Source organism: Phoca vitulina, unplaced genomic scaffold, assembly GCF_004348235.1.
Source record: "Phoca vitulina isolate PV1807 unplaced genomic scaffold, GSC_HSeal_1.0 scaffold10, whole genome shotgun sequence".
NCBI lineage: Eukaryota > Metazoa > Chordata > Mammalia > Carnivora > Phocidae > Phoca > Phoca vitulina.
Window position 1 is genome coordinate 50702244 of NW_022589713.1, and position 288358 is coordinate 50990601.

The 288358-nt window shown below is 39.0% G+C and overlaps 3 protein-coding genes across 36 annotated transcripts in view; 1 reads left to right on the plus strand and 2 right to left on the minus strand.

Moving 5' to 3' along the window:
• Positions 1-329, minus strand: part of LOC116634883 (homeobox protein NANOG-like) — a 933-nt gene extending 604 nt beyond the window's left edge. Inside the window, exon 1 of the mRNA XM_032408347.1 lies at positions 1-329. This exon is cut by the window's left edge and continues 604 nt beyond it. Within this exon, the coding sequence (XP_032264238.1) occupies positions 1-329 (329 nt within the window).
• An 11132-nt stretch (positions 330-11461) lies between these two features.
• Positions 11462-193835, minus strand: CLASP2 (cytoplasmic linker associated protein 2). Of its 34 annotated transcripts, XM_032409079.1 has the most exons (44): positions 193560-193834; positions 175122-175200; positions 165273-165376; positions 162590-162681; positions 161346-161421; positions 159674-159771; positions 152616-152680; positions 131210-131356; positions 115895-115974; positions 113623-113715; positions 110349-110494; positions 107096-107231; positions 100436-100506; positions 96897-96956; positions 95408-95485; positions 94287-94454; positions 91851-91906; positions 90860-91033; positions 84256-84279; positions 82575-82592; positions 80401-80502; positions 80222-80248; positions 77248-77274; positions 74443-74613; positions 73902-74009; positions 70079-70141; positions 69005-69111; positions 67209-67232; positions 65595-65839; positions 63863-63926; positions 57439-57441; positions 52724-52887; positions 51633-51711; positions 51450-51500; positions 47419-47562; positions 35649-35792; positions 34343-34449; positions 32815-32968; positions 29468-29696; positions 21852-22045; positions 21204-21332; positions 18525-18731; positions 16833-16949; positions 11462-13193 (listed from the first exon to the last, which is right to left on the minus strand). In XM_032409079.1, the coding sequence occupies exons 1-44, from the start codon at positions 193752-193754 to the stop codon at positions 13107-13109; spliced, it is 4707 nt and encodes a 1568-aa protein (XP_032264970.1). In that variant the 5' UTR covers positions 193755-193834; the 3' UTR covers positions 11462-13106. The 34 variants fall into 34 exon arrangements, with proteins under 34 accessions (XP_032264970.1, XP_032264973.1, XP_032264972.1 ...); XM_032409082.1 differs by lacking the exon at positions 84256-84279 and having other exon boundaries at positions 193560-193835; XM_032409081.1 differs by lacking the exon at positions 67209-67232 and having other exon boundaries at positions 193560-193835.
• Positions 188364-189738, plus strand: LOC116635182 (hsc70-interacting protein-like). The gene has a single exon (XM_032409116.1). It carries the CDS (start codon positions 188368-188370, stop codon positions 189475-189477), a length of 1110 nt encoding a protein of 369 aa, XP_032265007.1. The 5' UTR covers positions 188364-188367; the 3' UTR covers positions 189478-189738.
• Positions 193836-288358: the final 94523 nt, after the last annotated feature.

Genomic DNA, 288358 nt, shown 5'->3' on the forward strand with positions numbered 1-288358 from the left:
ACATAAAGTTGGGTCTGAGAGAACACGGTCCTGATCTTCTGTTTCTTGCCCTGGGCCGTATCTTCCTTCCTCACTGTTCTCTCCTCTCCAGAAGTGGGTGGTGGTTTTACCCTGGGACTGGTGGAGGAGTCGGGGCTGTCCTGAACAAGCAGATCCATGGACGAAGGAAGAGGAGAGACGGTCTCTGCGTGGGGTGTCTCAGCAGATGACATTTGCAGGGATGCATAATTTTCTTCAGGCCCGTAAATCTCAGGCATTGGAGAAGAGTCCCTAGAACTGGGTGCTTCGGGGCCAGGCGGGCATAGGGGCAGAGCTGGATCTGCACTCATCTTGGTGAGTTAAGGGTAGACGGAAAAAAAAAAGAGCAAGATTGTAAGAAAGGCCCAGGCTTATGGATCTAGGTGGAAGAGCTGAGAAGAGTAGAAAGACCTCCAGATGTTAAGAGTCTGAGAAAGACAGGATGAAATGCGTCACCACTGCAACAGTAAGAGCCAACCAGCCCAATGGAGCCCATGCTGCTGAGTTTATAACAAAGCTCAGACCCCTGCCCCAGTCTCCCTCATCAGGAGACTGCTACTTTCCAAAGCAGCTACTTTCAACCTTCAGCAATTTCCTTCCATACTTTTTTCTAGATATTATCTATTTACTTTTTTACAATGGCAGGTGAGGATTCAATGATCTATATACTCCTGCCTCGTCAAAGTTGTCACAGCTCTTTGATTAAGTCAGCTTTCATTATTATTATGTTTAAATATTATTCACAGATGAGGATATAGTATATTACGCTACGTACTTTGCTTTCCATGTGCTTGTCAATTTACCCACATTAATTCCCTCCCCAAATCTGAGAAAATCCCCCCAATACATGCACTCATCAGGTGAGTCCCCTCCTTTTGTCCCCCTCTTTCTTTTTCTCCTCTCCTTGGACACATTCCTCCCAGAGCCTGCTCTCCCAGCATTTCAGTCTGGGCTGGCTACCCTCCTTACGGCTGTTGAATGGTGTCCTCATGACACTTCTCTTCACCATCCGGGTTTGAAGACAGGCAAGTGAATGGAGGCAGGACAACTGGAAAAGGTGATGTAATCCGCTGTATTCGCAGCGTCAGTGAGGCGGGAGAGCTGGACCTCCTGCTGTCATGCCTTGCATCTCCAAGACAAATGTGGTTCGGGTCGAGTTATCATTTTATAAATGCTTCCAGTATGATAGAGGATATGGAAATTGCATCCTTTTCTTTAACTACTATGACTATTATTTTTACTTATTTTGATTACTTCCCTAGGTTAGATACATGTATTTTTAGAAACTCAGTGTTTTTTATGCTCCAGTTATTTAAAATTATATATAAAGAACAGTTTTTAAATGCCATAGCTTCTTTTTTCCTTTAGACCTTAAAGGGTGCCAATATTCACAAAGTTGGAGCAGAACCTTACAAATGTTCCTGTAACAATAATTAGAGCATTTCTAACACAGAGATTAAGTTTTCTATCTCTGGCCTCAGATAATCTGGTTTTAAAACTTAGTTACAAGCTTATGGGCTACAAGATCTTGGGCAAATCAATTAACTTCTCCATGTCTCAGTCTCTTCTGTGAATTGGGGTTGATGATAACACCTGACTCATGGGATTGGAATGAAGACTTAATGCATCTAACGTGCTGAGCACAAATCCTGACACATGAGAAAGAACAATCAGTATACAGTGTTTATTACATACTTTCAAGCTAAAATGTAAAACACCAGCAAAAATCTGAAGTGTGAAAATGTGCACAACAATTTATTGTTTTTAAGAGATTTGGATAAAGAGTCACTGAACTAATTCATTCGTGTATACATTTGTAAAACAAATATTAAGACTTGCTATAGTATTGCTATGTTCCAAGTATTGTGGACAGTGCTAGAAACACATACATGCTTACAAAAAAAAAAAAAGACTGTGTAGCATTATCATAGCCAAGAGGTGGAAGCAACCCAAATGTTTGTTGGCGGATGAAAGGACGAAGAAATGCGTATATTCATACAATAGAATATTATTCAGCCTTCAAAAAGAAGACCTTGTTGCATGCACAGAACAGATGAACCTGAAGGACATTATATGAAGTGAAAAAGCCCGGCACAAAAGGACAAACACTATATGATTCCTCTCTTATGAAGTATCTAAAATGATCAGAATCACAGAAACAGAAAGTAGGGAGGTGGTTGCCAAGGGCTGGGGGAGGGGAATTAGTCTTTAATGGGTACAGAATTTCAGTTTTGCAAGATGAAAAAATTCTAGAGATCTGTCGTACAACAATGTGAATATACTGAACGCTACTGAAAGTACACTTAAAAGAGGCTAAGATGGTAAATTTAATGTTGTATGCTTTTTACCACAATAAAAAAAAATAATACTAATTGTTAAATCCCCTTGCAATTAGCAAGTGAAATGCTGGGTTTATGATCCTTGGCTGGAGCAGCCCAGGTCCAAGGAGGGTGGAGTGACTGAGCATGAGGGGCGGCAGCATCCCAGTGGGTCAGGTGGATGACCACTGTCCCCGTCGGAGACTAAAGGCCATCCCGTGCGGAGTGTCAGGCTATGCCTGATAAACAGGCATTATTTCATCGAGTCCCCACAACGATCTCATGTGATAAGTGCTGTTGTTCTCGCTGTTCTGTAAGATGAGGAATTGAAGCTTTGAGAGATTAAGTAACTCACTCAGGTGGTGGAAAGAGTGATTTTTCCATGATCAGTTTCACGGCGTAACGCCTTCTCTTAACCAGTCTGCTGCTATACCTCTCTTGGGAAGGTGAGGAAATCTGTGGGCCAGGTGCCAGTAGGCGGTGCGACAGCAGAGGCAAGGGTGACAAGGGGCGGAGGGTGGTAGGTCTGCCTACGGTATAAACCTGAAAGGAGGCTTAATTCTGCGTGCTCAATCTAGAAACATGGAGGGAGAGGAGCGGCAAAGCCGGCGTCATGGACAAATGAGCAGCGTGTGCGAGAGAGGAAGCAAAGACAGGAGTCTCACAATTCCGTGGGTAAGCACTATCAACACATCTCCACACAGCTGTTTTTTAAAGAGTTGCTTCAATTTGCCTGCTCTGTTCTTATATATACACTGTATGTATACGGATATAGATAGCGTTCTATAGATTATCTACCTGATCATCTTTACGTATCGGCATTCTCAGCAATCAGGCGGTGAACAGAGTTCTTGAATCACTTTTATATTGTGACCTCATTTTAATGATCATTAAGTTATTTTTTATTATTCCTAATTGTGGTAAAATACACAACATAATATTTACCATTTGGTCACTTTAAAATGTGTAGGTCAGTGGTGTTAAGTACATTCACACTGCTGGGCAGCTATCACCACCGTCTACCTCTTTTCATCATCCCAGACAGTGACCGTGCCCACTAGACAATCACGCCCTATTCCTCCTTCCTCCAGCCCCTGGCACCCACCATGCCATTTTCTGTCTCTATGAATTTGACTACTCTAGGCACCTCATAGGTGGAATCATGCCATATTTGAATAACTATCAAGTTTTTAACACTGGCCAACCAACCCCAAGGCCATTCTTGAGGGTCTCCTAGGTGAACCGCACTGCTGCTGGCCTGGAGTGAACCTAACTTCACTGTATGGAAATTCTCTGCCCTCAGGAGCTCGATAATCAGTTCCTTGAAATAAAAATCACCGTTTCTTTAATGAGAGCAAAATTGGAGGGACTAACTGCATTAGACTGAGAGTTCAGAATGGAGTAAGTTGCAGAAGAAAATGAGCCAGGATGGTTTGGATTATGTTGGGGGTCAATGATTTATGTTGAATGGTTGGCATGTGAGCCCATATGTATTAAAAATGGGAAAATTCATCTTCAAATTAGTCATCTAGAAGTGAGTTCTGGATTGTTTACCTTTCTATTCAATCTTTGTGTAAAAAACCTGAGTCAGTGGTTTTTTGTTTTTTTGTTTTTTTTCCCGACTCAATGCTTTCAAACTGGGCTATATTACCAGGGCAGCTGTCCATGGCAACTCCTTTAATGCAAGGTTTCCCAGTTTGGGCATTATTGACATCTGGGGCTGGACACCTGTTTGTTGTGGGGGCAATCCTGTGCATTACAGGATGTTTGGCAGCAAGCATCATTGGCCTCACCCACTAGACGTCAGTGGCCCTCCCTGCCAAGTTATGACAACCAAAAACGTCTCCAGATATTGCCAAATATCCTCCAGTGGACAAAATCACCAAGTTGAGAACCACTGTTCTATGAGGATGGAGAAGAAAAAGCACGTTTCTTGCTTTGTCAAAATGATCTAACTCTGAGTCTAAGTCTCTACTCTGATAAACTTTGATAAAAACTAGTATAAATTTGGCTGTAGACATAAAACCCGCAAACTGATTATTAAGCAGTCTTTTTGTACTCACTTCCAACAAAGTAACTGATTTATACTTTCTTAAGGGTAAAAACACTGCCTTAGAGGTGTGACACCACCAACAGTGGAAGAACCCTGGGAGACCAGGGCTGCACACAGTGCATGCCCTTCAGGATGGCGGGTTTGCTCGGAGCACCACTGGGCACTTTTCTACACTGAGTCATTGAGTCACGGGCCAGCACCTCCCATGCTAATCCTTCTGAAAGCACATTAATACCTTTCTCTCGTTATCAGATCTACAACTACATATTTACAGCAGACAGATTGAAGGGGGTTCAGATGCACAGCAGGTGCTAAAATATTTAACAAGTAAATAAAGGTAATCAGAACCAGATTCACAGAGATCAATCTGTAAAAAATTGTAGCCTAAAACACCTCACATCTGAAGTTTTCAGAGTATGTTAAGATTGCAGTGTTTGTGATGTTAATTCTAATCACATTATTCTTCTGCATAAGTCTCGGGTGAACTCTTTAGTTCAATTAGATTTTATCTTAGAATACATATCTAAGGATATCTAACACTCCATCTGGGGTCCTTCCTCCACTGGTACCCCGTTTGTCCAGCTAAATTAAACTTAGCCGTGTATGGTGGCCAGCTGCGGAGACATAAGTGATTTGTTCAGTTTGGAGAGCAAACTCAGTATTATAACTTTATAAAAAAAGAAAAAACTCGTGAAATAAAACCAGTGAAAGAAAAGCTATACCCAAGTTTTCTTGATTGGTTTAAAGTACACTCTTTTTGGGGCACCTGGCTGGCTCAGTCGGTAGAGCATGGGACTCTTAATCTCACAGTTGTGAGTTCAAGCCCCATGTTGGGTGTGGAGATTACTTAAAAAAAAATCTTAAAAAAAATAACAAAGCTCTTTTTTAAAAAAAGATTTTTTTAAAGTTTTTTTAAAGCAATCTCTATTGCTTACAATAAAGAAAGGTAACTTTTTATTTTTATTGAAATTCCAGTTAACATACAGTGTTATATTAGTTTCAGGTATATAATGATTCAACACTTCCATACATCACCCAGTGCTCCTCACAGCAAGTGCCCTCCTTGATCCCCATCACCTAATTCACCCATCCCCTCACTCACCTCCCTCTGGTAACCATCAGTTTGTTCTCTATAGTTAAATTTGTCTCCCTCTCTTATTTTTTTTCCTTTGCTTGTTTGTTTCTTAAATTGCACGTATGAGCAAAATCATATGGTATTTCTTTCTCTGACTTATTTTACTTAGCATTATACTGTCTAGTTCCATCCATGTGGTTGCAAATGGCAAGATTTCATTCTTCTTTGTGGCTGAATAATATTCCATTACATATGTATGCCACCTTTTCTTTATTCATCAGTTGATGGACACTTGGGCTGCTTCCATAGTTTGACTATTGTAAATAATGCTGCTATAAACACAGGGGAGCATGAATCCCTTTGAATTAGTGTTCTTGTATTCTTTGGGTAAATACCCAGTAGTGCAATTGCTGGATCATAAAGTAGTTCCATTTTTGAGGAACCTCCATACTGTTTTCCACAGTGGCTGCACCAGTCTGCATTCCTGCCAACAGTGCATGAGGGTTCCTTTTTCTCCACATCCTCATCAACACCTGTTGTTTCTTGTGTTGATTTTAGCCCTTCTGAGAGGTGTGAGGGGATATCTCATTGTGGTTTTGATTTGCATTTCCCTGATGATGAGTAATGATGAACATCTTTTCATGTGTCTGTTGGCCATCTGTCTTTTTTTTTTTTTTTAAGATTTTATTTGTTTATTAGACAGAGAAAGACACAGCGAGAGAGGGAACACAAGCAGGGGGAGTGGGAGAGGGAGAAGCAGGCTTCCCACTGAGCAGGGAGCCCGATGTGGGGCTCCATCCCAGGACCCTGGGATCATGACCTGAGCCGAAGGCAGATGCTTAACGACTGAGCCACCCAGGCACCCAGCCATCTGTCTTTTTTGAAGAAATGTCTGTTCATGTCTTCTGTCCATTTTTTAAGTGGATTATTTGATTTTTGGGTATTGAGTTCTATAAGTTCTTTATATATTTTGGATACTAACCTTTCACTGGACGTATCATTTGCAAATATCTTCTCCCATTCTGTATGTTGTCTTTAAGTTTTGTTTCCTTTGTTATGCAGAAGCTTTTTATTCTGATGTAGTCCCAATAGTTGCCTTTTGTGTTTGTTTCCACTGCCTCAGGAGACAGATCTAAAAAGATGTTGCTACAGCCAATGTCAAAGAACTTACTGCCTGTGTTCTCTTCTCGGATTTTTATGGTTTCAGGGTCTCACATTTAGGTCTTTAATCCATTTTAAGTTTATTTTTGTGTATGGCATAAGAAAGTGTTGCAGTTTCATTCTTTTGCATGTTGCTGTCCAGTTTTCCCAACAGCATTTGTTGAAGAGACTTTTTCCTATTGGATATTCTTTCCTGCTTTGTCGAAGGTTAATTGACCATAAAACTGTGGGTTTATTTCTGGATTTTCTATTCTGTTCCATTGATCTATGTGCCTATTTTTGTGCCAGTACCGTACTGTTTTGATCACTACAGCTTTGTAATATTACTTGAAGTCTGGAATAGTGATGCTTCCAGCTTTGCTTTTTTTTTTTTCTTCCAAGACTGCTTTGTCTATTTGGGGGCTTTTGTAAAGGTTCCATATACATTTTAGGATTGTTTGTTCTAGCTCTGAAAAACGCTATTGGTATTTTGATAAGGATTGCATTAATTGTGTAGATTGCTTTGGGTAGTACAGACATTTTAACAATGTTCTTCCAATCCATGAGCATGGAATGTCTTTCCATTTCTTTGTGCCATCTTCAATTTCTTTCGTAAGTGTTGTATAGTTTTCAGAGTACAGATTGTTTACCTCTTTGGTGCAATCGTAAATGGGATTGTTTTCTTAATTTCCTTTTCTGCTGCTTCATTATTTGTGGATAGACATGCAGATTTCTGTACATTGATTTTGCATCCTGGGACATTACTGAATTCGTTTATCAGTTCTAGCAGTTTTGGGGTGGAGTCTCTTGGGTTCTCTATATGTAGTATCATATCATCTGCAAATAGTGCAAGTTTTATTTCTTCCTTACTGATTTGCATTCTTTTTATTTCTTGTCTGAGCGCTGTGGCTAGGACTTCCAGTACTATGTTGAATAAAAATGGTGAGAGTAGACATCCTTGTCTTGTTCCTGACCTTTGGGGGAAAAGAGTTTTTCCCCAGAGGATGATGTTAGCTGTGGGTTTTTCATAGATGGCTTTTATTATGTCAAGGTATGTCCCCCCTAAACCCACTTTGTTGAGAGTTTTTATTACAAACGAATGTTGTACTTTGTTAAATGCTTTTTCTGCATCTATTGAAATGATCTATGGTTCTTATCCTTTCTCTGATGTATCATGTTGATTGATTTGTGAATATTGGACCATGCTTGCAACCCACTTGATCATGGTGAATGATTCTTATTTTTAAAGTAGGCTCCAAGGCGCCTGGGTGGCTTAGTCGTTAAGCGTCTGCCTTCAACTCAGGTCATGATCCCAGGGTCCTGAGATCGAGCCCCACATCGGGCTCCCTGCTCCACAGGGAGTCTGCTTCTCCCTCTCCCACTCCCCCTGCTTGTGTTCCCTCTCTCGCTGTGTCTCTGTCAAATAAATAAATAAAATCTTAAAAAAAAAAAATAAAGTAGGCTCCATGCCCAACATGGGGCTTGAACTCACAGCTCTGAGATCAAGAGTTGCACGCTCTGCTGAGCCAGCCAGGCACCCCAGGTGGTAAAGGATTTTATGTATTGTTGAATTCAGTTTGCTAGGATTTTGTTGAGAATTTTTGCATCTATGTTCATATTGGCCTGTAGTTCTTTTTTCATGATGTCTTTATCTGGTTTTGGTATCGGGGTAATGCTGGCCCCATCGAATAAATTTGTAAGTTTTCCTTCCTTTTCTGTTTTGTGGATTTTTTTTTTTTAAAGGTTTTATTTATTTATTTGACAGAGAGAGATAGCGAGAGCAGGAACACAAGCAGGGGGAGTAGGAGAGGGAGAAGCAGGCTTCCCGCGCAGCAGGGGGCCCGATGCGGGGCTCGATCCCAGGACCCTGGGATCATGACTGGAGCCGAAGGCAGACACTTAATAACTGAGCCACCCAGGCGCCCTCATTTTATGGAATTTTTGAGAATAGATATTAACTCTTCTTTAAATGTTTGGCAGAATTCGCCTGTGAAGTCATCTATCCTAGTCTTTTGTTTTTGGGGAGATTTTGATTCAGTTTCTTTGCTGGTTATCGGTCTGTTCAAGTTTTCTTTTTCTTTTTGCTTCAGTTTTGGCAGGTTATGTTTCTAGGAATTTATCCAATTCTTGTAGGCTGTCCAATTTGTTGGTATAGTTTTTCACAATATTCTCTTATGATTGTATTTCTGTGGTGTTGGTTATTTCTCTTCTCTCATTTGTGATTTTTTTTTTTTTTTAAAGATTTTATTTATTTGACAGAGAGAGACACAGCGAGAGAGGGAACACAAGCAGGGGGAGTAGGAGAGGGGGAAGCAGGCTTCCCGCGGAGCAGGGAGCCCGATGTGGGGCTCGATCCCAGGACCCTGGGATCATGACCTGAGCCGAAGGCAGACACTTAACGACTGAGCCACCCAGGCGCCCCTCTCATTTGTGATCTTATTGAGTCCTTTATTTTTCTTGATTAGTCTGACTAGAGGTTTATCAATTTTATTGATTTCTTCAAAGAACCAGCTCCTGGTTTCATTGATCTGTTCTACTGTTTTTCTAGTTTCTATATAATTTATTTCTGCTCTATAGAGAGAGATAACTTTTGGGGTGCCTGGCTGGCTCAGTCAGTGGAACATGCAACTCTTGATCTTGGGGTTGTGAGTTTGAGCCCCACGGTGGGTGTAGAGATTACTTAAAAATAAAATATTAAAAAAAAAAGGAGGTGGATAACTTTTTAACCAGTAAGATTTATTTTTTTAAAAAGATTTTATTTATTTATTTGACAGAGAGAGAGACAGTGAGAGAGGGAACACAAGCCGGGGAGTGGGAGAGAGAGAAGCAGGCCTCCCTGCTGAGCAGGGAGCCTGATGTAGGGCTCAATCCCATGACCTGACCCAAAGGCAGACACTTAACGACTGAGCCACCCAGGTGTCCCACTGATAGCATTTTTAAGCTTAATTCTCTCTTTTGCATAGCTGTAAAACTGTACGTGATTAATTGCAATGAGACAAACCTACACAACACAGGAAGCAAAGATGTCAAAGGTTAAGCTTAAAAAAAAGCCCTCATGTATTATGGAGTAATGTATCAATCCTCATTTCTATTTCCTGTAAATGCTATTCTAAATTAATAAGATACACTTGAATTTATAAACAGATCTGGCTTGATAAGATTCCAGTCTTTTATTGGAGACATATTTGGTGAAAAGTCATTTGACTCAAAGTTTACAAGATAGAATATGAAGGAATACAGTAAATATACTCCAAATTTGAAACCTCAGGTTCAAACCACATCCTAATTGAAAATGGCAGAAGGCTATTATAGATTTTGAAAACCTCCAAGAAACAAATATGGTTTATAATCAGGAATTATGTGATTTTAATTAGTTCTGAGCAGTGCAGTAAATGAATGATACTGATAATGAAAGGTGGAAAGAAAAAATTTAACCAGGAACTTACCACCAGTTTTTAATGGCTGACACCTAAATATATTTCTGGAATGAACAAATTTGAATAGTCAGTAATAACTTTCTTAAAGCCTCATTAACTGAAATTACAGATTTTAATTTTTATTTTTTTATATGTATATATATTTTTACTTTTGTTGTTTATTTTTTTAAAGTAATCTCTATGCCCAACATGGGGCTCAAACTCATGACCCTGAGATCAAGAGTCGCATGTTCTACCAACTGAGCCAGCCAGGCGCCCCTAAAATTACAGAATTTTAAATCTTTTTTCATGTTTTTATATATTAGCTTTCACTTAGTCACATTAAACCATACTCTTTCACTACTCAGTTCATTTGAGTGCCTGTCTTTAGATGTCAGGTGCTTGACCTAAGTTTTCAAGTAGAGTTATTATTCAGCTTACATCAAAGTACTTAGTTGTCAACAGTAATTAAAGCAGGATCTTAAAGCAGAGATCAAAATTAAATCAATATTTAGATTAAAAATGATTATAAAACACACAAAAGGTCATGGAACATAAAACAAAACTGAGAAACTGAGAAGAATTCAATGTTTAAAATGTCTTTTCTCGGGGCGCCTGGGTGGCTCAGTCGTTAAGCGTCTGCCTTCGGCTCAGGTCATGGTCCCAGGGTCCTGGGATCGAGCCCCACATCGGGCTCCCTGCTCGGCGGGAGGCCTGCTTCTCCCTCTCCCACTCCCCCTGCTTGTGTTCCCCCTCTTGCTGTGTCTCTCTCTGTCAAATAAATAAAATCTTTAAAAAAAAAAAAAAAAATAAAATAAAATGTCTTTTCTCGGGGTACCTGGGTGGCTCAGTTGGTTAAGCGGCTGCCTTTGGCTCAGGTCATGATCCTAGGGTCCTGGGATCGAGCCCCACATCGGGCTTCCTGCTCGGCGGGAAGCCTGCTTCTCCCTCTCCCACTTCCCCTGCTTGTGTTCCCTCTCTCACCGTCTCTCTGTCAAATAAATAAATAAAATCTTTAATAAATAAATAAAATGCCTTTTCTTCTTAAAGATAAGCTGTCAGGGGCTCCTGGGTGGTTCAGTTGGTTGGGCGTTTGCCTTCGGCTCAGGTCATGATCCCAGGGTCTGGGATCGAGCCCCACATCGGGCTCCCTGCTCAGCGGGGAGTCTGCTTCTCCCTCTCCCTCTGCCTGCCTCTCTGCCTACTTGTGCTCTATCAAACAAATAAATAAAAATCTTAGGAAAAAAAAAGATAAGCTGTCATACACATGCATATACAGCCATCTGACTGTGGAGGCTACTCCTGATAAATGTTTTCCTCAGACGCACTTATAAAATTCATGAGAATAGCACTAATACAGGACCTCTGAAATATTTTTAAAAACCTAGTTAGGAGCTAAGTGACTTTTCACAGAGTGAGACAGAAAAACAACTGATAAACACTGTTAATTTTTTCAAGTAATGTTATGTACAGTTTTATTGCCAGTATATGCACAACAGGAAGCATAGAACTATAAATACACAATGTAATTAACAGTAGAAAACAAAATTGTTACAGGTAAAGGGGAGGGGATATAGAGAAACTATTTTCCTGCTGCTAGAACAGAAACAAAGGGAAAAGCCTATGACAAATCATCCATCCAGTACTCCTGTCTTAAATTCTTTACATACATTTCTACATTTTTTTCAATTAAACAAAGAAAGTACAGGTAACTCTGTAACAATAGCAAATTGCTTCCCTAATAGCTATTTGCCTTTCCAGTCAAATTCACTTCATGTTAGGATTTTAAAAAAGTCAAGATGAGAAATCATTAGTATCCTGGTTCCGAATGATCTAATTTGCCTTTCACCAAACTGGTAATTTTTGAAAGTTGGCTGCACATGAAAAGAATAGGTGTAGCAAAAGGTGATTAAAAAAATTTGTTAAAATGTAACAGAAAATCACCCTTGAAGTAGTTTCCCAAAAGATACTACAGGCAGCAGCTCAGTTATAAGGATTAGCCCTGAAGAGGTAGAGAATTTAAGTCCATTACACAAAGATAATAGCCTTGTACCATCTTCTCTCTCATCAGGATCAATGTTTTCAAGTAAGACAATTTCATGGTAAAAGGAAACCAGGTTCCACCATTTAAAGAAAAGGTGCTGGTTGACTCCCATGTCTCAATAATAAGTTTGTTTATTAAATGAGAAACAGAAGACGGTCAAGGACACACATGCACTTGATTTTTTTTTGTCTCTTTCCATTACCAAGTTTATTCATAAGTGAATTTGAGATTAATAAATACGAAAAAAGCATCATTCACAACAAAGATAAACAAACCAAAACCCTGCAATAAAACCTTCTATTTTAATAAGTATCAAGAAAACAACAGGCAGATGATTTGGTGCAGCTGTCTTAAGGGATCTTAGAGGGGACATGGTTTTAAATAAAGATGGCAAGATCAACAACCAATAAGCAGTATCAGTGTTACAGAACTGGCTGATTCTGTAGCACTTTCTCTGAGGTCTTAGTTTTAAACTACAGATCACCCCAAAGAAATTGCAACTAATGACATGTATCACCATCACACAGAGTCCAGCTGTAGTTCAAATTAGTCCTGCTTTGTTTCACATCATTTCAGTATTTCTAGCATAGGACATGATACGGAACAAAACTCCAAGTAGCAATAAAAATATTATTCTGCATTTGAATAGAGGCAAAAAAAAATGTTTTAGACTGTTAAACTTTTAAAGCTTTAAGCATTCCTCTTTAACCAGCATTTAAAAAAATTTATACAATCATAACACTGGCAAAGGTTAATGGGAAGACAAAGAAGTACAAACATGTGAAATGAATTCGATTAAAAATTACTTTGTACTGATCAACTGATGTTAATACTGCTTCTTCTTGAATTTGGAATAACTATCATAAAAGTTACATGCAGACTGAGGATAGCCCTCTGTTACAGAAAATACAAAACAAAACAAAAAACTAAAACTGGGAAAGATGGTAAGTTCCAAAAGATGTGTTTGAAAATTTCCTTTCATTGATGAGGTGTGGTCTGTCTGTCCTTTCTTTGAGGCCGTGGTTCACTTTAATCAGTTTCACTAACTTTGTCCAGAAACATCAGTAGTGGGATCAGCTCCTCCAGAACCTGTTTGTGCACGTTTGATGTAAAGATTCAGTAGCTTCATCTGCAGATTCAAGCCAAACGTATGTCATTGAGCCAATTATAAATTATAGTAAGATGCTCATTAAAAAAATTATATACATATATGAATTTAAAAAGAGAGATTTTAGACTAAGTTACACCCAAGTTATTGTTGATAATTAAGAATTACCAAAAAAAAAAAAAAATTCAAGTCTTAGTCTGTTCACAACTGAGTATTCTATTTATTCATTTATTTAAGTAATCTCTACACCCAACATGGGGTTTGAACTCACGACCCTGAGATCAAGAGTTGCATGCTCTACCAGGCTAAGCCAGCCAGGTACCCCTGATGACTGAGTATTCTAATATGCCTTTTCAAAAAATATTGTAGTGATAGCATGTAAAACTTAAACTTAGAAAAAAGAAGTCATCATTAAGACAATAAGGATAAACATTTGAGCACCATGTGCTATATAATAAGCTAACTACCTTACACTATCTCTTTTTATCTCAACAATACTTTATAGATGAGGAAATCAAGATACAGGACATGCAAGTCATTGCCTAAAGTCACAGGGGTAGGTAAGAAGTGGGCCAGGATAGGAAATTAGGCACTTGGGTTCCAGGACCCAAGATCTTAAACAATTATAACACTGCCCTCCAAGAATGTTCTTGATTTCTCTGTGTCAATTTGTAGTCTTTGCTAGATGAGATCATACTTCTGTAAAGTTTTAATCAATGCATATACAATTCTGTGCTTTACTTTTTTTCATCTAATGTCATTTCCAAATATTTTTTAACCTACCTATGGTCTTCATATGCCTAGTTACTCTGACGAAGTACTTAATTTTTTAAAAAATTTTTATGTAAATTCAATTTAACTAACATCTAGTGTATTATTAGTTTCAGGGGTAGAATTTAGTGATTCATCAGTTGCATACATCTCCCAGTGTTCATTACTTCAAGTGCCCTCCTTAATGCCCATCACCCAGTAACCCCATCCCCCCACCAACCTCAGCTCCAGCAGCCCTCAGTTCCCTAGAGTTAAAAGAGTCTTGACAAAGTACTTAATTTTAATTCTTCTACAGACATCTCTGGATTATCAGGACACAATCTGAGCTTATCATAAAAGTTGAGATTTTTTTCTTTCAAAACCACTGTGTTGGGGCGCCTTGCTGGCTCAGCTGGTAGAGCATGTGGGGCTCTTGAGTTCAAGCTGGGTGTAGAGTTTACTTAAAAAAAAAGAGGGGTGCCTGTCTGGCACCTTCGGCTCCGGTCATGATCTCAGGGTCGTGGAACTGAGCCCCACGGCAGGCTCCCTGCTCAGCGGGGAGCCTGCTTCTCCCTCTTTCTGCCACTCCCCCTGCTTGTGCTCGCTCGCTGTCAAATAATTATATAAAATCTTAAAAAAAAAAAAAAAAGGAAAAAGAAAACTGTGCTGTTGAAAGTTTGCTTTTTTAACATTAACTCATTGATTCAAGGGTTTTTAACCTGGTGTCCATGGGATTCAGGGACTCAATGAATCCTCTGAAACTATGTGTAAAATTTTCTGTATTTATTTATTTTTCTTGGGATGAGATACTACCCATATCTCAAAGTGGTCTGTAACTCAGAAAGGGTTAAGAACCACTGCTCTAATCTATCTATAAGTCACGTAACTATTTAATGTAAGGTGTATACCTGAGCTTTATAGGTATTTTCTCCACCTTTTTGCTATTTTAAAAATAAATTTGATCATAGTAATGACAACAGCGTGGGTTTGGGAAACTGTTTAGATGAGCATGAGTGTTTCCCGCAAACTGGTTCATAAGCAACAATTCAACAATCATAGTTTACCCTCAGTTTGTAGAATAAATTTCAATGTTTGATAATATCAAAGAAATGAGGAAAGCAAGACTCTTTTTTAAGTCTTTATTTTTATTTTTTAAAAGATTTTATTTATTTATTTGAGAGAGAGAGAGAGAGCATGCATGAGAGGGGGAAGGATTAGAGGGAGAAGCAGACTCCCTGCTGAGCAGGGAGCCCAATGCAAGATTCGATCCTGGGACTCCAGGATCATGACCTGAGCTGAAGGCAGTCGCTTAACCAACTGAGCCACCCAGGCGCCCCATGTCTTTAAAACATTTTTTTAAGCTTATTTAATATTTAAGTAATCTCTACACCCAATGTGAGGCTCGAACTCACGACCCCGAAATCAAGAGTTTCATGCTCTTCTGACTGAGCCAGCCAGGCACCCCTATTTTTTTTTTTTTAAGTCTTTTTTTTTTTAAGCTTTGGCCATTTGTTCCTTTATTCCGTCTCAAACTTTTCATAAAGGTAGAAAACAATTGTAAGGATAAAAATTGTCATCATTTTACTGGGCTCTTGGCTTCCTGTGAGTCCTGGGAAAACAGGATCAGTGTCTTAATGTTGAGCACAATGTCTGATGTACAGACAGTGCTTGACCAATGTTTCTTGGGTAAATAGATTTACATTTATTATTAGTATCAACATTTCATCTTATTCCATCAAGGCCGCTGTAACAAAATACCATGGACTAAGTGGCTCATAAACAATAGAAATTTATTTTTCACAGTTCTGGAGACTGGATAGTGCAAGATCCAGGTGATATCCCGCTTTCTGGTTCACAGACAGCCGTCTTATTGCCGTAACTTCACATAGCAGACAGGGCAAGGGATCTCAGGGGTCTCTTTTATAAGGATGCTAATCCCATTCATGAAGGCTCTGCCTTCATGAACTAAACCCCTTCCAAAGGCCCACCTCCTAATACCATCACATTGGGATTGGATTTCAACATAAGAATTCTGAGGGAACATTTCCATAGAGTACAATAATACATGATCAACTTCTCACGGATGGGATCTCATTGGATGACTACAGCCACCCAATGAGGTTGTTTTTTTTTTTAAGTCTTAAGGACAGCAAATATTTGATTATCATAGTTCACAGGGGAAAATTAAAGAAATGTTCAAGCGTTCCACATTTTGGGAGATATAAAGTAATCCATGAATATATAAAGCCACTATTCTTTTTGAAAAAAGGATATTCATGGGGCGCCTGGGTGGCTCAGTCGTTAAGCGTCTGCCTTCGGCTCAGGTCATGATCCCAGGGTCTTGGGATCGAGCCCCGAGTCGGGCTCCCTGCTCCGCGGGAAGCCTGCTTCTCCCTCTTCCACTCCCCCTGCTTGTGTTCCCTCTCTCGCTGTGTCTCTCTCCGTCAAATAAATAAATAAAATCTTTAAAAAATGAAAAAAATAAAAATAAAAAAGGATATTCATTTATGTACTTATGTATTTAAGTAATCTCTATACCCACTGTGGGGCTCAAACTCACAACAACTGAGATCAAGTGTCACACACTCCACCAACTGAGCCAGCCAGGCGCCCCAGCCACTATTTATTCTTAAACAGTCCTTGGGGGTGAGGATTTGGGTGTGGTGGTGGGAAAGGAATCCACTGGCTGTAGGCATTTCTTTCAGAGCAGCCTACCCTACTTGACCTCACCTGAGTGAACAATGTGAAAGTAGAAACAGTTAAAATTCAAATGGTGGGAGAAATGAGTTGGATGCTCAAGGCCCGACTTGTTCAAAGTTGAGTAACAAATTTACCCTTTAACACAACAAAGAACTAAATCTGAAAAATGTACCAAAGTCACCACCTTTAGAACAAAGCATCACTACTTACTTTACTGCCAGTGAGCTGACTGAGATGTGGTTTTAGTTCATCACCAATTACTGCATGAACAGCCACCAGGCAGAAGACACAAGCTTTCCGAACACTGCTCTCTGAATTATCATAACCCTAGGGAGAAAAGTCCTTGTTAGCACTCCTGCGGGATCTGAAAAAGTACCATTCCAACATGGACAGAAGATGTGGCTCAGAGATGAGCTTGTAGGCGTAGCAGGGAGAGGAAGCTTTGTTGACTGAAGTTAACCTCCCTACCTTTCCTAGCAGAAACGTGCCCTTCTCTCCCTCCACTTCCCCTTCACACCTCCACTCCACTATTAGCTTTCCTTATCAGGTTCTACCTTATTTAGCCTGGAAAGCTGCCCCTTTGCCAACCTGCTCTGTAAAGTCTGCAGATGAGCCCTGCTAAAGCATTCAGCTGTAGGAAGCCCAAGAGCGCTTCACTATTGAATAAAATCTAAACAGAGTAAAACTGGGCCTGGCAGTCAAGGTACTCCTATAATTCAGGCTGAATTAAGCTCAACATCTGTCCTATCCCTACCATTACTCTAAGTTATTCAACTGGCAAAAATTTATTCAGTACCCACTATATGTATGATATACACATACTACGTATGTTCTGTTCTTTGTACCAAAGTACAAAGAAGAGATTTGGATCTTATCTTCAAGGACCCCACAATTTAGTGAGCACTATTAGGCTTACAACAGAGTCAAAGATAATACTAAAGATGCACAAAGAAATTAATGATTAATTCTCTTCAGAAGTGGTTTTATTATACATACTACATAATATTAATCAGTCATTATGTTACATTATAGAATATAATTTATTGAATGGAAAAAGTTAACAATTTATGATTAAGCAAAGCATGTTATAAAATATGACCTCATTAAAATGTTTATGTGGATGAAAGGTTTGTGTGCATAGAAAAAAACCACATTACATCTGTGACTGTAAATTAGTATAACCATTTTGGAGAGAAATCTGGCAGTACCTAGGAATTCTACTTCTAGATATATACATATAAGGAAATATAAAGAAGTTCAATGCAGTATTTATGTTATTAAAAAAAGGGTAACAACCCAGATATTCATCAAAAGATGAATGGATAAACAAATTGTGGTAGTCATAGTAATGGAAATTACTCAGCCATAAAAAAATGAATTAAATTCTAATACATGCTATAACATGGATGAACCCTAAAAACATTACGCTAAATAAGCCAGCCAAAACAGAACAAATACTGTGTGATTCCTTTTACATGAGGAACCTATAAAGCAGAAGAGAAAAAGTAGAACAGAAGTTACCAGGGGCTATGGGAAGAGGGAACAGGGAATTATTAATGGGTACAGAGTTTCTGTTTGGGATGATGAAATATGTTCTGGAGCTGGATAGCTGTAATGGTTGTACAATATCATAAATGTATTTAATGCAACTGAAATGCACACTTAAAAATGACTAAATGGTTAAGTTTTACGTTATGTATATATTTAACACATACACACACACACACACACACACACACACACACACACACACACAGAGCTAGTTATGGAAAGTCTTTCTTTGCTCTGAATATCCAAGACAGCAGGAAGGCTTGGTTATGCCACTAGTGTTGCCTAGAAAGTGCCTAAAATAACCGAATCCCAAATGTATCATAATTTATTCCTCTGAGTTTTGTTTCTCACCTGTATTAGGCCTGGCATAATCTCCGGCAAAAGCAAGTTAAGGGTTTCCTTGGATACTCTCTCTATCACTTTTGTTTGCATTTTGATTGCAGCCAGATTAATTGGGTAATCTGCAGTTTGGATGATAGGACAAAGCACTTTGATGCACTGCTCTGGACTGATTGAAGTGGCTAGCACTGACGCAGCTTCCTCAGCAGATCTTACCACCTAAAACAAAGAGGAAATGTTTAAACTGGAGTAAATTTTTAAAACGTTATAATATGTCCCAGAAGTACAAACTTCATGAAATATGCAATACAACATGTTATCTATAATTTGCTTTGAAACTACAGTAAACACACACACACAAAAAGTGAGGGTACAGATAAAACAGCATTGGCAAAATGTAACTTTTGAAGCCAGAATGGATATATAGGGAGAAATATTTCTTCCAGATAGTCTTCCTTCTTTTGTGTTCTCTTAATGTTGGCTAATGCAGGTTTTATTTTATTTTATTTTTTTGTTTGTTTGTTTTTGACAGAGAGAGAGGGGTTGGGAGAGAAGGGCAGAGAGAATCCTAAGGAGGTTCTCTACTCAGTATGGAGCCCGACATGGGGCTAGATCTCATGACCCTGAGATCACGACCTGAGGCTAAGTCAAGAGTTGGATGCTTAACCGACTGAACCACCCAGGCGCCCCACCCTTTGTCCATTTTTAAATTGGGTTATTTCTCTTTTTGTTGTTGACTTGTAAGAGTTCTTTGTATATTACCTTATCAGACATATGATTTGCAAAAATTTTCTCCTGTTCTGTGGGTTCTCTTTCCACTTTCTTTAGAGTGCCCTTTGAAGCACCAAAGTTTTCTTTTTTTAAACATTATTCTTTGTGACACTGATTTTTATTTTATTTTTTTTGAGTAAACTCTATGCCCAATGTGGGGCTTGAACTCATAACCCCAAGATCAAGAGTCTCATGATCTACTGACTGACCCAGCCAGGTGCCATTGAAGCATAAAAGTTTTTATTTATTATTTAAAAAAATATTTTATTTTATATATATATATATATTTGAAGATTTTATTTATTTATTTGACACAGAGAGAGAGAGACAGCAAGAGAGGGAACACAAGCAGGGGGAGTGTGAGAGGTAGAAGCAGGCTTCCCGCTGAGCAGAGAGCCCAATGCGGGGCTCGATCTCAGGACCCTAAGCCGAAGGCAGACGCTTAATGACTGAGCCACCCAGGCGCCCCTTTATTATATATATATATTTAAAGATTTATTTATTTGAGAGAGAGAGCGAGAGAGCGAGCATGAGGAGCAGAGGAAGAGGGAGACAGAATCTCAAACTGACTCCCAGCTGAGTGCAGAGCCCAACACGGGGCATGGTCTCAGGACTCCGAGATCATGACCTGAGCCGAAACCAAGAGTGGGATGCTTAACCAAATGAGCCACCCAGGTGCCCTCAAAAGATTGTATTTTTAAGTAATCTCTACACCCAATGTGGAGCTTGAATTTACAACCTTGAGATCAAGAGTCGTATGCTCCACCAACTGAGCCACCTGGGCATCCTGAAGCACAAAAGTTTTAAATTTTGATCAAGTCCAATTTATGTTTTTGTTGTTGTTGTTGGCTACTTGTGCTTTTGGTGTTATGTCTAAGAAACTACTGCTTAATCCAAGATGACAAAGATTTACACCTATTTCTCCTGAAAGTTATAGTTTCAGCTCTTACATTTAGTTTTGATCTATTTTGTCTCACTGCTATTTTTTAACTTTCCTTTTTTGACCTCTTTCGCTTATGTCTTGGTTCTACCAGAGGCACCTAATGCTACTGCTCTGGTGCTTTCTCTTAGAACTGCAGTCTCTATTTGAAATTTCCTTTTCTAATTATTTCTGAAACTTAATAAAAATCCTCAGGGTTATATCATCAACATAATTGATGGTGATGGGTATATTACAACTATAAAGAGATGAGACAGGAGAGAGAGACAAACCAAGAAACAGACCCTCAAGTATAGAGAACTGGTCACCAGAGGGGAGGTGGGGGAGGGGAAGGGTGACAAAGGTGATGGGACGAAGGAGTACATTTGCTGTGATGAGCACTGGGTGTTGAATCACTATATTGTACACCTGAAACTAATATAATATTGTATGTTAACTAACTGGAATTTAAATAAAAGCTTAAAAAGTCTAATTTTTTTTTACACAACTATAAATAAAAAGACAGATAGATGAGACAGATTTACAGGACTCCCTTCAGGAAAGCTGTCCTCATTATTTTATTGAATAAACTCTGAACAGACATCTAGTTCCTATAGGCACTTTACCACTTTAAAATAATAATGATTCTTGTCTTCATTACTTATTTCAAAAATTCTTATTGGTAAGTGGACAGTGACGGTTGGTGAATTCTAAATTAGAAAACTACAAGTCAAATTAAGAAGGAAAAAATGAAATCAAGATTATGTCCTAGAGCTGGCTTATTTTAGGTGAAAGACCATGATATCACCATAATTCATTTAATAAAAAAATATGATTGCATCTTCATTAGATATATTACCTGGAACATCAAAGTTAAGTGTTCATTTGACTGAATGATCGATACTCTTCAAGGGTATTCTTTAAGCAATGTTTGTATGTTTCATGCAATAATATCAGAAGTACTGAGAATAAAATAATAATTTAATGGCCTGGTAACTTACCTCCTTATGAGGATCTTTATGTGCTTCCAATGTTTTCATGACAGTCAGTTCTGCATAGTTTTTAAATCTGGCTGGTTGATGCCTTAGGATTTCTCTTAAAACCTTTAATGCCAAAGCCCTGATTGTAGGCTAAGAAGAAATATTTTAATGTTTTTAATATTTTGGGTTATAGACAATCTTCTACATTTTCCATTTCTGTAACTTAAGGGTCTTAACATTGGGGCAGGGATAAGTCCTGGACAACTGCACAAAGTATATGGTATATTACATAATTAAGTTTTCACATCTCTAGTTGAAAACTTGAATCACACTTTTTATACTTGTAGGAGATCAAGAACCAACAACATCCTATGAGAAAAGAAATTACACTTCTGAACAACTAGTTTAAATATGCAAAACAAGTAACTTGTACTTTCCTATAAAAATACTACCAGCAACCTTTCATTTTTCCCATTGTCAACTGTTCAAAATCATTGAGCCTATGGTTTAGAAGAAAAAGTACTCAAAATGAAAATTTCACACAGGAAGAAGCAGTAAAAGAGACTGATTTTCCCAATTTCCAAATCTGTGTAGCTCTTGATTAACAGGGAAGGACAGGCAACCCAAGACAGGAAAAACAGGCTATTATTTACATATCCTGCCATTTACCTCTTTATCCCCAAGGGTTTCAAGCAATAGAAGTAATATTGTTTTGAAGTGTTCATCCCAAACACTGAAAGATTCTTCCTGTGTCAGTTTCATGAGTTCATAGAGGGCGATTTTTCTTTCTTCTACACGTTCATTATGGTTAGACAGCTCCTTCAATAGCTCTGCGACCAGGTCAGAGTGGTCTAGGGAAAGATCTGGCAAGAGGACATAATGTTAATTCTGTAACTTTATAGGTCAGCTAAGTATGGGGATGACAACTTTGTAACGTTACGAAACAGACAATGTTAGTTTTAAGAAAAAAAATGACTAATTTTCTTTTCCAGTTTGTCATCTTGAAAACACCAATTCTACTTTAAAACTTTTTATAATGAAAATTCACATAAGGAAAAAATATAATGGACCCCTATATGCCCTCACCCAGATTTAAGAATTATCAAGATTTTACCATTCTTACTTCATCTTCGTCCCTCCCCACTTTTTTTCCTGAAATATTTCTAGTAAATGGCAAATAGATCATTTAATCCTTACATACATCAGTATGCATTTCTATGGTGTCGTGCCAGGAGGCTCACAATGTTTGGGTACTCCATTTTTAGTGATATTAATAATGACCACTGGATTTAAGTGGTGACAACTTGATCCCACCATTGTAAAGTTCCCCATCAATCTTTTAAAAAAAAAAAAAAATTTTTTTTTTAAGAGAGGGAGAGTGCCCTTGGCCGGGGTGGGGGGGCTGTTAAGGGGTGGGGGAGAGAAAGAATCCTAAGCAGGCTCCATGCCCAGCACAGAGCCTGATGTGGGGCTTGATCCCACAACCCGGAGATCATGACCTGAGCCAGAATTAAGAGTCAGACATCCAATGGATTAAGCCACTCAGGCACTACCCCCCTAAAAATAATCTTTTTTTAAGATTTATTTATTTGAGAGAGTAAGTGAGAGAGAGTAGGTGCATGTGAGTGGGGGGGAGGGGCAGAGGGAGAGGGAAAGAGAATATCAGGCAGACTCCAGCTGAGCCCAATGCAGGGCTGGATCTTATGACCCTGAGATCACAACCTGAGCAAAAACCAAGAGTTGGATGCTTAACCGACTCTGCAACCCAGGCACCCCAATCAATCTTTTGAGTAATGGCTTCACCCACTGATTGCTGAATTATTTTATTAGGAATTAAAAATGGGCTGGAATTCTTCTGTAGAGAGTAATTTTATCAACTAGAGCTATTTTGATTATCCTGAAATATAGTTTGATATAAGAGGCAGAATAAATACTTAATATTTTCCCTTAAATTCAGAGATGGGAGTTGGGCGTAATGATTATCAAAGAGTTTTCATTTGTTTTTGCTTTCTTTTTTAAAGTATAATCATGAACTCATGAATTTTATGAATGTTAGAGGATACTTATGGTGCTTTGAATAATTATTGTAGGAAAGACAGTTACATCCCAAAGCTCATATTAAAACATTACAAAATACCAGAATTCTTCCTAAATTCTTTTGTTGATAAAATAAATGACAAATTCAGCCCTTCTGGGACTTCGGCAGACAGTGGCCTGAGCTTGTGCCATAGACTCTTTTCCTTAACTCCTCTGGAATAAAATAACCACAGAATATGGTGCCTGAGCTTGGAAGTTACACCTGGGGTTACTCCCTCTCCCGAATCTCCAGGGAAGACAGTTGACGGCATGGAGCTATACTGCTGTAGGTCCACTTGGCAAGAACATGCTGGTCTTTCATAGGAAAGGGCTGCCACTTATGCTGATCCTAATAGGTCAGAGAAGGCTTGTGGATCTAGCATCTGGGAGATAGCTGTTGCCTACAAAAGCAAAGGCTCAAGAGGAAAGAGCCCACTTCCCAAAAATGAACTATTGTGCCTCATCCTGCCAGCTGGTTAGCCACTGACCTAGAGATACCAATGGTCTGACATTATAGGTTGCGGGGAACCCACACCTACAAGTAGGGGAAAGAAAAATTATATTTTACTTAAGGGGACTCGGAAACCTGAGGAAAGGAAATCAAGCTGAACCATTAGAATAGATGTGTTCAGGGGCGCCTGGGTGGGTTAAGCGTCTGACTCTTGATTTTGGCTCAGGTCATTATAGCAGGGTCGTGGGACTGAGCCCCATGTTGGGCTCCGTGCTGGGTAGAGAGCCTGCTTAAGATTATCTCTCCCTCTGCCTTTGCCCTTTCCCCCACCCCCCCCAAAAATAAAAAAAGAATAGATGAATCCAACTAGAGTAAAAGTAACAGACGATAGGGAAGGGAAACTGAACCAAAATGTAGTGACAACATTCACAAACTATTAAAAAGGAAGTTTATTATGACAATGCTCATGGAACTACAATTAGAGCACTAACAACCTCAAACACAGAGCACAGAATATGATTGCTGAACTTAAAAATGAGAGATAGCTGGTAAGAATGATCACCAAGGTAAACCAAATTAGGGTTTTGGAAGAACCTCTGTAAAATGCAGAGCAAACCATAAAAAAGAAATTTGTGTTCAAAGATGACATCTGAACTTGGAGGATAAAAACTGTCTTAGAAATAATTTCATTATATAGACCAACACTGGAACAGTACTGCTGCTTTAACAGCAGCTACTGCGGCAGGACAAATGCATCTCCATAAATCTCACAAAAGTCACTCCTGCAAAGTCATGTGATCAGACTTCCACAGATGTCAGAGGATCATTCTGGTAAGAGTGTATTTTATTTCAGCTCAATAAAGGGAATTCACACACACACAAAATGCTTTCAAAGGAATGCAGCTCTTTTCTCCATGAATATAGGCTTTGTAATTACTCTAGGAGATAATCAGAAATGACTTGACATAAAATGGTCTGGACAGATGACTAACAGGAAAATAATTTCTGCCAAAGAAAACAAATATTTTGTTACAAAACGGATTTACATGATACAAATGAGATAAACCTAAAGGTAACCAACTGTACCTCCTCATGAGAGCATCATGGTCATGCGAAAAGAAAGGCTCTGGAATCCCATTAAACCTGTACTTCTTACTTTGTGTAACAAACGCACATTCTTAATTACTGCAGAGGCTCAGTTTTCTTATGAGTAAAATGGGCAGAGAGCACTGACTTCCTATGGTCATAGTGAAGACCTGTGCTTGGAACACCATAAACTAATATTAATTTTCTTTGTTCTTATGACAGATATTGGCATGATTACAATTGTGATATTTCTGTTGCAGCGCTGAAAAAATATGGGATATTCTTTTCATTGGCAAACTTTGATATGAGTCTCTCTTGAATAACAGAACCATCCTCACTAACAGTATTATTCTGGAATATTATAGTCCCTGGTAAACTTTACAAAGATCATAATTAGATGTGGACATTAGTGGAGTTTTAAATTCTTCTGACTCATTAATTTTGAAAAATTTATCACTAATGTGTGTTATCTGTCTGTAATGTGTATAGAAACATCTGAATAACATACTAAATAAGTCTCAGAATTTTAAAACAATTTCTTTTTATGGAAATTCTGACTTGAACAAAATTATTATCTCCTGCCAAAAGTTATGGACTTTAAAAACAAAAAAAGGAGGAGAAATTTTGCATTGGGGCAGACATGGAAGGAAAATCAAAAGAGCAATGGCGGTCAATAAAATTAAAAAGAATGGGTGACGTTAGCAATGTTCACAATAAAATAATGTCAAACAAGGTCTTCCCTATCTCAAATTTAAAAATGAACATAAGCAATAAATAATTGCTATATGAAGTTTAGAGCAACTACTATTTCGCTTAACTAATGGCTTATCCATTTTCAAAGAGTGTTCAACATAAAATGGCTGTCTTATGTTTCAGAAATCAATCAAGTATTATGCTGCGAAGAAATAATTTTCTCAAGTTCAAAAATATTCTACCCAGTTTGGATTTCAGTTACATAATTTCCAAAGATGTCTTCCTTTAACACATGGAAAATATAAGATCTTTAGTAAAGGAAAAGAGAATCAGTCAGTTACTAAGTGGGCAATCTTTTTTTTTTTTTTTTTTTTAAAGATTTTAATTATTTATTTGGTGCAGAGAGAGAGAGAACCCACAAGCAAGGGGAGTGGCAGGCAGAGGGAGAAGCAGGTTCCCTGCTGAGCAAGGAGCCCAACTCAGGACTCGATCCCAGGACGCCAGGATCATGACCTGAGCCGAAGGCAGACGCTTAACTGACTGAGCCACCCAGGCGTCCCCCAAGTGGGTAATCTTGCTAAGCTGTCATAGTTTTGGCTTTATGATATACTAACTCTCGTAACATAAGCAGCTGGTAAAAACACGATTCCTCAGCCTCATAAATGAAGAGATTTTTTCCAATCATCAAAATTATAAATGACTAGGCCTGGGGACACAGATTCCTGAGCAAAGTAAGCAGGGCTTCCTTCCACACGTGAGAGTGGCAAAGTATGGAATTTTAGAGCTCAGCCAGGGAAAGAAGGGTGTCTACATGGAGTGGTGACCAGGTGTGACCTGTCAGAGCCCAAGCAAGTTGAGGGTGTCCACGTGGAGTGGCAGAGCCCAGCAAGGTGAGGAGGTAGTGGCAGAGATCGAAAACTGGCTGCATACAGGAGGATATTAAGGATAATGAAAGCCAGGTTTCTCAGTGTCAGAAAAAAGGGCTTTATCAATATGGAAAAGGAGGAAATTAGAATTAATCTTATGGTGCTAAATCGGAATTGGAGTAAACTCATAGCTTTTGATACAGAAATAAACAGATGTAAATCAGTGTGTGTATGCATACACACACACCACACACACATTCCTTAGCTCTGGCCACTGAGAGGTCTTGGGAATAGTGATATCCCACTAGCAGTGAGTACACCTCATGCCCAGACTCTAGCCTTTAAAGACCATTTTCTATTAAATTAAACCAAAGATCGCTCCTTGGAGAAATGACTGATTCCAGGACTGAAGCAGGGACAGTACAACATTTTGTCATGCCAGCATGCAAGGATGGGGACATGTCAAAAGAACAGGTCAAATCAAAGACAATTTGAGCATCAAAATAAATGATCGTTACAAATTATAACCCACTGAATACAATGCAAACCATGAGTTCATACAGTTAGAAATTTGTGAATGAAACTTTTTAAATGAATAAATTTTAATACAGTTTTAAAGTACCTCCCCACAAGACTTATTAATTACAGAATGAGTAACTTCACAGTGGAGAAGCCTGGTAAGCACCACCATAATCAAGTGACCAAAGTTTATATCACCAAAGGGCAAAGTGAAATTGTGTATTACCTGAAGAATGCACTATCACTTCTGGGACACTGATGCCAAGAGCACATGACCTGAATCCAATCACGAGAAAACATCAGACAAACCTAAATTGAGGGAAATGCTACAAAATAATTGGTCTCTGACCTTCAAAAGTGCCACGGTCACAAGAACAAAGGAAAGACTGAACACTGAAGAAGACAATAGAGACATGATTGAATGCAATGTGAGATTCTGAAGTGGATCCTCTGGCTAGAAGGTATCACTGGGACAACTGACAAAACTCTAATGGGGTTAATGGGCAGGTGGTTTTTAATGTACTGATGATAATTACCTGATTTGGATGAGTATATTGTGGTTATGTGGGAGAATGTCTTTGTTTATGGAAAGTACATCCTAAAGTATTTGGGGTGATCAGTTTGGCAGCTTACCCTCAAATGGCTCAAGGAAAAGTTTTTGTGCTGTACCCCCATCTTTTACGCTTTTGATTGTTTAAAAAAAAAAAAAAAATATATATATATATCTATATCTATATATTGCAGCCAAGGCAAGAAATGTCAGTGGAACCAATTTGGTCTGCCAGCGTGTGACCTCTGTACATAAATAATTTAAGAACAATTAAAGCTGCTAAAACTAGGTCTCAGTTTACCATGCTGCTGCAGCAAGGGAGGGTTTAAAGGACACGCTCATGCTAGGTCCAATTTATTCCCTCCTGTTTTGCTGCTATTGTGACTAAACCTCAGTAACAGAGTTAACCACTTGTGACAAATCAAAACACACCAAAGTGAATCATTTTGGCAATTTTATAGATTCTTATGTAATTTAGACTTAGTTTGGCAAGTTGTCATAATTTTGCCTTTGTGGTAACTGTGATATATTAAGACTCTTAAAATGACATATTGGTAAAAACATGATTCGTCAACCTTACTGGTAATCAAAGGAATAAAAATGAAGAGATTTTTCCACTTACCAAATTACAAAAATTAAAAAAATATTTCTGATATCTAACTTCTCAGTCTTCCTAATAATTAAGGAAATGCTCATTAGGATGGACTATTTTATATCCATCATGGTGATGGATGTCAAAATTTTAAAAAGTCTAAACATTCTGTGCTGGTGAGGAAATCAGCACTACCTAAACTGGCCAAGTGTTTTGAGTTGGTAATTGGGTAGTAACTCTAAAAATTTCAACTTACATATCTCTTAATCGAGCAATTCTTTTTTTTTTTTAAAGATTTTATTTATTTATTTGACAGAGAGAGCACAAGTAGGCAGAGCGGCAGGCAGAGGGAGAGGGAGAAGCAGGCCTCCCGCCGAGCAGGGAGCCCGATGCGGGGCTCGATCCCAGGACCCCATGATCATGACCTGAGCCGAAGGCAGACGCTTAACGACTGAGCCACCCAGGCGCCCCAATCGAGCAATTCTACCTCTAGGAATCTCTTAGAGTAAATTACTTATGTATGTGCATAAAAGTTTATGCAGAAATATGTTCACTGACAGCAATACTGGGGGAACAAAGGAAAACAAAAAACTACCTAAGTATAGTATCATGAGACTGGTAAGGCGGGTACTTTCAAATTTACCCACATAGTTATCTATTACTTTATATTACTTGAGTCTTCAATAAAAAAAATTAATGAATTATGTAATTTGTAGAGAATAAATGTAATTCCTTATTAAAAATACCTAAACCATTTGCAATGTTTTATATCAGTCTTTATACATTTTATGTGAACCTAACTGCGTACTGTAATTGGAAGGGCAGGTAGGTAGCACATCTCCACCCTCTTTCAGATGTGACACTCTGGACAGTCAACCAAATATCAGGCTGGACAGCTTAGTAAGTGTTAGAACTTAGTCCTATGCCCTTGTTCCGAGCCACTGTGAGTGTAAGAGCTAGTCCCACACCCTTGGTATAAGTCACTGAAAGTGTAGAGCTAGTCCTAAGCTGGCTCCAAATTCTAATGGTAGCTTACCTCACATTTGGTCTTGAATGCATCTTACTAATGTTTGTTTATGATTTCACACTTTATTAAAGGGCTATTATAAAGAATGGGTAGTTCTTCAAAGGGTTTTGTCATGCTGGTATAAAAATTAATGACTGAATTGTGTCTAGAGATAAACTAAATTTATAAGCTACAATTGATTTCAGTTGTTTCTGGGCAGTCAGTAAGGTTTTCCTGATTTTGAGGATGATCTCAGGATTACCCTGTTTCTCATTCTGGGGTAGAAAACTATCAAACCACTAGAAATGAGCTCCTAAAAGATGGGAGAAACATTCCCATCCCAAAGCTCCTTACTTCTTCGGGAGTTATAATAAAAGAGCACGTGTATTTCTTTTGTTTCATTGATTACCAGTCCTCTAAAACACAAAATATGACCCAGAACCTACCATCAGGAAACTGGTCGGCATCATCATCAAACATGGCTTCCTTGAGGGCAGACTTATTGAAGGGACTGATGCTATCTGAGTAGTTATATGGATTATAGTCTCGAGTGCGAGGAGAGGAGTGCGCAGGCATTGAATGGAGCAATGAAGCTTTATTATCAAGGGCTGTTTGGCTTGAGTCAGTAGCATCACCTCCTGCTCTTGGGTCAGGCATCCCTGGACCACCACACATCTATTAATGGGGAGGAGAAGGCATAGCAAATTAATTCATTTTTAAAAAAACATTTATTTATTTATTTATTTATTATTTATTTTATTTTATTTATGAGAAAGTGGGGGTAGGGACAGAGGGAGAGAGAGAGAGAGAAGGGGTTCAACTTCACGACCCGACCCTGAGATCATGACCTGAGCTGAAATCAAGAGTCAGATGCCTAAATCGACTGAGGCACCCAGGCATCCTACACATTAATTCATTTTTAAGTATCTCTTTGAAATTCTAAAAAGATGTTTCTCTACTGCTTCAAAGTCTATTTTAAAAAAGGTAACAATAAACAGCTGAAAAAAATTAAGTAATGGAATCAACATAAGTTAAAACTTATTTAAAATGTCAAAATTTAAAGATGTAAAAAAAAACCCCACAGCTGTGAGGGCAAATAAAAATCATAAAAGAATGCTGTTTCTAATGATTCCTATAGTTCCCTTGCTAATGGCTTGACCAAACAATATTCAGTGGGATTACCAAAAGCTTCTCTATGCCAGTTAAAGATATAAAAGGACTTTCATTAGCAACACAGAACTAAAAGCTGCCAGAGTCCATTATTAAGGTAGTAAATTACACAATGACAACATGTCAACAAAGTACAAGAGAATAAAATTTTTTTTTAAAAAATGGCCTCAAGGACTATAACTTTTGAAAAGATGCCTGATGAAGTTTGAATGCATTAACATACTTACCAAAACATCAATACTAACACTGATACTAATACTAGTATGAAAATCATTACTACCATCAATATCACCACCGTCACTGTCTACTCACAGCAACTATGTGTTAAGCCATTACTTAGGTGCTTTACAAATATTGTTCAAATATGTACTGTGCTCCTACTGCGTGCCAGGCATTGTTCCTGGCAGTGGGGCTATATTAGTGAACAAAAGAGAGACTGATGTCCACTTTCATGGAGTTTACATTCTAGTGTGGGGACAGATATTTATAAACATAATGAATGAGTAAAGTATACGGTATGGTAGAAAGTGATTAGTGTATGGGAGGCAGTGCAGGATTAAAGGGATCATGAGTACTGTGGTGGGAGGAAGGAGGGTGCAGATTAGATTAGGGTCAGAGTAAGCCATTTGAACAAAGACTTGAAGGAAGTGAGGAAATCAGCCACCGAGCTATCTGGAGGAACGATGTCTAAGACAGAGTGAATAGCCAAGACAAAGGCCCTGAGGCAAGAGCATGCCCAGGGAGTTCAAGGAATAGCAAGGGGGCCAGTGTGGTTGGAGCAGAGGAAAGTAGATGAGACCAGAGGGTAACAGAGGGAAAAGCCTATTGTGTAGACTTTGGCTTTTATTCTGGGACCTCCTATGGAGTTATAAGTCAAGGAGTGAGAACAGATGACAGGAGGCCAATGGGCACAATCAAGAAGGCCAGTTAGGTGCCTATTTTAATAACCCAGGTGAGAGAATTGATGATGTTTCAAGCCAGAATAGCAGGGATGGGAAGTGGATGGATTTTGGATATATTCTGAAAACAGAACCAACAGATTTCCTGACAGAGTATGGAGGATGACAGAAAGAGAGGCGACAAGGACAACTCCTTGGTCCAAGGTTTTTGGCTGAGCAACTTGTGCTGCTATCAACTGAAACAGAAAAGAGGAGCTCTAGGGGAAAAGATGAGAAGTTCAAACAAGCAGCTGGATGTAGCTAATGAGTCATACAATTTATTACACTTACAGTAACTTTTAAGGTAGGCAGTAATATCCTTATTTTCTTAATGAAGACATTGAGGCTTAGAAGTGAAAATATATGATTAGTTAATAACTGCCAGGAACTGAAATTTAAACTCACTTCTGCCAGAATCCACTGTTTGAGCTCCCCACACTGTATCCTGCTATCTCTGAGGAAAAAAAAGTCTCAAGCAGTGATTTGTATTACTAAACTATTATTGCTACTTCATGTAGCTTTTGGGGTGGGGAACCTCAAATCTGAGTGGTAAGCTGGTTTTTGGCATCCAGTTTAGTAGGACCATCTGCCAGATAGGCATTGGGAGAAAAACGACAGCAGGAAAGCAGTCAGGAAGGCAGAGGAGGGAGCCCTTTAGAGACGTGCTGAAGCACTGCAAAGTTCTACAATTCTGCAAACACCGAGGAACCACAGATTCCGTAGGAAATGGGATGGCTTGTTTTGAGCAAAGTCTTCAGCAGCAGTGTACAAAACAACTACTCTTTTTTCCCCCTCCCCGACCCAAAACAACTACTCTTTGTATGATGGCAGAAGCAACAAACTAAACAATATTCACCAATGGGTCATAACATTCTCAACTGGAGCCCTACAAACTGATGATGCAAATCGCTATCACTACACTTAATGGGAAAATAAATACCTAAATGTATTTAGTCTTGTAAGACTCATGTGATCTGGCCCATGTGCCACCCCCCAACTCTTTCACAACAGCCCAACAACACTGACTTTCGTCCCAGTTCCCAACTATGCAAAACTTGTTCCCATCTAAATGTCTTTGCACTTGCCACTTCTTTTATGGAATTCTTCTCTCCTAGATCTTGTATGGCTTTATTTATTCTCAAAGCAAATGCCACTGACTGGGAGAGGTCTTCCCTGACCAAATAATCTAAAATAGATTTACTTTGTGTTCTAACATAAAATTCAATAGTACTCATCTCTATCTGAAAATTTATAAGGAACTTGAAGGCAGCAACTTTGCCTTGTAAAATCCAAGACCCAGAACAGTGCCTGGTGTGTGTAGATACTCAGTGAATGCTTGCAGAGTGACTGATCCCTTAAAAAGTTACATCTGAAAAATGACAGAAAGCAAAGTTAAAAAAAAAAAAATCCAACAAAGATCTCTTAATGAGAGGCACCTGGATGGCTCAGTCAGTTGAATGTCTGACTCTTGATTTCAGCTCAGGTCATGATCACAGGGTCATGGGATTGAGCCCTGCGTCAGGCTCCCTGCTGGACATGAAGCCTGCTTAAGAATCTCTCCCTCTCCCTCTGCCCTCCCCCCCGCCCTGCGTGAGCATACTCTCTCTCTCAAATAAATAAATAAATCTTAAAAAAAACACCTCTTAATGGAAAAGCCTGCAATGTAAGAATATTCAAATACTCACGGAATCACTATCATCCTTTTTAGAATCCCTTTTCAATGGTTCATTCATATCTTCTTGACTACGGAAGCTGAAATTCTGAATTGCTTCAGTGACACCTCTAAGAGAGCTATAAATATCTTCAGAGTTCATATTTTCTGTGTCATAATCAAATGCACTATGAAAAAGACAACTAATTATTTATGTATAGTTTTAAAACACAAACACATTTGAGATTATGTAGGATCTCCAAAATGTAATTAGCAAAACAAAACAAAACCTGAGAACTATAAATGGTTAAGGTATATGTCCCCTTGTCCACCCACCAAGGGCAGCTTACAATGACTCTAAATGCATAGCCCTTAACACCTGGTTTGTCTGTCACCTTCAAAAATGTTCCGATTAACCAGGGGTCAGCAAACCATGACCTCTGAAATCTAAAAATGTTTACTTTTTCAATGGTTGAGAGAAAAGTCAAAATAACATTTCCTAACACTTTTCCAATGAAAATCATATAAAATTCTTATTTCAGTGTCTATAAATTAAATCGTATTGGACCAGCAACACTTATTTATTCAGGTATCTGCTACAGCTATTTTCCACACTGTAACAGCAAAACTGAGTAGAGGTAACAAAGACTGCATGGCCCACAAGGCCTGAAATATTTACCATATGGCCCTTTACAGAAAGTTTGCTAACTCCTGTGATTAACTGACAATAATGGTACAGCTGAAAGAGAAGATAAATGTATTTTACACAAATTTATAGGAAGGAAGAGAAGTTCTAACACTGAACATATATGTTACTGACATTACTTCTATAATCAAATTCTAAAACTCAACTGAAGCTGGAATTTAGCCATCAAATTGTTACGTGTGTCACAAGGAATAATAACCTAGATGTTAAGTTTGCAATGTATTTTTCTTCCTTAGATGCTGATGAAGTATCCTATAAATTGTAATAAATATGATGAAGCATGCTATGATATATGGCTAATAAAATCAAGTTAATAACTATGTTAGTAAATATGGACTACTATGCAAATGATTTTTTAAAAGGCCAGCAAAAGGGAAAAAATATTAAGAACTTCATCTTAAATACAGCCAATGCTTGAACTGCATAAGTGTGTGAAAATTCTACACAGCTTATATTTTAGATTAAGGACCAATCTCACAGTCACATTCTTTCCTAAAGACACAGACATAATGCCATTTTATATTTAGCCTTTCCTTCTTTTTTCTTCTCTATTTTTGATTTTGTCTATAAGCATATCTGAGAAACATAACTACTCCATTTAATGCTTCAAGCACTAATTTACAAAAGCTGTGTAAGTTTTCTTTTCACTTACATAAAAATTAGATATCCTATGCATTATTTTCATTTAAAGGGTTAGTTTTGGAATATACTTAAAGTTTTTTGAATCTGCTAAGTTTCTATGTGTCAACAGACCTTTCAAGTCAAGTGGAAATCAAGTGGAATTATATTAATGTCTGTTGTCTAAGAATGGGAATCGGCAAACACAAGCCATGATGGAAAATAACCCTTTTATTACCTTGGAGATAAAGTATTCTGTGATGTATTGGTAGGAGAAGTAAGAGGACTGGACCAGTTGGCTGGTGAACGTGGTGTTGGTCTCGTCAAAGGACTCCCCATGGAACCCTGATTGGGGGAGTCAAGTAAATATTAACATACGACAGGTTAAGTTCAACTAAAAGGCTCTTAAGGAAGCCATGCAATCAAGAAGTTGAATATGAAAGAGCCATATTTGTAGGTCAGTATTTTAAATAATCATGTACTTATCTTTGCTTTCTATAGGGAAAAACTTTCTCCCCATTCAGAAATCTACCTCTTTAGTCTTGTTTTCTTCACCCACTTCCTGCTCTCAAATATTATCAACATCTTCCTTCTCACAGATTCAACAGGATCCCAAACTATTTTAATTAATTAATTTTTAAATTAAAAAAATCATTTTTTAAGTAGGCTCCCTGCCCTACATGGGGCTTGAACTCATGACCGTGAGATTGAGAGTCGCATGCTCTACAGACTGAGCCAGCCAGATACTCCCCCCAAACTGACAATTTTAAATTAGCCTCTCATTCTAAGCCAATTTCCTTCCTCCAACCATTACTAATATTCAAATTTTATTCCTCCTTGAGTTTGCTTTATAAATGATTTTCGCAAGCATACCAAAGTAAAATTTGTTATTATTATTTTGCCTACCTCTTAAGATATAAACAATCCCTCTCCTTTTAAAAAGATAACCAACTTTAGTCCCAAGAAATTGTTCTCAGATTGTTTTTAACCCTCAGACTTTATATTAAGCCTGCCATAAGTGCATCTAATTTTTCTTTATACATGATCAAATATGTCTTTTTAAAACTTAAATTTTTTAGGCATATTATGTAAATGATTCTTGCCATTTAGGTACATATAACACCGTAATGTTCCATTTATTCAGACCTTACCTCCCCAAGACAAAATTCTGTATTCAAGCAACTATGGACCCACAAACCTGTCAACAGGTTTGTGAACATACCTTTTAAAGCCCTACCTTCTTCAGATCTTATTGTTAACCAAGTCATCCCTTCTAGTCCTCAAATAAGGACTGGTTTGCTTTCCTTGTTCATACCCTGGCCATTGTTCACCACCAACCGAATGTATACCAAATTACAACATAAACATGACAAGCCTAAGGACTATGTTCTTTCCAGGACTGTATTTAATACTGCTTAGGAGATGTTGCCTAATACAGATGCAAAAATTATACACTTGGATCAAAAGTTTACTTCATGTAAAAGAAAGCAATTGCTGTGAAACCATCACATCACATAACAGTCAAGAAAATAACTGAAAGATACCTGGGTTCCATTTCCAGTGTTTCGTAGGTGATTATGAAGAAGCTTTGTAGCACCATCCTGAAAAGTTTTTGGTAAAGCTCCTAATAACATTGTAAACTCTGGGGTATTGAGTTCAAATAAGGAAATCAGCACTGACTGTGCTGCCTAGAAAACAAAGACATAGAATAAGTAGAGATGTATATTTTGGTTACTCAAAGGAGACAATTTTCTTCACTCAACAATTCTGTTCAATAGCATTAGGCCATCTTTCCCACAGAAAAAGATGTCCTTATATGCTTCCAGATTTCTTTGTTGGGAGAGTAAGAAAATTATTGGCCTGCCATTTATTTTTTGAAGGTAAGAAGGGAATATAAAGAATGTCACAAATACAATCTAGCACTCAATGGCAAAAGTTAACTGGTTTCTGGGGTTATTCTACCAATATATGCTACTTCTTCAGTTTTCCTCATAAATGATTACAAGAAGAAAGATGGATGGAAATATACAAGTACAGGTATCCTACACCTTTCAAAAGTTCACATTACACCACTCTGCTTTTATGAAAGACCTACAACAGTACCAAAAGAAAAACAAAGAAGTTCTTTACTTTTACATTTAAGGCAAAAAGCAAAAATAGTATTCAGCATTTGTTTTGCAGTGAGCCTTTATAAAGGCAGCACGCACTCTGAGCAGTGAGAATGGTACCACCAAGCTCCTTCCCCAGGAACTACACTCAGCATCAAGCCACCATAGTATTGTTGAACTGTGTATGTGAGCATCTGTGCTTTATCTTGATTTATTTTGTGCGTCTGTTAGCAAGATGTATCCTGAGGTATCAGAAAAGCCTAAAAGATGCTATGTTTTTGGGTCTGGGAAGTCTGAGAAGTTTTTCCATATAAATTAATGGAATTGCTTCCTTGCTTTACACCATTTTGGCATATGAAAGGTTTCATAGGAACATTCTACTTTCAGATAGTGGGGGAAACCTGTATATCCCCCTAAGCTATACAAAGTCCATTCAGAGCAACTTAATACTTTACTATTCATTTTATATAAATGGAAAATAATTTTGGTGGAAATGGGAACAAAACAAAGCTTACTCAGATCAGTTAAGAAAACTTATAAATTTACTTTCTTCTTTTAATGTAATCAACAGAACTACTGAAAGCCAAACTTTGAAATTCAGATTACCATAGAAACTTAACTGAGAGGAGGAAGAAATCCAAATAGTTCACAATCATGACTCAGATGAAAATATGCATATCTTGTCCTGGACCTTTTCAGACCCCATTCTATGAAAACCTAAGTGTTCTATGTTTATGATACCTGAATATAAAATACTAGGGGAATGGTTAAATTATGTTACATTGGAGCAATGGCACACTATACAACACAGCCTTGAAAGATGATGGAACTCTATACATGAAGAAATTGGGAGAGGGCGATCATATACCGCTGAAGGAAAAATATAATAAACAGTAAAAAAAATAAGAAAAATATAATAAAACAACAGCTATAAGCCCAATATACATTGTGTGGGTATGTCCTCGAACATGTTAATAGTACTTAAATAAAACTACTTCTATTTGGGGGGCGCCTGGGTGGCTGAGTCAGTTAAGTGCCTGATTCTTCATTTTGGTTCAGGTCATGACCTCAAGTACCGTGAGACAGAGCCTTGTGTCAGGCTCCACGCTCAGCAGGGAGTTTGCTTGAGATTCTCTGCCTTCTCTTTCTCCCTCTGCCCCTCCTACCCCTCGCACAAGCATTCTCTCTGAAATAAAATCTTAAAAAAAAAACAACAGAAAACTATTTGTATTTTGAAACAAAACTTTATGATCCTGTGTTTTTGGAACAACACTGAAACTGCCTCAAGTTACTCTAAGCAAATGAATTAATGATTGTTAAGGTATACTTTATTCCATCTAGGCTTTATTTTGGTGTAGGAGACTCAGCTTTCTTTCCCTGCAGAGGTAGAGAGGCCAACTGTTCTAAAACCATTTTCTAATGCATATATCCTTCCCTCATGAAGTGACACCCTTATCATGAATTAACTTCCTATATAAATCAAACTGTTTCTGATCCTCTGATCCTTTGTGTTCTATCGATCTATTTGTCTATTTCTGCATTAATATGGGTTTAAGTTGTATGATTTAAAATGCAGTATTTTTAGTATATTCTGATAGTCCTTCATTTTTGTTAGTTTATATTTTAGTGTCATATTTGCTTTACTAGATGCATTTTTATTTATTCATTTATTTACTTATTTCACAACATAAATCAGGTCTTCATTAGAATACTGTATTCCGTTTCTTTTTTCTTAAGCTTTTAATTCTAGTTAACATACAGTGTCAGTGTTATTACTTTCAGATATACAATACAGTAATTCAACAATTCCATACATCACCCGGTGTTCATCAAAAGTGCATTCCTTAATCCCCATCACCTATTTAACCCATCCCCCGACCAATCTCCCCTCTGGTAACCTTCAGTTTGTTTTTTCTTTTTAAAGATTTTTTTAAGTAATCTCTACACCCAACGTGGGGCTTGAACTTATAACTCTGGGATCAAGAGTCACATGCTCCACCAACTGAACCAGCCCGATGCCCCTTCAGTTTGTTCTTTATAGTTAAGAGTTTGTTTCTTGGTTTCTTTTTTTTCCCCTTTGCTTGTTTTGTTCCTTAAATTCCACATATGAGTGAAATCATACAGTATTTCTCTTTCTCTGACTTATTTTGCTTAGCATTATACTTTCTAATTCCATCCATGTCGTTGTAAATGGCAAGATTCCATTTTTTTTATGGCTGGATAATATTCCATTGTATATATATACACACAACATCTTTATCCACTGATGGACACGAGCTGCTTCCATAATTTGGCCATTGTAAATAATGCTGCTATAAACATAGGGGTGCATGTATCCCTTTGAATTAGTGTTCTTGTATTTTTTTGGTAAATACCAATATTGCAATTCCCGGATCATAGGGTAGTTCTGTTTTTAATTTTCTTGAGGAACCTCCATACAGTGGCTGCACCAATTTGCATTCCCACCAACAGTGCAAGAGGGTTACTCTCCACATCCTCACCAACACTTGTTTCCTGTGTGGTTGATTTTAGCCATTTTGACAGGTGTGAGATGATATCTCGTTGTAGTTTTGATTTGCATTTCCCTGATGATGAGTGATGTGGAGCATCTTTTCATGTGTCTGTTGGCCATCTATATGTCTTCTTTAGAGAAATGTCTGTTCATGTCTTCTGCCCATTTTTAAATCAGATTGTTTTTTGGGTACTGAGTTGTATTAAGTTCTTTATATATTTTGGAGGTTTGTGGCAACTCTGCTGAGCAAGTCTATTGGCGCACTTTTTCAAATAGCATTTACTCACTTCATGTCTCTGTCACATTTTGGTAATCCTCGCAACATTTCAAACTTTTTCATCCTTATATTTGTATGGTGATCTGTGATCAGTGATCTCTGATGTTACTATTGTAATTGTTTTGGGGTACCACGAATCATGTTCATATGAGATGGTGAATATAATCACTAAATGTTGTGTGTGTTCTGACTTCTCCATTGACCAGCCATTCCCATCTCTCTCCCTTTCCTTGGGCCTCCCTGTTCCCTGAGACACAACCATATTGATTGAAATGAGGCCAATTAATGGTTCTATGATGGCCTTTAAATGTTCAAGTGAAAGAAAGAGTTGCGTGTGTCTCACTGTAAATCAAAAGCTAGAAATGATTAAGCTTAGTGAGGAAGGCAGAGATAGGCCAAAAGCTAGGCCTCTTGTGACAAACAGCCAACTTGTGACTGCAAAGGAAAGGTTCTTGACTCCAGTGAACACACAAATGATAAGAAAGCAACACAGCTTTATTGCTGATAGAGAGACAAAGTTTTAGTGGTCTGGATAGAAGATCAAAGCGGCCACAATACTCCCTTAAGCCAGAGTGTCGTCCAGAGCAAGACCCTAACTATCTTCAGTTCTCCTGAGATTGGTGAGGAAGCCATGGAAGTTTGAAGCCAGAAGTTGGTTCATGAGGTTTAAGGAAAGAAGCCATCTCCATCATAACATAAAATTGCACGGTGGAGCAGCAAAGTGCTGATACAGAAGTTCCAACAAGTTATTCAGAAGATCTAGCTAGGATGATTCATGAAGGTAGCTACACTAAACAACAGATTTTCAATGTAGACAGAACAGCCTTATGTTAGAATAAGATGCCATCTAGGACTTTCACAGCTAGAGAGAAGTCAATGCCTGGCTCTAAAGTCCAGGGTGACTCTCTTGTTATGGGCTAATGCAGCCTGTGACTTTAAGTTGAAGCCACTGCTTCACTTACCATTGTGAAAATCCTAAGGCTCTTTGGAATTATGCTAAATCCACTCTCCTGTGCTCTATAAATGGAACAAAGCCTGGGGGAGAGCACATCTATTTACAACATGGTTTCCTGAATATTTTAAGCCACTGCTGAGACCTACTGCTGAGGAAAAAAAGATTCCTTTCAAAGTATTACTGCTTGTTGACAATGCGCCTGGTCACCCAAGAGCTGCAATGGAGATGTACAATGAGAATTACTGTTGTCTTCATGCCTGCTAACACAATATCTATTCTGCAGCCCATGGATCATGGAGTAATTCTGACTTTGAAGACTTATTACTTAAATACATTTTGTAAGGCTATAGCTGCCATAGATAGTGATTCCTATGATGGATCTGGGCAAAGTAAATTGAAAACCTTCTGAAAAAGGATTTGCCATTCTAGATGCCATTAAGAACATTTGTGATTCCTGGGAAGAGATCAAAATATCAACATTAACAGATATTTGGAAAAAGTTGATTCCAACCCTCATGGATGACTTTGAGTGGTTCAAGACTTCAGTGGAGGGCATACCTGCAGATGTAGTGGAATTAGCAAGAGAATTAGAAGTGAAGCCTGAAGATGTGACTGAATTGCTGCTATCTCATGACAAAACTGGAAGAGATGAGAAGTTGTTTCTTACGGATGAGCAAAGAAAGTGTTGTTTGAGATGCAATCTATTCCTGGTGAATATGTTGTGAAGACTGTTGAAATAACAACAAAAGATTTAGAATATTACATAAACTAGTTGGTAAAGCAGCAGCAGAGTTTGAGAGGACTGACTCCAATTTTGAAAGAAACTCTATGGGTAAAATGCTATTAAACAGCATCTCAAAGTACAGAGAAATTGTAAAAGGAAGAGTTGATGCAGCAAACTTCATTTTTGTCTTCTTTCTTTCTTTTCTTTTTAAATATTTTATTTATTTATTTGACAGAGAGAGAGACAGCGAGAGAGGGAACACAAGCAGGGGGAGTGGAAGAGGGAGAAGCAGGATTCCAACAGAACAGGGAGCCTGATGCAGGGCTCAATCCCAAAGACCCTGGGATCATGACCCGAGCCGAAGGCAGACACTTAATGACTAAGCCACCCAGGTGCCCCATTTTTGTCTTATTTCTTTAAATGAATTCGAAATGATTTTTATTTTGAATTATTTAAAAACAATTTTTAAAACTTGAGTAGAGTTGACACACAATGTCACATTGATTTCACGTGTACAACATGATGATTTAACTTGTTATGCTATGCTCACCACAAGTGTAGCTACCATCTGTCAACATACACCATTACAATATCACTGATTATATTTCCTTTGCTGTGCCTCTTATAACCGTGACCTATTCATTCCATAACTGGGAGCCTGTATTTTCCATTCTCCTTCACCCATTTTCCCTATCCCCCATCCCTTTCTCTCTGGCAACCATCAGTTTGTTTTCTGTATTTATGGTCTGATTCTGCTTTTTGTTTATTCATTTGTTTTGTTTTTTAGATTCCATGTAAGTGAAATCACATGGTATTTGTCTTTTTCAATCTGACTTATCTCACTCAGCATAATATCCTTCAGGCCCATCCATGCTGTTGCAAATGGCAACATCTCCTCCTTTTTTATGGCTGCTAACAGTCACCGTATATGAATACCTAATCTTTATCCATTCATCTATCAAGAGACACTTGAATTGCTTCCATATCTTGGCTATTGTCAATAATGCTGCAAATAATGCTGCAATTTTAAACACAGGGGTGCAAATATCTTTTCAAATTACCATTTTCATTTTCCTTGGGTAATATCCAGTAGTGTCTACGGTATTTCTATTTCTGTTTGAGAAATCTCCATACTGTTTTTCCACCACTGCTGCTTTCTTTCAAGAAACTGCCACAGCCACCCCAACCTTTGGCAACCACCACCCTGATCAGTAAACATTGAGACAAGACCCTCCACCTGCCAAAAGATTAGGATTCTGAATTCTTAGGTGATGGTTAGCATTTTTTGGCAGTATTTTTAAATTAAGGTATGTACATTTTTTTAGACATAATGCTATTGCACACTTACAGAGCACAGCATAGTGCAAAGATAACTTTCATATACAATGGGAAATGAAAATATTCATGTGACTAGGCTTTACTGCAGTAGTCTGGAACTGAATCTGCAGTATTTCTGAGGTTTCAAAACCTAAACTAGGTTTTGAAATCAGGAAGTGTGAAGTCCTCCTACTTTGTTCTTTTTCAAGATTGTTTTGGCTATAATGGAACCCTTGCAATTCCATATGAATTTGGAATCAGCTTGTAAATTTCTACAAATTTCTGGGATTTTGATAGGCATTACATCTCACCTGTGGATCACTTTGGGCAGTATTGCCAACTTAACAATATTAAATCTTCCCATCCATGAACATGAATGTTCTTCAGTTTATTTAAATCATCAATTTCTTTCAAAACTATTTTGTAGTTTCTATATAAATTGCACTTCTTTTTTCAAATGTATTCCTATAGATTTTAATCTTTTTGATGCTATTGTAAATGAAATTCTTTTCCTAATTTCATTTTTGGATTGCTCACTGCAACGGTTTAGAATATAACTGATTTCTGTATACTGTTTTATATCATGCAAACTTGATGAATTTACTAGTTCTAATAGTTATTTAGTGATTCCTTAGGATTTTCTCTATACAAGATCATATCACTTGCAAATGGAAATAGTTTTACTTCTTCTTTACAGTCTAGATGCCTTTTATTTATTTTTTCCTAACTGTCCTGGCTAGAACCCCCAGTTGAACAGATATAGAAACTGTTGAATTGTACATTTTTAGACATACCATTACCATATTACACACTTAGACCAGAGTATAGTGTAATGCATAGTATATACTGAATTGTATAGTGTATGTTGAATAGAAATAGTGACAGCAGACATACTTGTCTTGCTAATTTTAAGGAGGAAGCACCCAGTCTTTCACCATTAAGTATGAGTTTAGCTGTGAATATTTGCAGGTGCCCTCTACTGGGTTGAGAAAATTCCTTCCATTGTTAGTTTTTATGTATTTATTTATTTTTTGTTAAATCCCGAGAGGACATTAAGATTTTGCCAGATGCCTTTTCTTTTTCTTTTTTTCTCAAGGTATTATTTTTAAGTAATCTCCACACCCAATAGGGGCTCGAACTTACAACCCTTATATGGAGAGTCATATGCTCCACTGACTGAGCCAGCCAGGAGCACCATCAGGTGCCTTTTCTATTGATACAATCATGTGTTTTTTGTCTTTTGATTGATACGGTGTATTATATTACTAGACTTTCAGATGTTAATTTAACCCTGCTTTCCTGGGATAAATCCCATTTACTTGGTCATGGTGTATAATTCTCTTTTATATGTTGCAGGATTTAGTTTGCTAATATTTTGTCGAGGATTAAATTGCATCCATATTCGTAGAAGTTATCGGGCTGTAGGTTTTGTGTGTGTGTGTGTGTGTGGTCTTTATCTGGTTTTGGTATCAAGGTACTACTGCCCTCACACAATGAGTTAGAAAGTGTTCCTTCTTCTGTTTTTTGGAAGAGTTTCTAAAGAATTGGTAGTAATTTGTTTGGTGGAATTTGCCAGTGAAGCCATCTGAGCCTGGCTTCTCTTCATGGGTAGTTTTTTGATTACTAAGTCAATCTCTTTACTTGTTCTATTAACGTCTATTTCTTCTTGAGTCAGTTTTGGTAGTCTACATCTTTCTAGGGATTTGTTCGTTTCATCTAAATTACTGACATAATTATTCATAGTATTCCTTTACAATTTTTATTTCTGTAAGGTTGGTCATATTCCCTCTTCCATTTCTAATTCTAGTAATTTTAGTCTCTTTTCTTGGTCAATCTAGTTAAAAGTTTGCCAATTTTGTTGATCTTTCAAAAAACCAGCTTTTAGTTTCACTGATTATTGTTTTTCTGCTTTATTGTGTTTTAATCTTTTTTTTTTTAAGCGGGCTCCATGCCCAACATGGACTCATGACCCTAAGATCAAGGGTCACATGCTCTACCAGCCGAGCCAGGCACCCCAATTTGTGCTTTAATCTTGATTACATCTTTCTGCTTACTTTAGGGTTAGTTTGTTCTTTTTCCAGTGTCATAAGGTAGTGGTTAAGGTTACTAATTTGAGATCTTTCTTCTTTATTATTATAGCATTAACTGCTATGAATTTCACTCTAAGCACTGCTCTAGCTGCATCCTTTAAGTTCTGGTATGTCACGTCTTCATTTTCATTTACCTCACGGTATTTTCTGATTTCACTTTTGATTTCTTCTTCGATCCACTGGTGATTTAGGAATAAGTTGTTTAATTTCCATGTATTTGTGAGCCCCCCAAATTTCCCTGTTATTAATTTCTAATTTCATTCCACTGTGGTCAGAGAACATACTTTGTATTATTTTTGTCCTCTTAAGAAAACTACTGAGAGGTTTGTTTCATCGCCTAGCATATGGTCTTATCCTGGAGACTGTTCCATGTACACTTGAGAAGAATGTATATTCTGCTTCTGTTGGGTAAAGTGTTCACCATTAGAAATAAAGGTCATAAAATGTATATTCTACGTGCTTCTTTGCAGCAAATATTGAAGAAAATGATTCACAAAGGAAGAGAGTAAACAGAGCTACATATAGAATGTGAGAAATGAAAGGTTAGGGGTGAAGAGAGGTCTCAGGAAGATGATGAAGAGAACAGAAGGCCTAGAAAGGAGCTCCCCATGATATAACTAACTTACTTATGTTTTTGAGCATATGGAAAATGTTACCCATAAGCATGTTACAGAGATGTTGAAAATATGAACAGACAGTTAAATAACATTAAAAAAAAAACCCAGGCAAATGAAAAACAAGGCAAATTATTTACACCACAACAAAGTTTCTTTAAGAAAGGAGGTAGCAATAAACCACTTGGTGTAGGAGTGAACACTTCCACAGTCAGAAGTAAATCTTTTGTATTGATTACCAATGGTTGATTCCTAAGTATTCTGAAGATTATGGGGAAAGATATAGGAAAGGATGTGGGAATAGGATGGGTAAAGCTAAGTTTTTTTTTTTGTCCGAGAGAGAGAGCACGAGCAACAAGCAGGGGGAGCGGCAGGCAGAGGGAAAAGCCAAGCAAGGAGCCTGATGTGGGGCTCGATCCCAGGACCCTGGGATTACAACCCGAGCCAAAGGCAGATGCTCAACTGACTGAGCTACCCAGGCGTCCCTAAAGCTAAGTTCTTATGTACAAAGGTAGATAGAAAGCTACATACTGGCTAAATTTATCAATAGATCAATAGATAATGCCTAAAATGAGTAAATCAAGAAATAACTGTAAATTCCTACTTGAAATACATTGGTACCTGCAAGGGGAAAGATTTAGACTACAGTTGACCCTTGAACAACACAGAGGTTAGGGGCACCAACCTCCCGCACAGTCAAATCTCTGCTCTTGACCAGAAGCCTTAGTGGTAATATAAACAGCTGATTAACATACCTTTTTTATGCTATATGTATTATATACTGTATTCTTAAAATAAACTAGAGAAAAGATGTTAAGAAAATCATAAGGAAAATACATTTATATTACTATACTATAAAAAAAATCTGCATGTAAGTGGACCAACACAGTTCAAATCTGTGTTGTTCAATGGTCAACTATATTTTGTTTTTTGGTTTTGTTTTCTTTTTTTCCATTTTTTTTGTTGATCATGTTAAGTGTACTCTTTAATCGCCATCCCCTATTTCCCCCATCCCCTCACCCACCTCCCATCTGGTAACCATCAGTTTGTTTTCTATAATTAAAAGTCTGTTTCTTGGTTTGTCTCTTTTCCCCCAATTTGTTTCTTAAATTCCACATGAGTGAGATCATATGGTATTTGTCATTTCCTGACTTACTTTGCTTAGTATTATACTGTCTAGCTCTATCCATGTTGTTCAAATGGCAAGACTTCATTCTTTGTTATGGCTGAATAACATTCCATTATATATTTATATATATGTGTATATATATAGCACCTCTTTTTTATCCATTCATCTATTAGTGGACACTTGGTCTGCTTCCATGGCTTGACTATTACAAATAATGCTGCTATAAACATAGGGGTGCATGTATCCCTTTGAATTAGTGTTCTTGTATTTTTTGGGTAAATACCCAAAATTGCAATTCCTGGATCATAGGGTAATTCTGTTTTTAATTTTTTGAGAAACCTCCACACTGTTTTCCACAGTGGCTGCACCAATTTGCATTCCCCACCAACCATTCAAGAGGGTTCCCTTTTCTCCACATCCTTGCCAGCACTTGTTTTCTGTGTTTTTGACTTTAGACATTCTGGTAGATGTGAGGTGATAATTCATTGTGGTTTTACTTTGCATTTCCCTGATGATGAGTGATGTGGAGCATCTTTTCATGTGTCTGTTGGCCATCTGTATGTCTTCTTTGGAGAAATGTCTGTTCATGTCTTCTACCCATTTTTCAGTTGGATTATTTGTTTTTTTGGATGTTGAGATGTATAAATTCTTTACATATTTTGGATACTAACAAGGGTTGACTATATTTTGAATGGTTACAAGATTAGAGGTTGGGAGGATTGTGGCAAGGACAGTTATTATTTATTTATTTATTTATTTTGGGGGGGAGGGGCAGAGGGAGAGGAAGAGAGAGAATCTTAAGCAGGTTCCACACCCAGCACAGAGCAAAACGCAGGGCTCAGTCTCATAACCCTGAGATCACGACCTGAGCTGAAATCAAGAATTGGATGCTTAACCAATTGAACCACCCAGGTGCACCAGGACAGTTATTTTTAGGTTTATTAAAAAAAAAAAAAAAAAAAGAGTTATTTCTTTTTTTTTTTTTTTTAAGATTTTATTTTATTTATTTGACAGAGAGAGAGAGACAGCTAGAGAGGGAACACAAGCAGGGGGAGTGGGAGAGGGTGAAGCAGGCTCCCGGCCGAGCAGAGAGCCCGATGCGGGGCTCGATCCCAGGACCCTGGGATCATGACCTGAGCCGAAGGCAGACGCTTAATGACTGAGCCACCCAGGCGCCCCAAAAAGAGTTATTTGAGAGAGAAAGAGAGAGCGAGCATGCACGCGGGTAGGGGGAAGAACAGAGGCACAGAATCTTCAAGCGGAGTCCCCGTTGAGCGCAGAGCCCGACTTGGGGCTTAATCTCATGACCCATGAGATCATGACCTAAGCTGAAACCAAGAGTCAGACTCTTAACCAACTGAGCCACCCAGGTGCCCCAGGACAATTATTTTTTATATTATACTCATATTAAATGGATAAAATTTAAAATATAAAAGAGAAGATTAAAAAAAAAAAAGTCTTCATGTCACCAGGTAAATAACTCAATGCTAACTGGTAATGTCCTGAAATATTAGTTCCCTTCATTGGCAATCCAAAACGACTGACTTGCTTATCTAATTTACCTTCTAAACCTTAAATTAAAACATACCTTCCGAACATCAGAACTTTTGGGTTCTGTTGTCCAAGTGATAACCCGAGACACTGCCAGACGAGTTTCACTGGAATTTATAAAATCTCCTGGATCCATCTGTTTGGCCAGAGTTTCTATGTATTTAAGGATAGCAACCTTCACCTACAGAGGTAAGCACAATGAGAGAGGACAATCAGATGATCACTGAGGGATACGGACAATACTTCAGAAACAATTAGGTGATTATTTTTTCGACCAATACAAAATGAAACACCATCAACAACAACAAAGAAATTATATAACCATCTACATACCTGAGGTACAAATACATGGTAATGTGGATTTTTGTTTTCACATATGCAGAACTTTTAAGTCCCAGGTGTTTCATTCCCTGTGTCTGAACAACTGCTGAAGACTCTCTTGACAAGATTAGACCCTTTTCCTTGAGCCTGCCTTCAGAGCTTACAGCTGACTTGTCTAGATTTCCCTAGGAGCCCATCTTTATAAATTAAGTGTAGTTTGGCTTTTGTGGAAATGAACCAAAAGTATTCTGGAAATAAGGTATCATAAACCAAGTAAGTAACTGAGGTGGGCAATACAGGTTTTCTCCCAAACATACAGTAACATTCACCCAACGAGATCATGTTCCTTAATAGGTCCATCAATTGCTAGAACTACTACCTTTCAAAAGAAGCGTCACAAAAAATTTTTACAGAAGTACCACTGGAGAAAATACAACACTTATTTATAATTCCTGATGCTTGGGTGCATGCTAGGTAGGTGTGTGGTCGAATGCAGGCTTCAAAATCAGCAGGAGGTGGGGCAAAGCACACATGCTTCTTCCTTATGCTCAGTCTTTGTTATCCTTAGAGTTAAATTATCTCCTTTGTTATCCACTGTTAAATTATCTCCTTTCTCCCAGGTGTGTTGGAGCAGAAAAACAGGTTGAGAACAACTGTCACATCTTCTAACATTCTAGGATTTGTAAATAATGGTTCTAAACGACTCTGCTAGTGCAGTTTAGAAATGGCACCTGGCATAGTGTACAGTCCTTGGATACAACAGATGCTGAACATGTATTAAATACAGATTTGCTGACTTGGAAGGTTTACATGTATAATTAAAACAGCAACTTTGAAAAAATATTGCCAAAGATTAAGATAAGAATGATCTTTCTTCCCTTGTTATTGATCTTAAGATGCCACTTGTCTCACTCAACCCAAATAAGGTCCTTTGGAAGTACTGTGCCAAGTCAATATATAGGAAGTGAAGGGTTAAAATAAGGTTCTGACTCTTGTACATTTTCCTCCTTCTGACTCCAGTTTATAAAAGAAAAAGGGGGTGCTTGGGGGCTCAGTCAGTTAAGCGTCCGACTCTTGATTTTGGCTCAGGTCGTGGTCTCGGGGCCCGTGGGATCAAGCTCTGCACTCAGCAGGGAGTCTGCTTCTCTCCCTCTCTCTCTTTCCCTCTCCCCCCTCTCTTGGGCATGCTCTTTCTCTCTAAAATAAATAAATCTTAAAAAAAAATTTTTAAAAAGGAAAAAGTGATCAGATTACATTCATTCCAAAATGAATAAATTTTAAGAACTATAACTTTAAGAGATGTATTGAAAAAAACTGAGTTAACCTCAGCCATCTCAGGTAAAATGTGCCATGGAGAGGAAAAGAGACTTATGGTTAATTTTGCAGTAGCAGGCCCAACAAAGTAAGGCAGCACCTAACATTCTGGATTCTTAAAGCCGTGTCACCTTTTATCAGTGTGAATAATTGAAAGGTGGCAATAGTAAATCAAAGGATGAACATCAATGTAGTTTGTTTTCAATTTGCCGCCATCAATATTTGAATGTACTTATTTGTGCTATGTGAGATTCAACTAGTGCAGTGTCTTGGCAATTTTACAGAGGCACATAAAATTTTAAAGGGTTTCACAGAGCAGGTGTGTTTACTATGCCACTCGGCAAAATAATCACAATACACACATAATAATCATTTGAAAGTTTAGATTTAAGTAGAGTATTTCACAAGTTTATATACATAGTCTGTAATTTTAATAACACAAACATATTCTTCAGAGAAGGAAAAATTATCTTGCTACTTAAATGTGCATAACTTTACAACAGATCTGTGAAACCCAGGAAAAGAGGTCACCAAAATTGTTTTTTTTAAATATTACTTACTCAAAATCACTCTGTATTGCCATCTCCCCCATTCTATTGTTTCTTTTCTGACATTTAACCATGACTGTGAGAGATAAAATTTTATATAAAATTTTCTCCTTTATCTGAAAGACGCATTTTTTTCAATAAAGAACTTTATAGATCTCACATTCAAGTTGTTTTTTTCTATAACCTGTTCAGAACAGTTTTTTAATCTTAATCTGTCACCCATCTGAAAATTATTCATTTTTGGCATAGGTATGGCTCCAATTTAACTTTTCCTTGTTATCCTAAAATATCAATTTAGGAGTTGAAGAGTGATTTTCCTCTATAGCTTTACCTGTGTGTATGTTTATATAATATGTACTGCATGTATATATAAAATATAAAAGCCATTTAAATATATAGCTTTTAGAGAAACAGTCTGTAATTCCAGTCCCATTTTCCAATAGGAAAGCTAATTTTAATTTGTCTGTTTCCCACTGTCTTTTTCTCTAGGCATTCAACAACTTTATTCTCTCCCTGAACTCCCCTATCACCCTTACTTTTTTTTTTTTAAAGATTTTATTTATTCATGAGAGACAGAGAGAGAGAGAGAGGTAGAGAGAGAAGCAGGCTCCCAAGGAGCAGGGAGCCCGATGCGGGACTTGATCCCAGGACCCTGGGATCATGACCTGAACCGAAGGCAGACGCTTAACCATCTGAGCCACCCAGGCGCCCTCACCCTTATTTCGTAAGCTAATGGTTTAGACCTCCTTTTCCACTAGCCCATGAAATAGCTCTACGTACATTTTCAACAGCACTTGAATACCTACCTACCCCTGGTACCTAAATCATAACCCTTATTTACAATTTATTGTGCATTATAATGATAAAAAATTGTAAATTTTATATTCCTTGGACTGCCTCACACAATGGCTAGGACAAAGAATGAGTTCAAAACATTTATCAATAAAATCAAGTATATGATTCTCCTTCTGTAGGTCACATTTTAAAATCAAAATAGATGGAATCCCTTTCACAAAGCAGCTCTGAGAAATTAACATTATGTTGAGTGTAAATCAACCCTGGTATGAAACATAATTGTGATTTTTAAGGCAAAATCATATTCAGAATCTTAAAGGAAAATCAATCATGGGCAATAATGCTTGTAGAAATATATTTCGTGCAGAAGAGAGCAGAAAAATGTAAGGCTTGTAAATGCACATATGCTTGTTATTTCCCTGACTTTAATCTCATTTAATAAAACTCACTAAGAAAACATCTCTAGTAAAGAATTCAGGGGCTTTTCCATTAAATTATATTTTCTTTTATGTTAAACCTAGTAATCATTTTAAGTCACAAATTGGAATCCATCTCGTTTTCACATAAATTAAAAAATGTGTGCTAATAATTGAGAAAGTTAATCCTGATTCTAAATTTTATGCACACATTAGAAATATCACATTGCAAAAAGAAAAGTGACTATTTCAGTTAAGGAGAACTGGAGAATAGTAGGGAGATTAAACTTAAAAATTTTTGTTTACTAAAATAAAGACATAGGCAAAACTAACATTTTGCCCAAAATACCTATTCAAACTTCTAAACTAAAAAAATAAGTGTTGGGAAATCACAAACATAAAATGAGATAAGACTTTATAGAGCAAGTCTGCATTACCAGCTTAGAGTTAGATGGCCATACTTGTGCTGCTTTCTAAATGGAAATCCCCAGGAAGCTTCTCCAAGAGATAGACTGGCAATTGAGTAACATTTGAAATAAAATCTGTGCATGCTTAAAGGGCTTACAGAGGTTAGTAGTTGAAATCAGATGCATACAAACATTCTCTGAAACACGGCAGAGTTTTTAAAGAGTTAAGAAAAGAAATAATGAAGATTAAAACAAAAACAAAAAAACCTTGGAGCTCCAAAAAGAGTGAAGCTGGTCCCGAAGTGCTGGCTTGACTGTCTGAAAGTTTATAAAAACAAAATCCACTGATGGAACAGCTTCTCATTGGACAGAAATACAAATATCAACATAACTTTATTAATAAAATACTTCAATTCCTTACAATGTCTTCAAAAAACTTCAATTTTTTACCTTCAAGCTTGGTGTTTGGGTCTGATCAACAGTAAATCTCATTAGAATATTAAATTGAAGATCATTTGGAAAAGATTCTCTGAAATAAGGAAAGAACAAAGCAAAACAAAAATTTATCAAGTTAAACATTTAGCAAACTAAACAGAAGATTATGCTGAATATCAAAACACAGTATGTCATTCAAAGAGCATGCATGAAGTCGTATCTGTAAGTAGTATAGTCTATATAGTACCGCATACAAGTTATTCCCAGAACAATGTGAACATCTGAATCTATATCCTAATGGGCGTTAAAAAACAACACTACAGCAAATAATGGTCTATCTTCCCTCAAGTATGGATTTAATCAGAAAAAAAGTTCTGGGGCGCCTCGGTGCCTTAGTCGGTTAAGGGTCCAACTCTTGATTTCAGCTCAGGTCATGATCTCAGGATCGTGAGATCGAGGCCCACATGGGGCTCCCCTGCTTAGAGGGGAATCTGCTTGAGATTCTCTCTCCCTCATCCTCTGCCCCTCCCCCCACTTGCACTCTCTCTAAATTAAATGAATAAAAAAATCTTTAAAATAAAAAAGTAAAAGAAAAAAAAAGTTGAACATTATCAGAGATATTTCCCCAGACCTAATATCTGAATTCTAGACTCACTTCAACCTAGTAAGTGGGTATTTGAAATAATTCACCTCAACAATCTACACAAGAAAGCAGAAATATATCATTGGTTCAAAATCTTCTGAAAAAAGATTCTGAATATTTAAGTGCTATAATAAAACATTCTTTTTAAATTTAGGAAATATTTTTTATGTTAACATTAGACTGAATAAGATCTTCAACTCTACTTTGAATATCCTAGTTAAGATAAAATACTGCCTTTGAATTACTCAACCAGTGTTCATGATGGTTTTAGAAAAGAAAGGCAGTGTTTGATTTAAGGACCAGTGTTGCATTAGATATACCCATGTGAATGGGCATCATTAACAATTTTCAAATGAAGCCCATGCAGCCTAAATGAATCGGAAGGACTCCGAAATCTAAACAAAGAAACTAAACATTCCTGATTACTACTGGATAAACTTGAAGTATCTGAAGAAAATATTACCTGGTAACATCAAGGGCTTTCTGAACTTTTGCCTGAACAGATCCAAGCAAATCAGCACCCATTTTTTTTAATAGTTGCGTCAGCAGTACAAACAACCAGTCTTGAAGGTCATCTTTGTGGACTTGTATGAAATCCACTAGAGTCTCCAAAAACATGCTGAATACCTACAGTGGATAAATGGGGAAGGGGAGAGAAAAAGGAGGAAATATTGACCTTTATGATCAATTCAAAACCGAAATAGGAAGGGAATACAGGAATCAGAGGCACAGCGATTGGCAGCCAAGCGGAAAAACAATCTCTCTTGCTTTTCATTGGACTCTGTGATACAAGAGTACGTTTGAACTGTTATCCAACTTCTGCCGAAGTTCAACAATTAGCTATCCCATGCAGCATCACTTGGTAAAGAAACTTTGGCCATAATGGCTGGCACACCTAATGTTGTCAATGATGCCATAGCTTAATGTGGTTAAACTGAAATCCATTTTATCTGAAATTTAGGGCAAGGCATTACCTACTGATAGCCTCACCAGCCCTCAGCTCTTTGGAAGACTGGCACTGAGTTAATCAGAAGATGACTTTGCTGACAGCTATCTTAAAGTATAAGAACATTCTGACATGTTGGGCTAATTAAAGACTCCTATATTTCTCAATATGTCAGCTGTCAAAAATTCTTTTGGTATGAGATATAGTATTTATTAAAACTGCCCCAAATGTAATTTTAAATGATCTGGGATAACGGTGACTGTACCTAAAATAAATTCAGGATACAAATCTACATCTTAATTTTAGTGATTTCTAAAAAAAAAATCATTGATGGCTATTAGTCTCCATTTCTTTTGATGGGTTTTATACTTGGTTCCAATATTCATCTACTAGTTAAAGAAGTTTTATAAGGTAAAAAATTTTAAGGAAAGGAAAGCTAATATTCTTAAGTAATGCATCTCATTAAAATACTTATTAAAAATGACCAACATTAAGGTTCTATCTCTATAAGAAATTCAATACCATACTGGAGAATTTATTTCTAGGTAAAGAAGAAAAAACTCTTAGGACCAATGTCAGCCATTATATTATGAGACAATGTATAATCACAACAGACTATAAAAACTATGGTTTAAAAAAGTTAATAATCTGGGCGCCTGGGTGGCTCAGTTGGTTAAGCAACTGCCTTCGGCTCAGGTCATGATCCTGGAGTCCCTGGATCGAGTCCCGCATCGGGCTCCCTGCTCAGCAAGGAGCCTGCTTCTCCCTCTGACCCTCCCCCCTCTCATGTGCTCTCTCTCTCTCATTCTCTCTGTCTCAAATAAATAAATAAAATCTTTAAAAAAATAAAAAACTAAAAAAATAAAAAAGTTAATAATCTCAAAACTTTGCTTATTTGAGAATTAAAGAGTTTGTTCTCAATATGTATCTTATTCTTGAATTTCCTTTATGCATTTATACATGAGCTCCCATTTTTTCTCTTATGTTAGAAATGAAGGATTTTCCTGATTAGAATTATAACTAAGGTTTAATATTTGAGTCCGAGTTAGAAAAAAATACACTTTAGCTATTTGCTCAAGATGCACTATAAGTGTAAAAGCAGGAACTATGACTACTTTAGATTTTCTAATACTCTCTGATCCCCAGGCAGTATCTCTTCAACACTGATCTTATTCACAATGCAGAATCATTAACTTCCATCCCACCTCCCTGACCACACCTAAAAACCTGGCTTCTCTTAGATTTAAAACTTGGCCCACTGTCTCAATATTAAATGGCCTTTGGCTGTCTCTTCAGGGCCTAGAACACTGTTGAGGAACTCCACTAAACCTACTCTAGCACAAATGCGTGTTATCTAATTTAGTACTCATTCTTACTGATTGGTACCTGGCAAATCTGTCCAGTGGTGGATTGGACTCAGTACCTGCCTAGAAAGCCGACTGTTTTAAATATTCAGGAATTTTGTAAGGTAGTTGATAGCCTGAAATTAGCCATGGTGGGGGTATTTACACTTCAGGAATTATAGCAAACACGACACATCAGGGCTTTCTGCCCATCCTCCAAACCTAGTTTGCCAGGCACAACACTCTAATTCTTTGATTTACTTTTAATCTTGTCTCAACTCCTGCCTCTTTTCCTGAAGATTCCAACTATAAGCTTTCACTATAGTAAAATCAACATTAGAATTCCTAAGTCGACTCTCCCATTTTATCTGGTTCTCAGGAAACTGAGAACCAGAAAATTCCGTGACTTGTCCAAGGTTTCCATAGTGAAGGTTGGGTCACAACTTAATGCTGGCTTTCAGCTGTGTTACATCCACTCTATTACGGATAACTTACCTCATCCACTTTACTGTCATTCAACATAAAACTCCACTGACTTTCCCCCCACTTTCATTTCCTTTATAGCCATCCTTCTAATAATCATTTCTATAAGGGAGAGCCAATTTTATTCCTCTAAGACTAAGCTTTCTGTTCTGGATTCTTGCTCTCTACAGTATGGTCCCCTCTATCTTTACTCTTTTATTCTCAATCTAAATCCTTTGCTTACAGCTACAGAAGACAATGTCCCAAGAATTTCTCCTTCAGTTTCCTTCCCACCAATTAACTCCTAATCATGAAAAGTAGTAGCTTTTTCATTAGCTTAGTATGCTTGGCCATTCTGTAGCTTGCCACTGCTTTCCTCTTATTATTTCCCATCTGTCTTTCTTCTGTTGCCAGGCATTTTCCTTCTGCATTCTAAATGTGCAGTGATAAAGAGCCAGACTTCTTCCTGATTTGCTTTTCATCAAAAGTGTGACCTTCACAGGCCTGCTCTGCTCCTTCACAGGCCCACTGTGCTCTAGCGTAGTAGGCCCCAAGACCTCTCAAATAGCTCTCTTTTGGCCTTTCCCAAATCTGTCCATCATACCATCACTGTAGGCACCAGGTCTTTCTGACCTCAAGTCTGCATTTCTGGAAGAGGCCAGGTAAGTACACACTCTAGGCTTTGCAGGCCATCCAGTGTCTATCACAACTACTCTGCCATTGTAGCACAGCCATAGACAGTATGCAAACAAGCGAATATAGCTGTGTCCCAACATGACTTTATTTACAGAACAGGCAGCAGGCCAACTCATGCTTCTTTCTCATCATCAGACTGTGATATCATTCTTCTGAGAGACACAAAATCCTCCACTGCCTATAGAATAGTCTACAAAATAATGTCTCAAATGCTTAGACAATGTTCTAACTCTCCAAACTGATCTTGGACTATCTGGCAACATACTCTTTGTCCCTGAACACATCTCACCACACTCCTGATTTCCTACCGTACTTCCTCTATTTACACACAGCATGTGACGTGCTATAAAGTTTACCACTCAAGTCTCAGCCAAAAAGCTTCTTAGACCATGTTAGAATATAGCCACTTGGAACCTGTTGTGGGACGAGCTTGATGGTGCTATTTAACTTTTTCTGTATTTATATCATCTTCCCATCTGGAACATATAACATTTGAGAATAAAGCCTCTATTTTTATATAGTCTTGCATTACCAATTAGAACCAAGCTCAAAGTTTATCAGAGGCTGAAGACTGAACAAAAAGTTGTTCAATTAATATGCAGAAAAAGTTCCTTAAAGAGGAAGGATTTTCTCTTACGTGGAAACTTACCCTGTAATTGGTAGCCAGCCCTTTTTTCTCAATGGCAAGGGAAGATGTGTAAGATCTTCCCTTCATCCCAGCCAAGACTAACTTCTTTCTCTCTCCTATAAACTTTCTGACATCTCCCATTTCTGTGGACTCATGCCAGTCATTTCCAGGAGGCCCTTTCTTCTCATGCTGACATATCTAAAGTTTATGTTCCTGCCAAGATCTGAACTGCTATTTTCTTTAAGAAGACTTCTCTGATTCTCCTAAGTAGAAATTTCTTTTGATTATATATAATGAGAGTACAGATGAACAAAAATGCAGACATGTTATTTATAGTACTCCACATACAGAATTCTATTATTTTTCAAAATACTTAAATCATATCAATAGTATTTACTAAGTGATAAGATATATGCCTATATATATCTATTCAAAACATATATTGGGAATTTCACATAAAATTTCTTACTTGACTGCCCTATCACACAGAGTTCACTGTTAGATGTTGATATCCTCCCATTTCCTTATCTATAATTAATGAAGAAAGTAGAAAGTAGATATGCTTATATCAGGGCTAAAAATTTGATTTCAGAAAAGAAATTTGAGAACCACTGCTCCATAAACAAATGTTCTGTTTGCTTTCACAGAATGATGTTTATAGAATATTAGAAAGTACTTACGTGGGGGTTGGGGCTAAAGATGTTTTAATAATTGTGAAACCTGGGAATTATTTTTAATAATTCAATGGAACCAACCTTCAATGGAATCAGTTTATAATTCCACATATCTCACAAGTGTACTTTATTGGAAAACAATGATAACATTTGAGCTATTACAGTTGAGGCAGTCTTTTCTCAATCTCACTTACATCTTAGGTGTGCCAGTCATCAAATACAGAAGAACATAATCAAATTAGATTAATTAGTAGATTAAAAAGCACATTTCCAAACAGAATGACAGTTTGCATAACTGCAAATAGCATTTCGTGGATTGCAAAGGGTCCAACACTGCATGAACTCTTCGGGAGAGAAAATAGAGAAAAAGGGTTAATTTCACAGTCATGCAGTAAAGTTAGGTTTCCAACAAATATTGAACCAACTTACTCTCTATTGAGAGTTCCAACACAGGGGACAGCATGCAAAAAGAAAAAAAGAAAAAAAAGAAAAACACACAAATTAGTCGCCATCAATGCAAAGTTCCTGTATGGAAGAAAAACACTTAGAAAATAAAAGTGACAAATGTTTTTCAAAGTTTCATGATAAACTCAAAATAGTTTTTAAAACAAGAGTTAAATGAACAGTATGAGAGAAGAGCATGTGAGTTTCCTGTGTTTTTCCCTCACCTCCTTGCCAAACAAAACCCAGAAAACCAACTTCTTTTCCAGACCCTAATATCCTTGAGGCTCAACTTCTAGAAAGAATCTAAGACTAAGACACCTACCCCCATTTCTAAACAGTGCCAACATTTACTTCCAAAGTACAGTACCTAATTTTTTTTTTTTTCTCTTCAGAAGCAATACATTTACAAGTTAAGTGGTATCTGTGAAGGTTTAGAACGACTACAGTTGTTTGGAAAAAAAAATAACTGTCTATACCACAACTTTAAGTTTTCCCCAGGTAAGATGTGCATTATGGTCTCCTGATCCTAGGACTGCAGACAGCTCTGCTGTCTAGAACACTGTTTAGGAGACCAGATGTGACTGGGCACCCAACTGTGTTCCATTTTAGTAGCCGCAGATTAAATTCCTACCCTAGCTGTTCAAGGCTAAATGGTATGACTTCAAGAGGTAGGACTACATAGACCATGAAATGCCAATTCAAAGCATGAATCTCAGTGAAGGTGGCTCTTTTCAAACAGTTCCTTCAGAGGCAAATGTCAGAACACATAAGGTAACTTTTGGCATCTGACACTTCTTACATTTGAGGGAAAAAAATGATTCTAGAACAGTCAAAATAAAAATCTTCCCTGAACTCCTTCATTCTTCAAACTTACTTAGTTTTAAAAAACTTATACAGTGTTTGGTGTATACTTAGGGCTTTACATATATTAACTCACTTAATCATCCTCACAATCTTATGAGGTAGGTATTACAATTAATTCTATTTTACAGATAAGGGAACTAAGGCACACATTGCTAATAAATGTTGGAGGCAGAATTTGAACCCAAGTAATCTAGATCTACTATCCATACTTGATATCACTGTGTTGTATCATCTCTCTAGCAAAATATTAACAGGTTTTAAATCAAACATTTGCAGCTTATGTTCTAAATTACTGTCTATGTATACATACATCATCATCCATCACCACTTATTTCCATGCGGTATTTGAGGTTAAAAAAAGTTTATCAAGTTACAGGCATCAAATAATTTCAGCTTGCAAACTTTGCCAATCCTGTACCAGGAAAAAAATCCATCATCTATTTCAATGGTATTCAGAAAGAGCTCTCTCCTGGCCCTTCCTTTCTGGGGTGTCTGCACTGTATACTAGAGCTCTCCTGATATTCTAAAATATATCGGGGCTTGAGAAGGAGATCCTATATGAAAGCATAGATGGTAGAAAGTAGATAGGGCTGCCCACAACCTGTTTCTCTAAGTATCTTGTTTCTGCTGAGGACAGTAGATAGTCTCAATCATGTTGGGCATTAAGTGAGAACAACTTTCAGTTATCATGGAAGCAGGCTATTATCCAGAAGGTGTTAACATAGAGACTAAAATGTTGATTTTAACCTAAAAAGACAAGGGAAAATCTACCTAACTAAGCTAGTGGTATGAGATGTCTCCTCCTAAACCCTATGGCCCATTCAGGGGGCAAGGCTTCAGAAAGTTTCTGCCCTGTGAGGTTTCAGAACAGTTGAGGTTATAGATTAAGTGACTACAATTCACTAGTAGTGGAGAGCTAACCCAGGCTTGAGGAAGACAAAGAAGTGTCCCTGATACCATTTTTCAAGGCTATGAGAAAAAAGTGCATGACTCCTTTGGGGACATGGACATAGTCCAGGCTGGGGTGAGAGTGAGGAAGGAATGACAAGCAAAATGATAGGCTTTGTTTCGACATTTTCTTGAGGGCAATGAGTAGTCACTGCAGGGTTTTAAGCTGGTAGAGAAGATTTATCTTTTATAGAAAGATTACTAAAGGAGGCAGTGTGGAGGAGGTGCAACAGGCAAAAGACCACTGTGCCCTGAACTAGCAGTGAGAATGGAGAGATATTCAGAAGGCTGAATCAATTAGGATTAAGTGGGTTTCCAGAATGATGCCCAAAATGTTCACTTGAGCAATGAGGGAATGGAGATTTCATCTAATGAGATAAAGCAACACAGGAGGAAGAGTGGTTCTGAGGTTGAAGATGACCAATAAGGCATGTGACTAAGTAAGCACAAGAGAAAAATATGGGCTGGAAGTACACTTTTGGGAGTCATTAGGTTACAGCAAGCAGTAACTGAAGCTTCAGATAAGGTACAGAATGAAAAAAGAGAGCCCAGGGCAAGAATCCATGCAGAGCCAACACTTAGTAAAACACACAAGAGAGACAGGTGTTACAAGACAAAGGGTGTGACGGAGACTGGATGAGACACAACAGGCACTTCAACGGAGAGATCACATTCCTTAAAGAGACAGAAAAGACACACTGAATAACCAAAAATAAAGCTGAAAACAAAAAGAAATGTCAACCAGCAAAATGGAATTTATGAGAAATTCACAGAAGCCAAGCAGATGAGATCACATTAGCAAAAAATTAGGCCCAAGAGAATATTGAGGTTAATAACAGCTTCAAGGTGAGACCTCCCTCCATTTCAACAGAAGGGAAGGTAGAAAGAATGGGTTTTCTATGTAAAGATGGCTGGTTTGGAGGCAGGAAATGAGAGATTCTGCTTGATGGCTTCCGTTTTTCGGGTAAGCTAAGAAGCCAGGACATATGCTTGGGAGGTGAATGGGCTGCAGTATTGAGGAGAGAAACTATCATGGTCTCTTGGAGAAGAGAAGAGAAAGATGAGAGGAGGAGGATTACAAGGTAGCACTGAGCATTTAAACAAAACTCACAGATCAGTAATGGAGAATGGCAGGGAAATACCGGAATACACAGGGATGATTTCACCCAGGGGCCTGTACATTGTTTCCCTTCAAGAATCCTAACCTTTGGGGAGCCTGGGTGGCTCAGTCAGTTAAGTGTCTGTCTTCGGCTCAGGTTGTGATCCCAGGGTTCTGGGATCAAGCCCCGCAGATGGCTTCCTACTCAGCAGGGAGCCTGCTTCTCCCTCTCCCTCTGCTATCCCCCTGCTTGTGCTCTCTCACTCTTGCTCTCTCTCAAATAAATAAAATCTTAAAAAAAAAAAAAAAATCCTAACCTTCAACTGGTGGCATGAGCTCTGCGAGCAGAGGTTCCTGGATATATGTTTCTACTGTAGTGTCAATAACTCAGAACTGAGCATAGAAAACAGGGATCAGCAAACTACAGTCTGCAAGTTAAGAATGGTTTTTACATTTTTGATTTTAAAAAGTTTTTTTTTTAAAAAGCAATTTACATGAAAATTAAAATTTCAATGTTCATAAAGTTTTGTTGCAACCTAGCCATAATCATTTGTTTACATATTGTGTATAGATGCCTTTGTGCTACAATGGCAGAGTTGAGTAGTGGTGACAGAGATCCTTATGGCACACAAAGCTGCAAATATTTACTGTCTGGCCCTTTACAGAACAAAAAATGGTCTACTTCTGATAAAGAACAAAACTGTATCTGGAAAGAAAATAAAGTATCAAAATCAGTTGCTTGTTCTGAAGATGGAGCTGTTGGTACTTTATAAAGATATATTTAAAAAATGGGGAAGGAGAAATCTGCTATTTTAATAATATCAAGATATACTGCAAAAGCTCAAATCAAACCCTGACATTTTATTTATTTATTTTTCTTTTAAAAGATTTTAGTTATTTATTTGGGAGAGAGACAGAGAGACCATGAGCAGGGTAAGGGGCAGAGGGAGGAGGACAAGCAGACTCCCTGCTGAGCGTGAAGCCAGACACAGGGCTCGATCCCAGGACCCTGAGACCATGACCTGAGGTAAAGGCAGATGCTTAGCCAACTGAGCCACCCAGGTGCCCCAAACCCTGACATTTTAAACTCAGCACAGTATGGTGACATATCCAGTTTATTCTTAATGAATTACACTATTGGCAGAGCCTCCAATGGACAATCACCAAACAAAAGTCAAGCAGGAACAAATTAACAAAAATCTTCCCATTACATTGGTCTTCACTGATCTAACTAAAATGCCCAAAAACCTAATCAAACAAACAAAACCAGATGGGTCAGTAAGAATTGTATATTGTTATAAAACCTGATGAAGAAAAACCAAAAAGTCACCTTCATGACAATTCTAGGGAGGACCGTAGCTGGTTCTCCACGTCTATTAAGGGAAGCCAAGCATATGTGCTCAGTTCAGTTCCTTTCCCAACATCAAACTCAGCTTTCCTACTTCATCTCCAAGAGACTCTTTAAAAAGTGTTTCTTTTTTATTACTGTATAAATTCTAGCATCCAACTAAATTGTATTATTGTCCTAGCAAAAAATAAGCTGGGACTTCAAGAAATAATCCAGCCTCAGTCTTATACCTTCCACTAGGTAAGAATTATATCACTTATTGAAGATGTTTTAAAATTCTATTTTTTAGGGGCACCTGGGTGGCTCAGTCATTATGCGTCTGCCTTCGGCTCAGGTCATGATCCCAGGGTCCTGGGATCGAGCCCCGCATCGGGCTCCCTGCTCAGCAGGAAGCCTGCTTCTCCCTCTCCCACTCCCCCTGCTTGTGTTCCCTCTCTCGCTGTTTCTCTCTCTGTCAAATAAGTAAATAAATAAATAAATAAAAATCTAAAAAAATAAAAAAAATTCTGTTTTTTAGGGACGCCTGTGTGGCTCAATCAGTTAAGTGTCTGCCTACGGCTCAGGTCATGATTCCAGAGTCCTGGGATCGAGCCCCACATCGGGCTCCTTGCGCAGCGGGGAGTCTGCTTCTCCCTCTGCCGCTCCCCCTGCTTGTGCTCCCTTTCTCTCTCTCTGACAAATAAATAAATTCTTAAAAAAAATTTCTATTTTTTAAAGTTGTATAATTACTAAAATATTGTTTGTAAAAGAGGTCCATCCAGATCACAATTGTCTTGTTCTCTGGTTTATATTGCCAAGAAAATATATCAACAATTAATTTGTTCAAGATTTATAGAAATTTTTGCATTAAAGCAAGTCCTACAGCTGTAACTGGTGGTAGTAATGTAAGTATAAAATCATACAGTTACCTACATGTTCAGTTTGAAAGTTATAAACTTCATTTATTTATTTATTTATTTATTTATAGGTAACCTGTAGGCCCAATGTGGGGCTTGAACTCATGATCATGAGATCAAGAGTTGCAAGCTCCACTGACTGAGCCAGCCAGGCACCCCTGAAAGTTATAAATTTTAAACAAACAGCTTACCAAGTGTTTTTTAATCTTTGTCTTTAATGGAAACTTGCATTCTTGGATAAAATAAATACACCATTTGATAGAGGATAATCTTTGAAAACTGTTTTAAAGTAGAAGCAATTTATAATCTTTAGCTGGATTTTAGTTTATATGTAAAGTGGGATTTTATTATCTTTAAAGTAGTGTTGCAAGTAATGAAAATATCAAAAATAGAAAAAAATGAGAATGATATGTGCAACAATAAAGTGAAGACAATAAAAAAATAAGGTGAAATTCATTAATATTTTTTTTTATAATTTCCCTTCCACATCTCCCTCTCACTTAGGTTAGAAATTCTCATGCAGACAACTGGTAACCTAAAAAAAGACAATAAAGTTTCACCACTGTCAGACACATTACTGAAAACAGAGTAATCAAATACATTTTACAACATGTAAAATTACAATTACCCTGCAAGGTGAACCAAAATTTCCAGGTGCACATGCAGATTGCGCCTAAGTGCTTAAAACGAAGTATGTTTTAATCAACATTAAAAATTAAACAGTGTTCTGAAAATTTTTATGGACTACTTCAACATATGAAATGTTTTTAATGTTACTACCAAACTATGGCCAACATGGTACTTTGTGCTTTTGTGTTATTTAATGGCAATTCTTTTCTACACAACTGCACTTTTAAGATAAGAAAATATTTACATTAACACTGCAAAAGAAGAAAACAATAGACCTTTTTTCAACTTACCCCAATTTTTTCCCATTACAAACAGTAAAAAGTTTCTAGTGATACAAACACATTCAGTTTGACTAATTCTATGAGTCATGTTTGTTACTATATCCCTCAGCTTATAGTCTTAGACAATCTCTCTTTGGAGAAATTTAAATGGTTACCAGAGAGCAATTTCTAAATTATGTATTTTACCAAAAATTTCAATTGTGTTTGAAAAGATTATTACCATTTTGGGGCAATAATAAAAAAAAATGGCTTACAGTGTTTTGCTATTATTTTACTTTTATTTTTTTGGCAATCCACAGGTGACATCCCATAGGAGTAAATAATCTTAAATACTAAAACATACCTTGCCATGAGGATCAGCAAACATCCTTGTGAAAATTTCACACAATCTTTTCAGTTCAACTCGACTGTCAAAATAATAAAGCAGCTTATTAATATCTTTTTTTAAAAAAGATTTATTTGAGAGAGAGACAGAGAGAGAACAAGCAGGGGGAGGGGCAGAGGGAGAGGGACAAGTAGACGCCCTGCTGAGCGGGGGGGGGGGGGGGAGGCGGTGCCACGGGGGCAGGGCTTGATCCCATAACCCGGAGATCATGACCTGAGCAGAGGTCAGATGCTTAGCCAACTAAGCCACCCAGGTGCCCCAAAAGTAGCTTATTAATAACTTGCTGTAGGAAGAATTCATTTAAAAATAACCTTAGCTGTAAATAGGCTTCTTATAAAAAATCAAAACAAAACAGTCCTCTAAATCAAAAAATGTGTGGGACTTACTAATCAGGGATAAATACAAATTTATCAAATGCAACAATAATTCTGTTGCGACCCACATTATTTTAAACGTTGCGTGAAAAGAACTCCAATTGTATTTCATTAATGTAGCATGACAGGGGAAACTGTACAAATGACATTCCCAGCACATGAATCTTATCTTTTATTTATTTTTTTAAAGATTTTATTTCATTTGACAGAGAGAGAAAGAACGTGAGAGAGGGAACACAAGCAGGGGGAGTGCGAGAGGGAGAAGCAGGCTTCCCGCCGAGCAGGGAGCCCAATACAGAGCTCGATCCCAGGACCCTGGGATCATGACCTGAGCCGAAGGCAGATGCTTAATGATTGAGCCACCCAGGAGCCCCTGAATCTTATCCTTTAAATGCTAAGATGTTTTCTTAAATTTGGCCACCTGAGGGCTAAAATCTTTCTACACTATGCCCTACTCTCTTGCCACTGATAATGATATACTGAACCTAATATTAACCTAATCTGGATGGGGTTAGGAACAATATTATGATTTATTGCAATGATTCATGAAGTATGATAGGCAAACATTAAAATATATTAGGCAGTACACTGATGAACATCTATTTTAAATTAAAAAGGTTTAATACTTCCTAAAGTAAATATACAGCTAGCAACTCTAACCCTGATTTCAGGTATCAAGTCAAGAAGTAGCCCTCTAATTTTCCACTATACTCAAACTTACGAATTATCTGAATCTAGGTTCTTAAAGGGGTTGACTAGAGAAGTTTAAAACATTACACAGATAAAGACAATAAAGAATTTAGGGGGGAAAAGCAAATAAAAGCCATTAGGAAAGAAAACTGAATCAAATCAAACCAAATCGGACAAACTATAAAACCAATATAAAGTTAAGAGAAATTCACTCCAATTCCATTTTGTATAACACTATGACTCACATAATACATGAACACTGAGAATATACCTTCATGTTCAAGTGAGCATAAACATTCTTTCTTCTCACTGAAAAATTTATCAGGAATGAATTTTAATAAACCGGCCAGCTTTAATCTCATGTACACTTTATTATTTTTTTAATTTTAAAAATTAATACCCTTTTTCATGAACTTCTATTTGTGAATAAAAAGTTTCCTTTTAAATAAAAATTTCTAGTATAGATAGTATTGATGGTCCTGAAGCTTGGGAAAATATTTTAGTGCCATCTTCTGAATTTAAAACAAGTCTGTTCCCATACTAATATCTCTAAGGTGTTATGGAGACAAAGTCAAGTTGAAAGTGCTAACCTGACAGAACAATTATTTTAAGCCAACACAACTCACCTTAGTGTTCTCTGATTTTTTAATAGGTTCTGCAGACCCAGGAGGCCTTCTTTCCTTTCTGACCAGTTGGAACTAGCACATCTATTGAGGACTTCTGCCACATCTTCTGTCTGCCTCATATATGTGGGAATACTACCATTTCGAGAACTATAGGAGCGTTCTGAACAAGCACTAGATGCATCGCTGTTGGCGTCATCATCTGAATGCATTCCATATGATTCATATCTTCTTCGAGCAGGTTTTTTCTGTTATACATAAAGGCTCTCATTAGCAGTAGCCAAAAGAATATACTGGTATTTTACAATTTCTACTGACCACAAAAAGACTGGTTTTTGTTTTAAAATCAGTACCAAGCATGAGGCTAATTACTGTAATAATAAAATTATTATCAATGTTATATCAATCAATTGATCATTGATTTTATTATATTTAGTTTTGCTTCAGAAAACATGTTTTAGAAGTTAGTAGAAGATGAATATTTTTAAACTATGGGATATAGTATAAACAGAATAAGGCTATATGAAAGTTCAGATATTAAAGTGGGAAGTGCTCAAATTGTGGGTTTTTCCCTCTTCTTTTTCCTTTTCATGGAAACCAAGAACTACTAGAGTATAAATGAACAGAAACTACTTGAAATTTGAGTTGGTAAGAAGAGAATATTACTTTTTAAAGGATGAGAATGGATCAGGAAACACATTTTCCTGTATGACTTCTATTTTCTCCTGTCTGCTTTCTCTTCTCTCTAGTCTCCCTTTTACATCCACTACCACTTCTCTTGCCACATTTTCTTCCTTTGTACCCAACCCTCACGTCTCCTCGAGAAGTGAAATACAAAGCATGATGAGAACCTGTTTTGCTTGCTATTATTTTTAGGAGGCAAGCTCCTTGAGAGTCCTCCATGTTTTTCCCAATGTGTCTATACCGTCTATTTCAATAAATGCAAGAAAGCCTATTTAGATTCCTTTGATTTCTTTACATCTGAAGCTTATCATTTAATATCTGTAACTGCTAATTATACCTTGCATATAAAAATGAAACGAGAGAGTAAATAGCTTATTTGAAATCTCCTTGGAAGGATTGGAAATATATCTGTATATAATCTGATATCTGAATTTAGGCTCATGAGCAGTGAAGACATTTCTATGAAACATGTTAATAAGCACAATAATTTAAAACAGTTCCAGTGGCTACAACAAATTCTCCAAAGTCTAAAATCTAAAAACAAAAAGTAACCTGAATTTAATTCAAAATAGTTTTATAAAGATATTTCCATCACTAAATGCCTCTTACTGATTTAGAGACACCAACTTAATTTAGAAAGTGCTAATGTGGTATTCCTGTGTTGGGTTCTAGAATCAGTTTTGTCACTGACATCAGTGTGAATAATAACATCTCATCTGTATGGAGCAGTCAAGCTGGAAGGACAAGAACTCCCATAGGACATTCAAGCAGCATCTCCCTCTTGATAATTATATATACAGAAAAATGGATGTATTAAAGGATCTTATTACTTCCACTTGAATATTTTCTAGAAAACTATCATCTGTTAAACTGATGAAGCAAAAGAAAAAAGTTATGGTATCATAAGATGTCAGAAAACAGCAATGTCTATACCTTAGTCCGTATGTCTCCTAAGAGCTGAGAGCAGTAAATTTTTAAAGAGAAAAATTAAAAATAATGAAGAACATTTTGCTAAACAGTACAATGAAGCAGGCATAAACAATGCCCATAATCAGAAACATTAAATTTTTTAATATATAGACACATGAGAACTGCTTATTAGCAGACTATATCTTCAATCTTGCCAATATCCTTTAGTCCTAAGCTACAAAAATATTCCCATAACCAGTTTTCCTAAAGAAACTCAAATTTTCTTTTTTTTTTTAAGTTGGCTCCACGCCCAGTGTGGAGCCCAACGTGGGCCCAAACTCACGACCCTGAGATGAAGACCTGAGCTGAGATCAAGAGTGGGACGCTTAACCGACTGAGCTACCCAGGTGCCCCTCAAATTTTCTATTTGAATCCTTCTGTCATTTCCAAAGTTAACTTTGTTTCTGTGATTTTCCCAAGGTGCAAATTAGGCTTAGTAGTTGGAAAGATTTTTTTCTAGAAATTAATAGTTATAATCGGAATATCTATGCTATGCAAATAATGGAAGTAGATAGAATCAAATTATTGGGATTCAGCTTTTGGCCCTGGTAATTAAATATTCCTTATATAATTCAAACACATCTTACTATTATAAGTAATAGTTCAAGAATAACCCATTCAATTAATAAAATTTATGTGAGCATAATTTCATTTAAAAAGAAACGAGAAAATATGATTTGAGAAATACATTGAGGAAAAACAGTAAATTTAAAGCATCTGATTTAAGATCATCAGAACAAGATGTGATCAATATATCCCATGCCCAAGACAACAAAATTCCTACTTAGTTACATCATTTATAAAAAAAATCAATCAAATGGCTGAGATAAAGGAAAAAATTCAGCACATGTAGACTGTTAGAACAGAACTACATATGTGATTACATTTATTGTATTATAGCTATGACCATCGAATATTTTTCAAAACTTATTTCTCAAATATGTGGCATAAATTGTATTGTATCAACACTGGCTAAGACAGTCTTAAAAGGCATAATGTATTTCTTATTTCAAAACAAAGATGAGGCTTTTTATACGTTCTGTGTAAGAAACTGAGTAAATGCTTCCCAAACATTGGATTAATATAATTTGAAACAGAAAGTGTCATACTGAATTGACCTGGGAAACTGGCAAAAGCCAATTATAGTCATTGTTCAAATGATACTTCTTTCATAATTTTAAGTGAGAAAAACGGCAGTGAAATATGTACAGCACTCTCTGACAAACTATCATGGATCTATAGATGATGTTTTAAATCTCACTGTTTAATGTGTCAGGCATAAAGAGCCAGGAGGATATCCTAATTATCATGTGTCTTGAAGCTGTACTTTCTCTCAGCTCAGAAAATATACATAAGACTAAACAAAATCCTACCCCAAACTAACACAATCCCTAAACACTCAAAGTTAAGCAAGCTTTGAAATATATTGCTTGTAGTCTACATATTTATGTACTAATCTAATCTACCCTTACTCTTAGTGTACTACAGTGCATAAAACACATTACCCTATTAAGGACATCAATATTTATATTCCTGACATGCCATCAATTACTTTTAGCCTTGGCTTAAAATTCTGGCCAAGAAATAAAGATCAAGAATTGATTATACTGCTCTGCTTTTTAAATTGCCCACATTTGATCATCCTCAATTATATCCACAAGCATTTTCCTATGTCCTTTCCTGTACTGGTGGACTGCCTTACCCATACATTAGTTTCATAATGGGAACATCTATAATGATAAGGAAATGGAGAAGAGTACCAAGGCATCTGCTACCGCCTCCTCCACATCAGAACCTGTGTTCAGGACTCGCATGGCACTGACAGAAGATGACAGTCGGCTTGACTGGCTGATCCCATACCCTGGACCTAATTCGTCAGAAGGAGGAAAACAGCTTTGAGAGAGTCATAAATTTAACAGTGTCACATTGGAAACTTTAAGATCCTTAAGGGGAGGAAAAAAAAAAAAACCAATGGGGCAAAGCATTTTAAAAGCAATTCTGTATTTTCTGGGTACATTTGGTTTTTGGTCAAATAAAATGGTAAAGGCAATTAAAATTACTGACAGTGTGTGGAAAATAAATTTAAAGAATAGTAGCTATGATACATTTTTGACCAGAAGATAGAAGAAAGAATGGCTGGCTAAGGGCTTGCGAATCTATAGCCCGTGCAATTAGTCCAGCTCTATCAGTCAGGCAAATCTCTTCCATTCAGGTGAGCCACGGAGTAGTCCAGAACAAAGATCAAACCTCAAACCAATGATGATTAGGGAGCTCAATAAAGCCACACCAGTTTACAAGGGAAAAAACCTCCAATTATTATTTCTCCTTCTTCAAGATAGGTTGATTTCAATCTATAACTAAGACATGTCATTTGATACTTGTTGAGCACCTACTGTGTGCCCAACATTCTGAGGTATGTAAAGACAAACTAGAGATGGATTCTCCCCCTCAACTACTTTCTACACCATCATTTACAATTAAAACACTTCATCCACCATTTTGGTTTTTTTTTTTTTCCAAAACATGTACAAAGATGAAGTACATAATTGAGAACATAAAACAATTCCATATTTAAACATGACATAACTTAGGTTACACACACACACACAAAAATGTCATCTGCCAGTGAGAAAAATGTCCAAATAAAGTTGTGGAAGGGGAAAAAGTTACTTGGGGGAAAATTAAAAATCACAAATGACTTACTATCCAACAAATTAAATTTAAATAAAAACAAATTGATTTAAAAACATGAATATACAATTCAATGGAAACTGAAAAGGACAAAAATCTGAGATGAATGCACAGATGATAGTGAAAATGTACTCATCCTTCACCTGAGGCCCCATACACATCGGGGGCGTAGAGGGCACCAGTAGATCTGGAATGGTGTCTGGAGGCTGGAATAACAGGACCATACAAACCTCATCTATTACCACAGAAACAAGGAATAGTGGCAGCACTATAGTCAGGCAAGGAGAGTTAGTCAACACTGGTATTACTAGTACTAGTTAAGGATCAGAATACTGCCAAGTCAGGCAACTGAACATTAGCACTGTAATATCATCCTTGACACACAAAAGATCTTACACCTAAGGGGACAGACATAAGCCCACAGGAGACAAAAAAAAGCAAGTATTCAAATGGAAGGAAATGTCAAAAGTACAAGCATGAAACAAAAAAATGAACACTGTAGTTAAAAAAAAAAAAAACCACTATGGTAACTAGTAACCAATAATAGCCCTATCTCTAATCTTGAACCCAATGAAGCAGGTATTACTATTACATTTTATAGATGGGTAAATTCAAGCATAGAGAGAAGTTAATTAATGTGATCAAAGCCCTACTACTATAAGTGAAACACCTCAGTACCTGTCCTCTTTCAAGGCCTTTACTCTTAAACAGTACATGTACCATCTTCACATTGTTCAAAAGATAACATACCTCATTTACGTTAGCCTAAATATCTTCCATAATGTTTCATAGAATATAAGTTCTGCATTCAGTAAAAAATTATTTAAATATCAAAGCACATTTGAACATAAAAAAGTATTAATAATCTAATCAAAAGACCTAGAAATGTGACATGTCTCCCTCTATTTATTACATGTCTCTCTGAATCTAATTTTAGCATATTTTAAATTTTGTATCTTAAAATCCTGATTTTCCTAACACCACATTCTTCTTCTTACATACAGAAACAAATAAGCCAGGAAAGACTCATTTTAATATTTAATGAAATAGATCACTCTTATTTAGATATATTAATCAGAGCAGTTAAAATACTTTTATTACACAAATCACTCTTTTCTTTGCCACGGGACCTTAATGAACGCAAAAAAGATCAAAAAGATTGAGAGAAAGGATTAAACAGAAAGAATGCTGCACAAAAGGTTTAATCAGACCGTGAAAGGTGACTGGTATTGTTAATAAAACATACTAATAGTTTTAATTTTACCTGACAGAAATAATTTTTTAAATGGTGAGAGTTACCAATATGGAAATGCCTAATGGATGAAAATTTTTGAAAAATTTTCTGGAATCATGGTTACCTGTGGCTCTGCAGGTAAGAGGTAAGAGGCACCACTCACATTCTTGTAATAACATAAGCCTTTTTTTTTGAAACTTGGCTCCAGAAATAAATAATAGCTAGGGTACAAGTTCTAGAGAAGATTGGCTTTGCTCAGCTCTGATTTATTTCTGATGCTTTAGGATCTTCACACTGACCTTGTGCTACAACTGAATGCAAGGCAAACTTTGGGGTTCATCTGCTGAATGGCGATATTCAAGTCAGAGGTGAAAAAAGAATCCACCAAATAAACACAGTAAGGACAGCAGAATGCAGGCAAACACAGCAAACAATGGGAGTGGGAAGGATAACCTGATTTTCCAGAATGCTACTCCTCATCCCTGTGTACTAAACAGGGCTAATCTGCTACCTTTACCATGCAGTATCCATATGTAAATAAAAGGGCTATAAAAATCAATTCTTTGAAAACTATATGATTAAAAGATATGATCTTCTTTAATCCAAATAGAATGTTTCATTAGAATCAGGAGAACAGCTTCCTTTAATAATAAAAACTTAAGTGATTTAAATTGTCAAATGGAGGCTTTGAGATGAATCTAGAAAATGAATGGCTAGCCACCATTTCTCTTTAAAAACAGGCATATTAACAATGTTTATTTAAGTGATTAATAGTTGAGTATAAATTTCCTCTAATCTCTGACTACTGCAAGGTTTAAAAGGTACAGAAACACATTTTGGTTTCTTCTTGATATCTCATGTTTTCTAATAATTCTGCAGCATTAGCATTATACAGATGCAGGTGTTATACCATTAAAAATATCGAAGATCCTTGCCACTAAAGTACAAGGAACTACTTCTAGGCAAGCAATTAAGAGCTTTAGGGGAAAAGGTGGACGAGCAGTAGTGGAGGCAGGGACGATGATGACGACGACCAGGTGCTCACTGTGTGCCAATTAATCAGAGCAGTTAAAATACTTTTATTACACAAATCACTCTTTCTGGGGAATTCGCTCATTTATAGCTTCTTCAAAACAATCCTAACAAGTACATACTATTATTATCCTACTTTTACAGATTGGGAAACTCAGGTACAGAAGTTACAGAACCCAGGCCATCTGACCCTAGAACATATGCTCTTAAGCTCCCACTTCATTTCCTTCAACCCTTCAAGATGGGATGCTTATTTTATACAAATGTAGGATTTATTTCATTTTTAAAACACATATACATGAAGATTTACCGTGTACATCTACACGTATGTTTGTGTGTGTGCATATACACAGCCTGTATGTATATGAACTAAAAATATTGTGTATGACTATTGTATATGAACTAAAAATATCTCTGGCAAAGTATTGAAAGGGAGCTCTGGCACCTGGGACTGGAACAGAAACAATGAAGGCTGAGGATATCCCTATCTGGGTCCCTAGCTCAATGAAGGTTTTCTAGGTCAGTGCAGGACAGTATAGTGATTTATTTGAACCAAATGGCCCAGAGAACAGAAATTAATCTCTAGATATCCTCTACTAACAGGTCTATTGAATGAAATAATTCCAACAGGCAACGAGAACTATGAGAAATTCTCTACGTATTACAGTAACCTACATTTTATGGAATTAAAAGAAAAAATCTGAAATGGCGTTAAGTATGTACATACATATAAACAAAGTACTAGTTAAAAACCTGAAGGACCATGCAGAAATTCTAAAAATTTTCAGTGTAAAAAATTCTGCCTCTCCGATTATTCTCAAATACTAAAAGCTTAAAAAAAAGTCATTTAAGATTTTTATAATTGAGGTAACTATACTATTATAGTCAAGGTTATAATATAATCTATATAACCAGAAACAGAGAGGTTTTACAGCAGTGACATGACACAAACTAATATATGGGAAATGACCATTAAACTGTAAAATAGTAAAAAAATAATGTTAATTTCTCCCATTTTAGTTAGTAGTTCATATGGTATTTTGCAGCACTCTAATAACCTAAGTTAAATATCTAAGTTGAAATGTTAATACTTCTGCTGAAGAAACCAACAGCATTTATTTTATCAAATGAAATGGTCCATACTTCACTTGAGAATATTTAAATATTACCTTTAAATTGTATAGGTTTATTTCTTAAGATAAATCTTGAATGCAATATTCTGTAGTTTTTTTTTTTTTTTTTTTTAAAGATTTTATTTATTTATTTGACAGAGAGAGAGGCAGCGAGAGAGGGAACACAAGCAAGGGGAGTGTGAGAGGGAGAAGCAGGCTTCCTGCGGAGCAGGGAGCCCGATGCGGGGCTCGATCCCAGGACCCTGGGATCAGACCTGAGCCGAAGGCAGACGCTTAACGACTGAGCCACCCAGGCGCCCCTGCAATATTCTGTAGTTTAAATCTGTGATATTTACTTGATTATGGAGGCAATTTGCTTATACAAGGTCTAAGTTACTCATTTAAAACAAGTAAATGTCAAAGGAATTTCCCAAACATGTAATTTCCTTCTGACTCTTTCTTCTACCAGGATAGAAAAGAGAGGCAAACACAGTCGATGAAGAAAGCTAAACCCCATGTATGCTGAGGTTATCAGATGGTGGTAACACAGGGGAAAGAAACGCACCCAACGCCTGCCCAAGTACTTACCGAGGGGCTGAAAAGAGCGAACAGGACTTGTGTCCCTGCTGCTCTCCCGACTGGCTTCCCGGCTGCACCCTTGACTCACACTTGGTCGAGGAATACGACTACTTCGGGCTGGTACCAGGCAACAGCAGCACAGAAAGGGAGGAAATAAAAGACAGAATTTGTATTTTTGATAGGTTAGTTTTATTTTTCTTTCTTAAAAACTGATCAATCTTTCTGAGGTTGAGAACAAATTACCCTGAAAAAGCATTACCAGGAATACAATTAAATTTGAATATAGTCATCTAGTTTGTATGAGATTACAAGGGTAAAATAGTATTCTACAAGCGTAAGAAGGCTGCCAACAAAAGGATTAAAATATAAATGAATTATACTTTCCAGGTAAGATACCTAATTCAATTTATAACCTATATTTCAATTTTCTTTGAATTCTGAGTTGTTTTCTTCTGGCTTCTAAGCACCCAACTGATGTCTGCCATGCTTTCCAATACCCAAGCCTGAAATACAAAAGAAGAGGTCCCAAGTCTCATAGAGAAAACCTTACCCACTGACAGTCTAGAGGGACTAGCCTCTCTGCTACAGCCCTGGCTCCGCGGTATCTTGCTTCTCTTCGGCGCTGAGGCTGAATTGACCAAGACTCTTTGAACACCAGAGCTCACAGTGGAGAGGGCTGTTGTGGTCAGAACTCTTCCTGGAGACCCCGACCGGCTGCCAGCTGAACACCAAACATACATACAAATGTTAAGATGTGAACTCTAAGAGAACTTGTTGAAAGGATAAAAATTCAAGAAATACATCTGAGAAAACTGGGATAGTATGGCAAGTTTGAGTTCAAAGGAAATGGATTGAGAAAGACATGTATAGTCATAACCTGGGAAAAAAAAAGTATGCTATATATACTAGGACTGAACAGTAAAAATCATGTAAAATCTATTTTCAGTTTTGAGGGGTATAGGACAACACTAATAGTATGTTTGTTTCAGAACACAAATAGTATATAAGATTTCAAAAAAAAATAACTTTTTTGACAGTACATTTCACATGGCTACAACTATGTATTAGAAAGCTATGTATTTGCAAGGAACAGAATTAGTCATTCCATTACTGCTATTTTTTGTTAAGAATATAATAAAAATTTTCTTCATGTTAAAATGGTTTGCTTTCTGAGATGCAAAATTATCTTGCTACTATGTATACTTGTAATTTTTACAAAATTACAATTTAAATGTTTATAAAATTGGGCCAGCTGAATAAGAAATTTGCTTTTTGCTATTTGCTATTTGCTTAAAAGCAAAGGAATCTTGGGTGGCCATGCCTAGGATGTAGATGTAGGGGTACTGAGAGTAGAAAAGAACTATGAGCAAATGTCAGAGAAGTCAGACCCTTTCCAAACTAGTGATTCTCAATCTTGGAAGGCAGAGGATATGTGGTCAGGGAAAAAGAGAGAGGGAGCTAGACAAAATCTCAGATTGGGGCAAGGGTTAAAGAAAAAAAAGTTAAGAAAGATGGTTTTAAACTAGAATTGCATGGGTTAACTTTTAAGGAAATGAGCTCCTTGTCAATCAGAATATTTTATGTCTGCATTGACTAGGAAAACAAACTAGATAACTCCAGAATATAATTTAACTCTACATTCCAAATAGTAGCATTATAGAAAAGTTAAACTTGCACTTAAATAAATGAAAGCAACTCTTCATGAAAGCAACCTTTCCCCTTTGTTGGGCATCACTTCTCTTAACCAACAGGGCAGTCACTGCTCACCTTGTATAATCTTACCCAATCATGCTTCATTTTCACAGAGCAAAAACTAAAGACTCAAACGCCAATGTGGTCAAGCAGGAGATGTTAATGAGGGAGGAGCACTGAGTGTAAGGCAGGGAGGGGTGACTTTTCAGTTCCAGCCAGCTGTATCTTGAGGTAATACCGGCCAGGTTTTAGGTTTTGTTTTGTTTTTTTTTAAATGAAAACTTTGAAATTTTCTCGTTTTTATCATGTTGTGTAGACCAAATAATAAATGAATGGAGGTAGGCTGGATGTGGTCCACGGGCTACTGATCTGTGACCCTCACTAGTTTTCTTGGCATGGTCTTACTAAATACAAATTAAATTCATGCTTAATTCCTAAACTCTACCAGCACACAAAGTGAAAATTATCTTCCACTGGTTACAGCAATACTGTATAAAATAAAGCAGTACTTCCGAAATTAACAATTTGAGTAGAAGGAACTCTAAATTATTTCAGGGCAATTACTCAATTCTACTTTAAAACGATGGCTCGTTTGAATTGTTTCTTGATGTTTCAGGTGAAGAATCTTCAAATCAGGTTTTTTTCAGTTATAACCTTAAGGATACCCACAAGGCACCTATTTTCTCCATGCAGTATCTAAACTAAACATACACACCAAAACATCCAAACACCCAACATGCCACAAACTCACAATGCAAGATAAGCCAATGGAGTATTTTATGGGAACACTTGCAACAATACAAAAAGTATAAATAATGAACTGAATGAACACATACACTATGGTATTCTGTTAAAACTAATATAAATTTAAGGGGTAAAGGTGTTGGTAGGAGACTAGAGAATTCCTTGAAATGTGGGTCTATTCAGCAGAGAGGAAACATGCAGTATAGAAGCAGAGTAATCACCCCACCTATTCTAGGTTAACTGTGTTTATCAGAACTATGCAAGCTCACTCTTTCTATATTTAAATTCATTCATACCCTCTCCTAGAAAATAAAATTGGCAGTGTTCATTCTGATGAAAAATTGGCAGTGTTCATTTTGCTTTCATCATTACCCTCTCTTCTCCACTGACTCCAAACCCCTATGGACAGTGTGATCATTCCAATGCCTATGACTCATTTTGGAATTATTTGTACTTAGAGAAAATATCAGGGCTCTTTCCCCAGCCAAGGACTACCTAGGCTAATTACTTAAAAGAAAACCACAGAGTTGATGAAAAGGGGCATGATGTACCTAGGGAATAGCATGCTACTAGAAAATACTCTAATTTGCAAAACTTGAAACTGGATACCTAATTTCTCTCGTGCTACCTAAAGTTTTCAAACTACCATTTTATACTTTTTATGTATTTTCAAGGCATTACTAAAACTCCTTTGTTTTTGAATGTCTAAACCTGTGGGATCGACTTGGATAATTTCAGCAATTCAAGGTTTTGGTAATAAAATAAAGACAGGCCAAAGATAATTGGCAATTTTTGCTCCAGTATGGCTACACAACAATGGAATTTTATGTTGAGAATTTCTGCTGAATAGAACCCATTCTAGATAATGAAAATAGGTGATCAAACAATAGATGCACACATAAAGTCTATAGATTCTTACCACCAATGGTATTAGCAGATTGTGATCCTGAACAAGTGTAAAGGCAGAATTAGGGTAAGGGTTATAATCCATGAAGAGGGAAGGAGCAGATTTAAAATGAATGGCAGATGGAAATAAGAAAGCTTTGGTCAGTTCTTAGAAAATAAAAAACCTTAAAGCAAAAAAAGCAAACTTTAAAAGAAAAATCCCTAAGCCATAGACGTCTGTAACAAAAGCAGTACATTTAGTAGCTTTTACAGCTGAAATCAGACACTCATGTACAAAGCAGATGAAATGAAGTTGCAAAAGTAAATATAAATTCTTCAGCTTTTCTTCTACTAATAGCCTATAATCTAAATAATTAAATGTTTAACTTTTTATTATTTAAACATTTAATTTAAAACTACAGGTAAAGAAGAACTACAACATCTTATAGCTGAAGAAAGCTTACATGAAAAAGCTACAAATCTTTTTTTTTTTAAGATGCACAGAAAAAAAAACAAACAAAAAACGGCAGGGGGTTGGGGTGAGGAGACCGAGTTTCTGACAGGCTGTACAGCCATTTGTACACAACCAGTCACTACCAACAATAACAAAAGACACCATCCTTATGTAAATATAAATCTGGAAGTATCTCCATTGGGTCTGCTTTTATTTATTTTGATTAGTCATCAGAACACACCTGCTTTGACCCAAGGGATTTTTTTTCCCCCTAAATGGTAATATAAAAATTTGGAAAGATCATGCAAACTCTAATGAATTACTTCACAACAAAGTGAAGACAGAGGTCATAGCAATATTTCTGTGCAAATCTGTTGTAAAGAAACTTGCATCAAATCGTACAGGGCCACAATTTCCTTTTTCAAAAGAATCTGGAATGGAATATACAGTCATTCAAATAAATAAGCAAGGAAACAAACAAAAACTTCTTCAATATGATTTAAAACCTAAGTGATTTTATAGTGAGAAAGTCTTCTGATTTTAAAATCCTACCAGGTCTAAAAAACCTATTATTATGTTCCCATACTTCAGGAGAGGATTTGAAGTATTGTAGACTGGGTTTCAAAGTGAAAAATCAAATATAAAAAAATTATTCTAAATCTTACTGATCAGTAATTACAATATACCTAAAAGGGAAGTCCTTAGGTAATATATTAGAAAACCATACACAAAGCACTTTGAATCTTTGTCACAAGTTCTGTCTTGGTATTACTTTAGAAAAGAACTAAATAAAATAGCTCACATCAAATTAAAGTTTATCCTTAAGATAATGGATAGAGACAGTTTTGGGTTGCTATCTTTATTCTTCTTTATGCTTTAAATTTCCTATCATTATTTATTTCTTTGTTTCCTGAAGGCCATAAACGTAACAAGGTACAAAAGTATACAACAGGAGTTTAAAATTCAGTTGACATTAGGTTAATAACAACAAGGAGGACAATTTTATCAGCTGAAATACAGAGCGCCTACTCTGGGCCCAGGTATGTCTTAAAGTACATTAAATATATAACATTTAATGGAATAAAAATATAACATTTAATCCTCACTATAATCCTCTGAGATTATCCTCTTCATTTTATAGATAAATATACAGAAACACAGCAACTTTAAGTAAACTGGAAGAGCCATGATTCATATGTGGGTAATATGGCTCCAGAGTCCATGATCTAGATCAAATACTTCTGAGACTTTATTATACACAAATCACTTGGTGATCTTGTTAAAAAGACTGAATTCAGGACATCTATGGTGGCATGAAATTATGCATTTCTGACTAGCTCCCAGGTGATTCTGATGCTACATTTGGAGTAGCAAGGCTCTAAGCAACTACGCTACAACTGCTAATGATTGAGTTACTTAAAAAAATTACTCTAAAAATACAGAAAAAAAAATTTAAAAATACAGAAGATCAGGGGAAAATGCGATATGACCTATTCCTAATTTGGAATTTGGAAGAAGAGCCCTTACCCAGAGGGCATTTTCCATTTTTTTCTTATTTATAAATAATCCTCAATTTGCAAACCAATTTTACCAAGGATTTCCTTATTTTTAGGGCTCTTGTTGAATATTCCCACCATTTCTCTGCCTGGATTTTTTGACTCTGGAAAGAGGAGAAAAGGAGAACCTGCTGGCAGGACTTGTGTAATCACCACCTGGCCCCCTCCAAGCCCAGCTCTTTTCCCTGATTCCAAGATTTGGGAATCAAATTAAAAAACAGACAAATAGGACATCTATATCTTGATAAATCACCTAACGACTGTGGAAGACAGTTAAATATATTTCTTTTCAAAATAGCCAAGTATGTAGAATAACACCCAAATTACTTCCCTAGGGAAAAAAAAAACGCTGTTTTTAGAGCTAAGTGCTAATGAAAATCTCTTGATAAAGAAAGAATAGGAACAAACTCTTAAATTAATAATGCCATAAATGTATGGGTTACTATTCTGGAACATGTAGAAATGGATCATTCATTTTACCTAGACCTCAAAATTGTGCTTTTTAATAATTGTGCTTATGAGGAGCTCAGCTTCCAATGAAATAGTAAAAATATAAATCTTAAATTTAATAAGAAATATAATAGAACTGGTCATTTTATGTTTCCTCACTATGAATCAGTATACACCTGCCAAAAATGCTAACTGTATTCTAATAGATTTTGGGAGAGTATGAAGACACACATGTCTGTCCTTGAATAGTATTAGCTAGATGCAACCAGATTAGATGCTAACATATGGCAATTATTTTGCTTCTAAAAAGCACAATTTTCTACATTTGCAAGTTTCTGAGTAGACTGTGAAAACCTTAATGCTAAGAGATTTGTGCTACTTAAAATATCTCCATGCAAAACTTTGTACAGCAGATGAAGTTTTTTCTTTCTAAGTGGCGGATATCAATGATGCAGCCCTAGTAACACACCAAAGACAAGACAACACTCACTCAAAAAAATTCCAAAACATGCACAACAACTGATCCAAAACATTGAAAAAAAAAATACCTTCATTTTTGTCAGGTGATGATGAACCTAAAGTACAGAACAAGAACTCAGTATGTGGCTTGTCTTTTTTGAAGTTAGCTTTGTCTTTATCCACTGGTCAATCTCCTAATACAGTCATATACAAGCAACACACTTATCCTAGTGCATTACAAATGCAGGAAAACTCAGGCAATACGTACGCTGTGACTGAGACACCATTTTTGTTCGACTTCTTCCTCGAGAATCTGTCTTGGCATTTCCCATGCCAGCAAGTGGTGCTGAAAGCTTCGTTCTCACCCGGCCTAAGGAATAAAATTATTTACATAATTAAAGACATTTTTCTATAATGATATTTAGTAATGAGGAAAAAAATCTCACTGTAATTTTCTAATTGGGTGTGCTTTTTAAGTACTGTTAAATTTTATAACAATGTAACCATCACTGACAGGTGATATTTCTCTTAAAAAATTTTAGCATACATACTGCTTTCTATGTGTTGCACCATTAAGCTAACTTTCCTTCAAGGGTAAAAATAAAGTCAAACTAAAAGATTTCCATTCTTAGTTTGATATTATTAGTCTAGTAGAGTCATAATTAACATAATTACGACAGGCATGATACTTATTTCTTAATTGGCAGTTCCAATTCTAAAATTTGTTTCCATAAAATTTAGTTTATTCTCAAATACAGTCTATAGTTTTAAATATCAGCCTAACCTTATTAGAAACAACAACCCAAATAATTCTTTTGACTGAAAATATACTTCTAAAAGGGATTTGCAGGAAGAGATAATATTAGCTAAATATTTAGTATTTTTATCCTGTGCTAAACATCAGATTACTACAGACAGATATGGACACATTTACTATTCTCTTCCCCCAACCAGTTTCATTTATAAAATGATTTGAGGAAATACCAATCACATAAGAGTTGGCACTTTTCTCAGCATACTCCCTTCTCCTTTACCACTGCCTCATCCCCCTCCACAAAACCAAGCCACATTTATTTTTAGAATTTTGAACCAAAGGAGATAATGTTTATCAAAGTACCTAAGTGTCATTAGTAAAAACAAAAATATATTACTAGTAGCTACTACGGTGTTCTCAAACAGTCTCAACCATATCAAATCAGAACCAATACTAAACATCATCATGAAGAAGGGCTCAGAATCCTGTTAAGTTAAAAGGTACAATTTGTGGGGCAATCATTATACTGCCTGGCCTGATATGGCTATATTAATTAGGAAAAAATAAATGAAAAGTAAGGAGAAATTACAAAATTAAGAAATGAGTGAGGGAAGATAAGAGAGTGATTAAAAACCGGGAATAAAACAGAAGCAAAACCAGAAGTCTAGTTGGTGAGTCTAGCATTCTCAATTCTTCAAGGCCCTTAATAAGCCCATAGTTCAGGCCTTTCACCCTTTTAGAGTCTGTTTAGAGTAGGATACAATGTTCTCCCAACTAAGAAGTAAAACAGAAAGACAAAATTATTATTTTTGAAATGGAAAATTTATCCAATATAACAAAGAAATTAGGATAACTATTCTGATACTATTGTTCTAAATTATAATGCTACAGTGCCAGAAACCATTTTTAGAGTACTCCAATTGATATGAAAAATATGAAATATTTCAACTATATCAGAGTAAGTATGAGACTAAAAATGTTAAATACACTTGGTTTTATATCACAAGAAAAGGTCATCTACGTAAAACTTAGGAGAAAAAGAAGTGTGTTTCAAAATCAGAGGTTTAATAAGACAGCCTTCAGGCAATATAAATTAAAAAACTAAATTTTTTTCCTTTCTACAAATTCAAAAGCAATAAACAGTTATTTTCTTAAAGGAAACTGGCTCAATAAAGTAGTCTATCTAGCAAGTTTTTTGCAATCCCAAATTCAAATCATATATGCAATTCTCCACTGATTCTAAATCAAAGACACACTTAAAAGCGGCCTAAATCAATGTATTTAAACTCCCATGATAAAGCAATGGAGCATGCTCCCCCAAAGTATAAATGAATTAGCATAAATTAAAAAACAAAACCACAAAAATAAAGAAAAGCACTAATGATGCTACTGAAAAAACACTATTTACTAACTTTATACTAGATATTATTAAACATGTTAAGCAATTATGTTTTTCCAGCATGAGATGATCCAAGATACAAAGCAAAACTCCAGATGAAGAACTAAAGAAAAAAAATTCACATGTGTAATTAACACAACCAAACATAAAATGTAGAAGCTATCACAGCTGGCAAATTATATAGTTTTGCAAAAAAATTAGCCTATTTTAGTGTTTAATATTTAATTCCTACTAATGAAAATATTAACGTAGAGGTATTTGTGTTACTAACAAAATGTATAATTCTTACCATCTTCAGATGTTGCTCCTAAATAAGAGAAATAAAATAACAACATTTCAACAAATTCTGCCAATGCTGATATTAAGACCTATTTACACCTCCCACCCAAGACTAAAATGAAAGAGTGAAAAAAAATATCTTCTAGTCTTTGAGGTCATCTAATGACTCACAGCACAAGAAAAGGTTAAAACTAAACAAATGAAAATGGCAAAATTCCATAACACTTTTATCTGCTACATTTCATACTCAAAATTTGAAATGGTGAAGAAAATTATAGAAGTTAATCACTCAAGAAAGATGTAACCCTGTCATTACTCTCTCTGAAATGGAGGTTTTTACAGAATAAGAATACTTTCTGTGCATTTTCAAAAAGTTATCCATAAAAGAACTAGAAAAGCTAACTGACAAACATGGGAGTCAAATCCATGACGTAGGCCTCATTAACCCAGTATTTTCATTACAGCATTACAAAGACCTATCAATCCATCAGGTATTTACTCAACATTTATGTATGCTCCCTAAGATGTCAATGAAAAGTAGCAGAAATGAACAAATGAAAATATCACAACTCACTATACTAAAGGGCAATAACAGATATATTTCTGTATGTGTATATACAGATTTTTTTAAACATAGGATTGAACATCAATGGGAGTAACACATCACGTGACACAGATGATTCTTCAAATAGGTTGATGTTTCTGACCCAAACAAGAAAAGATCTTAATCTGGAAAGTGAGAATAGTTTAAGGACAGATAATTTCAGTGTGAGAAGTGATACCATAAAGGGTTTAAAATACAGAAACTATCTTGTGGTGGGCTTTCATTTCATTCAATAATTTTTTTAACTTATTAAATATATTAAACATACAGAGGAACATAGACACTATGAATAACAGTCATGTACCCCACCCAAGATTAAATAAATCTCCCATTTCATCAGAATGGAAGATATGTCTGAGAGCTATGTAATAACTGACAGAAAAACATACAATTCTCCAACTTTCCTAGATCTCATACTAAGACTTACAAATTCAGTATCTTCTTACAAGTTCTTAAAAAAAAGCTCAAGTTCCTAGACAACATTATGGCATCTGATGAAGTGAAGGGAAAATGTAGATAATATGCCATGTAGTATTTGACAAATACCATACAGATAAAAAATACCACATTGATCCAAGCAACTATAGATAAACTACAATCACTTGAATACTGAAATTAAAACTTAAAGTTCAGTCCTGAATAAATGTTCATTAAAAACTTACTCTTAAAAAGACAGCATTGTAACTTGCATTTTGTTTTCACAAATAACCATATGAATCTGTAAAATATCTCATTTGTCTATCACAGTTAGTAAACTAAAGAGTTCTATCAAATGCCTTATGAGTTGCATTCTTCTGATTCTGATTCTATTTCAGAGACAGACTTAAGAAATCAAGAATATTTCTATGAGCTAAGGAAAAAAAACTAAGATAACTGATTTAACTCACAACAAACAGTAACCTAATATTTGAATAGACTAGGAAACCCAAAAATGGATATGCCTAACCCAAAATTTAGAGAATTACGTAGTCATTTTTACATTAAGATTGCTGCAAAATAAGCAGTCTATTTTCAAAAAGAGAATGAAGATATTATATAGAATCCAAGAGCTGTAAAAATCTGTAGAATTAGAAAAGCAAAGTCTTACCATCCATCTTGTCAGAAGTATCCTCTTTGATGAAAGAGCAAGCAAAGAACAGAGGAAAACTTAGTATATTAGAAAAAAAATGATTTTATAATCCCTAGAACATTATTTTTAAGACGAAAGAATTCATAGCACAGACATGTATATGAAACTTGTTTTCAATTAAAACATACTAGGAGATTTAAACAAGATGAGGTTCCTTTATGAGAAAAAGATACAAAAACAAAGAATCGCTAATGAGTTTGATTTTCACTCCCCTAGAGTGAGAAGTTAGTAAAGCCCATATCCCAACTTGGGACCCTTGCCATCATCAGGCAGACCTCTCGCTTTGGTCTTCTGAGTTTCTTGAAATCAAACACTCATCATATCCCCATTCCCCATTCTCCCCATTCCCAAAGGAACTGGGAGAAAAAACCCAGTAGCAACTGTTTTAAGTAATGTACTAAGTTTAACATTGCAAGATTATAGTAAGAAAAGTCTCTAATGACTTCCAAATCTAATCTCACAAGCACAGATCTTTCTCCTAAGTTCCACTGCCATGCTATCTCGATGCCACTGTCTCTCTCTCTTTCTCATTATACTACTATGACTCAACACCTCCAGTGTGATGTCTCACTGGGACTTCCAAATTCTAAATGCATAAAATGCAACAAGATTTTCAGCTGCTCATCCTTCAGCAATCTACCACTAGACTGAGAGACTCTTTGAGTACAGAAGCATCTATTTCTGGATCTCCATTACCTAGTAGGATGCCTGGCAAAAACTAAGTGCTCATTAAGTGTTTGCTGAAAAACAATGGAACACTCCCTCTGATCCATAAACGTTCAGCCATGACAAGCAAGGCTCAAAGTAGAAGAAAGCAGAGTACATCAGTCACATGTGTATAAGAAAGCTGTCTGGAGGAGAGGGGGGAGTGGGGAGAGGGAGGAAGATAACAGAAGGAGAGAGGCAGAAGAGGGGGGTGGCTATCCAGTTGTTTCAGCACCATTTGTTGAAAAGAATTCTTTCCCCAATGAATGGTCTTGGCACCCTTGTGAAAAAAATCAACTGATCATAAATATATGGGTTTATTTCTGGCCTCTCAACTCCATTTCATTGGTCTATATGTCTATCCTTATGCTAGTACCACACAGACTTGATTACTGTAGTGCTGAGTAAGTTTTGAAATTGGAAAGTGTGAGTCCACCAACTTTTTCAAGATTGTTCTTTCTCAAAATTGTTTCATCTACTTTGGATCCCTTGCATTTTCATACGGATTTTAGGATGTGTTTGTCAATTTCTATAAAAAGACATCTGGACTTTTGACAGGGATTGCATTGAATCTATAGGTCAATTTGCGATCTTAACAATGTTAAGTCTTTATTTTTTTTAAAGATTTTAGAGAGAGAGAGAGTGAGCAAGTGTGGTGGGGGAGAGGGAGAGAGAGAATTTCAAGCAGAGTCCCTGCTGAGCACAGAACTCGAGGCGGGACTTGATCTCACGACCCGTGAGATCATGACCTGAACTGAAACTAAGAGTTGGATGCTCAATCGACTGAGCCACCCAGGTGCCCCCAGTAGTAAGTCTTTAAAGAACCTGGGTGTCTTTCCATTAATTTAGATTTTAACAATGTATTGTAGTTTTCGGTGAACAAGTGTGAAAATAATTATATATATATAAAATTTTTGCACTTGGTTCTCTGTCTCCTGGTTCCTGATACAGTGTTCCTAAGACCCTTATAATTTCCTAAATTATAAGAGCACTAGGAGTATCTTTTTTGTTCTATTTGGTCTTTGACCCTGGTACCTGACACAGATACCCTGACCTAAGACCCTTGTAATTTCCTGAATGATAGCAGTGTCTTTTGTTTTAATGAGGTGATTCCTGGTGGGCTCCTGGAGAGAATGGAGGCTGGTCACCAGAAAGATGAAAAGCCATGATTAGAAGCTTGGAATTTTTAGCCATTCTCCATCTTCTGGGAGAGGAAGAAAAGCTGAAGACTGAGTTAATGACTGATCATGCTCATGTGACGAAGCTTCCCTAAAAATCCCGAAAGTACAAGGTTCAGAGACTTTCCAGGTTGATAAATGTACCAGGAGGGTGGCACACTATAACTCCATGGGAACAAAAACTCTTGTGCTTAGGACCCTTCCAGACTTTGCCCCATGTATCTCTTCATCTGGCTGCCCATTCAAATCCTTTACAAGTCCTTTGTAATGAACCAGTAATCTAGTAAGTAGACTGTTTTCCTGAGTTTTGTGAGTCAATCTAGCAAATTAATTGAACCTCAGGAGGAGGTTATGGGAACCTCTGATTTATAGTCAGTTTGGTCAAAAGCACTGGTGACAACCTGGATTTGCAATTGATGTCTGAAGAGTGGGGTTGGGGGCAGGCTCGGGCAGTCTTATAGGACTGAGCCCTTAATCTGTGAGGTCTGTGCTGTCAGAACTGAAGTGAAATGTAGGACACCCAGCTGGTGTAGGAGAACTGGTTGGTGTGGAAAACCAACAAATCTGGTGTCAGCAGTATTATGAGTCTAAGAGTAAAGAAGAAACACAGGAGTGGTTTTTCCTAAAGAAGTTTTACACTTCCTTTGTTGTATTAATTCCTAAGCATTTTGTTATTTTTGATGCTATTATAAATTGGTATCATTTTCTTACTTTATTTTCAAATTGTTTATTGCTAGCATTTAGAAATACAATTGATTTTTAAATATTGATCTTGTACTCTGCTGCCTTGCTGAACTCATTACTAAGCTCTGAAAGTTTTTTTGTGGGTTCCTTAGGATTTTCTCTATATAAGGTCATGTTTTCTGCAAATACAGACAGTTTTACTTTTCTTCCAATCTAGATACATCTCATTTCTTTTGCTTGCCCTAATGACCTGGCTAGAACCTCCATGGTAATGTTGTTAGGAAGCGCAAGAGATGGGTTAGCCTGGTGATGGGTATTAAAGAGGGCACGTACTGCATGGAGCACTGGGTGTTATATGCAAACAATGAATCATGGAACGCTACATCAAAAACTAATGATGTAATGTATGGTGATTAACATAATAAAAAAAAAGAAAAGAAAAAAAAAGATTTTAAAAGTCCAACCACGCCAAAAAAATAAAAAATAAAGAGTGGACATCCTTATCTTGTTGTTGATCTTGGGAGAAAGCATCCACTCTTTCACATGAAGTATGATGTTAGCTATGGATTTTTCATAGATGGTCTTTATCAGGTTCACAAATTTCCCTTCTATTCCTAGTTTGTTGACTATTTTTTTAATCAGGAAAAGGTGTTGGGCTTTGTCAGATGCCTTTTCTGCATCTACTGAAATAATTACGTGGTTTTTGTCCTTTATTCTATTAATAAAGTGTATTTAGTTGGTTCATTTTCATATACTGAAATAACATTGCATTCCTAGCAAAGTAATGTCTCTAATACAGAAAAGTTTTATGAAAATTAAAAGCACTAAACAACCCACTGTTGACATCTTTGTTAATATCTCTGTCTAGTGTATGTATATTTATCTATGTATAATTTTATACAAAATGATGAAATTATCACATTGTTTGATAGTATCATTTAATCTTTGTTGAAAATATTATTTGTTAATGGCTGCACAGTATTTATAAGAACATACCATAATTCAATCATACCCCCTCTGTTACATATCAAGGTTGACTTTAATAACATCTATTATTAAAAATGTGATGAATATTCTTTTTTATTTCTTGGCATAATTATCTATAAACACTGGATTACTGGATCTAAATTCTGAACATTTAGGGGCACCAGGGTGGCTCAGTCGGTTAAGCATCCGACTCTTTTTTTTTTTTTTTTAATTTTATTTTATTGTTATGTTAGTCACCATACATTACATCATTAGTTTTTGATGTAGTGTTCCATGATTCATTGTTTGTGTATAACACTCAGTGCTCCATACAATACGTGCCCTCCTTAATACCCATCACTGGGCTAACCCATCCCCCAACCCTCCCCTCTAAAACCCTCAGTTTGTTTCTCAGAGTCCATAGTCTCTCATGGTTCTTCCCCCCCTCCGAATTCCCCCCTCTTCATTTTTCCCTTCCTACTACCTTCTACTTCTTTTAACATATAATGTATTATTTGTTTCAGAGGTACAGGTCTGTGATTCATCAGTCTTACACAATTCACAGCACTCACCATAGCACATACACTCCCCAATGTCCATCACCCAGCCACCCCATCCTCCCACCCCCCACCACTCCAGGAACCCTCAGTTTGTTTCCTGAGATGGAAGAGTCTCTTATGGTTTTTCTCCCTCTCTGGTTTCGTCATTTCATTTTTTCCTCCCTTCCCCTATGATCCTGTCTTGTTTCTCAAATTCCTCGTATCAGTGAGATCATATGATACTTGTCTTTCTCTGATGGACTTATTTCACTTAGCATAATACCCTCTAGTTCCATCCACGTTGTTGCAAATGGCAAGATTTTTTTTTGATGGCTGCATAATATTCCATTGTATCTATATACCACATCTTATCCATTCATCTGTTGATGGACATCTTGGCTCTTTCCATAGTTTGGCTATTGTGGACATTGCTGCTATAAACATCGGGGTGCATGTGCCCCTTCGGATCCCTACATTTGTATCTTTGGGGTAAATACCCAGCAGTGCAATTTAAGCATCTGATTCTTGATTTTGGCTCAGGTCATGATCTCAGGGTTGTGTGAGCCCTGCAATGGAGTCTGCGCTGGGTGTAGAACCTGCTTAAGATTCTCTCTCCCCTTCCCTGTGTCCCTCCCCAACCCTGCTCATGCTTGCACTCTCTAAAAAAATTAAAAAAAAAAAAAAGAAAAGAATTCTGAACATTTAAAAAGCTTCATGAGTTCAATAACATTGTATGGTGACTATACTTATTGTGGTGAGCACTGAGTAATGTATAGAATTGTTGAATCAATACGTGGTACCTGTGAAACTAGTATAATTGTAGTAAATTACAATGTAGTAGTAAATTACAATGTAGTAGTAAAATTGACTGTATGTCAATTTTATTTCAATAATAAAAAAAGAAGAAAAGCTTTATGGGTCTTACTAAATTGCCACTTAGAAAAAGTGTTCCATGTTTAATTCACATCAGCACTTTTTAACTACATTCTTTATCAGCAGTAGGCACTAAGCCTAACTTTTTTGTTATATTTACAGCTCTTTCAATTTGCACTTGTTTGATTCCAGCTAAGATTCAACACTTGTTCTGGTGTTCTGGGGGGACAATTTTGATATACATAAATATTTTTCTATAAAAATAAGCTCATCTGTTTTTCATACTTATTTTTTTTTTTTAAAGATTTTATTTATTTATTTGATAGACAGCGAGAGAGGGAACACAAGCAGGGGGAGTAGGAGAGGGAGGAGGAGGCTTCCCGCAGAGCAGGGAGCCCGACACGGGGCTTGATCCAGGGACCCGGAGATCATGACCTGAGCCGAAGGCAGACGCTTAACGAATGAGCCACCCAGGCGCCCATTTTTCATAGACTTATAAAACTTGCTGACATTTTAGCTTTTTTGGTAGTATGTGAAAAAACGTTTTCCCCTTTAAGTTTTCAGCCACTTGATTTTATATTTTCACACTTAATATTTAAATCAGAGGGACTTTTCCCTTGTGGCTTTTTGGCATTTATGTTTAGAAATTCCTTCCCCAACCTGAGATTAGATGAATACACAACTACTTGGTTTCATCAAGTTGCTTTTCAACTCGTTAGTCATCTGGAATAAATTTTTATATGGTGTGAAAAATGGTTCTAACTTAATTTTATACCAAACTGTAAACCATGTGTCTAAACACCTTTTACTGAATTATTTATCCTTTCCTCACCCAATGTAGTTGTGCCAACTTTATCATGTACAACAGTTCATCCCAATATCTCTGCACTTCCTACTGTGTTCCAATGATCTGCCTGCCTAGTGTTCTACCCAAAAGAAAGAAAAATGAAGCACAAAACAGAGATAAGCAATATGAATAACTAGCCTCAAATTTTTAACGTTGATAAACACAGGGATGCCTGGCTCGTTCAGTTGAAGAGCACGCAGCTCTTGATCCTGGGGTCATAAATTCAAGCCCCACGCTGGGTGTAGAGATTACTTAAATAGAGAGAAAGATAGATAGATAGACGAAAAAAATTTATAATAAAGTCGATAAACATAAATTATTATTATTACTATTATCCCAAATAGCTCTGGGAATACATGTTTAAACTTTGATTTTAATTAAGCTTTGCATTTTTCCCAGATCCCCAAAAGGCTTTAACTTCTTGGTAAGGAAACAGAAGCTGGATACAAGGCCAATGCCCTTCCCAACTCCCTTAGTAACCAGTAATTGAGTGTGGCAGTAGTGCAGAACTATGAAAATTCTACAGGCAAACATGGAATCAAGAACTGTCCCTCTGATCAAGATGATTAGCAGGATAACAATGGAAAAAGTAGAAACAAGGTAGTTTAAATACTTAGAATTGTGTTCTAAGTATAGATTCATATTATAACATATGGACTATCCTTTACTAGCAAGAATGAAATAGAAATGATTAAGATATCACCATCGTCCTGACTTCACTGAGACCAGGGAGCAAACAATGTACAATACCCCATACTTAGCTGTCTTACCTAGTGATGCATAGGAACCTGGATTCAGGGCACCTGTACCTAACCGCCCACTTCGTGCAGACTGCCCGGCAGCATGATGTGCCTTAGCACCAGCAGCAGCATTCACATCAATGTCACTTCGTGAACGCTGCAGGCTTCCTGGAAGGGAACTGGCTTTGCTGCTGCCTGCTGATACTATGGGAAACAAAGCATAGGTAACCTATGTTATTTAAATCACTGCAAACAGCATGAAAATTATATAAACCTGAAACCATCACGAGCTAATCCATGATGACAAATGGTCAAAAAGGAAGCAGGGTACAAACGAACACTAGAAAGTACTTTATAGTATTTTAAAGTAAGAATGCTTCCGTTTCAACCCTGTTACAACTACATCTTCTTGGACAATTTTCTCAACATTTCTCTGCCTCACTTTCCTCTTCCATAAAATGGGAAAAAAGCACCTATCCTTTGTAAAGTTCATACAACCGTTTTGTAGATGAAGAGATGATGTTCATGACTGATTCATGAAAATGAAGCACTGTATGATAAATAAATGGCAGCACTGTTATTTTTTTTACTATCAGAAAAATGCAAGGAGAACTATTCCAGGATACGGTTATTCAGAAAATAATGCAGATTCTACCACTCCTAGGCAACGCACATTAAGTCATTAAATTTCTGGTCTTTAGTTTTTCAGTTTTATAAAGAGTTTTATAAACTCTGAGTTATGATCCATGACTAGGCGAAATCAACAGAGTGGGTCATGACCAGCACTGTAAAGAACTGAAACAAGAGAAAACAGAGTGCATCAGTAAGGGTAAGCGGTGCTTCAGAGAACTTGGATTATGCTGTATACTATGTAATATGTATATATGTTGTATACATTACATTGTACATATTATGTGTAGTGTATGTATATAGTATACAAACACAGCTACAACGTATATATATGTGGTATTAGGTTTCTATGTAAAATATGCTATGACTCTTGCTTAGAAAGGCAGTTTACCTCTTCCAGCCACAGTTGATGGGTTTGCTGTAGACCATTTGGAAGAAAAAGGGCGACTGCAAGGTAATAAGAAAGACTTTTAGTAAGAAGATGTAATTTATTACTCCTCTCAAAACAATTAATGAAATACTACTGAGTTTTCTGAACAGTTTACTTCTAAATTTTAATTTTCCTTTTACAAATCATTTTAGAACAGTCGTTGTCACATATCAGTGGTATCTCAGTTAGCCGTGAAGCAAAAATGAAATAACTAGCGATGAACAGACTGTAAGCTCTACAAAGAGAGGCAACCAGCTTGCTATTGTTCACTCTGGTCCTCAGCACCCATTACAGTGCTCACCATAGAGGATACAATAAAGCACACTCCAACACTTGTATTCCAAGATGTTTTCCTTAGAAGGAGAGAGAGAGAGTTATCACTAGCACACAGGGAATTCAGCATGACCAAAGCCTCTTTCACCTACGCCATAATGGCTGTGGCCACTGGCAATTCATGCAGTTATTATGTAGGTTATCAGACCACCTATAGCAGTGCTACCGAGCGTTACTGCATGGCGTAAGAGAAATGAAGCTAAGAACTACTGCTGAGGATAACATGATTAGAAAGCAAAACAGCTCAAATCATCTCAAAGAATCCACCATCTCTTTTAGTATCTTTTTTGATTATCTTTGTATGTAAGGGGGATTAGGAAAGTATATCTATAAATCTTAAAAGTGGGGGGAAGAGAGAAGCAAAGACTCCAAACAGGTTAACAGCAGGCTATTGAAAAATATTCTTTAAGTCATTATTATCAAATTGTAAATTTGGTAGTTGGTTATTAAACCCAGTATTGTATTGTTTTTATAACTGGCCCTTAAAACTTATTCTATTAGACTGAGGCAGACCACTTCAAGGTTCACAGAACTTAAAAGTTGTTTATGTTTAAAGATGTTAATACTGAAATAAGATAAAATATCCTGTTTAGATACTTGCTACTTAAAGTACAGTCCATACTCAAAAAGCAAAGGTATCACCTAGGAATATGTTAAAAAATGCAAAATCTCAGGCCCCGTCCCAGATCTACTGAATCAGATTCTGCATTTTAACAAGATCTTTAGGTGATTTGTAGGCACTTTAAAGTTTGAGCAAAGTAAATAAAAGGGAAAAAAAAACAACAAAGCTCATTTGCAGTGAAGGTTTTATCACAAATTTAAACAGAAGTTTGGATAGGTTAATTATTTCTACAATAATTATACTGAAATCGGATTTTATCTGCTTTTATTCTGAAAACCTTTAAGTCACTGCATGTTAGTCCAGTACCCATAAGACCCTGGGAGTGCTTCCTTGAGTCTTGTGCCCTAGCTTGCCTCACTTGCCTCACCCTGGTCTCCCTCCCACATCAGAGAGCTGCCAAGGCAAGCAGCAGTCTTTGTGGGGTCCAAGTCTCAAAGGGACAGGAATCACATAGGGGTAAGCTCACATTCTGTCAGGAAAGCTGCAGATATTTGAGGCCACTGCTTGGGAGTAGAGATGGCACTAGAAATTTTAGCAACCTCATAGGGCTAGAGAGAGAGAAAATTAGAGTTAAGGCTGCCAAGGCAGCAAGGGTTTGAGGAAGCCAACATAATTATGAGAATGGAACTACACAGAAGTGAGTCAGATACTAGGGAATTTGCCCCCCCTGAGGGATTTGCTGAAGTTTTAAGTTGTGCAAAAGATGAGGCAGGAAAGCAGTGTATTTTTACTAGTCACACAGTGCTGTGTCACAGTTCTGAAGATGACTTCTGAATCCCCACTACCATTCCTCCATTATAATGCCCCAGAAATAGGCTGCTTACTGTATGAACTATTTTGGGGTTATTAAAAAATGTATATAAATCAGTGTTTCCCAATATTTTTCACAGACATGAACATACAGAAACAAAATTTGAATCACTAAACTCTTCACCCCAAAAGAAGTTACACCACCATGTAATCCAACCCTTGAGACACAGGCCAAAAAAGTAAGTACAGTTGACCTTTGAACAACATAGATCTGAACTGTGTGGGTCCACTTCTATACAGATTTTTTTTCAACAAATACAGTACAGTGCTATAAATGTATTTTATCTTCCTATGGTTTTCCTAATAACATTTTTTACCTTCCTTTATTGTAAGAATACTGTACATAACATATATACAACATACAAAATATGTGTCCATCGACTGTTTATGTTCTCAGTAAGGCTTCCAGTCAACAGTAGGCTGTTAGTAGTTAAGTTCTGGGGGAGTCAAGTTATATGCAGATTTTTAACTTTATGGGTAGGCACCCCTACTGTTCAAGGGTCAACTGCACATTCCAGTTATCATTCTTTCAAGGCTTCAAGTGAAAGCAAGCAGATATTCAATCATCTAATTTAAGAAACTACAGGAAATTGGAGAGGAAGAAATCAGTAATATCATTTCTATGACCTTACTTGAGACTTTCCTGTGAGCTAGATGAGGATCTGTCTGATTGTGGAAGAGATGCTACACTGCCAGAACTCTTTAAGTAAGTCTGAAGACTCTTCTGGTAAGATGGCTCAAGGGAATTATACAATGTTTCAGCTTCACCAGGAAAGTGATTTCTAAGACCCATATATGTCCTGTAAAACAAATGAACAAACAACAACAAAAAAGGGAAAAAGAACATAAAGTAATAGCTTTACATAAAATATGTACATTTGAGAATGAAGATGAGACCATATTAATGTATCTACCACATATCAAGTGAATACTTTTTTAAAAAACATTTTATTTATTTATTTGAGAAAGAGAGAGAGGAGGGGCAGAGGAGGTAGGAGAAAGAATCTGAAGCAGAGTCCGCACTGAGCGCAGAGCCTGAGGAGAGGCTTGATCCCACGTCTGCAAGACCGTGACCTGAGCCAAAACCAAGAGTTGGACACTTAGCCAACTGAACCACCCAGGCACCCCTCAAGTGAATACTTTCTAAATTTAACAAGTTTTGGTGGAAAGCCGGTAGGCTTTTGAGAAAAGCAGATCTCCGTTCAAAATCTGGCTGTGCTCCTTACAGTTTGTGTGGCCTGGAGTTAACCCCCAAATGTCCAAACTTCTGTTGCCAATCTATAGAAATACCACATTTGGAGGATCATTTTCAAGATTAGATAGTAATGTATACCAAGTACCCCACAGTATCAGGTACTTAGCACATTCTCAATAAATGAGAGCTATTTTTATTCATAATGAAAGTGAGGATGTTATGATGAAATAGAAATAATGATGATTATACAAATGACAATGTGAAGTCAACTGTTAGCCATTTGGTACAGATTTTTTTAAAAGTAATCTCTACACCTAATGTAGGGCTCAAACTTACAATCCTGAGATCAAGAGTTGTATGATCTACCAAATGAGCTAGCCAGGGTCCCATATATCTAGTACAGATTTAATGGAGAAAAATCTATCTCGAAATTACTAAAGAGCTAATCAAGTAGAATACTTGAGACACTTGTGATATTTTCATTCTTCCAGTATAATTCCTTTCAAAGTAAAGATCCAAGTACATTAAAACTGTCACAAAAATACATTATAGACTTACTTTCTTGCCTCCACTCTGGCCTCAGCATCAGCATCATGAATTCCCTTCTTAATAGTTTCAACCAAGACAGCTGCATGTCTATAAAACAAAACATGTTATTTTTTCTGAAGATTTTATTATTTTTAAGTAATCTCTACACCCAATATGGGGCTTGAACTTACAACCCCGAGATTAAGAGTCTCATGCTCTACAAACTGAGCCAACCAGGTGCCCCAAAGCACCTTTAGATTCATGAGTAAAACTATATTTCACCACAAATTATACTTACTACCTCTATGTTACACATCAGTCACAAAGGGGCAGGGGAGATAAAAAGATTAGTGCGCAATAACAAATCTAAGATTTCTCATAATCCACCCCACACATTTCATTCATGTATGGTTTCCTCCTTGACAAGTCAAACATTAAAAAGTTGAATATAATTATGTTTACAAGGAGTCCAGATAATGTATATAAGTATAGTACTCACATTTTAAATTCTTAATGAATAAAAAAAAAACCCTTTGGTGTGGTTCCTCACCAACCCACCAATGTAGAAATGATTTGCTAATAGTATGATTAGTTATGATCTGACCTAACTGAATAGTAGCTGCCACAAAAGAACTTAAAGGAAACTTAGAATTATATCATGCCTACATTAAACAACAAACTCTATTTTTTTAAAAATGGGCTATAAATAGGTTTAATGATTTCCATGAAAATGGAAAATCAGCAAGGTATTCAATAGTAAATGCAGGTATACCCCAAGCTTCAAACTTGAAATTACTACCATACAAATAGCCAACTAGCTAGTGACCAACTAGCTGTGCACATTTTCCTCTTGTTCATCTCAGAGCTACATTAGACACCACCCAGTATATTCCTGACCAATGACACCTGACAACTGGTACAGAGAAACCTCTCAATGAATCTCTTCTTAAAATCTCTTTCTTTTGAAAAGAAGGGCCCTCCTTCTATCTTAAATCATTCATTACTTGATTAATTACACCTCAGGAAACCTAGGTCACTTGTCTGGAGATACATTTTAAAATTTCTGCCCAATTTAACCTTTTATAACCCCATTCTACTTAAGAGATCCTCACTCAACTCACAAATAAAGAAGAAAATCACAGCTGCACCGAGTAAGAGGAGCCACACTACATCACAGCTTTAAAGGAAAACCAGTACAAATAACTTTTAAGCAAAAGGAGAAATAATGCAAAACCCATCCACTTTTTTTTTTTTTTAAGATTTTAATTTATTTATTTGACAGAGAGAGACACAGCGAGAGAGGGAACACAAGCAGGGGGAGTGGGAGGGGGAGAAGCAGGCTTCCCGCTGAGCAGGGAGCCCGATGTGGGGCTTGATCCCAGGACCCCGGGATCATGACCTGAGCCAAAGGCAGGCACTTAACAACTGAGCCACCCAGGCGCCCCAAAAGCCATCCACTTCTAAAGAACTGGTGACAATGGGAGAAGAAGGAAGTGGGAAAGGAAGAGTCAATGCATACCTTTCCAGTGAATGAGTCTGCCACTCTTGTAACAATAAATCTAAAAATTCAAATGAACGCCTGAAAAATAAAAGTTAATTATAACCAAGTGTTATAACATATTAAGTTATATTAATTTAAATGTTAATCAGTTTCTTCTATAATACTGAACTTTGTTCTCTGAATTAAAGTATAACACATGTTTTTAGTTATCTTAACTATCAAATACTTAACTTACTTTAAGGCTCCAACTATTCCTACGCTAAAGAGTTCAAAAAACCTTCAGGGTTCCCCATGATTTTACCTTAAAATGTTTGTCAAATATAAAAATTTAATTCATTTAATTTAAAAAATACTTGTCAAACACCTACTCTGCACTAGAAATTGAAGATATACAATGGTGACCAAGAAAGATGGCATGGATCTTCCATTTCTGCTTTTCTTAAATATGCATAATTTTTAATCAAGTATTTCTATCTTTTCTCCTAAGACCTCTAGTTCTCAACTTCTTTAACTGTCTCATTCTTGAGCTTCTCTTCGTTCTTGGCATCTGATGACACAGTTGTTCCCTCTTTTTCTTCTTTTATTAACACTTTTCCTCCACCTTCCCTTAAATAGGTGCTCACATGGTTGGTGCTGATCTTAGCCCACTTCTCTTTCATAGTCTTTACTTGGGTAACAACATCTGTATTTGTGCCCTCAGCTGTGACTATTAGCTATGCTTCTCACATCTAGGCCTTTAACTCCAGCACTGGTTCTTCGATTCAGCTGTTAAGTCAAAGTTTCAAGCAGTTCATGGTTGAACTGGACATCCCTACATAGGCGGAGACTATCAACTCAAACACTACCTACAAAAAACAAATTAATTCTTACCCTCTCGAATCCAGTCTTTTATAGCCCATATTATACAGTTTAAAAAATGAAAACAGGGAGGTTAAATTAACTTGCCTAAAGTGACAGGACCTAAACCCTGGCATTCTGATTCCAGAACTCAGTCTGAAGCACTTGATATCACCTCTTCATCCATATCCAATGATCAAATTCTCATTTCTACACCCAAAATCACTTGAATTATTTCCTGAATAAAGCCTCAGTCAATTATCATCAATACAGCTCTAGTTCAGACCCTGCCCCTCTTATATAAGCTATAAGAATTCCTACTTAATTAAACCCATACTTTTCATTGTCCCTTTTTAATCATTGGTCATAGCTGAAATAAAAACTAAGATGGATGACATTACCTCCTCACCAAAAACTGTCAAAGTATGGAGCAATGTCAAAATTTCTCTTTGTAGACATTCAAAGCCCTCTATATTCTGACTTCAACCTAATCCTGCCCTCCCTACACAGCCCCTCCACCCTGTTAGCTTCTTTTCCTACTGAGACTTTCCATTTATCATGTGTTCTGGCCTCAGTGGCCTGTCTGATGGCTCTGCAGCGCTCAGCAAGCTTACATCTCTGCGTAGGTTACACCCACAAAATTCCCCTACAGTTACTGAATTGCTCCCCGTTTTCAAGGCAATTTTATGATGCATTTCTTGACTCTTCCTCTCTGTCACATTAATATTTCTCCAATTACCACTTTCCTCAATGTAAGACAGAGATTGGTAAACCTTTTCTGTAAAGGGCTAGACAGTAAATATTTTAGGCTTTGTGAACCACATACAAGTCTCTACCTCATATTTTTCTTCTTTCCCCCTTTATAACCACCCTTCAAAAATGTGAAATAATCTTTGCTTGCAGGCTGTATAAAACTAGACTGTTGGCCGGATTTGACCAGTAAGCTGTCATTTGCTGACCTCGGACCTAAGAGATCAGTGATCAAACAACTATTGCCAAAACTCTGAATCACTTAAAGGCAACAATGTCTCTTTCGGCTTCTTCCTAGCAGTCAAAGTACTTAAATACATATTTATCAAGTAAAAAGAGTTTTTTCAATTTTCTTTGTTACTCAAACAATATTTATTGAAACAATAATGACCAAATGAATAAGAACAGATTTTATAAGCATATAGCAATAGAAATAATATCAAAACATGATCAGATAGGACTATAGTTTAAATTGTTGTGAACCAAATGTCTTTCATTGCAAATATAAAAAAATGTAGTTATTTTCTTATGTCTACTGTCTTGCAAAAATTGTTTAAGATGGTTTTTGAATAAAATAAATCAAGCCAACATAATTTTAAAATAGTTAAGAAACTGAGATCAAGAAAAGAATATGAATTCAAAAAAGATGGGTACATGTACCAAATTAGCATATAAAATATGATACTTAAATGTCTTTATTTTTAAAATTATTTATTTCTAAAGTTTATTTTTAATTGTACTTGACATACAATATTATATTAGTTTCAGGTATATAACATAGTGATTTGACATTATAAAATGCTCACCACAACAACTATAGTTATGACCTGTCACCATACAAAGTTAAACAATATTACTGATTATATTCCCTATGTTGCACTTTACACATCCCTGTAACTTATTCATTTTATAACTCAAATTGGATCTCTTAATCCCCTTCAACCTATTTTGCCCATCCACCTCCCCTCTGGCAACCATTAGTTCTCTGTATTTCTGAATGTTCATTTGTTTTGTTTTTCAGATTCCACATATGAGTGAAATCACATGGTATGATACAATTTTGTTTTCTTGTTCTTTCTTTTTTGTTTTTTTAAGTAGGCTCCATGCCCGGCATGGAACCCAATGCAGGGCTTGAACTCATGACCCCTAGATCAAGACCTGAACCAAGACCAAGAGCTGGACATTCAACCAACTGAGCCACCCAGGTACCCCTGATTCAACTTTTGTATGTATGTATGTATGTATGTATGTGTGATGTATGTATGTATGTATTTCTTTATGTAACTAAGTAAGTACTGTGAATACCCAACATGGGGCTCCAACTCATGACCTCGAGATCAAGTCACATGCTCTTCCAACTGAGTCAGTCAGGCGTCCCTGATTCTTCACAATTTTCTTAAACATCAAATGTACAAATCTTGTTTTTGTTGTCTTTAGTATTGCTGGTGACAGTGATGACATTAAAACAGTAGAAATCATAAGGAGAGACAGAGACACTGACAGATTGACCTGATATGGCTATTTACTCTGTTCCAAACACTACACTGAATTCTACTAATGTGTATCTATCTCATTTTATCCTCACAATTCTATGGGATCAATATCATTAGCCCTACTAACCTATGTAGATCCTGAAGTTCAGAGCAGTTTAAATTGCCCAAGGTAGGACAGTGATTCAATGGCAGTTGTGGGACTCTAGCAAAGACCTGACTCTAGACTCCATCCTCTCTGAAAACCAGGCAACCAGTGGCCCAAAGAAATCAAAGCTTAATATGATAAAACTGAGAAACATGAGTGGTTATAATGATCATTTCATTCCTTTTTCCTTATAGGACATAAGATAAAAAAAAAATTTACTAAGGTTTCTAGAAGGCAAGAAATCAGTGACAACTAATTTTTGCACCAGAATAACAATTAAACATAATACAATATTAAAGCTATACTAAGAATTTTTTTCCCTCAAAACTTACCTTCTTACAGGAACTGATTTTGATGTGCAATTGCTTGTTATTAAAGGTATAAGTCTGGGTACATGAGTATGCTGAAAAAGATGTTTTAGAAAGGTTGAAAAATATTGTCTACTTCATATAATCCCTTCTTCTATTTGCCTTACAACCCAGCATTTAGATATATTAGAACAGAACAAAAAAACCCATAAAATCAGATTTGGAAAGAAATTAAGACTGTCAAGCAGTTTCTCCAATTAAAGTAACGGTAATGATGATATAGTTTCAGAAGGGCAGGTGTGGCTGAAATACTATATTAGAAAGAGAAGTTAATAGTGTAATTGCAAAGACCTGTTAGGACAGTGTATTTCTGGGGAGGGAGCACTAGAGGGAGTGGGCATGCATCTATCATGCTCTCTGAGGTGCCATGGCTACTGCTGCTGGAAAAAATAACTACTAAGTCATCAAAGCAAGTAAGCAGAGTGAATCTGCACATCTAACTACTGGGAATGCACTTGGAAATGGTGATTTTAATGTAACCTTCACTGTGACTGAACCACAGCTGTTTAGAATTCAGGTAAAGTTCAACAGATACAATCTTTTTTCTTTTTTCAAGATTTATTTATTTATTTGAGAGAACGAGAGAGCGTGTGCCAGTGCGAGGGGGAGAGGGAGAGAGAGAATCTCGAGCGGACTCCCTGCTAAGCGCAGAGTCCATGATGCAGGGCTGGATTCCACAACTGAGATCATGACCTGAGCTGAAATCAAGAGCTGGATGCTTAACTGACTGAGACACCCAGGTGCCCAACAGATATAATCTTTTGATTTCTATCAGTAATTCTTAAACACTCTTCTTTAGTGAAGTAAACACTAAAAAGTGCACAGGAGACAGAAGAATAAAATAGTAATCTAAACATACATATTTGATGCTTCAAATATCCTACTTTTTCTTCTGAGCTAATGGTACAAGATGGATTACCTAGAAAGCAGGCTCTGACATGAAGTCTCCCATACAGGATATTAAGAAGTGCCCTTGGAATCAACACCTGTGGAAGGGTGGTGAAGGAAGCAGGAATTGGCAGACAAAGAAATCAATCTGATTTAGCCACAGGATATCTTCGCTAAAAGCCATTAGGGAGCTCTGGAGTTAAAATGGCCCTTCAGAATAGTCTTGAATTAGTTTAAAATGGCCAAAACTTTATACTTCCACATTAATCAGTTATTGGATGTGGGCCATAAAGGGAAGGCACAAGACCTTGGAAAAGGCAGCTCTCTACAGCTGAGGCAATCCTTGAAGAGGAGGCCACTAAAAACTGTCTGCCAGTAGTGCTTACAGTATTGGAAAAACAAGTCTTTCACTGAAGGAGAATATGTATCACATCTGTGTCTGCTATAACTAACTCAACCAAAATAAAAGTGCAAACTTTTTTCAGCTATTACAGAGGAAAACCACCTATAGACCTGCAGTTTTCAAAATGAGAATTATACAACACTCAGCATGGAAGGGCCGTGTGGACTTGTTTCCTACAGCACCCGGAAGAACCCATTCTCCAAACATGGCTATGGACTTACAGCCCAAGGAGACTCCCCAGTCACAACACACTGTATAGGTCTTACCTACCATCCTTTTCCTCTCTCTCATAACCTCCCCAAAACCCTACTGCTGATTAGCCCACATTCAACACAGTGGCAGGGATGGGGAGATACACTGACCTATTACTACACCATATTCAGGGGGAGCTGTACCAAAGGAAAATAAAAAGTGAACCTCATAGTTACAGGTGAAGCATTTCAACCAAACATCAAGTCAGACGATTTAGATTTTAATGTATTAATACAAGTCAATAACTGAAAAATACAAAGATTCTTTAGAATTAAAAGAAGAATTAGAAATCAAATATAGCAATCTAAGGAAGCAGTCCTCTGGGAGACAAACACAATACAGAAAACAGGAAATAACATAAAACAACAAAAACCACCTGATTTGTATTTTCATTGAGATGACAGAATAATATATCAATAACATTAAGCAAGCTTATGAAAAATGAGAAATTTGAAAGCAATGTTATGATGTGTAAAGCCTAAGAATGACAACATGGATACTGTCATGTAAGTAGAATTAAAAGATATTTTTCTTGAGAACATATACAGCTATAAGGCAAAAGACAAAAAATTCAAGAAATGATAAATGATACTGAGGTTGCAAAATCTGTATAATAAGACTAACAGAAGAAAAAAAAACTGACAAAACAGAAGCAATAAATAAATGATCCATGAAAACTAACATAATTTAAGGAAAATTCATCTTCGTCAGAAATCCTTATCCACTGTGTGCAAGGATACCACTAATGGAGGAAGACTCCTAGACCTGCTGTAGGGAAATTCTAACACAGAGACAATTCTGTAAAGCTTCCTAAAGTTTTTATTTTTGTTTTTCTAGAAAAGAAACAAATGGTATCTCACTTCTTAAACAATAAAAAATTAAGAAAACAATTCTGAATGAAAAGTAAACAATTAAAAGCAATTTCTTTTTAACTTTTTAAGTAATCTCTACACCCAAGGGGCTCAAACTCAACCCTGAGATCAAGAGTTGCACACTAGGGGCACTTGGGTGGCTCAGTCATTAAGCGTCTGCCTTCGGCTCAGGTCATGAACTCAGGGTCCTGGGATCGAGCCCCATGTTGGACTCCCTGCTCAGCGGGGAGCCTGCTTCTCCCTCTCTTTCTGCCTGCCGCTCAGCCTGCTTGTGCTTGCTCTCTCCCCACCCCCTGTGTTAAAAAAATAAATAAAATCTTAAAAAAAAAAAGAAAAAGAAATGTCCTTTGGAGCATTCAAAAAAAAGAAAAAGAGAGTCGCACACTCTACCAACTGAGCCAGCCAGCTGCCCCCGAAAAATAAACAATTCTGAGGAAAAAGGAGTATGAAGCTAAGGTCCAATTTTTTAGTTCTTCTGTAAAGGCAAAGAAAAGCCACTTCAAAATATGCAAAATATGCTCAGTCGGTTATGCTTCTGACTTCAGCTCAGGTCCTAAGATCAAGCCTGTGTTGGGCACTACACTCAATGGGGAGTCTGCTTGTCCCTCTCCCTCTGCCCCACCCCCAACTCATGTGTGCGCACAAGCTCTCTCTCAAATAAAAATAAAAAATAAAAAATAAGACATACAAAGATAAATATGCACGAAAATTGAGAACACACTACATCAAACAAATTATGCAGAACCAATTAAAAACTGGTTAATAAGAGTTTACTAACAAACAATGGTCAGGAATGAAAGTAAAAAACTACAATTTTCTTTCTTTTTTTTTTTTTAAAGATTTTATTTATTTGACAGAGAGACAGGGAGAGAGGGAACACAAGCAGGGGGAGTGGGAGAGGGAGAAGCGGGCTTCCTGCTGAGCAGGGAGCCTGATGAGGGACTCGATCCCAGGACCCTGGGACCATGACCTGAGCTGAAGGCAGACGCGTAACGACTGAGCCACCTTGGCGCACCCAAAAAACTACAATTTTCAATTGCTGAAAGTGAAAATGTTTTTGTTCGATTTAATGGTTAAGGGAAAAACAACATGAATGAGATAAAATGTAAACTTTTAAAAATGTGAGTGAAGTAAAACAGAGGTTTTATTCTTGACACTGATCAAGAATAAGGAACTTCTAAGAACATAAGAAACAGGTAAAAAAAAAAAAGCACAATGAACAGAAAACAGAAATGACAGGAAAAAAAAACACTATTTCAAAATGGTAATAGTGAAAAACTTTGACCATACATAAAGTAAGAATTGTTTAGGGAAATGAAATTGACAAAAATCTAGAATCAGAATTTGAATAATATGAAGATTTTGAATAATATGAAATATCAAGCTAGATTTAGAGATGAACAAAGTACTCTATAAACAAATTCCATATTCTGCAAGTACTAAAAGACTAACTATATAAATTTAGGATGTACTGGGACACAAATAAAATTCAAGGCATTCACTGAAGAAGAAACTGTTTAACTAAATTCTCTGATCAGAATGTAATGAAATTATACTAAGGACGACAAGAGTAACAAAAGAACCAACTGAAAATGCAAATAATAACATTATGTAATTCGAAGAGAATGTTGAAATGAAAATTACAAGTGATAAATATAAAAAGAATTTGGTAAATCTAAATCATTGGGATGCTGCTAATGCCAAACTCAAAAGAAAACCTACAGCCTTATAATATTAAATAATAAAAACTGCAACAAATTATCTAAGGACATACCACAAAGATCTAGGAAAAAAAAAAGAAGAGAACACAAGTCAAAGAAAGGAATTAAGAAACTTATAGGAACTAAAAGATTAGAAAAAAAGCTGAAGAACACCCCTGAAAACTATAAAACTAAAATTTGAAGCTTATAAAAGAACTTTCATAAACGGGGTGCCTGGGTGGCTCAGTCGGTTGGGCATCTGCCTTCGGCTCGGGTCATGATCTCTGGGTCCTGGGATCGAGCCCAGCATCGGGCTTCCTGCTTAGCGTGGAGTCGGCTTCTCTCTCTCTCTCTCTTCCCCTCTGCCCCTCTCCACCACTCGTTCTGTCTCTTGCAAATAAATAAACAAAATCTTAAAAAATAAAAAAAGAACGATAATGCCTCTAGCAAGTGTAAAAAAAAATACTGTAACAAGAAAAAATGGTAATAGAACCACAGTGGTAGAGACTTTTTTTTTTTAAGAGAATACAGTATACGACCTCATACCAAAGATTCTTAAAGTCTATATGAAACGGATATACTGAGAAAATACAACTAACAATTCAAAATGAAACACAAAAGTGCCCAGAGTCTAAAATACTAGAAAAGTCATTAAAGAACTTCCAAGGTCAGCAAGCCCTAAGAATAGAATAATACACGAAATTCTATAAAGACTCATATATTAAAATGAATGCCAAAATCTTAACTGAAGTATTAGCCAAATGAATCTAGCAGTATAATGATTTACAATGGCCAACCAAAATTCAGTTCATGAATGTACAATGGATATCATTTAGAAATGTAATCATTTCTAAAGATATTAAATAGATAGTTGATAAGATTTCACATCTATTCCTGATCAAAATTTAGCAAAAATATCAACAGAAGGAAACTCCCATAATCTAATGTAGAGTATCCATAGAAACCTGAACCAAACATCATAATTAATGTACTCCCATAGACTCAAAGACAAAACAAAGATCTCAATAATTCCTACTACTTTTTAACACAGTTACCAAGGTGCTGGATTGAGAGAACCTTAAAAAAATACTAAAACAGAAAAGGATTCATAGCTTTCTAAATAGGCATTTGATTTCACTGCTGAAACAACCTTCTGGTGCAGCAGTATTGAAACAAAACTTCATTTCTTTACTAGGAAAGAACAAACATCAAAGAAACTGAATAGGAGTTTAGAAAACAGACTCATATACTTAATGGAAATTTATTATGTGAACATGCTGGCATTGCCAAGAAAAGACTGAATTATACATGCCACCGAGTCAACTGGTTTTGTATTTGGGGGGAAAATCATATTAGATACCTATCCTTCACAAGGAAACAAAATCCACTTAGATCTAAATGTAAGAAGCAGTATTATAAAAGTTTCAAACAACTGAGTATCTTATAATTGTGAAATGGGGAAGGTCATTTTAACCATAACAAAACCCACAAAAAGAGCATTGTCTCAATACATAAAAATTTGAAAGTTCATATAAAGAGATAATAGCTTAAACAATATTTGAAGAACTGACAGACTGGTACCTACATCTATAACACAGAATCAATATACTTATAGGATACATAAGACCTTCGAAATCAGTGAGGAAAAAATGTACAAGGTATAAACTGGCAATCCACAGAAGAATTCTGAAAGGAAAAAAATACCTAATGTCTCTAGTAATCTAAGAAATGTGAAGTAGAATATGAAAAAATATTTCATTTATCAAATCATAAGGCCTTTAAGAGACTGATAATACACAATGTTGGAAAAGGATGGAGAAAAAGGACTCCATAAACTTCAGGGGGAAGAATGGTGAGGATGATTTAATGTTATTGTCCTTTAACAGAGAACCAATCTAGACATTAAGAAGAATTATATGGATGGACAAGGGAAGCTGTCCAAGTAAATGAAGTTTAAAAAACAAGTTAAAAAATATTATTTATATATATGCAAAATACAAATATTATGTTTATATTTTGTAATAAATACAGTTTGTGTAGGCATAGAAGTTTGGAAAAGCATATATTGAATGGCTGGAGTGATTAGTTGTAGAAGAACAGAATTCAAGAGGGTAGACTCATTTTTTAACACTGTTTTTTGGGAGTACATTCAAGATATGGAAGATGAGAAATACTAAGAATCTCCCTGTCATACCACTGCCTATAACATTTTTGTTTTACATCTGTCCGTTACTACCTGTAACATAATTTTAAACACACACGCACACACAAGTACATGTACCTGTGTATATTATATTCTGTATGCAAGCATGTTTACTTGGTAATCTTCTGTATTATTTAAATGTTCTATAATAACTGTAATAACCAAGTATTGCTTTTATTTCAGAAAAAGTCATTCAAAAGTGATTTTCCTTTGGGGTTAAAAAAAAAGTACCAATGACTTACTTAAGTATATTGAAAATAGAGAGGTGGGGAGAGTGAAGGAGAAACACAGAAGAGAAGAACCTACCCGAATGATAAATCTGATAGCCGCACATCCAGAAGTTGCCATGACTTTTGCACTGTTGGGGACAAGATTAAACAGCGTAGGTACAATGGCTTCAGCGCCATGATCAAATTTGTTTCCCAAAACTGTTGAAAGATGTCTACAACGAAAGACAAAAAAAAAAAATTTTTTTAATATTAAGTATAGGTAGGACTATATAATTTAAAAATATTCTCTTACTGAATTAACTTAAAATTTTTATTTTAACCACTTCTAATGACAGAAAAACAAAAGAGAAAGGGAAGTGCAAATATTACTTCATTTCCTTGTTTTTCCTTCCCTTTGTCTAGTCCAAAGTTGAAATTTGGCATTTTACCATATCTCTCTTTTTAAAAATATTTATTTGTTTATTTAGAGAGAGAGTGCGGGGGGCGTGGGGGGGGGGAGAGAATCTCAAGTAGACTCCATGCTGAATGCAGAGCCTGCAGGGCTCAATCCCATGACCCCAAGATCACGACCTGAGCCAAAATCAAGAGTTGGATGCTTAATTGAGCCCCCCAGGCACCCCCACATTTTAAAAAAGATTTTATTTTTTACTTTGGGGGGTCAGATGAGGAGGGAGAGCGACAAGCAGACTCCCCACTAAGCGCAGAGGCCAACAGGGAGCTCAATCCCAGACCTTGAGATCATGACCTACCGAAATCAAGAGCTGGACGCTCAACCGACTGAGCCGCCCAGACGCTGCTCCAGGTGCCCCTTTATAATCTTTTTACAATGGCGCAGAGAAGCCATCTGATGTCAGAATTTAACCATTATCTTGACAGGTAAAACATCAGCCCTGACTGCTCTGACCTTTAGTCTTTATCCATCATATATTTCTATTCTGATGCCCCAACATCAATCTTAAATTCAACATATTTTACAAACAAGTTCAAAATCTTACCCACATTAGTACTCGTCAAGACAATCTCTATTTCTATTAATGGTACCACTACCGTTTTAGTCCGAAATACTCCCTTACATCTTTGGTGTAGCATTTCAGAATTCTGGACTGAAAATACAACTCTATCATACACTAGTTCGTTGGGTGACCCTAAACAACTAAATTCAGCCTCTAATTGCATGATTTAGTTAGAACACTTAAGAAGGATGCTGTCATCACTCACAGTTCTGACAATGCTTACAGCTTTGGTTACTTTCTATATATTCATGTCTTATTTAAAATACACTGTTGGGATACAATTAGCTCCAAAAGTTCAGGTTCTTGATTCACAGAGGTACTCAGACCTTTAGTGTTCCGTTATACTTTCAAGTTTTCTAATGTCTAAACTCGCAGGCAAAAAGGAACCTCAGGGGCGCCTGGGTGGTTCAGTTGGTTGAGCGTCTGCCTTCGGCTGAGGTCATGATCCCCTGGGATCGGCCCACGCCGGGCTCCCTGCTCAGTGGGGGGCCTGCTTCTCTCCCTCTGCTGCTCCCCCTGCTTGTGTGTTCTCTCTTTCTGTCAAATAAATAAATAAAAACTTAAAAAAAAAAGGAACCTCAAATCAGAAACAAGGAGGTACCACCTATGTCTAGATAGGGTGGTCTTCCTTTAAAGAGTGAGTTTTATTTTGGTAGGCAAGTGATGTACTTGGGAATCAGCCTGATCTTTATCAGTTTATCAGAAGGAGCCTTACTTTAAAACTAATTTAGTATTATTCCTATACAATGGCCTTTCTGGGATCTCTGCCAAATGCCCTGGGTATTCAACTAGGTTTCTCCATTCTGACTCATCAGAACTTGAACTTCTCCCAGCCCATATGAGCTCTGGGAACTGTTGTTTACCTTATAGCCTCCAGCACTAGTTCTTTCCCATCCTCAGGGAGTTGCAACTTTCACATGCACAGATCCGTATTCAGCTAGACTCATGGGATCCCTTATCCAGTTCTCTATAGCTCTTTCTCTGTTTCTCTCTTTACTCTCCAGGATTCTGCACTGTAAATTTTAACCACTCCAATTTTCAGAAACTCCAGTCTCTGTTTCTTCAACTCATGAAACTGTCTTGCTCTCCTTGGGTGCTTCCTCTCTTCTCCATGGTCCAAAAAGTACCTCCAGGTCAAAACTGTGCTGATTATACTGCTCAACTGATTTGTTTCTTTCAAGAATCACAGTCTTGCTCCGTCCACTGTCCATTATCTATAAATAGCTGTTTCACATGTTTTATCCAATTTTTGCAAGAGAGCTAGCTCTGTACCAGTTATTGCAGCATTGCTAGAAGCAGAACTCTCACCATGGAATATTTCTCAAGGTTACATTTTGTACACTTTTGTTTTTTTATTTTTGCTTTTAAAAGATACCCAATTATATTTGTATATTGATGTATCTAGCATCTTGCTAAAGTCCCTTAATTAAAATAATTTGTTTATATATTCTTGTGGTTTTCCATGGATAAATTATACCATCTGTTAATAATGGCAGCTTTGTTCCTTTTCTAGCAAACCCTCATAGTTTTTATTTCCTGGGATTTTTCCCCCTATTCTGACCAGGACATCTAATGCAATTTTGATTAGAAATATTAATAGTGGGCATCTTTGTGTTCCCTATCTTCAAAGAAATGCTTATATAACAACAGTACACAGATCAGAAGTAGAGGTAAAAGAAATTTAAGTGTCGTACCATACTAGAATTTTGGAAGAATATAAACCTGCGGAATACATTAGAATCTTGATAGGTTAATGACACGTTATAATTCCAGGATAACTGTTAAAATATCAGAAATAGAGAGCTTAATATCCAAATTAGTAAAGAGAAAACTGAATAGTTCTCAGACCCATTAATTTTCTTCTTAAAGACTTAGTGACCAAAAAGGCACCCATGGGCTTTATACATATAACCACATTTTAACGTTTATATAGTGTTGTTAAGAAAGATTAAAAAAAAAAAAATCACAGAGGGCGCCTGGGTGGCTCAGTCGTTAAGCGTCTGCCTTCAGCTTAGGTCATGATCCCAGGGTTCTGGGATCGAGTCCCACATCGGGCTCCCTGCTTGGCAGGAAGCCTGCTTCTCCCTCTCCCACTCCCCCTGCTTGTGTTCCTGCTCTCGCTCTCTCTGTCAAATAAATAAATAAAATCTTAAAAAAAAAAAAATCACACAAATGGAATCTTTATTTATATTAAAAATTAATTTTGGATTATATACATGCTGTTTTGGGGTTGTCCTGCTTTACTTAATGAGCACTGAATGACTGAGCACTGAATGAATTCATAAAAAAAACTTATCACAGAAAGAACATACTTACGCTACAGTAATGCAAGCTTCTCTAACCACTTGGGATCTAAGATCCTTTGCTGAAAGTTTAAGTGCTCCATCTAACAAGCGTAAATGTTGGAAAAAGCAGTCATATTGTGCAGCTCCAGCAACAAGCAATGATCGAATTTTCTTGAGCTGAAGTAAAGAGAATTTTCATTATTGGTATAAAGAGTGTCAATTCCAAAAAAAAAAAAGTTACCAAAACTTCATTATTTGAACAAAAATTTAAAAATTTTTATAACTATATTCAGACATTTTAATAGCATTAAATGTATCTTATAAATAAACATGCTAAATAAACTAAAGAAAGCTTTCTGGAAAAGAATGTTACAGATTTAGTTATATACAAAATGGATATATGTAACGTATGAATAGCTAAGTACATTTTAAAGTCTTAAGGGTAAGTTTTAAAGTTTTTATTGTGGTAAAATACACATTAACATAAAATTTATCATTTTAAACATTGTAAAGCACACAATTCAGAGGCATAAGTACATTCAAAACAGGCAAAATTACCACTATCTACCAAGGAGACTATTTTTAAAAGGGCCAAATTTGGAAACTATATTCACGCATAAGCCAAAGTACAGAATCAACTGGACCAACTAGTCAGCCAGGTCCGTATTTTAATATTTTCACACTTTGTGAAATAAATAGCTCTTTCTCCCCATTTCTATCCTTAAGCATTACTTTTTAATGTAGGATTGACAAATGTTTTCCATATTAACACCAGACATACCTAATAAAATTACATTAATCAAAAGATACCCACATTTGCATATCTGTGCTCACACATACTGAGAAGCTAAAAGTTTACCTATCATATCCATTATTATATATAATTTCATGTTAAACTCTGAGGTTCTCTAAATTTTTAAAGAGATCTTTAAAACTAAATCAGATGGACTGACAATGAAAACCATAACAAAGATATTACAATAGTAGAAAAAATTTTGTAACAAGTTATATAATCTTAATGCATATAAGGGAAACTATCATAGGTAGAAGAGAAATCAGAAGGCACCTAAACAAGATTAACCAAACAAATCACAACATGATTGGAAAAAATTACTTGCAACATATTAAGTACAATACAAAAGAATGATAATAAATGAGATAAAGACAAATAACCCAATATTAAATTGAGCAAAATAAATATATGAAAATGTGCTCAACCTTACTAGTGATAAGCGAATGCTAATTACAACAAAAATGTATCATTTTTCTCCATCAGGCTAGCAAAAATTAAAAAGACTTAACAGCTTCCAGTATGAGAAAGAAGAGATGCTCTTATTGTAAGTAAGATTATGAGTCACTAACACCTTTGTTCAAAATATTTTGGCAACACTAAAATAAAATTATATCTACTCTTTACCCAACAACCCCACTTTGAAAAATTTAACCTACAAAAATAAAAACACCATTGTTATAAATGTGTGCAAGGATATTTATTGCGATATTGTCGAAATAGCAAAAAATAAAAAACTGTAAATCCATCAAATGGGAAATGGTTTAATTAATTACATGGTATCTTTTTAACTAAGAAATATATGCACATATTGATCTGCATTCAATAAATATCTGAGCAACTACTATATGCCTGGCATCTATAGCAATTGTACTGAATGGGCATAAATTATGAAAGAAAGTGAATGAAAACAAGCTATTAAGTAACGTATCTAGTATGATCTCATTTATTTTTATAGAAGTGGGAGAAAAAAACTGTGTTTATCTTATCATACATATACATAGAAGAGGATATATTCCAAAATGAAAACATTTGTTTCCTTAATAGGGAGTAAACTATTAACTTTTTCCTTGTAATCTTCTGTACTGTTCCACTTACTACAATGAGCCCATGTCACTTTTCTAATTAAAAAAATTAAAAGACCACCTGTGTTTCCAAAAGGGTTGTTTCGAAGTAAAACAAAAAACTCATTAAAAAAAAAAATCTCTACACCCAACACGGGGCTTGAACTCACAACCCCTTGGACTCCTGACCCCAAGATCAAGAGTTTCATGTTCTACTGAATGAGCCAGCCAGGCACCCCAACAAAAAACTCTTAAGTACAAATTTTGTGTTTTATATTGACAACATTTAATTTGTCATGTTTCTCCATAGATTACCTATGACAGAGGTCTTTCTATCTCAGACAATCTCAGAACTGAAGACAGAATAATGAATCATATTTAGCAAATATGGAGCAACATTTTCTGTTAAAATATTTTAATACCTTAAAATATGTAAACTTCCTATTAAAGAGAAGCTGAAAAATCTTTTGTTTGTAGCATCAAAAAGGGCAATTTTCAAAGGGCCATATAGGATTTATTAATCAAAATGGAGATTGAGAACTCTCAGAGCAGAAGTCTTCAAATGGAACCCTTTGGGGTGCCTGGGTGGCTCAGTAGGTTAAGCATCTGCTTTGGCTCAAGTCATGATCCCAGCGTCCTGGGATGGAGGCCTGCATCGGGCTCCCTGCTTGGCAGGGGAGTCTGCTTCTCCCTCTCCCTCCGCCCTTGCTCGTGTGCTCTCTCTCTCACTCTCTGTCAAATAAATAAATAAAATCTTAAAAAAAAATGGAACCCTTTCTCTGGCTTCTAGAGGACACATCTGGAACCTCAGATGTAAATCTGGCAAGTTTACAAATTTTAAAATATACAGTCCTTTGCCAATGTAGATATTATTTTAAAAGTATCAAATATTTTATCAAGGAATTTAGGATACAATATTCTTAACTCAAGGATAGGAGACTTTTTTCTTTTTAAATCACAGGTGAAAAATATTCATCATATTCAGAGACATATGTGAGAAAATAAAGAAAATAAGCCAGACAAACAGATATATTGTCATCAATTGATGTCAATACTATGAAATTATCGAGCATGTGGGCAAAGTGAACTGTTTTACAGGAAAACCTTGTAAGAACTGAGAACACTGCCTACTGATGAACAACTATGTAAACCCACACAAACCCATCACCCAGACATCAGTGAAGCTCACACTTTCTTGGTCAGTCAATAAGTAGCACATGTGGAGAGACTAACAAACGAGTAAGACAGACTCCACGGATCAGCAGAAACAGTAAAAACTAACCCTAACTCAGAAAATTCCTATTACCTCAAAGTGTTTTCCAGAAAGAAATGTTAGCTTTCATATGCTCTATTTCATAAGCAAATACCATGTAGTAATATTACTGAATTTCCATGTTTTTGAAACATTAAAAAAAAGAGAAGGATAACAAAATAAAAAATAAAAAACTTACTGCATTGGCACGCTGATCCCAGTCGTGTTTGTCATCTGACAATATTTCCCTGATTTTATTTAATGTTTCTTCAAGTTCTCGACTAGAATAGATCTTAAAGATACAAAATTATAACATTAATATTTCTTGCTATAAGCAATATCAAAACTATGCCCCAATGTTTATAGTAATCTTTCAAGTAATAACGTTATTTCCTATTCTAGCACCATTATTAATGGAAAATAGATATACATTATATACAATAAAGTAAAATGCTTTGTCTTCCTTACCTGTTACCCTTGTGCTATTTCTCTGCTCATGACTAACTTTAGATATACTCTTAAAATGCTTTGTCATTTAAAAACATGATGCAAATATCCTAAGAACTAATGATAGGCCTAATTTCTCAAAATGACTTCAGGTATGTACCTACTGCATTCATATACATTATTGCAAAAGGACATGGTTTAGGTTAGCTCCCCCACACTGTAGCCAGGAAAGCTACATACTTTGTTTCCTCAGGAGCCAACTGTTTGCCAAAAACACCATTATCCTTTCACTCACTTAAATATTCACATAACAGGGATGCACGATGCTAGGCATGAAGGATATTATGGCGAGCAAAAACAGGCATGGTCTTTGCCTTATGGAGCTTATAATCCAGTCAGGGAGAGAAAAAAATTAATCAAATGATATAAAACCGCAAATAGAAAGTACTGTCAAAGAATTACAGTTCCATGAAAGTCTATATGGGAGGTGTGAATTAGTTGAAAGAGTCAAGCTTGAACTGAGAGCGAAGGATGAGTTGAACATCATCAGGCAAAGTAGGGAGATTAGCCTTCCCTAGAGTGAATAGCATGTGCAAAGACTCTGTGACAGAAGGAAACTGAAAGAAGGCCAAAACACAGGAGTAAAAAGTGCAAAGGGGGACAGGGGAAGAGCCAATGACCCAACCATAATCAATTGGTGCACATTATTTCTCTACATCACAAAGGTTCAGAGGTGGGCATGTGATCTAAATCAGTTCAATCAGAAGGATTCTCACAAATTTTACAGGATCAATCAGAAAAGACACAGAGGGCAGTGAAGGTGTGAGGCTCAAACAGTTGCAGCCATGTTGCTGACCATGAGGGAAGATCATGTGGAGGAATCCAGAAATAAGAGAGGGAGAGAAAGGGGTCCTGGTGATACCATCCAAGTAATATCAGATACCTTCATCAAAAGAGTCTTTCACTTTCAACAGCCATTAATTTCCCCAACAACAGTACAAAGGGGAGCAGGGCATGAGACAAGGTGAGGAGGTAGGAGGGGGTCAAGATAACATTCTGTTAGAGAATGACTACTGCAAGATTCTGAGCCAGTTCTTTCCTGCCTCCAAACTCCCCTCACAACAGTCCTTCTGCCCAATTTCAAAAGGCAGGCAGGCCCCTCGGCCATTCTGAATCTTATTATGATGCATTGCTCTAGAATACAGTTTAAGGTTCCCCCCTCCCCAACGAGAAAAAGAGAAAAGTCAAAAATTTACTTTGGTGAGAGGGTAGACAACTTTTCAAACATTCTTTTTGGAGATAATATATGCAAAAGAAGTGTGAATACTACTAAGTTAGAAATCTGATGCAGTAGAGTAAGTCCTAGATTTCTGACTTTTATAACTGAAGTAAGTCATGGTTTCCACATAGAAAACACTAGAAGCGCAGATTTGTAAGGGTAAGATCATGAGCCCCATTTTGGACAGGCTGCATCTGAGATGCCTCTGAGACATCTATAAGGACATGTCAGGTAAACAGTCAGTGGAGAAATTATTTTGGCACTCAAGAGAGATGCGTCATCTATGTAAAGGCAGGAGCTGAAGCCATGGGTCTGAAGGAAATGACTTAGTAAGAAAGTGGAGAGGAGAGGGCCCAAAACTGACCCCTAAGAAATTCCAATATTCAACAGCCAGGTAGAGAAAGGTATGCCTGTAAAAGAGACAGAGATAAAGTGGACAAAAAGGGAGGAGGTAAAAACAAAACAAAACAAAAAAAGGAAGAACAATGTATCACAACTTAAAAAAAGTGGATGTAGTTGAACATTGCAATGTCATAATTCATTACGGATTCTATTTTAGCCTCAGAGAAAAATCATTTGAAAACCTAATTGTACCAACAAGTAACAGCTTGGTAATAATAAGCCAAGTATTTTACTTACATAGTCATTTAAGGAAAAAGAGAATTTTTAAAAGGGACAAAAGTAATTATATGAACAGGTATGCAAGCAATATTCCTGGGGAGTGCCACTTTACTGGTATCCTTACCTGAACAGAAGGGACATCTGTAAAAGCTTTTATAAAATCATCTTCATCAACTGCTCCAGCACCTCCTTCTTTAGAAGCACCTGCTTATCAAAAGGAAATTTATTTTTTTAAAGTTTAAGCATGTTAGCACCAAAGAAAATATGAAAAATATAACTCCTTTGATATCAACAAAGGCATAATTTTGAGAGACATTCCATTTTATAAGACAGCATTAAAAAAAAATCACCATCTTTCAGAAAAGTCAAGGTCCATAACAATGGTTGATTAACTCTCTATAAAGTAGGCTAGTTGTAAACTTCAAACTGTAAGAACAGAGCCCTCCTATCCTTATTCAATGCAGTAGCAAGTACACAAGAAATACAGGTGAAAAGATAATCATTTAAAAAGGTAAATGGCAATTTTAAATGACACTAAATGTCAATAAATGATGGCAAATAACAGAGCAGAGGATCCATGTATGCTGCAGTGTTCAGGAAAGCAAATGTGAAAGAAATGAGGGCCTTAAAATTAAATTTATATATGCAAACAAATCTTCCTTTACTGCACATAAACAATAAAAAAGTAAACTTAAGAAGTAGTAGCTGTTTAAGAGCCAGTAATTAAGCTACTTTCAGCTCCAAATCCTATCTTTCATATTCAGTGATGCTGGGCCTAGCCAGGATTGGGCAAACCATTTTTCTGCTGATTTTAATGGCTTCCTGCTAAAGTCTGTTAATAGGGATGCTGGAAAGATGGAAGCTGACAGAAGAAGGGACATGCTCCTTCTGGCTCCCTGTTCTTGTCTGTAAAACCCTAGCAACTCTGTCAGGAGGCTCCCAGCACCTGATTCCTGTTGTGATTTTTCTAACCCTCACTGATCCAGCTCACAGGGCCCGTCAGAGACGCCAGCCAGCTAGTACTCCCTCACAGAGGTCTGAGCCACAGCTCTGCAGGACCCCACCTCTAAGTTTTAATAATTTTAACCTCCTCATTTTGTTCCTCCAGCTCTAGGAGTAGGAGCTGTTGACTGTAATTGCTACCTCGATGACACTTTAGTGTTCTCTTTTTGCATTTTTAATTCACCATACCCATTTAACAATTCTTCATCTTAAATTCTCTCTGTAAAAATAACTGTTGGGGAGCCTGGATGGCTCAGTTGGTTGAGTGTCCAACTCTTGATTTCGGCTTAGGTCATGGTCTCAGGGTTGTGGGACAGAGCCCCGTGTAGGGCTCCTGGCTCAGCGGGGGTCTGCTTGGGATTCTCTCCCTCTCACTCTGCCCCTCCCTCCACTTGTGTTTTCTCTCTCTCTCAAATACATAAATAAATAAAATCTTAAAAAAAAACCCACAACAGTTATTTTTAAAGATTTATTTATTTTAGAGAGAGAGAGAGAGAGCACACACGCGTGCACGAGCCGGGGGAGGGTCAGAGAATCTCAAGCAGACTCCACGTTGAGCATGGAGCCCGATGCATGGCTGATCTCACAATCTGAGATCATGACCTGAGCTGAAACCAAGAGTTAGACGCTTAACCAACTAAGCCACCCCAGCACCCCTGTGGTTTCTGTCTCCTGACTGAACTCTGGCTGATACAGGTGGTATTTAGTTTCTAACTCTGTATATTTATTTCTTCATGGTAATAATTTAACACACTGAAATGGATTTCAACCACATAAGATGCATATCCTAAGGGATAATTAGCTTAAAAATCTATCCAATTAAAAAGTTAAATAATAATAGCTCCCCAATTAGGTTTATCATCTACCAAAGGAAATATCATTTTCAAAACTGGATTTAAAAATTTAACATCCTATAAAAAAAAAAAAAGCTAAAGATTTCCAAAGGTATGTAAGAAGCTCCTCATCCTGAAAAAACAAAAAAAAACCTTTGAAGATAATCTTTTTGCATGTGAGTTTTAAGGGCAATAAGAGATGGACCACAGAAAAATGTAACAAAGTTGTAAGACAATATAAAACTACAAATGAAAAGCAATGACAATTTAATAAACTAAGAGAGACAGGAATGCATTCTTGCTGTACGAAATTCATTTACAATAGTAAATAAATTAGTTATTCCCTAAATATTATTAAAAAATCCAATAACAATAAAACTCTTGACCCTATCCCCATGATCAGTACTAATAACAGATTAACTGAAAATAATCAGTTTAAGCAAAGAAACAAAAAATAAGATACCTAACCACATTATTTTAACATCTTATACTACATTCATTTATCAATCTCTTACTATGGGTTTCATTTTTCTTGAAGTTTTTGTTTTGTAATCTCTATACCCAATGTGGGGCTTGAACCCATGACCCCAAGATCAACAGTAGCTCTCTCTTCTGACTGAGCTGGCTAGGCGCCCCTGGGTTTCATTGTTTTTGACAATGGGTTCCCTGACAGGAAAGCAGAAGCCTAGATTTCTACAATTTCTTCCCAATCTTTTGCAGTTGTCTTGCCCAGCCCAGGCCACTGAACAGAAATTTCTTTTTCTTTTTAAAGATTTTATTTATTTATTTGTCAGAGAGAGAGAGAGAGACAGAGAGCAGGCACAAGCGGGGGGAGTGGCAGGCAGAGGGAGAAGCAGGGTCCCTGTGTAGCAAGGAGCCCAATGCAGGACTCGATCTCAATACCCTGGGATCATGACCTGAGCCGAAGGCAGCCGCTTAACCGACTGAGCCACTCAGACGTCCCTGAACAGAAATTTCTTTAGGGACTTGTCCTTATCATGTAGTTCTTAAAAATTCAACACAGTTTTCATAAAACAGTTTTCTTTACACATTCATTAAATATAGTCTGTTCACTTATATACCACTTCTTGCAAATTACTTTGTTACAGTAACAAGAGGAACCACTAGGCAAGTTTTGAGAACAAGTGGTTCCTGGAGGAGGCCACTGGTGGAGGAGACCTGTGCAGATGTACCAGAGCACGGCCAACTGACAACATCAGTGTGCTCAAGTGTGGAAGACAGAAATTTTACAGAGGAATGAAAAAGTGAAGGGGAGATCAGTATGAAGAGTTACTACAGCTTACAGGCAGTTTACAAAAGGTATCAAATGTAGAATAAAATGTTAACTCCAACACATTAACCCACCAGCCACAACACAATGTCAAACACTTTCAAGAGAATGCAGAGCATCTGCACAAATCCAAAATAAAGCCAGAAAAATGTGCCACTGACTAAGAACATGCATAGTAAAGTCTAACTTTAAAAGTCACAATTCACTCTGATCATAATGTCTTAGTTTTAATATCCAGTCAGTTATGTCTTATGAGTAGGGACAAATAACCTAGGGGGGAGGGTAGGTGAAGTAGAAATTAAATGGCTTTTAAAAGTCCTGCAGAAGCTGCAGAGACAAAAGGCTACAAATATCACTAAATGCAGCCTTATTACCAGTTCAGATGTGACAATTAGGTCTCTAAACCTAGACATGGACATTACCAAATTCCACAAGAACTTGCACGGTTTTAAATAGTTGACCCCAATCTATCTCGCTCTTACCTTTGAGAACCATTTTGTATAAGCAAAGCTGTTGCTAATGGGAGCGTATTGGGTATGTGAATAGTGTAAAGACAGGACATGCTGAGGTTGGCCTCGTTTATCTCTTATATGTACTGCAAGTAAACCTTTTTACAATCCTAGTTTGCCTAATAGGGAATAATCTGCTGAATAAACTGTTCATTCTCATAAGCATTATTCCATTTTCTGATATAGGTTTAAAGTTCACCTAAAAAATACTATAAAATACCTTTAGCACCAGGAAGGAGAATGAATACTATAGGCAGAGAGTCAAAACAAGTGATGGGCTCTAATGCCAAATATTGCCACAAGAAAAGGACAGTGAGTGTATACACAAAGCAGAGCTGTATTTAAATAAAGTTAAGTTTGAGAGCAGGAGCACAAGTAGAGGCTGCAGGACTGAAGGAATGAACAATGCTGGCTTCCAACTTGACTAAAGCTCTTTAAATATAACTGGGTTAACAGTCACACCATAAGATATTAATGGGCAAAAACACAACAGAACAGCTTTGCTCAGTTGTCTAACTACTCTAAAATAGAGGTCAGTAGATTTTTTCTGTAATGGGCCAGATAATAAATATTTTAGACTTTGTGGGCCATATGGTTTCTGCTGCAATTACTCAACTCTGCCACTGTAGCATGAAAGCAGCCACAGACAACATGTAAATGAATGAGTAAGGCTGTATTCCAATAAAGCTCTATTTATGGACACTAAAATTTGAATTTCATATAGTTTTCACATGTCACACAATATTATTCTTCTTTTGAATATTTTTATCATTTAAAAATTAAAAAAACATTCCAAGCTCATGCATAAAACAAAAACAGACAGTTGGCTGGATGTGGCCTGTGGCCTAGTTTGCTGATCCCTGCTCTAGAACTCACCCTAAACTAGTATTCACTTGGATGGGGGCCGGGGGTGGGGGGTGGGGGTGGTGGTGGTGGTGGTGATTAGAGGCTTCTGACGTTCATGAGATAGCATGGTTTCTAGTATGCTAGACTGACTAGGGTAGGTACTCTCAGAAATTCCTAAATATTACTTAAAGGTTTAAGTATAAAGTGAAAACGTCATTCTACTTAGTCCTTAACAACTAATAAGATGAAGTGCTGGATACAAAGGTGACTGACACAAAGGGTAAAGCAGTATGTTTCAGATATAGGAGAACAGGTCTCAAAGGTGGAAAGGGGCAGGTTCTTCTCATGCTACTATGAAGAGACTAGCCCTAAAGAGAAAAATAGATGATAAACCACAGGGGGTAAATATGGCTTAAACCCCAATAAAATTAATATAAAACCCATAATTTTTAAAGAGAGTTAACCAATGAGAGCATTACCAGTGCTTCTGAAGAGTGCGACCAAGAGATAGAGACAGTTTAGCATAAGAGCCTTCCTTCAAGTAGGGCTGAAAAAGATACACACAGTGGCAACACAAGATTTTTAGGCAAAAGAAGGAAATATTTCAGGAGGCAGAGCCCAGAGTTCAGTGCAGAACCAAGAACAGAGGAAAACATTCGTTTAGAGAACCACACCCCAAGAGAGAACGAAACCTTCATCAAAGAAACACCATCACTGAAGTAAGGGAAACTGACAACAGGTTCCTGTTGGATTCGAAAATTGCTATGTCAGTGAACTTCCTGTTCCTCCCCTTCTTTTTTTTTTAATTTATTTTTTAAGAAGGATTTTATTTATTTGTCAGAGAGAGAGAGCACGCAAAAGCAGGTAGAGCAGCAGGTAGAGGGAGAAGCAGGCTCCCCTCTGAGCAAGGAGCCTGACGTGGGACTTGATCCCAGGACCCTGGGATCATGACCTGAGTCGAAGGCATTCACTTAACCATCTGAGCCACCCAGGCATCCCCCCCGTTTATTTTTAAGATTTTATTTATTTATTTGAGAGAAAGAGAGAGAGGAAGCGTCCACCGGGAGAGGGGAGAGGCAGAGGGAGAGGGAGAAGCAGGCTCCCTACAGGGAGCCTGATGCAGGAATCTGGGATCATGACCTGAGCTGAAGGCCAACGCTTAACCGACTGAGCCACCCAGGCACCCCTATTCCTCCCCTTCTTGAATGGAATATCTATTATGGATATTCTGTCCTTATACCACCATTGTACACTGAGCATGTGGGTTGCAAGTTAAGATATCATTTTAGTTCATTGGCCTCTGGATGGAGAGCAGCCACACCAGAGAACCCTCGCAGGTGACCTGATACAGACTAAAGATCATGGACTTTGAACCTGATGCTATATATGAGTTGAAACTTTTGAGAAAAGTCTGTGAGTGTATCTTGTATGTGAAAGGCATGTGAATTACTGTGGTCAGAGGACAAACTGCAGTAGATTGTTTGCAAGGATAGCTGTAACAATTCCTCATATTCTTGAATGCTCCTTTCACAACGTAACTTTACAACTCTTCCCATCCAAGAGTGGGCTCCCCAGCCAACAGGTGGGGAGGAGTAACCTGGAATTCTTGAGTTGAGACAAGACCTAGGAGAGGCTGGAGGGGTCCCTGATTGGTGATTCCCCAGTTTTGAGCATGAATAAATCTCTGAAGAAAAGCTTCTAGGGCGCCTGGGTGGCTCAGTTGGTTAAGCGACTGCCTTCGGCTCAGGTCATGATCCTGGAGTCCCAGGATCGAGTCCCGCATCGGGCTCCCTCCTCAGCGGGGAGTCTGCTTCTCCCTCTGACCCTCCCCCCTCTCATGTGCTCTCTCTCTCTCTCAAATAAATAAATAAAATCTTTAAAAAAAAAAAAAAAGAAAAGAAAAGCTTCTACAATCCCCAATTTAAGCCCGAAGAACTCCCTTCAAGCAATTTCACAAAGTTCAAATACACAAGGCAAACCATTATGAACTAAGAGTCAAAGGTAACAAATAATAGATATAGCACTATAGATATTGTCTAGTTACAGACTACAAAGCATATGTGAATATAACATTTAAAGAAATAATGTGGACAGAATCACAAAGATACCAATCAACAAAAGACATTAGGAACAAACAGATGAATATGGGGGAGGAAGTACCTGCCCTACCAGCTATCAAGATTTAAAAAGCTAATTATGACAATTAGGTTTTAGTGCCGGAACAGAACAATCACTCAAATGAACAAAACAGAGACTCAAAAATGGCCCACAAATATATGAGACTTTGATACATGACAAAGAAGTGATTCAGATCAATGTTGAAAGTAGAAACTATTAAAATAATAATGTCCTAAAATTCAACAAAATGCTGAGATAATGGTTTATCAAGAAAAAAAAGCATTTCCTTACTAAATATTAAAAATTATAGTAGACATTTTTATTCCCATGGGAAATGGTAGTTATCCAAATTCAAATCAAATATTCAACTACATATTCTAGAAACTAGAGACCAAAAAGAAGAACAAATAAAATTACCCACAGCACATACTTGTAATACAACTAAGAGAAGACTAATAACACTTCAAACTTCAATTTACAAGTAAATGGGTAAATATGAACATCCAAGGCCAGCAATGTCAACTATAGAGTCCTCACAGAGAGAAAAATCAGAGGAAACTGTATGGAGGACGAAGATCCTGGTAGTGGTGGAACACAGACCTCTAACTAGGATTCCCCCCAAGACCCTCAGGTAAGTAGCACTTAAAAAGGAGAGGTATCCCTTCGAAGCTTGGTGGAAAAAGGAAAGGAAAAAAGAGAAGACGAGGGCTCTACTGAAATAAGATGCTACAACAGAATTAGAAGAAGAAAGCTGCCCAGGTATCATTTAGTAAAGCAGCTGCCATTTCACCATACCAACAGAAGGGGGCATTCTTGAATGAAGAAACTAAAAATTCTTCCTGGCCTCAAAGAATCACTTGTTATAAAAACAATTTTTAGGATACTTTAGGAAATTTGAATATAGAATGGTAGGGCTTAAAAGGACATGAGTATATAGTTTAAGAATTTGCAAAAAATAGGGACACCTGGGTGGCTCAGTCGGTTAAGTATCTGCCTTCGGTTCAGGTCATGATCCCAGGGTTCTGGAATCGAGTCCCGCATCGGGCTCCTTGCCCAGCGTGGAGCCTGCTTCTCCCTCTCCCTCTGCCTGCCGCTCCCCCTGCTTGTACTCTCTCTCTGACAAATAAATAAATAAAATTTTAAAAAGAATTTACAAAAAATAAAAGGGCTAGAAGGAACAAGTTAAGTAACATCACAAAGGAATCAGACAAATCCAGAACAAATCCAGACAATCTAAGACAACTGGTCTAGACTCTTCAAAAAATGTATCAATGTTATGGGTATAAAAACTGGTAATGTGATTGTTTTATACATAATATTATGGAATCTTCTTGCATATGATAATGATATCATGGATATAATGCAGCATACCTTTAAGTCTTAGGAGAAGCATATTAAATATTTATGGCTGGAATGTCATAATGTCTACAACTTATTTTCCAACTGCTGAGATTAAAAAAAAGAATATGTATGGGAATATGTTTATATAGAGAGTTAAAACAAATATGGCAAACACTAGTTATTCAATCTAGATGATAAGTGTTCACTGCATTGTCAACTTGGCTATATGCTCAAAATTTTTCTTAATAAAAAGTTTGGGAAACCACTCACTATAAAGCTAGAGTAGGTAGAAATACAGATCTGGAAAATAAGAAAAGAAACTATAGAAAATAACTGAAATACATACAACAGTATTCATTCAATGAAGTAAAGAATGTTTTCTTTAATTGCATGGACATTAATTTGCCATGCATAAGAACATAAATTAAAAGGGATATACTGTCACCTTATACAAAAATAAATTCCAGATATACTGAACAAATTAAATGTAAAATAATGTTTAGAATAAATTGGAAAACATTTGCATAGCCTTGGGACTGGAAAATAGTCCTTTTTATTCAGGATAGGAAATTTGGAAGTCAAAAAGAACAGAACAGATATTTTACCTACCACAACAAAAATTTTTAAGTTTTGATGTAAATTGCCACAAAGGAGACATTGAGGAAATATTTATGACTTTTAACAAAAGAATAAAAGATCTGAATATTTAAAAAAGTGTAACAGACTGATGAGAAAGACAAAACAGCCCAATTAAAAGATGGGCAAATAACAACAACATGTAATTTGCGGAAGAAGATATGCTAACTTCATTAATGAATTTAAATATTCTGAACCTCAAGAGAATAAAAACTCCAGGAAGGCAGGGTCTTTGTTTTGGTTCACTGATGTTTTCCAGAGGTCACAAAAGCAGAAGCATGCTAAAAGCTTTCAGAAAACATTTGCTAGCTGCTGGTCAGATGGACAGGTGGATGGAAAAGTACAAATTAAAACAAAATCAAAAAAAGCACAATTTTTCACCTATCAAAATGACAACAATTAATGAGGCTGTTACATTCAATGCTGGAAAAGGTAAAATAATGTCTTTATTAAAAACACACCCAATCTTTAATTGAACACTGGGAGGAATCTATTCCACAGATTAGAAGCACCAGAATGTCTAAATATAATAAGGACATGGAGACTGGCAGTCTTCGTAATGGCATAAAGTTGTAGACAACCTGAATGACCCTGACTTATAAACAGTTTATTACATTACGGTACATCAATAATGTGGAATACTGTATGGCTATTAAAAGGATGTGAGAGCTGTCATTCTTGATGTTGAAGGATGAATATTCTGTGAAAAAAAGCAAGTTGCAAAGTATTTACTAGTGTGTTTAATATGGGCAAACATAAAATCTAATCTGCGTACCTACATAAATGAACATAGAGTACAATGTAGAAGGATACATATCAAACTTAACACCTGTTACTGCAGAGCAACAGTATTAAAGAGGCAAGATACTATTAGACTAAACCTGTTGAATTACTTGAATCTTATTTACCTTAAAACTAAAGTTTAGATAGACAGCACCAGGGGCCCCTGGGTGGCTCAGGCAGTTGAGTATCCGACTCTTGATTTTGGCTCAGGTCATGATCTCAGGGTCCTGGACTGAGCCCCGTGTTGGCCTCTGCACTCAGTGGGGAGTCCGCTTGAGGATTTCTCTCCTTGTCCCTCTGCCCCCCTCCACCCCTCTCTCTCTCAAATAAATAAATCTTAAAAAAAAAAAAAAAAAAAAAAGAACACCAGCGCTTCTTATGATGGATAGTAAAAGATGTGGCATTCATTGTAATTTAACAGAAAAAGGCTACTGGCCAATCCCTAATTTCCAAACACCAATAGTAGTGTCTTGCTATATGGGATAAAAATATGTATCACATGCAGTACTGGATAGGAGATGACCCAGAGATGATCCAGAAAAAGCCTCTGGCCAAGCACTGGGTCCTTGTTTCATCTCTGCTTATTAACTGTCTTATCTTGGATACATCATTTAACTCTTAGAGGCTCAGTCTCTTCACCTAAATTGGGGCCAGATAATCTTTAAGATAAAGGCTAAAACATTCTGGTTTAGTATCTTTCCTTACATCAGGGGAAGAAGAGAAGAAGAAAAACACAACAAAACACACGAACAGAAAAGTTATTTGGTTTTATATAAAGTTCAAAAGCAAGAAATTGAGGTTTATCAGTTAAAAGTTTGGATTCCAAGATTAAACACTAAATTCTGTGAGATTTCTTTTATTAAATATATACTGATCCTCATAATCTTTACTTTAAAAAAAAAAGATTTTATTTGAGAGAGAGAGAGAGAGCATGCATGCAAGCACAAACAAGGGGAGGTACGGAGGGGGAGGAAGAAGCAGGCTCCCTGCTGAGCAGGGCTTGATTACGGGACCCTGGGATCATGACCCGAGCCAAAGGCAGATGCTTAACTGACTGAGCCATCCAAGCGCCCCCTTTATTTCTTTTAAAGAAAAAAAAAATCAACTTTGTGGTTGCATGAGGGGAAAAAAATGAGAGTGATTAGCATGGAAAATAGATATTTGGACTTTTTTTTTTTTTTTAAGATTTATTTATTTATTTAACAGAGTGAGAGAGAGAGAGAGAGAGAGAGACAGCGAGAGAGGGAACACAAGCAGGGGGAGTGGGAGAGGGAGGAGCAGGCTTCCCGCTAAAATGCGGGTCTCAATTCCAGGACCCTGGAACCATGACCTGAGCCGAAGGCTGTCGCTTAACCAACTGAGCTACCCAGGCATCCCATATTTGGACATTCTTTTTCTTTTTAAGATTTTATTTATTTATTTATTTATTTGAGAGAGAGAGAGAGAGCATGAGAGGGGGGAGGGTCAGAGGGAGAAGCAGACTCCCCGCCGAGCAGGGAGCCCGACGCGGGACTCGATCCTGGGACTCCAGGATCATGACCTGAGCCGAAGGCAGTCGCTTAACCAACTGAGCCACCCAGACGCCCCCGTATTTGGACATTCTTAATAAAACCTCAGGTCAGACATAAATGAAGTAAAACAAATATATCAAAACGATGACTAAGCACTCCTGAATTTGGAAAGGTGGTAGTTAATTGTAAGAACTAAAACTATTTCAAAGCAGTCTTTGATATTAGATGAAAACAACCATAGAGAGAAAATGCTGTCTACTTGAATGAATGAGCAAGTGAGAAAGAATAACAGAACTCTGAGAACTAATGATTTAGCCAATGACGTGTCTCCATGATTACATACAAGCCTCAGTAAAAAATGATTAACCTCAAAATCTGGTACAAATTACAAACAATAACAATTATATTATCATCTCATTCAATCTCTGTATTTTAAAAAGAATAGCAGCCAAAATTATTGGTACAGGAGGGTGATTTCAACAATACTAAAAAGCATTTCTACTTATAATGAAAAAAATTCAGGTTTGCTTTATTTCCAAATAAAATAGCTGAGAATCGTAGCAGTTGAGCTTTAAAATGACTGATTTATGGATGTTGAAAGGTAGTGATCATTACTGTAGATTATAATCTCAGAGCTAAAGGATCTAGAATACTTATTTACTCGGTGAGGTTAGTGTGGGTAGCAGTATAGCAAAGTATTTTTTATGCTTAGTGCACTTATTAGATGCATGACCCTGTGCAAGTTAACTTCTCTAAACTTTAGTTTGCTCATCAGTAAAATTAAGATAATAAAGTACCTAACTGGAGGGGTTTTGATTTAAATAAGAGAATATATGTGAGAACACTCAAACATCTTCTTAAAAAATTACCTAAAATACTCCAGAGATATAAATATTTTAAACAATCAGGTACCTTCAGCAATTATATTCTAGGCCATTAAGCCAAAAGAAAAGAAAACGTGTTTACCATAATTCCTATTATGAAGTTATAAATGTTATTCAGAAAATAACTATTTAAGGGAATTCATTTTATCCTTATTCTAATTAGTAAAGCACAAAAGTAAGTAACACTTTTGACTCCCACATAATATGGATTTCTATAGCAATAATATATTGGTATGGAGCAACCCACAATCCTTTTTTTGATTCTCCCTGACTTAAAGGCCACACAATTACAATATAAGTAGAACAGGTTGGCACAGGGAGCCAAAGAACAATGAAAAACTACACTACTAAACTACAAAACTACACTAAAGACAATGAAAAGACAATTTTAAAATACAATGAAAAACACACTAAACACAGGTCCTACTGGCTTTAATTAACTGGATTAGATACTCTGTTAAAAATAGCATGCATCTCTTTAATCTTGACATATATCTCTGAGAGAAGTAAATTAAACTCCCAAACTTCAAAAGTAGATTCAGTCAGGATTTCAAAGAAGTTCACTTTATTTTTATTTTGGTAATCTTACCTGAAAAAATATTTGCTAAACTCAGTGGTCTGTGATGGGCTTATTCAACTAATATAGACATACCCCCCCATCTACCATATTCCTTTAATTAGGAACTAATCATACCTATCTGTATATTATATAACTAGGAGTAGCAAATGAAATGCCTATACTGAATCCCCATTACTCCATATAAACTTATGAGAAAGAAAGTGTCTAGTCTAGAAAGCAGAATAGTTATAAAGAGAGAGGGGAACCCAACCTTCAAGTATTTCAAAGTATCATGTTAACAAATAATTCATCTTCTTTGCTTAAGTTACAAAGAGGCAGGTTTTAATGCAATATAAAATAGAATTTATTTATTCAGAACTGAATTTGGCTTATAACCTTCCTGGAGGACACTATGCCAAACTGAAAGAATAACTGTATCTTTTGATTCAATAAACTTGAGAAATTTATTCCAAGGAAATGAATGGAGGAAATGTGCTAAAAGATATATGTAAAAGGATAATGTAATTGTTTATAACAGCAAAAATACTGAAAGCAACCTAGATATTATTTAGCTATGAATAGTTTTCAATTAATAATTTGAGAAAATGCTCCAGGTAAAATACTAGTAAGAGAAAAGGTATACAAAACGATACAATGAATGGTGCCAATTCTGTCCTCCTCTTAAGAAAACGTGTTATGTATAAAAATTATTGGAAAAGTAATTATGAAAGCAACTAGAATTACATCATAATTTATCAGTTGATTATACCCACATGTAGTGGTACTGTAGATGGTTTTTGTTCCGAATTTTAATCCATGAGCACACATTATTTTAATCAGATGTTGAATAGTCATGCTATCAGGAACATTATAAAAGGGACTACTATATTTGAATAGTAAATTGAACTATATGCCAACGTCCCTTCTAACTCCAAGATTCTACAACTTTCAGAAAACTTTCTAGAACTAATTTAAAAATCAATAAGCCTGTGCCAAGAACAGAAACTCTAAAGTTAAATTTTCGAAGGACTGACAGCCAAGAAGGGCATTAATTTCTGAAGCAGTATCAATATCCTCTGGCTAGTACTCTTTTCTTAGAAAAATAGGCAGTGAACCTAAATGAGCTGTGGCAAACAAAAGCAACAAACAAAAAATTGCAGACTGAATCTGCAATTGCCAAAAGAAGGATGAGGAAGAGGATGAGGAGGAGAAGGAAGAAAGAATGAAGTCCTCACCCTTATTTTTTTATCAAAAGAGCCGCTGCTTAGATGGATGATATAATCTGTATGAGTGATTAATGCCTACGATCACAAAAGCTACCTAGCATTTTCATATCTGGTAGGACTACAAACCAGAGAAGGCGAGGTGGCATAAAGAAAATTTCTGTTTTGTTACAAAGAATATCAGATTGTATCAATTCAATTAACACCAAAATTAAGTGAGCTTTGCTGGATAAACTACAACCTCAATTTTCATCTAAGAAAGGATAATAAAACATGAAATACAGAGCTAATTATACACCATGGCTCAGAATCACAAAAATATTATATATTATCACCATGTATTTCAAATATTAATTCATTTTAAGTCAAATAAGACATTTCATGAAATAATTATATATATCCGAAATCTCTAATTCAAAAATCAAGACAAAAAATTCCCCTTGCAGTAATTCAAGGTAGCCATTTGTTACAAAAGAAAGAAACCACAGAATATGATACTTTTTACCAGAGATAAGAATGCATAATAGAAAATACCATGTAATAGGATATGATAACTAACATTTGGATAAGAATATATTCCTATAATGCAAAGCAAAAAAAAAAAAACAAAAAAAAAAAAAAACCAGTAAGATGTAAATACTCAAAATACCCAGATAAATCAGTAAGACATTTGTTTCACAATATTCACCTATTTATTTATATGCATATGAATATATGTAAATATATGTATACATTTACATATAAATATATAAGTGTGTCTATATATATCAAACTGTCTTTCTTGAGAGTTATATGGCACAAAAAAGATAGTTAAAATGCAGTATTTATGGTATTTTTCCTACATTAAGAATATATATGACTTGAAATTAATGTTCAGTGGTATAGAAAGATCAACAGAACACAACTTACAGGACCTGGTCAAAATATACAGTTTATTTTTCTTTCCTTTATGCTTTTAATAAAGGAGATATAGATAAAAAGAAGAAAAACAAAAATTCTGAAGACTATGATTTTCCTACCAGTTATCATAAACAAGGAAAATCTGTTTTCCCAAATTATAACTAAAACACACCCAACACACACACGAAAGGAAGTCAGACAGGAAGAAAGAAAAGAAAGAAAGAAAGAGAAAAAGAGAAAGAAGCTAATGTCCTTTTAGCATTAAATATTTCCTTATTCTAATAGGATTCATTTTACCAGAAAGATCTGGCAGAAACTAGCACCTGAAAAGTACTCATGGCTTTCTTATTAGAATATGAAAAAAACCCATAGAAATTTTAAAAAGATAAACAATATGCTAGAAGCAGTTCTAATGTGATCAAAGAATGTACTATGTGTTGTATATATTCATAAAAACTGTTTTATCCTATTTATTATTATCTAATTCAGAAACCGTTTTTAAGGCAATTTTACTTGACCACCACCCATTTCCCATTGTGACAAATGATTCAATATCCAGTATCTTCAACCATTTTTTCAACACTGAAGTATTCAAGACTCACTACTATATGAATTTATAGAAATGTTACATAAATCAGTATTTCTTTAACAACTATAGCACCTGAAAATTAATAGCCAAATTCTGAAAAACCTGCTCTCTCCTTAAAAAACAAAAACAAAAAAAACCCAAATCCCAACACTCCCTTAAATGTCTCCCTTTAAAAATGACATAGGAAAAATGAATACTCTTAAGACTTCACTAATCCACAGGAAACAGCAATATACAGTATTTTAAAAACATTTCTGAAAAGGCAGCATATTCTTCTGTGTGTTGCAATAGACTCTCCAGATCTGCAATCGTGCTGCAGTCATGAATAAACATATTCCTCTGAAGTTCTAAGTATGTGTGTCCATATGAAGGGCATGAGGCATTCACATCAGATTTGAAATGGATTTACATTACCTCCAACCTTAGGGCCACCTGCTGAACCAGGCTTCCTTGCACTGTTGACAGGATTTCCGGATGTTTTAGGTGCAGGAACCTTGAAGGCTGAAGCAGTTGATGATGGCCTATTTCCATCCACTGATTCTTCATCATCAAAGCTTTTATCTGCACAAAGCATTAGAAAAATGTATTTTAAGAGAACTAAGCTTTGCTCCATTTTCCATAAGACTCAAAAATCAAATAAAGCTACATATAAAATCATTACTCTATAAGATATAATACAAAATAAAGCTCCTTTGAATAAGCATTTATATATTGGCTAACACCACATAAAATACACAGTATAATTTAAAAATTGATTGCACTATTATCCTATTTCCTACCTATATATTAAGTCAAAACATAAAACCAAATACATTAACTCGAAGGATAGCAAAGAGCATTTTCATTTTTTCTGCTACTCATGTAAGCATTTTCTCCCAGCTCCTCCCATAGTGTATCTTCCAGCACACCCTGCCTTATTCCTTACACCCAGATCCTGCAACTTACAATCACAGATCCGTTTGCAAATCAGTCGCCTCATTCCTCTGAAAGCTCTTAATTTCCCTCACCCTAGGATGCTCCCAATGGTTCACATGGCCAAATACAGCAGATTCAGTACTAATCAAAGATTCTATCAAAAATAGACAGAAACAACCACAGAACCACCGCTGAGGTTTGTGCCGGCATTTTTCTTTCTCTTCCCTGCCCTAGGTGCTGTAAGAGCCAATCAGCTACAAGGTGACATCATCTTATGGCAGCTACTGCCAGATGAAAGGTAAAAATTCTCCATGTATTTAAAATATTATCTATGCAGCTGCAATCCTTATTCTTTACCTAAATTTCAAAGGCTTTCAATACAAAGGTTTATAAACCTAAATTTGTTTTCTCCTATGTAATTCACATGAAAATTAATACAAATACAAAATAAGGTTTTATGCAATATTCATTCTGCTGTGGTGCTTATTATTGCATCAGTAAAACATGGAATATCACAGTGCTCATTACTGTGCATAATTAACTCTGTAATCTTACAATTTTCTGTTTATTTAGGGCACAGAAACCAAACCAAACAATTTGTTTTCATAAATGATTCTAAAATATTCTACCCAAAGCTCCTTTTAGAATATTTATTAATGACCACACTAGGATCATCTCCTTGTATAAAATGGAACCCCCCCAATCCCCACAAAAAAAAATCACAAGCTGTATGCATTTACTTGTCTGAGAAGATGGTTTTCTCTAGGACCCTGCACAAACCAACCACGACAAACAAGATGGGCGAGGCAGAGAAGCAGATTTACCACAGGCTTCAGATCAATATGTCAGTCTTTTTCCTTTCAACCTGCTCCCCCTTACCTATGCAAATACCCAAATCAACTAGAATGAAATCATTACTACAAAGGGATACTTCAAGTCCAACTATTAAATATATTTTAAAGAAAATATACCAAATAAGTGGTAAGACTTTTATTTGGAAAAAAGAAAATCAAATAGACACACCAATATAAAGCCACACTCAATTTCAGCAAGTGGTTTTTTTCCCTTAAATAGCACAATTTATAAGAAAAAAGTACCTTCAAGTTAAAAGACATTTTTTTTTTAGCATAATAATATTAGGGAGCCAGATGGGATCACTTAAAACCTACATATATATAAAGGTTTGTTCTGTTAAAAACACTAATCTGGGGGGGCGCCTGGGTGGCTCAGTCGGTTGAGCATCTGCCTTCAGCTCAGGTCATGATCTCAGGGTCCTGGGATTGAGCCCTGCATCGGTCTCCCTGCTCAGCGGGGCATCTGCTTCTCCCTCCCCCTCCGCTTGTCCTTGTGGTCTCTCTCAAATAAAATAAAATCTTTAAAAAAATAAATAAATAAAAATAAAAACACTAATACGATCCCAAATAAACTTTTTTGCCATCACCATGTAAAAAAATATACAGCTAAGAGAGACAGAGTAGACACATAAATCCACAGAAAGATAGGTACTGAAACACCGAGTAGCCAGAAGTTCCCATGGAAACAGTGTTCTGTTCCTACACACACAAGAAATGAAGAGTAAATGTCTCTACCACTTAAAAAAAATTAACTCTTAACATTCTAAAACTACTGGGAAATTAAATTTTAACTTTTTATCAAAATAAGGTAGATGAAAGTGTATAAATCCTAAGTATGAGTGCAATGAATTTTCACAAAACAAACATGCCCATGTAACCAGTCTCCAGACCAAGAGATCATTATCAGCATCCTATACGCACCCTCATTGACCTCCCCAAAATCATTACTTCCTATCAAAGCCAACTAACTAGCCTTGACTTCATAATTGGCTTTGCCCATTCTTGAGCCTTATACAAAAGGAATCATACAATATCTACTCTGATATCTAGCTTCTTTTCACTCAATATGTTTGGAAGATTCATTTTCATTGCTTATAGTTATCTAGTGTACTATAATCTAGCAATATCCATTCTGTTGATGGACCTTTGAGTTGCCAGTTTGAAATTATAAAATAGTGCTCCTAAGAGGTAAGCAAACAAAGTTAAAGGGTTCTAAGACTTCTAAGCATTATTGTGGAAGTAGTAAACACACAATTTTTGATTGAGTAAGTCAAATATACATATTGTAACCTCTAGGACAGCGGTACTGGACCAGCAGCAGAGCACCACCTGGCAGTTTCTTAAAAATGCAAATTCTCTGGTCCCAACAATAATCTAATGAATCAGAAACTCTGGAGATGGGGGCCCAGCATTCTGTGTATTAACAAACCCTCCCAGTGACTCCGATGTATGGTCAAGTTTAAGAACCATTGCTCAACAGCAGGAGTTGGCAAATTTTTTTCTATAAAGGGCCATATAATAAATATTTTAGGCTTTGTAAACCATACATGTGGTCTCTCTGTGCAGCTACTCAATTATGCTACTCAATTATGCCATTGTAGTGCCAAGGCAGTGATACAGGATATGTAAACAAATGGGTGTGGCTGTGTTTTGATAAAATTTTATGTACATCAGGAGGGTACTACTGGATTTAGCTTGTAAGCAACAGTCTGCCAATCCCTGCTCTAGGGTAACCACTAAAATAAGACTAACTGTATACATAAATAAACTAATACAAGAAAAATTTTAAAATCTGATTATCTGAAAAGAGGCAGGAAGGGGACAAAAAGAAGGACTGAAAACAAGTGGATGAAACAGAAATAGAAGGCAAAGGGGCAAAAATGAAGCCAAATATATCAGTAACTACCTTAAAAGTAAATGAACTAAATATTCCAAGTAAAAGACCAATATTGAATTTTAAAAAATAGGTTGCTTAAATGAGATATACTTTACAAAGTCACATAAAAGTTAAAGGTAAAATGACAAACTACAGCAAACACCAAGTTGATGTAGCTTATTCTAATTTCAAACAAAGCAGTTTTAAGAAGCATTACTAGAGATAGACTCTTAATAATGATAAAGGGGGTCAATCCAACAGGGAAAAAAGAACCCTAAATTTTTACGTACCCAGGAACACAGCTTCGAAAATATAAAATAAAAAAGGACCTATCTACAGAGGGGGAAAATTTTTTACAACTTCCAATAATGTTATATCTTTTCTTGACTATAAGCTAAAAGAATTCATAAAATGAATTCATCATCAAAAGTCCCTAAATTAAAAATGTTTTGTAATTATAAAGATTATAAATATTCTAGGCTTAAAAATATTTTAACTATAAAATATTCAGACCAAATCAATTATATTTCTTCCTAGCACCTATCACTTCCTGAAATAATACTTTTAAGAGTGAACTAGAAGTTGGACTGAAAGGGAGCAGAAACATTATCTTGTTTACCCTATAACCCCATTACCTAGAAAAATCCCAGGATAAGTATCATAGTTAACCCTTCTTCCTACTTCCTACGTTTGCCCTTTTGAGCTTGTTTTCAAAATAATGTCCTGAGTTGAACGAAGTCACACCACCATTGCTCAAAATCCTCTTATGACTCCATAAAAAGGCCTACCAGTACTTCAAAATCTGCAAGATCTTAGATACTATGTAGTTCTCTCTCCAACATGACCCAACTTGCTGCTCTCCATCTTTTGCTCCAATCCAGCCTCACCAGTCTTCTTGCTGAGACTCCCAAGAGGGCCTCTGCACTTGTTCCCTTTGCCTAGAATGCTCTTCCCCTCCATAGCTGCCCTATTTACTCACCAACTTCAGAACTTTATTCTTCTCTTTCCCAATGAAGTCTTCTCTGGATACTAAAATTATAAACTTTCCAACATCCTGACACTACTGATGTATTCCCTACACCTCCCTGCTTTATTTCTCTCCTTAGCACTTACCTCTATATATTTTACCTTGTTTATTATCTGACTCTTCCCACTGAAATGTATTATCTGTTAGAGTAAGAAGTTTTGTCTGTTTTGTCCACTGCCACAACTATGCCATGTGGAACAATGCTTAGAAGGACCCATTTCATAGTAGGGAGACCTTCAGTCTCCAGGTTACTGAAACAAAACTCCAAAGGCAAACAACTATAAACACTCAATAGAATAGACATTTAAAAAAAAATCTTCTTTAAAACAATTAAGTACCTGACAAAATAGTAAGAAACAGGGGACAGAATCAGTACATATGAATTTCTATTCTGAAGGCCTTGTGAGGCAAAGGAACAGATTTTGAAGCCCACATAAAAAAGATATAGAGTCTAATATGATATTGTTCCCACTGAAAGCTGGTATACCAAACAACTATACTATCAAGGTTAAAGTGAACCATAAGTAAGTCCTTATCTTCTTATGGCCTTTTATTCTTTTCCAATTTTTCTCAAAAGAAAGCAACAGAGAAGTAAATCAAAAGGAATACTTGATTAAGGTCAACTGCTTGGACAGTCAAGAGAGTCAAGCCCTTGGAACTTAGCAGGCTCACGCTGGTAGTATTCCCACTCCCACGCAAAAGCCAAGGCAAATGCAAAATTTTCCTGGGATAAAGTCTCTGGCCTCATATTACGTGCACAAATAATTTTTGAGAGGTCACTTGGCATGACAGGAAACAAGACACCAAGAGCAAGAATAAACAGAGATAGATAATAGGAACAGATCCACTAAAAATCCTAGAGTTACCAAGCATAGACTACAAAAGCTTTACTAGACAAGCTTGAAAATAATTTCAGGGATCAGAAAATTTAAAGAGGGGCGCCTGGGTGGCTCAGTCGTTGGGCGTCTGCCTTCGGCTCAAGTCATGATCTCAGGGTCCTGGATCGAGCCCCGCATCAGGCTCCCCACTCCATGGGAGGTCTGCTTCTCCCTCTCCCACTCCCCCTGCTTGTGTTCCCTCTCTCGCTGTGTCTCTCTCTGTCAAATAAATAAAATCTTTAAAAAAGAAAAATTTAAAGAGTAACAGATTTAAGATTTATTTATTAGAGAGAGAGCGTGAGAGCATGTGTGTGTGAGCAGAGGAGGGGCAAACGGAGAGGGAGAGAGAATCTTCAAGCAGACTCCCTGCTGAGCATGGGGCCCAATGCAGGGCTCAATCCCAGGACCCTGAGATCATGACCCAAGCCGAAACCAAGAGTCAGATACTCAATGGACTAAGCTACCCAGGTGCCCCAAAAAGTGACAGATTTTTAAAAAGACCAAACAGAACTTCTAGAAATAAAAATATAATGACTGAAATTTAAATTCAGTGGGCAGACATGACAGATTAGATACAGCTGAAGTGAACTGGAAGATAAATCAGAAAAAAATCACCTGGGATACTTATAGTAGGTGCTTTAATATTTACTGAATAAAAGAGGATTAAATGCAGAAAGCATGATTATGTTGACACCTTTGTTCTCACTCCAATGTTTCAAAAGAAATTACTATGGTTTGGTGCAGAAAATGAACAAGATGAACCTATTAAAAAGTACTAGAGGATAAAAACTAATAAAGTGGCAAGCTGCAGTGGTTATGTGTGTGACGGAAATGGAAGAGGAGGAGAAAGGAGAGTAGCTAAGAAGAGTGGGAGAAAAAGATGGAGATAACAGATAGGGAGGAAGAAGAAATAAAAAGAAGCCCAAGTAGAAGAAGACTCTACCTTTTGTTGCATTCATATAATAACGGGACACTGTTGTCAGCAAGCACTGAGAGATGATAGGCCCATAATCCCTTATCTGCAATGCCTGAAAGTCAGTAAATTCTAAGAGTCTAGCTTTAGCATGTTTTGTCTTTTTTTTAAACTCCAGTGTAGTTAACATACAGTCTTATATTAGTTTCAGTTGTACAATAGTGATTCAATAATTCTATCCATTACTCAGTACTCATCATGACACATGTACTTTTAATCCCCTTCACCTATTTCACCCATCCGCCCATTCACCTCCCTTCTGGTTACCATCAGTTTGTGTCCATTGTTAAGAGTCTGTTTCTTGGTTTGTCTCTCTTTTTCTTTGTTCCTTTGTTTTGTTTCTTATATCCCACATAGGAGTGAAATCATATGGCATTTGTCTTTCTCTGACTTATTTCACTTAGCATTATACTCTCCAGATCCCTCCATGTTGTTGCAAATGGCAATATTTCATTCTTTTATATGGCTGAGTAATCTTTATATATTAATGGATGCTAACTCTTTCTTGGATATGTCATTTGCAAGTATCTTCTCCCATTCCAGAGGTTGGCTTTTAGTTTTGTTGATTGTTTCCTTCACTCTGCATAAGCTTTTTATTCTGATGTAGTCTCAACAGTTTATATTTGCTTTTGTTTCCCTTGCCTTAGCAAACATATTGAGAAAAATGTTGCTATGGCCAGTATCAGAGAAATTACTGCCTGTGCTCTTCTAGGATTTTTATGGTTTTACGTCTCATATTTAGGTAGGTCCTTATTCCATTTGAGTTTATTTTTGTATTATGGTGTAAGAAAGTGATCCAGTTTCATTCTTTTGCATGTAGCTATCCAGTTATCCCAACACCATTTGTTGAAGAGATTTGTCTTTTTCCCACTGTATATACTTGCCTCCTTTGTCAAGGATTAATTGACTATAATCATGGATTTCTGGGCTCTCTGTTCTGTCCCACTTATCTATGTGTCTATTTGTGCCAGTATCATATTGTTTTGATCACTACAGCTTTGTAGTGAATCCTGAAATCTGGGACTGTGATACCTCCAGGTTTGTTCTTCTTTTTCAAGATGGCTCTTTGGGGTCTTTTGTGGTTCCATACAAATTCTAGGATTGTTTGTTCTAGTTCTGTGAAAAATGCTGTTGGTATTTTGATAGGGATTGCATTAAATATGTAGATTGCTTTGGATAGTATAGACATTTTAACAAGAAGACTTGTTCTTCTAATCCATGAGCACAGAATATCTTTCCATTTGTTTGTGTCATCTTCAATTTCTTTCATCAATGTTTTATAGTTTTTCAGAGTACAGGTCTTTCACCTCCTTGGTTAAGTTTAATACTAGGTATTTTATTATTTTTGGTGCAACTGTACATGGGATTGTTTTCTTAATTTCTCTTTCTGCTGCCTCATTATTATTGTATAGAAATGCAACAGGTTTCTGTACATTGATTTTGTATCCTGTGACCTTACTGAATTCATTTATCAATTTTAGTAGTACTATGATGGAATCTTTCAGGTTTTCTATATATAGTACCATGTCATTTGCAAATAGTGAAAGTTTTTTTTTCTTACCCAGTCTAAATGCCTTTTATTTCTTTTTCTTGGACTTCGAGTACTATGTTGAATAAAAGTGGTCTTATTCTGGATCTTAGGGGAAAAGCTCTCAGTTTTTCACCACTGAGTACGATGTTAGCTGTGGGTTTTTCATATATGGCTTTTATTATGTTGAGGTATGTTCCCTCTAAACCTACTCTGTTGGGAGTTTTTATCAAAAATGGATGTTGTATCTTGTCAAATGCTTTTTCTGTGTCTACTGAAATGATCATATGTTTTTATTTATTTATTTATCTGAGAGAGAGCAAGTGTGAGTGAGAGCACAAGCAGGGGGCGCAGCAATGGGAGAGGGAGAAGCAGGCTCCCATGAAGCCTGATGTGGGGCTCAATCCCAGGACCCTGAGATCATGACCTGAGCCAAAGGCAGATGCCTTACTGACAGAGCCACTTAGGAGCCCCTGATCATATGGTTTTTAAACTCTCTCTTGTTGATGTGATGTACCATTGTTGACTGATCTGTGAATACTGAACCACCCTTACATCTCAGGAATAAATCCCACTTGATCATGGTGAATGATTTTTAATTTATTGGTGGATTCAATTTGCTAAAATTTTGTTGAGGATTTTTACATCTATGTTCATCAGCCTGTAGTTCTCTTTTTTTTTTTTTGTAGTATCTTTATCTGGTTTTGGTATCAGAGTAATGCTGGCTTCATAGAATGGATTTGGAAGCGTCCTTCCTCTTCTATTTTTTTGGACTAGTTTGAGAAGAACAGGTATTAACTTTTCTTTAAATTGTTGTCTTTTAAAATTCATTTGGTAGCAAAATCTAAACTGATTTGAACTTATGGCAAAACATGTGAACTGACATGAGGCTATTTATTGTTTTTACTTCACTCATTGTGAATTTGCATATATTTAACTGTAAAAATATTAATGTGCTTGATTACAAGGTACAGCCCCAGACCCAGCTGAAGTTGTTGTATCACATATGGTTATGATCATTACTTTTCTAAAATCTGACCTACTCAGAATTCCAAAACATAGCTGGTCCCCAAAGTTTCAGATATGAACTGTAAATTTATATTACCATAATCAAATCCCTTCCCTTTTTTCTTTTTCCCTTCAAAGGAAAGCCATATATTCAAATGGCTATTCAAACTTTTCACTTCACTTTTATGGGTACATGTGTTCCAAAACCTGAAATTTCTGCTTCTGAATTCACATAAAGGATGAAAAACTCCTCCATTCTTACATGCCAAACAAAAGAGAAAGCCAAAACTTTATATCCTATCTCATTTAAAAAATTCATTTTGTGTGGCTTTCCTTCAGTAAATCAACGAGTTCAGAAAGAAGAACCCACAACACCATAGATCTTCATGCACAAATATACTGTTTCATATTAAGTAGCTTCTTATACCAAAGTTCCTCTTTTCCCTTGAAGCTATATCCTTCCTTATTCTAATTAAAACAATGAGTAAGAGGACTCTGGATTCCTGAGTGGTTTTACCCTCTTACATATCTAACAGTGACCACGGTTCATATGTAACAGATAAATTAGTAACTGAGATCAGGAAACAATAATCACTATAAGCTCTGGTACCACAGGTGTCTCAGAAAACTCAAGTGTCAATTGCCTACACTCCTCATTCTGCTTTTACAACAGAACACTCTCCTTGGCTTTCCTCCGACCTCACAGGTCCCTCTAGTTCAGTCTTTCTCCTTTATCCAATCACTAAATGTGGAATATCCTCCTTCTCTCCAGACTACACACTTTCTAAATGTCTTCATCCATTCTCAACAGTTTAAAACATCTATATGCTGACAACTCTCAAATGTTTGTCTCTAGCCTATACCATCTCTGAATTCCAGACGTAAATATTCAACTGCCCTACTAAACATCTCCCCCATCCATAGATATCTCAAAGGTATCTCTAATCTGACATATGTAACCTAACACCAACACCATCTTCAAACCTGTTCTCTGTTCTCCCTAAATCTACCTCTATCCCAGTAAATGACATCACCATCTATTTAGCTACTCAAGCTCTTGATATACAAGGAGCCGCATTCCAAGTTCTCTGCCCCACACGGATCACGTATTAATAATTCTTGTTGTATATAACTCCAAATTATATCTCAAATCCACCTAATTACTCTTTACTTCTGGTGCCATTCCTAATCTAAGACCAGACCAGTATCTTCTCTTCCTATATTGCTCCAACAACTTTTTTTTTTTTTTTTAATATTTTTTATTTATTTGACAGAGAGAGACACAGCGAGAGAGGGAACACAAGCAGGGGGAGTGGGAGAGGGAGAAGCGGGCTTCTCGCGGAGCAGGGAGCTCGATGTGGGGCTCGATCCCAGGACCCTGGGATCATGACCTGAGCTGAAGGCAGACACCCAATGACTGAGCCACCCAGGCGCCCCGCTACAACAACTTCTTAACTGGTCTCCCTGCTTCCATTCTCGACCTTCCAAACCCCACAGTAGACAATGAGATCATCTAAAAATGTAATTTAGACCAGTGGCTGCTAAAACTGTTAAATGAAAGGCTGATGGGGAACTTTATAAAGAACAGATCAGGCTAACAACACCTGAACCCACTGTTCAATATTAATATACAAAAAAAAGGACAATCAGGCACTGCATGGCTTCTGATAAAAATGCATAATACCACCTATAAAAATGTGTACCAAAAACCGCCCAAGAAACAGAAACAAAAAATTAGACCTGATTCTGATCAAGCCATTAGCAGAATTTTTAATTTTCAGGAAATAAAGGGTATATAAAAACCTTTAAAACAAAAACATAAAATCACCATGGCAATGTAATCATCAAAATCTAGTATGTGGGAAAACTTTACCTGATAGATATATTTTTTCGTCAACAAGTAAGTGGCAAGAGGAGAAAAAGAGAGACAACTGCTACAGATGAATAGAGCATTAAGCGATATATCAACCAATTACAATGGTGAACCTTGTTTGAATTAAAATTCAATTTGTAAAAAGGTATTTAGGAAACAACTGAGTAAATCTGAATACTGAGTATTTGATACTAAGGGTTAATTTTTTAGGTGTGAAAACTGGTTGTCAATAAAATATTTCCTGGTAACAAACAAACTTCTATTGTCTTTTAGTTTATTTATTTTTTTAAAGATTTTATTTATTTATGTGACAGAGAGAGACACAGCGAGAGAGGGAACACAAGCAGGCGGAGTGGGAGAGGGAGAAGCAGGCTTCCCATGGAACAGGGAGCCTGATGTGGGACTCGATCCCATGACCCTGGGATCATGACCTGAGCCGAAGGCAGACGCTTAATGACTGAGCCACCCAGGCACCCCCTACTGTCCTTTAAAAAGTTCTCTAATTGCCTTTTTAAAAAGATGTTTTACTTTACTTTATGTGTGAGTGCATGTGCATGTGTGTCTACACACCCATACCCTGGTCCAGCATGATAGGTAGGGCTGGGGAAGATAGGTAGGGATACAGATGAATAAAGATTGGATATGTATTGATAATTTCTTTAAGCTGGAGAGTAGGTAGTAATAGACGTATGTCACAATATTCTTTTTTTTTTTTTTTTTTTTTTAGATTTTATTTATTTGACAGAGAGAGAGAGAGCGAGAGCAGGAACACAAGCAGGGGGAGTGGGAGAGGGAGAAGCAGGCTCCCCGCTGAGCAGGGAGCCCAATGTGGGACTCGATCCCAGGACTCTGGGATCATGACCTGAGCCGAAGGCAGACGCTTAACGACTGAGCCACCCAGGCGCCCCCACAATATTCTTTATTTCTGGGTATGTTTGAAATTCTTCTTTAAAAGAACTATGATAATTTGAATCACTTTGCTCTCTTGCTTAAAACCCTGTAATGGAACCCCTATAAAATTATAAGCACATCATAAGACCACAGAAAATAAGGCAGGGCAAAGTATGTGAAATCAGCACCCAAAAGATAGCAAAAAATTCTCATAAAATGCAAATTAAAAGGATGGAAAGCTTTTGAAGAATAAAACCACAGAAAGCTGCAACTCAGAATTCTCAGAAGCAGACTGAAACAACAGTGAGGACTGATCTACCTCACAGAATGACGGAGAAGTGACACTCTCTAAGCCAACAAGTACAGGAATGATTTGCAAGGAATCACTGAAAACCTATGAAATGATTTCATCATTAAACTTTTCCCACCCCCAACTCAGAAAGCTCAATATTTTATATATAAGTATGCATGTGAGTGCGTGCACGTGTACACACACACACACACACACACACACACTTCTATAAAAATGGAACCACCAGAAAAGGGAAAAAAAGTTCTTATATAAACTTTTATTTGCTAAAATTAAAATTTAATGGAAGGATTAGATGAGAAAGTCAAGGAGATCCCCTAGAATACAAGGGAAAAGAGAAAGACATAAAACTTAGGTGAAGAGACAAAACATAATGGACAGTGAATCAACATACAAGGTTCAATATCTGACTGGTAACAACTCCGTAACGAGAGACTAAAGCTAATGAAGAGGAGAAACTTATCAAAAAAAATAAAAGAGAAGATTTCTCAGAGATAAAGAAAAATCACAAGCCTTCAGAAGTAAAATAATCAAACAGTAAACATTTAAAATGTATTCAATTTAAACTAAAACAAAAAAGTTCAGTAAATGACTAGAAATTAAAAATCCAAATGCTTCAAAATAAAATGGCCAAATTTTAATATTCACATAAAGATGCTGTGTTTTCAGCAGCACAGTTAATCTTAAATTGTTAACAATTTTATTTAAAAAAAAATAAAGTCCATCTCATATAAAGTTTAAAAGAGACCAAGAAATTTCATAAAGTCTCTTAGAATTTTTAGGTAGTTATTAACTCACTAGTTAAAAACCTACTTGAAGACTTTTATCCTTTTCTTTAAAGGAGCCCATTAAAAATTTAAGACCTTTGATAGTTCAATGAAGGGGCAGACACAATTTAAACCATTACTTAGTATTAATAAAATTAAAAACAGTATATTTCACAATAGCCATAATATCAAAGTAAATAATAAATGATGCTCATAATAAGGTTTATTTATCTATTTATTAAAAGATTTTTTTATTTATTCATTTGAGACAGAAAGAGCGAGTGAAAACACAAGTGGGGGGGTAGAGGGGGAGGGAGGAGAAGACTCCCCACTGAGCATGGAGTCTGCTGTGGGGTTCAATCCCAGGACCCTGAGATCATGACCTGAGCCAAAGGCAGGTGCTTAATGGACTGAACCACCCAGGCTCCCCAATAAGGTTTATTTAGAACCTTCACAAAAACTAGTCATTTTGGGTAAATTTTCATGACAACTATACTTGGTCATAATAGCTGTCAAGAACATCAACTATACATTCTACATGTACAAAAAAATAATGTAAACCATTTCTTGAAGACTCAGGTTCATTAGCAACTTTATGTTGGAGGATATGTTGCTACTGGTGCCCCAAGACCTTGCACCCAAATGGGTAAACGGAGCCTGTTTCAAGAAGGCTAAGATTTTTGATCTTAGCGCCCACTACTACCACCTATATTGCTGAATGCCCAATCTTTTGTCCCTTATAATTTACTTTTTCTTCTTACAGACTGTTTGTTTTCCCCATTATCACTGCTTCCAGAAAAAAAGTTTGGCCTTTTTGCCACTAAGTTAAAGGGTTGCCTTCTTTGAGTGATTTGTGTTAACCCAATTCTAGCATAGCACATAGAATATTCAAGGGTACAGAAGAGGAGATATCTACTCAGCACTAATTTCTTGCTATTGTTCCCTTCCCACCAAATCAGTAGTGATATGACCACTCCAAATCAAGAGTGGTCTAGAAGGCTTCCCTTTGGAAAGTCAAGGTTATATCATCACTTACATATGTTTTTTTAAAAGATTCATGTTTGGAAGAATAGACTGTGTTGAAATGTTACAAGTGTAGAAACAATCTATTTGCAACAAAACCTTACTTCTTTCCAGCCACTCTGCAGCGTAACAACAAAAGGCCAAATTCCTCTCATGAGCTTTTGAGGCAGATTGCAGGGCTCAGTGCCACATAATAATCCTACAGGTTTTTAACTCTATCTGATTTGACTGCCCAGAGCTACTTCACAATCATCTGACTACTTGGTTTTATATTCTTGGGTAAGAATAAAGAAAAGGAGATACAGGAAATACAAACAGAAAAGGAAATACAAATAATCAAACATTTGAAGATGATCAACCTTATTGGACAGCAGAGATGTTTTTAAAAGGATGAGATATTTTTCACCCCTTTGACAGGCAAATTTTAAAAATAATAATAGCGAGAACTGAAAAGAATGCAGGGTAACAGGCACTGATGGTGGGAATATAAGTGGTAAAGCCTCTTTTGGAGGAAATTAGCTACAACTAACACAATTTGAAATCAATAAAAACTTAAGATACAGAAATTCTACTTCTAGAGTATTTTAAGAAACATATATGTGTGTGTATACACACACACATTATTTGTAGGAAGGTGTTTCAGAATAATTTATAAAATTGTATGTGATTAAACAACCTAAAATTCTATAGAAGAAATGGTTATGATACATCCATACTATGGAATGTTATGCAACAGTTCAAACAAGACAGTTACACATGAGGACATTAAAAAAAGAAAAAAAAAAAGAAAAACTCTATGCCATACCAAGTAGATGTAGCAAATGGCAAAAATACTTTCAGAACAATATCATTTATGTAAACACAATAAAAACAAAACCATTTATTTTGATACTTAATGTGCATGTAAGGGACAGTAAAAGGTATGCAAAGACAGACACCACACTAATAAAAGTGTTCACCTCTGTTTATATCTGGACTTGAAGGAGGTTCAGAGGGAAATTTATCTGCATTGTTTGAATTTTGAAAAGAAGATACTTGTTAATTAAAATCAAAGAATAAGAAACAACACAGGTTAGGAATAACAAAACCCATTTGTTTTGTTTTGTTTTATAATCCATTTGTTACACATGTACACCTGATACTAGTATAGTATATGTGTACTACATGTGAGAAAGACTAATATACAGAAGTATATATGAAACTGTTAAAAACTACAAATCGCAGGATGACCTGTTACTATGTATCTTTACTGTTTAGATATCCTATTTTTATTTTTTAAATTAACTTTTTTAAAGTAAACTCTATGCCCAACATGGGGCTCAAACTCACAACCCCAAGATCAGGAGTCTCATGCTTTACTGACTGAGCCAACCAGGTGCCCCTGCTAGATTTCCTATTTTTAAATAAAAGTGTATTACTATAATTATCAATAACATCCAATAAAAGTATTTCCATTTTGAAGAACAGAATGAGCAGTAAGGTTACCTTCTGAACTTCACAGAAGGCTGTTACTTTGATTTTTTAAAATTAGTACATTCCTAAGTAGTCTGAATGTATTTATGCATTGCTTGAAAAAAGAAAATTAAATATACACTAATAGTCATCAAATCTATGTTTAAGAAAGAAGAAAATCTGGATATGGTCCCAATCAAATGCAACATTTAGAGTCACCTGTAAACTACGGTTTAAAACATAAATAAATATATAAACTTGGCAATGCTCTTAAGTATATGAGAATTTAATTTGCTAATTTTGATGGATTTTGCCTTAAAAATTAGTAGTTAAAATTATTTCCAAAAGGACATATAGAACAGTTACGTATATTCTTGGAATAAACCATTATAATACCAAAACAAAATATACTATCATATTTCTATTAACATGTACATAACAGCTTAAACGACTATTTACCAACATCATCATTTTGGTACATTTGCGTCCCATTCCTCATAGTCCCAAGGGGACAAACTCCTGAGAGAGAAGTCATTATATCGTCATAAGGAAGGATAAAACTGTTAGACTTAAAACTTCCAAATACAGACCAGTCTTAAGAACCTAGTGAAAAATACACATAATATTTTTAAGGAACTTTAAGTACCCCTTCATACATGTCTCTGGCATTGATATTATAAAATATACCTCTAAGCATATTAACAAAAGCTTTAATAATGAAAAAAGAACCACGCTCAGATAGTTAAGTGTTATGAAGGACAATACCAAATGCAACTTGAGGCTCTAGATTTGCTTCTGGTTTGCTCTCTGTGCCTAGATGTAGGACTTATCATAGCAGCAAGCCTCAGTTTCCCAATCTGTGCAATGGAAACACCAAAATACTCTGTACACTTCATATAGTTATTTGTACCTAAGGAGTTAATGTATACTAAGCATACTAAAGTGCTTTGGAACACTATAAAGCACTATAGAAATACAAAAAAATATAATAAAACACTAGCAAAATCCATTTTTAATAAAATTATACCCTATATAGGACTTGTAAAAGGCAATATTTTCTAGAAAACTATTTACTAGGGACACTGGCAAATCACAAGCATGTTAATTAAAATAGTGTCTATGGCAAGCCATTTTGCTTCTTTAAATACTTTATTACCACAAAATTCTACTTGTTGTCATATACAACATGAAAGATGACAAGCTTGCTAACCAAACCTTCCTGCCAAAATCTGTCATTCTTCTAAGAGCCACATTCCATATTCTTTCTTCAAAGCTTTTGCATATATTCCATGTTTCTTCCAATAGCCCTACGTATCCACTACCAAAGACTGAGGGCTTGCTTGGGTTGCAAGGTAAATTGGCATATTTGCCAGATCTCGTATAGACATATCAAGTAGAAAAGGATATTAAATGGCAAGTAAGCACACATGTGCATATATGCACACACGACTGTACACACACACATACACACAACACACACACAAGTGTCCTTCGTTCTTTAGGGAGAAATATATTTCTTACACAGCAAATGATCGTCACTTTAACAGGAAGTGCATAACACAAGCATAAGAAGAAAAATAGATCTTACTCACCATCTCCCATAGCCATTCAGATGGTCCAGGGAGCTTTCTCAAACCAAGAGGTCAAACAGCACAGCAAATAAATGCAGCTTGCTGCCTGCGCCACTGGGCTCGGCCTGCAGCCTGCAGACACCCGGAGCACTGTGTGACCCAGGCCGCGCTGCAGCTCTGCACCGCAATAGCCAACAGCTGCTACTCCACTTCAAAATAAAAGTCTGGGATCTTGCTGAAAATCCTCATCTATTTAGCAGAACCTAGCAGAGCCTGATCAAGATTATTCTTTAACTGCACATATGTGGTTATATACAGGTTATGATGCTTCTCCTTGTACTGGCTGCCTGAAATTTAATGTAAGAAAAGCTCTGGGAGCCAATAAATGCCATCCCACTGGGGGACTTTTAATGCAATCATCAAAACACAAGGCATGTGTTCAGCAATCATTTTCTGCTTCCCTAAAGATATCCATGTAATCAGTAGCAATCACATGATCTGATGGATTAACTGATTTGTGCCTTTTTAAAAAGGTTTTCATCCTTTTGTCATTACCTTTTAATATTTACAACAGAAGATTGCTAGAAGTGCACAAACAGGAATAGCCCAGTTTCCATGATTAACTGCTCTCATTATGCAGGAAGCATTTCTGGCTGCCGTAAACAAATCACGTCAAAGGCAGCCCATCAAAGGCTGCTCTGTGTGCGGACAGCAGAGCCACACGGAACAAAGCTTGCTTCTGGTGGAGACAGAACCTAGCCAGTGCGCAGCTGCAGGACACAGAGCACCCTCCATCCAAGCTGCACAACCATCAGCACATTGTCAAGCTCTGGGAAGGCCCTGGGGCTCATGGTCACAAACAGACATGTTTTAAAATCAATCTAAGAAAAGGTCTGCTTTGCTTTTCACTAATGTGTATGCTACAAGCATATAAAAAACTAGACTGCAAGTTACCTTATTGCCTCTTCTAAGCCCAGTTTCAAGGTAATTTCAAAGCCTAATTCCTATGCTTTGTTTTATTGCCAGCCTCCTAGAGCAATTCTTTTCCTAGCAACTGTTTCAAATAGAGAAGTGGGGAAACATTTTACAATGATTTCACCCCAAGACTTCATTAGCCCTACGCACATGAGACAAATCAGAATTATGCATAGTTTTTTCACAGGCAAAGAGAAAAAGACTTGCAGTCACAGCCACCAACACTGTTGGTGTTTACATCTCAGTTAGCGTAGGAGATGGTCTAGAAAGCTCCATGACAACAGGCCCAGCCATAATCACAGGGGGCCTGCAACTCTGTCTTTTCCTTCTTCAGGGCTGGTATTGCCTCCTTCCAGCCTTGATCTGATTAACATTAAACTTAGTTTCCTTCTAACAGCAGAGCTAATTCCACTGTACTTAGGGATTCTGCCTAACTTACTTTGTAATATGAGAATTAAAGTCCGGCTTGAAAAACCTTGAAGAGAAAAAAATACGCATTTCTCCCTTCCCTAAACTAAATGCTATGCTCAAATCTCTGATGATGTAATTTACTTTGTGTCTTGAGTGTGATGAACTAATTTGCTAGAAAATCAAGTCAAAGAATTCAACCAAAACTTAAATCAAGAGTATAGATATGGCAGTTATGAAAGAAATCAGAGACAAAAGCATGAGATGTAAGATTGTGCACTGAGACACGCATAAGTGGAGAAGAGGTAGACTAAAGAGAAAAAAATAACTCTTACAATCAGGTTATACCACCTTTATAACCTGGGTTTTTTTCTTTTTGTGTTTACTAAAATGACTTTTTTCATCCCAAAGCACTCTAAATCAATATATTATAAAAAGTTTGATGTTTCATTATTATGGCTTCAGGCACAGACACACTAAAAAATTTTATTTACCGTAACAGTTTGTAGAATATCATATGGAACAAATCTGAATGGAATGCCATGTTTGGGTGCATTCATAACAATTTGCTTTGCACATGTACATCAAGTGAGAGAGAGAAGAGGTGGTATCTTCAATGGCTCTCAGTCTGTTACGTGCATGAACTATTTCCACAAGTTTTCATCTTCAGCCTTTATTTTGCCCTAAACTGTTTTTCTGTTCTATAACTTTAAAGTTTTAGGTTGAGTACACAATTATAATAAGCCAATAAGGGCTGAAAATTTTGTGGGGAAAAATGCAGAAATTAAAAAAAGAGTATTACTTTGGGTACAAACTTTTTGCCTTCAAATTATTACTTACAAAAATTCATTTTCAATGTTCAATTAATAGATTTCTCTACCTATAAAAATTATTAAAAAATTATTCATTGTCCTGGGTTGGGATGACATATACTATAATGTTAGTGGAAATAATTTTTTCATTTAATGGTTTTCACTTAGCTGCAAGGATTTTAGGAATAATTTAAATTAATTTCATTAAATTCCTTAAACAAAGAGTAGTTGTATTTCTTCCATTACCAACTGTAATCACTCTAGATATTCATTCGCTTATTTGCTTACTTGCTTGTTTACGATCTATCTCCCTCACTAGAATGTAGGCTCCCTGACTCAAGAACTTTGTCTTCTTCCTGTTGTGACATGATCTAATTTACATTTTAAGATCATTCTCATTCCTGGGTAGAAAATAGATTCTAGAGGGCAGACATGAAATAGAAATCTATTGCAATAATCCAGGTAAAAGCTGAAGACTTACAGTGGGGTTTTAGCAGTGGAGATAGGAAAAAAATGAACAAATTTTAGATATATTAGGATTTCAAAGGTAGACAGACTGGGGGATCAATTCAGGTTTCTAGCCTGAGCTGACGGTGGTGGCACTGACTGAAATGGGTAAACTGGGGGAACAACAGATTTGAGGGGCAGGAAGAGACAACAACAGGCTTTCCACTTTTGGACACGTTAAGCCTGAGATCCTATTAGGCACTCCAATGCAAATGTCATCGAGGCCACAGCTACTAAATCTAGAACATAAGAGAGATGAATGAGGACCAGAACCACACATTTAGGAGTCAAGAACAAATAGTTATCATTTAAAGCCTTTGAGTTGGATTACATTACAGAGAATACAGAAAGGAAGAGGAGAGACGTGGGCCCTGGGACTTGCCAACATGATAAACAGGCTTCCCTCTTATAGTCTCTTCCCTTATTAATGAATCCATTAAAGTATTTTTTCAATGACAGCATAATATTGTCATCAAAAACATCCTGACCTACTCCTACACCCCACTATATAACCTCTTAGACTTTAACATTCACATGTGACCACATTTGAATATTCAGATCATAATCTCCAATACAAAAAAATCTCTGAAGACTCCCTCCAAGAGAAAGAAATGCCAGATACTGACCCCAAACCTCTGTTTATCGAGAGAGAAACAAGAGAAAAAGAAATAGGAGCTAAGAGAATAGGGAATATAAAATCTTCTATTTTGAAGGAACAGAAATAACCTCACAAAATACAAGAAAGACAGCACTTTCAAAATAAACTGTATCCAAATAATATCTTAAATTTATAATATGCATTATACTTTTCTCTTAGAGTTGTAACTACATAGTCTGGAATACACAAATGAGAATGTACTATAAATGGTATAAAAACACAGCAGTCTCAATCCAAGTAATTTTAACAACTATCCATCTTCCCGCTGTTTCTGGTTTCTATGGAAATAGAGGTAATTGCTGGAAAAATAAGGATAAGGTACTTAAAACACCTTCTTCTATTTAGAGAAGAGTGAGAAAACCTGGCAGTCAGGGTGAGGACTGGTAGTGCTGAAGTCAATTTATACTTCTGGAACTAAGTTTAGATTAGGGTAGACACAATCTTTTTAACACTAAACTCTCACTCCATCTGCCTTCCTGCAACACAACAAGGCTCAGTCTTGGTTTAACCCAGAGAAAAAGAACTAAATTATATTAGTAACTAGTTTTTCCATTATTTGACTATACAACTCACACACCAATTTTCCCCCCAACATCAATTACATTACTAAGCTAACCACACTCTATTTATTTTTAAAGATTTATTTATTTATTTTAGAGAGAGAGAAAGCGCGTGCATGTGCGCACACGGGGAGAAGCAGAGGGAGAGGAGAGGGGAAGCAGACTCTCGGTTGAGTTCAGGACCCTGAGATCATGACCTGAGCCAAAACCAAGAGGCTGACGCTTAACAGACTGAACCACCCAGGCGCCTTCCCACCCCGCTCTCTTTAATAGGAACCTCCTTTCCTAGGTGGAAAAACCACCTATACTATCTTCGGAAATAGAATATATTCTTCACATACATGGATAAAAACTAAAGTCTAGGTAAACGCCACCCACTAAAACCAAACACAATCTAGCAATCTTACAAAAAGAAGAGCAACCACAAAACTGAGTAAGTGCCAGAATTAACCCGAAACCTCCTTGAATTCCAACTGAGAAGCCAAAGATGATCATGCTGGTGAAGTTTCTACTTCTAGGTCTCTTCACCAGTATCATCACTGAGAGTCTACACATAGGTGTAATAAAGCCCAACAACCCCAAAACTTTTACTAAAAACAACTAAGTAAAACAATTACTTTCGGGATAAAAAACCCATTTTATGCATGGAACATGGAAGGCAAGAGGGTCAACGTATCTTCAACCCAGAAGCTACAAAAAATAAGGCAAAAAAGTAATTCCAGTTTCCACAGTTGACCCAAAATTAAATTTTCAGTTACTCTAAAAGAGAGAATAGGTAATAATTAGCAGTATGTAAAGACTTTGTTATTATACCCTAACTAAGCTTCAATCCACGAAATCAAATCTGCTGAATCAGTGATATAATAGTTGGCTTGAAAACATGTTTTAGTATCTAAAAGTTTGCTAAATAATCTTAGAAATGTTTTAGAACTGGAATAACTTAATTATTCTTACCTTTGCAGATACTCATACCACCTGAATTTTGCACTTCATCAAATTTGGCAAAAATCATCTCTAACCTGGGAATAAAGAACACATTTTGTTTGTTCTATATACAGTTTAAATAGAAACAATTTCCCTAACCACCTCCCTGAGAAAAATAAGTTCAGGGATTCAGTTAGTCTCATACAACTCTCTTTTACAATTACCTCACTTACGAGAGAAAACACCAAGCCCATCTCACTTGAGTAGAGAAGCAGCCAAACACAGGCAGCATCTACATGCACACAGTTTCATGTTTCCTCATAAAATTATTTCTCCAAACCCACCAAAAATACTTGTTACGACCTTATAATAAATGCACTCAGTCACCAAGACCTCTTTAAAAAGTACATAAAATCGGGCGCCTGGGTGGCTCAGTTGGTTAAGCGACTGCCTTCGGCTCAGGTCATGATCCTGGAGTCCCTGGATCAAGTCCCGCACCGGGCTCCCTGCTCGGCAGGGAGTCTGCTTCTCCCGCTGACCCTCCCCCCTCTCATGTGCTCTCTCTCATTCTCTCTCTCAAATAAATGAATAAAATCTTAAAAATAAAAAAATAAAAAGTACATAAAATCATGCAAAGGAAACGTAAGGCAAACATAAAAACAATGAAATATAAGATGCTAGAAACTAAAGTGATACGGATATGACTGATAATCTGACATTTTCTCTATTAAACTACTTTCTTTCAACACCAATTCCATTACTCTTCTGATTATATTCAGAATTATTTCTACACTTCTGCTATCACTTTTTTTTAGTTAACAATGTGTTTCTTATTACAAAAGCAATGTACACTCATTATAAAAGAAAACGAGGAAATATAGTTAGGAAAAAAGAAAAAACCCAAAACACAATCCCAACATCCAATATTTTTGAATTGTATGCTTTCTGATGGTTTGTATTTATTTTTTTTTTAAAGATTTTATTTATTTATTTCACAGAGAGAGACACAGCGAGAGAGGGAACACAGCAGGGGGAGCAGGAGAGGGAGAAACAGGCCTCCCGCTAAGCAGGGAGCCCGATGCAGGGCTCGATCCCAGAATTCTGGGATCATGACCCAAGCCTGAAGGCAGACGCTTAACGAATGAGCCACACAGGAACCCCGATGGTTTATATTTATATATAAATTTTCTTCAGATCAAAATGGGATCATGCTGACAGCAGTATTTTTTAGTTTGCTTTGCCTTTACTTTCCAATATATCATGCTATGATTTATTCTTTTTTTTTTTTGAGAGAGAGAGAGAGCAAGCATGCACGGGAGGGGAAGGAGGGAGGAGAGGGAGAGAAAGAATCTCAAGCAGGTTCCACGCATAGCACAAAGCCCGATGTAGCGCTCAATCTTGGGACCCTGAGATCATGACCTGAGCTGAAATCAAGAGTCACTTAACTGACTGAGCCACCCAGGCGCCCCTATGCTCTGATTTATTCTTAAAGTTATGACTTAGAAATCTGGGCCAGGGAAGAGGGCCATTGTCATTTTGTTTTTAATTGCCAGATGTTCTCTGACTTACCCTTATGTTTCTGTCACAGTGTCATTTCTATAACCTTAGTTAAGCTGTGGTCCATATCCTGTCATTTCTCACTTGTAAACTGAGGATGCAGACACTTTCTATCTTAAAAATATATTTTTTTAAAGTTGAAAACCTTCTAGGAACTCATCATAATGTGATTTTTTTTTTTAAAGATTTTTTTTTTTTTTTTGACAGAGAGACAGCGAAAGAGGGAACACAAGCAGGGTGAGTGGGAGAGGGAGAAGCAGGTTTCCTGCTGAGCAGGGAGCCCGATGCAGGGCTCGATCCCAGGACCCTGGGATCATGACCTGAGCCGAAGGCAGACACTTAACGACTGAGCCACCCAGGCACCCCCATAATGTGATTTTTTTTTTTTTTAAAGATTTTTATTTATTTATTTGAGACAGAGAGAATGAGAGAGAGAGAGCACATGAGAGGGGGGAGGGTCAGAGGGAGAAGCAGGCTCCCTGCCGAGCAGGGAGCCCGATGCGGGACTCGATCCAGGGACTCCAGGATCATGACCTGAGCCGAAGGCAGTCGCCCAACCAACTGAGCCACCCAGGCGCCCAACCATAATGTGATTTTTAAACTGGAGCCTTACCTCCTACCCCCACTGAATTCAACAAATAAAAATATTCACACATCTGAAAGCATTTCAGTTTAAAGACATTGGTTGCTTCATCCTACAGAGTAGTATCTTCCAGAGACTTGAGCAGAGAGCAGACAAGTTGCCCAGAGACAAGATGTGGACAAGATGAAATGGGGGAGGGAATGCTGGAATTGGAAGGTGGGACACCTCAGAATGAAGACCACACAGGCCAGATACAGAAAGGAGAGGAACCAGGAGAGCTCTCTGGGGAAAATGGCAGAACAAGATGTTAAGAAGCATGAAATTAACACTCAAGAGTAGCAAAATGGGAGTAAGAAACTGAGGACAGAAAGCTCTGATAGAAGAGAACTGATAAGGAATTAAGGTGGGCAGATAAAACATACAAGTCCTTAACTGAGCTACCCAGGCACCCCAGGAAGAAAAAATTTTTAATTATTACTTTAAAACTATTTGATTCAATGGCTTTATAAATAATACTTAAGCTTAGGTATTTTAATAAAGAAGAATGTTCTTGATATAAATAAGGGTGGGCAAAACCAGAAATTTTACCCTAAAGGGCTATATCCAACAGGAAATTTCAAAATCACAAAGGGAGCAGCATTTGATAGGCAGAAATACCCTTTTGAAACATAAAGTTAGAAAATGATTACTATATGATAAAAGAATATAGTTTTCAAATAAATGCAATATTCAGTATAAAGTTAAAAGAGGGAAACAGTGGAACAATCATCTGAAGAAATGGGTAAACCAAAATTCATTCATTTTTACCTTATAAAAGTTTTAGACCCTTTGACATAAAGGGGTCCAGTGACATTCAAAATACTACCTACAAAATAATGAGGTCATATGCTAAGGATAGAAAACATTCTGGCATGCTTGAAAGAGCAAAGCTCATCACACCTTGTACCCTCCCATTCCCTACTACCTGTCACTGCTCTGGTCTCAGACTCCTTATCTGCCAAGTGACTCACCACTTCATGGTCGGAGAAACCATAAATAAGAATGGATGGGATTAATAGGTCATTGGCTTATTTCAGTAAGAACATTAAAGTGCAGGCTATCCCCATATGGTAAAACTCCTATGAGATTGATTCTGATGGGGGGGAAATCAAATAAGGGGTTTCCCATAACAACTAAAATTACTTATTAAAAAAAACAACTTAAGCAAAAAGGAAGATTATAGGCTAATCTTACCTTGAGCATAAATGCAAAAATCTTAAACACACATAAGGACACTTAATTTGTAACAAAAGGAACACTGAAGAAAGACGTTTTCAGTAAGTGGTGTTGGTCAAGTGGATACCCACATGGAAAAAAAATGTATCTGAACCCCCATTTCACACCACTTTCAAAGAAAATACCCCACGGACTATAAATCTAAATGTGAATGAAACTTCAAGACAATCACCCAGAGAATGTCTTTAAGATATTAGGATAAGCAAAGATTTCTTAAACTGGGCACAGAAATGTCTAATCATAAAGGAAATGTCTAAAAACTACATCAAAATTAATAACTTACGTACATTAAAAGACATCATCAAGAAAGTAAAAAGGCAAGTCACAAGGTGGGAGAAGATATCTGAAACATATACATAGCTGACAATGGGCTTGCACCTAGAATGTATGTTAAAAAGTCCTACTAATCAATTTTTTTTAAATGACAGACCACCCAATTTTTTTTTTTTTTTTTTTTTTTAAAGATTTTATTTATTTATTTGACAGAGAGAGACAACGAGAGAGGGAACACAAGCAGGGGGAGTGGGAGAGGGAGAAGCAGGCTTCCCATGGAGCAAGGAGCCCGATGCGGGGCTCGATCCCAGGACCCTGGGACCATGACCTGAGCCGAAGGCAGACGCTTAATGACTGAGCCACCCAGGCGCCCCCAGACCACCCAATTTTTAAAAATAGGCAAGAGACCTGAAAGGACACTTTAAAAGAACATATCCAAATGGCTGATAAATACATGAAATGGTTCTCTTCTTTATTAGTAATCAGAAAAATGCAGATTACCACTATAATGACAACACCAGAAACCTAAAATTAGTAAGATTATGACTAATAATGCTAAATATCAGTGAAAACATAGAATAATAGGAACTATTATTCTAGTTCCAGCAAGAACTTATTCTAGTTCTTATTATTATCTAGTTATTATTATTCTAGTTCTATTATTCTTATTATTCTAGTGCCAGCAAGAATATAAATGGGTACAACCACTCTGGAAAACTGTTTGTCAATATCAATTACAGGTGAACATATCTGATGGCCCAGCAATTCCACTCTTAGATATACTCTAAGAGGTGAATACATAGGTACACCAAAAGACATTTACAAGAATGTTTTTAATAGCATTATTCAAAAGAGCTACAAACTGAAAACAACTCACAAGTCCATCATTAGTATGGATTCATTAGGTAGGACTTACTCATAAAAGAGAAAAGTAAATGGCAATGAAAACAAACCAACTACGGCAGATCCAACAACCCAAATGAATTAAAACAACAACAACAAGGGGCACCTGGATGCCTCAGTTGGTTGAGCAACTGAGAGTCATCTCGGTTTCAGCTCAGGTCACAATCTCAGTGTCGTGGGATCAAGTCGTATGGTGGGCTCCTCACTCAGCAGGGGGTCTGCTTGAGGATTCTCTTCCTCTGCCCCTCCCCACCTCAAATAAGTAAATAAATCTCTAAAAAATAATGTTAACTGAAAGAAGCCAGACACAAAAGAGCACATACTATATGATTCCACTTATATAAAATTCAAAAATTCAAGAATTAAAAAGGATTTAGGCAGGCTTCTGGATGATTATAATGTTCAACTTTGCCACCTATGTGGATACATGGGTGTATTCACTTTATGGTAATTTACACAGCTGCATACTTATGATTGCATACATTTCTGTATGGATGTCATACTTGCATAAAATTGTAAAATTATTTAATAAAAAATACTTTCAATATAAATTTTAAAATATATAATGTAATATATATACATACATATACACACTCATACACATAAATACATTACATTAACATCATTTCTTTCATTCACATAAAATGATGTAGAATTTACTCAAATGAAATTGTTAGCCCTGGAAGTAGAAAATGAGTAAGCAAACAAAATGCATATTTAATGGACAATCTTATTACCAAAAAATAATTGGTACTGGAAAAAAAATACATGGTAAGAGAGATAGCCAGATATGATGAGAGTTATACCAGAACATACCTCTGAAGTAGTCTTACATCTCCTGACACCCGACCCCCCACCACCAAAAATCTAATCAAGCCTCCAGATCTAACTACCAATTTGTAAGATATAAAGACAGAAGGATATGTCAAACCATACCACAGAAAAAGAATTAGCAATATTCAGAATATGGGAAACTTTACAGGATAAACTACCTAGCTTATTCAACAAATAAACACAAGAGAAAAACGTGTTGGAGGTAAAGATTTAGAAAGACTTGTAAGAACATATCAACTAATTGTTGGACTTTATTTGGATACTGACTCAAAGAAACCTAAAAACATATACAGAAACTTACGTTTATGAAACAACTGGAAATTTGAATGCTGACTGGATATTTGATTTATACAACTATTTGCAAAAAAAATTTTAAGTTGTGATGACAGTATTGAATGTACTGAATTACAGATGAAATATTATGACTTGGGATTTGCTTCAAAATAAAACAAGAGTTTTATTTTATTTATAACTCACTGGCCATGAGTTGTTAATTGTTGAAGCTGGGTAATGGGTACATGAAGGCTCATTATACTAGTCTACTTGAGTCTGTGTTTGAAATTTTCTGTAATAAAACGTTAAAAAATTCCTTTCAAGCCCCCCTTAAAATGGGGACTAAAATTTGATTACAAAAAAATTTAACTGGAATAATATCTTTAATAAAAACAGGAACTCTGAGAACTACTAAAGAAAAAAAGTACCTTTGGAAAAAATGTTCTGATACATGAGAAGCTCATCAATGGGATTTTTACTGATCTGACTGATGCTACTGTACTCAGATATTCTTAATTTTCTTTTTATTTGACTAGGTTTTAAGAGTAGTGACTAATTTTTTTTTTTAAGATTTTATTTATTTATTTGACAGAGATAGACAGAGCCAGAGAGCACAAGCGGGGGGAAAGGCAGAGGGAGAGGGAGAAGCAGACTCCCCAACTGAGCAAGGAGCCTGATGTGGGGCTCGATCTCAGGACCCTGGGATCATGACCTGAGCCGAAGGCATTCGCTTAACCATCTGAGCCACCCAGGCGCCCCGAGTAGTGACTAGTAGTGACTAATTTCTTTTTTTTTTTTTAAAGATTTTATTTATTTGAGAGAGAGCACATGCGAGCGAGTGTAGGGGAGGGGCAGAGGGAAGGGGAGAAGCAGACTCCTTGCTGAGCAGGGAGCCCAATGTGGGACTCAATCCCAGGACCCTGGGATCATGACCTGAGCCGAAGGCAGACGCTTAACCGACTGAGCCACCCAGGCGCCCCAGTAGTGACTAATAATTATATAGCTTTCTGTTATCCAGTATCTTGTGTAATACCTTTCAATAGGAGGCACTCAAAAAAGTATTTATTTAATGAATAAATTAATATTTTTACTAAATTCTTGCTCAAGCATCTTCCAAATAATGATTATTATTGTTTGGTATCAAAAGACAGTTTACTGGATGATATTTAATTACATATTAAATAACATATGAGTATATAATCAGTGTCCAAAAAAATTACAGGATGTAAAGAACTTTTTAAATGGTGATAACCTACATATCTTTATGTATCTTGTGAATTTTAAAACATCTCAGCAAATTGAACCTATTTAAAAGAAACACATATTAAAACTTATAAAATGAGGGGCCAAAAAAAAAAACCAAAACCAAAACAAATTTAGCAAGACTTACCGAGCAGGAGGAATTCCTCTCTTACAAAGATCCACCCTCACTCTCTCTCCCACATGTCTATAGATCTCCACTATAGCTAATACGGCAGCATCTCTCACCTGCCAAAGAATTCAGAACTTAAACTTAGATGAGACATAATAAAACACTTCATCTCAAGGCACCATTACAACTGGAAGTTCTCAGTTGGTTTTAATGCCTCTAAACCCCTGAGAGATTTTGGCAGGTCATTAACAAAAAGCAAGAGGACCTGCTGAGAAAACTCTAGAGAAATCTTGTAAAACGCTTTGTAGAAATCTAAGAAACACGTATGTAAACGTTACCAATGTGGTTTTTTAAAAATCTTCTATTTGTAATAAGACTGCACAAAGAACTGCCAATAACTGTATGAATACAAATCATTATTGCAGTTAATATACTTTTCTGGAATAAAACTGCCCTTCAAGAATGTGGTCTGAACTCAACACCAATGTTCATAGCACCATTATTTACAATAGCCAAAAGGTGGAACAAACCCAAATGTCCACCTAAGGATGCATGTATGAACAAAATGTGGTATACACATACAATGGAATATTATTCAGCCTTAAAAGGAAAGGGCAGAAATTCTGACACATGCTACAACATGGATGAACCCTGAAGACATTGTGCCATGTGAAATATGCCAGATACAAAAGGACAAATTGTATGGTTCCACTTTCATGAAGTACCTAGAATAGTACAATCACATGGAGAGAAAGTAAAATGTGGTTGCCAGGAGCTGGGGGGTTGGGAAGAATGGGGAGTTATTGTTTAATGGGTACAGAGTATGGGAAGATGAAAAAGTTCTGGAAATGGATGGTGGTGATGGTTGCACAACAGTGTGAATGTACTTAATTGCCAATGAATTGTACACTAAAAAATGACTGGAATGGTAAATTTTTTGTTGTGTATATTTTAACACAATTAAAAGAAAAAAAAATGTGGCCTCAAGACAGGAATTTGGAAGACAGCTCTAGTTTCCTTGCACAGCTCACTGTCAAAGAGCAAGTGAAGAGGTAATGGAATTCTCTTCAAACATCCAAAGGCAGAGCTGGGGCCTAATAGCAAGGACAAGTTTATCCAGGGTTATTCCAAATGCCCAAGCTATGCCAAAAAGGTTATAGTCAAGATTCAACTCCACTAGGATGGACAAGACCCAGAATACGCTCCTGTATTATGCCTACAGCATACACAGCTCAGGTAAAGAAATTTCTAACAAGTGATACACCACTGGTACAAATTCCCTCTGTTAAATAGGGTTATGACTGTTGCAAAAAGTTGTTGTTATGCAACCACATTCAGGAATGAAGAAAGGAAGCTGACAATCTGTCCACACAATTAACATGTAGGAGGACTATAAAAAGGAATCCAGGTTCTTTGTCACTCAATCTTTCAAACCCAAGAACTATCCTTTTAGTCCCATATATCCTTAATACTAGCCAAACGAGTAACAAACTTAAGCAACTTACGTGAATATAATGTGTTCTTGGAAAGTAACTTTGGTGGATTAAAAAAAAAAAAAATGAGGTGAAATCTTGTTTTCACTACCCCCCTCCGCCCTCCCTCTTCTTTTTTTAAAATGGAGTTAAGGGCACTAGGAAAGAAGAGATAGCCAAAAAAATTAGTCGATGCTTGAATGTAAGTAAAATTTTACCTGACTGTTGGAATCTCCAAATAGGATACACAAATGTGGTACCAACTTGCTGAGGACTAGTGGCTGAGCCCCAAAACTAAATATAATTTGAAACAAAAAATAAAGAGAATTTGGTTTTAATCGAACAGTAAACAAAATAGCCTTATACTTTCTTCTTGTCTATATCAAAAAGCCAAACATGGTGAGGAGCATGGGTACACATCATTAAAACATGAAGGACATCAGACACAAGCAAAAACTAATTCTAAACAATGTGAAATATGCAAACTTGAAAAATCATGACTGACAATGAAAACTGTCAACACATGATCCAACAGAACAAAATGTTCAACCAATGGCACTTTTAACACCTAGCAACCTACTGATCACTCAGGAAAAATTGAGCTTTTGCTTTAAAATAGTGATTTTTTTTTAGATGCTGGGTCTCAAATAAATTTGCATTCCAATAAAACCTTTAATTATGTTTATTAATATTTGATGAGGTCATGGGTTGAAAGCAAATGACAGGAGAGCCAAAAACCACAAAAGTTGTGCAGAACTGAATGCACTTACAAGCTCTAGATGGCAGAAAGGACCACAGTGGAGTAATAGAAAATAAATGAAGGTATAGTTAGAAAAAAGGAAGTAACACTACAGGAAAAGTTGAAAGCTACTATCTATCACCTATCTTGTTGCACAGAACTTGAACAAATAATCCAGAAAGAGATCAAAAGCCCTAACAACTTCTTCGGACTGGAGTTCTGAGCTCTGTGGCTCTCTGCTGTCAGAGCTCTACATACTGCTACCTGATTCACTGTCTAGTTATCTGGGAGAATCTTGTTCAGTCTGTGATTTGGGTAGCCATACACACTGGTCTAGAAAGCCTAGCTGGGGGGAATTGGCTACGATATTTGAAATACCACTGAGTTAAAAACAATTCCAAACTGGGTCCAGAACAGAAGTAGATCCTAAGTTATATCAACATACTTGTTATACGACCATCTATTTTGGGTAGCAACTATTAACTTACTCAAGAAAAAAAGAAAAACACTTCTTATCACTGACTAATAATTTTAAATTAACATACACATAAAAAATTAACAGCTAAAGATACCGAATCAAAAACTCTTATACCAGAAATCAATTAGTAACTATTTAAAATGTTACTTCCATAGCTTTCTTCAAGCTTTATGAAATGGATATTGCTTTTTCCTTTTAGAAAAATGAAAAACAAGATGGCTATTTTCAGTAATCATAAAACTTACATGTTTAAGGTTTCAATAAGACACAGACACACGCCTTCTCGAGATCGAAAATTCTTGTGCTTAAAACCAGAAGCCAACTGTTCCCAAATGTACTATTTAAAAAACAAGTATAACAAAAAATTAAATTACTCATGCTATAATCTTTTTTTATTCCCAACCTTATCACCAACCTTAATGATAACTGAATTTTCCCATCAGACTTTACTTCTCTACCAAATTTGTACTAATGTTGTTCTCACCCATTTTTAAGTATCTTAATCACATTTTTAGTTTTTATTTAGTATCTTTCACTTTAGATTTGTTATTCTCAGAAAAACTATGTCCATCTTTCACTTTGGATTTCAATTATTCTCAGGAAAACTATGTCCAATACCTAAAAACCTTAGAATTTCCATGGACATAGAATTCTTTCTAAGCTTTAGAAACCTCCCAACAACAATGCTACCATTATAAGCCCAGTAGTCCAGTAAGCATTTAAAAGGTCCAATGTTGCCTAGTAACTACTCCAAATTGTCACATGGAACAGGGTTTTTCAACATTTTATAATTCAGGCTTTTCTCGCTTTAGCACTGGATCCAAATACAGAAACATCATTTGGTAAAAGTCATTTTATTGCTACCTAATATAATTTTCTTTTGTAAAAAGCATACATAACCTGTAACAGATAACCTACAGCAATTATACAAATTTGGTGTAGGAAGGAACCCAACTTTATTCTTCCAAACATACAGCTAATTGTCTCTATCCATCCTTTCTCCACATTTAGAAACACCATCCTTACCATTTATTAGATTCATACACACACACACACACACACACACACACACACACACACACACACACACACCTCTTCCTGGACTCTTTATTATTCAGTTCTACTAATATTTCTCTTTCTGCCAAACTTTCTGGAAGGTAACGTGGAAGTTTATTCAGAAAATCTTAAATGTGAATAACCTGATGCAGCAACACCATCTCTGGAACACTATTCTATATAAATACTTATATGTACATCCAAAGACACACGTACAAGGATGTTCCTTATAGAACTGCTTATAACAGCATGTCAAAATGAGTTAAAATTTGAACCACTAAACAAGTGTTGAAGGATACCCACCAAACTATTAACAAGGACTTCATTCTAAGGTATAAAATATCTGGGCAAACAGTTAATTTTTGCAATTTTTTATAAAACATATGTAATATGTGTTATAATTTTAAAACTGTATTTTAGGTAATAACCCATAATACCATTGTATATATTGTAAACTCTGATTTTTTTCTACTTAACATTCTATAAATCTTTGTTTACATATCAATTTATTGTCATGCTTTTTAATAAACTTCCAAGTTACCTTCCAGAAAGTTTGGCAGAAAGAGAACTATTAGTAGAACTGAATAAAGAGTCCAGGAAGAGAGGGGGGGTGTGTGTGTGTGTGTGTGTGTGTGTGTGTGTGTGTATGAATCTAATAAATGGTAAGGATGGTGTTTCTAAATGTGGAGAAAGAATTGATTGAGACAATTAGCTGTATGTTTGGAATAACCTGATGAATAACCTGATGGAAATTGTTAATAATAACATTAATTTCAGTATCAGAGTCTGAGTTTCATCTCGAACCTTGTCTTTGCCATCTCCCACTCTATTAAAGCTACAATAACTAGAGAAATGCAAGAGAAAGAGAGTAAATATTTATAATTCATCTCCATTATAAGCTATATTTTACAAAATTATTAACAGCTTGTGGGGTGCCTGGGTGGCTCAGTTGGTTAAGCGACTGCCTTCAGCTCAGGTCATGATCCTGGAGTCCCGGGATCAAGTCCCGCATCGGGCTCCCTGCTCAGCAGGGAGTCTGCTTCTCCCTCTTGACCCTCCCCCATCTCATGCTCTCTCTATCTCATTCGCTCTCTCAAATAAATAAATAAAATCTTTAAAAAAAAAAATTATTAACAGCTTGTTTCCATAAATGAAAAGTTAAGAGGTAAGCAAATTATTTCCTTTACTCATGAGTCCAATCAAAAATAACGGAGAAGGAAGTTTCAAAAGCATACATATGGGACTTAAACTTACGACCCAACGTGGGACTTAAACTCACAACCCTGAGATCAAGACCTGAGCTGAGATCAAGAGTCAGATGCTTAACTGACTGAGTCATCCACGCGCCCCTTTTTGCTCTCCTTTCAAAACATCTCCATGACGGCTAATTTTTTCTACTGTATTCATACAACACAAGTTGGTGTCACAGAATATATGCCTTATACAATCAATAACCACCTGTTCAAATAAAAAATTTTCTTCTTGTTGCTGTAAAAGCTGCACAAATTAATATAACATTCAGTAGTTCTCAAAATGACCTTTCTCACTGAACACTATTATCTGCAGGTAAGAAAAACTAGAAAATCCTAAAGAATAATATAATCAGCAGTGTCCAGCAGAATCTCAGAGTTAGCTTTGTATAAAGTGTCAAAGAGCAGAAAATAGGAAAAAGAAAAGCAAAAAAACCAAAAAGTCAAATATTGACATTTTATCTTAAATTTCAATTCCTTTAAAGAATTAACAACAATTCATTGTTTAAAATTTCAGCTTTCCTGTCCCCTGGGGCTTCAATGACTTGCTGTGATTACCAGCTATCTTTACTGATATTTCATCACTGATTAGCAAAATGTAAATTTGAAAACGAAAGCCTACCATAGGTGGTGCTACTTGATCCATTAATTTCAATAGCAGAGTCTGAGCTTCATCTCGAACCTTGTCTTTGGCATCTCCCATTCTGTCTATTAAAGCTACAATAACTAGAGAAAGGCAAGAGAAAGAGAGTAAATATTTATCATTCATCTCCATTATAAGCTATATTTTACAAAATTATAAACAGCTTGTTTCCATAAATGAAAAGTTAAGAGGTAAGCAAATTATTTCCTTTACTCATGAGTCTAATAAAAAATAACGCAGAAGGAAGTTTCAAAAGCATACATATTACATGATATCCACTTATGATAACATTCAAAAAACAGGCAAGACTAAATATTATCCTATTTGGAGATGTGTATGGCTAGTCAAGCTCTACAGATGAGCAGGGAATGGTTATCTAAAAGGTCATGTCAGTGGTTACCTCTGGCAGAGGGAGGGAGAGAGGGAGGTGTCATCAGGAATGCAGAGAGGAAGTATCTAGGATGGCAGAGTTCTAGTTTCTCGACCTGGGCACAGGCAGGTGTTGGTGTACAATTACATGTGTCACTTATGCATGTATGACATATAACTCAACTGACAAAAATAAAACCCTAGGCTCCTGGGATTAAAGTTTTTCTCTACTATGTCCAAGACTGTGGCACTATTTCATGGAAGGAGGCAGGAAAGGCAGGTGAGAGTCCATTCTTGGAGAGTTTTCACGAAAAAGGTTTCTGTAACTATAAATCAACAAAGCACCACAAAGAAATCACATCTATTGAGGGTGAGGGTGAAGGGAAAGGGAGGCGGAAGCTAGAACTCAGAGGGTTTTAAGTCCACTCATTGGGCAAAAATATCTCATAGTCAAAATTATCTTTCTGTAATCCCTTAAATTACCATTGCCCCTTGTGTGGTGTTACAAGGTGCGTGGCCACAATATTTCATCTCCTTTTGTCTTTATATCCTCAACCATTAATGTTTGCAGCAGCACTCACCTCAGAAGATGACTGAAAATGAAAAAGGGAATAAATGTAAACCACTTAGAGTGAAGGGCACTGAGTAAGCACTCTGTATCACCTACCACCCTCACCATCGCTAGCATCATTCTACATGTTCGAAGGCAAAGAAATTAACTTCTTTTCTCTTTTGACATGATAGCTATAGCCTTCCTTTCCCTGAGGCAATGAAGGCTGAGACCTAGTGTAAACAAGGGAAGGAAGAAGAAATGAGATCGAGAAAGGGATTTTTCTCTCATTTATTTATTGACAATTATAATTAATTGTATATATAATTTGATGCAAATATGTTCTACAATATAACATTGTCTACAATATAACAACCAGACTGATGTAATAATAATAAACAACAACACTTAAGGAAAAAAGAAATTAAATTCTTTTTGGAAGAAAATTCGACTATAGTGAGAAGCCCACTATACCAAATGAAATGATATTATCCAAAAACCTAAGCTTAATCAAGGAAACGACTGTATAAGAAAACAAAGTCCCTGCCATAAAATCATAAGCCTAATCATGAGGCAACTGAAGTACCTGTCAGTCGGAATAATATAAACACTTCTCATCTTGCTTAGATTATTGTTAACATCAGAGAAAATCATTGACATCTGTAGGATTGGCTGTGTGGGACTCTGGTTCTGATAGCTTCTGAGAGGCAGAAGACAGTAATAAACACTTAATAAATATTAAATATTATTATGTACTAAGCACTGAATTATCTCACGTCATCCTCATAACAATCCTATGAAATAGAGTAGGCCCATTTGATAGAGAAGGCCCAAAGGGATTAAATACCTTGCCCAAAGTCACACAAATAGCAAGCTGAAACAAGGATTTAAATAATCCACACAATTAGGTCCCAGTCATAACTATTTCTATTTACTTGTAACTGGGGTGTTCTGCGTGGGTGTGTGTGTTGTAACAATCACACAACAGTAGTATGAAAAAAAAATAGCCACTTCATTCTTGAGAGGTGGAATTTAACTCCAAAAAGGAAATTAATATGTTGACCCAAACAACAGCTCACTTCATATGAAAAACTAAAATTTTATAAAATATAAACAATGAAAACAACTTTACACTATATAAACTTTTTATTATAGTTATTAAAAAATCCGTGAATTTTTTGCATTAGAATTCCTTTTTAACACATACTCCCTTGGTGTCAAGTAAAATAAGATTTTATTCCTAGCTCTACCAGTTATTAATTATATAAACTTCTCCACATTTCGAAGTTTCCTTGTCTATAAAATAAGGAGGGATGCAGGCCTATACCTCACATGGCTAGTGAGAGGATGAAGTAAAACTGGTAAAAAAAAAAAAAGGCTTGTGCTAAGCCCATAATAAGCATTTGGAATAGTTAACAGTCTAAGGATCCTAAAGATCTGTATATAATATAATGACCACTGAATTTTACCATTCAATGTGATGAATATTCAATAGATAATTATAGGAACCCAAAACAGTGTTTTTACCCTATAGACATTAAGAATTTGTTAAACAAATGAATAGATCAGACTGGAATATGAACAGTGAAACACTGGAGAAGTTTAAAGCACAGCTGGTATGTTTTATTCTCTCAGCACTGTATGAGATGCATACCATTTTACAAGATGCAAAACTGATGACCAGGTAGCCCAACTATTCTAATACTCTTTCTGTAACTGCATTTTCAATTAAAACTATCTGCTTAAAGAAAAAGCATCTGACAAAGTACAGCATCCTTTCTTGATTAAAACTCTTCAGAGTGTAGGGACAGAGGGTACATATCTCAGTATCATAAAAGCCATCTATGAAAAACCCACAGCAAATATCATTCTCAATGGGGAAAAACTGAGAGCTTTTCCCCTAACATCAGGAACATGGCAGGGATGTCCACTATCACCACTGCTATTCAACATAGTACTAGAAGTCCAAGCCACAGCAATCAGACAACAAAAAGAAATAAAAAGCATCCGAATCGGCAAAGAAGAAGTCAAATTCTCATGCTTTGCAGATATGATATTTTATGTGGAAAACCCAAAGACTCCACCCCAAAACTGCTAGAACTCATACAGGAATTCAGTCAAGTGGCAGGATATAAAATCAATGCACAGAAATCAGTGGCATTTCTATATACCAACAAGACAGAAGAAAGAGAAATTAAGGAGTTGATCCCATTTACAACTGCACCCAAAACCATAAGATACCTAGGAATAAATCCAACCAAAGAGGCAAAGAATCTGTACTCAGAAAACTATAAAATACTCATGAAAGAAACTGAGGAAGACACAAAGAAATGGAAAAACGTTTCATGCTCATGGATTGGAAGAACAAATATTGCGAAAATGTCTATGCTACCAGAGCAATCTACACATTCAATGCAATCCCTATCAAAATACCATCAACTTTTCTCAAAGAAATGGACAAATAATCCTAAAATTTGTATGGAACCAGAAAAGACCCCGAGTAGCCAGAGGAATATTGAAAAAGAAAAGCAAAGCTGGCAGCATCACAGTTCCGGACTTCAAGCTCTATTACAAAGCTGTCGTCATCAAGACAGTATGGTACTGGCACAAAAACAGACACACAGATCAATGGAACAGAATAGAGAGCCCAGAAATGGACCCTCAACTCTATGGTCAACTAATCTTCGACAAAGCAGGAAAGAATGTCCAGTGGAAAAAAGACAGTCTCTTCAACAAATGGTGTTGGGAAAATTGGACAGCCACATGCAGAAGAATGAAACTGAACCATTCGCTTACACTACACACAAAAACAGACTCAAAATGGATGAAAGACCTAAATGTGAGGCAGGAATCCATCAAAATCCTAGAGGAGAACACAGGCAGCAACCTCTTCAACCTCAGCTGCAGCAACTTTTTCCCAGACACATTGCCCAAGGCAAGTGAAGCAGGGCAAAAATGAACTATTGGGACTTCATCAACATAAAAAGCTTTTGCACAGCAAAGGAAACAGTCAACAAAACCAAAAGACAACTGGCAGAATGGGAGAAGATATTTGCAAATGACATATCAGATAAAGGGCTAGTATCCAAAATCTATAACGAACTTCTCAAACTCAACACCCAAAGAACAACTAATCCAATCAAGAAATGGGCAGAAGACATGAACAGACACTTTTCCAAAGAAGACATCCAAATGGCCAACAGACACATGAAAAAGTGTTCAACATCACTCGGCATCAGGGAAATACAAATCAAAACCTCAATGAGATACCACCTCACACCAGTCAGAATGGCTAAAATTAACAAGTCAGGAAACGACAGATGTTGGTGAGGATGCGGAGAAAGGGGACCCCTCCTACACTGTTGGTGGGAAAGCAAGCTGGTGCAGCCACTCTGGAAAACAGTATGGGGGTTCCTCAAAAAGTTGAAAATAGAGCTACTGTATGACCCAGCAATTGCACTGCTGGGTATTTACCCCAAAGATACAAACGTAGTGATCCAAAGGGACACCTGCACCCCAATGTTTATAGGAGCAAGGTCCATAACAGCCAAACTATGGAAAGAGCCCAAATGTACATCGACAGATAAATGGATAAAGAAGATGTGGTATATAGATACAACAGAATATTATGCAGCCATCAAAAAAACACAAAATCTTGTCATTTGCAACAACGTGGATGGAACTAAAGGGTATTATGCTAAGCGAAATAAGTCAATCAGAGACAGACAAGTATCATATGATCTCACTGATATGAGGAATTTGAGAAACAAGACAAAGGAGCAGAGGGGAAGGGAGGAAAAAATGAAACAAGATGAAACCAGACGGGTGCCTGGGTGGCTCAGTTGCTTAAGCGACTGCCTTCGGCTCAGGTCATGATCCTAGAGTCCCGGGATTGAGTCCCGCATCGGGCTCCCTGCTCAGCAGGGAGTCTGCTTCTCCCTCTGACCCTCCCCCCTCTCATGCTTTCTCTCTCTATCTCATTCTCTCTCTCAAATAAATAAAATCTTAAAAAAAAAAAAAGATGAAACCAGAGAGGGAGACAAACCATAAGAGACTCTTAATCTCAGGAAACAAACTGAGGGTTGCTGGAGTGGTGGGGGGTGGGAGGGATGGGGTGGCTGGGTGATGGGACACTGGGGAGTCTATGTGCTATGGTGAGCGCTGTGAATTGTGTAAGACTGATGAATCACAGACCTGTACCTCTGAAACAAATAATACATTTTATGTTAAAAAAAAAAAAAAAAAAAAAGAAGATAGTAGGAAGGGAAAAATGAAGAGGGGGAATCGGAGGGGGAGACAAACCATGAGAGACTATGGACTCTGAGAAATAAACTGAGGGTTTTAGAGGGGGGGGTGGGGATGGGTTAGCCTGGTGATGGGTATTAAGGAGGGCTTGTATTGCATGGAGCACTGGGTGTTATACGCAAACAATGAATCATGGAACACGACATCAAAAACTAATGATGTAACATATGGTGACTAACAATTAAAAAAAAAAACTATCTGCTTAAAATTTGTAAAACATGAGATCCTTTACTGAATTCAGTTATCATAAACCAGGGTTGGTAATCAGTAAACTGTATATATTTTTTTGTTTGAAAAGCTTATTTTTCCTGGGCGCCTGGGTGGCTCAGTTGGTTAAGCAACTGCCTTCGGCTCAGGTCATGATCCTGGAGTCCCGGGATCGAGTCCCGCATCGGGCTCCCTGCTCGGCAGGGAGTCTGCTTCTCCCTCTGACCCTCCTCCCTCTCATGCTCTCTGTCTCTCATTCTCTCTCTCTCAAATTAAAAAAAAAAAAAAAAAAAAAAGAAAAGCTTATTTTTCCACAGTACATGTGGTCACAAAAGAAAAATTAAGTATTTTATATTAAAGAACTATATCAATAGAGCCCATACTCTGTCTGGCACTTCGTCTAAAACTGAACATGAATCTCAATTTTCCTGAAACATCTCTTCACTTTTAACGTAAAAAGGTAAAAATAGCTATAATAACCTAAGTGCACCAAAAGAAAATATCACTCACATCAAGTTACATATATCTAGGATTACATTATTTAAAAAAAAACACCTTCCACACATAATTTAATTCAATTTCTTCCTCTTACAGAAAGGCTCCTAACATGGTTTGGCTAAATTCTAAGACAGGGTAAAACAAGAAAGTTAACCCTGGGACTCTTAGTTTAGTACTGTACCCCCTTAAGAGTACACAGATATACTGCCTATCTTATGGAGCTACCATACAAATCAAAAATAGTGTAAGGATAATCTCTCATTATGTACAGTAGATAAGGCCTAATAAATGGATGACAAGTAGGCAATATACGGCAGCAAAGTAGTGATAAAATTTTCCTATTATACCACACTGACTCTCAACTAATAACAAGTTCAAGTTTCACCAAGGAAAATGATGAACATGTAGGGTTCAAAGTGAAAATGATACTGGCTAACATTAATGCACAGAAGTAACCATAAAGAGTAGATTAGAAGATAAAAAAAATTACATATAAGCCTATGTAGATATATGGAGAACACATATGAAATACGAATAAAAGCAACTTAAGGTAATTTATTAAGTATTTAAGGGTATAAGAATCATGGAGTAAAGAAAACTTCAGTGTAGGGTAAGGTTAATATGAAAAGTTCCTAGATATTGAAATCTGAAGTAAATCTTTTAAAGAGAAAAAAAGGATTTGTTTCTTTTTTTTTTTTTTTAATTTATTTATGTAGGGGCGCCTGGGTGGCTCAGATGGTTAAGCGAATGCCTTCGACTCAGATCATGATCCCAGGGTCCTGGGATCTAGTCCCACATCAGGCTCCTTGCTCAGTGGAGAGCCTGCTTCTCCCTCTCCCTCTACTGTTCCCCCTGCTTGTGCTCTCTCGCTCTCTGTCAAATAAATAAATAAATTAAATCTTAAAAAAAATAAGATTTATTCATGTATTTGAGAGAGAGAGAGAGAAGGGTGGAGGGGCAGTGTGTGTCCCAAGCAGACTCCACGTGGAACCCGATGTGGGGCTCAATTTCAGGACCCTGAGATCATACAACCTGAGCCAAAACCAAGAGTGGGACACTTAACTGAACTGACTACACCACCCAGGCGCCCCAAGGAGAGGATTTCAAAAAGAAAGAACAGCACTGCAGAAGCATGAACAAATTAGGCCAGAACTAATAAGACTGAGCAAGTTTCTGATTAGCTAAAGTGGAAAAAAGTACTTGCTAAAGATCACTGATAAATAAGGCTATTGAGATGCAGAAGAGACATACACGCTGAGAGAACTAGAACACCAAAGGACAGCAAAACAGAAGTTCTGAAAGCAGGACAGTCCTAGGAGGCAACAAACTAGGATTCTGGTCCCAATACTCCTACTGCCTCATTATGAGCAGTCGGAGCATCAAATCCCATCTGGCCCTCCTTGTGTTCAAAAAATAAGCAAGATAACGTAATACCTAGAATTACTGTCAACCCTAAAATAATATCTGTCACAGCTAATAATAGGGAACTACTACAGGGCAGGGGTTACAAACATAAATGCCTACAGTCAGGGACATACAGAAAATGCCAAAAATGAACCAGCTCTAAAAATGGCAGTATTCCAAGCTTGCCGTATCATAACTGATATTCTCAGTTATGAGGAGACAAGAGGAGATGGGAGGGACTTATGAATCAGAAAGCTCATGACCCATTCAAAAGAGAAGCTATGACAAAACTTCAGCCAAAAAGTACCCGTAGGAGTGGAAGATCAGAGTTGCCACATTGACCAATTGTTTAAGACAAGTCATAAACATGAATTTTTATGTAAAACGTTGTAATTTTAAACAATGATTCAAAATGTTTTAAGAAAATACATAAGCAAGTAAAATATGTTTGCAGAGCATAGTTTTTAACATCATAGGATTTTTTTTTTTTTTAAAGATCTTATTTATTTATTTGACAGCGACACAGCGACACAGTGAGGGAGGGAACACAAGTACGGGGAATGGGAGAAGGAGAAGCAGGCTTCCCACGTAGCAGGGAGCTCGATGCAGGGTTCGATCCCAGAACCTTGGGATCATGACCTGAGCCGAAGGCAGACACTTAACGACTGAGCCACCCAGGCGCCCCATCATAGGATTTTTCAGCAGAAGACTGACAGAGTAAAAAAATCACCTTTCTAGAGGATATTCATATAAAGAATGAATTGATACCAGGTATTGATTAAAAAGGGAATAATAAAGGGAAACTCACTAAGATGCTTCTGCTAAAAAGACAGCTAAACAAAAAAGTTTATAAAAAGAAGAAAGCAGCAGAATTTACGGTTATACCAAACATGAATAAAAAGTTGACCAAAGATAATTCAAAAATAAGTGTGAGGCATTATGAAGCATTAACTTAACTCATAAAAGAAAATCACAAACATCTGAGGTTTCCCTTAAATATTTCTTTTTCCCCCCCCTTAAATATTTCTACATAATAGAACCAAATCTACTCATCAAAGCACTCGAAAAGACACATGAAGGTCACTCAGGTTTAGAAAACAGGTCAAAGTCAACGCTGTAATCCTAACCACCACACAAAAAAAAGCATTGTATTACTATGCTGTACTGTACTGCAAACACACTACTGTTAAGTGCACCTCAAAGTATGGCTGGCAGCCCGGACCAGTCTACAAACTATTTGTGGTAAAAAAAAAAACTGAAGAGTGTTTATAAAATAAAATTTTAAAAACAATCTGACCAAAATAATTTTATTTATTGAATCTAATAATAAAAAATTGGGCCTTGTTTTTTTTTTTCCTTTCACTTTGCTGTAATTTATTTTTATTGTATTTTACAAAATATTCGTCTGCAACAGACTAGTAACAAAAGAACCAGTCCATCACAGATGGTCTAACAAGTGGCATTGTAGGAATGCAAACTGGAGCAGCCACTCTGGAAAACAGTATGGAGGTTCCTCAAAAAGTTAAAAATAGAGCTACTCTATGACCCAGCAATTGCACTGCTAGGTATTTACCCAAAGGATACAAAAATACAGATTCGAAGGGGTACATGCACCATGATGTCTATAGCAGCAGCATCAACAACAGTCAAACTATGGCAAGAGCCCAAATATCCATCAACTGATGAATGGATAAAGAAGATGTGGTGTGTGTGTCTATATATATAATGGGATATTACTCAGCCGTCAAAAAGAATGAAATCTTAACCATGTGCAATGACATGGATGGAACTAGAGTATACTATGCTAAGTGAAATAAGTCAGAGAAAGACAAATACCGTATGATTTCACTTATATGTGGAATTTAAGAAACAAAACAGATGAACATACGGGAAGGGAGGGAAAAAAGGAGAGAGAGAGAAACAAACCACAAGAGACTCCTAATGATAGAGAACAAACTGAGGGTTGATGGAAGGAAGTGGGTGGGGGGTGGGCTAGATGAGTGATGGGTATTAAGGACGGCACTTGTTATGAGCACTGGGTGTTCTATGTAAGTGATGAATCACTGAATTCTACTCCTGAAACCAATATACCAATAACTGTATGTTAATTAGAATTGAAATAAAAATTTGAAAAGGGAAAAAAATAAATGAATAATTAAAAAGAGAAAAAATGGAAAAAAGTCATGGTTTAAGTTATAAATTTTTAATGTTACAAAAAAAGTAAAAGTTACAGTAAAACATTTTAAAATATGCAGTAAAAATCTATCAACAGCATATTTAGTGTGTTTTTTGCTTTTTTTTTTGGTCTCAAAGGAAATATTTATTTAAATAGGCTTAAAATCTTTTATGTCTAGGCAACCTAAAATGCTAATTAGATCTCTGGGTTGTACAAAATTACATTTTTGCATTCACAGAGAACCAATTCTATTAAAAACAGTGAGAAAAAAAGTCAGTATGTCAAAACCCACAATAATTTTTAGATAAAGTTAACTTACCCATTACTACATAGGACTTAAATCGTGTTGATAATCTGTCCACAAAGGCACTTAAAATTTCCAGTCCCATTAATGATACCTACAGATAGAAAGAAATTTTAATGAATACAAAGTACCAATGCATTCTTTCAAATCAATTATAATCACTGACATATAAAGATCTTCATATATTACCAAGTTTTTTTAAAAAATAAGGAGACTGCAGTATTCAGGGATAAACAGCCATGAGGTTAGGGCACCCTATTCTCAGATGGTTCAATAATAATAACAATAATAATAACAATAATGGTGTATAAATATGCAGGAAGATAATGATAAAGTGTATTTGGCAAAATGTTAGTAACTGGTAAATTAGGTGAAGGGTACAAAGAAGTTCACTGACTATACAAGCAACTTTCCCATAATGTTGAAATGTTTCCTAAATGAAAGTTAAAAATAACAGCACCTTTAATTATACAGAAATTCCAGCTTTTGTCTAGGATGGAGACACTGGAAAAAAATACCACTCCCACTGTAACAAGAAAAAGCCAAATAATCTATAGAACCATATCTCTCTTGAATCCATAAGAAAGCTGCAGTTGTAGGATAATCAACTAGCCTGAAATTTAAGGAAAGACAGATGCTCCCAAGGAGAGATGGGACATAAGCAGTAGGACACATGTGGCAGAGGACAGAAGGAAAATGAAAATGTGATACAAGTGGGTTAAGAGTTCAACTATATTTAACTTGTTAATAGCTGAACGTGGGATAGCATGAAAATATATAATCCCTAGCAGCCACAGACACAAAAGGAGAGACCCATTTACAGGCTCTTTCTCCACAAACCTCCACTGAACACTCGTGATTGGAAGAAGTATCTCTTGGTTGTACAAGTCTGACGAAGGGAGCAGCTGCCTTTGTAGGAAAGGCACAAACCTTTCTTTTCCCATACTTTTGTAAGAAACAAAGGTATGATGCTACTGAGAGAAAGACAAATACTGTCACCCCAGGACACAGGTAAAAACTCACTGCTGCTGAGCAAAGAGGAAAGAAAAAAAGTTCGCTACTTCAGAGGGAGAAGCAGAAAATCATCCTGGGCTCAGATGATTAGAGGTCTATAGTTGAGGAGAGGCAGGATCTCTGATAAAGCCTCATCCCTAAGACTCAAGAACCAAGGGCTCCTAAGACTGAAGCTGGACCAGAAAAACAGAGAACACTCCCACTCGCCACAACCAGGCTAGCAAGGACAGCATAAGGAGCAGTTTACCACTGGAGAAGAGAACATGGAGAAAAACCCTCTATGAAGCACATGAAAAAAGGGAAGGTATAAGGTGAAGGGTGTTACAAAAACACTGAGTGGCCAACAATTAATTCCACTCCTAGGTATATATCCAAAGGAGTTAAACCAGGACACAGATACCTGTATGCCAATGTTCACTACAGCTTATTCATAATAGCTAAAGGTGCAAAAACCCACATGTTCTTCAACTGATGGGTAAAGAAAATGTGGTGTATGCACTCAATCAAAAATGTGGTCATGAACAGGACTGACTGGTACATGTTACAACATGAATGAACCTTGAAAACATTGTAAGTGAAAAAAAAAGTCACAAATGGTGAGATGTTGTATGATTAAACTTGTAAGAAATGTCCAAAATAAGCAAACCTATAAAGATAGAAAGTAGATTAGTGGTTGCTTAGAACTAGGGAATATGGGGGGATAAGGTGGTATCTGCAAAAGGGTACAAGGATCTTCTTGAGGTGATGAAAATAATTCTAAAATTAACTGTGCTGATGGTTGTGCATATATGTAAATATACTAAAAAAATCAATGAATTGTACACTTCAAATGAATAAATTGTATAATATGTAAATTATATCAATAAAGCTGTTAAAACATAATTGAAAAATCTACAAATAGGCTCACAGACTTAACAGACTTTACAGGTGATAAAAGCAGTATCTCAAATTAGCAGGAAAAACATGCACACTTGGTAAGATCTCATTTAGGAATCTATCCCTAAGATACACTAACAAAATTATTAAAGGACATATGAATATTATTCATTGCAAGAGACCAGAAACTATCCAAACATTCATCAATATGAGACAGATTCAATAAACGATGGTACATCCATGCTACAGGGTACTATAACACTTTATTTTATTTTTTTAAAGATTTTATTTATTTATTTGACAGAGAGAGAGAGATAGCGAGAGCAGGAACACACGCAGGGGGAGTAGGAGAGGGAGAAGTAGGCTTCCCGCTGAGCAGGGAGCCTGATGCGGGGCTTGATCCCAGGACCCTGGGATCACGACCTGAGACGAAGGCAGACACTTAACGACTGAGCCACACAGGCGCCCCACTGTAACACTTTAAAAATAAAAATGAGGACTACCCTAATTCTGCTATGCAATAACCTCTATGATATTGTTTTCTTTAAGATTTTATTTATTTATTTTAAAGAGAAAGAGTGAGTGGGGGGGGTGAGAGAATCTCAAGCAGACTCCTTGCTAAGCGTGGAGCACGACACGAGTCTTGATCTCACGACCCTGAGATCATGACCTGAGCCAAAATCAAGAGTCAGACACTTAACCAGCTGAGCCACCCAAGTGCACCTCCATGATATATCGTTAACTGAAAAAAGCAAGTTGGACAATGCATGTATATATACAAAGAGGACTACGTGTAAATACAGTTAGAAATGTTTATTAAAAATAACAGCAATGGAAAAATAATAAGAAAAAATATTTTTAATGGTTAGGAACAGGCTATAAGGAATAGAGAAGGAAGCCAGACTATTTTGAATACACTGTATTTGTAGCAATAACTAATTTCATTGAAAACAAAATAAGTGAACCTAAACGTATACCAAATTAGTATTTTAACTATTTCAAGTGACTTTAAAGTATAGTAATTTGATTCTCTCTCTCCAGGGGGATATACCCTAAGAACAAACACTAAACTCTGCAAAAAAAGAAACTTCAATGATTTTAGAAATCTTGTTGACTGAAGGAGATAGAAGACATACAGAAGTAGTAAAAAATGCAGTCCTGAAACTAAATTAGAATCACTATGAACTCATGATATATTTTTCTTCCAAATTAAGATAAAACCCATCCTATTTATTGAAAAAAAAAATCTAGAAACAATCAAACAAGTAACAATGAGTTCCACTAGCACTCACATATATACTATTTCCCACTAAAAAGAACCAGAGTTTCTTGGAGAAGTGGCTCATTCCAGGGCAGGAGCAGGAACTAGGACATCTTGTGGTAACAGACAGCGAAGATGCTGTAAGAGATTACTAGGGTCATGTCAAGATAGAACATTTAAATATTAATAAGGATAATAACTGCATTGTCTTGAAACACATTAGATATGTTTAAATACAAGAATTCATAATGATAAAAACTATTTAGCCAATATTGGAGGATGCAAGAAGACCACCTTAATATTTCAACACTTAGTAAATGAAAGAATCATTTGAACTACAGGCATACCTCAGAAATACTGTGGATTCTGTTCCAGACCACTGCAATAAAGGGAATATCGCAACAAAGTAAGTCAATTTTTTCATTTCCCAGTGCATATAAAAGTCATGTTTACCCTATATTTTGCTCTAGTAAGCATGCAATATCATTATGTCTTAAGAAAAGTAAATACCTTAACTATAAAATACTTTACTGCTAAAAAATGTTAGCAATTATCTGAGCTTTCAGCAAGTTGTAATCTTTTGGCTGGTGGAGGGTCCTGCCTCAACGTTGATGGCTGCTGCCCAATCAGGGTGGTGGTTGTTAAAGGCTGGGGTGGCTGTGGCAATTTCTTAAAAATAAGACAACAAAAGGGGCACCTGGGTGGCTCAGTCGTTAAGCGTCTGCCTTCGGCTCAGGTCATGATCCCAGGGTCCTGGGATCGAGTCCCACATTGGGCTCTCTGCTCTGCGGGAAGCCTGCTTCTCCCTCTCCCACTCTCCCTGCTTGTGTTCCCTCTCTTGCTGTCTCTCTCTCATCAAGAAATAAATAAAATCTTCAAAAAAAAAAAAAAAGACAACAATGAAGTTTGCTGCAACAATTGACTTTTCCTTTCATGAATGATTTCTCTGTAGCATGTGATGCTGTTTAATAGCCTTTTACCCACGGAATTTCTTTCAAAATTGGAGTCAAGGTTCTCAAACTCTGATGCTGCTTATCAACTAAATATATGTAAGATTTTTAATCTTTTGCTGTCATTTCAACAATCTTCACAGCATCTTCACCAGGAGTAGATCCCATCCCAAGAAAAACTATTTCCTCATTCATTAAGAAGCAACTCATCTGCTCCAGTTCTATCATGAGATTGTTGCAACTCACATTTTCAGGCTCCATTTCTTTTTTTTTTTTCCCCTAGGTTATTTTAATTCCAGTTAGTTAACATATAGTGTTATATGAGTTTCAGGTGTACAATGTAGTAATTCAACACTTACATCACCCTGTGCTCATCACAACAAGTACATTCCCTAATACCCATCACCTATTTAACCCATCAGAATATCCAATGGGAAAAAGACAGTCTTTTCAACAAACGGTGCTGGGAAAACTGGACAGCAACATGCGAAAGAATGAAACTGGACCACTTTCTTACACCTTACACAAAAATAAACTCAAAACGATCAAAGACCTAACTGTAAGACCTGAAACCATAAAAATCCTAGCAGAGAACACAGGCAGTAACTTCTTTGACACTGGCTGTAGCAACTTCTATATGTCTCCTGAGGCAAGGGAAACAAAAGCAAAAATAAATTATTGGGACCACATCAAGATAAAAAGTTACTGCACAGCGAAGACTCCACTTCTAATTCTAGTTCTCTTGCTATTTCTACCACGTCTGCAGTTACTCCCTCCCTTGAATGTCTCAAAGCCATCAACTTCTTCCAAACTCCTGTTTGTTATGTTGAACTCTTCCCAGGAATCATGAATTTTCTTGGCATCTAGAATGGTGAGTCCTTTCCAGAAGGTTTTCAATTTACTTTGCCCAGATCCATCACAGGAATCACAATCTATGGCAGTTATAGCCTTACGAAATGTTATTTCTTAAACAGTAAGACTTTAAAATCAAAATTACTCCATGATCCATGGGTTGCAGAATGGATTAGCAGGCATGTTAGCACGCATGAAGACAACAGTAATTCTCATTGTACATCTCCACTGCAGCTCTTGCATGACCAGGCGCATTGTCAACGAGCAGTAATATTCTGAAAGAATCTTTTTTTCCTCAGCAGTAGGTCTCAGCAGTGGCTTAAAATATTCAGGAAACCATGTTGTAAATAGATGTGCTCTCCCCCAGCTTTGTTGTTCCATTTATAGAGCACAGGAGAGTGGATTTAGCATAATTCCGAAGGGCCTTAGGATTTTCACAATGGTAAGTGAAGCAGTGGCTTCAACTTAAAGTCACAGGCTGCATTAGCCTATAACAAGAGAGTCACCCTGTCCTTTAAAGCCAGGCATTGACTTCTCCTCCCTAGCTGTGAAAGTCCTAGATGGAATCTTATTCCTAACATAAGGCTGTTCCGTCTACATTGAAAATCTGTTGTTTAGTGTAGCTACCTTCATGAATCATCCTAGCTAGATCTTCTGAATAACTTGTTGGAACTTTTATGTTATGGAGATGGCTTCTTTCCTTAAACCTCATGAACCAACTTCTGGCTTCAAACTTCCACGGCTTCCTCACCAATCTCAGCCTTCACAGAACTGAAGATAGTTAGGGCCTTGTTCTGGACGACACTCTGGCTTAAGGGAGTATTGTGGCCGCTTTGATCTTCTATCCAGACCACTAAAACTTTGTCTCTCTATCAGCAATAAAGCTGTGTTGCTTTCTTATCATTTGTGTGTTCACTGGAGTAGCACTTTTAATTTCCGTCAAGAACCTTTCCTTTGCAGTCACAAGTTGGCTGTTTGTCACAAGAGGCCTAGCTTTTGGCCTGTCTCAGCTTTTGACTTGCCTTCCTCACTAAGCTTAATCATTTCTAGCTTTTGATTTACAGTGAGACACACGCAACTTTTTCTTTCACTTGAACATTTAGAGGCCATCGTAGAGCTATTAATTGGCCTCATTTCAATATGGTTGTGTCTCAAGGAACAGGAAGGCCCAGGGAGAGGGAGAAAAACAGGAAATGGCTGGTCAGTGGAGCAGTCAGAACACATTTATTGATTAAGTTTGCCATCTTGAATAGGTGTGGTTCCAACAATTACAATAGTAACATCAGAGATCACTGATCACAGATCATCATAACACACTACAACAAAAAAATTTATTTATTTATTTATTTATTTTAAAGATTTTATTTATTTATTTGACAGAGAGAGACACAGCGAGAGAGGGAACACAAGCAGGGGGAGTGGGAGAGGGAGAAGCAGGCTTCCCGCAGAGCAGGGAGCCCGATGTGGGGCTCGATCCCAGGACGCTGGGATCATGATCTGAGCCGAAGGCAGACGCTTAACGACTGAGCCACCCAGGCGCCCCCCCCAAAAAATTTAGAAATACTGCAAGAATTACCAAAATGTGGCATAGAGATAACAAAGTAACCAAATGCTGTCGGAAAAAGGGCACCAATTGACTTGTTTAATGCAGGGTTGCCACAAACCTTCAATTTGTGAAAAATGCAGTATCTATGAAGCACAATAATGTAGAGCACAAGAAAATGAGGTATGCCTGCCTTTCTATTATAAACTATGCCAATGAGTAACCAAACAGAAGTAAATGGTCTAAATTTCTCTTTATAAAAGTATTCTAGTTAATAAGTGAAAGAATGACAAAATTAGAGTATCATTTTACAAACCCTAATGAATTAAGAGATCTAAACACTGAACATTAATGGTTGCTAACATCATAAAAAGATACTATCATACCTTATGTGCTTTCTTGATGCTATGTGCCTCCTGAGGAGGAAAAAAAGACCGAATCTGATCAAGCTATAGGTCCAACTACCAATTTATAGGAAATACAGAGGAACTAGCAGCACAGGAATGAAATCAGCAAAATCATAACTGTGGGAAACTCTACAAATAAAATCCAAGAATTTTTTTTTTAAGATTTTATTTATTTATGAGAGAGAGAGAGAAGTGGGGGGGTGCCCACGAGTGGGGGGAGGGGCAGAGGGAGATGCAAGGTCTCCACTGAGCAGGAAGCCCTATGGCAGGACTTGATCCCAGAACCCTGGGATCATGACCTGAGCTGAACGCAGACACTTAACCAACTGAGCCACCCAGGCACCCTAAAATCCAAGAATTTTTAAAAAGAGAAACTGAGGGAGAAAAAAATTCAAAGAAACTTAATAAACATGTTGACTGAGGTATGGCCTCCCAAAGGTGTCCACATCCTAAGACCTGTGATACCTGTGAGAATGTTCCTTTATGTGGTAAAAAGAACTTTAAAGATGTTGTAAAGGTCTTAAAGTGGGGAGATTACTCTGGGTTATCTTGGGCCCAATATATCACAAGACACCTCATAAAAGAGAGGCAGGAGAGTAAACAGAGATGCAATGACAAAAGCAGTGGTCAGGAAGATGTGAAGGTGCTATACTGCTGGCTTTGAAGACAGAAGAAGAGGTCTTAAGCCAAGAAATGCATGCAGTTTCCAGAATATGGAAAATTATCCCCTCGAAGTTCTCTAGAAGAATACAATCTTGCTGAAACCTTGATTTTATCCCAATGAAACCCATTTAGGACTTCTGACCTCCAAAACTGTAAGAAAATAAATCTATGTTGCTTAGGCTACTAAGTGTATGGTAAATTGACACAGCAGCAACAGGAAACTAATATATTAACAAATCACAGTGTGGAAATCTTATTTGGATCCTGAGTTTTCTTGAAATAATTAAAGGGGTGCCTGGGTAGCATAGTCAGTTAAGCATCCAACTGTTGGTATCAGCTCAAGTCTTGATCTCAGGGTCGTGAGTTCAAGCCCCACACTGAGTTCCACGCTGGGTGGGAGCCTACTAAAATAAACAAATATCTAATTAAAAATTTGCATGACATTTTAAAAATTGGAAATTTGACCCTGCATATTTGGCATTATTTTTTTTTTTTACATATGATAATGGTGGTGAGGTTATGTTAACAATTTTTTAATAATTTTTTTTAAGTAGACTCCATGCCCAGTTGGGAGCCCAACGTGAGGCTTGAACTCAAGACCCTGAGATCAAGACCTGAGCTGAGATCAAGAGTTGGACGCTTAACTGCCTGAGCCACCCAGGCACCCCAACAATTTTTTAAAGAACATTTATCTTCAAGACACTAAATCAAAAGTCTCATTGATGAAACAATGTATCTGTGATTTGTGACAAAGTGATGGGGCATGATTAGCCATGGACTGATGAGTGTTGTGGGTGGATTTGTTATTTTATTCTGTCTACCTTTACATATGTTCAAAATTCTTTATAGTAAAAAGTTTTTTTAAAAAAAATTACAGGAGGGGCGCCTGGGTGGCTCAGTTGTTAAGCGTTGGCCTTCGGCTCAGGTCATGATCCCAGGGTCCTGGGATGGAGCCCTGCATTGGGCTCTCTGCTCAGCAGGAAGCCTGCTTCTCCCTCTCCACTCCCCATGCTTGTGTTCCCTCTCCTGCTGTCCCTCTCTCTGTCAAATAAATAAAATCTTTAAAAAAAAAAAATTACAGGAACTGTGATTCCTAATGGTGAAATGAACATACCCTTGAAACAAAAGAACTCAAGGCCCACGCTCTTTTACTCAACCTCATCCTAAGAGTCTTAGCCAATGCACCCAAACCAAGCAAAACTAAAGAACTGGAAAGAAGCAAAACTATCATTATCTGGTAGTCCCCACTTATCCCCAGTTTTGCTTTCCACAGCCTGAGTTACCAAGGTCAACTGTGGTTCAGAAGTAGATAATCCTCCTTCAGAAATCAATAATAGCCTAACACTATGTTACAATGCCTACATCATTAAACCTCACTTCATCTCATCATTTCATTATCCCACATCATCACAAGAAGGGTGAGTATAGTACAAGGAGATTCTGAGAGAGACCACATTCATATAGCTTTTATTATAGTATATTGTTATAAATGTTCTGCTTTATTATTGCTGTTAATCTCTTATGGTGCCTAACATAAATTAAATTTTCTCACAGGTATGTATGTATAAGGAAAAACACAGTGTGAATATAGGTACGATCTGCTGTTTCCGGCATCTGCTGGGGAGTCTTGGAAATGTATCCCCCACGGATGACAAGGGACTACCATATGTAGAGAAAACCTAAAAGAATCCACAAACTGCAGAAAAAATGTTTTGAATTACAGGCAGGTTGGTCGCAAAAATCAATATCCAAAATGCCATTTCATTTCAATATATCAGAAAGCATAATTTTTTAAAAATAAAAAAATAGGATTTATACTCTCAATAACTATTAGAATAAATCTAACAAAATGTGTTTAAGACCTATTTGGAGAAAATAATGAAACATTAATGAGACATATTAAAGAAAACACAGGGGCACCTGGGTGGCTCAGTTGGTTAAGCATCTGCCTTCGGCTCAGGTCATGATCCCAGGGTCTTGGGATCGAGCCCCCACATCGGGCTCCCTGCTCAGTGGGGAGTCTGCTTCTCCCTCTCCCTCTGCCTCTCCCTCCATTGGTGCTCTCTCGCTTGCTTTCCCTCTCTCAAATAAATAAATAAGATCTTAAAAAAAAAAAAAAAGCACAAATAATTTTCATGGGTAAAAGAGGTCATTATAAAGATATCCAATCTGGGGCGCCTGGGTGGCTCAGTCATTAAGCAACTGCCTTCGGCTTAGGTCATGGTCCCAGGGTCCTGGGATCGAGTCCCACATCGGGCTCCCTGCTCCGCAGGAAGCCTGCTTCTCCCTCTCCCAATCCCCCTTGCTTGTGTTCCCTCTCTCACTGTGTCTCTGTCAAATAAATAAATAAAATCTTAAAAAAAAAAAAAAAAAAAGATACCCAATCTTCCCCCAAAAAGAGGATATTCAATGTAATTCCAATAAAAGCCCCAATTTTTTAGTGCAACTTGACTGATTCTAAAATTCACATGGGTTAGTAAATAAAGACCCAATAATAAGCCAACACATTCCTAAAGAATATGGTGGGTGAATTTGATATAGCAAATATCAAAATTTACCATGGAGCTAGAGACAAATGACTTTCCTGAATTTCCATTTGGACATCTTTCAACTTAGTCTACATCTTGGCTAAGGGTCCTTTCAGTAGAATAAGAAACCATCAAGAAAGAAAAGAAGAAAACAACTAGAGCTATCTTCCAATTTGCTCCCCACCACTTCCTTACGAACTCAAATGCCTCCATTCAGGTTGTTTATTTTATTATTTTTTAAGATTTTATTTATTTATTCAAGAGAGAGAAAGACATCATGAACAGAGGGCAGAGGAGAGGGGCAGAGGGAGAAGCAGGCTCCCCACTGAGCAGGGAGCCTGATACGGGGGGCTTGATCCTGGGACTCTGGGATCATGACCTGAGCCAAAGGCAGACTGCTCAACCGACTGAGCCGCCCAGGCGCCCCTCCATTCAGGTCCTTTAAAACACAAAAGCAAAACTAGTGTACTTTCTAACAGGTACATATAAAATACAAAAGCAAAAATAGAAACATATTAAATTATAAATATAAAAGTATAAAACAAAATATTAAAAAAACTAAAAGCAAAAACAATATTTTTTAACAGGCAGAAAAACAGAAACTCTAAAAAGCAAATTTGGGGCTAAGACCAAGCTTAAATTTTAGGGTGTTTTAAAGTCATAAAACTGAAATTTAAAAAAATTTATGAAATTTTATTAACCCCAAGAAGTCCCAGAACCTTTAGGGTCATTTTCCCATTCTCTTTCTCACTCTCCCTTTTCACCTATGAATGAGAGGTGGTTTAACATATCTGAGTAACTAATGTGATGTCAATAAAATCACACGCAAGTTGTCGCCTTGGCCAGAGTTTCATTTAATTCAGTATGTTTAATTTTCCAAATAGTTTAAATCAGAAATGTTGTCCAACAACAACAAAGCTAAATAAATGCACGAGATAGTAATGACTACTTGCAATTTAAGAATCACAACTAGAATTTCCCATGTAAAAGTCAGCCTAACAACAATTCTTGAAATCTAGGAAGAAGATAAGCTTAATTCATAATCACAGATGTTTTCCACTGTAAGTAGAAAAGAAAAAAAGATATGTATTCTTTGTAAGAAGCAGACTTCCTGTAATGCTCCTCTCATTAGTAAATATTAATGGTTTACAGGACATTTTTTCCACAAATTAACTCAGCATCTAAGAAAATGAGTAAAGAATGGGATAGACTAGGGGCGCCTGGGTGGCTCAGGCGTTAAGCGTCTGACTTCGGCCCAGGTCATGATCTCAGGGTCCTGGGATCGAGCCCCGCATCAGGCTCCCGGCTCAGCGGGAAGCCCGTTCTCCCTCTCCCACTCCCCCTGCTTGTGTTCCCTCTCTCGCGGTCTCTCTCTCTCTCTCTCTCTGTCAAATAAATAAATAAGTAAAATCTTAAAAAAAAAGAATGGGATAGAGTAATTGTCAAGTAGAGCTTCTATGCACAGATTAAGTAAGTAAAACCTGATGGCTTACAAAATTGAAAACCTAAAAAGAATTAACAGGTTATTTTTATGTAATTATATAAATAATAAAACTATTTCCCTCAAAAAAAGGAGGGAAACAAATGACTTAAAATTAAAGGTACTGATTAATTCTAGATCAAGTGAGCGGGACAAGACAGGAGAAGTATAATCCAATATTTCCACTTCTAGACATATACCCAAAAACAGTTATTCTAAACTGGGGGAGGGGGTAGTACAACACACTGTTATTCCTTGGAGCTGTGCAGCCCAAAGGTACATGGCCATACTTAGCAGCCCTGCTGCCAGCCATTCAAGTAAATGAAAATCCTGTTTGAAATTATCAGAGCCTAGAACTTTTCTTTTGCATGGTTTTAGTACATAAGTTTTCCAGCTGGTAAATCAAGGGACAAATGTGCTTTAATTTAGATTTAACAAACACTGAGAGCCTGCTATGGGTATAAATGCTGGGAGGTGGGTACACACCCTAATGGGAATCTTAAGAAATTCCAATTCTTTCAATTTTCTCAGGAAAATAGCAAGTAAGGCCATTAGCTGACACTGAATATAGAATAGATACTGGTAGGTCTGAGGGGGGGCAGAACAGATATAAAATAGTTTGTCTAAGACTGAATGAACTAGAAAATACAGTATGATTGTCAGCCACCAATAAGGGCCCCCTTGAAGGTCAGAAATTTAAAATGAAATCAGAGGTTTTGTGTTCTTCTCCATCTACCCTTAGTTGCAGGTGTAGGCACCACAGGTGTGGGGGTAGGCAGAGTTGGATTAACCAGGATTCCATTTTATCAAATCACGACCATAAACGAGTATGAACAGGAATAAGAGAATTAAGAATGAATGTTGGGAGGGGCGCCTGGGTGGCTCAGTCGTTAAGCGTCTGCCTTCGGCTCAGGTCATGATCCCAGGGTCCTGGGATCGAGTCCCGCATCGGGCTTCCTGCTCGGTGGGGAGCCTGCTTCTTCCTCTCCCACTCCCCCTGCTTATGTTCCCTCTCTCGCTGTGTCTCTCTCTGTCAAATAAATAAAATAAAATCTTTAAAAAAAAAAAAAGGATGAATGTTGGGTGTGATTGATTGACCAGGAAATGGAAGCTCAGACTAGAGGAGTGTGGGATAGTTAAAAGCTAACTGGATTGGGGTGGTCAAACTCTTTAAGTTGGAGTACTCAAGAAAAATAAGGTTCAGGATTTAGAGTTCTAGGATATCACAATCACCAATAGTAATGCCACTTGTAAGTCTGAATCCCCAGCAACCACACACCCGTAGTGGTCTGAACTGGCTGTGGTAGCATCTACAGCAAAACTATGTACTGGTACAGCCATCTAGCTACCATTATGGGGCATTTACATACTGAACTCTATTTTATACCATTACAAATTACATATAATTTTCCCTTTTTAGTACAGCTAGGACATTATTGGGATTTTAAAAAATTATGTGTCCTCGGTATTATCTATAATTTTATTTCAGGATTAAAAGGGAGACATTAAAAGAGGGCACTGAATCTGACAGGGTTCAGAATCACTGCCCTAATCAAACTCTCATGCAAGGAGACAATGTAAAAGAACGTTTACAGCCCTTCCACACGATCACGCTGAGCTAGTAACCGGGGCTTGGAATCGGGCCGCAACCTCAGCCGCGCCTGCCGCCTTTCACCGCCTCTGGACCATGGACCCCCGCAACGTGAGCGAGCTTCGGGCCTTCGTGAAAATGTGTAAGCAGGATTGGAGCGTTCTGCACACCGAGGAAATGCGTTTCCTGCGGGAGTGGGTAGAGAGCATGGGGGGTAAAATACCACCTGCCACTCATAAAACTAAATCAGAAGACAATATCAAGGAAGAAAAAACAGATAGTAAGACGGTGGAGGAAAACATAAAGACAGAGGAACCATCAAGTGAGGAAAGTGATCTAGAAATTGACAATGAAGGTGTGATTGAACCAGATACTGATGCCCCTCAGGAAATGGGAGATGAAAATGTAGAGATAACCAAGGAAATGATGGATCAGGCAAATGATAAAAAAGTGGCTGCCATTGATGCCCTAAATGATGGTGAACTACAGAAAGCCATTGACTCGTTCACAGATGCCATCAAACTGAATCCTCGCTTGGCCATTCTGTATGCCAAGAGAGCCAGTGTCTTCATCAAATTACAGAAGCCAAATGCTGCCATTCGAGACTGTGACAGAGCTATTGAAATAAATCCTGATTCAGCTCAGCCTTATAAGTGGCGAGGGAAAGCACACAGACTTCTGGGCCATTGGGAAGAAGCAGCACATGATCTTGCCCTTGCTTGTAAACTGGATTACGATGAAGATGCTAGCGCAATGCTGAAAGAAGTTCAACCGAGGGCCCAGAAAATTGCTGAACATCGGAGAAAGTATGAGCGAAAACGTGAAGAGCGAGAGATCAAAGAAAGAATAGAAAGGGTTAAGAAGGCTCGGGAAGAACATGAGAGAGCCCAGAGGGAGGAAGAAGCCAGACGACAATCAGGAGCTCAGTATGGCTCTTTCCCAGGTGGCTTTCCTGGGGGAATGCCTGGTAATTTTCCTGGAGGAATGCCTGGAATGGCAGGGGGGATGCCTGGAATGGCAGGAATGCCTGGGCTCAATGAAATTCTTAGTGATCCAGAGGTTCTCGCAGCCATGCAGGATCCAGAAGTTATGGTGGCCTTCCAGGATGTGGCCCAGAACCCAGCAAATATGTCAAAATATCAGAGCAATCCAAAGGTTATGAATCTCATCAGTAAATTGTCAGCCAAATTTGGAGGTCAAGCCTAATAATGCCCTTCTGACAAATAAAGCCCTTGCTGAAGGAAAAGCAACGATCACCTAATGGATGTCGCAATAATACAAACCAGTGTACCTCTGACCTTCTCATGAAGAAAGCTGGGGTGCTGTGAAGAGAATCCCTACCCCTCTGCCCCACATGCAACTGAAACATTCTATAGTGGTTTGCCATTAGGGTAGTCATTCAGATAATGTTTTCCTACTAGGAATTACAAACTTTAAACACTTTTAAACCTTAAAAATATTTAAAAACATAAAAAAAAAAAAAAGAACGTTTACAGTAAAAAATTAAAAATGTGGACATTCTTTATTGTAAGTAAAAAGAATAGGCAAGGTCCATATATAAAGACAGATCTCAAACCATTTTTGTTTAAGCAAGCTAAGAAATGGTATATTTTAAGAAACTAACAGTTTAGGGCGCCTGGGTGGCTCAGTTGGTTGGGCGGCTGCCTTCGGCTCAGGTCATGATCCTGGAGTCCCGGGATCGAGTCCCGCATCGGGCTCCCTGCTCAGCGGGGGGTCTGCTTCTCCCTGTGCCCTCTTCCCTCTCATGCTCTCTGTCTCTCATTCTCTCTCTCAAATAAATAAATAAAATCTAAAAAAAAAAAAGAAACTAACAGTTTATAAGAAATACAATCAAGGTGAAGCTGACATTGGAAAGTCTCATCCTTCAAATGGCAAAGGGGCTGTGATTTTGGATTCTGAGAAGACTTGAAATCTTAGCATATTACTTAGCTCAGCACTTCATAGTTATATAAATGCTATTTATTTCTCCATTTTTAGACTCAACTTACTGTTACATTTGCAGATAAACAATATAAAAAAGTAGAGCTGATAAATGATAGGATACTGAAGAGTTTTAGAAAAGTAAAGAAAGGGAGTAGGAAAATCTTAACCTCCCTAGGTTCAAGTACTCCTCCATCAATTTGCCAAGTATATGAGAGGTGCTCAAGAAAGGCAATTATCGGGTGCCTGGGTGGCTCAGTCAGTTAAGCGTCTGCCTTCGGCTCAGGTCATGATCCCAGGATCCTGGGATCGAGTCCCGCATCGGCTCCCTGCTCTGTGGGGAGCCTTTCTCCCTCTCCTCCCCACTTGTGCTCTCTCTCTCACTATCTCTGTCTCTCTCTCTCAAATAAATAAAATCTAAAAAAAAAAAAAAAAGGTAATTATCCTTAATTCCTCTCTCTCAACCCAAGAGGAGGTCCCACTGGCTCTATCACCAAAGTGTATCTCAAAATCTTGCACTTCTCAACATTGCCATCTTTACAATCTACTCTCCACAAAGCAGCCACCCCTCTACATAAAACCCTCCACTGACTTTGAATAAAATCCTATAACGCTTTCCACCTGCCTCCCCAATTTCATCTTTCTTAACACATCATTCACTTATAAACTCTAGCCATGTTGTCCTTTATGTTCCTCCACAGAACTAGGGCCTCCACATTTGCAGTTTCCTCTGCCTAAATCATCCATCACTCCTATATTTATTTCATGTCTATACCCAAATTTCACCTCCCTTTCTTGACTACCTGCATCCTGCCCAACACTCCCTATTCCCTTCACTGCTTTTTTTCTCCAAAGCACTTACCACCTCTAACATATTATAGATTCTAGTTACTCATCTGTGTGTATTCCTCTACCCCCACTAGAATCTAAGTCCACAAAGGCAAGGATTTTGGTTTTCCCACTACTGTATCTGAAGTGCCTAGAAGAGTGCCTGCTCATGGTAGGTACTCAATAAATATCCAAATGAAGCTAAATGAATGAGATTTACTAGTCGTGTTCACAGCTGGATCCTCAGTATCTAGAACAATACCCAACATACAGTATAATCACTCAAATTTTTGGAAGTAATGATGGTTATTAAGATACTCAAATTCTAAAGTAGTATCAAATCTGAAGAAAACTGTATTTTGTTCAGCATCATTTGAAATTTAAGTACAATTCTCTATTTGTGTGTATGTTCAAAAAATTCCATGATACGCTTTTTTTCCTAAAGACTTAAATATGTGTTATTGTACCTTGGGTAAAAAATGATGACCTAGTTTGGTAACTTAGTTTATAAAATCCAAGCAAGAAACTAACCCAAATGCCCTCTAACAACGTCAGAAAAGGTTTTATATACAGCATCCAGTAGAAAGAAGAGAACTAATGACTCAAGAAGGAGAAAGCAGAATTGATGAATTAATGGCCTTAAGTAGGCAAGAGACCATGGAATCTAAAATTCATGTAGTGGGATTGATACAGTAAGTGAAACAGAGAAGAAGGTAGAATATACAGCACAGCTACAAGGGCGTGTGTAGGTAAGGTTGTGGAAGCCTGTGGCAGTTTTCTTCTCATTGTGTAAACTGTCTCAGGCTACAGCATCTAGTAAGGAGCATGGAGAGAATGTGTAGTAAAGAGATGAGAACCTGGTCAGATCCCTGATGGATTCTAATTCTTAGGGACCAGTTGAAAGGAAAATACAGCACTAAGTAGTAGTGCTTAAAGACATTAAAGAAAAACTGGGATATTGTGGTATTACAGAAGCCAAGAGATGTGTTTCAAGAGATGGGACTGGTCAAATGCCATTCACTCAAGGTACATCTTTAGAGTGAAATGGTCCAAAGCCAACTCACCATGGCTGACGTAGAAGGTGACACGATGGTATATCTGAAGATTGAAATGGTCCAAAGCCAACTCCCTATGGCCAGCGTAGAAGGTGACACCCTTCACTTGGGAAGGGGTGCAAGCATTACCAAAGAGCTGACTTTCTACAACAGCCTATGTTGCAACATAAAATCAATTATCTTGAGTGTGCATATGTCCTCACAGTGTAAGTAAATTTAGCTTGTTTCTCCCAAAGAAATAATAACCTCCCAGTTGATATATTATTCAATATTAACGTTTTCTAAAGTTTTAAAAAATAATGAAATAGTATGTAATAGAGCATCAAGGTGGTTAATTCCCATAGGGTTTATTATCCTTGTAAAAGTCAACCCCTTCCAAGACTCATGTAAGTTTCACCATTAAATCTGCACAGTAATTGCAGAGTTTGACTTTCTACTCTAGGAGAATAAAGCTTTCAAAGTACAGCCTATCGCAGGATTATAAGCATAAATTACTTAGAAAAATCACTTCATCCGTAGATTTGAGCCAGCATTTTAAAGCAACACTGCCACCAGAAGACTAGAAAGAAAAATAACTGCTAAAAACTACAGTAGAGGCTCAGTACAGAATATTTACCTGGTCTCTCAACTTGGCTACATTACAGCCTGCCTACTACCAGCTCTTCAAAAACACTCATTCTTCTTGTAGCTCGTAATTTTTTTTCATCATCAACTAATCCACTAGGACACGTTTCACTAGGTCACCTACTAGTACACAGGTTTCAAATCCGAGTCAGTCCTCAACTGCAGCAAAACAAATTAACAGGAAGCGTTCAACTACTTTCCGTCGACAATAAATGAAAAACAAATACATAATGCCCCGGGGTCAGCACCTTTGTATTAGATTTAACGGTAAACTTAATCAGGCAATCAGGCACCTGATTAAGCTCTAAAGATCCCTTAGAGACGAAGAGCACAACCTTCCAGACTCAAAATTTTAAAAAGAAAAAAAGAAACAAGATTAAGTAAGATAAAAAGCACTAATTAAGAGGAATTAATTGACACTCTTTTGAACTTAAAAATTGTATCCTAATGTCCTATGTCTTGGTCTAACAGTGTTTACAAGATACGTACAAATGCAAAAAGTCTTCGAGCGCTTTCTGTATGCAAAGTATCGATGATTTTTTAAATAGCTGATTAAACATTGTGTCCTAATGCCAAAAAAAACTCCGCACTGTGTCACGGAATCGCTGAATTTGTCATTGTTCACAACTGGGGAAAAACTTGGTCCTGGTGGGAACTAAGTTCCCGACTCGCGTCCAGGGACCCTTGAGCCTACAGGTTTCCCCTTCACGGGGCGGTTCCGAGGCGCCAGGCGCACCCCGGGGGCTCGCCTGGCTGGTCGCGCGCGTCCGGGATTAAAGGGCCGGCCGGAGAGGGCGTGCCCGGCCCGGCCGCGCCGCCGCCGCCGCCGCTGCCGCTTACCCGGTAGTTGCTCGAGCCCACCCAGCCGGTGAGCGCATCGACCGTCTTGCCCAGGCGGCCCAGGTCCTCCTCCAGGTCCGGGATGGCGCCGGGGGCGCCGAGATAGAGCAGCAGCTCCTGGCCGACCTGCAGGCGGCCGCCGACGTCCTTCTGCTGCACCTGGGCGCCGAAGTACTCCATGCTGCGGGGCTCCATGGCCGCCCGCCCGTGAGGGACCAACTTTTGCCGAGCGCCGCCCAGCCGCCAGCGCGGGTCCCCGCGGGAACGGGCCGGACGCGCTCGGTGCGGCCGAAGCCCGGCTCACGGGGTGCGGCGGGCGGCGGGACTAGCGCCAGGCGCCGAGCGGCCCCCAAACTACTCAAACTCGGCGCCCCCCGCAACCCAGCCCGCTTTAGAGGCCGCGGCCGCCGACGACGTCAGCACGCGCGTGACGTCAGCGCGACGCCGGCGAGCGCCCTCCCCTCCCGACTGCAACTTGCCGGCGGCGGCTGCTCCCGAGGAAGCCGCTGGGCGTAGTGGGACCCCTGGCGGGAGTTGGGGTCGAACTGGATCAGCACCTCTATAGAGGCTGGCCCATATCGGGCATCTACTATCGCAGCGTCCTTCCCTCACTCTGTAAGATAGAGAACGCTTCCAAGTTTTCTTCTCCTTGAAGTCAGTACTTGGGCAAGTTTCTGGTACTTGGAAATCCCCCTTCCCCATCTCCACACTCTTTTTTTTAACCTTGTAAGAATACACTTCCTCATAAAAGAACACCATGACCCCTGCTTCCAGTCACCATGGTTGATTGGGTCACCATGTAATTTTTTTTTTGTTTTTAACTGAGGTTTAATTTACATGGAATAAGACACACGTATTTTAAGTGTACAGTCTATGAGTTTTTGGCAAATGTATTCACCAGGGTAACCACAGCACCAACGAATATGTAGCACATTCCCACCACTCTGGTAAGTTCCAGGAACTTCCCAGTCAATAACCACTCCCTCCCAAGCAATTCTAATCTAATTTCTCTTACCTTAGCGTAGTTTTTCCCGTTCTTTAACATCACATCACTTCAGTCTGTACTCTTTTGAGCCAGACTTCTCCCCCTTAGCATAATGTTTTGAGATTTACCCAGTACTGTTGGTGTTTCAGTAGTCCCTCTTTATTGCTGAGTAGAAGTCCATTGTATGGAAGCAGTACAATTGTTGACCCATTCACCTGTGTATAGACCTTTGCGTTTCCATCTTTTTAATAATTATGTATAAAGCTGCTATAACCGTTAGTGTGTAAGCCATTGTGTTGACACATGTTTTCTTTTCTCTTGGATAAACACTGAGGACTGGAATTACTAGGTCTTCAGATAGGCGTGTATTTAACTTTAGGAGAAACTGCCAAATTGTTGTCCAAAGTGGCTTGACCATGTTACACCCTCACCAGCAGTGCTTGAGAGATCCAGTTGCTCCACGTTCTCCACCGGATTTAGTATGGTCAGGGTTATTAGTTTTAGACAAAAGTGACTGCTACTCCTAGCCCTCCATTCACCTTTCTGAACTCAGGGATCACACTAGATGATCTTCAAGTCACAAAAAAACTAAATAGTCTTCAAGTTATAAGATAATAAGATGTCATTTGAATAACCCTGGAAGTACCTATAAAATGCTTAGTAAACACTGGTTACTATTACCCATATAAACCTGTGTGTGTTTTGTTAATTTATCACAAATATCTTCTGAGCACTTGTTACATGCCAGAGATTGCCAGATTCCATAGATACAAAGTTCATTTAAATCTCCACCCACAACAAACTCAAATAGAGAAAAAAAAAAAAAAATCAATATTTCCAGGATGCTACACTGGGATAAGCAAAGGGTTTTGGGAAGCCTAGATGAGAGGTTCCTTATCTAGGTGGCGCTGCGAATGGGAGTAGGACAGTTGTAAATCAGGGAAGGCTTCCTGCAAGAGGTTATATTTAAATTGAGATTTGAGGGTACATAGGAATTAACTAATTAAAGAAGGGGTTTCCTGGGGGAAAAGTTTATCTACAAAATGTAGTCTTGACTGTTGCAACCCTACAAAATCTACATATTTCTCTGTATCACTGTTGTCTATCCTAGGTTAAACAGCATTAGAACAGAAAGTTCTCAGACTTTCTAGCTCACAGCACTTAGTATCTCAGTCATTTTTTTCACATACCTCTAGATAAAAAAAAAAAACCAACAAACCTAAGAAATACCACCTACTGAATAGTAAGATCCAAAAAACTTAATGAACTTAGTAGCCTTATGAAAAATAATACACCGAAATTGAGAAAAATACATTTGTAAAGATTTATTTATTTGAGAGAGAGAGAGAATCCCGGGGTGGGGAGGGGGGGAGAGGAAGAGGGAAAGAATCCCAAGCAGAGTCCATGCTGAGAGCAGAGCCCAAGGCAGGGCTCCATCTCATGACCTGATCATGACCTGAGCAGAAAGACACAAGCACGAGTTGGATGCTCAACCCCCTGAGCCATGCAGGCACCCAGAGAAAAATACGTTTTTTATTTTATTTTTCAATAACCACACTTAGGTACTTATGAGATGTCTGTACCTCTTGGTCACTGTGCAATTTCTCAAACCTTGGATTCAAATGGGATTGATTCTGCCATCTTCATTCTGTTGTACATAGATTTCCATGCAGCACAGAAAACAGCCTTGCAAAGATATGACATCAATGGTAGAAATGTACCACAATTTAATGTTGAAACTGTGAACTTCCTGGAGCCAGTATAGTTCTGACAGATGCCAGGTATCACTGTTTCCCTTTAAAATTTAAAATATCCTGGACTGCTCTAGGTGAGCTTGCTGCAGCACCCTGGGGTGCCTGAGCACACAGTTTAGGAAACTTGGTAGACAGATACCTGACAAAACCCAAGTTCTCAGAGAGACAAAGAACAGGAAACAAACAGCAGCTCATATAGGAAGAAGGCATGTGTCCAATGAGAACTCAGTTTCACAAAGGCTGTTGCCTGAAGAGCTCAGCTTGACCTATGCTAGGTCTTTTAATCCTCTAAGCAATCCTATATGGAAGGTATTGAATCCCCATTTTAGAGACAAGAAAGCTTTGGCTCAGAGGTTAAGTCTCTAGTTGGCTCATGATTTCAGATGCATGATTAAAACCAAGGATGTCTGGCTTCTGTGGTCTCCCAAATACATAATCTTAAAGGAAAGAAAATGAAAAAAAATTTTTTTTCATTAACTACCAAAATAATAACCCTCCTTGTGGGTTATAGACTTTCTTTGAATGTCTCTATAATATTTCCACTTAGAACCTGCCTTTCTCTGAATTACTATTTATTTATTTTATTTATTTGTTTGTTTGTTTGTTTATTTGTTTATTTATTTTGAGAGAGAGAGAGCATGTGAGCAGGGGGAAGGACAGAGGGAGAGGCAGAGAATCTTAAGCTGACTCTGTGCTGAGTGTGGAGCCTGATGTGGGGCTCGATTTCACAGCCCTGAGATCATAACCTGAGCTGAAACCAAGAGTCAGAGATTTAACCACCTGAGTCATCCAGGCACCCCTCTGAATTACTATTAAAAAGAAAAAGATAAGGAGATGAAGGAAATGGGTAGGAATCTTAGGGAAAAAACAGTGTAGGAAACATCTACATTCTTTCCTAAGCAGTCACTCAAATGTATCTGGTAGCACAAGTCTATTTTTAACTGGCAACAAGACTGAAATAGAGCATTTAAGTACAGGAGACTGACTTCCTGACCTATTTGTTCATTATTTGTGATGATAGTGGAAACTATGAGCAGACTTTGTTATGACATTGGACTTTATTTTCCATTTGAAGACTAAGAGACAAATCACTACTAGTTTGAAACCGTACTTCAATAAATATCCATCAAGTAGGGCACTATGTTAAAATACTAGAGTGGGAGAGGGGCATTAGATGACTTACCAAAGGTAGATCACAGCCCTCCTCAGAGGTTAAGTATGTACACAAATGTTCAGAGCAACTTTATTCAAAATAGCCTAAACTGGAAACACCCCAGGTGCCTACCAACTGGAAATAAAGCCATACAACGGAATTCTGCAAAGCAATAAAAAATAAACTACTGATTCACTCAACAATGAGGATGAGTCCCAAAAAAACTATGTTGAAGGCACCTGAGTGGCTCAGTTGGTTAAGCGACTGCCTTCGGCTCAGGTCATGATCCTGGAGTCCCGGGATCGAGTCCCGCATCGGGTTCCCTGCTCAGCAGGAAGTCTGCTTCTCCCTCTGACCGTCCGCCCTCTCATGCTCTCTCTATCTCATTCTCTCTCTCAAATAAATAAATAAAATCTTAAAAAAAAAAAAAAACGATGTTGAGCACAAGACACAAAAGAGTGATTCTATATGAAGTTCCAATGCAGGGAAAACTTACTAATGGTAATATAAGTTATCACAAAGAATGGGAGTCAGTGGATATTGACTAAGAGGGAACATTCTGCATCTTGATCTGAGTGGTGATTATGTTACAGGATTGCAGGGTTCTTGTCTCACAAAGTCGAAGAATGAATCTCGCAGACACAAAAGGGTGAAGTGAAGTGAACGTGAAGGTGAGAGCAGAAAGCAAAGAAGCTCTCTAAAGTGAGAGGGGTCCCGAATGGGTTGCCACTGAGGGCTTTTAGTGGCAGTCTTTATTGAGAACTGCCTGGGAAGCTTATGGCCTTGAGTTTCTTGTGCTGTCTTGGTTTGAGCATAGACTATTGATAACACCCTTAATGACTTAATTCTTTGAGGTTTGGCCATTTTCTGTGATACACTGTAGCCGCCAAAGAAAAATACTCCCTAATATTTAGGGCCAGCTGGTCTGTTTCCTTACCTCTTGTTCACTCTGACTTAGTGCTTCTGCCTGCTAGAAATAGTTTCAGAGCCTAGTCAGGGGCCCCCTACCTTTCCCCCACCTTAACCCTTTCCTTATTCAATTATAACAAAATATGCATGGGTAAAAATTCAGCAAGTTGTGTACTTAAGATTAGTATATGGTGCATTTGCAATATGTATGTTAGAACTACTGAAAAATGGGGAAAATTTTTAGGAACAAAGGACTAAAAGGAAAATAAAGGATAAAAGAGTTATTGCAGTGTTATCCAATTGAAATATAATATATATGTGATCATAAAATAAATATAATTAAAAATTGTCTAGTAGCCACATTTTAAAAGGGAAATGAAACAGGTGAAGTTAGGGGCACCTGGGTAGCTCAGTTGGTTGAGCGTCTGGCTCTTGATTTCAGCTCAGGTCAGGATCTCATGGGTTGTGGGATTGAGCCCCGTGGTGGTCTCCACCCTCAACAGGGAATTGACCTGAGATTCTTTCTCTCCCTCTCCCTCTGCCCCCACCCCATGCGCTCTCTCTCTCTCTCAAATAAATAAAATAAATAAATAAAAAAAGAAATGGGTGAAGTTATATTTAGAATATATAAATTATATTTCATAGTATTTTATATAATAATATTTTAAAATAACATTTAGTAATTATAAGTGATAATGTTTTAAAAGGTTATGTTTAATAATTTTATTTATTATATTTAATATTTTATTAATATCTAAATAATTATTTAGATCTGTTATCAAAATAAAAAATTATTAATAAAATATTTTAAAGTTTAGATAGTGCAGGTCTATTGAAAGTAGCACCAATTTAGAATAAGAAAACAGAAGCTCTGATATTACTAGTCGTGTGTACATAAAGTGATCTATTGACTTCTCTGGGCTTCAGTGTTTCAGTTTAAATAAAGGGGATTAATAATGATTGTTGAAAGAGATACTCCTCCATGAATCTCACTAAGTCTTGATGGGTATGCCAAGAATGCAAGACCTTGACCACTCTTTACTTGGGTTACTTCTCAGGGTTATGTTTGCAGCACGCAACTTTGAGGGGTGAAATAATGTCTCCCTCAAGGGCAAAGAACAGGTTTGCTTACTGCTTGCTATAAAATGAAGAGTTCCCCAACCTCTGTTTCTCTCCTGTAACTCAACCCTCACGAGATCTGGGAGGCAAAGTGGGAATCATTGCAAACATGTGTCATGGGTAAAAAGTTCTTTGTCTCTGACCCAAGAATCTGTGAAACAGCAACAGGCTAAGTTATTAACTTATAAGTAGGGCAAAATCTAATCCCATCACTCACCACCAGAGACTTTTTTTTCTTTTTGGTAAAGATCAAATTAAGTCCATTAGAAGGTGAAAAGACTTCATAAATGTAGCAAACATATTTGAATATATATATTTATAGATTGCTCTGGAAATTAATAAATGATGAAGTAGACTTACCTGTCTCAGCGATACTTGTTGTAAAATTATTTCTGTGAGTAAATATTTTCTCACTGGTTTCTGATGTAAAAAACTCAAAGGTGGGTTCTCAATGAGGGGAATGCTTTGCTGAAGAAGGGGGCTAGGAGTTAAACTGGGGATCGGGTTGAAGGTGCACCGTAGGTTGTGAAGTTTCTGTGACTCTGCCTATCAGGAGGGCTCTGCCCAACTCTGTACCACCAATGGCATCAGTTCTCCTAAATTCCTAGTATGTCCCTGAGGTGCAGAAAACCTTACTCGTATAACCCTTCAACTGGGAAATACCTTCAAGTCTCCTACCATTTTTTTTTTAAGATTTTTATTTATTTATGAGAGAGAGAGAGAGAACAGGAGCAGGGGGAGGAACAGAGCAGGGAGCCTCATAGGGGGCTTGATTCCAAGACCCCGGGACCATGACCTGAGCCGAAGGCAGACACTTAACCCACTGAGCCACCCAGGCGCCCCGTCTCCTGCCATTTTTAAGAATTTGAGCTAAGCTCTATAAAGTGTAATTCAAATCCAGAAGGAAATTAAATTCTTCTAGAATTTAACTCTAAACTCCCAACTCCAAAAATGTATATGTTACAATGCTAAATGTGGGAACATTCGTAAAAGGGTATGGTCCAAGGTGGGAAAGTTTACTCTTACATGGCAGATTTAAGAGAAGCTTCTTGACATATGAGCAAATGAGGTGAATGGAAGCAGGGGCATGATTTCAGCAAGGAGAAGCAGAGAAGGAATCCCACAAGATAAGAAAGAATCTGGATGCAGAGGCAGGAAATGACAGACTGAGCTTAGTAATTGCAGTCAGGCCAGTTCAGCTGGTTCCTGGGACCTACATGGGGGAGTTCTTGTTAGAATTTGTAATCCCGGGGCGCCTGGGTGGCTCAGTCGGTTAAGCGTCTGCCTTCGGCTTACGTCATGATCCCAGGGTCCTGGGATCGAGTACCGCATCGGGCTCCCTGCTCCGCGGGGATCCTGCTTCTCCCTCTGCCTCTGCCTCTGCCTCTCTCTCTCTCTGTCTCTCATGAATAAATAAATAAAATCTTAAAAAAAAAAAAAAGAATTTGTAATCCCTAAAAGGTTTTGCCCCAGGGGCACCTGGGTGGCTCAGTAGGTTAAGCATCAACTCTTGATTTCAGCTCAGGTCATGATCTCAGGGTCTTGAGATCAAGCCCCTTGTTGAGCTCCATGCTCAGCAAGGAGTCTGCTTGGGATTCTCTCTCTCCCTCTCCCTCTGCACCTCGCCCCCCAACACTCTCTCTCTCTCTCAAAATAAATAAATTAATTAAAAAAAAAGGTATTGTGACACACATTCAGCAAGGAAAATAAATAATATACCACTTTTTCATGGTAGCCAATATCTTATTTTCCATAAAAGCCTGGAAAAATAGAAAATTTTCTGCACAACGAATGATTGGAAAATTGGGTGCTTTGATGTTACCAGGGAGTCCAGTGATGTCTTCCTGTCAAATGTGTCAAAGATGAATTAGATTGTGGTAAGAAAGGCCATGACAATATCACTGAGAACCACAGTATTAGTGTGTGATTTCTTGCCCAGGCTGCAAGGATCCACCCAGTTGGTATTTTCAAAATTAAATTCCCCACCTTATTAAAGACTGTTTAAAATTTTTTTCTGACAAAAATTATCCAGTGACTCCCACAACATTAATTCCTGCCCAGTTGCCTGTGAATGAATGTTTTATTCCAAATGGCACATTTCCACTTTATTTTGCAGTGAGTTTTCTGATAAGAAAAAAGTATGAAGTTTGTGTTTTGAAACTTCGGTTTCTGTCTCATTTTCTGTTTTAGTTACCTATTGCTGAGTAACAAATTGCCTTAATCTTTTTTTTTTTAATTTATATGTTTATTTGAGAGAGAGAGGGAAAGAGCACAAGTGGGAGGGGCAGAGGCAAGGGACAGAGAATTTCAAGCCGACTCCGTGCTGAGCTCAGAGCCCAACACAGGGCTCGATCTCATGACCCTGAGATCAGAACCTGAGCTGAAACCGAGAGTCTGTCGCTTAACTGACAGCACCACCCAGGCGCCCCACAAATTGCCTCAGTCTTCATGGTTTAAAGCAACAACACGTTTTTATGACCTTACAGATTCTGGTGGGCCAGGAATTTGAGAGCAGCTTAGCTGGAGGGTTTTGGCTCAGATTCTTGCATGAAGCAGCAAGTTGTCAACCAGAACTGCATCATCCGGAGACTTGACTGGTATTGGAGGATCTAATTCACATGGTTGTTGGTAGGAGGCCTCAGTTCCTCACCTCATGAATTTCTCCATAGGGTTGCTTGATTGTCTTCATGACAGGGCAGTGGACCTCCTTCAAAGTGAGTGATCCAAGGCCACAGAAAAAGTTGCAACGTCTTTTATGACCTAATCTCAAAAGTCACATGCCATCATTTCCACAATAGTCTCATTATTCATACAGGTCATGTGGGAGGGGACTATACTAGGGCATGGAAAACTAGAGGCAACGATGGGGACAATTTTGGAGGCTGACTACCACACCATCTTTAACTGTAATTCTTTTTAAATATTGAAAATTGTATTTTCTTTTTTTTTTTTAAGATTTTATTTGGGGTGTCTGGGTGGCTCAGTCGTTAAGCATCTGCCTTAGGTTCAGGTCATGATCCCAGGGTCCTGGGATCGAGCCCCGCATCGGGCTCCCTGCTCAGCGGGAGGCCTGCTTCTCCCTCTCCCACACCTCCTGCTTGTGTTCCCTCTCTCACTGTGTCTCTCTCTGTCAAATAAATAAATAAAATTTGGCAGAGACAGAGAGTGGCAGGCAGAGACAGAGAGTGGCGGGCAGAGGGAGAGGGAGAAGCGGGCTCCCTGCTGAGCAGAGAGCCTGACGTGGGGCTCAATCCCAGGACCCTGAGATCATGACCTGAGCCAAAGGCAGACACTTAATCAACTGAGCCACCCAGGTGCCCCAAAAAGAGTAAGTTTTAAATGTAAGTTTGAAACAGTGAGAATAGAAGAAATTCAGGAAAACCTGAAATTACTGAGGTTATTGGCATCCAGAACTACCTAAATCTCCCTGTAATTATTTTGACAGTGATGTGTTCCAATCACCATTTTAATAAGCTGAAGTTCATCTAAAATGTACAGGATGTAGGAGCACCTGCGTGGCTCAGTCAGTTAGTTAAGTGTGGGCCTTCAGCTCAAATCATGATCTCAGGGTCCTGGGATCGAGCCCCACATCGGGCTCCCTGCTCGGCGGGAAGCCTGCTTCTCCCTCTCCCACTCCCCGTGCTTGTGTTCCCTCTCTGGCTGTGTCTCTCTGTCAAATAAATAAATAAAATCTTTAAAAAAAAAAAAAAAGAAAAGAAAAAGAAAATAATGGACTCACTCTGAGAACTACTGCACTAGAATATCTATAGTGGGTTTGGTTGTGGCCTCCCAAAAGATATGTCCATGTCCTAACCCTAGAACCTGTGGATGTGACCTTATTCAGAGACAGGGTCTTTGCAAACATAAAAAGATGTCAAGATGAGATCATCTTGGGTCATCATCATGTTTCCAGCCTAAGCTCCAAGAACATGAGGTGTCACCTGTGTTTGAGACCCCAGGTAGGGGCCCATGTCAGGGCAGTCAAAAGTCTGGGCAGCTTTAATATCCTGTATTACCTTACTATCGCATTTGGCACTCAACAGTTAGGCTAAGTCCACAAAGGCTCACTTTTTCTTTCAGGTATCTATGTATCTGAAGTAAATGATAAGGAAATCATTCAATCTCTATTTTCCTAATGTCTCATTCAGATCTTTGATAGTTGTGAGAATCTCACTCCAAAAGAACTACATCTTTCCTTCTTGAATTATTGCAACAGCCTCCTTAAGAAATTATTCCCTGATTATGAAATGAATGTTTGTGTCCCACAAAACTCTTACGTTGAAGTCCAATGTGATGGTGTTAGGAGGTGGGGTTTGGGGGAGGTAATTATGTTTAAATGAGGTCATGAAGGTAGGGTCTTCATGATGGGATTAGTCCTCTCTCTCCTCCCCCAACCCATGTAAGGACACCACAAGAAGGTAGCCATCTGCACCCTGACTATGCTGGCACTCATCTCAGACTTCCCAGCCTCCACAATAGTGGGAAATAAATGTCTGCTGTTTAAGCCACACAGTCTACGGTATTTTGTTATAGAAATCTGAGCTATGACACCTGGCTTCTCTTTGATCTGTTTTGCACTTTGGAGCCAGTGATCTTTCAAGAATTAATGTTACTTTTTTTACTTAAAAATCTTCAGTAACCTCTTTTTTTTTTTTTTTAATTTATTTGACAGAGATAGAGAGAGATAGCAAGAAAGGAAAAAGAAGCAGGGGGAGTGGAAGAGGGAGAAGCAGGCTTCCTGCTGAGCGGGGAGCCCGATGTGGGACTCGATCCCAGGACCCTGGGATCATGACCTGAGCCGAAGGCAGACGCTTAACGACTGAGCCACCCAGGCGCCCCTTCGGTAACCTCTTTAGTTCTGAAAGACAGATTATAAACTGCTGGCCTGGCTCCTGTGATTTTTCCAGCTTTCATATGCCTTACATCCCCAATCACAGTGGCTATTTCTTGAGAACTCCAATCCCTTTCCTTTTTCGATGGAACACAGAGAGACTTCCTGGGCTCAGGAATTGCTCTGTAGCATTCTAAAAGTTTTCAGGTCATGACTAGCTCACTTTTCCTTAATATCAACACTTGTTAAACCTTTACAAAGAAAGATGGACTAGAAGAAATTTAACACATTATAGAAAAGGAAACTTTAGCCAGCCAGTTTTACAAAGTGCATAGGGCAGCTTGGGGTCAAGCCAATGTGAGTGAGTGAACAGCTTTTCAGACACGTATGAGGCTGAGAGGGTTTCAGCGAACCCATTTTTCAGACTCCCAGGTTCATTATTAAGGTTTTCAGAGAAGCCTCAGATGCAGTAACCCTGTGCCTGCCATTGCAAACTGCTGGGAACAGTAAGGTAAAAAGGAGAAGACCACACTAAGACCTTTAATGTCTGGGTTCTGGTGCTACCTCTGTCTCTTCCTTGTCTTGTGTTTTCACACAACGCACATAAATTCTCCCACGTTATGGCTGCATATGATTTTGTAGAAGTATCTCATCAAGAGCTTCCCTAGTGTAGTCCCGTAAGACCGGCCTGAAGGTTCATATTCCATGGCGTGGGGAAAAGGAAACCCAGTGCCCTGGCCAAGAGATCTGTGAATTCCCTATGGAGTTACGGTCTCATGGCCGTGCAGGCGCTGGCAGCCTCCAACTGAATTCTTGCTCCCATCGTGCAGCGTGAGGCTGTTCCTGCATCTCTACCCTGTCTTCAATCCATTTCTTAGTTATCATACCAAAAATGGCTTCTGCTTACCCGAGGTTCTGAGTACGTAGCAGTCCACAAGGAATGTTTTGGAAGGTAGAGCCACAGAAGCATCACACAATCAGACATCAAGCACTCTTGTTCTCAGGACACTTTTGGCTACATCTCTTGTTTCTGTACTCACTCCTCTCTCCTCTGTGCTTGCCCTCTCCGAAGGGGGGAAAAAAACATAAAAAACAAATTCTTTCCATTTTCTTCCGTACAGCACTTTAACCTTCTCAAGCTCCTACCTTCCCAAAGCAGCTCTGAAGCCTTTGACCATGGACTTTTGTGGTTTCCTTTTACAGATATAAGTCTTTGGACTATCTGGCATTTGTTTTTGTTTAAGACTTTTTTTTAAAGATTTATTTATTTATTTTAGAGAAAGAGAGAGAGCATGAGAAAGAGGGGCAGGGGGAGAGGGAGAGAGAATCTCAAGCAGACTCCACACTGAGTGTGGAGCCCGACACAAGGCTGGATCTCATGACCCTGAGATCATGACCTGAGCTGAAACAAGGAATCAGTTGCTCAACCTACTGCTCCACCCAGGCACCCCTTTGTTTAAGACATTTTGAAAGTTTTTATTGTTTCATATAGAAACATAGGAGGGTGGATATAAATTAGCAAAAACAAAACAAAACAACAACAAAAGGAAAAAGAAAGAAGCAACAAATCAACAAACCATAAAACAAGGATGAACAGGAGTATCATGCTCAGAATGACTCAAAGCAGTCCTCAAAGACTATGTTTGTTGCCAGGCACGGTGAAAACCCAGATACCCTGCTCAGATCCCCTCAGAACCCTCTTCGGGTGACACCAACAAAGAGTGCTTACAGCTTCATGGTCTTATGTGCTAGGTTTTGGAGGGCACATAAGATTCTAAGCAAAAAGTTGGAAGTGGAGAGCACATTAACTGGAGAAAGTAGTATGGGTATTGAGTAGGTAAGGTTGAGAAGATAAAGAAAGATGTAGTGTTAAGAGAGCTCTTGAGAGGATCTTCTGTCTTCTGAAAGACTGAATCCTTGCCATATAACTTCATCCCTTCACTTGGCCACTCATATCCCACGGGCATATGATATGAAGCATGTAAGGGGTCATTCTGTGCTTGCATGATGGGTACAAACCTTAGGGAACATGTTCAAATAGGCAAAAAGCCATTACCTTTTTTTCTCTCCTATATAATTTCCTGTATAATTATTCTTGTAAGTCTCCATTCCCCTAGGGTGGTGACAATTTAATCTTGATCAAATTGTGTGTCTCCTCTACCACCCTCTTTCCTTCAAGTTGCATCCAAGTTCCAGGAGCCTTTTGGGGAATTTAGTAGGACTCCTCATCCTCACACCATCCAGATATTGGATCCCTGGGTTATCAGGCCTGAGCAGTTCACTGTTGAGGAATGTCCCTCATTCCTACTCTCAAGACATCTGTAGATCCCACTGTCCTTTCTGCTACGCTCAGGCTGTGCTGGAGCACGGTGTGCCTTGGGAGGTTGGTCCCTGCGGTCTGCCCAGGGGTGATCAAGTTGCAAGGATTTGTCTCTATTTAAACTTCCATCATTTTCCTGTTTCCCTTCCGCTGCTCCTTTCCTCTCTACTTGTAGAATCATATTTAGTAACAAAACAGGAGTTGGCTCTTACATTATTCTGGTTTTTTTTTTTCCCCTCGCAAACGTTATCTATATTTTGAGCCATTTCCATTCCTTAAGGATTTTGAAACTACCAAGCGAGGAAGAGACATGCTGTTCTCTTCCTGCTGTCACAGCCTGAAAGTGGGGGAGAAATCATAGAAAGAAACAAGGCAGGGAAGAGAGGTGCCACAGCACAAAATTTAAGAAAATACTAACTCTCAGGGTCATATAAATGCTGACTCTACAGAATCCCGAGAATGAGTGCCTCCTAAATTTCATGCCCTAGACATCTCACTTGCCTCATGCTAGTCCCAGACTTGGAAGAAAATACCAATTATTACCCCCCGCCCCCAAAAGAAGCAGTTAAAATATAATTTTTAGCCTATCTAACTAGACAAAAGACTAAAAGAGATGTCAACAATGGCTATAGCTCCATAGCGGATTATGATACCCATGTTGTTGAGGTATCATTGACAAAATTGTAAGATATTTAAAGTGTACAATATGATGATTTGATGTATGTCTACATTGTGAAAGGATTTCCCCATTGAGTTAATTATCACATCCATCACTCCATATATTTGCTTTTGTGTGTATGTGTGAGAGAGAGAATATTTCAGTTCTACTTTCCTGGCATATTTCAATTATACAATACAGTGTTATCCACTATAGTCGCACATGACAAATTAGATCCTTAGAACTTATTCCTTTCATACCAGTAGCCTTTTTGTTCAAGCAACCCTTGTGCTAAGGACTTGTGATAAAAGGGTGCTTAGAAGATATCAGAGAGAATCATTGGCTCATTGTTATGTGAGCATGGCCTTCCTTCCACTTCCTTTTCCAGAATGTGGCCCCAGGCAGAGACAATGAAAAGGAGGGAGAAATGGTCTAGAACAAAGCTGGGGATGACTGTTCTATCATATAAATCCTGTGTACAGGTGGCTTAAGCCACCTTTTAGAAGTCCCTGTTAAGTGTTGTCACAAAATCTTTGTAGGTATTCTATATTTTTCTGGTTTCCTCCAATAAGCATGTAATAGTGTTATGATTAAAAGTAAAGCTATAGGGCGCCTGGGTGGCTCAGTTGTTTAAGCATCTGCCTTCAGCTCGGATCATGATGCTAGGGTTCTGGGATCGAGTACTGCATCGGGCTCCCTGCTTGGTGGGAAGCCTGCTTCTCTCTCTCCCTCTGCTGCTCCCCTTTCTTGTGCTCTCTCTCTCTCTCAAATAAAATCTTTGATTTTATTTCTTTATTTGACGGAGAGAGACACAGCGAGAGAGGGAACACAAGCAGGGGGAGTGGGAGAGGGAGAAGCAGGCTTCCCGCAGAGCAGGGAGCCCGATGCGGGGCTCGATCCCAGGACCCTGAGCCGAAGGCAGATGCTTAACGACTGAGCCACCCAGGTGCCCCTAAAAAAATTTTTTTTAAATGGTGAAGAAAGCAGTATGTGGATCGACATTCAGTGTGAACTTTCTAATTCTCATATCGCTGCCTTCTCTTGCTACCTATATCCCTGGTGTGCCATCTAATACTGACACAAAAGCACATTTTCCAGACTTTTGATAATAGGTAACATTAATTTGAAAGGGAGTTTATTTGAATTTGGGATACTTACTGACAGCTGATAAGTATGTAACTTGGATTTAAATAGAGGAGTTGGAAAGGAAGATACACAATCATATGGTGATATAAATTTGGGAATGTTTGGTGAAAATATTTTGTGAATAATTTAGTGAAAAAAACAATGCATTGAATCAGTAGACTTAGATGAATATGTTTTGGTCAGCAGGGGCACAGGTGTGATGATGGGGAGGAGGTAGTTCAATTTCTGCACTTGTATAATCAAAAAGTGAAGTGAGCAAGAGCTGAGAGCTGCCCAAGGGGATGGAGGTCTTGACTGAGAACAAATTACATAAACATGAGTGCACACTGAGGACCTCTGTCCATGCTGATTATACAATAATGAGCAAAAACACGTGAAAATAAAATAAGTTGTGTATAAGAGCTGATGGGGCATTTAGGAGGTCTATTGGCCATAACATTTAGACTTTCAGGAAAAGAGTAAAAAAATTGAATCATTGAGGGAAGAGTGTAGGTTTTCAATTAAGGAATGCATTGCACCTGTGAGTTCTTGAGTAGCTTGGCCGCATCACAGACCCATGTGAAATTAATAAAGGGAAACCTCACTAAAATGGATTAGAGAGGCTAGAAGAGGTTAAAAGGGGGAGCCCTATCACTCAGTGTCAATTACAAGAAGACTTCTTAGTTGCAGAGATCAACAGGAGAGTCATCAACAGGAAAGAATCATCAGTTACAGGTCCTAACAGGGAAACATGTACATTGCATTTTATACAAGAAACCCTGCGACTCACCCAATGAGAAACTGTGATCACCCTCAAATCTTGCTTTTTTCCGACGGATTTTTGTTCAGAACAACCACTCCCAAATTTCTCCCTCTTCTCCATAAAATAATTCTCCTCTCTTTTGTTTTTTGGAATTGTCTATGGTTTTGCCAGAGGTTGCTCGTCCCAAATTGCAATTCTCTACTAATCCTGAATAAATCCATTTTTGTTGGTAAAATAGCTGACTTTTATTTTTAACAACACCTATCGTTTCTCCCACTGGTATAGTTACAACCTATGAAGATCCACCAAGGATCTATGGATCCACATGGCCTAGCCTGTCCTGCTTACCAACACTACTGCATGGAGAAAACCCAGAAATGGAGACAGCAGAACTCTCTCTTCTCACAGCTTCTTGAGCATCGGCTTTAGTATATGTGCTGCTGAAGCGAGCACTTGAGCATTGGTTTTAATATGAGCCCGAGGGGAGCCGGCTGTTGTGGCTGTCCTCCACCTTCTAAGATCAGAGGAGGGTGAGGTGGGTCAAAGCTAAAAGAAGGAAAAAGAAATGTTCTCCTAGAAGTTGGGTTTGAGATGATAAACAGAACAAGAAGTTAACCAGGACTTACCCCTCGTCTATGTCAAGAGCTAACTCTTGCTCTGCAGGAATAGTTTTGTCCAAGTAAAGTGCTAAGTATCTGTGAAAATGTATATATTATGGTGGTTTATTTTCTATGTCCAAGAGAGTCATTTAATAAATACATTTTTGCTAATAACTCCTTCCCTTAGCTCTCCAAGCCTAATGTTTGTTGTTAACTTCGTTGGATAGATTCCAAGCTTTTTGACTACCGTGTAATTTACTCCTGTTTTTGTTACTCAGAATGCAACTTTGAATTATTTTTTCATGTTTTTTTGTTTTAGTTTTGGTTCTCTTCCCATGTTTGTAACGAGACTGGAGATTTGTTAGGCATATTGGAATTGATTATTTTGCACCAGATAAAGAAAAAACTCAACAGATTTTTACCTGCGAGGTCACTGCTTCTTTGAAAACAAAGAAACGTTTTGATGACCTCATACCAGTAATTGATCCAGTTTCAAAACAGACTGTATAGTGTGGTCCGGGGACAAATGGATTGTTGAGCTCCCATCAAAATGTTCAGTTAGTTATAGTTATAGTTTGTAGTCATTTTTTTAAAGTTTTCTTTTAAGATTTTATTTAATTATTTGAGAGAGTGAGAGTGAACACGAACGGGGGGAGGGGAAGAGGGAGAGAAGCTGACTCACTACTGGGCAGGGAGCCCAATGTGGGACTCCATCCGAGAATCTTGGAATCATGACCTGAGCTAGAGGCTTACATGAGTAGATGATTAACTGACTGAGCCACCCAGGCACCCCATCTTTTTTTAAATTTTTATTTAAATTCCAGTTAGTTAACATACAGTGTAATATTAATTTCATGTGCACAATATAATGATTCAACACTTCCATACATTACCCTATATTCATCACAAGTGCACTCCCTTAATCCCCATCACCTATTTAACCCATCCCCCACCGACCTTCCCTCTAGCAACCGTCAGTTTGTTCTCTATCGTTAAGAGTCTGTTTCTTAGTTTGCCGCTCTCTTTTTTCCCCTGTGATCATTTGTTTTGTTTCTTAAATTACACATATAAGTGAAATAATATAGTATTTGTCTTTCTATGACTAACTTATTTCGCTTAGCAAAATACTCTCTAGCTCCATTCATGTTGTTACAAATGGCAAGATTTCATTCCTTTTTATGGCTGAGTAATATTCCATTATATGTATATATATATATATATATATATCTGTTATCTATCTATCTATCTATATATCTGTTCTGTTGTTTTTTAGTTTCTATATCATTTATCTCTGCTCTAATCTTTATTATTTCCCTTCTTCTGCCAGCTTTAGGTCTTGTTTGTTGCTCTTTCTCTAGCCCCTTTAGGCATAAGGTTAGGTTGTATATTTGAGATTTTTCTTGCTTCTTGAAGTAGGTCTGTATTGCTGTATACTTCCCTCTTAGGACCACTTTTGCTGCATCCCAAAGGTTTTGCACCATTATGTTTTCATTTTCATTTGTTTCTATGTATTTTTTTTTATTTCTTCTTTGATTTCCTGGTTGACCCATTCATTGTTTAGAAGTATGTTGTTTAACCTGCTTATATAAAATGGAGATATATATGTATCTCTCACATCTTCTTTATCCATTCATCAGTCAGTGGACATTTGGGCTCTTTCCATAATTTGGCTAATGTTGATAATGCTGCTATAAACATCCGGGTATATGTATCCCTTTGAATTAGTATTTTTATATTCTTTGGGTAAATACCTAGTAGTGCAATTGCCGGATTGTAGGGTAGTTTTATTTTTAACTTTTTGAGGAACCTCCATATTGTTTTCCAGAGTGGCTGCTTCCTTTCAAGTGCACATGGAACATTCTGCAGAATAGATCACGTGCTAGGTCACAAATCAGGCCTCAACAAGTACAAAATGATTGAGACCATACCATGCATATTTTCTGACCACAACACTATGAAATTTGAAGTCACCCATGAGAAAAAAAATCAGAAAGACAACAAAAACATGGAGGTTAAACAACATGCTTCTAAACAACGAATGGGTCAACCAGGAAATCAAAGAAGAAATAAAAAAAATACATAGAAACAAATGAAAATGAAAACATAATGGTGCAAAACCTTTGGGATGCAGCAAAAGTGGTCCTAAGAGGGAAGTATACAGCAATACAGACCTACCTCAAGAAGCAAGAAAAATCTCAAATATACAACCTAACCTTATGCCTAAAGGGGCTAGAGAAAGAGCAACAAACAAGACCTAAAGCTGGCAGAAGAAGGGAAATAATAAAGATTAGAGCAGAGATAAATGATATAGAAACTAAAAAACAACAGAACAGATCAATGAAACCAGGAGGTTGTTCTTTGAAAAAATTAATAAAATTGATAAACCCCTAGCCAGACTTATCAAAAAGAAAAGAGAAAGGACCCAAATAAATTAAATCACAAACAAGTGAGGAGAAATAACAACCAACACCACAGATATATGGTTATAAGATAATATTATGAAAAACTGATATGCCAACAAATTGGATAATCTGGAAGTAATGGATAAATTCCTAGAGATATATAACCTATCAAAACTGAAACAGGTAGAAATAGAAAATTTGAACAGACCAATAAGCAGCAAAGAAACTGAAATTTAATCAGTAATAAAAAAATCTCCCAACAAACAAAAGTCCAGGGCCAGATGACATCACAGGTGAATTCTACCAAACATTTAAAGAAGAGTTAATACCTATTCTTCTCAAACTATTCCAAAAAATAGAAATGGAAGGAAAACTTCCAAACTCATTCTATGAGGCCAGCATTACCCTGATTCCAAAACCAGACAAAGACTTCACCAAAAAAGAGAACTACAGGCCAATATCCCTGATGAATATGGGTGCAAAAATTCTCAACAAAATACTAGCAAATCGAATCCAACAGTACAAGAAAAGAATCATTCACCACGATCAAGTGGTATTTATTCCTGGGCTGCAGAGTGGTTTAATATTCACAAATCATAGGTCCCCTTATCATCCATAAAACATTTTTTTCCTCTCCAGGGAAGGATGGGGGAAGCGATGAAAATTAAAATTTGAGGGCAGCTATTTCCTGTTCTTAAGAAAGTCACATTAAGCTCTCCGAACAACTTTAGAAAAATAAATTCCATCTTATTATAACAAATGAAACATTTAATACTTGCAACATTACTTGAGCCATCTTTGTTTCAGAAATTGTGCCAAAACATCCTGGCAGTTTCTCAAAAGGTTAAACATAGTTATTACATGACCTAGCAATTCTACCCCTAGGTATATACCCAAGAGAAATAAAAATATACAACTTGTACACAAATTTCATAGCAGCATTATTCATAATAGCCTAAGGTGAATGGCACCCAAACATATGTCAACTGATGGTTGGATAAACAAAAATATGGTATAGCCATACAATGGAATATTATTCATTCATATAAAGTACTGATACATGCTACAACATGAATGAACCATGAAAACATGCTAAGTGAAAGAAGGCAGTCACAAAACACCATATATTGTACAATTCCACTTACATGAAATATCCAGAATAGGCAAATCCATAGAGACAGTAGATTAGTGGTTGTGTAAGAGCTGGGAATTCTCTACAAGGGGAATGGGAGTAACTGCTAAAGGGGTGGGGTTCTTTTGGGTGATGAAAATGTTCTGAGACTAGATAGTGGCACCACTGAATTGTATACTTTAAATGAGCAACTTATGCTATGTAAATTATACCTTGATAAAATTGTTATTTTTTTTAAAGTACCAACTATATGTTTAATATTGCAAGTAAAGAACAGAGAGAAACCTGCTTACGAAACAGCTCAAGTGGGTAATGGAGTTATAATTGGATGTCATTCCCGCCCATCTTTACTGCCCTGAGTGAGGTTTTATGTGGGGTTGGAGCCACCTTGGCCTTTGAAGCAGGTATCTGATTGAGAGGGAAATCTCTTCTCAACACCATCTTCCCAAAAAAGGTGGGGGATCAAACTTGGCCTGGACATCTCGAAAGCAGAAGGCTGAGATCATTTAAGGAGAGGGCGGAAGACAGCGTGCTAGTATCTGAATGTTGTTCATCATGGTTTTTCACAGAGCAGCAGTTCTCAGTCTTGGCTGCACACTGGAATCTCCTGGGGAGTTTAAACAACACCCATAGCTGGGTCCCACCTCAAAGGCCCTGATCTACGTGGTCTCAGATCTGGCCCGGGGTCTGGAATTCTAAAACCTTCCCTAGTGATTCGAATGTGCGCACAAGGTTGAGAGGTGCTGCCGTGGAGAAAAAAGGAGTAGCAGAACATCTGACTCCTTTGTTGGTCCCTTGGTGCTCTGAAATTTCCATTTACTGCTCATTTTTAAAAGCTTAAAATTAGGCCTTGCCCAGACAAGTGATTCTGGCAAGTGCTTAGAACAGCCAAGCTATTGGGGTGCCTGGGTGGCTCAGTTGGTTAAGCGACTGCCTTCGACTCAGGTCATGATCCTGGAGTCCCAGGATCGAGTCCCACATCGGGCTCCCTGCTCAGCGGGGAGTCTGCTTCTCCCTCTGACCCTCCCCCCTCTCATGTGCTCTCTCTCTCTCATTCTCTCTCTCAAATAAATAAATAAAAAATCTTTAAAAAAAAAAAAAAAAAAAGAACAGCCAAGCTATTCTTAGTGATACATTTAGGTTACTATTTGCATTACTACTTTTAAGCTTCCAAGAACCATATCTCAATGATTGATAAATTCGATGACTTGGGGATCTAGAACAACACAGCAGAGACCATCAGAGGTTAATATTAAGTTTAACAGAAGTAAACAATCACATGGAAATAACTCAAAAACACCATGGCTGAAATAACCTAGGTCTGGTTAATGACACTTTAGGCAAGGTAAGTTGTTCTTTCATAACAATTTCAAAGCCATCTTTAAGACTGTAATGATTTTTTAGAATGTAACCAGCTTTCTGAGAAAGTCATAGTTTATCCTTTATTTCAAAATTCTGAATAATGCTATTTATTACTTTTTACTCAGAAGCCTCCAAGGTACTTAAGGATCACAGAGAAATGCTTCTGAAGTCATGACTTCAGAAACTGTTAGTGGTTCACGGCTTCCATCAGTAGTAAATTATGCACTTCATATTGGCAGATGCCATCATACTGGCATAATTACAGCCCCTTTAAACACTTTTAACTGTTTTTTTTTTTTTTTTAGTATTTATTACCACATTGCTAAATACCAGCTTATAAGGCTATTTCTTGGTTTTTCAAAATTAAACATTAGTTACTCTTTTCAAAATGAAATTGAAGATTTATTTTTTTTTACATTCCCATTGTCCTCACCTCCACTTCTTCTCATCTCATTTTCCACATATAATTACAATCTGTGGCTAGCTCAATATTCATAGTTTAATTAGGGACTATGTAACCATTGTTTACTATTGAGCCACAGAGAAAATTGTGATTGTATCTCCTTTTTTGTGTACTTCTTGTTTATTCAACTTATGAATATATAATTGCCTTGGTTTTTTGTTTGTTTAGTATCTTTATACCTGTCATTAATTCATCCTCAAAATCTTTTCAGAATGGTAAAACTACTCCCAATGACTGTAGACACATAGTAGTATATCAATTCAACTGTTTTCTTTAAAGGCCTCCTTCCTGGAGCCCTCTGTCCTGTTCCAGTCTGGATGATGGCTTTCCAGATGGGTCATACAGCTGTCAAGGGAATTCATTTCACAATAATTTAAGGAATTCCCTCTGTCCCTTGTGTCATGGATTCTATATTTTCTCTATCTTGGTCTACACTCTTACCTTATGAATCACATCCTCCATTGGAAGATAAATTATTTAAGACCTGACATTTCTAATTGTATATTTATTCTACCCTCATACTTAGGTAATTTGGTTACAGAATTCTGTGTTGTAATCCATTTTCTCTTACATTTTGGAAATCATTCCTCCAAGCTCTTCTGGATTCCAGTGTTTTTTTTTTTTTTCCTGAGAAGATTTATAATGTTTTGTTTATTTCAGTTGTAGTGATGTGTCTTGATATGGTTCCTTGTAATTCTTTTTTTGCCAGCCACTGAGTAAACTCTTGCAATCTGTCCAGATTGGATGACTTTTGTCTTATTTCGTTGAAAAAGCTTTCACTTCTATTGCTCTGTTTTCTCTTCCCAGAGTTCCTATTTGCTGGATGTTGGACTTCCTGGAATAATCGAACTCACTATTTTCATATCTTTTTTTTCTCCTGTTTCCAATATCTTTGATTTTTTTGCCACTTTCCAGGAGGATTCCTCTATTTTCATTTCCAACCTGTCTATTGAACTTAAAAGAATGGCTACCATATTTTTACCCCCAAGAGCTAATTCTCTTAATGGACTTTTAAGAAATCTCTTCCTATGTCACAGATATGATGTCTTCTGTTATCTCTTTGAAGATTCTTACAGACTTTTTTCCCATTCCCTGCGTACTCTGTTTACTCTGATTTCCTTTCAAGATTTTATTTATTTATTTACACAGAGAGAGAGACAGTGAGAGAGGGAACACAAGCAGGGGGAGTGGGAGAGGGAGAAGCAGGCCTCCCGCGGAGCAGGGAGCCCGATGCGGGGCTCGATCCCAAGACTCTCGGATCATGACCAGAGCACTCCCCCCCTTTTAAAAGATTTTATTTATTTACTTTATTTATTTACTCTATTAAATAAAGACATCATTAATTTAAAGATTTTATTTATTTACTCCTTTAAAAAATCTCTTTCATGGGGCACCTGGGTGGCTCAGTCGTTAGGCATCTTTGGCTTAGGTCATGATCCCAGGGTCCTGGGATCGAGCCCCACATCCGGCTCCCTGCTCAGTGGGAAGCCTGCTTCTCCGTCTCCCACTCCCCTTGTTTGTGTTCCCTCTCTTGCTGTGTCTCTCTTTATCAAATAAATAAAAAATCTTTAAGAAAAAAATCTCTTTCATGATAAATATTTCCTGAAATGTTCATTTATAAGGCAAGTAACAAGAAGCTACTGGAAGCATTGTGAAGCTGTACGTGTGAGAGTCTGATCACCAGGGGCAATCAGGCGAGAACTTGGATGTTTAACTGGAGCTTCAGCAAATGTCAGGATCTGTAGGTTTTTTTCCCTCTTAACTCAGTCAATTTTCCCAGAGTTTAACCCCCCAATCTCTTGCCTAGGATGTGGTTATGGGGTGGATTGTGTCCCCCCCCCCCACCCCGTGAGGAGGTGTCCTCACCTCCTGAAACTTGGAATGTGGCCTTATTTTGAAATAGGGTCATTGCAGATGTAATTAGTTAAGATGAGGTCATACTGGAGAAGGGTGAGCCCTTCATCCAGTATGATGGTGTCCTTAGTAAGAATAGACAGGACGACACACACACAGAAGATGGCCATGTGAGGATGGAGGCAGAGATTGGAGTGATACACCTACACACCAAGCGAGAAACACCTTGGGTTCCCAGAAGCTGGAAGAAGCCACATGGAATCTTAGAGGGTTCAGAGAAAGCATGGCCCTGCCAACATCCTGATTTTGGACTTCTAGCCTCCTGAACTGTGGGGCAATAAGTGTCTGTTGTTTAAAGCCACCCAGTTTGTAGTACTTTGCTACGACAGCTCTCAGAAACTAGTACAGCTTCACAAGCTGGTTTTTAATATCCGAGGAATCAGCAAGGAGAGAATACTAGTGATTTCCCCTATTCAGTATCTAGACTTCTATGTATTCCCCTTCTTTTCATTACGGCACTCCATGCTTGCCCTCAGCTCTGCCTCAGATCCTCTTTGGTTAAATTTTTTCCAGTGTCTAAACCTCCAGTGTTAAGCTACGGTGGAGGAAAGATGACCTTCCGGTGGTACAGGCTGGGGGAAGTGACTTCTTATTCTGAACTGATGTATTCACTGCTCCTTATACATGTTATCAACCAATCTTCCCACCCCCTTACCCTACCAATGACTTACTTGGTCCTTTTGAGTTCACGTCTTTTCTGGGGGTTTGTCCTTCAAATTCATGTTCTAATCTGTTTCCCATTGCAGTAGAAAAGTAGGTAGGTTTCCAGGTTTTTCAGTGCTTTTGAGTCAGTTTTCACTCCTTTGCTTTTTATGCTGCCAATATTTTATTTTTTATTCCTACAGATCTATATATTTTTTGCTTCCAGTAATTCATTTGCTGCCAGTATATTTTATTTATATATGTGTTTAAAATGCATCTTTTTGAATGAGATTCTTATGATTTTATTCATTTTGGCATCCAGATTAGCATAAGAGCAATGAGAATTATGTTTTACAAGCATCGCATTATTACTCTATCATTGTGAAAAGGCTTTGTATTGATTGTACATAGAGAAAAAAATAACATTGGAATTAAGGTAGTAACTACCTGTGCAAACCAAGCACATTACCCTGACATAGTTCTTAATAAAAACCTCTTTTGGTTAGCTGATGGTTGATATTGCTGCATGCAGGTCAATTGCTGTGAAGGAAATTGCTTTGAAGGACAAGGTATGAATAGCTTTATTCATTTGAAAAATCCCGTCTACTGTCCTACAACGGCCATAAGAAGCCTTCAGTAATCTCCACTCATGTCACTTGCAGTCACTGTGCCCAGGGTCTTCGGGCACATCTGATTGAACATCTGTTTTGTCGGTACAAGATCAACCTCACGTTGAGTGACCACAGTCCTGACAAGGTGGCGCCATCTGTGCCCACGGCTTTCATAGACTAGAAGAGCTTCTCAGCAAAGACGGTAGGGCGATTCAGGGCACACTGCAAGATGGCCTTCAAACCACTTCCAACATTTCTAGAAAACTCACAGCCAGCACAGTTTAACAAATCTTAATTAGTCATCCTGGAGTAAGTCTCCATGGTAGCAACGCTGAGCACCTTCCTAAACCAATTGGTAATTTACAATCTGATTTTTGTCACAATAACCCTGGCACATGGATACAAGTAAATGTTCAAGATACTTTAATATATCTGACCTAATGTCCTTTTCAAGGTCTTGTGTAAATTCTGACCGATAATATCTGGCAATTTCTCAGATTTCCTGATTTGTTCTTGTTCACAACATTTCAATCAATACACATTCTTGAGTTTTACTGGAATAAAAAAAATTCATTTATGATGATTTTGATAGGATTCAGAAAGGACCAATAAAATGGCATGCCCAGGCAGGCATGTCTAGCTGGAAATCCAATCATATAACTTTTTAGAGGATCTGGTTGCTAGCTAAGTAAAAGAGGAGAGAATTTATTCAATTGGATAAAGGGCATCTATAAAAAAGCTACAGCTAATATAATACTTAAAGGCAAAAGAGTGAATGCTTTTCCCCTAAAATCCCCCACTTTTATCACTTCCATGTAGCATTGTACTTGAAGTTCTAGCCAGTGCAATCAGGCAAGGAAAAAATTAAAAGGCACCCAGATTAGAAAAGAAGAAGTAAAACTGTCTTTATTTATAGATGATATAATTGTCCATATGGAAAATCCAATGAAGGTACTAAAAAGCTTCTAGAATTATATGTTAGTTTAGCAAGCTTGTAGTATACAAGATCAATTTGTAAAAATCAATTTTATGTCCAAATACAAGCAAAGAGCACTATAACACTGAAATTTTAGAAAAACCCTACAAATTACAATAACATAAAAAATGAAACAATTAGAGATAAATCTAACAAAGGATGTGAAAGATTTGTGCACTGAAAACTGTAAAATATTTCTGAGAGAAATTTTGAAAGTCACATAAATGAAGCAATGTACCATGTTCATAGGTTGGAAGACTCAATATTGTTTAGATGTCAATATTCCCCAAATGAGCGATAGATTCAATGCAATCCAGTCAAAATCCCAGTAGGCTTTTTGTGTAGAAATTGATAAGCTGATTCCAGAATTCAAATGAACATGGAAAGGTCCTACGATAGCTACAATTTTGAGAAAGAAGAACAAAGTTAGAGGACTAACACCACCTAATTTCAAGATTAAAGAGCTACAGGCACTAAGATAGTGGGTGCCTGGGTGGCTCAGTTGGTTAAGCGTTTGACTCTTGATTTTGGCTAAGGTCATGATCTCCCGGTTGTTAGATCAAGCCCCATGCCGGGTATGGAGGCTGCTTGAGATTCTCTCTTTCTGCCCCTCCCCCACTGCCTCTCAAAAAAAAAAAAAAAAGAGAGAGAAAAGAAAAAAGAAAAAAGAAGCCAAGATAGTGTGGTATCATCACAGAGAGAGACACACAGCAATGGAATAGAATAGAAGGAAGGGAATAAAACCACCCATATGTGGATGACTGATATTCCCAAAATGTGAAAGGCAATTCTGTAGAGAAAGGATAGACTGCTCAACAAATGTTTCTACAGGAACAACTGGGCATTCATATGCAAAAACAAATGAACAACAATTTTCAATCAATGACTTTAACCATATACAAAAATAAACTCAAAATGGATCACAGGCCTAAATGTAAAACCTAAAATTATAAAACTTCTAAAAGAAAACATAGGAAAATAATCTTTGTGACTTTGGGTGACACAAAGATTTCTTAGATATAACACCAAGAGCACAATCCATAAAAGAAGAAATCAATAAATTGGATGTCAACAAAATTGAAAATGAATGCCCTTCAAAATGTAATGTTAAAAGAATGAAAAGCCAAGCCACAGACTCAGAGAAAATATTTGCAGAGTAGAATTTACATAAAGGATTGTATCTAAAATATATTAAGTGCTCCCAAAAGTCAAAATTAAGGGAACAAACAACACTTAAAATATGGGCAAAAGATTTGAACAGACACTCCACCAAAGAAGATATATGGGTGAAAAGACAGATGCTCAGTATCACTAGTCATTAGAGAAATGTAAATTAAAATCAGACCGGTATAGCACCACATACCTGTTACAATGAATAACATTTAAAAGACTGACTATACCAACTGTTAGCAAGGATGTGGAGAAACAGGGCCTTTCCTGCACTGCTGGTGGAAACATGAGATAGAATAACCCCTTTGGAAACCAATTTGTCAATTTCTTTAAAAGTTAAACATACACTTCTCATAAGATCCTGCCATTCCAGTGCTAGGTATTTACCCAAGGGAAATGAAATCATCCCTACAAAGACTTGTACACATATGTACACAGAAATTTTATGTAATAGCTAAAAACTGGAAATAACAAAATGTCAGACAACAAGTAATAAATGAACAGAATGCAGTATACCCTTACAATGAAATGATGCTCTGCAATAAAAAGAATGAGCTATTGGTACATTCTACAACATGATAAATCTTAAAATAATTATGCTAACTGCAGGAAGCCAGACATAAAAGATGCATACTGTGTGATTTAATATTTATAAAATTCTAGGAAATGCAAACTAATGTGTAGTGACCAGAAAGCAGATCAATGGTTGCCCGGGAATGGGTAGGGAAAGGTAGGAAGGAGAAATTACAAAGAGGCACAAGAAACTTTCGGGGATGATGGATATGCTCATAATCTTGATCATGGTGGTGGCAGGAGTGTGTGAACATACAAACACACACACAACTGTACACTTTAAATATGTATAGTTTATGGCATGTCAAGTATACCTCAATAAAGCTGTTAAAAATTCAACTCTAATTAATTTGGTGAAGTTCCAGGATGGAGCAGAGAAATAGATATGGTTTATCCACCATGTTGAACTAAAAATATGATCACATAACTTTTAAAAGAATCCTGTCTCTTTCAAAAAGCACTCTTAAAACTTTTGGGTTTCGGCTCTGGTCATGATCTTGGGGTCATGGGATTGGGCCCCCCCTGGGGGGGGGGCTCTGCACTCGGCATGGAGTCTGCTTAGGGTTCTCTCTCTGCCTCTTCCTCTGCCCCTCCCCTTGCTCACGCTATAAATAAATAAACAAACAAATAAAATCTTAAAAAAAACAAAAAATGTTTTGCTTCCTGTATTTCTATCACTCATTAATACTTCCATGCATTTATGCCTCATCTTGTTCCCAACCCAACCAAGTTCTGGGTTGGGTAGTAGGGATGGGCCCCAATGCAATAAATTACCACAGGTGGATGGAATGTTACTGCCTGAGGATTAATTCCTTAGTTAAATCAGGTAGTGATCTGCCCATGAAGCAAGAGGACAGACTAAGCAATCTTTCAAGTTCTTTTCAATAAATTCATGAGGTAGTCATATTATGAATGGTTAATCTTAAAAATGAAGGAGGCAAGTAAATTAGATAACGGGTCTTGGCTTTTGCAGTTTCATATAAGCCACCTCCCTTTTCACGCCTTAGTCCAACCCTTACCCAAGGCTAATAATATCCAAAAAAGACCTTGACTCTCCAGGTTCTTGGGATGGGTGGAGTGAGCATGACTGAAGCACACACGTCAGGTATGCCCAGAACATGTATGGACATGCCAAAGGCACAGCTACGTCATGATGGGCGGATCTAGATTGGAATTCTTTTCCTCAGGACTGCTTTAATCATGCATCACTTCTTTTTATAAAAGGAGCCTCTGGTTTTACCAGTTGTATGTTACTCACAACCATAGTGGGCAAGCAGTGTTTTTAATCTAAAGTGTTTTTGTTCTCACAGTGATTGGGGAGTCCCCAAATGATCAGGAATTTTTCCTGAATGTAATTCAGAAACGGAAACTCCCGGATCTCAAAAATCTTTAAAATAGAAACCAGAAGTCTCCAGTCTGGAATAGCACTTTGCAAATGAGGTAAAGCAATTTACTAAATTGTTAAAGGAATCAGGAAGGAAAAAGGAAGAAAATTGGGGAAAATGAGACCCTTGAGGGTAGTGTCTACATTTTATTACCTCTGTATTCATGTTGCCAAGCACAGTAAGTAGACATCTGTTGGACATCTATCATTTTGGGTGTGATTTGCATTCCTTTCCTCTTACTCTGATACCAGGCCTCTTCTTTCCTGTGGGGGAGTCACTTTGTGTGGATCTGGTGAGATTCTCAATGTTCACTCACCCACGGGTGACTGAGCCTGGCCATTCATTTCCCCGGGAATGGTGATTGGTTCAGAAATAGGCATATGGATAAGCTGGGCCAATTATAGTTTTCCCCAAGGCTTTTCTTGTTTGTTTGTTGGACAGATTTTCTGAGATATAGACCTAGCTTCTGATTGTAGGAAAAAAAAAATGAGGCTGTGAAGACTATGTTTGAGGCCCCCAAATCCAGATGGGACTAAAAGTAGCCGTGATCTTTTTCTGTTTGAGCTAACTTGAGTTGGGTTTCTGTCACTTGCAACCAAAAGAATTCCAACTATTACAACCATAATGATTTAATGATACCCTTTAAAATATGATTTTTAAAATAAATATGAAGGTCAGCTGTCTTCCAACTCAAACAAAAATAAAATATAAGAAAATAAAATCTAACCACATCTTAGGAGAGTATGGTTTGCAAGTAGGAACAACTTTCAAATAGTAAAATCTTCTAGACAATGAATAGAGTAGTGAGGGAATCTACGAAATTTCTTTTTTTTTTTTTTAGAATTTTAAAAATGGTCTCTCATCAAAAGTGCTGTAGCTACCTAGACCTGAAGATATACAGCACCTGAAGATCTTTAAGGCTGCAACTATAGCCTTTGTGTCTAAGTTGCACTAAACTGAAGAATATGAAGCCACATTTCCTTCAGTAGCCTCATTTCAATGACTTTGAGCCCCTGCCTGCCCACTGAGGTTCCTAGTCTCTGCTTCCAGATGCCCTATCTGTTCTCAGAGTTCCCCAGGTATTCTCTCATGCCAGGGACAAAATTATTCTCAGTCTTCTACTCTTGTCTTCTCATCAGCTTGCTTGGCTGTCTGGCTTCTCCAAGAGGAGTCCATGGTCAGGGAGCGGTGCTGTCTCCTGAATCCCCTCCTGCCTCCTTGGGCTGCCAGAGCTGCGTGACTTTGTACTTGAAGGAAGGGGCAATGGCTTTCCTGGGAGTGCATACCACCTGCTGTCAACTGGGTTCCCAAGGAGCATGAAAGCCTCATCAGGTGGGTCATGAAAACAGGTTGAGCCATGAGTTCAACCATGGTATCTCTCTGCCTCTCTCCCTCACGCGTGCACATACACACATACACGCACACACACTTCCACATACACTGCTCTTTAGGCATAGAACACATCTCTTTCTCTAAAGTCCATAGTCAGTCTGCCTACAGCAGGGACAAACTTGACCTTTGTCATATTGAGCAGTGTAGTAATATGGAACCTCTCACATTCCCATTTCAGAAGAAGCTCTTCGGTTTACTTTCTTTAAGGGGACTGGTATAATTTATCACTTTCTTCTTTATAGTGTTCTATATTCTTTAAATTTTTACTCTTTTGTTTTGGTATTGCTGTTTTATGAGTGAAGTATGGAGACTTTATCTCCCTTTTCTCTTTATCCACTCCCTAATTGTCTAAACTGTTTCTTGTACATATGTGGAGAATCACATCAATGTTACAATTTTTGCTTCAACAAACATAATTAGAAAACTCAAGAAGAGGAGTCTTGTATTTATCCATATTTTTACTCTCCATTGTTCTTTCTTCCTGATATTCCAAGATTCCTTCTTTTACAACTTTCTTTCTGTTTGAAATCCTTTAGCCATTCTTTTCGGGGTGGTCTGCTGGTGACAAATTCTTTTAGTTCTTCTTTATATGAGAGTGTCTTGATTTCCCCTTCATTCCTGAAAATGATTTTCACTGGATATGTAATTCTGAGTTCACAGTTCTTTTCTTTAAATGCTTCAGAAATGTTGTGCCACTTTCTTTTGGAATCCACGATTTCTGGTGAGCAATCTGCTCTCATTCAAATTGTTTTTACTGTATGAGTAAAACATCGTTTCTCTCTCTTGCTTTCAAGATTTTTCCTCTGTCTTTCATCTTCAGAAGTTTGATTATGGGGACACCTAGGTGGCTCACTTGGTTAAGCCTCCGACTTCTGATCTCATCTTAGGTGGTGATCTCAGGGTCATGAGTTCAAGCCCCACACTGGACTCCACATGGAGCCTCCACCTTAAAAAAAATTTTCCTTTTTTTTTATTATGATGTGTTCTGGCATGAATTTACTTGGGCATATCCTGCTTGGGGTTCAATGGCTTCTTGAATCTATAGGTTTATATATTATTCCAGATTTGGGGACAAGCCAGCCATTACTTTGTCGAATAATTTTTCAGCCTTATACTCTTTCTCCTCTCTGATGACACAAATGAAAGCCTTTTGTTACCGTCCCACAGGTTCCTGAGGTTCTGTTCATTTTTTCCCTTCTGTCATTCATATTGGGTAAGTTTAACTGATCTAACTTTAAACACATGGATTTATTCTTACCTCCTCTTCAGTCAGCTATTGAGCCTATCCAGTGAGTTTTTATATTTTATTGTATTTTTCATTTCCAAATTTTTTATTTGGCTCCTCTTTATAGTTTCTATTTCTTTGCTGAAACTTTTTCATTTGTTTCAAGCATGTTCACAATTTCTCATTGAAGCATTTTTTATGATGGCTGCTTTAAAATCCTTGTCAAGTCATTTCAGTGTCTGTTGTCATCTGGTCTTGCCATCTGTTGATTGTCTCTTCTCATTCTAGCTGAGATTTTTCTTGATTCTTGGGAAAAGGATTGATGTTTTAAATTAGTTTCAGACATTTTGGTTATTATGTTATGAGACTCTGGATCTTATTTAAATCTTCAATTTTAGTGGGTTTCCTCTGACACCATCTTGTGGGGGAAGTATGATGCTGCCTTGTTACTGCCAGGTGGAATGGAAATCCAAGGTCTTTCTGTGGTCTCCTCTGAGACTTCAGAGGATGGAGGGACTTGTTACTGACTGATTAGGATGAAAAGTCCTGGCTCATCACTTGGCCTTCTTTGATACCACCCCAGTTGGGGCAGAGGAAGGGAAGAGGAATGCCTCATCCCAGCTGTGTGAGGACAAAGTCTAGGCCTCCCACTCAGCCTTTGCTGACAGGGGTGTGGGTAGGGCCTCAGTTTTTCCTGTGGAATTTGACTGCAGTAGGACAATTATTGTCTACAAGTTTTCAGTCTTGCTAGACTTAGCCATCCTTTGCCTGGAAAGGTCTACATCTGTTGGCATTTCTCTGTTGTTAGCCTCTCCAGCACCCAGCTGAGAATAAGAAAATTCAGGGAACTCAATGCATGTCATTCCTTGGGTCCTGAGGTCCTAGCCATTTTGTTTTCTTTGCTCTTTCTTTCAGGGTCTTCTCGATTTATTTTATATATGACGTCCAAGGTTTTGAGTTGTACTTAGTGGAAAGAATAAGTGTGTCTATTCCATCTCATCTGCAACCAGAAGTCTCTTTAGTTTACTTTCCATACTTAAAAGACTCAGTTGGGAGTCATGTTGCTTGTATTTAAATCCCAACTGTGCCATCTTGGATCATTCTTTAAGTCTGTTTTCTCATCTGTGAAATGGAGATTAAACTAGCACTTGCTTCATGGGACTGTAGTGAGAATCAAATTAATACACACACATATACACACCCAGTACCAGTGGCTGGCACATAATAAGTGCTCAAGCAAGCACTGAACTATGATTTTTTACAAGAGCATAAGGTAGATATCTACTGGATAGATGGTGCCAACCCCTGGGTTAGCAGGCTATAATTTCTCCTTTCAAGGTTTTGTGCTAGTTACTATATGCCAAAAGAAGGTGTCTCAAGTCCACTCTTGAGTTAACCCACACTTGAACCTAGCCTCTCTATGGCATTGTACCTTACTTAAGGTTTCAATCCTCAGTACCAAAAACAGGCCATTTTCTCTGGTCTCCGTTTCCCATATAACTGCTCCAGGAAGCTGGAGCTCTCCACTGCCTCAAGTGTTCTCAGAGATCACTCCTTAAGTTTCCTCCAAAGCACCTTATATAACAGGCTCACCAGCAGTTTTAACATAATATAGGAGTGTTAGTATAGAGAAAATGGAACTTTAAGGGACGCCTGGGTGGCTCAGTCGGTTAAGCGTCTGCCTTCGGCTCAGGTCATGATCCCAGGGTCCTGGGATCGAGTCCCACATCAGGCTCCCTGCTCAGCAGGAAGCCTGTTCTCCCTCTCCCACTCCCCTTGCTTGTGTTCACTCTCACTGTGTCTCTGTCCAAAAAGTAAGTAAAATCTTTAAAAAAAAAAAACAACAACAAATTACAGATGCATTAGATTAAATGTAAAAAAAAAAGTATATTTATAAAAGTATTAGAAGAAAATATAACAGAATTTCCAAAATAACTTTAGACCAGGGAAAAACTTGCCCAATACCACACAAAAATCAAGAAACAACAGATTTATATATTCAACTACCTGAAAAGAAAAAAGAATGCTGCAAAGCATTAAAATTCCATAAGCAAAGGGACAGGACAAATGATAAACTTGGGAAAATATTCATAATACATCACAGCGTTAATTTTCCTACACAGAATAACTATAAATTAATAATAGCCAAAATCCAATATAAAAATAGCGAAGAACATAGAGAGATACTGCACAGAAAAAGAAATACAAATGAATCTTAAACATATAAATACATGCATAATCTCATACATTATAAGAGATACCTTTTTTGGGGGGCACCTGGGTGGCTCCATTGGTTAGCAGCTGCCTTCAACTCAGGTTATGATCTCAGGGTCCTGGGATGGAGCCCCACATTGGGCTCCCTGCTCAGCAAGGAGTCTACTTCTCCCTCTGCCCCTCCCCCTACTTGTGTTTTCTCTCTCTCAAATAAATAAATAAAATCTTTAAAAAAAAAAAAGAGAAAGAGATACCTTTTTTAATATGCCGGCTTGGCATGTTGGTGAGGGTTGACGAAATAGCCATTCCCTTATATTTTCAGTGATCATGAAAATTGATTTAATTTCTGTGGAAAGCACATTAGCAATATCTGCCAAAATACAAATGCATGTACCATTTGACTCAGGAATTCCACTAATAGGAATTTATCCTATGAAAATATTAATAATTTATGATATTTCATACAAATAAGGATTCACACAAACAAGAATTCACAATAGCATTGCTATATATATTTATTTAATAGCTAAACATTGGAAATCTACATGTCCAAAATTAGGGGACCAATTTCCTAATTATAGTAGATACAACAGAGTACTCAAGGGGCACCTGGGTGGCTCAGTCGGTTAAGCGTCTGCCTTTGGCTCAGGTCATGATCCCAGGGTCCTGGGATTGAGCCCCTGCATCAGGCTCTGTGCTCAGTGGGGAGCCTGCTTCTCCCTCTCTCACTCCCCCTGCTTGTGCTCTTTCTCTCTCTGTGTCAAATAAATAAATAAAAATCTTAAAAAAAAAACCAAACCAAAAACCAGAGTACTCAAAACTTTTACAAAATAAAGAGCACTATGTGTACTGGGTAAGAAACATCTCTAAGACTCATTATCAAATAAAAGTCTAAAGGCAAAACAGTGATTGATAGTGTATGATATCATCTGTTTATATAAAAACAAAGATAAGCCCACAAAAATAATATTTAATATTTTATATTTATGTATTATACATTTTCTTATATTTCTGCAAGTTGACCCAAGACACTGGCAATCCTGGTTACCTCTTAAGAGTGAACTGGGTGCCTTGAAGGAAAGATGCAGACAGATACCCTTGTCTTATGTCAGATTCTCTAGACACAGAGGCTGAGACGGGGATTCTTGAGTGTGTGCTTTCAGGAGAAGCGGAGATAAGCAGGACAAGGCAGGAATCAAAAGCTAAGCAAGAAGGTGTCCCAGCTGGAGTCTAGCTTCTGCCTGATATCTTGAGGAGTTCTGGAGCCTGGATTGTGCCCTGGAGTTGGTCCTGCTTTGAAACAAAGGGTCCAGGCTTTTGTACCTTCATCAGTCAGTCCTTGGCTGTGGGCGACCTCAGGAGGAGGGAGTATCCTCTTAGGAGGCTCTTATTGGCTAAAGGCCATTCTCTAGAAAAGGGGCAGCTCTGAGCAATTAGCAATCAATCTTCAGAGCAGCTGGGAGGGAGCAAGATTAGAAGAAGGGATGTGGGCCCAATAGTTGTCTATTACAACCTCACTGTACTTTTTGAAAGCTGGAGAGATGTATTGACCTCCTCAAAAAAAAAAAAAAAAAAAAAAAGATCAGTATTACAGAAGGTTTGTCTAGATTTGTGGTTTGTCTAGATTCTAAATTCAGCATGAATGCCAAAATTTAAACAGGAAAAGTTAGCCTTAGAAATCCTTAGCAAGGCTTCAATTTAGGACCAGATGTTAGTCAATTTTTCCGCCAGACTTGGAACAAATTGTGTGTTTTTGGATGAGCACCACATGAAATAGTTGGCTTGTATTTAGGTGGCCTTCTGTTTGAAACATTTACAACTTTGAACGCTGGACTTGTATTCACTGGTGAGAGGCCCTGGGATATGGAGAGGAACTGAGGCAAGAGTGGATTTTTATCTACCATCCCAGGCTCACCCCAGGATGGAATGGAAGGGAGTCAAGCATATTATTGGTCCCTATACCAAATGTAGTTATGAATGTAGTATATGCTGTACAGAAAAAATGGTACAGATCGGACAAAAGGTGAAAATAGGAGTAACATTTTAACATCGTGTTAGAGCATTTTCTAATAGACTCACCTGAGGGTCATATCTTGCAAGAAATAGAACTTTGTTTGGCTAACAACTGATTAGGGCCCCGATGTCTCATAACTCTGTAAAGTTAGATGTTAACTTGTAAAAATTGGCAAGATATGATTTTTCCCCCTCTCTGGTAAAGAAGATAACCCAGAGGTTATGGTTTTATTGCCTTGTAGGATATGATCCAGTTTCATATCTAACTCAGCCATCTGATTTCAACATTCCTTTTCCCACTGACATTTCCATCCCAGTTTCTCATATCCTCATCAAACTATTTTCTCTGTTTTCTATTTTCTTCATTAATGAGTTAAATAAAACTTTGGCATGTGCTCACTATATGATAATTGTGCTTTTTAAATAATTTGAGAAAATGTGCTTTTTCATTGTAAATTAACGTAATGTAAATTTTTGTGGTTAAATGCACACTCAGTGTAGCTTGCTATAAAGTAATACATGGACTGACTGTGAAGCTCAGTGGAATAAAACACTATTAGATTCATTACACGTTATTTTCTCTCTGGAGGGTATGGTTGCATGTGTTTCAAACTAAGCTCGTGACTATTAGTCTGGCTGCTGAGGTCCTTGACATACCAACATAGCTAGTGCTTTGAAAAATGGCTTCACCAGGAAAGAGAATAAAAATAAAACGCATTCATATATTTTTCCTGATGCATTTTCCCCCCAAAATCCACTTGCCATGTTTAGCAAATAAGAATATAGGACATTCTAGTTAAATTTGAACTTCATATAGGCAATTAATAATTTTTAGTATAACTATGTCCCAAATATTGCAAGTATTTTCTCTGAAAAGCCTGTCTGGAGCATCTCAGAGTCCAGATGGGATTGTAGGAAGCAGGTGGGGCAAAAAGGTGGCTGCCAGAGGTGTCAGAAATGGAAAGGACCATAGGCACGGATTGAGTCTGTGCTGGGCAGTACCAAAGGCCAAACTCAGGAAGTAGAATCCTGTTGTCAATTCCAAGAAGCGAAGGTTGAAGCACTAAGTAAGGAGCTGGGAGGCACTGTAGGAGGGCAAACCGCTAGAGCCAGAAATGGGGCCAATCAAGAGAATTCACAGAGCTGCTCTGAAGGTTAATGTGTTCAAGTGGGTTTGTATGGCTCTGTAGTGTCCATCCAGGTGCGTGAGTTAACTAGATGTATTTAAAAATTCCGCGTCAAAGAAAACATATTTTTAACAATGGGGCAAAATACACATAACATAAAATTTACAATTTCAACCACTTTAAAGTGTTCAATTCGGTAGCATTAAGTATATTCACAATGTTGTACAACCATCAGCACTATCAGTTTTCAGAACTTTCTTCATCTTCCCAAGTAGCACTTCTCTATTCATTAAACAATAACTCCCCATCCCCTGGTTACCTCTATTATGCTTTCTGTCACTATGAATTTGCCTATTGTAGGTACCTCATATAAGTGGAATCATACAACGTATTCAGCCTTAAAGAGGAATGAAATTCTAATGCATACTATAACCTTGAAAACATTATGCTTACTGAGATAAGCCAGACTTGGAAGTAGCCCAGTGTCACTCTTGCCTCATTCTTTTTGGTCAAAGTAAGTCACAAGGCCAGCCTGGATTCAAGGGATGAGAAATGACTCTACCTTTTGATGGCTGGAGCTCAAATATCATGGCATCTATCCATATATGGGGAAGGGAATGATTGAGGCCGTCTTTGCAAAAAGTCTTCCACAACCTAAACAATAACATTATTTTATGTTTGTTTTGTACTTTCCAAATTGATCTGCAGATTCAATACAACCCCTAGCAAAATTCTGTGAGTTTTTCTTGCAGAAATGGACAAGCTGATTCTAAAACTCATATAAAATTTCAAGGGACCAAGAATAGACAAGACAACCTTGAAAAAGAAGAGCAAAGTTGGAAGACTTACTTACTTCCCAGTTGAAAAACTTACTACAAAACACCGGAATCAAGACAATGTGGTACTGGTATAAGGATAGCAATATGGAACAATGGAATGGAATTGAGATTCCATAAATAAACCTCTGCATCTGTGGTCAATTGAAATTTCACAGAATGCCAAGACCATTCAATGGGGGAATAATAGTGTTTTCAATAATTGGTGTGGGGACAACTGGACATCTATCTACATGAGGTTGGATCCCTATCTCACATCACATACAAAATTAATGGATCAAAGACCTAAATGTAACAGTGAAAACTCTAATATTATTGGAAGAAAACATAGTAGTAAATCTTCATGACCTCTTTCCTATTTAGTAATAGCTTCTTGGATATGATACCGAAAGTATGAGCAACAAAAGAAAAAATAGGTAAATTGGATTTAAGCAAAATTAAAAGCTTCTAGGGTCATGTTTCAAATGGCACTATTAAGAAAGTGAAAAGACAACCTACAGAATGGGAGAATGTATTTGCAATCATATATCCAATTAGGGACTCATATCTAGAGTATACAAAGAACTCTTAAAACTCGATAATAAAGAAATGTAATTTAATTTTTAAAATGGGCAAAAGATCTAAATAGACATTTCTCTAAAGAAGATATATAAATGGCCAAAGAGCACATAAAAAGATACTCAATGTAATTAGTCATCAGGGAAATACAAATCAAAAACACAAGATGCCACTTCACACCGACTAGGATGTCTATCATAAAAAAAAAGTCAGATAATAACATGTTGGTCACAGGAACTAGTCACAAAAGACCACATACCATATCATTCCACTTATATAAAATGTCCAGAATAGGCAAATCTGTAGAGACAAAAAAAAATAGATTATCGGTTGCTGAGGGTGGGAAGGAGGGCTGGGAAGAATGGCAGGATAGGGAGGTAACAGCTAAAAGGCACAGAGTTTCTTTTTGAGATGATGAAAACATTGTAAAATTGAGTATTATAATGGTTGCATGCATTTATAAATATACTAAAAAATATTGAATTGCACACTTTAAATATGTGAGTAATACAGTATTTCAATTATATATCAATAAAGCTATTACTTTAAAAGGTCACATACTGTATGATTCTACTTATACGAAATGTCCAGATAGGCAAATCCATAGAGATAGAAAGTAGATCACTGTTTGTCAAGGGTCAAGGGAGGACGGAATCAAGAATGATGGTTAATAGGTATGGAGTTTCTTTTTGAGGTGATTTAAATGTTACAGAATTAGAGAGTAGTGATGTTTGCACAACATTGTGAATATACTAAAAACCTCTGGATTGTACACTTTATATTGGTGAATTTTATGTTACAAGAATTTTAACTCAATAAAAAATTGTAGCTTGTTTTGTTCGTTTTAGACGCTAAGACCAATGATTGCATACATTTCTATTTAAGGTGAGCTCATTAAGTAATTGATCCATTCATTAAATTGAAATGAATTATCTCCAACACTTTAAGTCGAAGTGCTCTAGTTGTTCTAGCTTTTCACTGCTCTGACTTACACTGACTATAATTTGCATCACTACAAATTCTTTAAATGACCTTGCTTACTTATGGGAAGAATAAGAAGCCCAACCACTATTCTAGGCTCATGTTTTTAATTAATGTAATTATATCAGTCTGAGGGAGTTTTAAAAAGCATTTACTGGACATTAAAGTGGGCTTTAATAGCTATAATTTTCAGATTTAATTATTTGGTCTAAATACCTACTTACTTATTTACACATATATACAAAAAAAGGAAGAACGAATTACAGGCATTTCTGTTTTTGGAGTCCTTCCCTGGGTTCACATTATGACAAAACTCTTGTGTTTAGGACAAAGATTGATATGGGTGATTCAATAACAAATTGATTTTGAACTACAAGTATTGTCATAGACACGTTACAGCTCACGTTAGAGAGTGATGCACGGTGACAGCGTATATCTAAATAATTATCATTTGCTTTGTGTATGAGATGTTATGCAAATAAATTTTTTTTTTTAAAATATTTTATTTATTTATTTGACCGAGAGAGACACAGCGAGAGAGGGAACACAAGCAGGGGGAGCAGGAGAGGGAGAAGCAGGCTTCCCGCCGAGCAGGGAGCCCGATGCGGGGCTCGATCCCAGGACCCTGGGATCACGACCTGAGCCGAAGGCAGACGCTTAACGACTGAGCCACCCAGGCGCCCCGCAAATAAATTTTTAATTCATTGCTTTTTCCTTCACGAAAGCTTATTGTCTCAGAACTGTGTCTGTTGAAACTTATCTTGCTGAATGTTTGATCGACTATTACTATTTTATAATTTTTTAAAAAGTATCATTGGTATCTGGGGCTTGGAAGATTCTTAAAATTTTGAGTAAAAAATGAATTTGTTGATTTCAAAAAGATAATGCCCAGAATTGATAAGGATGTGAAAAAAACAGACGCTGTCAATACTCTGTTGCTGGAGATATAAATCGCTGCTGAACTTCTGGAAAACAAGTTGGTAGTACACATCAAGGTTCTAAAAATTTATGTACTCTTTGACCCAACAATTTCAATTTTAGAAATAGGTCCTAAGAAAATAATTGAGTTAATGTGCAAAGTTCTGTTCATTGTATCACTATTTCTTAAAAAAAAAATTTTATTTATTCATTTGAGAGAGAGAGAGAGAGAGAGCACAAGCAGGGGGAGAGGGAGAGGGAGAAGCAGACTCCCCGCTGAGCTGGGAGCCCGACACGGGGCTCGATTGATCCCAGGACCCTGGGATCCTTACCTGAGCCTAAGTCAGATGCTTAACCAGCTGAGCCACAGGCACCCCAGTATCATCATTTCTATATAAAAACTGCATTATAAGCCATCTACATATCTACCAGTAGGCATTACGTTTGACATATTTATGCAAGGAAATACTCTGTGGCCATAAATTGATATTCCTTATCATGGGAAGATGTCCAAAATATATTATTGTTGAAAAAAAGCAGGTTATCAATTAGTATTTGTCAACTGATCCCATTAAAATGGTACACAGAGCCTTTATAGTTCCCTACATTTTCTGAATTTTGCAATGAGCATGGGTTACGTTTACAATCATAAAGATCAGTAAAATGATTTCTTTTTTAAAAAAATTTTTATTGTTATGTTAATCACCATTCAGTACATAATTAGTTTTTGAAGTAAAATGATTTCTATCTCACAAAAAAGGTGACTTTCTTTGCAATAACCAGTGGTTACCACTTTCTACCTTATCTTTTTTAACTACTAGATGTCATTCATATCCTAGGATTTCTTTAAGCTTCCCCATGACACTACCTGCAAAGAAGGTAAAGGAGATTATCTCCCTCCTACATGACAGCTTGAGAGATGTCACAGTCAGGCCAATGGTCACACCAGCGAAGGGCAATGATGGCCAATTCCAGAGTCTTTAGCCAGTTGCCCCATTCAGGGTTCTTAGGTAGAGACTTGCCACAATGTTTCACCATTAATTTTGTCTGATACCCCTTGCAGTAGCTTTAAGGAGCTAAGCACAGGTGGCCCTACTGACCTCACCAAGCCTATGCCTCCCTCAGTCTTGGGGACTCTCCCCATCCCCTGCATTCCCCTCTACTAAGACAGTCCATCCTATCTCTCCTTTTCTCCCTCTAGGAGAATCCTGCATATGCTTTCTTCAAGGGGCCTTTAATTACTTAGTTTGTCTCGTTTTATTGGGGGTAGGAGAAAGAGTTTGCTGACAACTCTGTTTCCATCATGTTAAGTATCAGGTGTACTGAAACCACACATTAAATGTGTTTGGTCACCTGGATCAAAAGTTCATTTCACTTGCCTACTCTTAGGAGGAAAAAGGTCCGTACCTATGATTTTGTTCTGTAAACTTAAGGATGACATAAATAAAAGGTAGAAGGGTAGGATATTCACAAGTTTGACATGAGCTATATTTGTCATAAATGTCCCTCCTTCCAGAAAAAAAAAATGGAGGGGGATATAGTAGGGAGCAGATGAGACTCAGAAGTGCCACTTGTTTAAAAATTGTGTGCAAGTCATATTATCACTGTTCTTATATATCATGGTACCCCCACAGTTGACTTTCAATAAATGTCTATTAAATATAAATGGAGTTAACATTGCACAGAAACAATATGTATTTTACATATTCTGTTGTGCACCACTGTTGGATCTTGATATGCTAAGTGTTTGCAAGAAGGGCTCTACTATAACCAAGTTAGGTCCAAATTCATAACGAGATTGGCAACATTTCTATTTATTATGAGGAAAATCGCATCCTACGGAGAACATTGAAGTCCATAATTCTGTAATTGAAAGCAGTATTTATATAAGATAAAAAAAGTTTTAGTGATCACAAGAAATGAAAAAAATGTAAAATACGTTTGTCTCAAAATAGCCGAGGCTGGACATATTTCACAAAGCTTCCATCATAACTGGGTTACAAAGCTGAGTATAATTGAAATTGAGTCCTAGATCATAAAAATGAGTTTTTGTAATTATCTGTTATAAGCAGCACACTCTCTGCAAGACAGTCTGAAATTGGCCACATCTCCCTTTGGCTCCCCTAGCTAGCCCAACCAGGTGCTTAGTGTCTTCCCAGGACTGCATTCTTCATTCACTCCCTCCCCTAGTCCCTCCTGAGTAACCTGATAAACAGCCTTAGATGCAAAAGAAGTATTTACTTTCCATCATCCTGTGCATTAAGTGCATTTTCAGCATGGCCATCTTCTAAGGGAATGAGTCTCCCTAAAGAGGGAAATCTCAGGCAAGAGAACAAGCTGTTATAAGATATTTCAGTCAGGAGCCCCTCAAATATTCTTGAGTCTTGCAGTCTGAGACCAGCTCCTCTGATTCTGGCTCTCTTCCCTGGTGCAGCAAGGAAGGTAAGTACAGGTCACCCCACCAGGCCCACCTAATGTGTGCCCAATCTCTCCCACCCCACATTACTCCCAACCAAAATAGTCTGCTCAACTCCTCTCACACTGGAAGGGCTCCACTTGTTTCCTCAAGGAGTCTTGGGAAATAAGGTTGGCCTCTCTTTAGGGGGAAGGAGTAGAGACTGCTGATGGGAGGACTGTTAGCTATGTTTGTTCATAGGGACAGCTCAGTGGACTACCATTCCTGTCAATAGTAATTCTAAGTTTGTCACTTTTAGTATGCTTCTGGACATGGGCTCCCTCTTGTGGCTCATAGGATATGAATACGACATACAAGATACAAGAAATTAATCTGCATTTTTGCAGCTGCAAAGGTTACTTAGGCACTGGTAGAAAAATGATTACAGCTAATTGATCGATATATATATATATACATATATATATATTTTTTGTTTAGAGAGAGAGGGAGAGCGCGCATGTGTGTGCGCAAGCGCGAGTGGCAGGGGAGGGGCAGAAGGAGAAGGAAAAAGAGAATCTTAAGCAGGCTCTATACCCAGTGAGGACAGAAGCGGGGCTCAGTCTCACAACCTTAAGATCATGACTGAGCCGAAATTAAGAGTTGGATACTTAACCAACTGAGCCACTCAAGCAATCCTGATCAATGATTTTTTTAAGTCATCTCTACACCTAACGTGGGGCTTGAACTCATAACCCCAAGATCAAGAGTCACATGCTCTACCAACTGAGCCAGTCAGGGATCCTTGAATTGACCAACGATTTTTAAGCAAACATTATATAGACCTAAGTTAACTTATTTAATCCAGAATCATACATGTATAAAGACCCAGGGTATAAGAAATTATATCACTTGAATAAAGAAAAATCTGGCTTATCCAGCATTCCAAAAGTAATAATTAACATTTATTGAGTCTATACTATGTTCCAGATACCACTATAAACATTTTACATAAAGAATTAAGTAACTTTTTTTTTTTTTAAAGATTTTATTTATTTATTTGACAGAGACATAGATAGTGAGAGCAGGAACACAAGCAGCGGGAGTGGGAGAGGGAGAGCAGGCTTCCCACTGAGGAGGGAGCCCGATGTGGGACTCGATCCCAGGACCCCGGGATCATGACCTGAGCCGAAGGCAGACGCTTAACGACTGAGCCACCCAGGCGCCCAAGAATTACATAACTTTTTATTATAGAAATTTTATTATGGAAAATTAAGCAATACAGAAAAGCTCACATAGGAACCTCTCTCTATATATCACCCACTTTCAACCATTATCAAAACATTTTAGGGGCACTTGGGTGGTGCAGTTGGTTAAGCAACCGATTCTTGATTTCGGCTCAGGTCGTGATCTCATGGTCATTGGATGGAGCCTGGAGTTAGGCTGAGCTCAGCGTGGAATCTGCTTGAGACTCTTCCTCTTCCTCTGTACCTCTCTGCCTGCGCACTGTCTCTCTCTCAAATAAACAAATAAATAATCTAAAAAAAAACCATTTTAACATTCTGCCATCTTTGTTTTATCTACCATCATCATTCTTATTCCCCAATTTTTTTCCTGGAGTATTTGAAGCAAATACCAAATGTCCTATAATTCAGTCATAAATATCTTAAGTATATTCTAAGGTTTTAAAATAGATTAGCGGTTTTCATGTTCACAACAAAAGTACATACTGTTATTATTCCCATTTTATATATGTATAAACTGAGGCAAATGTTATGAAGAGATTCAAACCCTGGAGTCTGAGTCCAGAGGCTGTGTGGTAGCCAGCTTCCAAGATGGCTCCTGATCTCTGCGTCTGGTATTCATACATGTTGGGCTGTGAGACCAATAGTGGGAGAGATGGTATGCCACTTCTGAGATTAGACAGTGGCTTCTGTCTTAGGTGCGTGCTCTCTCTCTCTCTCTCTCGGATCATCTGCTCCGGGGTGAAGCCAGCTGCCACGAGCGGCAGCCCCATGGAGAGCCCCACATGGGGATGGAAAGCCCAAAAGCCAGAGAGGAACTGAAGTTTGCCGACAATGAGAGAGTTTGGAGGCACATTTCCAGCCCTCTTTGAGCGGTGAGCTGACTACAACCTCCTGAAAGACCCTGAGCCAGAACCACCCAGCTGCAGCACTCACAGATTTCTGACCCACAGAAATTGCTGTTGAAGCTGGTACACTTTGGGTAACTTGTTATGTAGCATCAGTCACTGACAGCCTGTATTCTCAGTCACTGTTCATTCTTCTCCAAATGCAAGTCTGCAATAGCTTCTGTTTTGTTACCACTATGACACTTGTTGATGACCACACTGAGGCAGTGCAATGAGCTGAGAAGATATATTGACGGGAGTTTAATATTACACATGCGTTCCTTGTTCTAATCTGTGAGCGGTGAAGGTGTCAACTCTTTGGGAGTCAGTTAATTAAACTAAAAAGGGACGAGTTAATTAAATCAAATATCTTACTGTTCCTATAATTTCCATATCAACACAAACTAATCTACAACACAACTAATCATGTTTTTAAAAGAATGACAGCAGAGCATTCTATCTTAGTTATTAAACCAATGCCCTATTGATTAGCAATTTGTTTCCAGTTTTTCTTTTTGTTTTGTAATTACAAATGATGCTTCACTGAACATCTTTATACATCCTATCTTGGTAAACTTTTGCAAACATATCCTTATGGAATATTTCTAGCAGTGAGCTTGATAGGCCAAGGGTATGTGCACAAAAAGTGACCGCCAAATCACCTACACAAAATTTCCACTAATTTACAATACCACCAATCCTTTGTGAGTTTCCCTGACTTCCCACATTTTCATTAGAACTTGATAGCATTAAACTTCAAAATTTTCCCAATCCAAAAGGTGAAAAAATATCTTCCATTGTTTGAATTTGCATTTCTTTAGCTGTGGCTGAAGTCAAGCCTCTCTTTATAAGTTTATTGGTCATTAGTATTTATTTTGCTCTGAACCATCTGTCCTTATCCTTAACACAATTTTAATCTTACTGGTTTATAAGAGCTCTTTGTAAAGTATGGAAACTAGCCTGTCAGATTTGTTGCTAGTAGTTTTCTCACCATTTGAGCTTTGACTTTGTTTATGGTTTATGGATTTGTGTCCTACTTAGTAAGGTTTTCCCTGCTCTATAATAACAAAAATATATTCCCTTGCTTTATTCTAGAAGCTTTTGTTTTTCATTTGTTGCATAACATCTTTGCTCCCTCTGGTTTAAGGAATGAGGTAGGGATCCAGCGTTTTTGTCCTCCAAAAGTTACCTAGCTGTTTTGATATCATATGTAATAATCTCTCATTCTTCATCAATCCGAGGTACCACCTCTATCACTAACTTTCTATACATAGTCGTTTCTACTTTGGACCCTTTATTCTGTTCCATAAATCTGCCCACTGCTTTGCAAGTATTAAAGTGCTTTTATTATTATAGCGTTCATCTGTGGTAGGACCAGTCTCCTGCCATACTTTGCTTTAAATTTTCCTGGTTACCATGAATTATAGAATTATTTTTCAAGATAAAACATTCTTGTTTGTATTTTAATTGGGATTAGATTGAATTTATAGGACAATTTATGAAGATTTTATATATTTAACATTTTTTAGTTTCCTGATCCAAGAAATGTTACATCTTTCAGTTTACTTGTCTTCTTTTGTCACAAGATAGAATTTTAAAGTTTTCTTCATTTAAGTTCTATACATTTTTTATTTGTGAATACTTAGATATTTGATCAGCTTATGGGTTTAAAAATAGTTTCTTCCACTGAATTTTCTAAAAGTTATTGATTAGGGACTTTTTTTTTTTTAAGATTTTATTTATTTAGAGAGCGAGCGGGGGTGGGGAGCAGAAGGAGAGGGAGAGAGAGAATCCCCTGCAGACTCTGTGCTGAGCACCGAGCCCAATTCAGGGTTCGATCTCACGACCCTGAGATCATGACCTGAGCGGAAATCAAGAATTGGATCCTTAACTTTCTGAGCCACCCAAGTGCCTCTGTTGAATTTTATATATTAAATTTATAACCTGCCATTTTCCTGAATCCTATTATTGCTTCTGTTTTTAGTAATTCTCTAGGTTATTTTCCTAGATATGTATCATCCCCCTGGGATCCCCTTTAGCAGAGCAGTGTGCCCATCCCCCAGCTGTCCTGAATGTTGACTATTAACTACTCATAGCTACCCCCTTCTCTGGAGAATTGCTGTCACTGAATAGGAGTTGACTTGCCTGGGAGATAACATTCTCCTCCACCCCCACCAAGCAGCATACAGTCAATAACTAATGACTTATTGATTTGGGTGTAAAAAAAAAAAAAAAGCTTGCCGCCCTTGCTTTAAAGTGGTACTAACTATGGAACCGTCACGCTCTGGAGCATTCCATGGGCTCAGGCTGAGCCTAGACTTCAGCTAGCATGTTGAGTTCCTTTGCCTGCCTTAGCCTGCTTCTTTCACTCCCTTTCTCCTTCTGCAAGAGCACTGCTTCAAAAAATCACATGCTTCTGCATCCCTATCTTAGGATTTGCTTCTAGGAAACCCAATTTAAGACAATATGTAATCCTATGAATTAAATCAACATTTATTAAACAAGTATTATTGGGCATTGATGATGTGCTAGCGCTTCCTAGATACTGGGCATCTGAACAGACCAAGTTCCCGTCTTGTGGAGCTTACATTTTTGTGGGAGACAATGGCAATAAATAAGTAAACAAACATAGAAATACATAATAAGGAGGATAAGAGAGCAGTGATGGAGTGAGGCACTAGTTTTGAAAGAGTAACCAGAGAACGTACATCAGTTATTTTACCTTTGGTGCAAGTAAATAGAAAACACAACTCAGTGTGGCTTAGGCAAAACAAAACAAAACAAAACAAAGGAAATTTATTATATCACACAGCAAAAAGTCTAGAGGTAGAGGGGCTCCTTAGTTAGGAATAGAAAGATATTAACAAGGAACCAGATTCCTTCTGTCTTTCTACTTTGCCATCCGTGGTGTATCAGTTTTGACCTCCAGACAAAAGAAACACAGATTCTGAGGCAGAGTAATTGTTAAACTGCAAAGAATACTTTGGAGACAAATTCAGGGTAAAGTCTTGGGGATTCATTCATTTATAGGTATGTGAGAGAGTACAGCGTTCTGAAGGCTGTGTTTCCAATCAAAGGCAAGAGCAGGACCTATAAAGGCAGAAGTCACAAATTTTTACAAGGAAAAATGATTGCTTGGTTTAAACAAACTTTTGGATTGCCAGTTCAAAATTGGTTAGTTACAGTGGAGCTTGGCATAGCTGATTGCTATGCCCCAAGTCAGCTTTTCAAGTCTAGACAATACAGTCACAAATTCACCATTGACAGCTTTTCTACTGACTGGCTAGCTTTCTGAAAAGCTGTTGCTCTGGTTCCTTCTGTTCCTTCTTCTGGGGAGGCAGGTGCTATTTCTCCCTGCTGTATATTACAGGGTCTGGATCATGCAGTGAGCAAGTCTGAATGCATATATTCAAAGTCCAGCAGAAATTTCTTTTATCACTTTCTTCATGGTCACAGGGTGGCTGCAGCAGTTCCAGATGTCACACCCAGACACACAATCTTAAATGACTATCTTGTATCATGCTGTAGCATAGATATTTATTAAGCCCTCAAAATCCCTTTCAATGGTTAACACTATATATGCTAGATATAATGTGTTGGATTTGAAATACAATACTCATCTCCCCCCAAGCCATGAAGCATTAAAATATTGGTCAGAATGAGAATCATGGTGATTCACAGTTTTTAAAAGGACAGGTTGAATCATGCAAGGACAAAAGATTCTATATAAATTGCCCAAAGAAATACCAATTCAGTTTGCACTGGATTATCTTCTTGCCTAAGTGTTGCTTAGCGGTTGTTGATTACGGATCAAATAATCCCTGGACTCAATGGCTGTTTTGTAATCACTGAACATCTTAAAGAGCTGTACTTCCCTGCACCACCTCTCCTAACTCATGTTAAATTCTATCTAACTACACTACTTGAGGAGGAAGCTAGGCTTTCTAAAGCACACATCTGGGAAAAAGTAGGAAATAAAAGCCAGAAATCCCAGCCTTTTCTTCTAGGAAAAATACTGGAGTTTATTTCAACTCAGCAGTGGTGTAACTCACTGTCTACAGCCTGGGAAATTTGCCCTGAGACCTTTGCAATACGTGGATTGCGGGATTATGTCCGGAGATATTTTAAACCTACCACCATTGTATTTTCCATGTAACATAGAAAGGTTAAGGGGAGAGTGCAGAACACATGAGGGAATTGTTGGCTTAGGGAAAAGATTGAAGGAGAGAGGGAGGCCTAGGGGCCACTCAGACAGACCAACCCAGTTTCACAGTTTTACCTGGGGCCAGGTTGAAATGGTTGACTTCAAAGCTCCTATAGCTGGTTGAACCATATCTTCTCTGTCATAGCTTGGCAATGTCTTTGGCTGTAAACTTGATCCAATGTTGCAACTTGGCTTGTCATTAAGTAATTCAGTTCTTACTCTTAAATCAGTCTCTTGTCAAATATACCTTCCTCATTTGGTTCATGCTTTTGTTTCTTTTCACATAAGCAACAATATGTGTCTTGTAAGAGGTTTAAGAGCTTTATACTCCACTTTAAATTCTGGCTGTTTATGGAGCTCCATATGGCAGAGCAGATAGTCCAGCATTTATTCATCTATGGAATGTTTGCTGAGTGTCTACTCTGTGCCGGCAGGAGGCGAGACAAACACGTTCGTTGGTTCTTGTAGGGGTTTAGCGATTATTCTTTATAGCTATTGGAATTGATAGATACTAAATCATTTAGGAGACCCCATTCCCTAGTAGTAGACATTCAGTAACAAAACTTTATTGTTTGGGGGCTAGAATTTCATAGAAGGAACATCGTGCTGGCCTCTTGGTGCCTTTTCCCAAGGTATCCATTTCCATCAAAGAGCAAGGGCACAGCAGCAGGGAGCTTGGGTGCGAGTGGGATGGCATTATGCTGATACACTAAGTCCGTATCACATATCTTTGCTGACTCGGTGTATAGCCACACCGAAGCAGACTCTAAGCCTAGGGTGGGTGATGATGGGCTGGTGAGGCCCAAGAAAATCCCAGAGACAGAGAACAAGACACAGGGTTATTAGGGGGAAACTGACTGGACAAAGGATCTGCTGGGATCTATGTGCAGCATAGGGCAGGGGGATCTTGTAATTCCCCCACCCCGCATCTTTCTGAAACTGGCACTACTTGGTCCCCATTTGGACTGGCTGCCATATAAAGTCCTGGGCTTGCTCATAGTCAAGACTCAGAGATGTCACTCACTGAAGGATAAGCCCTGCAGCAGCACACCAGGCCCCACCCTTACAAGCCAGTCCAGACTCCTCTAGTCTCACCTTCGGGGGAAATACACACATGATAGGTTAGGGCCTGGAAGGAGACAAATGCTTTATATCCCAACAACCTGCTTCACTGACCTGGCCTCTCCAGACTTGTGACCTGCACAGACTACGCATGTGCTGTCCCCACCCTGCCAGTCCCAGGAGAGCAGGCTGTGGAGCTCCACCCAGTCCTGAACCACCTGCATAGTCTTGTGGGCAGACGAATCCCACCTCAGAAAATCTTTCTAAGATGGCAGCTTTAAACTAGTGACAACCAGTCCTCATTGGGACCGGAGGCCTGATGGGAGTTCCTTGAGGCTGGAAGACACCCAGGGCACCCTCAGGGAGGCAGTCTAAACAAGACTGGCAGTCCCAGGTTAAAATGGAGCCTCAGAAATATTACCGTGGGGTGGGTTTTCTCCACACTGAAGCCATTCAGGTGGCTGCGGTCTTGGCAGACCTGTGGAGTCCTGGAGTGCACCTGTGTTTCCAAGCCTGCTAATGGAGGGTGGGCTCCACAAATGTGGGCAGCGCAGCTCAGGGTAGCCAACCAGGGTCCTGGAACGGTACCACATCCTGTGAAAGCAGGTCAAGGAGAAGACTTCTGGGAAGACCCGGAATCAGCCTAATTCCAAGTATTAACTTATAGAACTATGCATATTACCCCTGAGGACAGAGCAGGAGGAATCCAAAGCAGGGCAGTACAAGATGGTTGAGGTCGCCACAAATAAGAGGTGCCTGGGAGTGTCACAGTCTTCTGAGGCCCCAGGAGCCCAAGGCTGGGATGGAGTGCAGAATTTGGATGCATAGGAAATGAAAGTCAGGGGAGCTGGGAGCCTGAAAAAGGCAAGCTAGGGCAAAAGGCCGGAGCACGGGTGTAAGCCACTGGGGTATCTGCATCTGCCTAATTCTATGCCCAAACCACACAAATGCACATTTTGCCCCATGCATGCAGAGCTACAGCAAATGGACTATCTTGCCACCGTAGAGCGGGGCCATCTGGCAGAGGCATCCTCCAATAACCGATCCCGGGGAGAACTGAGAAGGTGAAGGTGGAGAAGCCTGGAAACTCATCCGGCAACTGCTCCCCATGGAAACTGTCGCCAGCTTAAAGATGGAGCCTAGGAAACGCTTCAGGGGTGGGATGCCTCTCCCAGCAGGCGAGGCACACGTTTTGGAACCAGCCATAAATCCAAAGGCCTACAAAGAAACAGCTGCCCGAGACGGGCTGATGGGGTGCATACAGCACATGCGCCATTGGAGCCCAGCGTGAGGTAAACAAAAACCTGGAACCCCGGCGTGGTATACACAGGCCAGGTCACGAGAGAGGGCTACTGAGGTACTAGGTAAAAATGTGTTAACAAGCCTTCTTTTACACAGATGCACACAATCAACCTGAAGGTAGAGATGGAGGCAACTAAAATGCCTTGGGGCCGGCCGACTGGCCAATAAGGGACACCTGGGAGCCTTGATGGCTGGAGGAGACGGGGACCCCATCCGGCAGCTGGTCCAACTGGGCTCCCAGGTGTCTCCACCCCTAAGCTCGTCCTGAGAGGGCAGCTCTCAACAGGAGACAGTCCCCATTTGGACCAGCTGCTGGATGGGGTCCCATGCTTCTCCAGCCCTCAGGGCTCTCAGAGATCTCTTCCTGGAGGATACCCCAACCACCCCATGGAGCCCAACCTGGCGAGGCAGTCCATATTTCTCCATTTCTGCCCTCTGAGGTAATATGCACCTTTGTGTAGGTTGAAATTGGAATTAGGCAGATGCTTCATACCCACCAGAACCTGCTTCCTCTCCTGTGACCAGGCCTTTCCAGACACTTGCCCTGTGCCAGGTCCCTGGTTTTCCTGTACTGGGCAGCTTGTGCATGAACAGGGTACACCACTCAGCCCACCCAGGGTGGTGGGGTCCCCTACAGGAGTCAGGGTTGGTCCAGAACCTTTTGCGTATCGTCTGGGTCTGAAGGAGCCCACATCCAAAAAATCTTTCTGAGGTGGTGGCTTTAAACAGGCAACAGTCAGTCCCTGTTTGGACTGATAGCCTGTTGGGGTCCCAGGCTTCCTAGTCATCAAGGTTCCTAGATGTCTCTTGTTGGAGAAGGCCCCGCAGCCCACCAGGCCCTGTCTTGGCAAGGGCGTCCACACTTCTCCAGCTTTACCTTCAGGGTGGGGGGGAGGCACATTTGTGTTAGGACTTGGAATCAGGCAGATACCAGGTGATTCCCAGAGCCCACACTTGTGACCCAGCCTCTCCCTACAGCTGCTCTCTGAAAATCTCTGAGGTGGTGGCTTTAAACTGGACAGTCAATCCCCATTCAGACCACAGATGCTGGGGTCTCTGGCTTCTCCAGGCATCAAGGTTCCTAGGTGTCTCTTATTGGAGGATATTCCAGCCCAGTCTGCTGGGCCCCAACCTGGCAAGAAGTCTAGGTCCCCCCAGCTCTGCCTGCAAAATGAATATACACTTCTGTGTAGGTTTGAGCTCAGAGTTAGGCAGATGCCTTTGTAGGAGCCAAGAGTAGGCTGCCCCCATATATGCCGTTTTGGCATATTGATTATTTTAAATAAAAGTTATTTAACAACAACAACAACAAAAAGTTACTTAACAGGCAGCCTGGGCAGGAAAGACACTCAGATCCTCCTCTGTCCCCCCGAAAGCGGGAAATAAATCGCCCATGTGAAAGGTACCCTCTGTGCACCAGAAGCTAAGGAGACAGCCTTATCACCAGAGATGGGAAATTTAGAGCTGAGAAGGCTTTCTAAACCACCCTTTTTGCTTTTTACTAATTTACTACCCCAGCTCCAACTCTGTTCAGAATTTCTTACTAATCGAAGCTCCCAAAGTTGTTTTCTTTATCCTGCCAATTCCTCACAGGCTTATTGCCTCTTTATCCAAAAAGTATAAAAACTGCCTGCCTTAGTCATTTCTTTAGGTCTCAATTTCATTATTGGGCCTCCATGCCCATGTAATAAAACTTGAGTGTTTTTCCTCCTATTAATCTGTCTCATGTAAATTTAATTCCTTGTTCAGCTAGAAGAACCTTGGACAGAGGAACATTTCTTCTTTGCCTTCACCTTGTACCCCAGCAGCCCACTCCCGTGCCCTGGGCTTTCCATATACTTGCCTTATTCCAGGTCCCGGGCTTCCCTGACCTTCACGGCATGAGTGTGCACCCCATCAGTTGGCATTGGGTAGCTGAGGCCCTCCAGGCCCATGGAGCTCCAGCTGGTCCCAGAGCACCAACTTGGCCTCCAGGGTGGAGAGGGCGCATTTCCCAAAAATCTTCCAGAGGTGACATTTTTAAACTGATTGGGTCCCTCTCTTTACAGCAATGTGTGGTTTCAGGTGTCTCTTATTGGAGGACACGTAGGCCAGTCTACTGGGCCTGATGCTGACGAGGTAGTGTGGTTTCCTCCAGCTCTGCCTTCAGGGGGAATATGCATGGTAGTGTAGGATAGGACTTGGAATGAGGTAGATGTCTTGTACCCCCCACAACCCATTCCGGTGAACCAGCCTCTCCCAACCCTTGCCCCTTTTGGGCTACGCTGACCTGCACAGCTCTTGCATGTGCAAAATGTACTCTGTCTCCCTGCATCCTAACTTCCTCACAGCCCATTCTTAGAACCTTCCAGTATGTCAGGCAGAGTCAGAGGAGATTCAGAAGCCCTCCCTGGCTATATGGAGCTGGGGCTGGTCCCCAAAAACCTGCATAGCCTCTTCGGTGAATGGAGCCCATCGATGAAACGTGGTGAGGTGGCAGCCTTGAACTGGCATGAGTCAGTCCACATTTGGACTGGTTGCCTGATGGGGTCTGTTGCTTCTGCCTCCATCAGTGCTCCCAGATCTCTCTCTCTCTTTTTATTATTTTTTTTAGATTTTATTTATTTATCAGAGAGAGAGAAATAGAGAGAGAGAGAGCATGAGCGGAGGGTAGTGCTAGACGGAAAAGAAGGCTCTGCGCTGAGCAGGGAACCCAACTCGAGGCTCAATCCCAGGACCCCGGGATCAGGACCCAAGCCAAAGGCAGATGCTTAACCGACTGAGCCCCCCAGGTGCCCTGTCCCAGATATCTCTTATTAGAGGGTACCCTGACCAACCTGTGAGGCCCAGCCTGGCCAGGCACTGGAACTCAACCTTTTTTTTTTTCCCAATTCTGATCTTAGAGGGATTCTGATATTTGTGTAGGGTAGAGCCTGGAGATGGGCATGTGCCTTGAAGCTCCAACGGCCACCTCCCATGACCTTGTCTCCCCAAACACTTGCTGTGTTCCAGGTCCCTGCTATTCTGATCTGCTGGCTGGTGCATGCGCAGTGGGGGTCCTCCAGGCATGTGGAGCTCGGGTAGGTCCAGGACAACCTGCACAGCCTGTGTAGGGGTGTAGGAAAGTCAGGGACCCACATTGTGCTCTCACATTCATATCCTTCTCTCTCCCTGCATCCTGACTTCCTCACAGCCCACCCTTAGAACCTTCCAGAATGCCAGGCACAGTCATAGGAGTCTTCCATCGGTAAGGATTTGTTCTTTTTCTTTTCTTTCTTTCTCTTTCTCTTTCTTTCTTTCTTTCTTTCTTTCTTTCTTTTTTTTTCTTTCTTTCTTTCTTTCTTTCTTTCTTTCTTTCTTTCTTTCTTTCTTTCTGTCATTTGACAGGGAGAGAAATAGAGAGAGTGAGAGAGAGAGCGAGAGAGAGCTCACAAGCAGGGGGAGCAGCAGAGGAAGAGGGAGAAGCAGGCTCCCCACTGAGCAGGGAGCCTGATACAGGGCTGGATATCAGGACCCCAGGATCATGACCTGAGCTGAAGGCAGACACTCAACTGCCTGAGCCACCCAGGCACCTCTGGGAGGCTGTTTCTACGCAGCTCCCCACCCTATAAGTGTATCCTCTGTACCAAACTTTCTCCCACTTCTAGCTGTCCTGGTCAGGGCCAGGAGACATCATGTCAAGTGGAGAGGTGAATGAATGCTGGGACACAGCTTGGGTCCAACAGTTAAGATAGTTGTCATTTTCAGGGAAAGACCACCCCCTCAGCAAAATGGTACAGGGGTGTCATCTGTCATTAGTACCCCACCCACTTTTCTTTCTGCATCTTTTTTCTTTCCTTGGGGCTGACTTTTCCTCCTCTCTAACCAGCCTTCAGATCCCTAGGTCAGTGCAGTTCTCCTGTCATCCTTTCATTATTAAAAGTGATTCAAGGGGAGTATTCGGTACCAGTCATTAATCACACAGGATGAGTTTTATATCCATGTATTTTTACCTTAGGTCTTCTCTGTAAGGGTGGAGGTAGGGCTTTGTCCCTTGCTAGAGAATGTTCCATCAGGTATTAGTGAGAGGAAAGGTATTAGGGTAGAATAAGGCCTTCCCTTTCACACTCAAAGTCACACTCAGGAGGTGACCACACCTTTCCAGATGCTTCAGTTATTTTTCTAAACCATGCCAGATCTGCCTTATACTTACCAATTACATGTACACTTAAAACTTCCTTATACTTGGGGCGCCTGGGTGGCTCAGTCGTTAAGCGTCTGCCTTCGGCTCAGGTCATGGTCCCAGGGTCCTGGGATCGAGCCCCGCATCGGGCTCCCTGCTCAGCGGGAAGTCTGCTTCTCCCTCTCCCACTCCCCCTGCTTGTGTTCCCTCTCTCGCTGTGTCTCTCTCTGTCAAATAAATAAATAAAATCTTAAAACAAACAAACAAACAAAAAACTTCCTTATACTTACCCCTGTGTGGGAGGAGGCCTGTGGGGCTTGCTTAGTGAAAGGCTGTCCTGGGTTTGAAAGCCAGTTTACTTGTTAAGCGAAGTCACCTGTGTTCCTGGGTGTCCGCGTGAGGATGGGGATGTTTGGAGTCCTGCTTGGAGACCCCTGGCCGTGCCCCATCACGGTGTGGGCTCCACTAGTGACCAGGGTTCTCCATCTCCCCCACTGTCTTGGTGGGATGGCTGCAGGCGCTGAGCTTCGGAAGAACATCTTGGTGACATCTGGCACCCGCACCAGCCCTGGAGGGGTCCATTGGCAGTGAGGCCCGTCTGAAGGAGCAGATGGAGCACGGGCTAAGCTGCGCAGCCCACAGGAGCCAGAGGAGAAGCCTAGGCCTTCCTATTTTGGGTCATAATTAAGGAGCTTCTGAAGGGACAGCCCTTAGGCAGAACTTCACATTTTTCAAAACACTCCACTTACTCCTACAAACCACCCAGCAAGGCGGATGGGGCACGTACTAGTACCCTCACGTCGTAGATGTATCTGAGCTCAGAGATTAACTCTCCTCACAGCAGAACGAAGAAGTTCTGTCCCCGGAGTCATTGGACTGCTCATCCCATCCTCAGTCTGCTCACAGACTGCCCGCTAACTTCTCTGTGCCCTTGTCGTGGGACTGGCAGCTGGTACGGCCAGGTCTGCCATGGCCTCTGCCAGCCACTCACCAAGGTGGCCTTTGTCCTGACCCTCTCCTCCCAGGCTGCTGTCACTCGGAGGCCATGCCTTCTCCACATCCTTGTCTTGCCCCGAGCACAGCAGCAGCTGTTCAGGGGAAAGAGCCTCTTGAACAACTGCAGGTAGGGCCTGTGGTGGTGCACACCCTGAACCCACCATGCGGAGGCCCACAGAAACCAGGCATTTGGTCCATCAGTCTTTATGCCCAGGACTGGAGTCCCTGGGCGTTTCTGCTGGATTGGGACAATATCTCTGGAGATACAGAACAGGTAACTTCTGAAAGCATCTGTTACCCAAACATGTAACTTGTCTGCTTGTACTTCCTGGGACAGGTCCACCTTTAACATCTATAGTCCAGGCCTGGAGTCCACACCTCAGCTCTACAACGAGAACACAGTCCTTAGGGAAGAAAACCAGAGCCTTCGGGCTCAGCTGAGTCATGTTTTCAGAGGTGGTAAAAGCCACAAACTGCACTCATTCCCAGGTCCTTTTCCTCCCTGGCCACACCAATCACCAACTGGAGAAGCAAAGAGAAGGAGGTGGAGATGACAGAACTAACCAGACCCACCAACCCAAAGTCCCATGGCTCTTCTCGGTCTAGAAGGGGCTATTTCCTGAGAGGTCCCAACCATGGGCTCCAGGGACAAATAGCTCTAGGAAATCCACCACCCCCGTGCAACCCACAGATATTCAAGTAGTCGGAATCATTAGTTCTCAAACTGGATACCAGTTAGGTGTCTGTTCTACCCCTGCAGACTTTACTGCAGCTCTGTGTGTCCCTCCTGGTCCTGATATGTCGTCCCTATATCTCCTCACCACCTCCCCTCACTCAAGCTCTTAAGGCTCGTCTCTTGTCTGTAATCCTCAGAACTTTGGGTCTGGAAGCACTGGCAAAATATCCCCCAGAGCTTTTCTAATCCTACTCAATGGGCATCCACGGGTGGCTGTGTGGCCCTGTGGGGCAGCTGACCTTAGGGCGAATTGACTAGATCAAATCAATATACTAGCAATAACATTATTTTTACTTACAAATATTTATTACATAGCCATAAAAGATGAAGAATAGTGTCCAAAAGGATTAAGCCCAGAATGAAAGAAGGCTTGTGGAATCAGGAAAAGACAGCGAGTGATATTTCTAAATTAGCCACCTCAGCGCAGGAAGATGCTGAGGGAAGAGACAAAAGTTCTGTCCCCAGAGTTAACAGATAAGAGAGAAAGCACAGGGCGCCTGGGTAGCTCAGTTGGTTAAGCGACTGCCTTCGGTTCAGGTCATGATCCTGGAGTCCCGGGATCGAGTCCCACATCAGGCTCCCTGCTTGGTAGGGAGTCTGCTTCTCCCTCTGACCCTCTCATGCTCTCTCTATCTCATTCTCTCTCTCAAATAAATAAATAAAATCTTTAAAAAAAAAAAAAAAAAGAGAGAAAGCACAGCAACTAAACCCCCGTTGCGTGCCTGGACAGCCTAGCGCAGACCTAACAGGGGAGAAGATAATAAGGTTTCCATGAGTATGGGCCCGGGGACTGCCCCAAGAAGCCTGACAGCACTGCAGCCTGATTCTCAAGAGTCCCTGTCAGTGGTCTTTGAGAAATCATGAAGAGCAGAGAGATGCTGCAAGCCCAGAAAAGAACAGATGTCCCCATTTCCAAAAAGATGATAATGATCTAGTCTAAAAACTGTAGGCAAGAAGTCTTGACGTTGATTCTTCGGCAAAATTCAAGAGTGGGTTGTTGCACAGAGGGTGTGTGAAAACTTAGAAAATAGTGAGCTTTATTTATTTTTAAAGATTTTATTTATTTATTTGACAGAGAGAGACACAGCGAGAGAGGGAACACAAGCAGGGGGAGTGGGAGAGGGAGAAGCAGGCCTCCTGCCGAGCATGGAGCCCGATGTGGGGCTCGATCCCAGGACCCCGGGATCATGACCTGAGCCGAAGGCAGACGCTTAACGACTGAGCCACCCAGGCGCCCGAAAATAGTGAGCTTTAGAAACCAGAGTGTTTTCCCTACAAGTAAAGTAGGCCTTATTAAACCAGAAGATCAAGGGCATTTAAAGAATGGAGGCTCCCCGCTCCCCATTAGTGAGCTGACACTCTCTGCTTTCCTGGGCAGCTGAAGCATCCGCTGGCCTTCCTGTTGCCTTAGCTCTGTGTGTCTGTACGGATGTGTTTGGGCTCGTCTTCCTGCTGACCTTTGGCCCCAGGACTCCTGTGTTCTGCTCACCAGAGCGCTCCCAGGAGATGGGATGCCTGAGGGTAGCTCTGCTATCCTCTCCATCCCAATCCCGACCCGGCTTCAAGGTCTGGAGAGGGAGCTGGAGCACCATAAGGTGGGGTGGGGGTGGGGGGCAGCAGCGGCTTTTGACTTGAAGGAGAAGCAGCAAGAGATCTTGGATTTCTAGGAGGAACAACTATCCCTCCAGGAGAAAGACCCCAGGTTAAGAGGGAGCCCATTGATAAGGAAGGTGGCCCCATTTTTAGATTTAGAAGAAGAGATATGGTCAAGACAGTCACTGGCTCCTTTTCAAAACCTGTTGCGCCCCGCCCCCCACCTCTGCTATTCCTGATTTATGAATGACTTTGAGCAGAAGAAAGGACTTCCCTGGGAACGTCCTTTTTACTCCAAAGATAGATTTAAAAACCTTGTTATAGAAGGCTTCAGCATATCAGATACTGGAGAAAGGATGTACTCGTGCTCCCAGTTAGTTTAAGGATATTAGTCTCACCACAAGGTAGGAAAGCATCTACACGGCCATGATGCCCGTCCCCAGCATAAGCTGGCCAACGTGGGAGGAGCCCCGCAGGAGCAGTGAGAATACAAAGCTGCCATGTCTGTTCCTAGCTAACGTAGCTAATGGCATGACTTCAAGCAAGGTTACTTCACTTCTCTGGGCCTCTGTTTCCACATTGTTAAAATAAAAGTGATGGTCTTCGTGATCCCTAGGTTGACAGCTAGGACTACAACTCTCTGATGCAAAGGCTGGCTGAAAGCCGGCTGCCCTGGGGTTGCTGAGGATCCCCAGCCGCTCAGCAGGCCCTTGCCTCTCCCCTGGCACCTGCAGCGTGAGCTGGCCTTCCTGCAGCAGCTGCGGCAAGAGAAACCACAATTCTTCCAGTTCCTCCAGTCAGAGCTACAGATAGACCCGGCACTTTATGGAAATTCCAGAAGGGGCTGAAAGGTATGTGTTCCCTCCTTCCCCCTCTCCATGAGCTTCCTGCCCATACTTAGGATTGCAGTGAGGTCTTTGTCTTGGGAGTTGTGGAGTTCTGGAAAGCTACAGAGTTCTGTCTCAGAAAAAAACCCCAGCTAGGCCTGGGGTTCCCAAGAAGAAGAGAGGGGAGCTCTCATACACAAAGCCCAGAGGTTGATGACATGAGCAAGATCCAGCTCAGGCATCCTTAAAAATAGGCCATAAGAGTTCAGCTCCACCCACCTAGATGGCCAGAGAAAAGTTGAAGTCCAGATTATGCAGTGATTTTTTTTTTAATACAAAGAACTGTCCTGATCATCATGTGAAAAGCTCTCAAATATTGTGAATAATGCATACTGACCGCCCATGCAGCCGGTAGAGTAGACAGCCTGTGCTGTCCCTGACCCATTCCCCAGTGAGAAAATTAAAAGATCCAAAAAAAATTTACAGAAATACCATTAATAGGACTTGGATTTCAAGCCTGGATTTAAATTTTAAACTCTTTTATTAAGGACTTTTGCCACCCGCTGAAATAATCTAGTATTTGAGAATCTTCTACAAATGAGAGAGGGTTTTCTAAACATAAAGTTAATAAATCCAAGCAGGCTAGAACAGAGGGCTGATATCAATATGATGAAATCTAGCAAAGATTTAAGAAAAATCCTGAGCTTGATTAAAAATATCAATGGTAGAAGTACTGGAGAGGAGCCGTTCATGGGCATGAGGATGAGGGAGTTAGGTAGAAACACGTTTACACAAGCAACCCGTTGGCCAAGGTTGCTGGAAAAGCCAACTCAACCTGAGACTGAAGTAGTGCAAGTACAGTGTCCATATGGTGAGACCATGTCGGAGATATTGCTAGATTGTGGGGCACCGTCTTGTAAAAGGGACACTGACAAATTAGACACCATAATGAAGATAGGGCCCACGTTGCTGAGGGGCCAGACATCTTGAAATGGTTGAAGGAACTAAAAAAAATTAGGCCTGGAAAAGATCATGAGGAGATGGGAATTTTATGTGAAGAACTGTCAGGTGAAGAAGAGCTGATGTGTTTTGTTTCCCTTTAGGAGGCTGAACAAGGGTCAAAGGGTGACCTTCAGTGGAATGTGGACCTATACAGCTAATGCTTTCCTTATCACTAGAGCCTTCTAAGCATGGAACAGCTGGTTTGTGAAGGAGCAAGCTTTCCATCCAGGCCCTCTTGAAACAGACAGAGATGATTTACCAAGGATGCCATATAAGCAGTTCTTGCTTTGGGTGGGATGTTGACTCTGTAAGCTTTCAATTCTAAGTTTTCTTGATTATATGTTTGAAAGTTCCTTGAGTAATACAGTTTAATTATTTTCAATATTCAGCCAAGTTTGAATTTTCATAAAACCTGATTGAATTTCCCAATTTCCTGATGAGAGGTAAACCAGAACTTGAAGAAATGTAGGCGGTGCAAGCAGTCTGAGGGCCGAGGGAATAGCTTCTGCACAAAGTCACAGGAGTGTTGGGTCAGTGGGGAGTGCTGGGAATAACCTGCTTGTAGGGTAGCTTTTTGTTGGGGGTGTGAGAAGTAGGTCTACAAGGTAGGATGAAAATTCACATTCTACAAAGTGGACAGTGGAAAACGAGTATGTTTTTTTATTATTATTATGTTATGTTAATCACCATACATTACATCATTAGTTTTTGATGTAGTGTTCCATGATTCATTGTTTGTGCATAACACCCAGTGCTCCATGCAGAACGTGCCCTCTTTAATACCCATCACCAGGCTAACCCATCCTCTCACCCCCCTCCCCTCTAGAACCCTCAGTTTGTTTTTCAGAGTCCATAGTCTCTCATCGTTCGTCCCCCCTCCGATATCCCTCCCTTCATTCTTCCCTGCCTGCTATCTTCTTCTTTTTTTTCCCCAAGCAAAACAGGTACTTGATGGGAACAGAACTCTCAGAGGGTAAGACAGGTGGGACATCTAGAGTCCGGAGACGTTAGAACCAGGGAAACCTGCTGAGTGGGTGCAGCGATATTCTGGGCATTAGAGATAAGAGTCTAATCTAAGGTGCTGTCGGGAAGATAAAGCAGAATGGATAGAAGGAAAAAAATTAAAATAAAAGAGGCAAACTTTGTGAGAATTTAGATTTAGGGAAAGAAAGGGAGGAGCTTCGTGGAACTTTGCAGGAACTTTAGTATCTGGAAATCACTTCATCCTGAACTACCTCCCCTTTTGTGCCTTTCTCCCTTTTTAGGGTCTTTTAGGATTTAGGTCAAAGCTACTACCGCTACCTTAATTTTACAATTTAGCAAGAGGTCTGAATTGAAATCTTTTCCATATATTCATTTGGTGACAAAACCTAACCGAATGACAAAAGGGTATTCCCAGTCTTGATGTATCCCACTTAGGAGACTATTCACCAACTCATCACAGAAATATGAATGTGCTTGATTAAAGCCTGTGACCCAGATGCAGCTGGGTGCATATGCTCTATGGTATGTATGGCATATGCATCCTATTGCCTTTCTAAAAACCAAAACAATTTCTATTTTTTGAAAAAAACATGGCTTCAAAGTTTTCAGATAAGAGATTGTGATCTAGTAGAATATTTCTTAGATCTCTTCATCCCCACTACATAGAAACACACTGCGTGTGGTGAGTGGAAGTAAAAGAAATGGAGAAGTCGAACGAGTCAATGAGTTGTGACCCCTGGTCTGTGCCGGCCTCCCAGCCTACGTGCTACCAAAGGTCTGGTGTCCTCCTCCACCCTGCTCTGTGCTGCCTGAGTGTGGAGGCATCGAATCTCCTTCCTCAGGGAGGAGTTCCATGCTGACCCCTGTCTTGGAAGACCCCGCTGTCTGGTCTGCAGGACTAAGGTGGAGATAGAATGATAGGCTTGACTTCATCTGCCCAGTACCCCTGGGGCACGTAAGCCTCAGGGAAATTTCCAGACTGGAGTGTGTGGTATCTCAGTATGTGCCAGGCCCCACACAGGAAGGGTGGCAGCTCTGTCCCAGATGTGTCACCTGGGACCCCGAGATGACCATGCAGTCTTGAGCAGAAAGGAATGTCCTAGAGGAGTGTTCAGACGAATGCTTGAAAGTGCTTGGATCCGTGCCAACAAACCCCTCCTGTCTCTTCTTTTAGCCTCTACCTGGGATGTCTGTCACCAGGTCCCTTTGAGCAGGGACTTGAGCCACCTGGTGGCAGAGCTGGGAGCTTTGTGAGGACAGCTGGAGGAGAGCATCCAGATGAACAATTGACTTCCAGTGGAGCAGTATTTGGATAGTGAGGGGCGGTGGGGAGGGGGGAGCAAGCCAGCTTCAGCCCCTCCTCTGTCAACCAGGACTTGCCAGCCCGCACAGACCCTGGAAGCAAGCAGCAGCTCTTCCAAGGGAGGAAGGAAAAGGGCACCAGGATGTCTGTGGCAGAAGGGATAGCCTTGCCTCTTCCAATCTCCTTAGGGTCAGGGTGAAATCCGAAGTGCTTCAATCTAGAGTCTTGGGTAGGATTTAGGGTCCGACCTGGCTCCAGATTTGGAGTTTGCCACATACAGGTTGCTTGCCTTGGGCAAGGTGTTTTTTGTTTTTTTTTTGGGCAAGGTGTTTTAACTCTGCGGGTGTTCAAGCCTCCATTTCCTCATCCTTAAGATGAGGATTGTAACAACATTTAGAGTGTACAGTTATTTGGAGCATTTTGTGAAATAATTTGCAAGTGCTTGTCACAATAAGAATTGCTCAACAATGAACAGGTTTGTATGTTAGTATCTATCCCTTGTATTTGTGGAGTGCTTTAAAACTTACCAAGTCATCGGGGTGCCTGGGTGGCTCAGTCGTTAAGCGTCTGCCTTCAGCTCGGGTCGTGGTCCCAGCGTCCTGGGATCGAGCCCCACGTCAGGCTCCCTGCTCAGTGGGAAGCCTGCTTCTCTGTCTCCCACTCCCCCTGCTTGTGTTCCCTCTCTCGCTGTGTCTCTGTCAAATAAATAAATAAATTCTTTAAAAAAAAAACAACAAAAAACTTACCAAGTCTTCAAACAATTTTTCAAATATTTTCATCTGAGGTATTTTCAAATATTACTCTCTCTATTTGACATGAGAAAACTCAGGCATTGAGACATTAACTGACACACTAAGGTTTGCAGCAGCTAAGAAACTGACCCAGGATGTGAACCTGATTTTTTTTTTTTAAATCTTTTTTTAAAGTATTCTCTGATGTGATGTGGGCCAGGAGCGAATGAATGGCCAAGAAAGAATTCTTGAGATGTTTTTGGTGCAAAAAAGGTGGTTTTATTATAGCACAGGGACAGGACCCATGGCAGGAAGAGGTGCCCAGGGATTGTGAGGAGTGATTGGTTATATACTTTATGTTGAGAGGTGTAGAGACAAAGGAAGTTTCCAAAAGGATTTTCACATGTTAAAGAAGACTTCCAGGATCCTGAAGGCCTTGCTATTGACAAGCCAAGTTAATTTTTCCTCTAGCAAGGCATTAACATTAAGACAGTTGGGAGTTCCTGAAGGAATGTCATACTCTGCCTGCCTCCAGTATTTGTCAATGGGCTGCAAGGTGTAAGGAGATTCAGTTTTGTCTACATTTCCTTTTGCCTTTGTTCCCCACATCATTCTCTACACCCAGCGTGGGCCTTGCACTGGAGCGACTCCAAGATCAGGAGTCACACACTCTACAGACTGAGCCAGCCCAGGGCCCCGAGCCGCTGATGGCGTGACCTCCAGTCTCTGTCCTTCCACCTCACTGTGATCTGTCTTGGTATTGCTGGCCTTCCCAGATCCCTAGGCTGGCTTCCCATTTCCTAATTTGTGGGGAGCTCAGCTGGGTGGAAAACATTCCTGTCCCTGAGGCAATCCTGGCTGTGGGAAGGCAGGGCACGGTGACCTTGCTTATTCCTGGTGACCATCATCCACCTCTCTGCCTGCCCGTGTCTGCCTTTAGAAATGTCTCACCAGGGGCGCCTGGGTGGCTCAGTCAGTTAAGCACCTGCCTTCGGCTCGGGTCATGACCCCAGGGTCCTGAGATCGAGCCCCATGTTGGGCTCCGTGCTCAGTGGGGAGTCTGCCTCTCCCTCTTCCTCTCCCCTCACTCATGCTCTCTCTCTCTCAAATAAATATATAAAAATCTTAAAAAAAAAAAAAAAAGAAATGTTTCACCAGTTCTCTCCCTCTCTTCTCAATGTCCTTCATCTGCCTCAGTTCCCCATTTCAATATGAATGTTAATGCTGACCCACCCCACCCCCAGTCCTCCCACACATAGATTTCTATTTCCTCTTCATTGTTTCCTTGTGATGCACCGTTTAATCCACCGTCTCCTCCCACCTCCACGGCCATATCCTCAGTTGTATCCTAAGCAGGAGCTGCTTCTGCTTGGAATTATCTTAAGAGCTTTCAAACTTGCATGCCTGCTTTTCCTGGGGCATGCTAATCCTTATTTTCCCCCTGGTTCTACTACATTTTTATTTATCAGACAATGACCTCATCTGTCAGGTGAGGGTGCTACTCCTGAGGTCACAGTATGTGGCCACTAAATGAGAACGTGTATGTGGACTGCCGAGCATCGGGCCTGGCCTGTAGAAACCGCTCGGCCACGTTAGGTGGACGCCTGGCTCCGCTCCGGTTGCTATGATGGTTGTGGCCTTGTATCTCCCCCTCTGCCCTCCTACCAGCCTTTCCCCGTTCACAGGACTCAGCCCCTGGTGCGTCCTTGTATTTACTTACAGGGCACTGTATGAGACACTGCATACACAGGGCCTGGCTTGTCAGGAGGCAAATTTTGCCTCCTGACAATTTTATCATTATGAGATGATGTAAGAAAGATTCTAAAAACATAGAACCCAGAACCTCTATGGACTTCATGTCACACTTGTACTCCCCACGACTGGCTTCTTTCACTGTAGGATGTCTGTTTTGACTTGAAGTGAACTGACGACATGATTACAGGTAAGTGGATTCTGTGTTGTTGTGGTTTTATTTTTCAGAGTGTGGTTTGGCTGCTTCTCCAGTAATGAAGAACCCTTCCAAGCTGGACGGTGAGCTGCCATGTCATTGGCCACATTGATGACTGTGGCTCCCTCGGACAGCAGATGGGGGAGGGCAAACTGCTGGTCAAAAATACCATGTCTCTTGTGTGATCAGCCTGCACCTTCCCTGGCCCAGAAGTTCAAGGCACAGAGCTGATTACACCGTAGCTCTTAGGTGTACTTTTCCTTTGTGCCCTTTCTTCTTCTGATTTTAGCAACTTCTCCCACTATTTTTTTTAATGCTTTACATCTCCTATGAACTGAAGATACATGTTCTGCTGACACCCAGCCAGGCTTTTCTTCTCCATCTCCTGTTTTCACTATAAAGTCTGCTCTGCTCCAGATGTAGCTGACTTGATATTTCCTCTCAGAACCACAGAAAAGCCCATGCACCGTGGACATCCTCCTCCGTAGAGCATTTGCTGAGTGTGAACATATACATGTGCTGTCCTGACCGCCCCCCACCCCCCGCTTTGGTACCTTATTATCTGTTACGGTCACTCTGGCATGTGGTCATCCATAGGCAGAATAAAATCACTTAAGCAGACGGCTGTAAACAGTGGATTCACATCCCTGCAGGCCACCTGTGTGGAAGGGGTGGGAAGCCAGGCAGCTATGGGGTTGTTTTTGTGCAGACTGAGTAGGGAGGGAAGCAGGCAGTGAGGCTTCTCAGAGTACTTCACTGTTGAGGAGGGCATCCGCTGCCGTGCTGTCTGAGCCACCAACCCTGCCCCCGGGCGCTCCCCCAGTAGAGAGGAAGACACGGACCCGAGGCGATGAGTACAAGGTCCTCTGCTAGAGGCCCCCTCTGGGTGTGAAGGTGTGCTCGCAGCCGCAGCCCTCATCTCACGCTCTCAGGAGGAGCCCCTGCGGGATGCGTGGGCTCTCTGGGTGGAGGAGGGCATTGCCGGGAACGGCAGCTGCCTCTCAGTCCCTGGAGCTACAAATGCTTCATCCAGCCCAGGTGAAGCAGAAGGTGTGATTTAGGGTAGGACCGGAGTATCAGTGCGAAAATCAGGGCACATAGACTCCAGAGCGTAGAGCAGAATTAGAAGCTTCCAGAGTGCGGGGGAAGCTGGAATGCCATGAATTCTTGCAAGTGGGAGGTCACTGCTGAGGTGGAGATCCTGTGCTCTCAGGTTAGAAGAGGGTTTCACAGGGTCCAGTAGGCCCATGCCTGTGCCTTCCTTATGAAGGAAGCTTGAACCCCATCTCAAAAAATATGGATCTCTCAGCCCTGGTGATGCCCTGGCTACTCCCGTTCCCCCCAGGTGCTGGGCAGCAGAGGTGGCCGTGAGCTTGGGAGCGGGACCAGGGCCCGCACCCCGAGGGAGGGGTCGGCCTCGCTCTGCTCTGGTCCCCACGGCAGCCGTGCCAAGCCCACGCTGCCTGACAACGTGGTGAGAGGCAGTGTCCTTTCCTGCTCCTGTCCCCTCAGTCCCGAGGGTCCTATGGATCAGAGCTGAACGGTGAGTTGGGACAGACGGGACCGTAGACGAGTGTCTCTGGAGGGAGACCTGTCATCCACGGTGGCTTTCAGTGTGACTCTGACGACATCCCCTCTCCTCCTGCCCTGACCCCCAGGAGAGGAAATGAAAGACGGAAATGGCAGAATATGGAGAAGGCAGAGACATGAGCACCTAGGATCGCATCAACCTGCTTCTTTCGCTTTCTGAAGTCTGGCTGAGCTGAAGTTCAGGGACGTGTGTTGCTGAGAAGACAACAGCCACTTTTAGCCACCCACTGGATGCCAACACATTGCTTACCCTGGCATCCCTGGGTCAGGCCTGGGGAGGGTCAACCCCCCCAGGTGCCCCCTCTGGTTGTGAAGGTTTCCCGGTCCCTCCCAGGGATTCTAGGGGCGGATTAATATTGTTGACACCTTAGGGGACCCAACTATGCTAATTCCAAGAGAGGATGTGTGTGTGTGTTTTTTTTTTTTTAAGATTTTATTTGTTTATTTGAGAGAGAGAGAATGAGAGAGAGAGAGCATGAGGGGGGGAGGGTCAGAGGGAGAAGCAGACTCCCCGCTGAGCAGGGAGCCCAATGCGGGACTCCATCCCAGGACTCCAGGATCACGACCTGAGCCGAAGGCAGTCGCTTAACCAGCTGAGCCACCCAGGCGCCCGAGAGGATGTGTTTTGCTGATATGGCCCAGCTGGTCATTTCTGCCTTGTGGGGCTGTCCTATTCTTTCAGTGGCCAGGACACACGATATTTTGAAGAAGGCAAGGACTAATGTGTAGGTAAGGAAACCACCATGCCAGTCAGAACCACAGAGCGAGCTGCAAACCCATCCCCATCTGTCTTGAGTCTGCAGGTACTCCCCGACCTGCTCTGGATTTCCAGTCCACTTGTAGGGCACAGGCCCTCAGTAAGCATCCTGCTAGTTTCCCTCCCCATCACCCCCTCCACCGCTGCCATCTTGGTTCCCTGTCACATTGTCGCCCTCCTCTCACCCCACTTACCCCTCCTTTTGGCTGCTTCTGGGGTCTGGAGCAATGCAATTCAGTTGGTTCTCAGTGTCAGAAGACATCTGGGAATCCTCCTCTGAATTAGCATCCAGTAAAGGCACCTGGGGCCTGTTGTGAACTCTGGTGTTTCCTATACCACTTCATGAGAAAAATAAAAGCATGCAACCTAATAAATCAATTTCATTGCACACTGTGGGGCTGAGAACAGCAATGGGATTTTGATATGTCTTTTTCTTTAAGCAACATCACAAAAGAAAACCACTGAGTCTTATTGGCCTAAAAGAGAATTTGATAAATGAAAACTGAAACTTTCAGGGAGAGATGTTCTGTAGGTTGATTTAAACACTAACACATTCCCAGCAAGCACTTTGAAGAAAGACTTGAGGTGTATGACGTGGCTTAAAAATCAGAAACTAGCCCTTTTAACTTGGACTTAAAGCTTTGCCATAAGCAACTGAGCATATTCCTCAGAATGTTCTTGACTGTAACCTGAGAAAATATTGATCCTGCAGTGTGAAAATGGGTCAGGCCATGATTTCTCCCTGCCCTTTTTTTTTTTTTCTGTAATTCCCCTTTGGTTTACTCTGGTGATTCCTTTCTTTCCTGAGTCTTTTTAGAAGAGCTCTTAAAAGATGGCCTCATTTCTGCCCCAGCAGAGGTAACCCAACAGCCCCACTACCCGCAAGCTTCCCTCCCCCCCCCCCCCCCCCCCCTTTGGAAGTTTCTCCTCTACTTCCAGGAGGTCACTGGAAAGTCCCTGAGGCCTGGATTCTAATCCCAGGCTTGTCACTAACTGGCTGGGTGGCCGTGGCTGGCCCCTCGTCTCTAAGAGGTGGCACTAGACTTAGGGGGTCTCTGAGCTCCCCGCTGACGTGGCCCCTCCCTCTCTTCATAAGTAAAGGGGACATGAACTTCACAGGGGGACTTCCTGCAAAATGTCCTCTCCTTCCTGCAACAGGCTGTTTCTACATGTCCATGTTTCATAGTAAGCACTTCTTTTCCTGGGAGGTCCCAAAAGCCATCTTTTTGCTCCAAAGTGAATTACAGAGTAAACTGGTCTGTGCAGAGGGAGCGGTGGGATCTGGTCACCTGGTGTGCAGAGCTCTGAGCGGGGCCATTGTCACCCGAGTTGGGGAGAAGCTTTGCCTCTAACCTGGTGGCACCAGGGGCTCCTCCACACCGCAGTGCCTCCCCTCAGTTCGTCCTCCGAACGGGCTCTCACCATGCCTGCACTCCGGTCTCTCTGCAGCTTCATGGAGCCACCAGCAGGGTGGATAATGGACTCTCAGCTTGTTTTGCTTTTGTCACCAAGTGAAATCCCCTGGGCCTTGCGACCCTTGCCTTCTAGGAGCCATGCAGGAGGCAGAGCCCCCTGAGGTCCTTCAAACAGCAGGAAGGATAGGTCTCTCCCACTTTTGTGCAGCTTCCTCTCCGCTGAGGCGATCTGGCTCTGCTGTTCCACACCTGCCGGGGGATCCAGAAGCCGCCAGAGATGTGGCCTGGTAGGGCAGGGCGAAAGGCAGAGAGCCTTTCCTGCAGATAAGGAACACCATCAGCCCAGGTCTGCTTGGCCCCACACTCAGCAAAACTTGCATGGTTTGTAGGGGACCTCGTGACACTGCTTCTGAATGCCGCAGTGGCCTGGGAACTTGCAAGAGCCATTTCTCACCTCAGCGCCCATCCTCAGGTGGTCAGCCTGACGGACCCACACGGGAGCTCCTCAGCAGTTCTAACACACGTGATGGACAGCGGTGCCCTGCTGGGCAGGGGGGCTCAGCCAGGACTATTCCCAGGTCGGTCCATGCCCACCTGGGGCCAGCTCAGCCAGCTCACCGTCAGGTTGGACGTCAGTCTACACTGCAGCACCTGAGTGCTTTGAATCCACATCGTGAAAGCGGGGGCTCCCCACATGCCATCTCCTGCTTAGCCTAGCATCTCCTATTTCGATTCCTTTACGATCTCCAAACGGCGGCAACCTCACTCTAATACCCTGTCCCGTTTGATCATCCTAACTCCTCTCGGGGGAACTGGGACCAATGGCTAGAACAGCCCATTGAAAGTCTTGTATCAAGCAAACCAGTGATGATTTTTACGTGGTACGCAAGAGGAGTTGTGAGAAAGCCCAGCCCGCCTCTCACAGTGCTTTAGAAATGTGCATATGTGTGTATAAGTGTATGATCCATATGCACATGTGTTACCATAGTGCTATGTGGAAGGCCAATGTAACTCGTGGACAGGGTCTATTAGAGGAAATGAAACGCAATCTTTTGGTGGCTATTAAAGCAATAAATATAGAAATAAACATTTTTTCTTCACCTGCTTTGTTCTGCGCCAGTCTCCAGGCTGAGTGTGGAAGAGTAGGGAAGACAAAAAGCTCGTAGTCTAATGCTTGAAGTCTAAGCTTAAAAGAATAAGCTTTCCTTTGTCATTTTGTAAGAATCCCCAACCTAAAAAAGATGAGAGAGTGGTTCTTAGATTTGGGGGGCCTTAGAGTCAGTGGTGGAGATAGAAGTTACATCCTGGTCTCCAATTCCAAGCAATCTGCATTTCTTACCTAAACACCCCAGAAAGTCCTGATGCAGATGGGCTGCAGACCACAGCTTAAAAAAACATAGCTCTTTAACATTGAATCAAAACTATAAATAAGCTTTATTAAGGACCTTTAATTGAAAAGTGTATAAGTCGTTCCATAAATGTTGACATAAGGGTCTTAAAATAGTCCTTGGGAAAAGTCCTTCCTTATGTCTTCTTGCCTTCCAGAATTAAAATAAAGCTATCACATCACAATTATTTCTGAGAAAGTTAAAAATTTAAAATAAACAAGAACAAAAAATGCAACCCCTCTCACATAACTACCACCACCACCAGGCTGATGCCCGAGGCGGAGACACACCCAACTTTCATAGTAGATGCAGGGACCTCAGCCTCTGCTTTAAGTGTTGACTTAAGCTGGGTTAAGTGTTTTCATGAGTGTCTTTGGCTGTCAACCCACAGGAACTCGCTGGCAGAATCCGCAGAATGGATGACAAATCAGCAAAACCACCAAGTATCGCTTAAGACAAAGATCAAAATCTGAGGCCTTCTAGGCCCTTCTAGGCCGATGGTTATTCCAGCATCCCAGCAATTCTTCCTTCTTCCCTGTGCTGCCAGGGTTGGTGGCGCTGATAATGTAATCAGTAACCAATGCAGGAGTCAGATATTCTTGTCAGAAACTCATTTTATGTACATAACATCTATGAAAGCAACCACACGATATCACGTAAACCTCAGATCTGCTCAGGATCCAGTCACAAACTCACCTTATGAAATGTTGAAAAGTAGCTCTGTGCCTTAATAAAACTACTTGCAAAAAAAAAAAAAAAAAAAGGATGTGAGGAGGATTGTCCAATATTTAGCTTCTTGTTGGTTATATCCTTTTCCCTTATGTGACCAAAACAGAGCCCATTCTTTAAAAAAAAATCCACCTGTGTGACCGTCTATGAGGTCCAATTTGCGTAATTCACATAAGAACCATGCGCTCTGTGCAGGGAAGAGGGTGCAATCCTACAGAAAAGAATGGAAAGGACAAAAGAGGCAGATGCTTAATGTAACACTCAGAGAGGAGAAAGTAGCTCTTGACGGCCAGTCTCCGACAGACAACCTGCAGAATTATACAGGGTTTATCACATCCCACAGATCTTATTACTGCTCAAGCGAATGATCTAGACATGTATTGGTTTCTACTGCTGTCATAACAAGTTACCATAAACTTACTGGCTTCAAAGAATACATATTTATTATATAATTCTGTAGGTTATAAGTCCAACAAGAATCTCACTGAACTAAAATAAAGGTGTCAATCGGTCTGCCTTCCCTTCTGAGACTGTAGCAGACAACCTGTTTCTTTGCCTTTTCCAGCTTTTTGGGGTCCCCCACAATCCTTGGCTGGTGGCTCCTTCCTCCATCCTCAGCACTAGCAACAGCAGGTAGAGTCCTCACACAGCATCATTCCGACCTCTTTTTCTGCCTCTTCCCAGTTTAAGGCCCTGTGTAATCTCATGGGGTCACCTGGACAATCCAGGAGAATCGCCCCATCTCAGGGTCCTTAACATAAGCACACTGGTAAAGTCCCTTGTGCTATGCAGTGTAACATACTCACAGGTTCCAGAGATTAGAATGGGGACCTCCTAGGAAGCTGGGGGTGGGGGTGTTGCTCTGCCGACCACCACACTTTGAACTCTGCTGCCAACTACTAAAATTGGAACTGAAACAATATCTTTTTTAATTTCAACAGTCAAGTTAAGACACTACCTCAAGGTGCAATCTAGAAGAGCAAATCAAAACAAAGCCAAATCATGGAATGCCTGGGTGGCTCAGTCGGTTAAGCGTCTGCCTTTGGCTCAGGTCATGATCCCAGGGTCCTGGGATTGAGTCTCTATATTGGGCTCCTTGCTCAAGGTGGGGGAGCCTGCTTCTCCCTCTGCCTGGGGCTCCCCCTGCTTGTGTGCATGCTCTCTCTGACAAATAAAATCTTAAAGAAAAAAAAAAAAAGGCAAATCAGAACCCTAGAAGTGCCCCATGGATGAACATAAAATTATCCAAACCAGGCCCTTTGGAGTTAATTGCTTTGCTTTCAGATGTGGCTTTTTTCCTCCAAGGGCCGACTTTGCAGAAATCTCATCCCAGGGGAAGTGCGCAGTGGTGGAGGAAGGGAAGGCAGTGAGAGAGTCCGGGCACCTGGGACCCCACTAACCTCCTGCTGTGAAATCTCAGCTGGGTCTAAATAGAGCAGACAGGATGGTTTTGGATCTGCCCTTGCCTGAACTCGGGGATCCTTGTGCTCCTCCCCCAGAGAGCCACGGTGGGGCGCCCTGGTACTGCCCTCAGAACATGCCTTGTAAAGAAGCAGGCACCTGGATTCTCAGTGTCTGGGGATCTTGAGCGGCTGGTGTCAGCCTTGGGTGCCCAGGGGTTCCTGACTTTTGGCCACACATCTGCCAGTTTGGCCTCAGGTGGGCGCTGCCCAGGCCTCGTGGCTGTGGAGGCTGAGCTCCTCAGGCGGAGCTATCTTCCTCTGTCTCTGCCAAACCAGGTTCTGGCTGGAGAGAGCAGAGAGATGTGCCCAGGCTTCTCCAGAGATGGGGGGAGGACTGGCCTGCTGTGTGTGTGTGTGTGTGTGTGTGTGTGTGCGCGCGCACATGGCTGGCCTGGGTATGTGTGTGTCGGGGGGAGGACTGACCTGCTGTGTGTGTGTGTGTGTGTGTGCGCGCGCGTGGCTGGCCTGGGTATGTGTGTGTCGGGGGGAGGACTGGCCTGCTGTGTGTGTGTGTGTGTGTGTGTGTGTGTGTGTGTGTTGGGGGGCTGGCCCCGGTGTGATCAGGCTGGAGAGGAGAGGATGAGGAGGCTGGTGGGGGCGGGGGGGAGGACCAGAGCTGGAACACCAGGTGGGAGCTGGGGGCAGGAAGCAGGGTGTGGGCTGGAGGAAGGGGATGGCCCTAGATGTCATCGATGTGAATCAGGCAGCACAAGGGTAGAGTGCTCCATAGAATTCCCTGGCTGTGGAAGTACCAGAGCTGTTGCTTGGATTTTATTAGGAAGAGTTGTGTGGGGGCTGGGAGGCTTGAGAAGGGGGCAGGTGCTGAGGGTTGTGGGGGCCAAGTGACTGTGTGTGGACAGTGGGAGGGTGTGAAGCTGTCCTGGGCGGAAGAGTTCCTACAATTACACTGGGGCACATCTCTCAGTCTGGGGCTTACCTGTTGCACACTAGCCAGGGTGCAGGGGTGCAACGGACTGGGTTTGGCCGCTGGTCACTGACAAAATCCAAAGGCAGAGAGACAAGTGGTGCTGAAACAAGAAAGGAATTGATTTCAGGGAGGCCAATTCCAGGAGGACACCGGCTAGCATCTCAAAGACTGTCTCCAAAGTACTTCGCAGTTTATGCAAGGAAAATGCGGGACAAAGGTTGGTGGGTACGTGCAAGGGGGCACCGAGTGTCAGGTTGATCATTGTCACAGGCGGTGGCTAGCTGGCTCAGGACGTCCTCATTGCTTGAGGGGTTAGTTTCCGTTTCCATCACGGGATGTTTTGCTCGCAGTCTTTTGCCTGCGTTCAGAGATAAGCTGGAAAGAATTTAATCAATTAGAAAGTACAGACTGAGGTCAAAATGGAGGGAGCTGAGGTCCACTTTCGACGTGAGACACGTGGGGGCTTGCTACCTCCCCAGACGAGTGGGATGTGGCCGCCCGAGCTGCAGCAGCGGGAGCCCGCACTCCCCCCTGCACTGGGCGCTCAAGAAGCCAGTTCTGTTTTTATGCTAGCGTGGGGGAGGTGCTACTAAATGCTTAAGGGAAGAGGCTTTTCATCAAGAATGAAATCCGACGGCCAGGATTCCGACTTTCGGGCCACTCCCATTCTGCAGCTGGGGCTGGGTTGGGCAAGAACTGGCTTCAGTTAGTGAACGAGGGAGACCCGTGGGCACACGTGCTGTGTCTCGCAGCACGAGGAGTGCAGACAGCAATACCCCCAGTTCATAAATGGTATCTAGCCCCATGTTTGCTGCTTAGCAGGTGAGGTCTGCAAACTTTTTAGTCCGATCTGATGTGGGGAACAAAGGCAAACCCGTTGACAAATATTTGAGGCAGCCAGAGTGACCTTCCTCAAGGAACTCAACTGCCTCAATGTTAACACTTTGTTAGAGGCAAAAAGCAACCTTAGCCTGACGTGAGCCCCACCTCCAGGATCCTGTAAGTCTTCTTTAAACATACGAAAATCCCTTTGGAAACTTCCTTTATCTTACCGCCCCCCTCCCCAAGATATATGTTAGTAATCGTCCTCTAAACATATGGCCTACTGATATACCTCAAGAGTCTCATGACTAATATTGTACTAGACAGTAGTAAATAACCTTTTTTTTTTTTTTTAAGATTTTATTTATTTATTTGCCAGAGAGAGAGAGCACAAGCAGGAGAAGTGGCAAGCAGAGGGAGAAGCAGGCTCCCTGCTGAGCAGGGACTCTATCCCAGGATTGTGACCTGAGTAGAAGGCAGACGCTTAACTGACTGAGCCACCCAGTGGCTTATAAAATAACCTTATTTTAACAGCAGCTAGCCCCTCAAGATCCTGGAAGCCTTGCTTCCAAATTCCTTAGAGACGTATGCTATTCCTAATCCCCACTAACTAAAAAAGTATATAATCAATCAGTCACCCCTCACAACCCCAGTGCAGTTCTTTCTCTCAGGGTCCTGTCCCTGTGCTTTAATAAAACCACCTTTTATTGCACCAGAGACATCTGAAGAATTCTTTTTTGACTATTCACTTCTGGACCGCAAACATCCCATCATGACCCTGTGAGTAGAAGCCTTTCTTGGTCTGTTTTGGGGCAGCACAGAGAGGTGCCTAGGAGAGGGTTTGGGCATCTTTGCCCCTCCTTCCGTGCTCAGGTTACAGCCCATGGATTGGGCAAACCTGCTGTTTCTCCATCCATTTCCATGAAGAAGTTAGCCTGGGCCCAGTGTCAGCTGGGGATACCCCACAAAAGCTCAGAGAAAGCTGACACTTCCCCTCAGGCCACTTTGTAGTCATGTTCATCTTTCCTTGGCAGGACCCTTGAGAGAAATGATCAAGGCTGACATGCTTTTCAAGGGGCTTGTCCACTGGCAAGACCAGCTTTACCATAGACCTCCCAGGAACTCTCTATCCCTCAGCTCTTAGACAAGGGAGATGGGGCTTCGGCGCTCCCCGACAGAGTAAAGCAGAAACTGTCCTTGAACTGGCATTGTGCGTTTTAAATACAAGCTTTAAGCGTTTTTCTTACTTCAGGGTTTTGTAACCAAACCAATGTGAGTTTGCTCTGTGGTGAGTCAGAAATGGTACCAGATTGATTTGTCTCACGAAGAAAACTTCATTTGCAACAAAGAAGGACATCATGGGGAATGGCTTCCAAAGCCCTAGCAGGGGTGGATGGGTTCCTTTTATTTAGGGTTAGGATGAATATTTATGATGAAGGATAGTTGGAAGGCAGGCAGGCAGGGACAAGGGGCCCCGCCCTAATTGGAAACCACCCTTAAAAGGATTTTACACCACCCTGGAAGGAGCCCTCCACCTTTTCCATACGATAGACAGAAGACAAAAATCTGATTGGATGACAGATGCAGGGAGGGTTAAGCAGATTACAACAGCCTGCCATGGGGCGCCTGGGTGGCTCAGTTGTTAAGCATCTGCCTTCGGCTCAGGTCATGATCCCGGGGTCCTGGGATCGAGCCCCGCATCGGGCTCCTTGCTCTGCAGGAAGCCTGCTTCTCCCTCTCCCACTCCCCCTGCTTGTGTTCCTTCTCTCGCTGTGTCTCTCGCTGTCAAATAAATAAATAAAATCTTTAAAAAAAAAAACACAAAAAAACAGCCTGCCAACAAGCCCATACAAACCCCTAGACGTAGAAACTCCAGTGGCAACCCTCTTGGGGGTCCCCTCCCTCCTTGGGAGCTTTGTACTATCACTTTACTATCACTACTATCACTCAATAAACTGCTTTGCTGCCCACCACTCTGTCTGGTCTACTTCTTCATTCTTCGAAGCGGCGTAACCAAGAACCATGGGCACCGACGGAGAAAAAATCCTGTAACATTTAGATAGAGAAGTCCTGTCATCATATGTAGAGGGGGGCATAAGGTCGTGCATATGCCTTAAGGAAACATGCTTATTCATACATTGTATCTTATGTAATTGAGGCTCAGGCTCCTCCTTCGGTGGAGATATTAGTGTTTATAATGAGGTAAAGGTAGTCATTGATCATTCTACAGGTCACTCCATGGTCCATCTGTGCAAGTGTGAGTCAGGGGTTAAGTACAAACTACTCTGGGTGGTCATGGCAGGGAAGTCCCTATCCTTTGAGGGTGCTTTCACTTTCGTTTGTCTGAGATAGGAGATAAGCTGGAAAGAAGAGCTTAAGGAAAAAGAAAAAAACCATCTCTCTTTGCAGATGAAAAATCTGCAGGACAGAGGTCAGTAAGTACAAGCAGATGGGCAGTAAAGGTCCGGTCTTGGGGCCCAGCTGGTGACACTTTCACCCTGGCTTTGGCTCTTTTCTGTATTCTGTAAAAGTCTCTATTGAGAATCTACATTGACATTTTCCAACTTTGATTTTAACATAGGGGTGCCACACCATTGCAGAGTAACGGGAACTGGATTTGCCCTCCTGCCTGAAACAACAAAACAACAAAACCAGACAAAATACCTGAAACACAGATTTTCAAGATATTAGACATCAGGCAAAGAGGACAGTGATCCCCGAGGGATGGAAAACAAACAGGTGAGTCCTGCAATTGCTCTAATTTACTGCCTCGAGCAAGTTTCCAAGCAAGGTGGGAGAGGGGAAACTGAAGAGGCGCCCAGTGGACCTCGTGGAGTTGAGGACATTGAGCTGAGAGTCCTGGGGGTTGAAGGTAGCTGGTGTCCACAGGACAGAGTGCCAGGGAGAAGACACCTGAGGAAAGTCAGTCAGAAAGATTTGTCTAGGGCCCCCCCCCCCCCCCCGCCAGCATGCAGAACTGTCCTGACCAGCACCTCCAAGTAAGGCAACTACGGGCGCGGGGGGGTGTCATTTGAAAGGATTAGAGGGAACAGTGCCCAGTACTCACACAAACTGGGAATGGTGCTTGTTCCCAACAGAGAAACTTAAGAAAAGATACCCCCTCATCATTCATGGGGTGTGGGTGGAGCCCTCAGGAAGGTCTTGCCTCAGTCATGGGAACTAATTGGCCCTCGACTGAGCACTGCTCTGGACCACTTAAATCATAAAAGTAAGACCAGAAAAGATCAAACTGTTTCCAAATAACTTAAAGGCATCCTGGAACGAAACTCGAAATTCATAGATTTATATAAAAATAATAAAATTGATATAAAAATAACCAGCAACCAACACAGTAAACTTCAGAATGTCTGGCCTTCCATCAAAGATTTTGAGGTATGCGAAGAGCTGGGGGAAATGACTTTTTTTTTTTTTAAAGATTTTATTTACTTATTTGACAGAGAGAGACACAGCGAGAGAGGGAACACAAGCAGGGGGAGTGAGAGAGGGAGAAGCAGGCTTCCTGCGGAGCAGGGAGGCCGATGCGGGGCTCGATCCCAGGACTCTGGGATCATGACCTGAGCTGAAAGCAGACGCTTAATGACTGAGCCACCCAGGCACCCCTGGGGGAAATGACTCTTAAGGGAGGATATCAGTCAATCACTTGAAAATGACCCAGAACTGACACAGATGTTCGAATCACCAGAGGCAGATGTTCAAACACGTTTTATAACTGTAGTCCATAAATTTAAGATGTTATGTCGATAAATGGAACATATCAAAAAGATCCCATCTAACTCTGAGAGATGAAAACTGACTGAAAGGAAATGTACTTCGAGGGATTGACAGCAATTAGAAAATGAAGAAAAACACTTGCTAGGACTTATGTTGAATCATTTGGGTGGTACTGTCACCTTCATGGCACGAAACCCTCCAAGCCGAGAACATAGGGTGCCTTTCCACTTCTTTGGGCCTTCTTTAACTGCCTGCAGCAATGTTGTAGAGTTTTCAGTGTCCAAGTCTTTGGACTCCTTGAATACATATATTCCTAGATAATTTATTCTTCTGGGTGCTCTTGTAACTGGAATTGTTTTCTTAATTACCTTTTCAGAGTGTTCATTGCTGGTGGATAGAAGCACCACTGATTTTTGTCCATATTCTACCCTACAACTTTACAGTTAGTTTATTGACTCTAGTAGTTGTTTCTTTTCCCCCTGTGAAGATTAATTGGGATTTTTCATCTGCAAAGAGAGATGGTTTTATTTCTTCCTTTCCACACTATTTTTGCTCACCTTCGGTTTTGATAGGCCACCCTTGGACTTTGCAGGTTAAAGAGGAGCAATGACAGGAGGTTGCCTACCTCAGCTGGTGTCTGGGATCAGCTCTCACAGGCTTGCCCAGGGAAATAGAGATCAGCCCGACCCCTTGCTTTTTGCAAGCTGAGCTCCAACTGGAAGGATGCCGGTGACCCCTTGAGGCCCCTGCAGGGAGGGCTCCTGGCCCCAGGAATTGTGGGGAGGTGAGAGGCCAGAAAAGGGTGGCTCCCCAAAAAGCCATCCCAAGTGCCCTTCTGTCAACAAAGGAGAAGGTTAAAGGAGCCACAGGCTCTCTTCTCTGGGTGGGATTGGGAGCCTCAGAGTGGGTGCAGGGGAGGGGCCGCTGATTCCAGGTCCTGGGCGGAGTCTCACTGCCTCAGAATGTGCCTCCTCCAGAGTGGTGCCCCTGAGCCGCTTTGCCTTCCTGCTCGGCAGCAGCAGGACAGGGGGAAGCCGCCAGGTCCAAAAGGCAACCCCCACGTTGTTGCTGCTATAACCGGGCACGGGGAGTCCTTTCTCAGGGCTCACACTCAAACCCAAACCCCAGGGTTCCAACACCGCACCAATCACACCAAGACCGCTGTGCACCACCCCATCACCTGTGGTACGCGAGGGGGGGGGCGGGGTGAGGGGGCGCAGGTCTCAGCATTTGAGGTTAGAAGCCAGCTACAGCTGAACCCTCCCCCTCCCCCTCATACTCTCACCCTTTCTCCTCTTCGCTTTGCCTGTTCACCCCTCTGCCTGTGCACTCCGGTATCTTCCCGCTGTGCCTTCCGGGGGGGGGGGGGGGCGGGGGGGGGGGGGGGGGGTGGTGGTGTGGGTAAATACACCTGTGCAAGCCGGGGCTTGTCATTAGGCATCCCCCTGTCGTCTAAGAGCCATCTCCTGTGACCAGCATCTGCAGACCCCTGCCGTTTTCCAGTCCCTGGAGTGAAACTATACAACTTCTGTATGTGAAAAACTCTATTTTCCTTTTAAAAACAAATAGCTAACGAACTCTTGAACTGGGCAAAAAGACATTTGAACTGGGACAGAAGAGGCAACTGTTTTACAAGCAGTTGCTCTAAAATTCAACAGGACCACTGATATCTAGACCATAAAACTGTTGGTGTGAACTCTCTGAACACGGGATAGTTAATTAACGCATACCAGGAATACTTTCCTTTGTTTACGCCAATGGAATAGTTGGTCCAGGAACCCAAAGCGGCTCACCTGGATTTGCCTGCACGGATAATCTGTACTCCCGTCGGAGACCCCAAATAAAATGCCTTTTTAAAGTTTCACCTCCTTTTCTTGGTTGACCTTGGCAACGCTGAAGTGCTCAACTGCACATGCGCAGTAGCTCCCCCCCCCCTTAAGCATGCCTTGGGCAAAGCCCTCCAGGCCTGTGGGGCTAGGACAAGGACACAAAGGACTGCAGTCCCCAAGGTGGTGCGAGCCCACGCCCTTAAAATCACTCTGATCTGGCAGCTGCAAATTGGGTGAGTCCTCATTTGGACCTGCTGTCCCAACAGGCCCCAGGTTTCTCCCAAACCAGGGAACCCAGGTGACTCTTGTTGGAGGAGTCACCAGTCAGCAGCCCTGACCTACCCTGACGAGGCAGTGCAGGATCCTCCAACTGATGCCTGCAGGGGAAATATGCAGGCTAGGGTTTGAGATTAGCCATACCCTGCTTCCCCAGGTGACACTTGTCACTCAGCATCTGCAAACCCTCATCCTCTTCCAGATAGCTGGTGACCCTGAACTGTGAAGCCTCCTTATGCTCAGTAGTCTTTCAGCAGGCCTTGGGCAGAAGGAACCCTTCTAGGCCTAGGGAGCGTGGGCATGGCCCCAAAGGACTGCATAGTTTCAAGGTTGGTTGGAGCCCAACCCCCTAATAACTACTCTGAGGTAGCAGCTCAAATCAGTGACAGTCCCCAGTTGAATCAGCTGCCTAATCTGCACGCAGGCCTTTCCCGTAGCAAGGCTCACAAATCTCTCTTCTTGGGGGCTCCCCAGCCACCCTGCCAGGCCCTGCCCTGCCAAAGCATTCCAGTTTCCTCCAGCTCTGCCTTCAGGGTAATATGCCTATTTGAGTTGGAGAGGGCTTGGAATTAAAGAGATGCCTGTACTCCCAAAGGCCCACTCCTTTTCATGCGGTTTGAACGCTGGGGTTCAGAGGCGACGGCCAAGAAAGAATTCTTGAGACATTTTTAGTGCGAAAAGGTGGTTTTATGAAAGCATGGGGACAGGATCAGGGGGCAGAAAAAGCTGCACCAGGGTCATGAGGAGTGGCTGATTATATACTCTCAAGTTGGGAGGGGGTTAACGACAGCACAAGCCTCCCAGGTATTTTGGAAACAAGGTTTCCCGGATCCTGAGGGGACTTGCTCTTGTTAGGGAAAAGGCCATTTATTACTTTTTAGTAAACCCTCAGTCATGAGACCGTTCAGATGAATATCAGTGGGCCGTATGCTCGCAGGATGATTTATTTTTAAAAAAATTATTTATTTATTTATTATTATTATTTTCTATTAACATATAATGTATTATTTGTTTCAGAGGTACAGGTCTGTGATTCAACAGTCTTACACAATTCACAGTGCTCACCATAGCACATACCCTCCCCAATGTCCATCACCCAGTCACCCCATCCCTCCCACCCCCCACCACTCCAGCAACCCTCAGTTTGTTTCCTGAGATTAAGAGTCTCTTATGGTTTGTCTCCCTCTCTGGTTTCATTTTGTTTCATTTTTTCCTCCCTTCCCCTATGCTCCTGTCTTGTTTCTCAAATTCCTCTAATCAGTGAGATCATATGATACTTGTCTTTCCCTGATTGACTTATTTTGCTTAGCATAATAACCTCTAGTTCCATCCATGTCATTGCAAATGACAAGATTTCATTCTTTTTGATGGCTGCATAATATTCCCTTGTATATATATACCACATCTTCTTTATCTGTTCATCTTTTGATGGACATCTAGGCTCTTTCCATAGTTTGGCTATTGTGGACATTGCTGCTATAAACATTGGGGTGCACATGCCCCTTCAGATCCCTACATTTGTATCTTTGGGGTAAATACCCAGCAGTGCAATTGCTGGGTTGTACGGTAGCTCTATTTTCAACTTTTTGAGGAACCTCCATACTGTTCTTCAGAGTGGCTGCCCCAGCTTGCAGTCCCACCAACAGCATAGGAGGGCTCCCCTTTCTCCGCAGCTTGCAGGATGATTTCTAAAATGTATCTTGGGGAGGGTAGAGATAAAGGAAGTTTCCGAAGGAATTTTCATATGTTAAGGAAGACTTACAGGATCCCAGGGGCCTAGCTATTGTCAGGCTAAGGTTGTTTTCCCTCTAGCAAGGCATTAACATTAAGGCAGTTGGGAGTTTCCTGGAGGAATGTCATACTCTGCCTGCCTCCAGTATTTGTCAATGGACTGCAGGTTACACGGAAGTTTTTCTCTTTTGCCTTTGTTTCCCACATCACTGTGACCTTGTCTTTCCCATTTCATGGCTTTATCGAGGTTCCTGGCTACCTAACCTGGGAAGCAGCACATGGGCACAGGCCTGCTGTTCACTGTTACTGGCAGCCTGGCCCTACAGGGCCATTGCGGGGAGACGCCGGGTTCCAGCAAACTATTTGCAATACCTGGCATGTGCCTAATTCCAAGAGTTCTCGTATCCAAGAAAAGACACCATTTTAAAATGTAGCCTCAGAAAGATTTTTAGAGTGGGGGCTCCGTATATCCTGAGCCCATTCAAGGGGCTGGGGTCCAGCTGGAGCTCCACAGATTTGGAGAGCACCCTGAAGCCCCAGGCCAACTGCCAGTGTGCTGACTGCGCAAGCATGGGCACTGCAAGTCATGGTGACCAGGGACGCAAACAAGGGACAGTAGCGGAAGAGCAACAGTCACAGGAACAGGTTATTAGGGACAGCTGGCATCCACCTAATTCCAAACCTTAACCTAGACAAATGTGCATTATTTCCCTTGAAGGCAGACCTGGAACGGCCGCATGAGATGGTTAGGAGTCCTGTCCCAGAAGAGATACCTGGGAGGCTTGATTGCTGGAGAAGCCCAGGATCCCATCAAGGCAACCAGTCCAAATGGAGACAGAAAGACCCCAGCTAAAAATGGAGCATCAGAAAGCTTTCAGAGTGTGGGCTGTCTCTACCCTGAGGCTGGTCAGGTGGTTAGAGTTTTATCTGAGCTGCACAGGCCTGGAGTGGCCCCTGGAGCCTAAGGCCAGCTCACAGAGTAGGGACTACACACGATAGGGGACACTCTCACCTCTGCATATGAAAACAAGAGAACAAATTAAAAGGTGACTCTAAAAGCTGCACCCCCCCCGCCCCCCCCAGGACAGAGCAACATTATTTACAGTGTTTGCAGGCACCAGCAACACGGAACTGGTTGACTTGGTAAGAACAGCTGAGGAAGTAAGCCAAGGTGACACCCATGTATAGAGGCAAAGCAGGCCTACACCTCATGTAAATAGCCCCAATCAAGACAGACCACAGAGACTTACACTACCACTCTTCAAAACAAATTATCAAAATAGAAACCCCAGAAACTATGTAGGCGACAGAGAAACGGAAACGACTAACATTTGAGAGTAAATAGACCTACAGAAAATAAACCCACATATAGACCCACTAATTCCTTTACCATAAACACTGACCCCTTTATAAAACCTAATCCCGTTAACAGACAAGCCACTGACAGCCAAAGGAGGCATTTGCCCATGTTATGCTGGCCATATCAATAGAAACCCCATTTGTAACTAAAAATACTACGTATACGAACATGTTGTTAGATACAGATTCCCAAGTAACAGTGATGCAAGGATATTCTACTAATTTAGAAACCTTTAATAATAAAAAGGGACTAATTGAAGGATTAGGAGAAACTTGACCCCAAGGACATGGGCTATAGCTTCCTAAGAACTGATGACAGATCACCCATTAAAGCTAAATGCCTTAGAGGTCCTGATTTGGGAAACATTCCTGGAATGGATGTAATAGAACATACTTGAAGAAAACATTCAGAAACTCCTAAAGGAATTATTGTGCTTACTATTTCACCATACAATAACCCAATCTGACCTATTAAAAAGCCAGACGGGTCCTGTAGACTTACAGTAGATTATAGGAACTTAAACACTCTCCCCAAATTGAGGGAGCACCCCCAGATGCAGGCCTGTCATAAACAGTATCACCACTGGACTTGGAACTTACTACAGAGTGATAGACTTATGTGACATGTTCTTTGCTATTTCAGTTAACCAGGAGAGCCAACCCATGACTGCATTCACACGGAAAGGCAGACAATACCAGTTCACTAGGTTGCCACAACGACAGCTTAACAGCCCACAACCCAGCATAGGACATCCAGGCCTTGGATGAGAACAGCACACACACAAACCAGTATTTCCTATCCTGATGACATCCTTATTTCTGGTGATTCCTTGGAAGAACAGACTAGGGTCAAAATTGAGTTTATTGAATTCCTTACACTCACAGGATGGACAATCAACCCAAGTAAGGGCCAAGGACTCCAAACTACAGTAAAATCTGTCCCCCAATAATTTGGTCCCCTAAAGGCAGAAAAATACCAGACCGAATAATAAAAAATAATAAACGAAACAGATTGCATACCAACTTCTACTACAAAAGAAGCTCAGAAAAGGATAGCAGTGTTTGGATACTGGAAATAGCACATACCACATATGGGGGTCATATTAAGACGTATTTATGAAATAACTAGGAAAAGTAGGGAATTTAGATGGACAGAGATTCAAAGGATGCCTCTATTTGAAAAATGCTGCCAGAAACTTAAATACACTGGCACCACCTAATAAGTAGGACTCTCGACATAAACTAGAGTAATTATACTCACAAAGGTTCGCAACACACTCACCATGGACTAAAGCACCACAGGACCGCAATTTTTTACCCGGATGCATTTTGGACTAAGAAGTTCCCGTGGCTGAGAACAGATATCAACCAATTGAAAGATTCATCTGGGCACACCTACAGAATACAGGGCCACTAACAGAAAATAAACCAATGATACTTAAACTCTAACAGCTTATTCTGGAGCAGGTAAAGCAAACCCCTGACAAACAGAGGGGGACTATTCTTGACCATAAAGTCCTAACATGGAAATGGCAAGTTTCTGAGTGGGTATTACAGAAGGAGGATTGACCTGCGTGAAGTGAGAAAATATCATCAATGCCAATAGAAGACTTGCCAGAATTTCTGAGGGATGAGCCTATCCAAGCTGGAGCAGTAGGACAATGGGGACCACCCTGGACTGTGGCACTCAACAATGCATGGTTTACAGAGGATCAGCCTCCATGACGCCATCCAGAGTAGTTAGCGGGTAGCCTTGAGGTGCATGTTCTAACACTGACAAAATCAGTCTCAGGAGAATCGGTACAATATGCTGAACAAATAACCATAAAATGAGTGACTTAACAGTCTGTTGAGGAAAATCAGAATGAGGTCTATCTTTTCTCAGATTCTTGGGTAGTAGCTAATGGAATAGCTCTTTGGTTGGGACCATGGTGGAGGCAGAGATGACTGGAAAATGGGAAATCAGAACATATGGGGTGAGGACATGTAGCAGAAAATAGCCCTGGCTGACATCTCCATATTCATCAGACATGTCCCTGCACATCAAAAAGACAACTCTGAAGTAACCAAATTTAATAACTAGGTAGATAAACTCACTAAGAAAAACTAAAAGGCAGATTCCTTAAATTTAACTAAAAACACAGTGCCTCATGGATAAGGAGGAAACCAATTCAAAGCAAAACCATGCTATAAACCAGAAGAACAATGGAATGTAAAACCTGAACACACAGCTAGGCCATGATAGGATCATTGCATGGGCACATCACCAAACAGGTCATGCTGTCACACGGGCACTACAGCATGGTTAGAGAAAAGAAACATGCACATCCCTACCAAACACCTCCGATTTCAAATTAAGAAATGGGAGAATTGCTCAAATTTTAAAGCATTAATGAATACTCCAGATAAGGTCAAAGCTGACACACTCTTCTAAATTATACAAATTGATCGTATAGGACCCTTGCCTATATCAGAGAATAAATTATATGTATGCACCATTGTAGACACATGGTCAGGAAGAGGATTCTCCTATCTTTGCTGGAAAGATGATAAAAAATTCCACCATCAGAAAATTGGAAATCTGGATTGCTTGTTATGGTATCCCAACCATCATAAAATCAGCTCAGGGCACCCACTTCATGGGAAATTTAATAGAAGAATGGGCTAAGAAACAGGGCATAACATGGGACTTCCATTTATCTTACAACAAACCACCTCAGATCAACTGAAAGCTCTAGTGGCTGACTCAAGCGAAAGCTGAAATTGCTTACGAGCAATCTAGATGTAAAACTTGAACTGAAGCAATCTGGGAGGTGGCAAGATCTCTGAACCACAGATATAGAAAGGATGGAAAACTTCCATTGAATGAATGTTGCAGGCACCCACAGAGATGAGAACTAGCACTAACAACACCCCAACATCTAAATTAAAAGGAAAAGTACTAATTAAAAAACAATGATATACATACAGTTCTGGGGCAGCTATAACATCTGCCACTAATAAATCCTACTGAGTGACTGAAGAAAAGGTACATTACATCAAATTAAAGAAAATAATATGCTGTCTCTATAAAAATTTCAGGCATGGAGAACACCATCTTTTATTGCATCAGCAGTAGATGCCTAATATGACGCAGGACAATTATGCTTGGGCCAATAATAGCACTAATGGCCCTAATAACCCTAGATTTCCTTAAGTGGCAAGAACAACAACAGGAAACAATTGAAGTTTTATAGGACACTATCTTTCTGTTGCAAGCATGACTCCATTGTGCATCTTTACCCTGTCCATATTCCTAAATGGGTCAGTGCAGCATACTGCTTGCTGGACATACTATTTTGCCTATTGCTCACTATTGGAGACCATACTCGTTGCAGCCATGGACGCTCTTCTGACAGCTCCAGCAACAGCAGGGGTGCCAACCATTCCAAATTGGAATTCCACCTTCTAGTCTAGATACAACTCCACTGTCAATGACATCTACTTCCTCCACAGATCGTCATCCTGGCCACCTTATTGCAACCGAGGGCTCAACAGACTCACCAACATCACCAGCAGCACCAAGCCCCACCCCTCCACCCCACCTTTGCTATCTGCACCATCTACTCACTGGGAAACCTTCCAGTCAGTGGAGAAACCAAGCATTAAGGAAGCTGCTGAAGCAGTGGAAACCTCCACGTCAATATCTGCAAGAAAAACAAAGATCTCAAACCACACCCTCTGTTAGACAATGACTTGGAAGATAAAGATCAGCCTGAACTACTAACTGGCTCTTCGTTATTATAACCCAGCATATAAGACAACCAGGTACTGACTTTTGTACTTTTCCCTTATATTACTGAATTAAGTGCAGCACCGAACACACGGCAGAGACTCTGTGAATATAACACCAATTTAATTTTGGATTCATTTTGTGTGCTAGCATTTAGTTGTAAAAAAAAAGCAGCTATTTATTGGAAAAAATACAGAAATGGCAATTATATCTTTAAATATAAATAGGCAAAAAATTGACCTACTACACTTTCAACTTGCCCTGTTTAATCCATTTTCACCTATTAGAGAATGAACAATAGACTCACAGGCACTATGTCCAGACCTTATAAGAACAGGGACACCTTGGAAGGTGTAGAGAGGACACAGGAAACTTAGCATCTAACACCTATCATTACCTTTGATGGTATACATCAGGCTTCAGTCTCATACCACACATGTCTGTCCCTAGGATATGGGATCCTATGTTAATAAAACCACTCTTGATCATATTAAAACTTATAATAGTAGCCTATATCTTGAAATTTAACACAAAGGACTTTCAAGCCAGATATATATTGATTGCCAAACTGTGCTCAGGTTTATCCATCTTCATTTATGCCCAATTTACAACCTATGCCAAAATCAGATTTGCTAAAATGAAGGAAACTCTTACAGGTCATTGTTGGACTGGTAGGGGGATTAACTGAAGGAACAAGGGCAGCCACGTTTTCTCAATTCCAAGTCCATGGAGTCATATTAAACGTATTAAACATTTAAAAATGTTTGAAATCAAACAGTCTCAATTTAACACACATGCCCTGGCAGCATGGTCATGGTTGGGTACACGGAGAAATAAAATCAGTAGTACATTACAAACCATAACTGAATTTGACGTAGAAGTAAACAGAGCAATGGAAATTTGACACAAAGCAGGTGGAGAAAACACTAAAAAGATACTATAAAATGGTATAAAAGTTGTTTAACTATAGATTGTTAGTTGTTGCAATTAAGAACAGTTGGTATGTCGAATACTCTTAGACTGGTTATAATGTCAGGGCAATACTTATGATAGAAGGAAAATACGTTCCTAAGGGTATGTGGGTGGAACAAAATCAAAATACCTTTGCTATAGCTACACCTATAGTACAAGTATCTGTGACTATGGCCTTGGGGCCTCCTCCATGAGTTATATATAATATGGGAAATTGGACCAGGATAGTAGACTCTAAGCCAAATCCCACATCATAACCTTTTGGAGTCAAGGGGAAAATAAGAAACACAACATGATGGCATGTATAAAAATAAAACAGGTAACAAATGTGACGACAGAGGGAAAAAGATATTACTCAAGGTCAATAGAAGATAAAGGAATTATTAAAATAACCAGAGAACTATTTCACATCGAACCTCCTAAACTAAATCTAACAAATGTAAATCATACATTAGAAAACTTAAGAAAAGAAACATTTGGGAGATAATACTGATAAAGTCAAAATAACTTTGCAGATGTTAAAAACACAAAAACATGCATTCCCTAAAATAACAACAGCCTTGGGGCGCCTGGGTGGCTCAGTTGGTTAAGCGACTGCCTTCGGCTCAGGTCATGATCCTGGAGTCCCTGGATCGAGTCCCGCATTGGGCTCCCTGCTCAGCAGGGAGCCTGCTTCTCCCTCTGACCCTCCCACCTCTCATGTGCTCTCTCTCTCTCATTCTCTCTGCCTCAAATAAATAAATAAAATCTTAAAAAAATAATAATAATAAAATAACAACAGCCTTGAATTCTGATGTTTTGAATTCTGATGTTATGGCAGTCGAATGTGTGCTTGATAGCACTGTGCAAGCTTGTAACCACCGGAGCTTTATAAAAATTCTCTTCCGTTGGAAATGTAATTGTTAAGGAAGTTGAACTGAGTGGTTTAAGAAGGTTAAGTTGTGGTCAGTTGGTGATTAGATATGGTACCATATTGGAGCCTTCTTTGTTATGCTTATGTTGATAATATTAGGAATATGCTTGCTTAAATTGGCGATGAAAGTATGGTGTAAAAGAATGTGCAAAGGAGAAATAAAAAATGTGATTGAGTGTGTGTGATCAAGATTGTAAGTGAGGTAGAATCACAGGGTGGATTGATATTTTTGTGAACTTGGATTTGTACAGGGCATTAAGCTTTAGTATTAAATGGTGTGTGAGTGATTTGAAGTCACAGGGTGGATTGTCATGTCCTGATTTGAAATGACTGGAGATGCACCTGTTTATGACAAAGACATAAAAAAATATTTAGAAGTCATGTTTTGATGTAAGAGTGAAGTTAAGTTCCGTCTCATCTGTTCTCACCCATAAGAATTCAGTAGCCCCACTGCTGAGGGGCCTCGCTGGGGACTCATCAACGAAGACATAGGAAGAAGCCCTATGACAAGGGGACATGCAGACTCTGAACACTGGGACTTGTGAGGAGCATATGAGAGTGTTCTGTTTGGGCAAGGCTCCACTTTGCTGATCTAAAATAGCTCTCCAGAGGCCTTGAGGTAATTAGTTCTTGGCACAGTAAAGGTAACTCTTATTGGTAGTGGTGAAAGCCATACACCTCAAAAAATGTCCCCTTGCCCATCATCACCAGCACCCGTGTTCCCTAGCAACGTGCTCCGGCAATGCGGGACTTTAACTCTGACACTGGCAGAGAGACATCAGCCCTCAGTGGGCTAAACCGTCTCTCCTGAGTACCAAGTCCTATAAAGGTACACAACAACAACAACAATGTGCACAATTATGAAGGTTAAGGCTTGAAAGTAAAAGGATGCCAAGCACCCCCCAATATTCACCTCCTGTGACCTGGCTTCACTGGACATTGCCTTGTCCCAGGTCCCTGGCTGCCCTGACCTGTGCGGTCTGCACATGCATAGTTTGACCCATGTCAGTTGGCCTTGGGCTATAGGGAATACTCTAGGCCCATAGAGCTCTGGCTGAACCCCAAACCCTGAACAGTTTCAGGGTACACAGAGCCTTCCCTAAAAATCTTTCTGAGGTGGCAGCTTTAATCTGGCAAAAGGCTGTCCCCATTTGGACTGGCTGGCTGATGAGGTCCAGAACTTCTCCAGGCTCCCATCTGTATGTTATTGGAAGATACCCGTCAGTCTTCCCAGCTTTGCCCTGACAAGGCAGTCCAGATTCCTGCAGCTTTATATTCAGGGCAATATGTATGTAGGTTAAGGCTTGGAATTAGGCAGATGGCATCAACCTCCAAGAGCTCGCTTCCACGATCCACCTTCTCTGGATACTTGCCCCATTCCAGGTTCCTGCCTAACGTGACCTGCATGACCTGTATATGCACAGAACATACTTGGTCAGCTAGCCTTGGGCAGCAGGGACCCTCTAGGCCTGTGGAGCTTGGCCCATCCACAACCAACCATAGAGATGTCAGGCTTGAAGCATCTTCAGAATGTGTGAGAACAGGCAGCTGCAATCTCACAGATTTTCCTGGTTTGTAATTTATTTATTTTTATTTTTATTTTTTTTATTTTATTATTATTATTTTTTAATATTTTATTTATTTGACAGAGAGAGACACAGCGAGAGAGGGAACACAAGCAGGGGGAGTGGGAGAGGGAGAAGCAGGCTTCCCGCTGAGCAGGGAGCCCGATGCGGGGCTCGATCCCAGGACCCTGGGATCATGACCTGAGCCAAAGGCAGACGCTTAACGACTGAGCCACCCAGGTGCCCCTGTAATTTATTTATTTTTAAAGTAAACTCTGTACCCAGTGTGGGGCTTGAATTCATGACCCCAAGATCAAGAGTTGCATGCTCTGCTGACTGAGTCAGCCAGGTGCCCCCTGGTTTGTAATTTAAATGTGTCTGGTGACCCTTTTGCGTGACCAGAGAGCAATAGGCACAAAGACTGTCTATATGTGAGCTATTGTGGTGATTTCCCATCAGATCATTCATATTCAGTTTGCAGGGCTTAAAAAAAAAAAAGAAAAAAGGCAGGGGTGCCTGGGTGGCTCAGTTGGTTAAGTGTCTACCTGTGGTTCAGGTCATGGTCCCAGGGTCCTGGGATCGAGCCCCACATCAGGCTCCTTGCTTAGCAGGGAGCCTGCTTCTCCCTCTGCCTCTCCCCTTGCTTATGCTCTCTCTGTCTCTCAAATAAATAAATAAAATCTTAAAAAAAAAAAAGGCAGTTTTAGTTTTCCATGATTCCAAGTCAAAAGGATAGGAGAAAATTGGAAATGTTAGTTTTCAGAGTTGTACCCAGACATTGGAGGAAACTAGAAAAATTCAGGATCTAGTCTAGTTTATAGGCAGTAAACAAAACCTCAAAGACAAATGAACAGAACTGGAATCACAAAATTGTGTTAGTGAAACATAATTTTTCTCTCTAAAGTCACCCTTGTTTACAAAGTTAGCCAAAATAAGATTAATTTGTAATTAAAATAAGCTAAGTTTTAATGAACGAGGCCTGATTATTTACATAAGTGCAGGAGAATAGTGATTGATCTTACAGGCTCTTTTAAATCTGCTTTACTGTTACTTTTCATAAGGAATCTCCAGATTGAACGTTTAACAGCCTTCTGAGGCTAAGAAGCCAAGCCAAATATTTGCCATCAGATTTGCCTGCAATTCCTATAGATTTGGGTTACTTTTCTCTCTTCTTGAGTCCCCCAAATATCCTGAGATTCTAGCACCTGCCAGGAAGTAACTTCCTTTGCTTACCTGGTAAGGCTGCTGGGAATCTTGTAAGCAAGGTATCAGGCTGTTTTTCCAAAAAGCTTTATTGGCTCCATAAAGTCAACCTGAGCTCCTTAAAGCGGTCTGGTCATATCTGGAGTCTATGCATGTTTCTCTAAATGTGACATTTCAGTCAAAGCCTTGGTGTTATAACTAATGTTTCCAATGTTCCTGTTATGAGGAAAACAGATTCTTACTGAACTTATGCAAATAAATAGACTGCCATGAAAATATAAGAACATTTCCTGAGAGTTTCTGAATTCTGAAGGGATCAGGTAGGGGGAAAAAAAGGTAAATGCTTCAGAGAAAAGGTTTCTTTACATCTGGAAAAAGAAAATATTTTTAAAAATCACCAATGTTCAAACAAAAGTTATAAAAATTATAATCACCCTCTTCAGTTTATTTAGTCCCATGTAATTAATTCTTGTTTTGCTTGAATCCAGTTTTTCCATGAGTTCTGGAAATATTTACCCAGTTTAGTTTTATGACCTCAAAATTATCATAAAACTGTACGCTAGAGTCTTTTCCATGAATCTCCTTGACGATGAAGCTTTTTGCAGGAACACTTTTGTAAAAGCATCTGAGTAAAAATAAAACTGCCCGTAAATGATAAAAGACTTAAAATTCCCATGGTTAAAGATCTGAGGGGAGTTCATTACAATGCAACTGACAAGTAAGTTTGGTTATTTCTGTGACAGTCAGCACTTCAAGATAATAATAAGAATTACAAGACTTCCAGGGAAGATGGCAGAGCAGGAGAGCCCTATGCTCATTTTGTCCCTCAGATATAACTAGATAACAGCCATATGAGTGTAAATAACCCAGAAAATGACACTGAGACTGGCAGGACAGACTCTTCACGGAGAAGTGGGCATATGGAAGAGGGTAGGAAGGGCAGAAATACGGTTGGGAGTAAACAGCCCCTGCAGCTGTTCATGGGAGGGAGGGAGCTGCTGGTACAGAGATGGGAGAGAAGCAGACTCTTATACCAGGGAGTTCGCATGGGGAAGACCAATCCCTAGAACATTTGTCTTTGAAAACCCAAGGGCCTGAATTTCACCAGTTCTTATAATTAGCAGGGCTTAAAACCCAGAACTTTAAAAATCAATGGCTCTGGGTGAGCTTGGAGGGGAAGAGGAAACTGAGTCCCTGCCCTTAAAGAGACAGCACAAAAACAGCCCCCTGGGACACAGCATAGAAGCAGCAGTTTGAAAAACACCTGGGGTGTACAGGAGGGAGATGCATTTACTAATCTCCGAACATGTGCTGGAGGGGCAGAGATCCTTAGGAGACTTCTCCAGGAACAAAGGAGCTGGCAGGCACCATTTCTTTCCCCTACTCCCCAGCCTAGACACAGAAACCTCTGGGAACCAACGTAGCACCAACACTCCCTACCTAACTTGCCGGCAGCGCTCCCACCCTCACAGTCTCCTGTGGACACACCCCTTCCAGCTAGGCCTCCAATTCAGGCCCCTCCCACAGCAGACCCACGAAAGCCTTACTAACGCTGCTGCCCTGCCCCTGAGTATCCTGAGTATTTTTGTGGATCCACCCCTCCAATCTGGCCTGCCTCAGTCCCTAGCAGCTGCAGGTCCCATGCCAGTGACGTGGACCTTGCTGGCACCACACATCCCAGCCCCATATAATATGTTCTCTTATAGTTTGGTGCTGTCGCGTCTTTGGGAAATGCCTGGTCTGACTCAACTTAAGCCCAAGGTGGCCCCAGACGGTCTCACTAACAACCAAACCCTGCCCACAACAGGCAGAGAGAGCTATTGTAGATGACTGGACTAAAGGCAAAAGCAGTTCAGCCACAACAGCAGGGCACACACAAGAGCTAGCCCTGAAGTGCCGGGTTCTGGTGAACAGGGGACATTACATAACCACAGGGCACTATAGGACCTTCTTCTTCATAAGGCCACTACTTTCAAGAGCAGGACATGTAGCTGACTTTCCTAACACTTAGAAATAGACACAGAGAATTAGACAAAATGAGGAGACAGAGGAATATGTCCCAAATGAAAGAATAGGACAAAATCACAGAAAGAGACCTAAGCGAAATGGAGATAAGTAATATACCTGATAGAGAAGTTAAACTAATGATCATAAAGATACTCACTGGACTTGAGAAGAGTGGAGGGCCTCGGTGAGACCCTTAACAAAGAGAAAACATAAAAAAGAACCAATCAGAGATGAAGAACTCAATAATTGAAATTAAAAATAAATTAGGGGGGGCACCTGGGTGGCTCAGTCGGTTAATTATCCAATTATTGATTTTGTCTCAGGTCATGATCTCAGTGTCATGGGACTGAGCCCCATGTCTGGCTCTGTGCTTAACACGGAGTCTGCTTGTCCCTCTCCCTCTACTCCTCCCCCTGCTCTCTCTCTCTCTCATAATACAATAATAATAATAAAATAATATAATAAAAATAAAATAAATAAATAAATAAATAAAATAACAATACTAAAAAAAGATTTTTTAAAAATTTATTTGAGAGAGAGACAGAGACAGTACAAGCAGGGGGAGGGGCAGAGAGAGAGGGAGAAGACTCTCTGCTGAGTGGGGAGCCCAATGGGGGTTCAATCCCAGGACCCTGAGATCATGACCTGAACCAAAGTCAGATGCTTAACTGACTGAGCCACCCAGGTACCCCAAATAAATGAAATCTTAAAAAAAATAAAAATAACCTAGGGTTCCCAGCTGGCTCAGTTGGTAGACCCTGTGATGCTTGATCTCAGGGTCATGAGTTCAAGCCCCATAATGGGCGTGGAGCCTACTTAAAAAAAGAAAAGGAAAGGAAAGAAACTGTGAAATTAAAAATAAAGTAGATGGAATAAATAGTAGACT

Bases quoted from the DNA above. Each gene is read 5' to 3' on its own strand.
- LOC116635182 (XM_032409116.1), top strand. From the start codon at position 188,368: ATGGACCCCCGCAACGTGAGCGAGCTTCGGGCCTTCGTGAAAATGTGT.
- CLASP2 (XM_032409079.1), bottom strand. From the start codon at position 193,754: ATGGAGCCCCGCAGCATGGAGTACTTCGGCGCCCAGGTGCAGCAGAAG. The intron at 91,034-91,850 runs GTAAACTGCCTT...TGTTTCCCATAG, and splicing joins ATCAACTGTGGCTGGAAGAG to TATCAGCAGGCAGCAGCAAA. The intron at 69,112-70,078 runs GTGAAGGATGAG...CTGACGAATTAG, and splicing joins CGATGTGTATGGGGCCTCAG to GTCCAGGGTATGGGATCAGC.